A 288,358-nucleotide genomic window follows, 5' to 3' on the forward strand; every position below is an offset into this window, starting at 1 on the left:
AAATCAGAAGATTTGTCTTCCTGAGTTCATATTTGAACTGGTATATTAGCTGTATGACCCCGGGAAAGTCACTTCAACCATAAAATGAGTTGGAGAAGTAAATGGTAAACTATTCTATTAACATTACCAAGAAAACCCCAATGGGGCTATCAAGAGATAGACAGAGCTGAAAGAATGAAACAACTGGGATTGAGCTAGATTATTCAATTGAATGGAGTAAACCTCAGAGGATTAATGAGGATAAGTGGTAGGAGGAAAGTCTGGAAGGGGGCAGTGAGGGGCAAGAAACACATATATTCTTTCCTCTGGCCTAGTATAAGGGAAGATGTATGACAGAAGAGACATCTAATATCAGAAAAGATAGCTTGAGACTAAATTATCTTCTTGATAGGAGAGGGGGAGGGAGGTTTCCATGATTTCAAGTTGAAAAAAACCTAAGAGGTAGATGTATAATATGACAAGCAATTATTAAAGCAAGGTGGGTTTCCATAGGTTCCAATGGAAAGAGAAGATAGAATGAGATAAGAATATAAAAGGAATAGAACTGCCAGGGATGAGTATGAAGAAGCCAGAGTTGTAGTTTCAGAAGGAAGTTTTCATAGGTAACTGATGACTCTAACTCAGAGATTCTGAGTACGAGAGAAAGTTTATTACCCTTAGGATAGAAGCTACTCAGGTCCATACCAGCAGAAATGGTGCTTTTGGATTTGATGATCATTCCCTGAATGGGAAAGTGGAAAGTAGGGTAGGGAGGAGGAAAAGTGGCATAATCTTCAACACCATCTTGTTCATAAGTATGAGATTTGGGTGTAGCATAGATTTAGGTTGACAGAATTAAGATGTAAGGAGATCTCAGTACACTGGAGCAATGGGCGAATATAATTGATCTTGTTATTGGTTTAGAAGCCTGGCAGGCTGGTGATCAGGGGCATGGAGGAGAGAGGTCATATGGGATCTTACCTGAGTGTAAAATCCTGCCAGATGGAGATAAGTGAAGGGGGAAATAGTGAGAGACTTTGGTAGTTAATGGATTGTAGATTTATTCTCTTTCTCTAGTGAGGAAGAAGAGGGTGACAGATCCGATAATGTCTGAATTTTTATATACATACCCTTGGCAGGAGATTGAGGGAGGGGGAGGTGGCAAACTTCTTGGAGTGTGAAGAGCCAAAGATCTTTTTTAGACTGCAATTAGATTCTTCTTTCAACTTATTTAACTGGAGAAATAATCTAAAACACCAAAGTCACTATATTTTCTTTTTTTTCACTGTATTATTACTTTGAATTTTACATTGCAATCAGTAAGCATTTATTAAACACCTAGTGTATGCTACATGCTATACTATGCTCTAGGTATACAAATTCACAAATAAAACTCCTGAAGAAAGTTACCATTCCACTGGACATTTCTGATTATCTCCCCCATGATATCTCACATCTCAGTTGAGCTGCCAGATTCCACCTACTCTCTTGTAACATTAAAAAAAGCAATTAAGCAAAACAAACTGACACAATGACTGGACTGGTTGGCAATGTATGCAACACTCTCTTCCCATAGAGTTCCTCACTGATATACCAAATGAAGAGGAGTATATTTCATTATCTCTTCTCTGGAACCAATATTGCTTTTTCAATTACTCAGAGTCCGATTTTCTTTTGAATGTTCTTTTCATTTCCATTATTATAGTCATTGTTCTCTTGGTTCTGCTTATTTGCCTATTATTTGTTTGTATAGACTTTCCCATGTTTGAATTCCTCATAGCTATCATTTCTTATAGCACAATAGCACTCTATTACATACTGCAGTTTGCGTAACCATTTCCCAAATGACAAATACCCTCTTTGTTTCTCATGCTGCCACAAAAATACTGCTATAAATAAAAATGTGTTTATATCTCTAAATAATGGGGCATCTCAAAAGTCTTGGTGCTATTTTAAGCTTTAATAACTTCAGAAGTATAAGTGCTTTAAAATTTCAAAAATATTTGCCAGGTTAAATATTTACATTTTTAAAATACTGATAGGTTTTGTATCGAAATTCAATTTAACCATTATCTTGTGCTATACAAATTTCTAGTTGATTTTTAAATTTTATAAAAATTTTTATCACCTGCTGCTGTGGGACTGAAAGTATTAAATTTGTAATTCTAGCCTCAAGATGCATATACAAGTGCTTTGATATAAAACTCCACCAAAAACATGGCTAATAGAGATGTATAAGATGACCAACCAAAAGGACTTCCTTTTCTAATCCATTGGTCTGAAAAAATGTCCTCCATAATCTTTGGAATTTATTATCAGAAGTAGAGTCATTCAATCAAAGGGAATAAACAATTTTCTTGCATAATTGCAAAATTGTTTTCCAAAATAGTTGGACCAATTAATAGCTTGTTCCAACAGTAGTAAATTGATGTGCCTGCCTTCCCATAGTCCTTAACAATAACTTTTTTTGGTCTATCTTTATACCTTTGCAGGCACTGAGTAGAAAATTCACCATTGTTTTAAATTCTACTTTTTAATTATTAGAAATTTGGAGCATTTTTTCACATGGTGAATTATAATTTGCAGTCCTTTGGAAAGGTCTTTCCCACCCCCCTCACACTTTTTGCTGTTCATAAAAAAGTACTTCCTCATTTCTGTAAGATTTTGAGTTCTGCATTTTTCTACCTCCCTCCCTTTCCTCCCAGTCCCCAAGACGGCAAATAATCTGATATAGGTTATACCATGTGCAATCATGTTAAACGTATTTCCATATTAGTCATATTGTGAAAGAAGAATCAGAACAAAAGGCGAAAAACCATGAGAAATAAAAAACAAAATACAAATTTTAAAAAGTGAAAATAGTTTGCTTTGGTCTGCATTCAGATTCCATGGTTCTTTCTCTGGATGTGGGTGGTATTTTCCATCACAAGTCTTTTGGAATTATCTTTGTTCACTTTATTGTTGAGAAGAGTTAAGTCCATTATAGTTGTTTATCATGCAATGTTGTTTTTAATTGTACAATGTTTTCCTGGATCTGCTTACTTCACTCAGCCTCAGTTTGTTGTGTGTCTTTCCAGGTTTTTCTGAAATCCACCTGCTCATGATTTCTTACAGAACAACAGTATTTCATCACATCCAAATACCACAACTTGTTCAGTCATTCCCCAATTGATGGGCATCCTTTCAAATTCTAATTCTTTGCCACTACAAAAAGAGCTACTATATGTACACACACACACACACACACACACACACACACACACACACACACACACACATATATATGGGTCCTTGTCTCTGGGAGCACTCTTTCAGCCCTAGCTTTCACTGGTCAATTGGCTTCTTAGAGGGTAGCTTATTACTTATTCTCCTAAAGTTATAAGGGTATCCCTGAAGGTCATTGGAATATCTAACATTGTAGCTTCTGATCCTCCATCCAATATATTCTCCATTATCAACCTATAGAATTCTATTAACTTTTTAGAAAAGATATAGCAAGGACAGTAATTACAAAAACATTTCCTTAGATTTCCAAGGAGCATACTTTCCCTTTGCATCTATAAGACTCCTGGAAAAGGGAAGCATAAATTTAAAAGTACAATGGTAAGGAGATATACATGTACATTTTCCTGACTGCTAGCTCTGAAAGTCTTTTTTCTCCTTTCATGGAGTATTCAAGAAGTTTCTCTTAGAAATAGTTATGCTCTGTGGATCAGTGCCTTTTTAGAATATAAAGTCAGCATTTCTCTTGATCACAAAGGGGCAGCTAGGTGGTGCAGTAGATAGAGCAATGGCCTTGGAAACAGGAGGACAGGAATTTGAATCTGGCCTCAGACACTTAATGGTTACTAGGCATGTGACCTTGAACAAGTCACTTCACCCTGATTGCCTCTAATACAGGGCCATCTCCAGTTGTCCTGATTTATATCTGGCCACTGGAAGAGAAATGAGGCTGGTGACTTAGCACCCCTTACTTAAATCCAATTCATGTGTTTGTCATAGCATCACCTCCCTGAAGTCGTCTTCTTCAATAACAGAGGACAAGCATCATCATGATGATCACAAGAGATCATATATATATATATATATATATATATATATATATATATATATATGTGTGTGTGTGTGTGTGTGTGTGTGTGTGTGTGTGTGTGTATGCAAAATTATTCTATACATACTTCTATTTATCTTTCTTTGGCTGTAGAAAGCATCTTTCTTCACTTGTCCTTTTTATAGTTAATTTGAGTATTTAATAATAGACAAAATAACTTATTTTCTCAATGTCATTCTTAAAACTTTTGTTGTTACCCTATAATGATGCATCTCTTGATCACCTGGGCATCACCTTGATCACCCATTTTTCAAAATATTAATTTACATTATCTTCAAATACCATAATAGGTACAGTCATTCCCCAAAAGTTGGGCACTTATTTTGTTTCCAGTGCCTTGCTCCTACAAGAGCCCAACTAGGATCAGGAGAGAATGAACAGAAAAGACATAGAGGTCATGTGGGCTCATGGAAACACTGACTAATGGGAGCAAAGCAGTTATCATAGGCAGCTTCTAGCAGTTCTGCCTCATCACCTACTATTAAGAAAAAGAAGAGGGTCAGATCACTTCATTTGTGTATATATTCCTCAGACTCAGCAATTCATGAAGCTATAGTCCTTCTGACTCCTCAGCCAGGCAGAAGACTCTTCTTCGCACCATAATACCAAGCCATCATGGCCAGAGGTAGACTCCTTAAAGCTTCTATGTGTTGTCTTGGAACCAACCAGGAAATATCTGTGCTTTCTACATATAGATAGCCCAAGCATGCTCTAAGGCCTGGAACCTCCCTGGCCAGTCTCACCCTTGTAGGTAAATAGTTTAGATACTTAGATTTCCTTTACAAAATCTTTAAAACATATATTTCAGAAACATACCTATTCTGAGTGTGTTTTGTGAACAATATATGAGAAAAATGAATGCTTCTGTGCCTTCCAAAGTCTCCAAAATTCTCTTCCAGCCTGGGAAAATAGGTGGGCATCAATTTTTCAGAGCTTCTAGAAAGAATAAAGTGAATTTCTTCTGTCACATTAGAGAAAGGACTTTTCTGACCTTTATGGGGAAGTGTCTCACCTCGAAAGGGTGAGAATTTCACTACTTCTGTGTGACTTTTTGTTTCTCCAGTTTGTGGCCGTGACCATTATGCTTACAGGAAATCAGAAGGAAACCATGACCAAAAGTTGTTTGACTGATTGCTTTTACTCCCAGGGTCTTCTGCTGTTCATACTTTTGACCCTAGAATCAGCTACTTGCTCTTCTGGGAACCCTTCTGCCTGGTGGAGACAGGGGCAGGGAGGAGGGGGATGGCATTGGGGAGGGGAGAGAGAGTTCTGTTATAGGGATTTGTGCCTTGCCAAAGAAGGATCAAAGGCTCATAGACAGAGGGTGAAACTCCTCTTTAGAGTCATCTAGGCTAACCACCTCACTTCAAATAGAAGGAAACTGAGGTTCATGCAGGTTAGATGACTTGTCCAATGTGACACAGGTCCTAAATATCATCGGTAGGAGTTGAACCTGGGTCCCCTTACAAGAGGCTATTCAGTTTCCACTGTCCTATTCTGTAAAGCTTTTAAATGACCCCAGTCAATCCAGCAAACAAACAACAAATATTTAAGTGCTTACTGTGATAAGTTCCTTAGGGCTGGATTTGTTGCCATCAGGAGCTTATAGTTCAGTAGGGGAATAAAACTGAAACATGGATAGACAGAAACCCCAGCTTTATAGGACAAGTACATTAGAGAATTACAGAGCCAAGCTCCAGGTGAGATATTAATAATAAAACCCTTACCAGCTAAAGTGACTCCTTTTGCAATCCCTTTACTAGAGAGGTGGCTTTGCCCTGTGGTGGAAAGGCTCCTCAGATCAGAAATCTGATCCAAGTGATTTACTGCCTGGGGAAAGTAATTTAATCTCACTGCCTCAGTTTCCTAATCTATAAAATGGGGATAATAATACTTACATGACAAGTGGGGGTGTTGTAAAGATTAATTAATGTCTATAAAGAACTTTGAGATGCACAGATGAAAGGGACTTCTATATGGTAAGTACAAAGTATTATTATCACCATTATTATTTCCTTTAGCTCTAATCTTCGCTGCTAGTCACACTCCCCACAAGCCACAGTTAAAGAGAGGTGGACTTTTTTTGTGTTGAGGGTGGATGATGTGATGTGGGCTATTACTCAGGCTGGAGGCTCCTCTCCACGTGAGGCAACATGGTGTCATGAAAAGGACTCTGGGCTGGGGTCAGATCCTGCCCTTATCAGTGACCTTGGGCAAGCCATATCACCTCTTAAACCTCAGTTTCCTCCTCTATAAAAAAATGAGGTGGCAGTTAGGTGGCACAGTGGTTATACTCAGGAAGATTAAGCTCAAATTTTATCTCAGATACAAACTCTGTGACCCTGGGCAAATCACTTGATCCCTTTTGCCTCAGTTTCTTCATCTGAAAAATGAGTTGGAGAAGCGAATGGTCCAGGATCCTTACCAAGAAAACCCTGAATGGGATCTCAAAGAGTCATATATGACTGAAAGATGTTTGGACCATAACAAATGAGAGGGTTTGGTCTGATGACCTTTAGAATCAGTTCCAGCTTTAAATCAATAATTTTATGAAAAAAAGGTACTGGGGGCTCAAAGACTCATTGCCTTTGGCAAAATCTTTTTCAGTATTATTGACAGTTTGCTAGAAAAACAATTCCCAGGTTCTGAACCTTCAATCTTTTGACAGCATAGGGCAGAGGATGGATTTGGAAACTCCAGGAAAGTCACATTTTTTAGAAGTGTACAGAGCTCAGGTATATAATCTTGGGCCAAGCCTTTGATACCCATCACACCCGTGGCCCTCTTAGTAAGACAAGCAATTACCTCCTATTTCTTTTCCCAGTCTGGCTACTCCTACCCCCCACCATGCTTTGTGGGAATGGGCTTCTTTCACATCTTCTGTGAAGTAGCAACAGAGGTATATATGAAGGAGGTTGATGGACTCCTTCCCACCCAACTCTTCTAGGACCCCAATCTACTCTAAGCTCTTCTCTCCCCAGCAGTGCAGGTCACGGGCCAAAAAAGCCCAACTCTGTTCCATGAAGGAGCAGCCAAAACTGCATCAGAGACTTCCTCCTTATGCAATAATAGTAATGATAATAACAACACTACTACCATCAAACAAGAATTAGTATTTACATGGTGTTTTAAGGTTTTCACAACACTCCTACCTCAGAGGTGAAGATTTCATATATATTGATCTTTAGCAATCTTATTGTTAGTAAATGGTTGAGTAAGGATTTGAGCCCAGGTGGTCCTGACGAGTCAAGTGCTTCATGAGTTTCAAGAGGAGAGAACTATTTTGATTGACTATTCTATATTTAAGAGATATTTTGTCCCTTATTAATGTTTTTACATTATGTGACCAGAATATGTGCTGTCTTCTTAATCATGCCTGCTGGTTAATGAGTGATGCTTATTGATACCTTTTATTAATAAAGAAGATAAAAGCAACAAAAAGAATTACAATTTTTGAGTAGTTACCTTGGCTTAGGGGATAGAATACTAGACAAAAAATGCTTTCAGTTTGAATTAGCCTTAGACATTTTGCTTGCTGGGTAATCGTGTCATTTAATTTCAAAGTCCTTATTTCCTCATCTGTAAAATGGGGATCATGATCCAGGTACTACCTACCTCATAAAGTTCTGAGGAAAATGCTTTATAAACCTCCAAAAATTATATAAATGTAAGTTATATTATTATTCAATTGTAGTGTAATTGAACTTCTAGTAGAAAGTTGTGGGTTCTGTTTCCAACTTTGGTTACCTGCTAGGTCCAAGCTACTCACCCTACCTCTTGGCTGTACAGTGGGGTCAATGAGATTTGTTCTAATCATTGACCTTGTAAGGCAGCAGGCTGTGAGGATCAAATAAGATGATGTCTGTGAAACCCTTTGTCAAAAGATATTTCCCTTGATTTGTTAAATAATTGGTTACTGGCCTAAGTCTGGCTTTCTGGTGTAGTTAGTTATTCTAAGATAAGGTTCAGGGTCTCTGCCCCAATCTTAAGGGACTACTGCTTTCAGACTTCACAGAATGCTCACAAATACCTGAAATGACTCAGTCCATTGATGGGAACAATTGACTGTTTAAGAAGGCCATGCTCCTCAGAAGCTCTGGGCCCATATGTTGGCTCAAACATCAAGGTAACCCTCCCCTTGGGTCACCCAGAACACTGGCTGCCACAGGATGATATTTGGACATAACTCATGAAGATGCTCTGCTAAGAGAAAGATGGAAGGGCAGAGTGGCCTGCATCAGTGGAGGGATTCATGAAATCACATTGATGAAATCACAGATTCTTTGAAGTATGAAAGCCAGCCACATGAAACTCACTCAAAACCAAAACTCCCAACTCTCCACAGCTCACTACACTGTAGCAGAATAAAGCAACCCCATTCAATTTAACAATGATTTTGCAAACCCCTACCATAGGCCAATGTTGGACTGGATTCTGGCAATACAAAGATGACAAAACAACACTCATGTGTTTTCAAGGAGTTGCATTGAGTTGGGTAGAGGTGGGGCTGAGATGAGAACAATGAGAAGAGTAATGAGAAGAAAAGATCTCAGTCAGTGGACTTTTAGAAATATAAGGAAGGGGCGACCCTGTTAAGCCAAGTGAGCCAGGGAAGGCTTCAGAGGAGATGGTACCTGAGCTGAACCTTGAAGGCAGAATAGATTTCAGCAGGTGGAGAAGCCCATGGAGTTCATTAATAGTTTTATGTTTAGGGGTGAGAGATGTCAAGTGAGTCCAAGGAATCAAATTGGGATTCCAAGTTATCTGGAGTTTAGAGGCAGATGGGAAGAGGGCAAAAAGAAATAGTGGAAAGAGTCTGGAGCAAATGATGAGGTTCTTCAGGGTCAGGTTAAGGACCTCAGATTTGAGAGTCCAGGCAGTGGGCAGCAATGGAAGGTGTTTGAGCAGGGCTGGGGTGTAATATGACCAAATCTCTGCATTAGGAAGGCATGATCTTGGTAGTTGAATAAAGGATATATATTGGAGAGAGAAAGGACTTGAACTCAAAGGAAAAGCTAGGCTTAGATATAGTGGTTCAGGAGTCCTAGGTGGACCATATTGGAATATTTAAAGTTACCAAAGAAATGGGCTTATATAAAAAAAAAGAGAATATCAAGAAGAGAGTCTTAGGGGACACCTCCCTCCGCAGTACTGAAGTGATCAGGTACATGAACCAGAAAATGAAACTGAAAAGGACTGGTCAGACAGAACCCTGGACTGAGTCTCCTAGCCCCCCAGATAGGCTCCCAAAGTGGGGCTACATCTCTCTCTCTCTCTCTCTCTCTCTCTCTCTCTCTCTCTCTCTCTCTCTCTCTGAGTGCATCACTGAAAGATTTAGGAGTGTCTCTTGCTCAAGCCCCCCTTTTGGCAAATTCTTCCCAATAACATTGTTGGATCATTTTGGACTGGATGAATTCTGGATGAAGCAATTCCTCAGTCAATGCAGATCAGTAGACACCTTCTCTGCTAATTCCTGGTGTTGGGGATGGGGAATGAGAGTGAGACTCTATGACATGCTTAGAGTGGGCAAGTTCAGAACTTGTACCCAGAGCTTCTGAATGTAAGGTCAACTCTCTATCCCTTAAGGCCATGTTACCTCTTAGAAGAGTACTTTGTGAACCTAAAAGCATCGTATGAATAGGAATAATCAAATGCAATGTGCTACATTAATTTCTCTGGATGCATCTTTTACTGATCCAAGTAAATAGAAAATTCTTATATCTGAAATCATATCAACATCTTAAGTTAATAAAAGTGGGGGCATTTGAAGTTTCATCCTCTCCTCTCAAAAAATTTTAAGGATAATCTACTACATATAAATAAGAGATCATGAGCTTGGCTAAGGTCTATTGAACTTTTGAAATAAGGCAGTCCAATGCACATGCAGAGGTTTTGTTTTCTCACCCTCTAGATCTGGTTGCCTGGCCCCACATTTCTTAAAGAGCAGGCAGGCCAGATATATTGGCTGCTGGTCCCTAGCTTGGTCAGTGACTCAGCAGGAAACCTGCAGAGTCGAGCTAGGGTTTGAACGCAGCTCACATCAGCCTGCAGCCCCAGGGGGAGTGGGGGGCTGGGCTGAGGCAGAGGGGAATGGAGCACTCTCCTCATCTCATTGTCATCACCAGCATTAATAATAATAATAATCACAACAACAACATTGGGCTTTTATACAAGGCTTTCTGTTTTCAAAGGGTTCCACAATCATTAATTAGTTCACCGGCATTCACTGGTTGGCTGTGGGCCTGTGCTGAGCAGACAAAGGAGCCCCATTGTGTACATCACTGACTGCCTCTGACTTGGGGAAAGTGAGGAGAGGTGGAGCAGTGTTGGGAGAAAGGGAAAAATTTAGCTCCAAGAGCTAAAATATGGCTTGTTAAACCACAGAAATATAAGTAGATATAATGCTTAGAAAAGTTTTCAACCCCAATGATCATTCACACTCAACTCTTAATAGTACCTGCTCTTTTGAGAGCGAACTTTTTCTTCAGTTTGGACTGCTAGGTAAGCATGGGGATGACTCTGGAGTCAGGAAGATATGATTTAAATTTGGTCTTTAGACACTGTGTGACCCTGGGCAAGTCACTTCACTCTGTTTGCCTCAGCTTTTTTTTTTCCTGTAAAATGACCTGGAAAAAGAAATGGCAAATCACTCCAGTATCTCTGCCAAGAAAACCCCAAATGGGGGTCACAAAGGATTGTACAGGATTGTACAGGATTGTACAGGATTGTACAACAGTAGGCATATTAGAAAGAGTGTGGTCCTTGGGTCAGAGGAGCTGGGTTCAAACCCTGTCTCTGATACCACTAGCTGTATGACCTTGGGCAAGTCACTTAACCTCAGTAGGACTTAGCTTCCTTATGTATGAAATGAAAGGATTAGGGCCATTTATCCCCAGTTCCAGTGTCTTAAATCTAACTGAACTGAACACTGTTCCTGATACTATCCATGCCAAGCACTGACAGGTGATGCTAGAGTCAGCAAGAGCTGAATTCAAGTCCAGCCTCTGATATTTACTAGTTGTGGGACCCTGGGTGTGTCACTTGACCTCTGCCTGACTCAGTTTCCTCATCTGTAAATTGGAGGTAATAATAACCCCTACCTTTCAAGGTTTGTTGTGAGGCTCAAATGAGATAACATCTGTAAAATACTTTGCAAACCTTATAACCATTGTGCAAATGTTAGCTATTTATTATTGTGGTTGTGGTTATTATTATTATTATTTGTAATGCCAGGTGAGCATTTTCTTTTCCTTACATTTAAAAGGCAGCATGGAGACAAGAGCCAAACCTCCAAAAGGTACAAAGAGAATCTTGCTGTTAGGTGCTTTGTTACCAGGAAATCTGATAACTGCTGTTCTTAAAAGGGGAGAAACCAAAGTTATAAGACAAGTGAGTGACCAGAAGAAAGCTATTAGTCATCTTTCTTCATGAGTGATCACAATACTTCTGAGGCTTTCCAACTCCAACTGGCAATTTAGGGCCTGGTCTAATAATAGGGGGCACCACTCTATTGATCTCCAGGCTTCTCAGGAAATTAAGGAGCAGGTCCCTGATGAAGTAAGGGAGAGGATCCCTGTCCCCCACAGCTCCCAGACTTTTTACCTTGTACCAATTAAATCAGAATGAAACAAGAAAGAGTTGGTCTGTCTGCTTACTTCGGAGCAACAGAGAAAAATGAATGTTTAGCCTGCATGGGGAAAATCATAGTTTTTGAGTCAGTCCCTTTGTGACTTTGAGATATCCACTTGTCACTTTGGCCTTTATGGTCTTTCACACTGCCTGGGGTTGAGATCTGGTCAGTCCTCATAAGTTAAAGCAGGCTAAGACAGCCTCAACTGGGCTAGGAATGATAATAATAATTAACACTGCTCAAGGTCCATGTTCTAAAAACAGTAATTAGGGAGGGAAAAACCCTGGGAGGTATCTCAGATTGACTTCCAAAATAAGATTGGATCTTATTTTGCAGACAGGTAAATGAAGGTGGGGAAGTTGCGACTTTTTCAAGGCCACATGGGGACTTGGGGTCAGACCCACCATTAAAATGGAGGTTGCTCTCTGGCTCCTAGTCTGAGATCTGGGTTGCAAATCACACCCTAGTCCATCTAATGAAGAAAAACAAACAAACAAAGAAAAATCATGATAACACCCAAGGGCTTCCGGAAGTCATGAACTATTAAGTGGCACTTTTGTTAGGACCCAACTCATGTCCTACTCATGGTGCTGCTAGAGTGCAGAGTTTTTTAATTAGAAAAAAAGAAATAGCACAGACAATGCTCAGGTCAGTAAGAATATTATGGCCAAAAAGAATGTTTGAGACCTAAAAGTAATCAAGAATGTATAGATAGTTGCAAACGCCCTGAGGGCAGGGCCTGTTTTCATTCTTGTTTTTGGATTCTTAACACCTAGTACAATCCCTGGCTCCAAACAGATGCTTAATTGGCTTAATTAACTGTTGATTAATTGATTTATTTCTTCCTTTCTCCTTGTAATTTGATCTAAGGGAACCAGGTATTTTCCTAACTTGTTCTTTATTATTTTATTCAGGGCATAGCTTATTTGTATGAAGTTGTCTGCATATTGTGTACCCCCCTCCCCAAATTTGGCTGAAAGGTCCTTCAGAGAGGGACTGTCTTTTGGCATTTTCTGTTAACCCAGTGGACCATAGAGGATGCTTATTAAATGCTTATTGACTTACTGGCAGACTTGCTACACCAAACCATATAGACCTCACAGGAAGTGAGGACATTGCAGTTATGCTTTATACAAAAAAAAAAAGGACCAAGTTTGCTTTACAGAAAGTTGCTTCAGCATTTTTAAGAATGGTTTTGAAAATGACTTTCAAGGCATAAAGAGCTTTGTACTTGCAGTCTCAGAAAAAACCTTTACATCTTTTTGTTTTCTTTCCAAGAAAAGGATTCAGACTGACCATCTATGAAATATCTCACTCCCACTTAAGTAAAGAAAAACAGTTCCATTAACTGTGTCATCTTTGAATTTATCAGGGTTTTTTGTTGTGTGTGTTTTTTAAATTTCTGGGCTTGTAGTTTTACTGGTGCAAGGAGTTCCATGTAAGAAAACTTGCTGGACCAATGAAAATCTGCCAAGGAATTATCTGAGGTATTGATTGAGAAGTTGAGACTTGTCCTGGATTATAGCTAGCATGCAGCAGTGATCACATTTGAACCCAGATCATCCTAACTCCAAGAATCAGGAGATCAGAGGGTTATAGGAATATAAGATCATAGATTTAGAGCTGGGAGGAACCTTAGAGGTCTCTTTATTTTATAGATGAAGAAACTGTGTGAGACTAAAGTGACTTATTTGGGGCTTAGTATATGCATATATATATATAAAATTTTAATGGATATGTGATCTTATTAGTATAGACACTCATTCCAATAGTACAAATCCTTTCTCATTTATATTTTTTCATCCTGTGTGCCTCTAGTCCATTTTTCTATAATCCTCCATAGAAGGAACATCTATCTAACATACTTAATGTTATCTCTGGTTCTTGTGGCTAATAGTGCAAAACCTGCTTGGTTCAACTGTCATTTTTCACTCTCACTACATAATCAGCTTACATCTTTTTTCCTAAATGTACTCCATAGCTTAGGAGATCTTAACTGGGGACAAGGAGGAAGAAGGTCTCAGCTTACACCGGACTAAGTTCATCCTGGAGGCCAGGAAGCTAGACCCTAAAGATTGGCCAGTTTCTGTTTCTGCTCCTACTTCTGGCTAACTACTGGGAAATGTAAAACTGAGCTTAGGAATGGTTAATATCTTGAGTCAGGATCCCTTCTAGGAAAAGTACCCAGTATACAATATGGATGTTCATTATGAGACTGCTCTTTATTTTATCTATCAGTTTTATTTCCTCCATCAGAGAAACTGCTTAATAGATAAAGGACTCAAAGGCATACATAAAGAAATACAGAAAATGTAAAATATCCCATGTTGTCAAGTCATTTCACTTTTTTTGACTCTCCATAATCCCATTCAGGGTTTTCTTGGCAAAGACACTGGCATCTGGCATGGTTTGTCATTTCCTTCTAGCTCATTTTACAGATGAGAAAACTGAAGCAAATAGGGTTAAGTGAATTGCCTAAGATCACACAGTTAGTGTCATAGGTCAAATTTGAAAGCAGGTCCTCCAAACTCCAGATCCTAGCCATCTATATAATTAATTACATTCATTATATTCTCCATGGAAAAACTTCATTTCTGCTTCCCCTTTCTATATGGATGAATGTATATACAAATATATATGTATGTATATATATATATATATATATATATTTATATATGTATGGGTCTATATACATACACACAGACACCACCATCTCTTTACCCTGTTTTGCACTGCAGTCACCACCTATCAAAGTATATATTGATTTAGTTTAGAAGATTTTGTTAACTTCTTCAGAGTTTTTATTTTAAATTCTTTGGAACGTTGTCTAAGCTGCAACTGTCTTCATGGAGGTCTGAATGCTTAATTTAACACTGCAAATAACCTATGAAATGATGTTTTCCTTTGATTTGTCTTTGGGTGCACTGTGAAACAGGCTCCTTTAACAGCTTTCTTTGGGTCTCTAAGGAGAACCCCTGGACTATTTTTCCATTTAGCTACAACTTCTTGATATCTTTTTGGGGGAAGCTGTGAGAAGAGTTCTCGATTTATAGTCACAAAACCTTGGTTTGAAATTCAGCTCTTCCATGTACTATTAGTTTAACCCTTTACAAGTCACTTGCTTACAATCTCTAGGTTTCAGATCAAGTGGAAAGTGATGAGGTTGAAGTAAATGTTACTTGGGTCCTTTCCAATTCTAAATGAATGATCTTATGGTCCTTTTCTAGTTTCATATTTTTAGCAAGAATGCCCAGATGAACATGGTTCAATTTTTCTGGTAGCATATCCACTTACTGATGTGCTCATCAGCACATTGGATAGCATTTAGACTATTAGCACAAATTAATGTTAGTAGATTGCATAAAAAACACATGATTCTTAGCACCCTATGTCACCTCCCCTTTCCATTATTCTGCCATAATTGTGGAGACAGAGTGATATAGTGGAGGAAAAAGCCAACTATGAAACCAGACAGATCTGCCTCTGATGCACTCTGGCTGTGTGACCCTGGACAAGGGTCCCTTAACTATTTAGTGGTCTGAACAACTCTCTAGGTCTACAAGTTGCAAAGATAGTATCATCTTACCTTGGCAGAGAGAGTATCCTCATTTGGAAGCTCCCTATACCAATGAAATCGGGTCTAGGTTTAGCATTGTTACTATAGAAACAGAAGGACACCTGAGAGGAATGTCAATTGTTTTTCATCTTTATCAAATTAATGTGCTAACCTGTCCAAAAAGAAATCATCACATAATGGTCAAGTTTTTAACAATAAATCTTTCTGTACTTACCCAGGCTAATCTTCTAAAAGAAAATAAGGTTTGCTGAGATGATTGTCAAAGCTTTTTTAGCTTGGCAGAATTTGCCAGATCTTTTGCCTCATTGGCATAGCCTGAGAAATACAAAACCATTTCCATGCCATGATGATACATCCAAAAAGTATTTTGGTGAGGTCAAACAATACCCATGATGTTTATTATTACTTCATCCCCAATCTCTCTCACAAAAATCACCCTTTCTCCAATGCCTTTGTTCCTCATCACCACTTGTCAGGACTATTTCAATAGTCTCTTTTTTTTTTTTAGGTTTTTTTTTTTTTTTTGCAAGGCAAATGGGGTTAACTGGCTTGCCCAAGGCCACACAGCTAGGTAATTATTAAGTGTTTGGGATCACATTTGAACCCGGTACTCCTGACTCCAGGGCCAGTACTTTATCCACTGCGCCACCTAGCCGCCCCATTAATAGTCTTTTAATAGACATCTCTCCTTCAACTCTTTTCCCATTCTAATCCATCATCCATTCAACTGATAAAGTGATTTTCCCAAAGCATACATCTACCTAAGCTACCTCTCCATTCAATAAACTCTAATGGCTTCCTATTACCACCATGATCAAAAATAAACATTTCTATATAGTAAAGTTCTTTACATCTTGGCTCCAATCTACCTTTCCAGCCTCATTAAACACACCCCTTCACTCTACAATTTAGACAAATTAGTCTTCCTTTTTATTCATCACACATAACACTATGTCTCCCATCTCACACTGGCTTTATCACACACTTGAAACTTCTATTTCTTCCATTCATTTGGCTCTGAACTCCCTAAGATCCTATGTACTCACTTATCCTCATCTCAGACAGTTTCTGCCTTGATTGCTGTTGTTCTACAATGCCTGAGAAGATCTTAGCCATTCATTTCTGAACAGCTTGGAACATTGCATCCTCATTTTCACTACAGTCATTTTTCTATACAGTCATTGATACTACTTCTTTGTCTTCCAAATCAGATAACCAGAGACCTTTTCTGGGAGAAGCTAAACTGGTTAGCTCTGTCCTCAATCCTCAGTGAGACTAGCTATTTTTTCTTAGTCCCCCCCCCCCAAAAAAATCTGGAGAATCTTCTAAATGTTATATCAAAATCACAATATTTCTAATTTGCCTTCATTAAATTTTTAAAGATTTACTTTCAAAAACTGTTGTTAATTAATTACATAAAGTAGTTATTTAAAAGTTTCACATCAAGAATGGTAAACTAAAATGGAGGTCTCTGTAATATCCTTTGACTGAATTTGAGGGTTGAAAAAAGGGAATAAAGGGTAAAAAATTGATCAACATTTCAATTACATCACAAATGGAGGAAGGCATAGAAATAAAACAAAGGGACTTCAAAGGACACATAGTAAAAATAGGAAAATATAACCCACACATACATAAGAATGGCATGAACTCCTGAAAATAGTATTAAAAAGACTAACTTCTAAAAAGAACTAAGGCTTTCCCAAAAACTAAGAACAGAAATAATCATTTTATTTAAATTTAGAGTAAGAAGTAAAATCAATAAATCTACTGAATGGATCAGTTAGAATAAAGTTTACAATGACAGAGAAAAGTTGTTTCAACATCTGTTGGATTGCTATCTTTTACTGAAGCAAGAATGATCTTTAAAGGATTAAAAAGGACTAAAAAAAATTACTGCAGGGAGGCTAAGTGGCGTAGTGGATAAAGCACCGGCCCTGGAGTCAGGAGTACCTGGGTTCAAATCCAGTCTCAGACACTTAATAATTACCTAGCTGTGTGGCCTTGGGCAAGCCACTTAACCCCATTGCCTTGCAAAAATCTAAAAAAAAATAAAAATTACTGAAATTGAATTGAAGCCAAAGATAGGAGAGAAAGCACCTAACTACTAGACCTGTATATGAGTTTCTATATTTGCCCAGGTAAATTATTATCTGGAATATTGAATTAGCTTTTAGGGGTAATTGCAGAATCACTATCAGTAATTAAGAATGGGAGAGGTACACGAAGATTGGAGATAGGCAAATGCCTTGAGTTTCAAAAAGAGAAATGCTTTATTCTGGAAATCATGAACCATTAGTAAGCTTGATGACTATCTCCAGCAAAATTTTAAAATGGGTTATTTAACTAATGATTTATGAGAACTTAAAAAAAAAGAAAATAATAGTCACTAGGAACTATATAGCTTATTTTTTCCTATCTTAATATATTAGTCTTGAAAATCTAAGTTCTTCAAGGTGTCCCTTTCTGGTCACACTGATTTATTTTTTTTGCTACCCTCTGTTAATCAGGATAAGTTATAGTCTAAATGTATTATTGTTGAGCTACTTTTTAATCTTTATTCATTTTTCCAGTCTTATAGTTCATGAAGACTAAGTTATTCCAAAATAACCCATGTAGTCATTTCTTTTCCCCTTCTCTTTCTCCCTCCTCTCCCCTCTTTCCTTTCCTCTCCTTCTTCCCTTCCCTTCCCTTTCCTTCTTCTCCCCCCTCCCATCCCCTCCCTTTGCCCTTCCCTCTCCTTTCCTGCTTCTTTCCTCTTCTCTTTTGGATAGTGTTCATTATATAATATATATAATTATATATATGCACATACATATATATAAATATATATATACACACTATGTAAACATTATCAGCAAAGCATTTGACAAAGTCTCTCATGATATTTTGATGAGTTAGAGAATTATGGGCAAAATGATAATGGTGTTAGATGAATTCATAGTTGATTAAACAACCATACCTAATTTGGTTAAAGGATTGATGGGGATTGAGAAGACACTGAAGGCAGGAGCATGTTGGTGAATGTTTAACATTCAACTCTGGGGGGGGGGGGGAATAAGCACATGACAGACTTCAAAGCTTAATTTCAATTAGTTATATTTTCTCCATCACTTTTTAAAAGTTTAGACAGACAATAAAACCAATAAATAAAGTCCTGGGTTGTAGAATGTGCTGATATCTGAGGAGTAAACCCTCACATTGAAAATTTAAGAATTGGCTCTTGCAAGTCCATTTGGTTGCAGCACACTCCTGACTAAAGGTGTTCCTGTTTGATATTTTTATCCACAAATTGAAGGAAAATATATAAGATATGTGTGATAGGGCTAATATCTATCAACATTTACCTACAACATGCATAAGGCTTGTCCTTCCCTCCAACAACAGAAATTTGTTTTTCTAAAAGGCAACAAAGTTATCTCTGAGTTAATAGTCTTCTGTTTCCCTTGATGAAGCTTCCTGGTCATCTAAGGGCATAAAAAGTCCCACTTCTGTGGAGTTGGAGACCCTCCAACTTGGTTTTTTCGATGACTATGGGAGTCACATGCTTACAATATGTAGACAATGGAGTGTCACTGTATCTTTACTGCAAATCCTTGTGGTATTAGGGCACAATAAAATTCCCTTGTGTTCAATGTTCAATGACTTCTGAGTGCCTCATTTTGTCCCAATATCAAACCTGAACAGAGCACTGGAGTTAGGCTCATCTCTAATAGCATTTTTATCAGATTTGCAGATTTTGCAAAGCTGGGGGGATAGATGATATGCAGGATGACGCAACCAAGATTGAAATAGGTTGGAAGGATGGGTCAAATCTATACAAAGCAATCAACAAAATTAATCATATTAAAAAACAAAACATGCAGAACACATGACAATCTCAATTCAGAAAAGGCTTTTGACAAAATACAATGCTTTTTTATGCTATAAACCAACAAAGTATAGAGATAAAAAGGCCTTAATAGCAATAAAAGCATTATCTAAAACCAAAAGCAAGCTTCATATGCAATGGGGATATAAATTTCAGAAGTGAAACAAGCATGTCTACTCTCCTCTCTATTACTTGATATAGTTCTAGAAATAACAATCAAGTGAAAGAGTTAAAGGGATAAAGATAGTAAAAAGGAAATAAAACTACCTATTTGCTGATGATATGATGGTATAATTGGAAAATACAAGGGAGAAAGCAAAGATACTAACTGAAACAAGAAATAGCTTCAGCAAAATTGCAGGCTACTCAAAGATCAATAGCATTTTTATAACAATACTAACAAAATCCAAAAAGCAATAATAAATAGGGAAATTCTATTTCAAAGAATGACAAAATGTATAAAATATCTAGGAATTGACTTACCAAAGCATAGATTTTTATGATTCAATTATAAAATTTTCTTTAAAGAAAGATCAACTTAAACTCCTAAAGGAATATTTTATGCTTCTGGCTAGGCCATTCCAATTATTTAAAATGATAATACTACCTAAGCTATTTTATACTTTTAATGCTAGAGCGATCAAATTATGAATGGGATTCTTTATAGAATTCGGTAAAATAAAATTAAAATTCATTTGGAAAAACAAAAAATCTAAAATATCAAGGAAATAATGAAAAGAACTAGGGATAAAAGGGGAATAGTACATTTACATCTCAAACCATATTAGAAAGCAACAGCACTGTTAAAAATGTGGTACTGGTTAAAAAAATACAGAAAAAGATCAATGGAACAGATTAGAAAAGGAAAATCAGAAACATTGGAACTCAATATTTGTTAAAAGTGGAAAACATAAATTATCTTGGGAAAACACTCCTTATGTGATTAAAAAAGCTTCTGAGAAAAATGGAAATCAGTGCAGCAGAAATAATTCTTAGCACTTCTGAAATTTATTAGAAAGGGTTCTAGTATATCCCCATTGCATTATACTACATTCCGTAATAATTCTAAATGAATATGTGATCTTAATATTAAAGAAAAAAATGAGAAGATGAATAGACCATATACATCTCATAGCTGTGAGTGGGAGATATATTTTTTTTGTTTGTTTTGGTTTTTGTTTTTTGTTTTTTAGATTTTTTCAAGGCAATGGGGTTAAGTGGCTTGCCCAAGGCCACACAGCTAGGTAATTATTAAGTGTCTGAGACCGGATTTGAACCCAGGTACTCCTGACTCCAAGGCGGGTGCTCTATTCACTGCGCCACCTAGCCGCCCAAGGAGATACATTCTTAAAGAACAATAGAAAAAGGCAATTACAAAAGATAAAATAGACAACTTAGATTACAGGTAACTGAAAAACTGTTGTGTAAACAAAATGAATGCATCTAAGAAGGGAAGTGATTGATCAGGAAAAAAAAGTCTATGTATCAAATTTCCCTGATAAAGATTTGGTATCCAACATACGTAAACAATTAATAAATATATGTAACTATGAGTCACTTCCCAATAGATAAGTGGTCAAAGAATGTAAACAAACTTCTCAAAAAAAATTTTGTTAAGCATTAAGAACTACATGAGAGAATGTAACAAATCACTAATAATAAGAGAAATGCTAATCAAAACAAGATTTCACTTCATACCCTGAAAATTGGCAAAGATGATAAAAAGTAGCAATAGTCAGCTACAGAATGATAAGTCCACTAATATTCTGTTATTGGAGCTGTGAAATGGTTACAATCATTTTGAAAAGCAATTTGGAATCTTGTAAATAAAGTGACTAAAATGTTCCTAGTCTTGAACCAGAGACTTGGGGCTTATACTCCCATGAAGTTATATACACCAAAATATTTATAGTAATACTAGAAATAAAGTAGATTTCCATCAACTGGGGAATAGCTATATAAATTGGAATATAGGAATGTAATAGAATATTACTGTGCACTAAGAAATCATAAATTTGATAAATATAGAGAAACATGGAAATAGCTACATGAATTAATGCAAAGTGAAGAAAGCAGAGCCAAGAAAAAATATATACAATAAGTACAAATCAAATAGAAAGAACAATTTCACATACAAAAACCAAAAGAGAATGATACAAAATTATAAAGATCAAGCATGACCTAGAAGAAAGAAATATGAAAGGAAACATCTTTATGGAGGTAGGAAGTCCACAATTATTGCACATTGCATATGTTTTCTGACTTTTTTGACATGTTGATCAGATGTGGTAATTTTTTTCTAGTTTTGACTATTAAAAATATTACTTGCTATCCTTCTAACTCCTTCTAACTTGTCCTTAATACTACTTAAAACTTATGACTTATAGTTTATGACTCCTGGAAGGAGAGAGGTAGGAATACTAAGGATACTTAAGATGATGTAAAAACAGGAGATAGCACTAAAAACTTATTTTTAAAAAAGATGGAACGAATGATCAGTTTCTACTGCTGCCGCACAAGTATAGATTAGGGAAGTGCTTTTCATCAACAATTCATATACCTACAGGCACATTCATTATATGTTAATGGTGTAATCTGGTTGCCCCAAAACTTATTAAAAAATATTCGGCAGTGTTAACTGAGGCACAGAGTTTAGAACATAGAAAGTGACAATTCTACCGTTCTCCACCCTGGTCAAGCATCTGAAATATGTTCAACTGAGAGCCACAGTGAGAGGTACATGGAGAAGTCAAAATACTATCATACTACAATAGATAGGGCACTAGATCTGTAGTAAGTAAACATTGAATTCAAACTTTTTTTCAGACACTTACTACCTGGGGAACTGGTTAAATGACCTAACCTAACCTCTGCCTGCTTCAGTTTCCTTATCTGAAAAATAGAGGTAATAATAACACCTATACCTCATGTTCATGATCCTATGGTCCTCTCATGTAAAGATCAAGTGAGATCATATTTGCAAAGTTGTGTAAGCTTAAAGTTTTAAATAAGTGCTATTATGATTATGATTATGAGTGTGGAAAGCAAAGGGAAAGCATTAAAAATGATCCTGAGGATCATTTAAATAAACTAAGCATGGAGGAAAGAATATTTCTGGAAAGATATGATTTCAATATTTCAATATCTAATATATATATATGTTAAATTTTTCCTTGAGAGTGAGGTGAGCAAAATTTTGAGACCAAGTTCAAGAGGAAAAAAGCATTGTGAAACAAACAATTTTAAAAGACTTCAGAATTCTGATCAATGCAATGACCAACCATGATTCCAGAGGACTAGGGATGATAAATACTACCTACCTCCTGACAGAGAGAGATGAGGACATATGTTTTTGAACATGGTCATTATGAGAATATTTTACTTGATTATGCATATTTGTTATAATTTTTAAATTTTGTTTGGGGGGAGAAAGGAATAATAAATGCTTAACATCTAAAAAATTAAATTTAATTATTTTTTTAAAAGTCTTCTTCTGTTTGACTCCAAAGCATAATAATGTTTATCCTTCATTTTCAAAGAAGACATATCAGGGAGGTGATATCATGATAAGCATGTGAACTGGATTTGAATGAGAGGGTGCTGTGTAAGTCACCAACTTCACTTTCTCCTCCAGAGTCATCTGGATCCAGTGGCAGGCTATGAATCAGGATGACTGTAGATGGCCCTGGATTTGAGGCCATCAGAGTTAAGTGACTTGCCCAAGGTCATACAACTAATCGGATTCAAGTGTCTGAGGTTGGATTCCAACATCTGTCCTCCAATCTCCAAGGTCAGCGCTCTATCCACTGTGCCACCTAGCTGCCAAAACTAGGAGCAATGAATGGATATAAGCTACAGAGAAGCTGGTTTTGATTTCTCACAATAAGAAGGAACTTAGTAACAATCAGAAATAGTTTTTAATTCCCATATTAATCATGCTGTGAAAGAAGAATCAGAACAAAAAGGGAAAAACCATAAAACATAAAATCAATTTAAAAAATTGAAAATAGTAAGTTTTGATCTACATTCATACTCTGGATGTGGATGGTATTTTCCATCATAAATCCTTTAGAATTATCTTTGAATATTGTACTGCTGAGAAGAGCAAGTCCGTCATAGTTGATCATCATACATAACATTGCTGTTAATGTGTACAATTTTCTTCTGGTTAAATCAGAAATATTTTTAAGTGAACTAGTTTGACTTCTTGGAAGAAAGTCAATGTTTGTCATTAGAAATTCTCAATCACAGAATAGATATGTGTTTGGAGCTCACATTACTCATGAATTTTAGAGTTAGAAACAACTTTAGCAGTCATCTAATACAATCCCATTCCCCCCAAGAGGAATTGTCCTTACATTTCAAAGTGACCACCTAACTCATGCTCAAAGACCTCTCATGAATGCAGATTCATGCTTTAGTTAGAGGTTAGATTAGATCAACTTTGAGGTTCCTCTTAACTCTAAGATGAAATGGTTTTATGACTCTTAACAAAAGCTTCCATGATTCACAACTAGGAAAAATCAGCCTCTCAATGTCAAGTGTAATTACATTAAATCCTGATTTCAAGAAAGTGGCTGAAGCTTCAGAACCCAGTTTGAGTTTCATCCACATAAAAGAGGCATGAGAAGAATTCTAAGCTGAACCACAGATATCACGTGTAAAGCCAGAATATAAGCTCCTTGAGGGCAGGAACTGTTTGATTTTTGTCTTTATATCTCCCCCACCTAGCATAGTGTCTGACCTATACTAGGTGCTTAATAAATGCTTATTCTAAGGAATTTGTAGAAATTTGTTTTGTTTGATTATGAATATTTGTTACTAGGATTTAGCTTTTTTTTTGTTTTTGCTTTTCCAATTGAGAGAGGGAAATAAAAGAGAGAAGCAAGTGATAAAATTGCATTTAAAAAAATATACAGAAGAAAACAGAAGGAAGTCCTAAATGAAATGACATGCAGGATAGCTTTGAAAGTTACAGGTATTGATTTTATTATATTCTGAAAAGGAAAAAGAAGTTGTACTGGAGGTGGTTGTTGATCTCCATTTTCCTGTTCTCTTGTTTGTCCTCTTTTCACTAAAATGACATCATTATACTAGAGTCAAGCTACAGTGTGTCTGACTGTGGCTGATCAGACCAATACAAGCATGGGATGCTCTATTACAGGTTGGGCACAAATAGAACACCTGATGCTTTGCTCATCAGCACCTTCTCTGATGAGGGCACTCCATGCTGTGCCAGTGTCTTCCATGTCACACAATCAATTCCAAAGTTTTTAGGAAGGACTTAAAGGATTAGCTTGTGTCACTTCCTCTAACCTCTATGTGAGTGCTTGTCTTGTGTGAATTCTCCATAAAATATTCTTTGGCAAGTGTACATTTGGCATTTGAACAATGTAGTCAGCCCATCAGAGTTTCATTCTCTGCAGTAAAGTTTGAAAGCTTGGCAGTTTAGTTCAAGAAATTTATGGGGAGAAATTTCTGACCAAACAAGAAATAGAGAACATTATAAATTGCAAAATAGATGATTTTGACTGTATTAAATTAAAAAACTTTTTGCACTAATAAAATCAATACAGTCAAGATTAGAAGGAAGGCAGGAAACTGGAAAACAATTTTCACAGTCAATGTTTCTGATAAAGAACTAATTTCTTTTTTTAATTAAAGATTTTATTTGAGTTTCATAATTAAAGAACTGTTTCTAAAATATATAGAGAATTGAATCAAATTTATAAGATTACAAGTCATTCCCCAATTGATAGTCAAAAAGGATATGAACAGGCAGTTTTCAGATGAAGAAATTAAAGCTACATATAGAGTCATGAAAAAATGCTCCAAGTCATTATTGATTAGAGAAATGAAAATTAAAACAACTGAGGTACTGTCTTACCCTTCTCAGATTGGCTAAGATGACAAAAAAGGAAAATGATCAGTGTTGAAAAGGATATAGGGGGGCGGCTAGGTGGCACAGTGGATAAAGCACCGGCCCTGGAGTCATGAGGACCTAGGTTCAAATCTGGTCTCAGACACTTAATGACCTAGCTGTGTGGACTTGGGCAAGCCACTTAACTCCATTTGCCTTGCAAAAAAAAAACCCTAAAAAAAAGTTAGAAAATGATATAGGAAAATTGGGATAATAATGTACTATTGGATTCAGTCATTCTGGAGGGCAATCTGGAACTATGCCCAAAGAGCAATAAAATTGATCATACCCTTTGACCAGCAATATCAATAATAGGCCTAGATCCTGAAGAAATCATAAAAATTGGAAAAAGTCTCACATGCTCAAAAATATTGATAGCTGCTCTTTTTTTGTTATGGCAAAGAATTGCCAATTGAGGGGATGCCCATCAGTTGGGGAAATGGCTAAACATGTTATGGTATTTATGAATGTTATGGACTACTATTATTCTGTAAGAAATCAAAGAGTGATGGAACTTTATAGAAGCATGGAAAGAAATACACAAACTAATGCTGAGTGAAGTGAACAGAGAACCACGAGAATATTGTACACATTAACAACAACATTGTGAGATGATCAACTATGTGTACAATGTTCTTGTGGTTGTCTGCTCACTTTACTCAACAGTTTAGAGATCAAGTATAACCTTGATGCTATGGACAATGCCATCCACATCCAGAGGGAAAAAAAAAAAAACAACTATGGAGTATGAATGCATACTATATTTACTTTTTAAAAACTTCTTTTATGTTTTTTCTTCCTTTCTCATGGGTTTTTCCTTTCCCCTTAGTTCTAATTCCCCTTTCAAACATGACTAATATGTAAATATGTTAAACTTGAATGTACATGTATAACTTTTACCAGATTGTTGGCCGCCATGGGGAGGGGAAAGGGAAGGGAGGGTTGTAGAAAAATGTGGAAATCATAAATTTGCAAATGGATGAATGTTGAAAAACTACCATTTCATGTAATTGAAAAAAACAAAATAAAATTTTGATAAAAAAATAAAGTGAATGCTCTAAATTTACCCAAAAAAAAAGAAAAGAAAAAGAAAAAGAAAAGAAAGAAAGAAAGAAAGAAAGAAAGAAAGAAAGAAAGAAAGAAAGAAAGAAAGAAAGAAAGAAACGAGGGAGGGAGGGAGGGAGGAAGGAATGAAGAAAGAAAAGACTTCAGTGTCTGGTATCTTATCTTGCCAGATGATCTTCAGAGTCTTTTTAAGGCAATTCAAATGGAAGCAGTTCAGTTTCCTGGCATAGTGCTGGTAGGCTGTCCAGGTGACACAGGTGTACAGTAATGAGGTCAGTACAGTGGCTCTGTAGACCTTTAGTTTAATAGACAGTCTAATACCTCTTCTCTCCCAAACCTTTCTTTGAAGCCTCTCATACACTGAGCTAGTTCTAGTTAGTAGCAATTTTTCAGTTTCTTGTATAATCTTTTCTTCTGTCCTACATTGAATATGAAAATGCTCATTTTTTTGTTTATTAAGATCAGAATAAATTTTTTTGAAAGAAAGGAATGACAAATCTTATTTCAAAACATTTTGGTACTTCACGCTTTCTAAAATTTTGGTCTATGATAGTATAAAAAAAACCTTTCGTTCTCTTTCAAGAGAATTGAGGTTCTAGAGGCAAGATGACTCGATGAAAAGAATAAGGTCTTGTTTCCATCAATAGTGTCTTTTTAAAATTTTTAGGTAAGTGCAGGTTTCTTTCAGGAACGAGACTTGTATTGCTCTATGTTGACAGCCCATGCAACAGTTCTTCTGCTCTCAGAAAAGCCCCCAAATAATTTTCTGCCCTTTGAGAGCAGCTTTTCTGCTTTGATGTGTAATTTGAGGCTGGCAATATTCATCTTCCCTTGGTTTTTTTTTTTTCATTGAAAAACCACTTTACAGCCGCAGTCTTGCTGCAAAGGGGAGGGGTAGAGGAAAAGAAAATGGGGACCCCACTGCACCATCTTAAGAAATAATTAAGCTGTTGAAACCTCAGCCAACTGAATCAGATAATGCTTGGTTTTGATCTGTCAAATATAACTTTTCAATATTTCCCCCCTATCCCTCCAGCCTCCCCCCATTCCCGCTTCATTGTTAAAAGCTTGCTTTGTGAGGTACTGTACAGTCTTCAAAGATAGGGTATCACTCCTGAAGAAGGTCCTTTAGTTACTTCAATGTTGGCTTCTGAAGGATTCTGCTATAATTAGGACAAGGATCCAAAAAAAAAGGCCACCTTAAAATCCGTTTACACTAAATTTCTTGGCTAGATGGGATTAAGCTAGGGATGTGTGTGTTTGTGTGTTTGTGTGTGTGTGTGTGTTTGTGTGTGTGTGTGTGTGTGTTTAAAGAATAAAACAACAAAAAAGGCCTTTGCTCAGGGTGCCCACTTCTATCTAAACAGTTCTGAGGTCCAGATGGTAGCCGTCACTACAAGATCTCTGGAGGGAGCGTGGGAAGTTAAAAGTCACTGCTTTTGATTAATTAATAATGATTCTCAGCTGTTTTGGCAAATGATGAAAACAAATTGTCGGCCTTTAAAGTGAGGATGGAAGATGTTGCTTACCGAGTTCTAAGAATGAAGTGGGAAGTGCCTCATTGGCCAAAGAAGCATCATTCTCCAATAGTCTGGGAGGTTGCACACAACGGCTGCTCTCCGCATTGTTTGGAGCCTCAATTACACTGTAAAATCATCATTAGGAAGCAGCCACCCATAGCTTCCAAATGGGGAATGAAGGAGATATGAAAGAAAAGCCTGTCAGAAGAGCCGCCCCAGAGGCCACTACAAGACATTTAAGTTGTCTTAAAGGGCACCCCAAGCCTTCAGATGTTGTGAATGTTTATGGATTGTTTCTCTGATGCCTGTTATTCCCATCCACAAATGCCCTTGTGTACCTGCATGTTCACAGCTGAGCCCCTATGCACAAGTCTGAGGTGGGGTTAGAACATTTACATTGGCAATTTCTTTGCCCAGGACTCTCTCTCTTTTTTGACTACCTATGAAACCAACAACCAGTATGATTTTTCTCAGAATCAGAGGAAAGGAACTTAGATCTATGATTTCACTGATACTGGGAATTTCTCAGGGGAAGAATGCAATTTTCTCTATGACTTATAATCTTAGGAAATTGTTCAAGGCATTATGAGGTTCAGAGCCTTGTACTCTTGACTTGAATCTAAGTCTTTCTGGCATCAGGGTCAACTTTGTTTTGTTTTGTTTTTTAACTTAATGGAATAAAATAAGCACATCCACAACATAGTACAATAAAAAAAAGATGATTGTATATGAAACTACAAATTCCTGTACAATTTGTTATTCCTTGCAAATATATAATAAAGTTATCATGTAAATTTTCTTTTTTTCTCCCCTCAAACCCTAGAGATGGCTACACAGATAGGTGTGTATATATATATATATATACATATATATATATATATATATGTAAATTTATTCTGTACAAACTTCTATTTATTGGATATTTCTCTGCATGCAGATAGCCTCTTTCTCCATATGGATTTTATAGCTAATCTGAGTATGACATTCACTGAAGTTAATTTTGTATTCCCTAAACATTAAACCTTTTTATAATGAAAATAATTTGCTAAATGCCTATTTACACTTGGACCTGTGCTTAGCATTTTTTGCTGTTGTATTTCTATTGCTAAGATATTATCCATTTAGTAAACTTCCAAGGAAGAAACTGGTTCCATATCAATGACTTGGATATAGCTTCTCATAGAGCTGCCTGGAGTTACAAGAGGTTATATTATTTGCTCATTATCATACAGCTAGTATATGTCAGATCCAGGACTTGAACTCGGGTCTTCCTGACTCCAAAGCTAATCTTCTATACATGAATTTCTGCTACCTCTAATGTTAATGATTACATGACCTATGATTATATATATATTATAAGTGGATATATTGTCCTAGAGCAAGAAGGGATCTCTGAAGTCAGGAGATCATACATTTAGAGCTAGAAGGCACCTTGGAGGTAATCTGGTCTAACTTCATTCCCAAATTTTTCAGATGAGGATATTGAGCCCTCAAAGACAATTAAGTAACTTGTCCAAGGTCGCAAAGGTAGTTCTGTGAGAAAGTCTAGTTCAAACTGAAGGGAATGAAAAGTCTGAGAGAGATAAGAGTTTCTGAGTAATTAATAATCAATTTATTAGTCTACCTGATAATAAACCTATGTTAAGTGGTCTCTCTCCATAACCAAAGACAGCACTGATTTGTGAATAATTAATGAGATGGTGGAGATATTCATGAGGAAGTAGGTTAAAAGTCTTCAGCCTCTCCCGCTGAAAACATGGCTGGATCATGAGAATCAGCTGTCTCTGGTAATCTGGATAAAGGACTTCATCCCTACCCAAACTACTCCTCCATGAGCTGGGTTAGCTTAGACTAAAATGGAGGGGAAGCATTGGGGCTGGAATTCACCTAGATTAGATTCTATTTATACTATAAACAAAAGTAAGGTCTCCTAGCAGTGTGTATGTGTGTGTGTGTGGGGGGGGGGGCTACCCATTATCACAGAGCATATTTCTGGAGGATTTGGGCAATTTCACCTATCAGTAAAGTCCTTCAGAGACTGATTGACTTACAGGGGCTGGTTCACTGAATGAAGAAATAGAAAAAAAGCTTTTTAATATTAATTCAATGATTGCTTATTAAAATAATAGAAAAATAATCACTCTCTCAAAATCCAAGTTCTTTGACCCAAATCCAGTCCTCTTTCTGTCATATCACTCCATCCGTATTGATATTTTTAATCTAAGGCTGCTAACACCAATGGAGACTTACAGCTTAAAGATGGGTGAGCAGCTGAATAAAACATGGAAGCATTCAAGGCAATGGGGTTAAGTGATTTGCCCAAGGTCCCATAGGTAGGTAATTATTAAGTGTCTGAAGCTAGATCTGAACTCAGGTCTTCCTGACTCCAGGGCAGGTGGTCTGTCTACTAGCAAAGTGATTTTGGAAAATGAGGTGGGGTTCATAAGAATTTTGTATTCAGAGATAGTGGGATCTGATGAAAGTTGTCATCTCTTTTCCTCTTAGTCAAGGAAGGTCTCGTGGAGAAGGTGAGTGTTTGTGAACTTTTAGAAAGTGGGGGGAAGTTTGGCGAGTCAGGACTAGGAGAGGAATGTATCCGTGAAAGTTGTCTGGTAAGTGGATAATGGAAGAAGAGTGGAGCCTAAAAAAAGTAGGAGAGAACCTGGGGTGTAGAGAAAAATCATTTAACATGGTAGAGTGGGGGACAGTTGGAAAATATAACACCAGGATCTTGAATTTGATCTCCAGCACAGTGGGAAGTCAATAGACACCTCATGGAGAAGGATGACCTGGTCAAACAATGAATGGGGCAAACACTTCCAGAAGCTGTGAGACAGAATGGGTCATTATCAGCAAGCATTATTCATGGAGGGAAGGCCAGCAAAGAGAGAGGTGTCCAGAGCCTGCACTAAGACTGAGGCAGTGGTGATGGAGAGGAAGACAAGGATATGGCAAACAGACTCCTGTGACGGAAACAGCTGCAGGGTTGGGCAACACAGCAGATACTCTGAGAAAGGAGAGTGATCAGTCAAAGATTACTCAAAATTCATCCCATGGAGAACTTCACAGCACACACATCACACCACAGTTGGAGAAAGGAGGAAATGTTTTCTCTGAGACCACACAAAGAGGTTGCCAAATGCTAGACTTCAGTCACACCATCTGAGTTTTCTATTCTTTTATAGCTGACTCACTCTGGTACTGTGGGCAAACCATCCTTCCTCTCAATACTTTTGTTTCCAAAATCTATAAAATGAGGAATAATAATACTTCTTTTGTAAGATATTATAACTTGTTTGACTTTGTATATTTGGTGCTCAAAAGGTCTTTAATAAATATGTTTTCATTCATTCAAATCAGCCTTACTAAACTTAGGTACTAACAGTCATTGCCTATCCATGCCCTGAGGAGTTGTCTTGACTGTGACCATCAGCAAACACTCCCTGAGACTTCCAAGAAAAGGAGATTGTCAGTGTGGATAAGCCTTAGCCACTGATTTACAAGTCTAATCATATCTGACATCATGCCTGCTACTGAACAGATAGAACCTCACAGATCTGGACCCCTTTCTGGGCTTACAGAGGCACTAAGGTGGCTCCAGAGATAAGAGTGCTGGCATTGACATCTGGGAGACTAGGATTCAAAGCCTACCTTTGACACTTACTAGCAAGTCACTCAATATTTCTCAGACTCAGTTGCCTACTTTGTAAAATGGGGAGTTAATAATACCTCTATCTCACAAGGTTGTTGTATGAATCAAATGAGAGAGGATGTATAATGTAATGCTATATAGATGTTAGTTGACATTCTTATTCTTGTTAAAGTCTAAGATAATTAATTAAATGCAAGGAAATGTATAGTGCATGGAAAGTCCAGCCTACAACCCTTGAGAGGCAGGGACACCTAGTGTTCTGTCCCTTACAGCTCTGGTTTCTTCCTGAAGAGATTTCATCTTTAAAGAGCTCTCTCTCATTGGGGTTTCTTTCTCTTTTTGCTCTAATTTAAAATCTCCTCTCCAAACTTGTTCTTTCCAGTCAGGGTATACCTTTCTTTTCAGGATCTTAGTCATTTCATCTGCAAAAGATGTCCTTTAAGGTCCCTTCTAGCTATAAATCTATGACTTAACTTTAAGCTTTGTGTAGAAGGAAGATCTACTCAATGTTCCCTATATGGATCATTCCCTTCTATTTACACGCTTTTGCACAGGAATGCACACAACCCTCATGCTCAGTATCTTAGAATCATTATGTATCAGCACTGTCAACCTTCCCTTTGCCTCAGAATTACTTTGTATTATTTTGTGTGTGTGTATATACACTTAATTATACTTATAAATTATAATCTCAGTGGAATTAAATCACCGAGAGGGTAGGTCATTGTATTTCTAAAAATTAGCACACTATCATGTCATAAGTATTCAGTAAATGTATATTGAATTGAATTGAAATGAAATGAACTGAATATAACTTCTTGTTGGTATCACATGAAGGAACATATATGGAGTTTTCAGAGTTGAACTGAATATAATCATTAAGTTATCAGTCCTATACACTAACATTTCATTCCACAAAATGTTCATTGTGGAATGTATCACATTCTTAGGAGAGTTAATCAGACATCTTTGTCTATGTCTAATGGTCTGGAAATTGGAAACTAGAGAAAGGTAGTTACCCAAGTCAGATGGTAAGAGAGTGGTGTGTCATCTACTGAGAATTCCATCATCTCTAACAAAATGTCCAGAAGAAGCTGGGTACTGTGATTAGAGAGCTAGAGTCCTATCCCTGATACACTGTGGCTGAGTGACTCTGGGAAAGTCATTTAGCCCCTCAGGACTTAAGACTATAAATTGCAGAATAGATGTTGAGCATCATTGCTAAGGGGATTTTCACATCAGGATTTCCTACATTAATGCAATTACAAATCTAGACCCTGCTCCTCCACAAGTGCTTAGAAAGCACATGTAAACTCTCATGCATTCTTCCAACTCTTACTAGTCATGCTGGGTTCCCAGAGCAAGGACACTGCTTCCCTCAGAGTTCAAGGGGTAACCCTGAGGGGTTTGGAGGGCATCTCTCTAATACTATCACTCTAAAGCTCCTGCTTGGTATATTCCTCCTCCCACATCATTGCCAGTTAATATTTCCCAGTATTATCTAACCAGTTGATAACTCTTCAAAGTCACTGATAACCAATTCATATCAATTAGCTTTTATAAAGGGAGAGTTACTGAGAAGATATAGTTAGAGGCAAAGTGCAAAAAACCCTCCTTTCTCCCCTGAACTGGGGTATAAGCTGCCTTCTACCACCTTGGTCCCTAGGGAGAATGAACTCAGACCTAATATGGTTGTTATTAAACATTTCCCTGACTAAGTTCATTTCCAACTGTGGCCCAGTTATTGAATGAATCCATCTCTTTTTCACAGGGCACTGTGTTTGATTGGTAGATCTATTGACTGCTGGCCTGAGTCAAGCTACTGTTGCAATTTGCAGGAATTTTAGGTGCTAGACTTGTGATAGCTCTTCCAGCTTTTCAAACCTCACAAGGTCATGATCTCATGTCTATCTCCAATACTCATTTGGCTGAAATTCAGGAAAAAAATAAACACAAGGACAGAAGAAAGAGCAAAATCATGTGTTTGAGTCTGCACGAAGAAGGAGGGACTCCTCTACCCAAAAGCTTCCAGCTTTTGTGAAAACTCTCAAGAAGAGCAAGAAGATAGATAGATAGATAGATAAAGACAGAAAAAGACAGAGCCAGAGAAACAGAAAAGGCAGAGAGAGACAAAGACACAGAGAGAGATAGACAAATGGAGACATAGAACCAGAAACAGAAAAGACAGAGATAGAAAAAGACAGAATGTGTGTGTGTGGCGGGGGGGGGGGGGGGGGGGGGGGGGGATTGATTTTCCATTCTTAGTTCTGGTTTCAGCATCTAATTAAAAAAAAAATTTTAGCCCAAATACCTGTGCTTTTCTTGAATCATAGAATGGTCCCTTCCATTATTTGTCATCACACATTTTAGAAATCAGGATCACCAAGCCTCCATGTGTTGATACTACTAGGTGAAGCATTTTATCCAAACTTTAATTATTGGGCTCACATTTCTCAGACTCCCCTCCCCCAATTCCAAATAATAAATGAAGCTTGTTCAAATGCTCTGCATTGTTTTTTTGGGGAGGGGGTCCTGCTACTTCCTGGGATGGTCTAATAGTAAAAGTCAGTTAAATGGAGGTGAGTTGGGATGTAAAGAATACTGAACAAAATTCACAAGTTCAGAGTCCTGGCTGTGCCACTAGCTATGTGACCTTGAGCAAGTCATTACCATTAAGTGAGCTTTTACTATCTCTAAGAATCCATTCATTCATTCAACCATACTTATTCGGTGGTCAGTATCCTAAGAGTCCTAGGATAAACACAAAGTTTAGATAAAGCAGGATTTTTGCCTTCAAAGAATTTACAGTTTGTAAGTGAGGTTTACTAGGGGATTTCTAAGGTTTCTAACAGTTCTAAAATACCATGGTTTTCTAATCTTACTGGTTCTTGCTTTCTTCACTTAAGAAAAAAAGAGATTGGCCCAAGTCATCTTTAAGAAGCAGTATGGGATGGTAGATAGGGATCTGGACTTTGAAATAGGAAAATCTGGTTACCACCCTTAGATATTTTCTAGCTAGTGACTCTAGCCTAATCTCTTTCAGTTTCCCAATTTGTAAAATGGAGCGAGAATAGCACCCACCTGACAGAGATGCTGTGAGGATAAAATGAGATAAAACCTCCATGAATTGACTAATATGGAAATGCATTTTTGCATGATCGCACATGTATAACCAATGTCAAATTGCTTACTATTTCAGGGAGAGGGGAAGTGAGGGAGGGAGAAAATTTGGAACTTAATAATTTAAAAAAACTCAAGTGTTAAAAATTGTCTTTACATGTAATTGGGGAAAAATAAAATATTTTTAAAGCTCTATGAATGATAATTATTATTAGCATGTTCACGAGTCCTTCTTGCCTTGGAATTCTCTGTAAACTTTTCATGAACCTCTTCTGGATTATAATCAGTGCCATATTTTTGATTCTGTGACATGCTTGCAAGACAGCCTCAGTTCCCAAGAGGAGACCCCAGGAAACACTACAATAGGAAGTGGGATCATGGTTGAGATGGCCATGGAATTTCTTGACTTGCAAATATCAATACTGCCCAATCCAAAAGCACAACACTCAGGGGGAAAAAAAAAAGACCAAAATAACCTCACCAGACTTACCTCAATCTAATGAAGACATAACTTATTTACAACTTACTCTAAGAGCACATTCAAGATTTTTTTTTTCCTGCCACAAAGGACTTGTCCTTTAGGGACATCCCCTAGCTGTGGGGATGTAATGAGATTTGAAATCAGGAGACATGGGCTGGAATTTCAGATCTGACACTCATTTGTTGTATGACCATTGGTAAATCACTACTCCTCTCTTAGCCTCATTTCTCTTCTTGGAAGTTCAAATTTTGATCCTTGCACCAATTATTCCACATAGTGTTTGTGAGAGGAGAGGAGAAGGAACATTTACATGGTCAGTCTACAAATGCCAACTCAACCACTGGTTCGCCTGAAATCTTTTGAATTTGGGGGTTTATTTCCTCTTCCCCTCACTACTTAATTTTCTGGGACCTCCGAGAGGTTGCTCTAGGAGTTAGAGCTGAAAAGGTTCTTAGTGATCTAGTCAAATTCCATCATTTTACATGAGAAAACTGAGACCTAAGGAAGAGAATTATTTGTTCAAGGTCACAGAGTGAAGTGGGAAAAATGGGATTCAAAATTGGGGCACAACTCCAAATCCTATACTTTTCTCACTATACAATGCTGGGACTGGGATAAGTTCAAGCTCTCGAAGTCAACTCTAGGTTCTAGGTCTAAGGAATTGCTTACTAGCTCATTGGCCTTAGAACATATACAGGGTGAAAGATAGGGTTGATGGATGTGAGATCTTAGACAGGGTGTATTTTGTAATGGTCTGGAGCTGCATAGGAAAGTTTCTCTGCTGCTCCTTTCCCACCCAGATGGTTTCCTACTATGGTCCACTAATCATTTAAAACACATAATTTTGTTACTTTTTGTGCCTCTGCATGATCTCACCCTCCTCAACTTCCAACTAATACTCTTGCTCTATTATGTCATCACTTGTTAGGAAGAAACTCCTTATCAAAGATGAGTTGGGCCTATGTGAGCCATATGATTTTCTGAAGCTCAAGAAATTAGCTTATCCTAGCAGCTGAGGTCAAGGAACGGTGTACAAAGAAAGTTCAGATCCTGCCTCTACCACATACTGGCTATGTAGACTTGGTCAAGTCATTTACTAACTGTCCCGGGACAACGGTTTAAGACTATGTATTGTTCTATTGTGCATTGGTGAAGAAACTAAGACCTTGGACAAATTACCCTCTTCACTAGGCCTCAGTTTTCTCAGATGTAAAATGATGACTAATTCACTAAGGATCTTTTCAGCTCTTATTCCTAAATAAGGAAACCAAGTCTCAGAGGAGTGGAAGAGTTTGCTTGGAGTCATAAGATTAATAAGTGGAAGACCTGGGACCTTAATCTAAACCTTGTGATTCCTAATCCAGTTCTCATTTTTTACATTCTGGGCTGAAATGATCTTGTTCTGTGAAACCACAGAATTCAATGTGAAAGCCAGTCAAGAACTCAGGAATCAAGCTATGGATTTACACTGACTAATTTTGATCTTGGCAGTGAAACTACAAGATAAGAATTCCCTTGATCAACAATCTACACAAAGAAAGTTAGAAATATGGGAATGGTGTCCATTGGGTACCTTTGTGAAGCTTCTACCTCCATCGTCGGAAGGCAAACTCCATGAGGGCAAGAACTGAGTTACTTTTTTCTTTCTATACCTAGTGCTTAGCAAAGTGTTTGGAACATAGTTGTTGATTGTCTGGTTTCTAAAGAGGACCAATGATAGCACACAGTGATGTCTCAATTTATGCATGGATTATATTTAAGTGAGGCAGAGAATCACGAAGTTGTCAGCCTCACTCTCTCTTCTAGATTCAAGTGGCAAGACAAAAGTCAAGGATGACCCTGGATTGGCACCTCTGATGTCTGTTCAAGGTCTAAGAGCTCCACAGAGCCTGCTTCAGCCACCATCTTGGCCCTTGGAACAAATTGTTCTTATTCTCCCATTCCACCTGGGGAAGTCTTCATGCTTAGGGTAGATAACCCCCTACTCATGGATGAATTTGAGGTTTGTCATTTACCCGTAACCTGGTTTAGCCCGTCTGTCGAGACAATTTTACTAGGGTGTGGTTGTTGCTTCTGTTCCAGCTTCTTGGAGCCACGGGTGAGAGTTGGGTGACAGGTGGACACAAAAGGTGGTTGAGCAGCCCTGAAAAGGGCTTGGCAAGCCGTCACACCTTGATCTCCCTGAACACTTCATACACTCCTTGGAACATAAGTACTTAATAGCTACTTTTGATTTATTCATTATGTATATACATATACATGTATATGACATGCTTACACATACACACATGTGCATGCCTTTAGTTGACTCAGTATTTCCATTTTCTCTCTTAAATTGGTCAGTCTGTGTTTAGAGACAGACTTTCATTTTGCACTAAATAAAAAGTATTTAAATAATTTAGACAAAAAGTAAGGGCCTCCTAATGTTTTCAATTCAAATCCGGGTGACTGACTATATCAATGCAAACCAATCTGACAAGTATTTGTCAGATCATCATCTGTCATTAGATTGCCATCTATTACGTGCAAAGCCGTGCTTAGGAGGCAAAGACAAAAGGGGGAAAAAAAAACTACTGTGAAAGGCCCCAAAGATCATAGGAATTCAGTGTAGGAGGGATCTTAGCATTCAAGTTCAACCTCATTTTACAGGTGAGGAAACTGAGGTCCAGAGAGGGGCAGTGGCCCGTAAGTCCAAACACGGCTCTCGAGGAGGAGGTAGACCAACCACATGTTAGGCAGTGCCAGGGTTCTCCGAGCCACAAAGATGACAGGGCTGGCTTTTTCTTCCCCCTGTGATGTGGGTGGGTGGTCACACCCATGATGCTTAGGCTGGCTCCCCAGAACAGCCGGCCAGGAGGGCACAAGGAAGGCGCCCGACGGGCCCGTCCTTCCTTTCCAGGGCTCCAGACACCCCGAGGGGCCGGCCCCCGGCCTCCGTCCCTTTCCAGCGCGGGGTGGAGGGCATGTGCTCCCCTTCCTCTCCTCGCGGCGCGGGGGAGGGAAGGCAGCACGGCCGGGGTGGAGGGGGAGAGGAGGGGTGCAGGGGCTCCGGGCGGGCGCCTTCTGCCGTTCCCCCCGGGGCTCGTTGGACGAGGAGGGGCGCCGGGGGTCCGCGGCGCGGGGGGCGGCCCGTGGGAGCCGAGCGAGCGGCGCGTTCCCACACGGAGGCCGCGGCGGCCGGGCCCGGGCGGCGGTGGGTGGGGGAAAGTGAAAGAGAAAGAGCGGGGGGAGAGGAGCCCGAGCGGGCGCCGCGGCCCGGCCCCGCCGCAGGGCCCGGCCCGGGAGAGGAAGCGGGGCCCGGCCCGCCGCAGGGCCCGGCCCGGGAGAGGAAGCGGGGCCGGGGCCGGGGCCGGGGCCGCGTGCGGAGCCGGCCTGGGCCCGGCCCGGCCCGGCCCGGCCCGCCCACGGGCCCCGCTGCGAGCGGCTCAGGACACCCTCCTGCCCCCAGCCCGCCGGCCCACGAGGTGCCCGCGCGTGGCCGCCCGTGGCTGGGCAAGGTTGAGCAAGTGTCACACACACACACACACACACACACACACACACACACTCTCTCTCTCTCTCTCTCTCTCTCTCTCTCTCTCTCTCTCTCTCTCCCCAAGAAACATTTCAGAGCTCCACACATCTGGGACTGGAGGGATCTGAGGGGCCGTCTAGTCCTCATATTATAGATGAGTATGCTGTAGGGGCACGGAGATATACATACACACACACACACACACACACACACACACACACACACATAGTGTCTGGATTCAAATTCCGCTTCTGACACTCTAGATGTGCGACTTCAGACAAGTCACTGCACCCTTTTGCCTCAGTTTCTCCTCTGTAAAAGGAGCTGAAGAAGGAAATGGCCAATCGAATCAGTATCTTCCCCAAGAAACCCCAGATGAGGTCACAAAGAGGAGTGGGTACACAGCTGAAACAGCAACACCGACCCAGAACCACACCAAACTACTTTGCAGTTTTGTACCTGTTGTGCCCAACATTGGGAATACAAAGGGAACGGGAATAGAGGAAATAGAGGGGAAAAACAAAATGTATAATCAACCAATAAGCATTAGTCAAATTCCTCTTATGCATCAGGCATCAATGTGCTGGGAGATACAAGAAGCTAGCATTCTCTCCAGGATGACAACAAAATAGAAATGGCAAAAGAAAAAGAACAAATACAAACTAACAATTGGGTGTGATGCCTCTAGGCTCCCCACTGCCAACCCCTCTGGAGGACCTCCTCTCCTGGATACCTTACTGCTCCTCCATTGAAGGAAGGTCATTAAGTCCATTTTACAGAGGAAGAAGTTGAGGGCTAGGGCAGGTAAAGGGTTCTGACCAGATCATCCGTAATGCTAGATTTAGCATTTGAACCTGGATGCCCCACCTTCAGGGCTCTTTCAGCTAAATCACAACACACAATGGGAGGCAGGTCAGAGAGTCAGGAGAAGACAGGTCAATTCATCTGACAGAGTCTGTAGAGAAACGGGAGATGAAGTTGGACAGTAAATGCTTTGGGAGGGGTATAGGGGGGTCTCAAAGCAAAGGTCACACACTATTGGAGTTTTCAAAGGTTTTGAAGTTAGGGGAAAATTCACAAGGGTAGAAAAGATCTATGGGACGCAAGTGTGATGGAGCAGAGATCTCACCCAGGATCCAGTTATCAGAGCCCCAAATGCTGTCTCCAACACTTATTACCTGTATGACTCGGAGTAAAGTCACCTCATCCATAAAATGAGGGGCTTGGATTACTTTTCTTATGGGATCCCTTCCAGTTTTCAATCCAGGATCCTATTTCTTTCAGTGGATAGAGTATTGGGCCTGGAATCAGGATGACCTGAATTCAAATCCAACCTCAGATGCTTACTAGCTGTGCAACCCTGGGCAATTCACTTAACCCTGGTTACCTCAGTTTCCTCATCTGTAAAATGTGCTGGAGAAGGAAATGGCAAACCACTCTCATATCTTTGACAAAACTTCAAATGGGGTGTTATTATTAGGATATTTAGGAGTCACCCTGTTTTCCAGAGCTGAGATCCAGCAATCAAACTGTATCCTGAATTTGGATGACAATCCTTTGGGTTCACCTCTGATGATCCCAGCCTAAACAAAATCCTAGAATTGTTTTTGGTCATGAAACCTTACTATGATTTCCCCAGTGATGGAGCTCCATGTGTCCTTGCTTGCAAGTTGTTTCCTTCACTTTGCAATAAAACTTATGTTTGATTCCTGACTCTCCTGTTTCTAGTCTGCTTTGTTTGGCTCTGGCCACCCACAGGTTTAGAGGTCCGATTGGTCCAGCTGACATGGGTTACAAAGAGTCAGACACAATTGAACCACAAAATTTTTCCTAGTGATCAATCATCAGCTAATAAGATCACAGAGTAGCTGTGAATCTTGCTCCAAAGAATGTCTGGGGGTGGGGAGGAAGGAAGGAACTGAGAGACCATTTAACTAACTCATTTAGCAGAAGTGGAATGATTTGCTAAGTCAGTGCTCTTTCCACAAGAGTACCAGCCAGAGTTGGATAACAGAATGACATAGTATGACTTAGACCCTACTAAGAGTCAAAGAGAAACTGAAGTAATGGGTTTTCTTTAAATGTAGGATTTGAAATTAGGAGGTAACTAATTTCAAATCTGACATTTTACTGTCATGACTTGTTTTCATGGCTCTGTAACCATGAATTATCTTCTTTGAGCCTCAGTTCTCTCAGTTGAAAAATGAGAATAATAATACTTTTGACTAACTTATGGGTTTATTGTGAGGCTCCAATGAGAATGATGTATTGTAGGGCTTTACAAACTTTAAAGCACTTGGGCTATTATTTTAATTAAACCCTAATCATAATTCGATTCACTATAATTCTCAGTCATCCTGTCAACTGCCTTTTCTTCTCTCTCTCTCTCTCTCTCTCTCTCTCTCTCTCTCACTCTCCTCTCAGTTCTGGAACCATGATCAAATCAACTCTGCCATTGTTCTTACATCTAACCTTTCTAACTCTGGTCACCATTCTGTGACTTTAGGAACCAAAGTGTTACTCTGTGACTCTCAGATGTCTCTCTTCCCTTAGAATGTAAACTTCTTGAAGGCAAAAATGGTTTTTTGCTTTTGTATTTGTATGTCCAGAGCTTGGCACAAAAGGGAAGTCCTGGAAAGAGATCTCCTTCTACCAATGTAAGTCAATACCTACTCTGCAATTTAGAGTATTAGAGCTGTCTAGGGCTTTGGGAAAGTACATAACTTGTCTGGGGTCAGCTTGAATGTGTCAGGGCTTCCTGGTTTTGAAGTCAGTTCTCAACAGATCCTACAAAGGCGGCTGGTGGCATAATGATGCCTCTTTGCTTTTTATCACAGTTATGTCCTATCTTCCAACACACTGAATGCTTTTTGAGGAGGCAACTTGAGGATTAGAGTGCTGGGTCCCAAATCAATCAATCCACATTTATTAAGCATCTATTGTGAGCCCAGCAAGGCACAGTAGATAGAATGCCTATCCTGGAGTCTGGAAGAGTTACTTTCCTGTGTTCAAATGGGACCTCAGACACTAGCTTCGTGGTCCAGGGAAAGTCACTTCACCCTGTTTGTCTCAGTTTCCTTATATGCAAAATGAGCTGGAGAAGGAAATGGCAACTGACTTCAGCATCTTTACAGAGAAAACCCCAAATGGGGTCAAGAAGAGTCAGATACAACTGAAAAAACAACTAATGATAACAAAAAAGGGCACTATATTAAAGCCCTGAGATACAAAAAGGCAAACCATCCCTCCCTTCAAGGAGCTTACAGTCTACTGGAGAAGACAACAGGCAAACAAATATGCACAAAACAAACCATTTATGAGAAAAATTAAGAAATTATTAGCAGAGGGAAAACTAGAATTAAGAGTTAGGGAAGGCTTCCTGTAGATTAAGTAGAATTTTAGCTGGAATTTAAAAGAAGTCATTGAGATCAGTAGTCTAAGCAAAGGAGAGAGAGTGCTCTAGATAGGGGACAGCCAGAGAGAATGCCCAGGGCCAAGATATAGTGTTTTTTGCACATCAGCCAGTAGGTCACTGGATCTGTTGGCAAGAAAGGTATAGGAGACTGGAAAGGTCAGAGCTGAAGGCAATAGGAACTCACTGAGGGGTTTTTTTTTGGTGGGGGTAACATGATCAGACCTGCATTTTGGGAAAGTTACTTCCAAAGCTGAATTGAGGATGAACTGGAGTGGGAAGATGCTGGAGGCAGCCAGACCCAACAGCAGTAATGAAGGCATGAAACAATAGGGGCCTGCACCAGACTGGTGGCAGTGTTGGAGGGGAGAGAAGGAAACATAATGGAGAGATATCACAAAGGTAAAATTGACAGTCCTTTGCAACAGATTGTCTAGAGGAGATGAGAAACAGGAGGTGCCCAGGATGACTCCTAAATTGGGGGGAGCTGGGAGAGTGGGGTTGCTCTCTAAAATAATAGGGAAGGCAGGTGGAGTTGTGAAACTGGAAGTCAGCAGTAAGTTTCAGACTTGGAAGTCATCAATAAATTCATGGGAGCTGGTGGGATCACAAAGTGAAGTAGTATGGAGTAGAAGAGAAGAGGGCCCAGGATTGAATCTTGGAGGATAGAAAGAGTGATCTGGAAGAGGATCCAGAAAAGGAAACAGAGGAGTGGTCAGATAGGCAAGAGGAGAATCAAGAGAATATCTAGGAGGAAAGAGTGATCAACAGTGTCAAAAGATTACAGGAGAATGAGAATAGAGAAAAAGGATCAAGCAATCAAATGATCATTGGTAATTTTGAAAAGAGCAGTTTCAGTAGAATGATAAGGTTGAAAACTGGGTTGTAAAGGGTTAAGAAGAGAGATGAAAGAAAGTGGAGGTTCCTATTGTAGATGGCCTTTTTGAGGATTTTAGCTACAAAGTGCAGAAGAGAAATAGGACTATAGTTAGCAGGAATGGAAGGATCAAATGAAGGTCTTTTCAAGATGGGAGAAATATGAGCATTTTTGTAGACATGTGGGAATGAACTAGTAGAAAGGGAGAAACTGAAAATAAGTGACTGAATGGGGTTGACAGAAAGGACAAGCTATTGGAAGAAATAGGATGGAATGGGATTACAAGTAGAGGGGTAAATACTTGAACAAATAGCTTTGGTAAGGGATAAGACCACTTCATCAAATGAGACAGGGATAAAGGAGGAAATGGTGCCAGAAAGCATTTGAGTGGTAGGAAATAAAGGGGGGAGAAAAACGATATTTATGGAGAATAGCCTCAATCTTTTCCTGTAACAAAAATTCTGGAACAGGGTTCTGATCTGAGAGAGGAGTAGGGGGAAGCATGGGAAGTTTGAGGAAGGATGATAAGATTTAAAAGAACGAAGGTGAAAAGTGGGATTATTTATCAGCAGTGAGGGCCCAGTTGAGGTTGTATAGCATAAATTTGTCATGGGCCCTGTCAGAATGGTTATATGATTTTCTCCATCTTCTTTCAGCAGTACATTTTTAGGAGTGAAGGTGATCAATGCTGGAAGTTATCCAAGGCTGAGGCTTAGTTGGAAGTAACTGGCAATATAAGGGGGCTGGGATTCAAGAGATGGGTCAGAGTAGGGTTGAATTGGTTTAATCAAAGGATTAAAACCTAAATTCAAATCTGACCTCAGGAATTTAGTAATTGTGTAACCCTGGGCAAGTCCCTTAACCTCTGTCTGTCTCAGTTTTCTAAACTGTAAAATGGGGATAAAAATAGCTGTTATTGTTAGATCAAATCATATTATATTTGCAAAAATTGCCTGACACATAGTGGGTACTATCTAATTTCTTATTCCCTTTCCTCTTTGCTCACTAAACTATGCTATCTATCATAACTAGAACTTAATAAATACTTTTTTTTTTTTACTTCACTATATAGTTAGATTTGCTTCAAATATAATGTCCAGTTCATTTCACTTCGACATCAAGTTGAAGTCATTCTTAGGACTCCAGGGCTGTGCAGGATAGCCAGTAAGGTGGCCAAGGAACTGAAGCAGTACAAACACTGTTCCAGAAGCAAACTGAACCAATCATCCTCCATGATGTTGGGTAACAGCAGCTGCCAAGAATCCTATAGATGGAGGCCAATGTAGAGCAAGTGTAAGGGAGTGGTAGTTGTTGTTCAAGTCATGTCCAACTCTTTCTGACCCCATCTGGAATTTTCTTGGCAAAATTACTGGAGTACCTTGCCATTTCCTTCTCTAGATCATTTCACAGATGAGGAAACTAAGGCAAACAGAGTTAAGTGACTAGTCAATGCTTGAGGTCAGATTTGAACTCAGGAAGATGAGTCTTCCTGATTCCAGACCCAGCATTCTATTCACTATTCATTCTAGTCACTCAGCTACCCTCAGCCTTATCACAATATTCCCCTTTCCATAGTCTACATTCTAGTCAACTGAATTACTCTGTTTGTCCCTAGGACCTGCCTATGTCCTCCTACTTCCCTGAATTTGTTCATGTGCCTGGAAGGATACGATGGCATGGTAGAAGGAGAATTAGATTTGGAGGTAAAAGGTCCTGTGTTCAAATCCATGCTCTGGGACATTACTTTTGGAATCTCAGTTAATTCATGTTATTTCACTGAGCCTGTTTCATCATCTGTAAAATGAGAAACATTAGTATGGTCTGAATACACCTTTATTTCATTAGAAAAGATGTGAGGTGGGAGAACAGTGCTCCAGGTATGGACTATACACTGCGTAAATATAACTGACACTGGGTTGGTTAGATGTATGATCTTGGGCAAGGCACAACCCCACTGCCTTGCCAAAAAAAAAGAAAAAAGAAAAACCCCACACAATATTACTATTTCTATATACAATGCTCTCTTGGTTCTGCTCATTTTCCTCTTTGTTATTTCAAGCAAGTCTTTCCATGTTTTTCTAAAATCATTGAGTTCATCATTTCTTATAGTAGAGTAGTATTCCATCATAGTCATATACCAAAACTTATTAAATCATTCTCCAATTAATGGGCATCCCTGTAACTTCCACTTCTTTGCCCCAACAAAGAGGGTGCTGATAAATATTTTAGAAAGCAAAAGAGGTGCCAACTTGGATTACTAGTGGGAGTTTCCTCATTGAGGATTCCTTTCATCAATGAAATTACAGATCCAGTGCAAATTCTCATCCCTATTTTTATAAATGCAATTTTGTGGTGTTTGGCCAATTAAGTGTTTCTGACTCTTTTTGATCCAATTTGGGATTTACTAGCAAACAAACTGGAGTGGTTTGCCATTTCCTTTTTCTAGCTGATTTTACAAATGAGGAAACTGAGGCAAATGGGGTTAAATGACTTGCTCAGTGTCACACAACTAGGTAGTTTGAGGCAGAATTTGACCTCAGGTCCTCCTGACTCCAGGTCTGTCCACTGGAAGTATGTATTGTCTTTCTTATTAGACTGAAAGCTCCCTGAGGTCAGGAGCAGGGACTAAAACTTATTCATCTTTTCATCCCTTTCCCTAAAACAGAGATTTGTATATAGGAACCTCTAAATAAATGTTTAGCTGACAGGTTTTAAAATGAGGGAAGAGCATTCAAGTCTTGGTCAGTTTTTCTTTCCTCTTTAAGAACTTTCTGGTGTTTTGGAATCACCAACCTGCTCCTTCCCCTGCCCCCACTTTGCAGCCTGGGGCAGCTGAGGTCTCTATTCACTCAGATGGCTGGGGGGGGGGGGGGATGGGAGACTAGAACTCAGTTTTCCAGATGCTCAGGTTAGTGTTCTTTCCAAAGGAGATTATGACTCCCATCTTGTTTTTGCTTTGGACCATTTCAACTGCCTATTAATAAACTCCAGTGGCTCCCTGTTCCCTCCAGAGTCAAATATAACACCATCTATTAGGCTTCCAAAGACATTCTTAACCTGATTCCTTCCACTCCTACCAGTCTTTTTACTTTTGCTCCCGTCTACTCTATGATCCAGTGTCATGGGCCTCCTTGCTGTTCCACTGTGTGGTTCCTTGCATAAAACATTCCTTCTGTTGGCTACATATTCTCCAACTGTCCCCCATGCCTGGAATGCTTTCCATCTTCACTTCTATTTCCCAGTTAGAATCCTGACTTCCCCAGTCTCCCTTAAGGCTAGGTAGGGCCTTCCCTCTGAAATGAGCTCCAATTTATCCTGTTTCTCTCTTGGCTGTACAGACTTGTTGGTGGTTTTCTTCTCTCCAAGGGTGTGAGCTTCTCAAGGCCAGGGCCTGTTTTTGCCTTTCCCTGTATCCTCAGAATTTAGCCCATTAATAAATGACTTGATGTGGAAACCTCCCTGGTCACAGAACTTCTAGTTCCAGGAGGGAAGAGTCCTAATGTCCAAAAAGCAGGGAGTTATTTCAGCCCTTCAAACTACTGTCTAAATAAGTATATCATATGTTGTAACCTGCCCCCCAACTCCACTTAACATAAAATTCTGCTTATTGGTAGAAATTGAATGGTCAATGCTCTGTGCCTATGGGAGGGAGAATCAGAGACAGTTTGGGAGAGGGGACATCCCAGAATCATGGTTTTCTTTCTCAAAGCTGGAAGTCAAAAGACCAGAATCTTTCTTCTAGAGCTCCTGAACTCAAGTGTGGAAGATGGGGTAATTAATCTCTACTATGAGTAGAGTCTTATTCAAATGAGTTTTGAACCACAGGCTACAGACATAAGTATTCCAAAAGTACTCTTCTGCACTAAAATGTAACAATGAAAATCAATTTTTTCCCAATTAAGCCTCATTACAAACCCTGATAGGACTCTCCCCTTGCACAGATAGGAATACCACGACTTCAAAGTCAGTTGAACTTGATGGAAGGAAATAGAGTCCACAGGAGAAAATAACTTTCAGGGATGTTCTCTTATTTCCTCTCTCTTTCCCACGAATTAATCACTGAAAATGCTTAACCATTGAAAGCAATTACTCATTGCTGTTTTTGTGAGATAAAAAAAGGGCAAAAAAAGACGAAGCTTGCTGTATATGGGAGAGGGGAAGGTTGGCTCTTCAGTGGAGTAGAGAGCCTGGGAGAGAGTGTCAACTGAGCCTACTAGAATCAGCTCAAACCCCAGCTCAAGACCAGCAGGGAAGTTGGCATATTTTACTCAAATCAGGCCTCTCGAGAGTTGGGTTTTGAGCATGAGAGGCAGCTGAAAGAAAACTAGAGAGATAATACATCTGTTTTCAGAAGTCTGTTGTTCTCTATACTGGCTGCTACTAAAAACGACTTGAAACTGGCCACACATCAGTTTTGGTTCTTGTGACTAAATCAAGGAATGTCCTGGGGTGCTGTGTCATTAGAAATGAAACTCTTTCTTAAACAAGAACATTAGGCAGGCATTTTAATGTACCTTCAACTATTTCATGTAAAAACTAAAGCAGAATTTTGGCCTTGCCAACTGCCAACCTTGCCAGCCAAGGATGAGATAGGGTCTGATGCCAAATGTCATCAGGCCCAGATGCAAATGGCCTTCATAGAGTACCTGCTGCATGAGGCAGGAGTCCTTGTTCCAGGACTGTCACTTAACCATGGACCAGTGACTAGAAGTCTCTGGCTTTCAGTTTTATCATCTATTAATAAAAGGGGGGTTGCCGGGTTGGACTCTGTCTGAGCTTTAGAGTCCAATGTATCTGTGATCATATGTAAGCCCCATTTCCCTTCATGCTGCTGTCTAGTTTCCTGCTTCTTGGCTCATCAGCTCTGTCCTTATCTATGTTGATAATACAGTGACTAGAGGAGGCTCTATAGGAGAATGAAGCTGCTGAGGCCTATCTTGGGAATCAGCACTGACAAGACTGGATGAGAATTTCAGCATAATATTTTTAATGTTGTCTAGGACAGGTAGCAACAGAATTCAATGGAACACACAGGAAACCATGCAAATGATTACCTTATCAAGTCACTTCCCCAGCTTGCATTCCATTATCTGAGGGTTGGTGGCTTTCACACAGGTTCAGAGATTTGTCACTTGAGATTACCCAAGAACTTGGCAGAGGCCTAGGGAAGGTGAAGGGAGAGGGTTACTGATGCTGTCAGACACATGACACTTTGCTCTGGGATCATCACCTGAGAGCTAGAAGGGACCTTTGGGGTCAGACTCCAAATTCCTCATTTTATAGGAAGTTAGGACTGGGGGGTGGGGGTGGGGGAGTCTATAATAAAATCATTTGTCTAATAGGGTCACACTGGAAGAGTCAGGATTCAACCACCAAATCCAGTCTTCCTTCCCTGCACCCCACTTGCACTGCCAGTCACTGACATTGGGCAGAAAAGCAGGAAACCATTCCAGATCATTAGGAAGGGTCTGCCAGATCAAGATACTCTTTAGCTTTAGAGAAAGCACAGCTTCTGGGGATTTCTGCATTTGTGTGTGAATTGGGCTAAGATTTAAATGAAAAGGCTGCCCTACAATTCATGGGCACTTGGGGGATGGAGGCTAGGGAAGAAGGGGGGGGGCCCTTTCGAATCTCAAGCTGTACCAGTAGGATCCTGGGACACTGTATTAAAGGCTGGAAAAGATCCAAGAAGTCATTTAGTGCCATTTTACAGATGAGAAAATTAAGGTCCAAAGGAGTACATGACTTGTTTACAATTTCACAGGTGCTAAATGGCAGAGGTTTCATTTGAACTGAGGTCCTCTGATTCCAAATCCAACTCTCATCACTGCATAAACCTTTGGGGGTGGGGCTGGGGGGAAGAGAGGGGTAAATATTAGAGGGATTTTTCCCCTTTCCTAATTGAATAGATATTTGATAAGTTATTTCTGTATTCCATGGACAACTGGGTTGTCCAGGGTCACACTGCTCATAAATGTTTGAGACCAAATTTGAACTCGGGTGTTCCTGACTATCCACTGGGCCACCTTGGTGCCTTACTTTTTTTTTTCTTTTGCAAGGTAATGGGGTTAAGTGGGTTGTCCAAGGTCACACAGTTAGGTAATTATTAAGTGTCTGAGGTCGGATTTGAACTCAGGTACTCCTGCCTCCAGGGTCAGTGCTCTATCCACTGCACCACCTAGCTGCCCCTGGTGCCTTACTTTAAAGAAAGCTACCTTTAGAAGTATAAAATCAAGTGATTACACCTGTAATCTCATCTGCCAGGGTGGCTGAGGTTGATAAATGAGCTCAGGAATTCTATGTTGTTGTGGACTATGCCTAAGTTTAGTATTGATACTGTGAGCTGCCTCTTAGGATTGCCTGAAGATGGCCAAAGCAGTCTAGGTCAAATGTGGATCTGAACAAAGTACCAATGTTGATCAGCAGTGAGATGGGGCTCAGGAATGGTCTCTGAACATCCAGCCTGGGTGAAATAGGGAGACACAGTCTTTTTTTTTTTAAAGTAAAATTTGTGGGCTAAGTAACAATAATACAATTTCTCCTACCTCAAATTATGAATACCTTCCAGTAAACCTTACAAAGTAAGAGATAACTAGATGGAAACAAAGGCTGACCTTCCTGATGCAGCTTTAAAAAATATAATAAGACTATCTTCTTCCCTTCTTTTTTTCCTCTTCCACTTATTCAGAGTATCCCAGATTTAGTGCCAGAAGACATCCAGAAGTCAACCCAATCGATGCCTTCCTTTTACAGATGAGGTAAGACCCAGAGGTTATGAGATCTGTGCAAGGTCTCACAGTACATGAAAAAGGCAAGATTTGAACCTAGGCCCACTGATAGTGCTTAACAAATGTATATTTTAATCTTTATCTTCTTGTTAGAATATGAGAAAGCAGTGTTCATTTTCTCTCAGATTTCTGTTTCATATATTCACATTTCCTCAGTTTCTCCATCTACAAAATGAGGTGGGTTAGACTAGATGAGCTTGGAGACCTTCCTGCTCTAGGGTCCGTGATACTCTGCCCCCTTGTCTTATAACTCTGTTTCTCCCATGCCCATGAGCAGCTGATGGTGTAGCGGGTAGAGCCCTGGCCCGGAGTCAGGAAGGCCTGAATTCAAATATGAAGTTTAGACACTAGCTGTGTGACCCCGGGCAAGTCATTAGCCTCTGCTTCTGCTTCTTAAAAATGTAGCTAACGATGGCACCTCCCTCACAGGGTTGTTTTGAGCAACAAAGAGGATACAATTTGTAAGAAGCACAGCACCCAGCACAAAGTATGCTTTCCCTTCTCCTTGTTCCCATTCACATCTGCTGTTTTTGACAAACCTTTGGGCTCTGCTCTTGCTTGTCCTTCGCTCTTCAAGAAGACCGTGACATCAGGGAGGTGAGGGAGGCCTGGGCAAGGCCACTAGTCTCACATTCTCTTCCAGAGCCATCTGGTCCAGTGCCCCCTTCTTTGGAGGCAGCAGTAATGTGTCAGATGCTTGCTTCGATTTCTGCCTAGCTCCAGGTTGGGCCAGGCAGTTCAAACTGTTATTCCCCATTTCAGTCAAGAAAGGAGAGTTGGATTCAGCTTTCATAGATGCCCTCAAGTGGAACGGGAATTTGGAGAAGACACATGAAAAGTGGGAGAGTTGGAGGGACTTCTTGGAAAAGTTTGCTCTGCCACCTCCTTGGTCCTCTTCTCTAAGCAGGCTTGGGGATCATTTAATCTACCTCCCTGCCAAGCACCTTGAGAATTTTGTCAGTTGCAGGATAAGTGCGCAGAAAAAAATATTTATTCAAGCTTTGCAAAGAGATTTTGTAAATCTAGCCACAAAGCTGATCCCAAGTAGATTCAACATGACTAATTTTATTTTACAGATCCCTTTATTGATCTCTAGATTAATAAGCTTTCATACAATTCATCAAATATGTAACTTCTCGGTAGGTCATCATAGATATTCCTAATGGCAAAGTGATATCTTGCTCTGGTCTTATTTTCTATTTTTGGATATACAGAAAATTAATTTAAAAATTCAATTTCTTCAATAAAGGAAATGGTACTTATTACCTGTGTATTCTTATCTAAGCCTCAGTTTCTTTATCTGTAAAACAAAGTCATTGAAGCCCACATCCAGCTCTATATCCTATGAAAAGCACTAAGAATATTGTTTCTGCCCTCAGATAATGAGGCTAAACAAACTCTAGCCCAAGCAGGGACAAGCTAAGTTTCTGATATCTTTCAGCTTTGTATAACATTGTACTTATTGTATAATTTCATACTTATACAAGTAATATATTATACTCATAAGTAATAGTGTATATTTGCTATAATATATAATAATATATATTACATAATGTATGAAATATAATGTTGTATATTCTATTTACATTCTATTTTTAATATTATATATTGTGTTTATATTTTACAACTCCTACATAATTCCACAACTTCACTCTGCTAAAGTACCCTTCTTTTTTTTTGTTTGTTTTTCTAAGGCAATGGAGTTAAGTGGCTTGTCCAAGGCCACACAGCTAGGTAATTATTAAGTGTCTGAGACCAGATTTGAACCCAGGTACTCCTGACTCCAAGGCCGGTGCTTTATCCACTACGCCACCTAGCCGCCCCTAAAGTACCCTTCTTAAAGCACCTTGACATTTCAGTTGATTTTGAGTGTCCCTATGTATTTTTTTCTATACTGAGTTAGGTATGATTTAGTTTATTTAGAATCCAGGAAACTTATCTACAAATAGGCCATTTCCCATGCAAGCTTTTGGCCCCTGCTCACTGGCACTGCTAGCAAACTTTCTTCTAACTTTGACGTCTACTCAATAAAAATTTTCCACCCAATCCCAATCACAGAAGTTTTCTTTCTTAAAGAACTCAGTACTTGGCTCACTATCATTTCCTTTTTCCCAATCTTGCTCTTATCAGATATCTTTCTCTCTTCAGACCCTAACAGGGGCCCTAAGAGCCTTGAAAAGAGCAATGACCCCAAGTTACCAGACCCTTTTTCAGCTCAGCTCCCATAGTCGTCTTTGAAGACAGAAATCCTCATCCAATGAGAGCTGCTCACCAACTGGGACCAACAGGTATCTAAATGTAGGAATGCTAAGAGTGGCAGCACCCCTCCCTCCAGCCCTCTCAGGAAGCAACTCCAGTGGAGAAGGGGAGAGCCAACCTCCCCCCACCCCACTCAAATGTTAACCAGTTGCCAAATACAAGGCAGGCAAACCCTCTGCTGGGGGGACAGGCAAGAAGCCGCAGAATGTGCCAGGTAAGTCAAATCACCACCACCACCACCACCACCACACTTTGACCAATATCTCCCCTTGGATTCTCATGGTAACAGTCCAAGGCCCTGAATTCAAGAGCTCTGGGAATGGTGACATCTGACCTGCAGCTGAAACCAACTATTGGTGCCTAGAGGTGGCTGGTGACCCAGGAGATAGAGCACACCAGTTCTAGAATCAGGAAGACCTGGGTTCAAATTTGACTTCACACTCTAGCTGTGAGTCACTGAACCTGTTTGCTTCAGTTTCTTATATTCCCTATAAGAGGGAATAATAATAGAATTGTTGTGAGGATTAAATGAGATATTTGTGTGTGTGTGGGAAGTATCCAGCACATAATAGGCACTCTAAATGCTTATCCCCTTCCCTCCAGCCAAGTATTTGTACATGCAATTTTTCTCCCTATATTTTTGTATATACTTTTATAAATACTTATTGTCTCCATTAGAATATAAAGTCCATGTGAGCTTGTAGTATTTCTTCCATTGTAAATATATCTTCAGTTCCAAGCACCAGAGTAGGTGCTCAATACTTAGTCATTGGTTGATTACTTTGACACACATAACCAATTGAGGGATTTGCTTTTCGAGTATAAGCCCTTAAAGGTAGAGGTTGTGACTTTTATTTCTTCTTGCTCACTTAACATGTGATGCCTCCCTAAGGTAGCAAGAACTTTGTGGGTGCTCAGTTTGAATTTGATTAAATATGTAATTGATTGCAAGTTCATCACAGATATGCATAATGGCAGGGAAATATTCTACTCTGGTCTAATTTTCAAATATCTGGGTACTCCTGACTCCAGGGCCAGTGCTCTATCCACTGTGCCACCTAGCCCCCCCCCAATCTAATGCCTTTTGATAAGGTAATGGATGCCATCACTTAAGCACTGAAATGGATTAAGATTTATGATAAACACTTTTAAACAGTGGGTGATTTAAAATTAGTTTGTATTTGTTAAAAGATATTTTTCTTTTTCATTCTGTAACTTCAAATATCTGGTAATGGTGTTAAAAGTCTTTTTTTCCAACAAACCTCATTTCAAAACCTACATCAACCCTTAAAGTTTCAATTCAATTGCCATAATTCAGGTGAATTAGAATGGAAGGCAGAATAATATTCAGGTTATTGTGGTACCCTTTGTGAAGGAAATATATATAGTTTATTTTATCAGTGAGGACACTAATATGAGAGATCGATTTATACCAAACTATGATACCCAAAGGATTTTAGAACTGGAAGTGATTGCAGAGACCTTTATCTCCACACCCTTATTTTCCACAGGAAAAAGCTGAGGCTCAGAGACAATGAAATAACTTGCTCAATATTATGTAGGTATTACATGTACTCCTTTCTCTTTTACATGTTCAATCTCTCTTTCTCTAATATCTTCCTCTTCAATGACTTTCTCTTATGCCTCCAAACATTCTCAATACTTCTTGTTCTTCAATAATTAAAAGCAAAAATAGCCACAAAAAAAACTTTCCCTGAATCCTGATAAGCCTTTTGCTGCTAACATTCTAGAAAGAAAATTCTATACTTTCTTTTTCTAATCCTCACCAGCTTCTTACTCCTTTCCCTCACAATATAGTTTCCATCCCATCACTTAACTAAAAACAAAACAAAAAAAACCCTTTCTTAATTTTCAAATCCAACAGCTTTACCCTAGCCCCCATTCTGATTTCTCTTTATCCATATCACATTGTTAACCAGTCCTCTTCTTCTCACTTAGCATGGCCTCCACTTTACCTGCTATTTTTCTTTCATGGCCTCCACTTTACCTGCTATTTTTCTTTTTTAGGTTTTTTTTTTTTTGGCAAGGCAAATGGGGTTAAGTGGCTTGCCCAAGGTCACACAGCTAGGTAATTATTAAGTGTCTGAGACCGGATTTGAACCCAGGTACTCCTGACTCCAGGACCAGTGCTTTATCCACTGCTCCACCTAGCCGCCCCATACCTGCTATTTTTCCTTTCCTTCTTTCCCCTAAATGTGAACCCCTTTAAGTTTCTTTAGTGATCTCATTCACTTCATCTAGCACCATCAAGGCAGCCCTAATTGCTCTAGAGTTCCAGTCTCTTCAATCCAGTGACCAATTCTATTGCTCTTTTAGATCAACAAGTTTTAATGCAATTGATTAAATATATAATTGATCAGTAATTCATTGAAGATATGTGTATTGACAGATATTCTGCTCTGACCCTAGTTTGCATTTTTTGATATCCAAAACATAATTTGAAAAAGCAGTTTCTTCAAATAAGAAAATGGTACTTACTACTTCTGGAAATTTGGATAAATGACCCTCAGTTTCCTTACCTGTAAAATGACAGCATTGAAACAAGATTATCTTTTAGCCCACATCCAGCTCTTTCACCTGAAGTGTAGCATTTTCACCTGACTTTTCTGCACTTCAATCTCAGTGGGTTTTAAATCAATGTAATCATGCCTCCCTTTCTAATTACTCTGACATTCCCTCAATTCATAGCGTTTTGTTTGTTTATTTGGGGTCTCCATGATTTCATTGGTATTGGGAACTTCTAGGGAAGAAACTCCCAAGGTAGACCCAACAATTCTGCTATATGTAGCCTCGGACCAATGAAAAGTGATCTATCCAGTAGTCATGAACTCCTGTTATTAGTTATACAGCCAATTTACAGTAGTAGGCACTTAATATCATTGAGTGAATGCTGTATAATCTAATTTATGCTAAAAACCCCTTGGATTTAGACAGAAGTTTAAGGCTTTCAAAGGGCTTTACAAATATCTCATTTGATCTACACAATAGTCTTATTGTTCTCATTATACAGATGAGGAAACTGAGGCAGAAAGAAGTTAAATGAGTTGCTAGGGACACACTCAGGTCTGAGTCTGCATCTGAATTTAGCTCTTCCTGACTCCAACTTCAGCACTCTGTCCACCATGCCACGAGCTGACCATTGGCTACTGATGTTGTAGGTCAAGTATCAAGGTCACATGCAAAAGGTTAAGAGTGCCATTCAACAGTTTGCCTTGTTGTGGCTTCCTAAGGGTTATTTTTATGGGTGTGGCAGGCTCCAGCTGAAATGGTGATTCACTGTCCTGCCCAGGTGCTTTGTCCTGACAAAGTCAAGATTGGATCTGTGTTCATGATCCCATTCTTTCTGATGACTCTGACTCTTTTCCTTCTTCCTTTGGTTCTTCATCATCTCCTTTGAGTTGCCTCCAGGTCAAAGTCCTGTTCTTTAAGATTTGACATCTTCTCCATTATCCATGTAATAGAGTTTCCCTGAGGCACATCATTATTCCAGTATATCAGATTAAGAAGTGTTTTCAGTATTATTTGTTAACACCAATAATATTACCGGGAAAGGAGGGAAAATACACAAGCAAGAATAAACAACTTCTTTAAGCAGAAAAGGTTAAGCTGTCCTATAATTTAGGACTCAGAAAAAAGCTTGCTAACAGGTAATAAACTTTATCCAGGATCCACATAAAATGTAGGGGATTAGATGTGGTTTATTGAATAGGTGTGGATGAGGTTAGGAAGGAGGGCATATGCATTATCGTTTACAATTTGTCTCTCCAATTTGACTGTGAGCTTCCTGAAGACAGGGATAATCTTTTGATTTTTTTTTGTGTATCCCTATTTTTTAAACACAGTGGCACTTAATGCTTGTTGATTTTAAATGTTTAGTTTTTCTTAAAAGTTATTTTATTTTTTCAGCATTCATCCTTTTTGCAAGCTTTTGAGTTCCACATTTTTCTACTGTCCTCCTTTTATTACTCCCTCCCCATGTCAGTAAACAATTTGATACATGTACAATTGTTTTTAACTTATTTCCATATTAGTCATGCTGTAAAACTAAGGCGGGGGGGGGGGGGGGTCGGCGGGAGCCCTGAGAAGGAAAGAAAAACAAAATTATGCATTGCTCTGCATTCAGAATCTATAGTTTCTTCTCTGGATGGGAATGGCATTTCCCTTAAGAGGTCTCTCAGGATTGTTCTTGATTACTGAACTGCTGAGAAGTTGCTTCCATTGTCTCACAGTGTTGCTTTTTTTTTTTTAGGTTTTTTCGGGGCAAATGGGGTTGAGTGGCTTGCCCAAGGCCACACAGCTAGGTAATTATTAAGTGCCTGATACTAGATTTGAACTCAGGTCTTCCTGACTCCAGGGCTGGTGCTCTACCCACTGTGCCACCTAGCTGCCCCCCACAGTGTTACTTTTAAGGTGCACAAGGTTCTCCTGGTTCTGCTCCCTTCACTCAGCAACAGTTAATGAAAGTCTTTTCTGAAATCAGGCTGCTCATGATTTCTTATAGAGCACTTCAAGTCATTCATATACCATAACTAGTTCATCCATTTCCCCAATTGGTGGATATTATAATGTAGTTTGAGTATGACAATATATGTACATTGGCCTCTAAGTAATATGTAAAGGATTTTCTTTGCGATTATTCTTCTATAGTGAATTCCAGATTTTAGCATCCTAGCAATGTTCCCTATGTTGGGAAGTGAGGGGAAGGAAAAGTTCTGGAGTGGGGTGTCATTCTGGATAAAGTATAAATACTTCTCATTATATATACAATTAGTGTGCTACACAAAGCTCTCCAGCTAGATCAATAAGTGATTGCTGTCTCTCTTGCATAGGATTACATTATGATGAGTTATCAATTTTTTTTTTTAGATTTTTCAAGGCAATGGGGTTAAGTGGCTAGTCCAAGGCCACACAGCTAAGTAATTATTAAGCATCAGAGGCCGGATTTGAACTCAAGCACTCCTGACTCCAAGGCCAGTGCTCTATCCACTGAGCTACCTAGAACTGACACACATCAGGAAGTGGCATGATATAGTGGAGTGAGGCATTCAGAGGCAGCTGGGTGGTACAGTGGGAAGAGCTATGGGCCTAGATTTGGGAAGATCTTCATTCAGATCCAGGCTTAGACACTTACTTCTAGCTAAGTTGGTTAAGTCATTTAATCTCTGTTCCTCCATTTATAAAATGGGGGAAATTTTAGCATCTAACATCTCAGGGTTGTTTAGATTAATGAGATATTTTTAAAACTAAGAACAGTGATTGCACACATTAGGCACTTAATAAATACTTGTTTACTTCCTTCCTGGAGTGAAAGAATCTTGGTTTCAATTTGCACTCTGCTACTTTACTTGTATGAGTTAGGATAAATCTCCTCTGAAATTATGTTAGAGTGATTACCTTATTTAAAAAGAAAAAAAAAAAGACCAACTGAAAATCCAATGTAATCTTAGGCTGAATTAATAGTATTATGATATTTGAGACCACAGATTATAGTCAAGTGTGTGCTGCCCACTTATCCATCTGACCCCCCCTGACAGACATCCGGAGTATTGTCTTGGGGACTTGAGGTTTCCAAATACTCCATTCAACAAACATTTACCAAATGGGTACTACATTCATGGCCCTTCCCTATGGGCTAAATTCATACAAATGAAATAAAACATAGTCTGACTCTAAGGTACTCACAATCTACAGAAATTAGACATTTATACCAGTCACAATACACGATCCAAGGAAGAATGTGACAAGGACCTGAGAGGACCAGATAAATCACCAGAAGAAATATTGTGAATGAATAATTGGGAAGGGCTTCATGGATGAGGCAGCCTCTGAGCTGGGCCCTGAAGAAACAATGCGGCAAGTTAGGGTGAGTCTATTTCAGATATGCAGGTAGCATGAGCAAAAGTATGGAAATGTTTAGTAAAAGGAAAGATGAGAATAGGATATACTGAGTAGTCCAGGTTGGCTGGAATATACAATGTGTGAAGAAAAATGAGTTTTAGATAAGGTAAATTTAGGTCGGATTGTGGAAGGCCTAAAATGCCAGAAATAGACTTTATCAGAACTATAACTAGAAAATCAGAAATAGACTTTGATAGGAAATGGGTGAGTGGGGGGAGGCATTGCAGGTTTCTAAGGAGTGACAGCATAAATGACATTTTGACTGTAGTGTGAGGGTTGGACTGGAGAAAAATAATTAAAATGTGAGAATTCATGATAGTTTATTTATAACAAAAGTTCAGGAGAGGATTGTTTGAAGTGGATGCAGTGGTAATGGGCACACCCACTGATTCTGCTGGTGTAGAATCGACAAGACCTATCCATTGATTGGAAACCACAGTTTAAAGCCTGTGTATCTGAAGGATGGGCATGTCATCAACATAACCAAAAGAGATAGGCAGAAATACTTGTTTTATTTACTTATTTAGGTAGGAGAAGGGAGAGAAGTGATGTGTCTACTTTTGGCCATATTGACCTCAAACTGCTATAAAGCTAGAGATGTATGCCAAAAGATATTGGAAATGCTGGAGAGGTCTGTAGCACAGTTTTAGATTTGGGAATCAAAGAAGTAATGATATACCAATGGGATAATAGAGTTTGGAAACTACATTATGGGGAAGGTGGGTGAACTGAGAATGTCTGGTCAAAAGAAAATATTTAGTGAGGCTATACTAGATACCTTTAAAGATTTTAATGATTGTCATATGGAAGAGGTATGACAATTTTATACACACATACACACACTATATATATATATATATATATGTATTTATTGTATGTACACTATATATATTTATACACACATGTATATGGGATATATGTATATATACACATATATGTATCTATATATGTATATATACATACATGTATATATACATATATATGTATATATACATATACATGTATATATACATATACATATACACACACACACACATATATATATATATATATATATATATATATATATATATATATATATATATATGGTGGTTGGTTCTTGTCTTTTGTTATCAAAGACAACCAAAATGACATCACTATGTTTGAAACAAATTACAGTCTGTCTGACTGTGGCTGATCCATCACAGGTCAGACACAAATAGTCCATGTGAACAGCTGAGGTGGGTCCTCTAAATTTAGCTGCTTTGATTCTGTCTTCCTCATAGAGTGTGGCACCCCCCCACTGATGAGGGCTGGGTGGTCCTGTCCCAGTGTCTCCCAAGTTGTACAATCAATTCAAAAGTTCTTCAATGAGACTTTCAGGGTGATCCGGTATCACTTCTTCTGACCCCTTGCGAGCGCTTGCCCTGTGTGAGTTCTCCATAAAATAGTTTCTTTTGGCAAGCATATATCTGGTATTCTAACAATGTGCCCAGCCCATCATAATTGCACTTTCTGTAGTAATGTTGGAATGCAAGGCCATTTAGCTCAAGAAAGGATCTCGGTGTCTGGTATCTTCTCCTGCCAGGTGATCTTCAGACTCTTCCTAAGACAATTTAAATGGAATCAATTCAGTTTCCTGACATAGCGCTGGTAGACTGTCATTTAATTCCAACAAAAGTAAAGTCCAAACAAAGCTTAGATACAGTAAGCTCAGTAAGAAGGAAGATGAAATTCAATCTTATGCAGATAGGAACAAACCAAAATGCTTTTACAATGCCCTGAAAGCTATTTATGGGCCAAAGACATATGATGCATCTCAATTACTCAGTGCTGATGGATCTACATTGATTGATAGGGATGTGATTCTAGAGACAGGCTGAACACTTCCATATTGTTCTTAACAGACCATCATCAGATCACAGAAGCTACTGACCATTTACCTCAAGTTGAAGTCAATCAGTCCCTAACTGAAGTTCCAACTCAAGAAGAGGTTTTGAATGCCAATAGGCTCCTTTCAAATGGCAAAGCACCTGGTGCTGATTCTATTCCAACTGAGATTTACTAGGTGGTGGTAGGGGTCCATTGCTCATCCAAAAACTGACTGAAATTTTCCAGGTTATATGGCATGAAGAGGTTAGTCCCCCAAGAATTTAAGGATGCCTCCATCATCCATCTCCATAAAGGTAAAGGGAATAGATTGCCCTGTGACAATCACAGGGGTATTTCTCTTTTAATCATTGCTCCTAAGATTCTTATCAGAGTCTTTCTCAATAGGCTGATCCTTAGGAAGAGAACAGAGGTCTGAATACAACATTTGTAGATCTGACCAAAGCCTTTGATACTATCAGTTGCAAGGTTTTATGGGAAATTATGTCAAAATTTGGTTCATCAGTATTGTACATCGGTTTCATGACATGTGCATGCCCAGGTTCTGGCTGGTGGATGATGCTCTCAAGATTTCCCAGTCACCAATGGAGTGGAACAAGGATGTGTCCTAGCTCCCATGCTTTTTAGCATGATGTTTTCAGCCATGTTATCAAATGCCTCCATTGAGGATGAACATATCCTCAAGGTCAGCTACTGCCCCAATGGTAAATTCTTAAATTGTAAAAGGCTACAAGCCAAGACCAAAGTGCAAGGAGTATTGGTGCATGATCTTCTGTTTGCAAATGATTGTGCACTCAACGCAGCCTCTGAAGCTGAGATGCAACTAAGTATGGATCAGTTCTCTGCTGCTTGTGCTAATTTTGATCTAACAATTAACATCAAGAAGACTCAGGTGCTCCATCAGCAAGCACCACACCATCCATATGTGGAAACATAGATCACAGCAAATGGATAAGTTTTGAGTACTTTGGACCTTTGACAGTGTCCTTTTCAAGGAGGTACACATTGACAATGAGGTTGACACTCACACTGCCAGAGAAAGATCAGTATTGGGAGGCTCCGAAAGAAAGTGTGGGAGAGAAGAGGTATTAGACTGACTACCAAACTGAAGGTCTACTGAACTGTTGTGCTGACCTCATTGCTAAATGCCTATGAAACCTGGACAGTATACATTTAATTATACACACACACACACACACACACACACACACACACATATGCAATTATGCAATACACACACACACACACGTATTGTCTTAGGTTAGATTAAGATTAATGTATAGAAGCTATAGGGTGATAGAAGCTATTAGGGTGATAGATTTTTGACTCAACATATTGAACATTTAAACAATGAGGCTGTCCTTTTTTGGCACTTGGCCAAGTAGAGGTGATTCTTGTAATTGGGTAAATGGCTGGACTATTTGGCTTATAGGGTCTCTTCTAACTCCATGACTGTGTTATTTCAACTTGGCGTCATTAACATCTCTCAAGAATGTTGTTAAGTAAACAAATAATTTTCAAAGATATGTGTAAAAGCAGGTATCTCCTCCCACTGAATCATTTAAAAATTCAAGCAAGGTTTGATAGAATTAACCAATAATATGATGCTGTATCAGGCAGCTAACAATAAAAAGTGTAAAAGCTCAAAGTTAAAAGGGTACTTTTTTCAATTTAAATAATTTTTCTCAATTTAAAAATAACAGAAAAATTGAAATATTCCCTTGAAACAGCCATACTTTATACAATCTTGCTTACAATTCTAAGCATGACATTATTACTAAAAATTCTTTGTACTACTCAGAAATAAAGTCTGAGAAGCAAAATTCAGACACAGATTACTCATCTATGAAAAGGTCAGATACAATATATGGCACAAGATACTCATGTCAGATAAGACTGATTTTATGGGGTTTCTTAAATTAGTATTGCTGTAGAAAGAAAAGGTAGAAGCTGTGGTTGAGGCTGCAACTAAAATGAATGCAAACTTTAGCAAATATTCATAGTGTAATGGTGTTGAAATGAAGCATGATTTGAGTGACTATCACTTGGGTATTACTGCTAATCTGTCCCCATAAGTACTTGACTGTATTGCTTTCCATCCCCACTCTCTTTCCCCTTCTCCTTAAGAGCTGTCAGTCTCTTTTCCAAACAAAAAATAACTATCACTGATATTCTATTTCCTTTTTAAAAAGGTTGCCATGTGAACCTAATTGATTGTAATAAAGACTGCTTTTGATATTCATTTTCCCATTCCAAAATCTCCCCTCCTTACAGATTTACCAGTCTTTCTAACCCATTCTCTCATCCTAAGTATGGGTAGTCCCTGGTTTACCCATATAAATATACAATTTTTTTCTAATTTGATTACAATCTAGCATACAAATCCTTATCCACACCATACTTACTATATTTCTTATCAGTTCAGCTTAGAGATATATTTTGATTTCCTTTTTGGAATATACTGGGGGCACATTTTGGAGATGACAGAAAAAGGCAAGTGAATTTGGAAACTCTGAAGTGTAGATGTTTATCATTTAGGTTAATCATTAATTTAACTTATTTAAATCAACCATCTCCCTGTTGCAATGCCCAATGTATCTGGGAAATATTCGTTTAAAAAAGATATGTGCGGGGCGGCTAGGTGGCATAGTGGATAAAGCACCGGTCCTGGAGTCAGGAGTACCTGAGTTCAAATCCAGCCTCAGACACTTAATAATTACCTAGCTTTGTGGCCTTGGGCAAGTCATTTAACCCCGTTTGCCTTGCAAAAAAAAAACTTGAAAAAAAAGATATGTGCTTGGGGAGTTAGGTGGCATAGTGTGTGCGTAGATGTAGATTGTAAAGATAGATAGTATCAGCCCTGGATTAAGGAGGACCTGAGTTTCAATCCAGTCTTGGACACAAGCTACATAATCCTAAGCAAATCACTTTACTCCAATTGCCTAAAAAAAACTCAAAATGCTACATACTTATTAGATCTAAAAATGAATTAGTTCAAAAGATGCATGCATTTGGAAAATTATTTAAACTTGGTAACAAGTATGAATTCATCTTTCTCTCACTTATAATCCCTTTGGGTAGACCCCTACTTGCCTAAGTATTTTTATGCCTTAAATTTTTTCGTTTCACACTTTGCAACAGGTACTTGTTTGAAATGTGTTGGCATATCTGACAGGAAAACCAATATACCTCAGACCAAAATATCACTAGCTCAAGAAATAAAAAGTGAGACTGTCAGTCTTTGGCATGACCCACATAAACCAAACACCTAAATACTGAAAGGAAGGAAAAGTTATCTCAATAGCAAATAAAATATAAATGCGCCACAAAGAGATAACCATTAAAAGCTACCATCACTCAACAGCTAATGTTGGTAGATTACATGTTTTATAGAAAAAATTATCATTTCTAGTCTGATTTATAGTGAACTAGCATATATGTATATATACATATATATGTATGTATATATAAATAAAATCAATCCCAACATCCATCAATCTTTATTAGTGTATCTTATCTTTGAGTCAGTTGCAAAACATGTCCGTGGACTGACTTAACATTACTCCTTAGGAGATGAATCAGTAGAAGACACCGAACCACAGTTTTGGCTCTGTAGGAAGTTTTTAGACACTGAACTGTAGAGTTGGAAGATCAGTCAGTATAAACCTGTACCCAAACAGAAATCTCTTCTGCAAAATCCTCAAGTGGGGGGTGGTGGTGGTGGCTAGGTGGCACAGTGGATAGAGCACAGACCCTGGAGTTAGGACTTCAAATCTGGCCTCAGACACTTAATAATTACCTAGCTGTGTGGCCTTGGGCACGCCACTTAACCCCATTGCCTTGCAAAAAACTAAAAAAAAAAAAAAAATCCTCAAGTGGGTATCTTGATTTTGCCTGAAACCCTCCAATGATGGGGAATTCATCACCTCCCAAAAGCACTAGATTTCAGTTGTGAATAGAGATTATTCAGAGCCCCAAATCTACCTCTTTGCAATTTCTACCTGAGGAAGTCTAATTCCTTTTTCAAAAGATAGCCCTTCAAATATTTAAAGAGCCCACTTTTTTTTATGTGATCCCTAAGTATTTTTCCTAAGCTAAAATATCCTGAGTTTTGTTCATCACCCTGGTTTATCCATTTATGAACATGTTATTTTATTTTTTAGCTTATACCTTTCTAAAAACCATGAGAAATGAACAACAATTTAGTGCATTTCCCATTGAACAATGCCAATTTTCTAAAAAATATTTTTTTCTTTTGTACACTAAGTAGGTACATGATAAAGATAACCTAGGGGAAAACAGTACAAAGTATTTTTTTTTTTTTTACTGATGCTTCTTTAGACTTTGGAGTCAAGGGAAGGGAAAAATATGTTATAAAATAAACATGTTGAGATTTGTAGCCTTTCACAATTCTTTTATGTAATTACAGTTTTATGATTTTCTCTCTCATGTCTTTCTTATTTTTCTGTGAATATTTTATTTTATGATAGACAGTCTATAAAAATGAGGTGGTTCCCTCTCCCTCCCCCAAATTGTTGATGTGCTTTAGGCAATATTCAGTTTAACTTCTAGACAATAAAGACAGACTCCAGCTTTATTTGATTTTTTAATAAACCATAAAATTTAAGTAGTCAAATAAAAAGAAACAAAAATAGATATTTAAGTCAAGCACTAATTTCTGTCTTTGTTCCACCACTGGGCAACAGAGACTTGGCTTACAAAGGATTATAGGACTAGAGAAGAGAACAACACATTTAGATTGCTGGTATAATAAACCAAATATGTTTGTTTGTTTGTTTTTAAAGGGAAAAAGTTTGGTTAAACTTACTTTAAATTCTTAAAGTAAGGCTTATTTTAAAGCTCACATGTCCACTGTCTAAGATCTTAAATCAGTCTCATCAGTGGAGAATGATACCTCTATGTTCTGCAAAGTATTTTCTCTCCTCATCATGGTTTAGAAATAGTCCATGCATTTTGACCCTGTTGTTCATGAAGCTCAGTCTGTCAAAACATTATGGGGAACCCCCCAAACACATCTAATATAAGTGATCATCTTTGGACTAACCTCTTGTTTTGTGATAAACACAAATCAATGATGTTTTTTAGGCTTTTACTCTTTTAATCCTTAAGTAATTTGAGTTATGTTATTCTTCTCTACCCTTACTCTAATATAGTTTCCTCCTGAATTTACATTATCTAATTATTGTCTATTTGTTGTTTTGCTCTGATCATTATGGCACCACAGTTTTTGCTTTTGGATCTCACTATATCTGCTCCACAGAGTACAACTTTTTTCCCCTTTTCTTTGACTGATTTTGCCATTGATTTGACAGCTGTAATTAGAAAGGAGCAATGAGTGCTAGTGGAATTTCTGATCAACATTCAAATACATTTAAAAAATGGAAATATTTCCATATTGTTATGGAATTTAATAACATTTCTGCTGCACTATTAAAGTGCTAGCAAACTCAGATGGGTTGACATTGCACACATAGAAAGATAGTCTACATGAAAATGTCTGTAATTCACAAAAATGTTTAAGGAGAGTGCCAGTAGTTTTTGAATATATTTGGTAAAGTAAAGGGAAAGATAATGAAAGGAAGGCTATGTCATGTTTAAACTTTACAGGCTGACTGCCAAGGGACCACATTAAAAACATTACAGTCAGAGACAGTATGAATGCAGCTTGGAAAAGAATGGGGTTTCCAATAGGCAAAAGTATCCAGTGCGTCTGTTGATCATACTATAATGTGACTGACTCAACTTAAGGGAAAAAATTAAATAGTAATGATAAACTTTAACATTATGATGTTATCAAATAAAGAAAACATTTTCACATAAAGATTTAAAAATTGGCAGCAAGAAATTCTCTAATAGACACGTTGTCCCAGTCTATCCACCATGCCACTGAAGAACTGTTTGAATGATAACACATAGAGTATAAACAGTGATCTGCTATATACAAGTCAGAAAATATTCGAAAGCGACAAAATTGTACATGTTATTAAATGACAAAACATATTTAGGTTTTATTTAAAAATCTCACTGCTCATTATCAAAGTTAAAAGATTGTTTGCATACCAATACATACTGTAAACATAGGAAATTCTCATTAAGGAAAGATGGGTTTACTGTAATCTGATCTTTTACAAAAAAATTACTGCAAGTTATTGATAACAGAATTTCTTTTTTACTTTCTTAAGTCTAATTCTCTTGAAAATTAAACCAATGTTTCCACTCCCTGTATCTATCTAAAGTTCAACCATGGTCACATTAGGAAATACCCCTGTTTATTTGTTAATCAGAAATACAATTCGAGTGGCACGTATTTCCATCTGCTTCTTAGGCTGAGTTTCAGCTTCATTATATTTTACAAGAAAACAGAAGACTTGCAGTGGTCCTATAAAGTCTTTCATGTTGCAACTGAGGTTTAATGACGGCAGTGGAGGAAAGCAGTGGTGATGCAGAGTAAGGCCAGCCCAACTGCCCTTATCTGGCCAGGGGATCTTTTTTCCTTTCTGGCTTGCATTGCAGCAAGGAGGTTTTTCTGGTCAGGTTGCCTCCAACCAAACCTGACTTAAGGAAAAGGTTGACATGCTCTGGTTGATCCAGTTTAAGGGTGATGATCATACTTTCTTAGGTGAATAGTCTCTCCTTCAATCTGTTGATTGGGGTATGATACTAATATGAAGAAAATTATCAGGGTAGCTGAGATGTTCACTTAGCCACTGCAAAGGTGTCTCCAACATTGGTTCAATTCCATGAATCATAATTTGATTCTTCTTTACCCCATCTAATTCCAAGAAAGAAATTCAACAATAAGCAAAAAATTAGGATGGTCAATTAGGATGGTCAAAATGTTTACCTGTAAACACAACTGAATGCTTTTTGAAAACAGTGAATCAAATGGATTGTTACATCTTTCGACATGACATGTTTATAGAGCAGGAAATGAGGACGTGGAGAAAGTTGAAATAGTGTAGTACTTATACTACTTAAAACAGAAACTTGAGGGTTAAAATGAATCCTGATAAAAATTCTGTTATTGTATGTGAAAGTATTAGTTCTTTCTTAATTACTAGGCTTACTGAAGACTGACGTTAATGAAACTATAGAGCAGAAAATAGACCATTGTATTCATCGACCTAATTTGTGTCAGTTACACCTAAAAACACCTGCTACTATAAATATTAAAATAAGAGATACCTAGAACTAAGTGTCTGAGTCAGGGATTTCTAGCTATTTGGGAGTCTTGACACATGATGGTTTTATGTTTTTGGCAATCACTTCTAGTTCTCTCCTGTGCACTGAGTACACTCTACCATGTGGACATAGAGAAAGTTGAAATACAACAGTACTTATTACCTAAACTAGAAACCTGAGTGTTAAAATGAATTCTAATTATTAATGAGAAATATATGCATATGTGTGTATATTTTTTTAATAAAGTTTCATTGACACTTTTGGTTTTTTTATGCCACAGTGTTTTCTTGCAAAATATATTATCTATGTACAAGTCAACAACTCTTTGAAACTATAAACTTTTTGTGAATTCCCTATTCATTTAGTTATGCTCAGTCCATAAAAGTCTTTCAATGAATATATAAATATATCCATTCACTGAAATTAAGGATCACAAATAGGCATGGATAAAAATATAGGGAAAGATCATAGATATTTATGAATATAGGATCATAGATAATACAATTTTCTTTAATAATTTAGAAAATTCAGTGCCTTCTCTTAAGACAAATAATAGCCACATATTTATACTGTACTTGTCAATTTACAAAATATTTTCTCACAACAATCTTGTCAGGTAAGGAAGTAACATATCAGGTAAGTATGGTTTAAGTGATCTCTCCATGTTAATGTGATTAGTAAGTAGTCCATCTAGGTCATGAACCCAGGTCTTTTGACTCCAAAACCAATGTGCCACTATACCAAATTTACTCTCATTTAGGGAATCATTGCTCCAAAGCTATGAAGTTGACAACAAAAATGGAATAGAACTCAAGAGAAATCAACCCCTTAACAGGTCACACTGATTCTATTCCTGAATCATATTTCCTTTTACGATCAAAAAGGCCCAGTCCCCAGACATTCATGAAGAGGATGTGATTTAGGGAAGGGAGAATTTACTCAACTCATTAATTCATTCACTTATTTAGAAGCACAAACAATATGGACAAATCTTATCTTAAAATGTCTTTGAAATCTCATAAAAAGGTCAAATGAGGTGGTGGATATGAGATGGAAAATGGTCCCAGAATCTTAAAATCTAGAGCAAATGATCCTAGTTTGAATGAAAACCATTAAAACAGATATATTTGGAAGCTTTAAAGTTTCTTCCAACTTATTATAAAATATAACTTGTGGGTAGGAGGGAAGAGAATCAAATAAGACCTCTTCATATCATTCCAAAGTCCTACAACTGTGATGAAATGTTAATTTATACAATAATTTCAGGAACAAGGAATTCTTTTAAAATGACAGGAGCATAAAATATTATAAACGTATATTAGATGCTTGGTATTTTGGGGAAAACTGAGGTGAAACAACTTCCCATAATGAGAGGGAAACACACACACACACACACACACACACGTAAATAAGAAGTTTCTCTTAACATTTCCAAACCACAGCAGCAGCAATGTGAGTGAGTAGAGCACAGTATAATGAAAAGGAACACTGAATTTACATTTATAAGATACTGGTTCGAATCTTACTAACCTGTGTGTGATGCTGGACACAAATCTTATCCCTTCTCAGTACTTCCTTTTTCTCTTTGATAATATATAAGAAAGTTTGGATGAAATCATCTCTAAGAATTCTTCTAGTCATAAGAGTCTATGAGACTATGAGATCTTACAAAAGATAAAGTTATTATTGATGAATAGGTCAATAAAGTATGCCTTTCCATTACAATAATAAGTTCACAATCTAAAAAAAAAAACCCCAAAAGACAAAAACCTGGGTGAGAACCAGGAAGCAAATTAAAGAAGCAGTTGTTATAAAGTCCATAGACACAGAGAGAAAGATAGCTTGGCAGGAAGTTCCTGCAAGAGAGAGGAAAACCTGTCATTTATATAGCTTTTTAAAAATTCTTTTATATCTAAATTATATATGAAGCTCATGTGAACCTCAAAATCTCTCCGTGAGGTAGGTATTATAGACATTATTATCCCTACATAGTTGGGAGAAATCAGTTTTTTTTTAATTTTTATTTTAATTTAAGGCAATGTGGTTAAGTAACTTGCCCAAGGTCACACAGCTAGGCAATTATTAAGTGTCTGAAGCTGAATTTGAACTCAGGTCCTCCTGACTTCAGGGTGGATGCTCTATCCACTGAGCCACCTAGCTGTCAAGAAATCGAAGTTTAAAGAGGTTAAGGGTCTTGCCCTTATCTACACAGAGATTAAGAGGTGGGATTCCAACTCTGACCTTGCTAATTTTAAATTCTGTACTTCAATTACTGAATGGCACTGCCTGAAGGCAAGCCCCCTTAGGTCTTTACTCACATTCAGACCTTATTTAAAAGCTATTATAACCACAATTCTGTCAAACTTTGTTTTCTAGTTTTCATGTCCACAAAGGGTCAGAAGTAGTAATAGAGATGGGAAGAGAGATTCTAACAGGTACATCAGGAAAAGAACAGAAGTAACAGCTGGCAACTGATGGCAAGATGAAGAGAGAGGGAAAAAAAAATGAGAGAAGGGAAAGAATAAAAAAAGCACAAGTCTGTACCAACTTTGTATAAGGGAAACTCTTAATATTGTTATTGGAACATTGTCTATATGAAAGCATAGTACAATAAATGACACTCATAATGAAAATCAACAGTCATCAAGAAAGAGTGAAGTTGTATTTGTTATACTCTTTAACAAGACAGGGAAGCATGTAACACATTTTAAGATCACAGGATTAGATTGAGAACTAGAAAGGTTTTGGAGGCCATTTAGTTCAATTTCCTCTCTTAAAAAAACCCAAAAAACCTCTCTCTCTCTCTCTCTCTCTCTCTCTCTCTCTCTCTCTCTCTCTCTCTCTCTCTCTCTCTCTCTCTCTCTCTCTCTCTCTCCTCTTGTCTCTGTCTCTCTGACAAAGGAGGAAAACAGGCTTAGGGAGGTCAATGGTTTGCTTAAGGTTACAAGGTGGTAAGTGAAAGGTTTCCATACTTCATTTAAAATAATAAGGTACTTTTAATGTTTAAATTAGCAAATTCTTCAAGATTCAAAATGTCTAAGGTAACACTATGGTATGGCAAAAAAGGGAATAAGACTAGAAGCCCCAAGTTCAAGGAGTCTACCTCCATTAATTAATAAATGTGTTGCTATGGTCCAATCATTCCACCTCCAAGAACTTCAGTTTCTTCTTTGCAAAATAGTGTCTGCTGAAGTAGGGATGAAAGGGAAGGTATGAAAGGAGTAAGGGTAAGTCAAACAAGAGTAAGTTTGAAGCCACTTTCAGCTTTGATCTTCTACAATCCTGGGTCTAATTCCAAGAGAGTTCTAGATTGTCATAGTTTTATCTTAGTATCCTGTCAGTTTTATATAATCCTTATATTGAATTTCTTAGAAATATTTAATATTTCTCAGAATCACTCCTATTAATAACTCAGTCAAAAGGGGAAGTAGTAGTGGTCTAAGAGTTCCTTATCAAAAACATTTTTCTTCAAGCCAGGCAACTGAAAGATTCTCTGCCTAACATAATATATACTGTAGAGGGTACTATTTAAAACCTGAATAGTTTACATTTTTGGTTAAAGTATATATATCCTTTAGAAAAGAAATAAGAATATTGATTATCATATAATCCTCTCAAAAGCTATGTCTGAAAGACAAAATATCAAACTATGGTTCATTCTCATCTAGGATAGATGGTTATCATGAGCTGTACCTTCAGAGGGAGTTAAGAGTTCATCATCAGACATAGAGTAATGTGAAATGGAGAAGAATAGTGGGGAAAATTTATATTAGGCTTTAGAATTAGAAGTGAGGGGAAAAGTATGCTAGATTTAGACAAAAGCCAGTTAGCACTGGCTCCCTAGTTTAGGACTAGTTTAGACTGCCAGAAAGAAATAGATAGTATTAATTACTGGGCTGATATACTTAGAAAGAAGTGCTTTGCCAAAGAAATTTCTCACACTATTAAATGAACTTCAGGTCCCTAGCAATTACTAGCTTATGTTCTTTAGCTAATTGTTTTAAAATCTGTAGTTTGGAAAACTTTTAGTGGTGAAGAGTGTAACCTTGTGATAGCCAATCTCTGGTCTGTGACTGAATTGGGTTATCCAATGAAAAACCTGCGAAGATCAATGTCTTATCAGTTTCTAAGCTAAGTGAATATTTTGAATACAAAATTCAAAGACAGGGTGAGAGAAATTAAACATATCACAGGAGAAGACAAAAAGCATATATATGCTATTATTTTTAAAAATCAAAATGCCATAAACAATAATCAATTTTAGAATAACAACCCTAGGTTAAAAAGATTGGAAGACATTTAGTAGAGTTTTCGTTTTTTAACCATGGTAGAAGAAACACTACATGATATTATAAAACTAAGTTGGATTTTTGGTAAATGTTTCTTTGTGTTTCAAAGTGAGAATCTAGAATTTACTACTTAGAGATGAGAAAAATGTTAGTATAAAACAAATGACTCAGGATAAAAATGTTATCCCACATCATACCACTAAGTTTACTTTTATTTTAAAAGCCAATTTAATGTTTAAGTAGATTGATGCATGAGATAGTAATCGAGTGAATGAGCCTGATATGAGTTTCAGCTCAGTGTTCTTCATTTTAGTATGAACCTGAAACTACCCTAATATACTTCATAACACCTAGTTCAGTCATTCATAAATATTTCAGTTTTTTTAATAGGAAAAAAGAAAATAAAGGTCAGGGAAATTTTCTATTCATTAAAGTAGAAAAGAGACTGAATTTATGCCAATATTTAGGCAGCAAATCATGTGAAAAGTTTACTAAAAAAATTTGTATTTAGCTTTTTAAAATGTAATATGAATAGTACTAAAGTTTGAGATTTTTCCTTTATTCTACGTTAAAAATGATGAAAAATAATTAATGGATGAATAAAATCTACATATAAGACAATCTAAATAACTGTTATGAACTGTCAAGTTTTTGATTTGGATGGATTATTTATTTATCATCACTGCTCATAACTCTTTTAAAATAAAGATGCCAGAGTTGTTCTGGGCATTAATTTTAAGAAAAAAACTTAACAAAATTTAGTTATATGATTAGAGGAGTGAAAAATAATTAGAACATGTAAATGATTACTTAATAAAGTAATATTAATGTGTAATATTATGGGGCAGCTAGGTGGCACAGTGGATAGAGCACCAGCCCTGGAGCCAGGAGAACCTGAATTCAAATGCAGCCTCAAGCACTTAATATTTATTTAGCTGTGTGACCTTGGGCAAGTCACTTAATCTCATTGTCTTGCAAAAACAAAAAAAAGTGTACCATTAAGCAAAAGCAATTTCTAGTGTATCAAATTATACAAAAAGGAGAAAACAGTAGAAGATAGTACATGATGGTAGAAAAAACACTCAGCATGCTACATGATGTAGCAGTAAAAGGAATGAAGAGATAAATGGCAGTCCTGTTTCTGCCATTCAATAACTGTGTGTCATAAAGAAAGTCAAAATCTCTCTGAGACTTAGCTTCCTCATCTGTAAAACTAAGGAATTGGACTTCATAATCTCTAATGTTCTTTTCAATGTCTGAATAATTCAGAAAGAAATTTCTCTTCAGCTTAATTTTCCAAAGAAATATATGAAAGAGAATATAATTAGTGGTATGATTTTAAAAGAAAAGATTATGTAATGTTACTCTACAGAGATACAAACTGATAACTACATCTGTACAAAGCAGAACATTTTGGTCCAAATACACCCCAAACTACGCATTGTTATTGAGAATGTAAATGAAGTCAAAGGACTATGAGAATTGGGCCTCCTATAAGCAGACATTATGAACACATAATAGTAGGAAAAATTCCTTTGCTGATTCTGAATTATAATAGAGATCTCATCATATTGTGACATGCTGTTTAAATACTGTGTTCAGTTGAACAGATGACTAGACAGAGGGAAAATCACAATTAGGAAATTAGCCTTCCAGTTTTGTTTTTTAAAAGTGTTTGTGTTTGTGTGTGTGTGTGTGTGTGTGTGTGTGTGTGTGTGTGTGTGTGTGTGAGAGAGAGAGAGAGAGAATGAATTCTTACATGATACCCCCCCAATGAGGCCCATATTTTCCCCTCAAATCTTCGTTTTCATGAACAATACTGGCAAAATAACTATGAGAGGGATAGCTCAGTTTCAGGTAGAGGTTTCTATTTTTTGTGGTTGTTCAGTCATTTTTCAGTTCTGTCTCTGATCCCCCTTTTTTTTTTCTTGCCAGAGATACTGGAGAGGTTTGCCATTTCTTCTCCAGTCCATTTTGCAAATGAGGAACTAAGGCAAATAAGATTAGTGATCTGCTCAGGGTCCATAGCTAATAAGTGAGGACAGATTTGAACTCAAGAAGATGAGTCTTCCTGATGCCAGGCCCAAGCACTCTATCCATGCCCACTTACTATTAAAAAAGTGAAAGCAGAATAAATAGGATGATGTCAGATTGTTTATTTTAAGGAAAATGAACAAAAAAAGGTTAAAGGAAAAACTCGAAATTTATGACAAAATTAAAGTATGACTGAAGTAAAAATTTAAAACCAGATCAAGAGAATATGGAAGAAAGGAAATCTTGAAATGATCATAACCTATGTTTCCCTTTGCATATGTGTTTCTATGCTCTAACATAATGAAGAGCTATGAAACTTGTCATTTGGGGATGTTCAATACTGTTTGTATGATGGCATTTCACATTAGTGTTTAAACTGATAGACAAAACATCAGTATTTATGCTGATGAATTATTTGATTAACTTAAGTCTGGGACAGTTTATTTCAGTATCTGACAAATTCTTTAACCTCGACTGTATGTTTGTCAGTAAAACTCCAACTAATTGAATGTGGATGTGAAAATCCACAGGCTGAACTCTGTAGTATGTGCATACATCACACTGAAGCGTCTCCCTCAGCCATGGTGGGTAATAGTCAATGAGGTCAGGTCAAGGAGGGTTAAACCTAGTCAGGATATAGCCAAAGAAATACATCAAACACTGATTTTAAAAGGGCAATTAATCTTAGACAGAAATGCTTCCTGAGGAATGAATGAGATCTCAATCTTAAGAGCATGCTACATGATGTAGCAGTAAAAATGTACATATACAAGCTTACAGAGCTTTCATCCTGTGATCACAAACAGAAGGAGAGTGCTGTTTATCAGAGAAATATAAACCCATTCTAAAATACTTACATTAACTTCTTCCGGATCTATATTCACAAGGCAGTATACATCTTAATGAACACATAGCATTACAGATAACATACACTTGCTATCACTTTCCTTGCATGGACTGTGTTCTTACAAATTTTTCCCCATTATAGTCCATGTTATTTTTCTAGAAGTCTACTGCTATGTTATCAACAGGATTTTTAAAAAAGTCTTTTTTTAATCAACATTAAAAAATCTACAAACACATGTTTGTAATATATTCATATTAAATATTAAATAAATGATGGCAGAAAAAACACTGGACTGGGAATGAAGAGATATAGTAAATATATTAATATATTAAATAAAAATATTTATTTTTAGCATGGTTCAGTCTTTAAAAGAAAAATGTATTAAGTTCAGAAACATTATACTGTAATTTTTTACTGTAATGCAATTTTTAAAAAATATGATTAAAAGCCTTCTGTTAATTAAATTACAAAGTATGGTAAAAGTTAGCTACAACTTGATAGGAGGGTTTTTTGGGTTTTTTTTTTAGGTTTTTGCTAGGCAATGGGGTTAAGTAGCTTGCCCAAGGCCACACAGCTAGGTAATTATTAAGTGTCTGAGACCGGATTTGAACCCAGGTACTCCTGACTCCAGGCTGGTGCTTTATCCATTGCGCCACCTAGCTGCCCCAATAGGAGGGTTTTAAAAGTTCTTTCTTGTATGTATTTTTGTTTATTCTTTCCTTAATACTTGAAGCAAATTTTTAAAAATTTTTATTTATTTTTTTCCAATTACTTGTAAAGATAGTCTTCAACATTCATTTTCTGCAGGATTTGAGTTTCATATTTTTCTCCCTCCCTTCCTTCTCCACCCCACCTCCCTAGCATAATCTGATATAGATTATACCTGTACAATCATGCTAATCATATTTCATATTAGTCATGTTATGAATCAGAACAAAAGGGCAAAAATTGTGAGAAATAAAAAAAGCACACAACAAACTTAATAAAGTGAAAATAGTATGCTTTGACTTTCATTCAGATTCCATAGCTCTTTTTCTGGATTGGATGGCATTTTCCATCACAAGATGGAATTCTGTCATAGCTGATCATCACTAAAACAGCAACTGTTAATGTGTACAATGATCTCTTGGTTCTGTCTGATTCACTCAGCATTAGTTCATAGAAGTCTTTCCAGGTTTTTCTGAAATCCACCTGCTCCTGATTTCTTATAGAAAAATAATATTCCATCACATTCATATACCACAATTTGTTGAGCCACTTCCCAATTGATTGGCAACCCCTCAATTTTTTCAATCCTTTGTCATTACAAAAAGAGCAGCAAAATTTTTGTACATGTGGATTCTTTTCCCTTTTTAATGAGCTCTTTGGGATATAGACCTATTAGTATTGCCGGATCAAAAGGAATACATAGTTTTATTGCCCTTTGGATATAGTACCAAATTGTTCTCCAGAATGGTAGGATCAGTTCACAACTCCACCAACAGTACATTTAGTATACTAGTTTTCCCACGTCCTCTCCAATAATTATCATTTTTCATTTTCTGTCATGTTAATCAATCTGAGAGGTGTGATGGTACCTCAGAGTTGTTTTAATGTGCATTTCTCTATTCAATAATGATTTAGAGCATTTCTTCATATGACTAAAACTTTAATTTTTGAAGCAAATTCATAAAGATAACAAAATGGAAAAAACTTAGGAAAGTGAAATGGAGTAAATTCTCAGATATTCAGATGCCCCGATGAAATGAACCCTTTAAATAAGTTTTAAAAACTTAATTATAACATATTTTACAAAAAAACCTGTTATATTGTAAGTGTTATCTGGAATCAAATCCTGCCTCTTTCAAAATTTTGGGCTTATTTTCTGTTTTACTCATTTTCTCTTTTGTTTTTTTAGGGGTTTTTTGCAAGGCAAACAGGGTTAAGTGGCTTGCCCAAGGCCACACAGCTAGGTAATTATTAGGTGTCTGAGACCGGATTTGAACCCAGGTACTCCTGACTCCAGGACCAGTGCTTTATCCACTAAGCCACCTAGCCTCCCCCTCATTTTCTCTTAATCCTGATTCTTTATTTGGAAAATGAGGACACTGGACTGATTCTATTACCACTAAGGTAATTTCCAGCTCTAAGTCTATAATAGTATATGAGTTTTACTACATAACCATTTATTTGGTACTATGGTTAAGGACAATTGTTTTCTGATGCTATAAATGAACTATTACTTATGCAAAGAATACACTTCTGGAAAAGACACAAGATTATGTTTAAACTTGCTTATTCAAACCATGCTGAAGTAATAATAACTATAACAACAATAGCAAGCAATTATGTGGTGCTTTAAGGACTGCAAAATGTTTTACAATCATTTCATTTGATCCTCACAACAATCCTGGGGGTGAGAGGATACAAGCTATTATTATTTCCATGTTACAGATGAGAAAACTGAGAAACACAGAGGCCAAGTGAATTGTCCAAGGTCACACAGTTGATAAGTAACTGAGGCTGGGTTTGAACTTGGGGTCTTCCTGACTTGGTGATCTATCACTTAACTGCCTCTATCTCCTCCTCTTCTTTTTTTAACCACTAACCATTAAAAATATTTTTGTTTCTCTGTACAGTTTCATAGTGTTATAGAGCAATTACATCACACTAAGAAAAGTATAGTTTATATATATGGGGCTAGCAAGTGGGTGGCTAGTGGGCCAAGGGATATTGAGTTCTTCTAGGGGTTCCAATTCCCAATGGTAAGGATGGTCTTAGCTAGTTACATAATTTACCCAAAGCTATACTTTCAGTAACATCCTTAAAACAGAGAACATAATCCCCAGCTGTTAGTTTCTGAAAAGGGTAGAGTTAAGTCTTTTGCAGCTCCTGTTACACCTTGAGGTGTACATTCTTTTGAGAAGTAACAATATCACTTTGCGCTTAATACTTTCAAGGACAATCTTTTGTTGTCTGATCCTTACAATCATCCAATGAGGTAGAAAGGAAATATCCTCACTTTACAAAAGAGGGAACACGCATAGAGGAAATTATGGGGCTTGTTCAAAATCACAATGTGTGGCAAGAGTTTCCAGGATGAAAATATTTGAGAATAAATAATCTAGGTCATTTGGTTTTTAAATTTTCAGAGATGATGGAACTATTCTTGGCTGTTTTCCATAGCCACAAAACCTACCTCTTGATGAAGCTCTTATTGGTGATGGCAGAGGAACACAAATTATTTTTTCCATAAACACACTTTTAAAAAAGAATCCCACCACTGTGCCACTGGGTTGAGGGTGGGATTAGAGCTATAAGGAAGAGTTATTTAAAGTTTCGTTGATATTGATTACAAATTTCAATATATGTTTGGCTTTTTGTAAATTTTAAAGTAGATTAATTTTTTAATTTAGGAAAAAAACTGAAACCACAGGAATATGTTCAGCAATAAATGACATCTGCCAGAGTAAGTCACAGGAACATCAATAATATGTAGCACATTATATTAGCAAACTTCAATGTTATTCTTGTGTAAGGAGTGTCAAAGTGCTGATTATATGACATTGCTTCTGAATCTAAGTCTAACTCACAAGTTATTAGTTAAAATGCTAATCTTTCTTTAATTCTATAAACAACTTGGGACTTAACAATCTGTTAAACTTGTATTAAAACAGAATGGAATCTTTTGTATGTATGAGATTTATATGATACAAGCTAACAATAGGAGCAATTGCTGTTTCACTTAGTTAACAATACCTCTTTCAAGGAATTTACATTTTAACAGGGGAGAAAGTACTATATATAACTATATATAACTATATAACTATATAACTATATATATATAAATATATATAATATATATATATATATATATATAAATAAACAATTTAGGGAAGAGACACAGCTAAATATACATATATATTTAGCTGTGTCTCTTCCCTAAATTGTTTATATTCATTTACTTTAGAATTATTTCACATGTGTATGAAATAATTCTTTTTTTTTAGGGTTTTTTTTGCAAGGCAAACAGGGTTAAGTGGCTTGCCCAAGGCCACACAGCTAGGTAATTATTAAGTGTCTGAGACCATATTTGAACCCAGGTACTCCTGACTCCAGGGCCAGTGCTTTATCCACTATGCTACCTAGCCACCCCTGTATGAAATAATTCTAAAGAGAATAAATAAAAACGATTTAGTTAAAAATCTTTGAAGCAGACCTAAGGAGAATTGAGGCCATGATGTAAGGTCTTCAATGGCAAAGCAGAGAAGTTTGCAGTCTAGAGGCAATCAGGAACCATGGGAGTTTACAAAATAGGGTCATGGTATGGTCAGATCTGTGGTCATAGAAAATGACACTGGCAGTGGTATAGTGGATGGTCAGGTGTGTTCAGAGAGTAAATCGGGGAGACCAATATAGGCAAGAGGTGAAGATGGTATGAACAAAGATGAAGCAAGAGTAAAGAGAAGAGACCATATGTAAAAGATGTGGAAAGAGGAAAAAAACCCCAAAGATTTGGCAATTAAATGGCCATGTGGAGCAAGGGGTAGCAAAGAGTGGAGAATAATATGCTTATTATGAAGCTTAGAGAGACTGGAGATGGTGCCACTTCAAAAGAAATAGAGAAGCTAGGATCAGAAGATATGGGAGGAAAAATAATGAATTCTCTTTTAAACATATAAACAAACTTTATACCTAAGATGGAATGGCACCATTGTTAATCAGAGGCACTGTGGAAGCAAGGTCAACTTTGGTATCAGCAAAACTTGGGCTCAAATCCTGTCATTGGTATATAGTAGAAGGGATCTTGAGTGGATCATTTAAACATTCAGTATCCCTAATTAAAGAGTCCTTAACTTTTTTTTGATGCCACAGTCCACCTTTGGCAGTAAGACCAAGTCAACGAACCCCTTCTCAAAATAATGTTTTTAAATGCAAAAAATAAAAGAAAACTAATTATACTAAGACAGAAATCACAATGCATGTCTTTAAAAAATTTCACAGACTCCTACATTAGGAAGTCATGCTCTTACCCCAGGATCAAATGAGGTAAAGTTTGTAAAGGGCTCAGCAGAGTGCCATGCACATAACAGGCCCTTAATAGATGCTTGTTCCCCTTTTGTCTCTTCTCAGACTACATGACAAACCAGTTGCTGATTTGTACCAGTAGGAGGAGTTCCCACAATGAAAGTTACCAGCACCAATGAAATCATAAGTCCAGATGAAAAATATGCAAAACCCCAAAACCCAAAGTCAATTTACTGGTCAAGCAAATAACATCTTTTATCCATCTAGTCCCTGGACTTGATTGCTACATTGTCTCTTTCCATAAAAACAACATACTTGTTCAAAAGTAAGCTAAATTGGATTACCATTCTTTCTCTCTCACTAAGGATATAAGAAATAATATAACAATCCATAGACTGTTTCCTCCTCTGATAAGTGAATATCTGGAAACCTCACATGTGGCTAGTGGTATATTTATAAGAGCTCATTATATGATTCTGTACAATCAAATGGGAATACATAACTACATGATAGCTGGTAAAGATTCTTCAAAACTATGCCCTATCTGTGAGGTAGAAAGTAAAAACTGAAGTGTATATTTAATGATAGGAGAAATCTAGAAGACCCTGCTCAATTTCCATTTAATTTATGTCTCCTCTGCATACAGTACAATATGACTCCATTTCTGGGTATTCTCAAATGAAAATAGGATGTAAATAGTAGATGATGGAAATTTCTCGAGTTTTTTGTAATATGAAATTTTTAATGGATTTCTGTAATTTGTTATAACCACTACGTGAGAAACAGAACAGAGTAAGTAGGGTTTATAAGTTCTTTTATAAACCCAAACCAATAAAAAGCTATTTTTACTTTGAAATAGGAAGGAAAAGGAATATTTTGCACTTGACATGGTACAGATACTTGGCTATTTGGGTCATGCTAACTTCTGCTAAAACCACAAAGGTAATTTACCTAAATTCACCTTGGCATTATTTCCTATTAACTATAACTTAACCTGCCTCTGTAGCCACTTATAAGCAGAAAAATAAGAAACCCACAAAACTCATGAAGACTACACAAGAACAGTGACCTCCTGCAGGTCTCCTTAAAACTTATTACATTCTACTTTCCCATGATGAAACAAAGTAAAATTCCTTCCTAAACTGAATCATTTTCTATAGGAAATAAAGACAATGGTATGTAGGAGTTTTATGAAGTACTTTCTCTTTTTATCATGTGATGATAGTTAGGTCACTCACACCCATTCTTCAGGTCTTTCCCTTTCAGATGAAGAGGCATCCAGGTGTGCCAGAACACTTGCCATTTGCCAACATCCTGGGTGCATTGAACCAAAGAGTGTATTATGTCAGTGTTTTAGATCTTTCTCATAGATCTTTAAAGGAAAATCACTTTGCACAATAAAGTGGCAAAAAAGAGTAATAATCCAGGGTAAGCTTAACAACAGAAGACAAAAAGAAGCTGGTTTTCTACAGTGTAAAATATATTAACCATACCCCTGAAAGATGTAGCTACTCACCATACTTCAGGGAAAAGCTCTCCAAGAAAGCTATTCAATAGTTAAGAAAGAGAAAGAGAAAAAAGTATAAAAAAAAACATAAAAAGTTACCCATGCGTTACCTCTGGAATTTCCCTACCTAGGCAAAAAAAGGAGTGGTGGATTAAAAATGGGAGTGGCCAACAGAATGTAACAGGAATCCCACTGTTCTCCAGGCAGCCAGTCACTGCTGTTCTCCAGAAATGGCTACATGCAGCAGTATGGAAAGAGTCTTTTGTCTGGTGGCATCTGCACGCTGCATTTCTCTATGGATGACCATCATGCCCACCATTTGAGTAAATCCAAACAAAAGCAATAGTAGAAAGAGCTACATATACTACCACTTTAATGAAGAAAAACTGAAATAGTATAAGATGTTCTAAGATGTCACAGATTGTTCCCTTCTATATAATACCTTTGTGTGCATTTCCCAAGTATTTTTAAGTCATCAAACTAAATAAGCATTAGATAAAAGCTAGCTTGTCAAGAATGATAGCTATTTTTAAGTTAAAACAAATATTTTAGAGTATCCAAAGAAAAAGAATGATGTGTACAGGGAGGAGAGAAGGGGAGATATAACAGAAAAAAAATCACTGAACCAAGAATAGGAGACCTATATTTTGATTTGTTATGTTAATAATTAGCTGTTTATTTAAGAAGGAGGAAAATCACTTTCCTTGGACATCATTTTCTCTTTTGTAAAATGAGAGGGTTGCAATACTTAGCTTCTAGCTTTAAAATTCTATGAAATACATATCTATCCTTCTTTTTTCTAATTCTGAAAAGATTTTTTTTTAGGGGAAATGGCCTCTCTTCAAAATGGCAGCCAAGAGATGAAAATGAAATATGAAGATATAGTTTATAGAATAACAGATTTGTTATTGTTTTATAAATTAAATTAATTAGGTATGGTTTCAGTAAACTGTAATCTTTGCTAGACTAAGTTCAAAAACAATGAAAAAGCAACTTAGATCAAGTAGCTGTTTACAAACAGTACAATAACATAAGGAAGAAAAGAACCTCTTTATCAAACTGATTGGCACCTTGTCATGTAGGTGTGTTTGTTGGCACTTGAAGAGCAGCTGTACATTAATAAAAGCCCTTAGCTGGTGATGAGTTTCTTAAAAATATAGTATGTGAAATATGAAAATAGAGCATTTCCTTTGAGGTTTATGAGATTTACTGTTTATATATCGAACCTTGTCAACCAAGTAAACTAAGATCAATGATGTTTCTGGAAGGAAATTATACCCATTTTTGATGTCTTGAAACATAAAAAATGGTAGAATTTTAGCTCAAATTTTGACTGAAAGACAATTGATGAAGTGCATAGGGTTTTTTCCAAAGTTCCTTCAACATACCCTAAATGATACAAATAAGGTCTACAAATCAACAATTAAAGGCCACTTGCTTAGAGTGATTTGTGTAAGACTTAAATGTAACTAAGTGTTATATTACCAGGAAAAAGCTTCATATTCATAATATAAAATCAACAATTCTCAGGTAGAGAATCAACAGAAAGAAATCATAGTATAAAGAATTAGATAGCAAACAATGTTTGCCAGAATTCACTGATGGGTTACTAGAGATTTTCCGACCAACATTTCTATACAGCCAGAGAACAAAGTTAAAATTTTAAATGAGCAAAAATCAATCCTGTAACAGGATCAGTATGGTAAAGATGGCTGATGTAAACATTTCAGAATTTAATGTGCATTTTAAAGATAGTGATAAAAATTATAAACTCAAGTCACTAAAAATAAAATATTTTGTTTTAAAAAACAAAATATTGATTGACTCAACAGTTTCAATAATTTAGGATGAGTAGGCAAGGATCCTTTGGATACATTCCTTAACTCCTGTTCCTTTCTAGCTTTGGTTCTATGAAATTAGCATTTTTTGTGTATTCACAGGGCACCCTTTGTGGGTTTCAAACAAATGTCACATACTTAACAGATTATTAAGGCAGAGGATAATGTAGCCATAAATATGAAATGCATTCAACATTATGGGGCCTATTGGGAAAAGTAATTTTCTAATGGATGGAAAAATAAGAGTTTTATATATCTATATCTATCTATATAATATGTATGCATGTATATAGCTGCATAGTCATAGATGGAATATCTTCTTGAGAATATCTGTTAAGTGATATTTTATTTTATTTTAGATTTTTGCAAGGCAAATGGAGTTAAGTGGCTTGCCCATGGCCACACAGCTAGGTAATTATTAGGTGTCTGAGACCAGATTTGAACCCAGGTACTCCTTTATCCACTATGCCACCTAGCTGCCCCTGCTAAGTGATATTTTAACAGATATTTTAAGATAGTTTTTCCCTCCACACCAGTTTCACCAATAGCATATGTAATAAAATTCAAGAGATAACATCTTTCAAGGCAACTTCATATACTTTCAAATTTTATTCAGTATTACTTTCCATCCCCCAGACACCAAACTCTAGTTATCATTCTATTAAATCAATATAATGTGACATTTCCTGCCAATCTTCTTGAACTGAGTTGAATGAAATATTTATAGAAAACCTTTGATTTGAACAGGCTGGTAATGAAGAAATGATGAGGCTGGGGTAATAAGACACCTTTTTGGGAAAAGATAAAATCAAAATATTTTAGATCTCTACCTGAGCAGTACTATTTACATTTTGAATGTTTATGAAAATTATGTCTTACTTAGGGTAAGCAACTGTAATGATTTATGCTATACACAGACACAGACACACACACACACAGACACAGACACACACACACACACACACAGACACAGACACACACACACACACACACACACACACACACACACACACACACTCTCCCTTCTTCCTCCCTTCCTTCCCTCCTCTCTCCAAACATCATGGAGGTCAGAGCTGAACAACTTAATTATGTAATAGAGCTGATAAATGAATACAGAAACACCCAACAGTACTCTCTCTAGTTCAACTCTTTGATCTCAAGACTTTTTTTTCCTTGTCATTTAAATACACTGCTTCAAATACCACTTAAGGATTTCTATCTGTATGAGTGATATTTTTTGGGGTTTCTTTACCTATGTTATTAAAAAACATTAACATAAGCAAATTTTCCTATACAATAGTCAATACCTTGCTTAACATGTAACATTTACCATATAATTTCTATTTCTATTGAGAAACTGAGAAATGATCAAGTATGAAAGTAAAAGACAAATTTTATATTCATCACTTGCTATTCAAAGGCCAACTAGGGCTAAGAAAGTAATCTGAAGTTCTTGACTGATACAAAACTCATAATTAAACTCTGAGTAAGGTTTTAAAATAAGTTAAAACTCACGTCTGAAATGATGAAATCTCCTAGAACTATAGGTTCAATATTTATGGGAAAAAAAAAGATTAAGCTGTTAAATATAGTGAAATATGCATATGGATCCATGGCAAATTCACTGGGTATGAGATGTTTTAAAAAAATCCTCTATCCATCTCTACAAAAATCCTCTATCCATTCTACAAAATGAAGGAAAGGTGAAAAGTTAAGAATGAATATAAATAAATATAAATACAGGCAGAGAAGTTGTGATTCCACTGACTTCAAGACAAGAAGAGGCTTCAATTAAGATTCTTTTTTTTTTTTTAAAGATTTTTGCAATGCAAATGGGGTTAAGTGGTTTGCCCAAGGCCACACAGCTAGGTAATTATTAAGTGTCTGAGGCTGGATTTGAACTCAGGTACTCCTGACTCCAGGGCCAGTGCTCTATCCACCTAGCCACCCCCTTCAATTAGATTCTACAGCATTCATTAAGCTCCTAATATGTAAGTGATATCTTTAGATGCTGGGGACAGAAGCAGAAACATCAAACAGTACATGCTCTCTAGGATCCCTAATCTGAGATTATTATACTTGGCTATTTGACAACTACAGGCTCTAAAAGCAAATAACAGATAAAGAAAAACTACAAGGAAATTAGTTTATTTTATATCTAATTGTTAAAATAAAGTTATTTTATAAACTCGTGTTGCTTTTTTTCAGTTTCAGTCTCTACAAAGAAATTTTTTTGTCAATTCTAGACACTTATTTTTCTACAACACTGTTAAACGTTATACAATTTGATATTAATAGATACTTATATGTAAATAATAAAATTCAAATGAACAAAGACAACTTACCAGACATATCTGCTTAATTTAATCTATTAATCAACTCTTGCTGATAAATATGCAAAATAAAACTTTGAAAATCACAGCTGGGAAAAAACAATTTAAGTAGTACATCTAATTTTGTTAAAATAAAATGTAAAGTTTATTTTTGTTGTTGCTTTAAAGATCTAGTAAAAAACAGTTTACTAAATATAAATTAGATGAAAGAATGGATGCTTCTGTTTGGAAGGATATTTCCCACTAAATAATGAAAATAGGGAGAATATTCTCAACTGACAGCAGAGTGGCTATTTGTAACCACCAATGAAAATGAGAAAGTTTTCTTTTTTGAGAGGTCTAGAAAAGAAAATGTTTTAACTAATGATGATCTTACTTTACCTTCAGGAGTAATTGCAGAAGGACAAACTTCTTTTAAGAGATCTCCTAATGTATGCAACTGTCCATCTACAGCAACTGGTCGAAATAACTTCTGAATGAAAGGTCGTTCAGTTGTTGCCTATTGAAAAAAAAAACAGAAAGGGAAAATTCATGAGATTAAAAAAGAAAACTCTGAGAATTAAATCTTTGTTAATCACAAATGGATAAAAAGAAATTTCAAGTTAATTTGATGGGATAGATTATCGTATTATAATGGATAACAGTCATAGTCATATTGCTTATGTTGAGATAAGGTGCTAATACCATATGCTTACCATTTTACTAAATAAATTTTACTAAATCAATTTGTAAATATGCTCTACCAACAAAGTTTTCTTTTAAAAACTGCTTTACTGGGGCAGCTTGGTGACACAATGGATAGAGCACTGGCCCTGGAGTCAGGAGTACCTGAGTTCAAATTTGACCTCAAATACTTAATAATTACCTAGCTGTGTGGCCTTGGGCAAGCCACTTAACCCCATCGTCTTGCTTAAAAAAAAAAAAGTAAAAACTGCTTTACTGCCTTATTGTTTAAAAGTATTACATTTCTTCCTCAAGTTCACAAAAGTCCTTTTCATCATTTCACTGTTTATTTCCTTAGAAAGAGGTGAGAAAGTGTTTTTTTTACTTGCACATGGCTACCATTCTTAACTGAATGCAACATTTTTTAAAAAAAAGAATCCCAAGCCAACTCACCCAGGAAGCTTCCATGAAAACTCTAGCAAATCTTTCCAGCTCAAGATCATATATCTGATAGGCACAACATAAATATTCAGTGACTTCAACTACCCATTCTCAGTTTTTGTACCAAGTCTCTAGGGTTTGATGCAGTAATGGCCATGGGGAATGCTATCATAAAAGCACTTTAGGAAGATCAACTTGGCACTGGTGGGCAGCAGAGTTTGGGGGAGGATAAGCCTAGAGAGATTAGGTATCCAGGAAAATATAAGGGTGATTAATGTAAGAAAATGGAAAGGAAGGTATAAATGTTAAAACAATAGAATCTACAGATTTAAAACAGAAACATTCTATTTTGAGACTAAAGCAAGTAAAGGAATCTTTTGCAGGGAATCGGAGACTCTGGTAAAGGTAAGTAGCTATTTTCTCTTATGGTTGTGAATATCAGAGGATCCACAACACTGTTAAACTAGTCTTGTTACAAAACATATTTAGACATCTATTTATATTCAAAATATTTCAGTGACCTCCAAGAAACAGCATTAACTTGCCATGAGAAACATCTTGTAAGATGTTTACATCTTAAGATGTAAGAAAACATTGTATGATTAGTTAGAGAATGAGTAACTATCTTTAAAAAAGTAGATGTTACTTTTACAAACATTTGTATTTATCATTTAACAAATATTTGAAAAGTAAAACAAATAGGATGGTACTATTGTTATTTTATATGTTCATCAGTGAAACTATATATTAGCTCTTTTTTTCTCTTGGTCAAGATGATATTGGTCCATCTAAGAATTTATGAAACAATAAAAAGAAAAATTGTCTTTGGATAGTGTTTGCAAATATTCAGTAAAATCCTGAGTATTTTTTGGCTTTTTGTCAAATCATTACATAGTAAAGCCTACATTCTTTTAGATGCTTAAAAAAAATCATGGAATGGTAGACAACACCAGCTTATTTCTAGGAACAAGAATTTTGATATCTATCAAAATGGAAGAATAAAAGCTGAAGACTGGGAAAAAGCTTTGTTTCTATAATTAGCCAGATATGCTAACACAATTGGTTAAAGAAAACCCAGAAACATTGATTGGGGAAAAATTAGATGTCATTAGGATTTTTTAAAATTCTGAAGTTAAAGAGCACCAAAAAAAAGGGGCAATGTTTCCATATACAAAGGAGAAAAGAAAAAAAGGATTTTAGGTGAATCAAATCATAAATCTCTACATCTCTTTTTAAAGTATACAATTTTCTCTTAATTTCTTTTCATTCTATAAAGTGAATTGATTACCTTACTTTATCTTGGTAGGGGCAGCTAGTAATACAGTGGATAGAGCACCAACCCTGGAGTCAGGAGGGCCCTAGTTCAAATCTGACCTCAGACACAATAATATTAACCCCATTGCTTTGCGAAAACAACAAAGAAAAAGAAGAAAAAACAAGTCTTCCAAAAAAAAAATAATAGTCAAGAAAAATAAATCTACACATTTCTCATGTCTAAGTATACATATATCTTTTGGATCATGTATCAAAATCAAGTCAAATAGCATTTTCAAGGAGCTCACAGTCCTAGTGAAGAAGAATAAGTAAATAAAGAACTGAGTAGCTTGCTTGGAGTTGCGGCCCTTTATTACACTGATAGAGTTAGCAAAGAAATGGAAACTAAGGAGGACCCCATTAGCTGGGGAATGCCTGAAATGGAATACTATTGTGCTATAAGAAATGAAGAAGGGAATAGTTTTAGAGAAATCTGGGGAAATTTGGGAAAAAATGATGCAGAGCAAAGCAAGCAAAACCAGGAGCTCAATTTATTCAAATAACAACATTGCAAAGACAAACAACTCTGGAAGACTTAAAAATTCTTATCAATACAGCAACCAGTCAAAATGCTAGAAGAATCATGATGAAACATGACAGGGAGGTGATATAGAACTCAGGGTATAGAATGAGACTTTTTTCTTTTGATTCAGTTGTTTCAGTTGTGTTTGGCTCTTCATTACCCTTTTTGAGGTTCTCTTGGCAAAGATACTGGAGTGGATTGCCATTTCCTTCTCTAGATCATTTTATTTTATTTGTCTTGAGAAAAAAGGATGGTAGGAATTTGTAAGTAAGATTATGACATAAAGCATCCGGTTCAATATGCATCAGAAGTAAGACTTAAACCTAGCTGTTCCTGAATTTAAAGTCTACTTTCTATCTACAAGCCACACTGTTGTCATTGCTGCTGTTCAACTCTTCATGACTCTATGGGTCATATTGTTTATGAAGTTTTCTTAGTGAGACTATTGGAATAGTTTGCCATTTTCCTCTCTAGCTGATTAAGGCAAACAAGTTATGTGACTTTCCCAGGATGACACAGGTAGTATGTTTTTAAATTGCTATTTTATTTTATTTTTGTAATTACATGATATAAAAAATTTTCAACATTCATCTACTTGCATATTTGCAAGTTACACTTTTCTTCCACCTTTCCCCACCCCACCCCATCCCCTCAGTGGTGAACAGTCAAATGAACATTGCACATGTACATTTGTGCTTAACATGTTTATATATTAGTCATTTTCCATATGAAGAATTAGGACTAAGGGAGAAGAAAGTAAAAGCATGGAATAAGAAGGAAAAACAGAAGAGAAATTTTTAAAAAGTAAACAGAGAGTTCATTCAGATTCTGTGGTTTTTGTGTTGGTTTTTTTTCTATCTGGATGTGGATGGTGTCCATAACAGGTTTCCCAGGGTTTCCTCTGAACTGATGAAAGGAGTTGCATTCATCATAGTTGATCAACTCACAATGTTGTTGTTGATGTGGACATTGTTCTCTTGGTTCTGCTCTCTTTGCTCAGCATCAGTTCTTGTAATTGTTCCATGCTTCTCTAGAGCCCAACCATTCAAAGTTTCTCATAGAACAATAGTACTCTGTAACAGTTATCTACCACAACTTGTTCAGTCATTCTCCAATTGATGGGCATCCCCTCAATTTCCAATACTTTGTCTCTATAAAAAGAGCAGTTACAAATATTTTGGAACATGTGAGACTTTCCCCATGTTTTTATGATTTCTTCTGGATATAGGCCTAGTATTTGGTATTGCTGGGTCAAAGGCTATGAACAGTTTTATAGGCATAGTTTCATATTGATCTCCAGAATGGTTGGATTGGTTCACAATTTCACCAACAGTGTATCTAGGTCCTAATGCTCCCTTAACCTTTCCAATACTGATTGTTTACCCTTTTTGTCATCTTAGCCAATCTGAAAGGATGTGGAATTTTTTCATGAGTATATATAGCTTTAATTTCTTCCTTTGAAAACTGTCTGTTCATATCCTTTTGACCACTTGTCAATTGACTTGTAATCTTATAAATTTGATTCACTTCTCTATATATTTTGGAAATGAGACCTTTATCAGAACCCCTAGGTGTGAAAATTGTTTCCCACCTTTCTGTTTTCACTCTAATTTTGGCAGTACTGGTGTTATTAGGGCAAAAACTTGAGGAATCCAAGGCAAAGAGGATTGAATGACTTACCCAGGGTCACAATTTTTTTTTTTTAAGTTTTTGCAAGGCAATGGGGTTAAGTGGCTTGCCCAAGGCCACACAGCTAGGTAATTATTAAGTGTCTGAGGCCAGATTTGAACTCAGGTACTCCTGACTCCAAGGCCGGTGCTCTATCCACTGTGCCACCTAGCTGCCCCTGGGTCACACAATTATTAAGTGTCTGAGGTCAGATCTGAAATCATCTTCCTGACTCTGGACCCAGTGCTTTTGTTCACTGTGCCACTCAGCTGTCTAATTTTTTTTTTGGGGGGGGTCAATGAACACTTTCCTCATCCATAGTTGTGAAAGATATTTTCTCCCCTGCTCTTCTGATTTATTTATGATATTATCCTTCATAACTAAGGCATGTAGTCATTTGATACTTGTTAGGATCTTGATCTACATTTAATTTCTGCCAACATGATTTCCATGTATCCCATTTGTTTTCATCAAATAATGTGCCCCTATTGCAGTAACTGTGGTCTTTGAGTGCATCAAACACAATGTTACAATATATGCTTCTGTATGTCATTTACAATAATCTGTTTTACACATAGACTTTCCATTTTTCAGCCATACCAAATGGTTTTTATGATGACTGTTTTGTAGCACAACATGAGATCCATGACTGTTAGGTCCGCTTCTTTCAATCAATCAATAAGTATTTATTAAGCATCTACCAGTGCTAGGCACCGTGCAAAAGGAGGCAAAAGACCATACCTGGCCTCAAGCAGTTCACAATCTAATGGGAGAGCCAAAAACAAGCAGATGTTTTAAAGTTGCATACCAGCTTTAATTAACATAAGGGACTAGAATTAAGAGTTGTCTGGAAAGGCTTCCAGTAGAAGACTAGAAAGAATTCAGGATAGTGGGGAGTTTAAAATGCACTTTTAATTATTTTCCTCAAAAATTCTGATTTTTTTTTGTTCCTCTATGTAAATTTGTTATTTTTTCCTCTTAGAACTCTAGTCATTCGGTAGTTAGATTTGTATGATAATATGGTTTTCAACAATAAAAATGCTGTTGCAAAAGCATGATTCGGGTGGCTAGGTGGCACAGTGGATAGAGCACTGGTCCTGGAGTCAGGCGTCCCTGAGTTCAGATCTGGCCTCAGACACTTAATAACTGCCTAACTGTGTGGCCTTGGGCAAGCCACTTAACCCCATTGTCTTGCAAAAACCTAAAAAGCAAAACAAAACAAAAAAAGCATGATTCTGTGTGTGTGGGAGAGGTTCAAGAAGTATTTACTCAAAAATGGTGTTCTCAAAAGCATATGACTAGGAGTCAGTAGTTCAGTCCTAGTTCATCTGCAAAATGATAAAACTGGACTGGATGAACTATGAAACTCTTTGTGACCTTGGGCAAATCACCTCAAGTTTTTTGGTCTCAATTTTCTCATTTGCAAATTACGAGAATTAAGCCAAATTATTATTAAGATTTTTTTCTAGAACCAAAATTATGCAATTCTGAATGAATACAAACACAAATGCCTAATGATGCCATTTTAATTTTCACTAAATTTTAAGTGCCTCCAATATCTTTACTAGTAACTTCTTTTTAAGTTCTATTCCAGGCATTATTAACCTTGGGTTCATAAATTTGTTTTTTTTTTATTATTTTAATAACTTTTTAAACAGTTTCTTATTGCAATCCTATGTGTTTTATTTTATGTATTTAAAAATTATTCTGAGCCTGTATCAGATTGCTTTCTGTCAGGAGGAAGGAGGAGGGATGGGAGAGAGGGAGAAAACTGTAAAACTCAAAACCTTGCTAAAAAAAATGATAGGTAAAAACTATTATTAACATTAAAAAAGAAAAAAAATTATTCTGAGAAGCAGTTTATAGGCTTCTCTAGATTGCCAAAAGGGACCATGACACACAAAAAGATCAAGAAATTCTGCTATAATAATATTTCCTATTCTCTGCTCTTATTCTGTCTTCTTTGACTTTGTATTATAAATGATGTCTGGAATTCTTCCCTATCTTCTCTCCTTGGTCCATTTTAAGTTATTTATTTCCCTTCAAGGCAATATGTTTGTACATATGTTTCTTCTGTTGTTTCTACCACATTTCCAAATTTAGCACAAATAGTTTATTTTCAACTTGATTTTAAATTTTGTAACTTTATAATGATTGTTGTTATCATAAAAGCTAATAATTATAAAGCATAACGTTTAATTGTTTTAAAAGGGAAATGAAAATTGCCTTATTTATATAGTTAGATTTCTTTTAGTATTCATCTGGTTTCCCCTAGTGCCGAAGACCCTGATGACCTCTGTTCATTTATCTGGACATTAAAGAAATTTAGTATTATGAAATTCAGAACTTTTGTCTTTTATATTAATTACATCAGGGCAAAGTATATAATTTTAGGGCAATATCTAAAACTATCTAGAATAAATATAGTTAGGTTCATTAGTGGAAATAATAGGTGATTCAAGCTACCAAAATATTTGTGCCTAACAGATATAAGGTGGTTTTATAAAAAAAACAAAACTTCTTAAACATTAAAATTAAGAAAAAAAATTTCAATTGTGGTCTTTTATATTACCTCCATATTTATTCTAAGTATGTACTTTATGAAGACTATATCAAAAACTACATGAATATTATAGTTCTAATACCCAGGCATTTCCCAGATGATAAATACTACTTTGTGGGTTATATATGATTTTTCTTTCATTTTCAAATGCTTGTTTTTAATCTTAAATATCATTGTGTTTCCAATCTTTACATCTAAAGAGTAGGCTACTACTTCAACTTCCTAAAAATTCTTCTTGTACCCTCATTAGACATAAACTACTTAAAATTATCCTATATGTTCTGCCCACACCAAAACCACCTTATAATTTCCATGTGTGGAAAACTTAGGTTGTAAAAAAATGTAAAATTTCTGTCTTTCATAACTGAGTCTCACTAATACCCAAAATTATATGCTATAGAACTTAAATTAACAAAGTACTTAGAAATAATTAAAATGTCTTAAAGTTATTCAACATTTCCTTGAGTTCAGACCTTACCACAAATTTATAATTCCTCAGAAGCATCTGTGGGTAACATTTACATTGCTTCAGGTTTCTCAAAATGATCATCATTCTATAAAATAAATGATAGTTACATTTTCTAAATCTCTTTAACTATATATCCAATATTTTTAACTTTTAGTCACAAAAAGTAAAGGGAAAAAAGGATCATGTTAGAAAAATTTTGATTTTTCTTTCTTTCTGGAAGTTTATTCTTTGTCCTTCTAAGGGTAGAGAAACACAGAAAACATAAATTCAAAAGAAGAGAATAACTCAACCTCAACAAGCAAAGCCTTGGCAAGACAAAGTCACAAATTTAAGAATCAATGTCCTGAATTGCTAGAAAAAATGAAGAAAGAATTTAAATATTATATTATAAACTAAATGTAAGTTCTAGCAGAAAGGCTTAAGGAGAACAAATAGCTTTATATAAAATATATTTTATACATATATAATATATACTTAAATATACAAGAGAATAAATAACAAAATAACACTATGAAAATTAGAATGGAACAAATAAATTCATGCCTCAAGGAGACAAAAATATCAAAATAAGGTCAAAAGATTGGGGAAAAAAAGAAAATAGAAGCTATCATATCAAAAACAACCAATTGTGAAAACAAATCAAAGAGAAAAAAAATCTAAGAATTCGTGAAAGCCTCAATAACAATGATAGAAGAGAGGAAGACAGAAGAGGAACCTTTAATAAATTAAGGGGACTGAAGAATTCTTGCTAAAATGTGCAGAGCTGAGTAAAAACAATGAAACAGAAATAGAACAGTTGAAAGAAACATAACAAAGTAAATGGTTTTAAACAAGTACAAGGTACTACATCATCCTCTGCTCTAGAATCTCTGGCCTCCTTGTCTAAAGGCCTTTTTCTCTTGACGAACCTATGTCTTTCATCTGTTTCCTTCACTCCTACACACAAACTACTGAATGAAGCTGAAGGAAAATGTAATCACAATGGAAGATACTGGGTACTTAGAAACCAAGTTATCTAACCTCAACCAGGTCCCCACAGCAACAAGGTAGTCCTATATATTCCTCCCTGATTCCCTATCTCACTCCTCAAAGAAGCTCTTTCAAGTTTTTCTTTCCTCCTCAGGTCTACATTTTCCTGTATCTGTCTGAGCAGAGAACCTTGTCTCTTAATTTTACTGAAAAAAATTGAGGCTGTTCAACTTGAGTTCCCTCTTCTCTCTTTCTCTTCATTGCAAAATCCTTTAACATTATTCCCTACTCTCAGACAAAGAAATATCCGGGGGCGGCTAGGTGGTGTAGTGGATAAAGCACCGGCCTGGGAGTCAGGAGTACCTGGGTTCAAATCTGGTCTCAGACACTTAATAATTACCTAGCTGTGTGGCCTTGGGCAAGTCACTTTAACCCCATTTGCCTTGCAAAAAAAAAAAACTAAAAAACAACCCTAAAAAAAGAAATATCCTTTGTTCTTGCTAAGGGCAATCTCTCTACATGTGGACTTGACCTATCTTCTCTTGTTTTCTCCAGATCATATCCTCAGTCATTTCCCTTCTCTTTTAAATCTTCATCCACTATCTACTGACTCCTTCCCTTCTGCTTTGAATCAAAAACAAGTCTCCCCTTTCTTTACAAAACCTTCATTAGAACCTAGTAATCCTCTATCTTTGTGCCTGTTCTTAGCTAAAACTGTCCATAGTCACTGTCTCATATTTCCTTCACTCCTGAATTTTTTATACTCTAGATTCTGACTTTATCACTCAAAGTTGATCTCTTCAAAATTAATCACCAAAATGATGGCCCTGATCAGGGTTGGACATGTAGTTCTGGGTATTTTGACCCATGAAAACTAATGAAGTTACTAAGAAAAGGAGCACAGTGGGAGGAGAGAAAACTCTTAGGGAATATCCACAGGATGTGAATAATAAGCAGATAGGAGGTGAACTAGGAGATAGTTAATAAAACAAAAATCAAGAAAGGAAAAAATAAAGTGAAAGATTGATTAGCACTGATCAAACAGCAGGTTGGAGAAATTCTGTAAACATTTATTAAGCATCCATTATGCACTAGGGATACAAATAAGAAAGAGAAAGGACTCTCTGCTCTCAAGGAGCTACAAGTGAAGAGAGAAAAACAACCTATAAAAAAAAAACACATGAAAAGTGGGGTGGGGGTGGGGAGATGGTAAAAGGAGAGATACCTGCAAAGTTCTATACTGTCAGTAACATTTTAAACTATATGTCCTGGAGACATCTTAAATTCAACATGTCAAAAACTAAACTCCCTTATCTTTCCTTTAAACTCTTTTCTCCTCTCTTCCAAATCTATTTATTCCTATCAAAGAAATAAATCCTTCTGGTGTCTTAAGTTCATAATCTAGGCATTTTTCTTTACTTCACATATCTAGTCAGTTTTGCCAAGTCTTGCCATTTCAAACTTCATAACATCTTTTGCATGTGACTTCTACTCTCCATTCATGTAACTACCAGCTTTAGTTCAAGGCATCATCATCTCTTGGGGTTAGGTGGGGAAGTGGATAGTTCTGGGCTTGAACTCATCTTCATGAGTTCAAATTTGACTTTACACTTTACTAGCTGTGTGACCTTGGGCAAATCACTAATCCTGTGTGCCCCACTTAATCCATTCTAATTTCTTTGACAAGAAAACCCCAAATAGGGTCACATGAAATTAGGCATGACTGAAATAATCATCATAATTAACAACAACAACAACAACAAAAATCATCATTCCTTGTCTAGATTATTGCCCAAACCTTCCTAAGTGGTTTTCCTGCCTCATGTCCTTCCCAGCTCCAGTCTACCCAATACACACATAGATACACTATATGTATGACTCTAGCCAAATTCAAGGACTCTTAGATAAAATATAAACTCATCTCTGTTTGGTTTCTAAAGCCCTACATAACCTGTTCTCAACCTATCTTTCCAGCCTCACTGAATATTACTTTCCTTTCTGCATTCGGCAATCCAGTCAGACTGGCTTTCTCTATGCTTCTCAAGCACAACATTCCAATCTCCTCTCTCTGGGCACTAACAATCATTATTCCTCTTACATTTGCTTCACAGTTCCTCTTTACCTTTTTAGATGCAGTGCAGACACAATCTTCTGGCATATGTATGCATTTATAATTATTAAATTCATATTTGTACTGTATTTATTTTTTATATTTTTTGTTTACCCCTTTAGAATGTAAACTCATTACAAATAGGGATTGCTTCTTTCTTTTAATTTTGTATACCCAGTGCCAAAGACAGTGTCAAACTGATGGGTGATACCTAATAAATACTTCTTTATTGATGGAATTTTAATGGAGTACAGAAACAAGTGTTTAGTGTTCCATCAGAACCCTAAATAAGACAGAATCTAGGAGAGATTTTGTTACGTTTTATTTATCTAAACAGAAAAAAGAGGAAAAAAAAGAGAGGGGTGTGTGTATGTGTGTGGGGGGCACTGCATCTTATTTAACTGGAGTTGAACAAGTAAATGACTATACAAACAGGGAGTAAAGAGTAAGGAAAGCAAATGTCACTTGAAACTCACTCATTTGAACCAGACAAAGGAGGAGAGAATTCACTCATTCTCACTTTCTCAGGTGCAGGAATACATTAACTCAACAGGAAAACAATAGGGACTTGAAGAAAGGGATAAAATAAGAGGGAGGGAGCATGGACTCTGGTTAAGATTGCTGTTTAGTCCTTTCAGTCCTGCCCAACCCATTGTGATCTAGTACTGAGCACACTTCTCTTGCCACCCATATTTTTGTAAAGAAGGATCACAGAACAAAAAATAATACAAGGAAAGAAAATACACAATGATCACAACTGCAAATGTGAATGAGTTGAACCCACCCATAAAACAGAAGAGGATAGCAGATTGAATTAGAAAGCAGAATCCAACAATATGGTTACAAAAACTTCAAAGGAAACATAAAGCTTTAGTTGTTCAACCATTACAGTCAGTTGGGCTCTCTGACCTCATTTGGGGTTTTCTTGGCAGAGATCCTAGTCATGTCCTTCTCCAGCTCATTTTATAGAAGAGGAAATTGAGGCAAACAGGGTACAGTGACTTATCCAGGTTCACACAGCCAGTAAGAGTCTCAGGGTACATTTGAATTCAGTAAGAGAAGTCTCTTGACTCTAAGTTCAGAGCTCCCTTTACATAGAAATAAAGGAGGGACTGGAGCAATATCTATTATACTTCAGCAAAATTCAGGGAAAAAAAAAAGAGATAGCAATCCTAAAGACAAGGAAAACCAAAAAAAGAGATGATTAAAAAGTTATAAAAAGTAGATATTTTTATAAGGATCTTGTTTTTCTTTTTCGTTAGGTGAGGGGGCAAATGAGAAGGCCAGTTGCAATGGAGCCTTTCTCTATAAAAAAGAAGAGGGTAGAATGAAGGTTAGAGGGAATCACATACAAGCAAAATAGTTTTGAAAATTTATGATTGGGGGGCAGCTAGGTGGCACAGTGAATAGAGCACTGGCCCTGGAGTTAGGAGGACCTGAGTTCAAATCCAACCTCAGACACTCAATAGTTACCTAACTGTGTGACCTTGGGCAAGTCACTTAACCCCAACTCCTTGCAAAAAACCCCAAACAACACCCCTCCAAAAGAAAGTTATAAGATAAATTTATTATGTACTTAAAAAATACAAGCAAATTCCATATAATGAAGATCTGTAGTTTCACATAGAATCCTCTTCTCATAGCTACAACGTATATGGAAATGCTCAATGGATTTCTTGTTTAAGTTTGGAAAACGTCGTAAGTGTTTGCTTGGTAGAGAGCACTGAGTGAAGTTTAGATAATATGAAGTCTCTGCTCTCATAGAACTTAATACTTTAGTAGGGGAATATGATACATATACAACATAACTTCAATATTGTAATACTGTAAGATACAGGTTTCTAATATAAAGTGCCATGTGAGGTTTTTAGAGGAAACTGTTCCTTTTCATTATAACTACAATGAAGGAATACAACTGTGCTTATTGACATGACTTATTTGAAGTGATGAAAACTGCAAAGTCAGGGAAACAATATACACGATGACTTACGACAATGTAAATAAAAAGAACTACCCAAAAACAAAGGAAACTGAATGATGCAAAAATATAAAGGAAAAGACTGACCCCAAACAGAAATCAGAAGATATCCCTTGCCGCCTTTACAGAAACTGGGGGGGGGGGGGGGGGGGGAATTTCTAGGGCCAAGAAACTGCATACAATGACTGATAGTTTCATTGGGTAGCTTAGGTGAATCTTTTTTTCTTCTTTTAAAAATATTCCTTATTATAAAATGTAGTTCTCTGGGAAGAAGTGATAGACATATATTCAGGTGATGGACAACAAAAATTATCAATAAAAATTTAATCTTTTCACCAAAAACTATGTTTCAGGAAAATCTTATTTATTGTTTTCCTTAGTTGTTGGGATCCTCTATAAACAGGGGTTTATGATAAATTTCTTTAAAAATATTTTTTTTTTCTCTGGTGGCAAAGAACTGGAAATTAAATGAATGTCCTTCAATTGGGGAATGGCTTAACAAACTGTGGTATATGTATGTCATAGAGCACTATTGTTCTATTAGAAACCAGGAGGGACGGGATTTCAGGGAAGCCTGGAGGGATTTGCATGAACTGATGCTGAGCAAGATGAGCAGAACCAGAAAAACATTCACACCCTAACAGCAACATGGGGGTGATGATCAACCTTGATGGACCTGCTCATTCCGTCAGTGCAACAATCAGGCACAATTTTGGGCTATCTGTGATGGAGAATACCATCTGTATCCAGAGAAAGAATTGTGGAGTTTGAACAAAGAACAAAGTTAGAAAAAAAAAAAAACACAACTGTTACCTTACTATGTAATTTTGCTATCTCTTATACTTTACTTTTCTTCTTTAAAGATATGATTTCTCTCTCATCGCATTCAACTTAGACCAATGTATACCATGGAAACAATGTAAAGACTAAGAGATTGCCTTCTGTGGGGGGGGGGGTGAGGGGAGGAGGAAGCAAGAATAGGGGAAAAACTGTAAAACTCAAAATAAATAAAATCTTTCTAAAATTTTTTTCCTTGAATTTAAGGGGAACATTTCCATATACAGGATAGAAAAGAATAATTTTGAAATTTAAAATCTGTTATGTACAGATTATATAATAAATTCAATGTAATGCTTTCAAAACCATCTGCTCTTTCTATCCCCCCTTTGAGCTTCCATTTGTTTTCTTCAATGACACTACTTTTGCTTCTTTTCTTTGCTTTTGATAATATTATTGTTAGCCCTCCCAATCCAATAAAAGCTGAAAACACAATGCTTATAATAAATAGACATAGATTAATCATAATAAAGCAAAACAAATACATTTGTTTTAAATAAGCATTTATTAAGTTCCTACTATAAGTGTTAGGGGTGGGGGAGTGGGATATAAAAAAAAGGATGCAAAAGTCAATCCTGTCCCTCAAAAGAGCTCACACTTTAATGGGGGAAACAAAATGCAAATAACTGTACAAAAACAAACAGGATAAATAAGAGGTAATCAACAGAGAGAGAGAAAAGATTAGAATTAAAGAAGCTTTGGGAAGGTTTCTTGAATTCTAACTGGCATCGAAAAGAAGTCAAGAGACAAAGATGAGAACAGCCCAGGCATGGGGAATAGCAAGAGAAAGTACCTGGATCTGAGAAATGGAGTGTCTTGTGTGAGGAATGGAGGGACTGAAAAGTGTGCATGGGGCCATAAGATATCAGATAGAAGGGGGAAGCACTAGGTGATGAAACCAAGCAGAGGATTTTATATTTAATCTTGGAGATGATAAGGAGCTCCTGGAGTTTATTAAAGAAGAAGAGGTGACATGGTCAGATTCATGCTTTAGAAAATCACTGACATATGAATGGAGGATGGACTGGAATGGGAAGAGGCTTGGGTAGGCTATTTGGGTAAGCTATTGAAATAGTCTAGATATGGAGGAATGAGGGCCTGCACCAAGGAGGTGTCACTGTCAGGGGAGTTGAAGAGGTGAAGAAGCCTTGACAACAGATTGTAAAAGGGGGATATAGGGGAAGGAAGGGGGTGAGAGATAGTGGGATTGAGAATTATCCAGGTTGGGGCAGCTAAGTGGTGCGGTGCATGGAGCACCAGCCCAGGAGTCAGGAGGACCTGAGTTCAAATCCGGCCTCAGATACTTAATAATTCCCTAACTGTGTGACCTTAAGCAAGTCACTTAACCCCATTGCCTTACGGGAGAGAGAGAGAGAGAGAGAGAGAGAGAGAGAGAGAGAGAGAGAGAGAATGACCCAGGATGAGACTGGGAGGATAGTGGTACCCTAGACAGTAATAAGGGAGTTCAAAAAGGAATAGGGTTACAGAAAAGATAATGACTTTGTTTTTGAACATAGGACATCCAATTCAATATATCTAAGAGACAGTTTGAGATGTGAGACTGGAGACTGGGAGAAAGATTAGGACTACAAAAGTAGATTTGAGAATTATCAGCATAGAAATGATAGTTGAATCCAAATCGTGTAGAGGTACAAGAGAAGGGGACACAGGACAGAACCCTAGCAGATATTCATGGTTAGTGGCCATGCTGGATGCATATAAGACTGAATCCTCTGTGGCCTTAGTCAGAGATCTTAAATCTTTCACAGTTGTTTATTTTGCCAATATTTTGTATAAAAACTATTCTAGTTTTTATCACTACATACTTCATCAATTCATGTATGTCTTACCATGTTTCCCTGAAACTATCATTTTTATCATTTCTTACAATAAAATATTATTCTATTATAATCATTCATCATAATCTTGTTCAACCATTGTCTAAATGATAGCCTTTCTTTTTTGGGCATTTGCTCAAGATTGTAACCTCTGCATCATCCTCGACTCTTTATTCTTCCTTCCCCCACATATTCTAATCAATTCTTAAATCTCACTGATCTACCTTCCGAACATCATTCACATCAATCTTCCTCTCCCATGGCTACCACTTCATTTCAGACATTTTCCATCTATTATCTGGATTACTAAAATTACTCTGGTCTATCTACTTCCAGGCTCTCCTCTCTCCAATCCATCTTCTACCCATTAGTCAAAGGGATTTTTCTTAAGTGCGAGTGTAAGCTTGTCACCTCTAACTTAAATGAACTTCAGGGGCTCCCCATTGCCTCTATGATCAAATAAAAAGTCCTATTTGGTTTTTAAAGTCCTTCCCAACTTGGTCCTAACCTATCTTAACAATGTATTTTGCAGTCCTGGTCCTGACACATTATATTCCATCTCCTATCTTTACTCTGACTGTCCCTCTTGCCTTGAAGGTACACTTTTCTTACCACAACTTCTTCAAATTACTTATTTCCTTCAAAACTGAGCATAAGCACCGCTGTCTTCTACATGAAGCCTTTAATGATGACCCTAGCTGCTACTGACTTCTACTTCCAAATTCCTTCATTTCTCTTCTCTGAATCTTTAGGACCTACTATAGTGCTGGTACACAATAGATAAATAAATATTAATAACAATGAGGAGGGAGAGGATAGATTCATATAGCACCTGCTAAGCACTTTACAAATATGACAGGCTCCCTCCAACTCTCATCCTGTCCCTTGCCTCAGTCTTTCCCAGAGGGTTTCTTTAGGTTTCCTGTTTGACCACTCAGTCTTCTTTGCTAATTCATCATTCAAATCACTCCCAGATGAGTTCCTAAGACTCTTCTGAGCCCTCTTCTGTCTCATTTAGTGACCTCATTCTGTCAAAGATTTAATTACTATCTCTATGAATATGACCTCCAATCTCTCTCCTAAGCTCCAGTCCTATATCACCAACTGTTTACTGGACACTTCAAACTAGATATATTATCAACATCAACATGTCCAAAACAGAAATTCCTCTCTTCCCTTTCTATCTAGTAAGTTAGCCCTTTGAAACTTTCTTATTTTTCTTTTCTTCTTGATTTTTGTAAGGCAATGCTGGATTTGAACTAGGGCCAGTGCTCTATCCACTGCACCACCTAGCTACCCTCCTCCTAATTTTCTTGAGGACACCACCATTGTTCTCTCCCAAGTTTCCAGTTTCCCATCCTTGGCATTAGCCTCAAGTCTTCACTCTCCATTCCACATATCTAATTTCCTATCTCACTATTCACTTAGAAACCATCTTAGCTCAGTTCCTTATCTCTTGCCTGGCTTATTGACATAATTTGTCTCCTTGTTGCTATCTAGTTTTTTTTTTTCCTTCTGATCCTGAAACAAAGATCTTATTTCTCTAAGAAGCTCCCATAACTTCTAGGAATAAACTAATCTGCTTGGTTTTTAAAGTTCTTCTTAATCTTTCTAGCTTCATTACAAGTAATTCTCCATCCCATACTCCATATCCTATCTATCTCAGTGCCTTTGCTGTGGCTGTCTCTCATTCTTGCAATGCACTACAATACTCAACTCCATCTCACTGAATTCCTTTACTTCCTTCCAGAGGCATCAGAAGCATCACCTCCTACATGAGGGGTTCTTAGGCTGGGGTTCATGAATTTATTAAAGATATTTTGGTACCTATTTCAGCATAATTGGTTTCCACTGTAATCTTATGTATCTAGTTTTATGTATTTAAACATATTCTTTTGAGAAGAGGTCCATAGATTTCAGATTACCAGTGGAAAGAACAAAAAAGGTTAAGAACTCCTGAAAAGGGCATTTTCTGATTCCCTATTACTCATGAAGAGAAGTAAACTTGTAGAGTGGTTAAAGTTCCAATAATTCTTCTGACAAGAGATACAAGTACAAGAAAAAAGAAAGACAGTTCTTCCCTTCAATGAGCTTACAATCTAAATGGGTAAGATAAAAAGAGCTGGGAAAAACGAGGGGCAGGAGGAGGGAAGGTATTCAATAAAAAGGCAAAGCCAGAAGCAGAGCTGGGAAGAAGGAAGGTTAGTTGACCTGGGATCTCTCTTCAAAATGGACACCCATTAGAAAGAATTTACCAATGGGAAAAAGGGGCTAGCATGATGGAAAAATGTTAACATTAAAATGGTGTTTGAGGGTGAGAAATAGCTGAGGCATAGTGTTGGAATGTAGAAAATCAAAATTTGAGGCAGGATGAGATTTGACCTCTTTGAGTTCTATAAAATGAGAGGATTGGCCTAAATGACTTCTAAGGTCTTTTCCAGCTCTAAAACTATGAATCTTATGTCCTCCCTTCCTCAACAACTTTGTATTTTATCTGTACATACATGTTGATTCTTCCCATAGAATGTAAGCTCTGAGAGAAGTCTGTTTCATTTTTATCATTATATCCCAGTATTCTGGCACATAGAGGGTTCTAATAAATGTTTGCTGACTGATAAAGCTGACAAAATAATCCCTCCTGAGCACCATGTAGTGATACTACTCAAAAATGTTTAGTAGTTCTCTGTTGCCTCTTGGATTCAATACAAATTTGTCAGTCTGAAATTTCACATCCCCTCACAATCATGTTCTGGCCTACTTTTCCAGGTAGCTTTCACAGCACACTTCGGTCACACATGAGGCCAACTCTGATGATGAAGGCTTCAATGTTTTGTCTGTTTCTGGGCCTTTGTCTCACAAGCTCTATTCCCCATGCCTGCCATGCAATCGCCAGAAAGCTCTAACATCGAAGAATCATTTGATCCCTTCAAGGATCTCAGAACATATTCCACCTCTGTTGGAAGATGCTTTCTGATTTCTCTTCCGGTAGTATTGACTTAACTCTGCAAATGCTGCAGTAAAGCATTAAGAAATATTTGCCGAATTAATTGAATTAAATTATTTTCCCCGGATGAAGTTATATCACTTTGGATATCATTTAGCATGCTCTGTTAAATGCCTGAGGGTTATTGTAATCAGCATAATGTTATCCATAAAACAAAAGCAACCAGAGTACCCTACCATGAACAGAGAAAGTTTTTATATGAAAGTTCGGCATAGATAGAATGAGTTAATAGTCTACCCAAAGATAGACTAATGTCTCATTTTAAAGCTATTTCAAGATTTTACACCAAAATAAATTTTCCATAGTCCTTTAGGAAACATTTAATTATTTAAAAAGCTGAAACCTCTTCAACTATATTAACCTGGGCTTAAAGACTTCAAATATAATATTCTTTTCTTTGTAGCTTTAATGTTGAATATTTTGACACATCTACCTCACCTATATCCTGCATTAAAATTCTTTGCTAGTAATTTTAAATATGTTTTTCTTGTCTCCCCAATTAGACTGCAAGTTTTCAGGGAAAGAACTCTATTATTTATTTCAATATTTCCCATAGGACTTCACACAATGCCGGACATATGGTGGGTAAATCTGAGACATTGATCTGTAACCTTTTTTAGTAGAATTGTTGTAATAATTTTCTATTGCTTATAAGCACAATTCTCCATGTACAGATTCTCAACATAAAATTTTCAATTATAGGCTTATGAATGCTTTTCCACAGCTTTTCCACCACAATCAGTAGGTATGTTGCTACTGAGGACAAACTCATGTTAATATTAACCTAATATAAAATAATTATAATTGCAAAGATCACAGGAACATAGGCTCATAGAAAAGACTTCAGAAATCAACTGGCCCAACCATCTCCTTTGACAAATAAGAAAATTGAGGTCCCAGGGAAGATAAGAATCACAAAGCAAGTAAATAACAGAGTCAGGGTTTTAAACTAGACTCTATGTCTTCAAATCAAATTCCTTTTTTTATTGTACCACAGATGACTCTCAATATTATCTCCAACTGTCTCTAAACTAAAATAAAAATAAATAAAAATGTGATTGCTTCTAAAATTAAGAGAAATTAAGTTATTCTACTGCTTTATACTATCTTTGTCAAGTTTTTTATGATTTTGTATTTTGATGCTGTCTCAGAACAAGAGCATTATGTTGTTAAGCTCTTGACAGGCTGACAAATAAAAATAAAACTTAATAGGGCTAAATATATTTTGGATAGGGTTAAAAAATAAATTTTAAAAATATGAAGGAGATATGGCTAGACAACCTTTACCTGAAACATATCTGGAATTTCTGTGGACTGTAAATTTAATATATGATATAACAATCAAAAAGTCTTGTGATTTTAGGCTGAATAGCAAGGCAGATTATCTGATTGCCATAGCTGAAGAGGTTTAAGCTTTTTAAATAATTAAATAAGTTTCCTAAAAGACTATGGAAAATTTATTTTGGTGTAAAATCTTGAAATAGCTTTGAAATGAGACAGTCTATCTTGGGTAGATTGTTAGCTTATTCTATCTATACAGAACGTTCATAGAAGAGACTTTTCTCTATTCATGGAAGGCAATAGTCATATTGTACTCTGTTCTAACCATACCATACCTGGAGCCCTATTTAGTTCTATGTACCACATTGTATTTTTTAAATTTTTAAAAAAATATTTTGTTTACCAATTATATACAATAGTAGTTTCTACCTATCATTTTTGGTAAGGTTTTGAATTTTATAATTTTTCACCCAAGTTCCCTTCCCTCCTCCTCACAGAAAATTTTTATATTGTTTCCATGCTACTATACATTGATCAAAATTGAAAGAAAAAACATATCCTTGAGGAAAAAATAAAATATTGGAGATAGCAAAATTATGTAGCACATAAGACAACTTTTTTTTTTAATTTGAAGGTAATAGTTTTTGGTCTTTGTTTTTAACTCCACAGTTCTTTCTCAGGATACAGATGGCATTCTCCATTAAAGATACTCTAAAATTGTCCCTGATTATTGCACTGATGGGGTAAGCAAGTCCATTAAGGTTGATCATCATCCCTATGTTGCTGTTAGGGAGTACAAATGTTTTTCTGGTTCTGCTCATCTCACTCAGCATCAGTTCATGCAAGTCTTTCAAAGCTTCTCTGAAATCCCATCCTTCATGGTATCTAATAGAACAATAGTGTTCCATAATGTACATATACCATAATTTGTTCAGCCATTCCCCAACTGATAGACATTCACTCAATTTCCAATTCTTTGCTACTACAAACAGAGCTGCTGCAAATATTTTGGTAGAAGTGTTATTTTTACTCTTTTTCATGATTTCTTCAGGATATAGACTGGATCAAAGTAAGCCCATTTTTTATTGTCCTTTGGGCATAATTCCAAATTGCTCTCCAGAAAGGTTGGATAAGTTCACAGTTCCATCAACAATGTATTAGTCTGGGGCAGCTAGGTGGTGCAGTGGACAGAGCACCGGCCCTGGAGTCAAGAGTACCTGGGTTCAAATCCGGTCTCAGACACTTAATAATTACCTAGCTATATGGCCTTGGGCAAGCCACTTAACCCCATTTGCCTTGCAAAAACCTAAAAAAACCCCAAAAAACAAACTAAAAAACCCCAATGTATTAGTGTCCCTGATTTCCCACATTCTTTCCAACATTGATCATTGTCCTTTCCGGTCATAATAGCCACTCTGAGAGGTGTGAGGTGGTACCTCAAAGATGCTTTAATTTGCATTTATTTAATCAATAATAATTTGGAGCATTTTTTCATATGACTATGGATAGCTTTGATTTCCTCATCTGTAAATTGCCTTTGCATATCCTTTGACTATTTGTCAATTGGAGAATGGCTTTTTTTTTTTATAAATTTGACTCAGTTCTCTATATATTTTAGAAATGAGTCCTTTGTCAGAAATACTGGTTGTAAAAACTGTTTCCTAATTTATTAAATTTCTTTTGATCTTGGTTATAGTGGTTTTGTTTGTAGAAAAGCTTTTTAATTTAATGTAATAAAAATTATCTAGTTTGTTTTTAATGATGTTCTCCATCTGTTCCTTGGTCATAAACTCCTTCCCTTTCCACAGATCTGACAGGTAAACTATTCTTTGATCTCTTAGTATGCTTATAATATTGTTTATGTCTAAATCTTGTACCCATTTTGATCTTATCTTGGTATAGGGTGTGAGATGTTGGTCTAATCCAAATTTCTGCCTAACTAACTTACAATTTTTCCCAACAGTTCTTATCCCAGAAGTTGGGCTCCTTTGACTCATCAACAGCAGATTACTATAATCCTTTCCTGCTGGTCTATTCAACTGATCCACTATTTTTATTTTTTAGCCAGTACCAGACAGTTTTGATGACTGATGCTTTATAATAAAATTTTGGATCTGGTAAGGCTAAGCCACCTTCTTTTGTATTTTATTTTCAGAATATCCATTAATATTCTTGACTTTTTGTTTCTCATATTGAGTGGGATATTTCCTCTTTAGAGTTAATATTCCTAGTGAAGTTCTCTCAGGGTTAAAAAAATCATTAAAACAAAGATAGACTAGTACTCTTAGACTAGTCTTAGAAGAAAGAGGGAGAGAAGGCCTTGCATTCCAAGCCAGGCACCCTTCTGATTCTGTTAGGGGTGGAAATAGTGGGCTATTTCCAGAGAGACCTTGCATTTTTAGTTAGTCACCTATTTGATGACAAAACTGTCTTAACTGGGAGAACAGTATACTGTTCCCATGAAAAAAACCTTGCATTCCAATGAAGTTCATAAGACTCCTCTTGTTTGATGATAAGTAGACTGTTACATCAATAAGATAGTTATAATCCTGAAGGTTCTTCTCACCATCTGGATGGTGAGGTAATATTTTATGAAAATCTTTCATTCTTTTCTTTGTTGCTGGAGTAGATTTTCACAAACAGAATGTAACTCTGAAGACTAACCAATGAGTCAACAGAGAGGGATGATAGGAAGGAGGATGGTATCATGTTAGGCCATGTAATCTTGCTTGACTATCAATTTGGGGCAGCTCCTTCATCTTCACTACCTTCAAAAGACTTGGAGGTGCCCTTTTCTTGAGAAAAGCCAAAATAAACTTTCTTAGCAAAGCAATTATACCAAGTTATTACTAGGATAATACACTATGAAAAAGTAGAATTTATCCCAGGAATGCAGGGTTGGTTCAATATTAGGAAAACTGATAGTATAGTTGACTATATCAGTAGCAAACCTAACAAATCATATGATTATCTCAATAGATCCTGAAAAAGCCTTTGACAAAAATAAAGCAGCCATTCCTACCAAAAACACTGGAGAACGAATAAATGGATTGTTCTTTTCTTTTCAGGAGTCTCTATATTTTTTAAGTGGATTTTTATCCTACATAGTATGAATTTAGTTACAATTTTTTGTAGCTCATTAAAATAATTTTTTGGAAGTCTGGAAGTTAGACTGGTAAGGCTACTAAATGAGTGGTTTAATTTAGGTAGAACTGTTATTTTTATTATATTAGCTCAGCCTATTCTTGAGCAGTTGATGTTTGCCCAGTTATTTAAATCTGATTTTATTTGTGTGGAAAGTATTTTATAGTTCTTTTCATAGTTTCTGAGTCTGCCTTGGCAGGTATGCTCACAAGTACTTTATATTATCTGGAGTTACTTTAAATGGGATTTCTCTGTTGAGCTTTTGCTGCTGTATCTTGCTAGTAATTTATAGAAATGCTGAGGATTTATGTGAGTTTATTTGATATCCTGCGACTCTTCTAAAGTTGCTAATTGTTTCTAGTAGTTTTTTTAGGTAATTTTTAGTATTCTCTAGGTATACCAACATGTCATTTGCAAAATGTGAGTTTTGTTTCTTCCTGCCCAATGCTAATTCCTTCAATTTCTTTTTCTTCTCTTATTGTTGAAGCTAACATTTCTAATATAATACTGACTAATAGTGGTGATAGTGGGCATCCTTGTTTCACCTCTGATCTTACTGGGAATGCTTCTAGCTTATTACATATAATGGTTGTTGACAGTTTAAGAGAGATACTGCTAATCAGCTTCCTTAGCATTCCAATAAAACTGTTCTCTTCAGTTTCCAATAATTACTTAGTTGGCAGCACCTTTTCCTAATTCTCCTCCGTTATCTCTTTGCAGTCTTTTGACACTCATCATCACACTTTCCTCCTTGATACTTCTCTTGTTAGGTTTTCAAGACATCATGCTCTCCTGTTTTTCCTTTCTTCTTCTCAGTCTCCTTTGTTAAATCTCCCTCCAGATCCAGATCACATCTTTTAATAGTAGATTTCCACAGGATTCTGTCATGAGTCCTTTTTCCTGCTACACACACACACACACAGATAATTTATCAATGCTACCTATCCCATCCTAAACTCCAACCGTCTGCAACCCTCTCCCTCTTCTCCCCCCCCCCCCCATCACAGATCTCTCTTCTTGGTGATCTTATCACCTTCCACTGAAATACCATCTCTATAGTGATGAATCTCAAATCTAACCATCTTGCCCAAACTTCTCCAATCTCTTATCTCCAATTGTCTTTTATACATCTTGAACTGGATGTGCAGTAGATGTCTTAAATTCAACATGCTCAAAATGGATCTTATCTTCTCCCTCAATCACCCTCTTACCTTCCCTATTACCATAGAGAGCAATACCATTCCCTCATATTCAAAAGCTAGGAGTCGTCCTGGACTCCTCGTTATTTCTCATCTCCCATAACCTATCTTTTGCCCAGGTGCTGCTACTAGGTTTAAACCTCAAAAGAGATCAAAGAAAGAGGAAAAGGATTCATATATACAAAAATATTTAGAGCAGTTCTTTTCATGGTGACAAAGAATAGGAAACTGAGGTGATACCTATCAACTGAAAAATTTACATGAATGTGAAAGAATACCATTGTACTATAAGAGAATGTCAAGGTGATAGTTTCAGATAAACGTAGGAAGACTTTGCAAAGTGAAGACTGATACAAAGTGAATTTATTTTTGTTTGTTTTTTTTATGTTTTTGCAAGGCAAATGGGGTTAAGTGACTTGCCCAAGGCCACACAGCTAGGTAATTATTAAGTGTCTGAGACCAGATTTGAACCCAGGTACTCCTGATTCCAAGACCAGTACTTTATCCACTATGCCACCTAGCCACCCCTACACAAAGTGAATTTAACAGAACTAGGAGAACTATATACACAGAAACAACAATAATGTAGACAAATGCTCAGACATGGGAATTCTGAGCCGCACAGTGATAAACCACATTTCCAGAAGATTCATAATGAAGCATTCTCCTAGAAAGAGAGATTATGGACTCAGTGCAAAAATGAAGCATGGTGGGGGTGTTTAGACATAATTAATGTGGAAATTGATTTGGTTTTTACCATATATATTTTTTTAATTGATTTTATTTTTCTAGCTTTCCCACTACATGGATAAGAATGTGGGACTGAGAGGATTGGGAAATGAAAATAATATAAAACTGGATTTTTAAAAAAGTAAAAAATTTGATTAAAATGAAATAAATTTTAAAATATCTCTTAGTGAAAACAACTGACTTGGAAAAACAGATCAAGCAGAGGTAATTTAAGAATCATTGGGCTACCAGAAATTTTTTGGAGGAAAAAAGAGCTTCAATATTATGATTCAAGAGATCTTATTGTTTTTTGAATTTTACAATTTTTCCTTCCATCTCGCTTCCCTCCCCCCAACCCCCACAGGAGGCAGTAATAATCTTTATATAGTTTCCATGCAATACATTGATCAAAATTGAAAGTATATAGAGAGAAATCATATCCTTAAGGAAAAAATAAAATATAAGAGGTAGCAAAATTACATAAGATACCTTTTTTTTTAAAAAAAATTAAAGGTAATAGTCTTTGGTCTTTGTTTAAACACTTTCTTTGAATACAGATGGTATTCTCTTTTGCAGATACCCTAAAATTATCTCTGATTGTTGCACTGATGAAATGAGCAAGTCCATTAAGGTTGGAGATCTTAAAAGAAAACTGTCCAGATTGATTAGAACCAGAGGACAAAGTAAAAATACAAAGAATACACTGATCACTTCCTACAAAGAAAACTTCCAGAATATTTTAAGTAAAATCTAAATATTCCACATGAAAGAATAATATAGAACAATCATTCATGTTAAAAACAGGTTAAATTATTTACATTTTGAGGGGATGTCAATAGGCACTTCTTGCCTGGACTACAGAAACAGTCTGCTAGTGGGTCTGCCTGTCTCAAGTCTCTCTCGCCACTCTAATACATTCTCCATTTAGCCACCAAAGTCATTTTCCTAAAGTGCAGGATCACTACAGAGGTTCCCCATTTCTTCTTCTTCTTCTTCTTTTTTTTTTAAGGTTTTTGCAAAGCAAACGGGGTTAAGTGGCTTGCCCAAGGCCACACAGCTAGGCAATTATTAAGTGTCTGAGACCGGATTTGAACCCAGGTACCCCTGAGTCCAAGGTCGGTGCTTTATCCACTATGCCACCTAACTGCCCCTCCCCATTTCTTCTAGGATCAAACTCAAAATTCTCTGTTTAGCATTCAAAATCCTTTATAATCTCATCCCTTCTTAGTTTTCTAGTCTTTTAGAACTTTTCTCCCTGCCACATATTCTTCAGTTCAGTGTCACTGACTTCTTGCTGTTTCCCAAACGAGACATTCCATTTCCCTGGTTGTCCTCCATGTCTGGCACGCTCTCCTTGACTGCTTTTAAGTCCCAACTAAAATCCCACCTTCTACAGGGTGCCTTTCCCAACTTCTCAATTCTAATGCCTTCCCTCTTTTAATTATCTCCTATTTATTTTGTGTTTTATTAGCATTTTTGTTTAATTTTTAATATTATTGTTATTATTATATTATTCTGTGTTTGTTTATTAGTACTTGGCAAATAGCAGGCACTTAATAAACGCTAATTTACTGAGGTAATAAATGTTTCCCCTCAGAACCCTATATTGCATCATCAGGTTCATAGAAGGTATCTAATTAGAGGATTTCAGAACAATTGTTATGATTTGATGATTCTAAAAGCAGAATACTAAGAGGACTACATTTAGGGGAGGGAGGAGAAAAAAATAGAGAAAATTATCTCATATAATTGGTATATATAAATAGAAATCTATATAAATAAGGAATAAGGGGTGGGGGGAACAGATGACACTTGAGCCTCAATCTCATCTGAACTGGTAAAAGGAAGATTATAGAAACATACATATAGTTCGATAGAAAACTAATTTATTTCACTTATTAGGGAAATGGAAAAGGAAAGGGAAATGGCAGAGATGGGAAGATTAAGAAAGTCAAATTAAAAGAAAGAATAGGGGGCAGTTAGGTAGTGCATTCATTGGTAGTTGGGTAGTTCAAATTCAGCCCCAGCCCGTAGCTGTGTGACCACAAACATGTTACTTAACCCCAATGTATTGCAAAAACTTTAAAAAAAAAATAAGGAATAGTCCTAAGCAAAACATTATCTAAGGAGATATAAAGTATGATATTCAGTTCTTGATAATGAGGTAATGGACTTGGGAATGTGGACTGAAAGACTTTTGTTGTTGCTGAAATTAAAAATTAATTAAAAAAATGAAAACTCCATGTGAATAGGGATTGTGGCACAATGGATAGAGAGCATTGGCCCTGGAGTCAGGAGGACCTGAGCTCAAATCTAATCTTTTAGACACTTAATAACTGCCTAGCTGTGTGACCTTGGCAAGTCACTTAACCCCATTGCCTTAAATAAATAAAAAAACAAAAAAATAAAAACAAAATAGGATAACTTAATCATAAATTTAAAAAACTAAAAGCAAATTTTACTTGGAAGAATTCATTACTAGAACTTTGAAAATGAATTTGAAGTGATATACATTTACTAATTTTAGTTGTTTATTAAATTTATTATTTATTTTTAGTGCATTAAAAAAGGCAGTTCTGAATTCTCTTCCTCCCCTAAACGTTGAGAAGACAAGAAATGTGTTATCAATTATATATGTGAAATCGTGCAAAATTTTTATGTTAGCCATAATATTTTTTCTAAAAAGTAAAAAAATGTATGCTTCAATCTGCACTCTGACTTTTTCAGTTTTTTCCTCTGGATTGTCTTGGATCACTGTTTTACTAATAATAGCTAAGTCATTCACAGCTGATTATCAGACAATATTGCTATTGCTATGTATAATATTCTCCTGGTTCTGTTCACTTCACTTTGCATCAGTTCATACAAATTTTTCCAGGTTTTTCTGAAACCATCCTGCTCATTGTTTCTTATAGCACAATAGTATTCTAACACATATTTACCACAACTTGTTCAGCCATTCCCCAACTGTTGAGGGAGTTTCCACAATTTCCAATTCTTTTATGATACTTAATATTAACAATATGAATTTATTTTTTGAAAGTCTTAAATAAGAAACTTCAATTATAAAAGCAGTGGTGATAAGAAAAGGGAAAACAGCAGCTAGGTGGCGCAATGGATAGAGTACGGGCCCTGGAGTCAGGAAGATTCAAGTTCAAATCTGGTCTCAGACACTTAATAATTACCTAGCTATATGACCTTGGGCAAGTCACTTAACCCCATAGCCCCTTAAATAAATTAAAAAAAAAACAAGATAAGAAAGGGAAAAATAACAAGCACTGACTAAGCCTATTATGAGTCAGGCACTGAACTAAGAGCTTTAACAAATATCTCATTAATTCTTACAACAATTCTCTGTGTAGGGTTATATCACATCTCCATTTAAAATCATTTTAGGAAACTACTATGGCAGATAAATTAAGTGACTTTCTCAGATTACAAAGTTAAGAAATTTCTGTGATGAAGTCAGATCTTCCTTAACTCTATGCACTGCTTGACATATGCTCATGGATAGTTGATAACAGTTACCAGCTTATTGGTAAATTCCTGACATTAACTTATTATTCAGTCCTGTTATCATGGCTCTAAATGGTGTAGTACAATTTGCAAATCCTTTCACACATACCATTATTTCATTTGATCCTCTCAACAATCTTATAGGATAGGTAAGAATGTATGATATTTCCCAAATTATAAATAAGGAAACAAATTCGAAGAAATCACCACGCAAGATAGGATTGCTTATCTACTGGAATTTTTCACATCTTCTGGCCACCTCCAACAAGGGTTAATTTTTCCAAAAAGGTAACAATGCTGTTCCTGGGAACTGATGAGCTCTCACCTCCCTTCATGCAGCCTCCTGGTCACCCATGGACATAATTTTTTTAAAAATCCCAACCTCTCTTACTATACTGTGTCCTGCTGACCAGATCCATTTTGATGATGAGGCAAAGAAAACCTTGTCTACAAACACTGAAGCTAAGCACAATCAGTCAGTAAGTCAACAAACATATATTATTTGCTATGTGCCAAGCACTAACAGTTGAGCGATACAAATTTAAAAATACAAAAGCAGTCTTCTTCTTTAAGGAACTTACAAGGGAAAATACACAAAAGGAAACTGGAAAAGGGGTGAGGGGATAAGACCTGGTTAGAGGGCATGCTTGGAGAGCTCTAATCAGAGGGACCACAGGTACTGAGGAGATGGGAGGAGAGGCAAAGGCAAGCTTGCAGCCTAAGGAAATTTCCCAATGATGACTTTCCTGGGGAAGGAAGGCATGATATGGGATCCAAAAAAGTCCAAAGGCAGTGAAGCAGATGGGAAATGGGGCAGTACAATTAAATCCTTGCTGAAATCTGGTCTGAGCTGTAACTATGTAAACCTCTTTTGTGAACTGTTTGAAAACTGTCCTCAATTCATTCAATACAGACTCTTCTGAGGTCAGTTTTAGGGTCACCCCAATACTATAGCTTCAGAGGTAAAAAAAAAATAATTTGGCTGTCAAGAAAATTGGTTGTAGAAAGTAATATCTCACTTATTAAAACAAAATTCCAAAAAACTCAGACTAAAACCAATTCACTTCCCAGAATATATTGTTTTCCATTCTCTAAGAAGTACAGGATTCAGTAAGAATGAGGCTCATTCAAAATGACTATTTACAGCACTAAGAAAAAGAAAATAAGGGTTTAAACAGGTTATGTTGCTAGACATTAGCTATGAAATAATATGGATGAGGCCTCAGGAGGGTCACATACATATACGATCTTGAGCTAAAATCATACATGTCAATTTTTTCTTCGTTTTTTAAAAGAAGTCCTATTAAAATAATCTTAAGCATTTACATAAATACACTTGTACTTGATAAAAAGAAGCACAATATTTTCAAATGAATACTTTTCAGTCCCTCACAACAGGTGGCTCTTTCTGAGGGATAAGAAATCTGTTTCTTATCTATAAAAAGTACTTGGCAGAAATGGGGTAAAAAAAGTACCTTCTAGAGGTCTATGTAGATTATCTAAAAAGGCTGTTTTATAAGAAATTCCTATCATGCCTAAAAACTAATAATTAACATTTTGAAAAGCCAAGAGAGACACATAGAAGGGGCACTCTCAGGAGAAGCTTATTTGTCCAGGCTGTTATTTGGCAAAATGTTGTCATTACCATAGTTAGGGATACTTGATCTACAGACCACTAGTGTCTTAATTGACACTATTGGCTAAATGAAGGCACCCATTAGAATTGCATTTAATACATATGGTCTGAAGTTTGGGTTCGATATTTTTAAATAGTAATGTTATTACAGTTGTGTCTAGACACTAATGACAAATATATCTTGGTCACATGGTTAAGTAAAATTTTCCTAATAGTATGGAGACAATTTTGCTTTCTTTACATCTTTTTACTGGATGGGATATTACAGAAAGAAATGGCAAATACTCCCTCTATTTCCTCTTTAACAGGGAATAATCCAGTAGTATTTACAAAAAAATTAACTGTTTATATTACATTTATGTGAATAGGAAAAACTGTTACTACAATGGTCAAGAGGGATCTCATCTGAAAGTCTTAAGATTGATGTCTTGAAAAATATTCACTTTGTACCTCCTCCCACTCCTTCCACATATTGCATTATCCTGAAATGTCCAAATTCTGAACTGTTGAAAACTACTTTAACAGGTTTATATTCAATTTGACTGAAAATAATGCAATCAAGAAAATGTAAAAAGAGTAGTTTATAAATCACCATTCTTCTGAAGACTTCAAAAACCTTTGTAACATCAGGCACAATTTGGGGATAACTGCAATGGAGAATACCATCTGTATCCAGAGGAAAGAATTGTGGAGTTTGAACAAAGACCAAAGACTATTACCTTTAATTAAAAAACAACAACAACAACATTATCTTATTATGCAATTTTACTATCTCTTATACTTTACTTTTTTCCCTTAAGGATATGATTTCTCTCTCATCACATTCTACTTAGATCAAAGTATACCATGAAAAATGTAAAGACTAACAGACTGCCTTCTGTGGGGGGGGGGGGGAGGGAAGCAAGATTGGGGGGGAAATGGTAAAATTCAAAATAATAAATAAATTAAAAAAAACCCATTGTAGCTATCACTTTATTCTTATAATCCCTTCTCCATAAAATTGGTACGTAAAGTCTACATATTTCTTTTTCCTATCATCTTTCTTCTTCATTTTTCTTCCCCCCAAAAAGGTAAATAATTACTATAAGGTCAAATCAGAGTAAAGATTAAAATTCTTTTTTTCCTGATTCCTAAATAAGATTTCATTCCTACTAATTTTCAAACTGTGCTTCAACAAACAACAATGTTGTCAAAAGACTTTGTCAGAGGATACTGAAGTAAAAAAGTATGATTCAGAGGGTATTTATTTGTTTTCAGCAGGAATAATTTGATTAATTTAACAAAATTTCAATGAGGTCTCACCAAATGAAGAATATTTAATTCACATTTGTGTTCTTTTCCCCTCCTGAATGATCCATAGAACTAAGAAGTTTTAAGGATATGCTAATTTGATGAGGATCTAGATAAAAGATTCCAAAAATGCTTTTAAAAGGAAGACAGAAAAAAAGGATCATTGGAACCTTTCTTATTTTTATTATTCAGATAAACAAGCAATTTTTAAAGAATCAAATCAAATGAAGAAATTTCTTTAGTTTTAAGGTAACCATAGACAATGAAATCACCCTTCTATTCTAGGTATCAGAACTTCTCTTTTTACCTTTGAGAGTATGCCTAGTATCCTTTCCTTGCCTTGTTAGAGAATCAGGGGTCCCTTTCATGTTGTTATGGCTCATCATAGGAGGAAAAGGAGCAAGGCAGGAATTCCTGCTCCCATTGATGGAGATTGCTATGGGAGAAAGTATATTTCTGATAAAGAGAACAGAACTCTGAATATTTTTTTTTACAAGGCAATGGGGTTAAGTGTCTTGCCCAAGACCACACAGCTAGATAATTAAGTGTCTGAGGCCGGATTTGAACTCAGATACTCCTGACTCCAGGGCAGGTGTTCTATCCACTGTGCCACCTAGCCACCCTTGAGTATTTTTTTCATATAGAAACAACATTCTAAATTAGGTACAATAGTTAAGAATATTTTTGTAAGTTATTTTGGGGGACATAACTGCCACATTAACATTATTTCTCTGAGATGATATATTTTAAGCTCTAAAACATCCCCCTTTTTTTTCTTGGATTCAACTTGTTCAGAAATCAGGGAGTCAATTTGAGATATTCTGATAATAAAGAAGTCTCAATTTCATGAGAATAAGTAATTCAATAGCACCAACTTGATCCAATAGTAAAATTATAGGTTTCTTCTCCATAATAGGGTTTTAAAAAAGTTTTATAAACATGTTACAATTTTGTAGACTGAAGCAGTAATTTTTAAATAGGCTTCAAAAAGGATTCACTACATCAAACATTAGGTCTTGTATACTTTAAGTGACAATGCAGTTTAGCCATATGAGAAACGGAAAAGAGATTGTGGTGAGGGGGTGGAACAAGAAGCATTTTTGCTTCAAAGAATTCACTTCATCCCACACTGGCAGAAGAGGATACGATGTGGCTTCTAGCTATAATCATTGCATTTATTTTAAAGCCCTTTAAAAACCAAATTTTAGCAGCTCTTGAAAGATGATAAACCTGGTCTCAAGAATGTTATCAGCAAAATTATATTCATTTAATTTTTTTCAAGTTATAACAGAATCTAAGATTTCTATATAAAACAATTACTTAGAACTCAATTTTGGATTACAAAAGATATAAATATATGTATATGCATACATACATACCTATATACACATATATATATATATATATATATATGTATCTATACTCACACACACATACATAGGTGCTCAAAGTTAAGAAGACTTCCTTGTTAAGTAGCTTGACTGTCAATGATAAGATATCTCAAGGTGCAGATTTCTTGATAAAATTTCTCAAGGTAACAAAATAATGGTTTATTAGTAAGAAAGCATAGAAGGGGACAATTTTAAACTGGAATATAGTATTAAAAATAATGGTTTATTAGTAAGAAAGTATAAAAAAGCATTATTTTAAATTAGAATATAATATTAAAAATAAGTTAAAGTTGCTGATACTAAACAATCATTGAATAAATATTGATAGTAAACTTCACATCATGCTTTGAGGTATGGTCCTTTTGAAAAATGCTTTACATGGTTTTAAATGATACATTTTTCAAATAACCACCTATGTTTCACAAAAGAATATAAATGCTACATATCACTTTCATCTCTAAATAAATGATACATCACTAGTTTCTTGATATTGACAAAAGACATAAAGACTAATTGACATACACATGGTAGAAATTTTAATGTATATCAAGATCTTTTCTAGGTTAATTAAATTGAAAAAATAAGGTTTGTTTTTAAGGACAATAATATCATTTTTGCAAAAGACTTTTTTGGGCTTTAATTTAAAATCCTTCATAGCAGAATAAATGTAATTATCTGTCCTAAGAAGTAAGCTACATAGAATTTTTAAAGTGATTATTATGTGACAGATTGGCAGACACGCTAATGAATGGGAAGTGACATTTTTCATACAAACCATGGAACACAAATTGAAGCAATTGCAGTATTAGGACTAGTTACCAAGGCTATCTCTGAGGCACAAAGAGTTTAAATTACTTGCCCAGGGTTACAAGTATCTGAAGTGAGATATGCCTGATATTCCTGAATCCTACTGCAGGACATATTAATATGCAACAGTCCTTAACTTAGGAGAGATTTTTTATCTAGACCATACATGGTATATATAACATGTACATACATAAAGATATAATAAAAAACTGATACTAGATAACTGGGGGAGGGTTAAGGAAAAGCAAAAGGCACTGTTTGAACTGAGTCTTAAAGAAAATGAGTTAATTTCAAGAGGCAGAGAAGTAGTGAGGATGTACATCCAGGCAAGGGAGACAGCTAGTGCTACTGCAGGGAGGTGGGAGTTGCAGGGCTGTTCATGAGGAACAGTAGGAAGCCTGGTGTGACTGGACCACTGAATATGTATGAAAGGGAGGAAGAGTAATAAAGCAACAATGGGAAGAAGGGCTCATGTAAGATAAATGGAATTCATAACAGTTTATTGAGAAGGAAGTAACAAGACAGGATCTCTGCTTTGGAAAACTCATTCTGGTAGCTGTTGCGGGGGGGGGGGGGGGGGGGGGCTTGTTCTGAAGAAGCAATAAATTTATGAGCTAATGGCTTTTAGCTACCAAATCAAAAAAGCGCTTCAATTTCTTCTGCCAAGTACTGTAACTTCTATGGAAACCTTTTCTAAGAAAATAACAGCTTCACTGCCAATGCTATATTATCAGTATAAAAGTAAAAAAGGTATACATTTGGGTAACAAAGCTCAAAAAGAGTTTAATTCAGATGACTGTAACTATTCAAAAATTGTATAAAAATGAGCCCAGTGACACAACACAAAATAGTTTGTGAAATCCAAGGTTGTTTTAAATTCTCATAAAATCAGCATACAACTAAAGAGAGTTTTAATTAACTTAATACTGTACATAATTGTATTTACATGCAAATGCATCTTTGGGGAAGTAGGAAGTCAGAGAAACTAGCACACATAAAATTTAAAGACAAGTGATTTGAATAAAAAGAACATGATCCCATTGGAGGATGAGTTCTTCCATAATTCCTCAAAGAAATTTGCGCTATTTATACCAGTCAAAATGACTTAATAGTGATATATAGAATAAAATCAGATCTATTATTTCAAACAAGTCTTCTGCAAATGCTCCCAGTGAATCATCAGTGTATTTCTTTATAATGACTTTCATTTACAAACTTGGTCTTTTGAATGAAAAATATACATTCTGTTTATGGTACACTTGGCTAAAGGAAATGGTGCCAACAAAGCTCAAGAGTTGGCCACATACAAACCATGATTATATTAGTGTCTACTTCATGTTTCCAGGAGTAGATACTTCAATTTGTTAAAGTTTTTTTAAAAAGATAGATATTTGAGGGGTGGCTAGGTGGCGAAGTTCAAATCTGGCCTCAGACACTTAATAATTACCTAACTGTGTGACCTTGGGCAAGTCACTTAACCCAACTGCCTTGCAAAAATCTTTAAAAAAAAAGATAGATATTTGATAGAATTTGCTTTCCATTAAAAAGCCTATATACTGAGACTCATAATCTGGCACAGAAAACTGAAAAAAATATAAGTGCTATGTTGTCCATTTTGATAGAATGTAAACTCCTAGAAGGCAGGGACTTTTTTGCTTTTGTGTTTGCTTCTCATGAGTTTTGTAGAAGGCAGTAAAATAATAAAATAGTGACTTTAATGAGATAATATGTTTCAATTCTAATTATTAAAATGTAAAACAGAGCAAATATATATCACGTGTTAAAAGGTTATGGAATTCTTAATAACCTGTCTCAGCACAAGAATTAAGGGCAATATATTAACAACTGTATTTCCTGACTTGTTATTTTATATCAAATTAAATGTTCCAGGGGACTTTTAATAAATCAGTTTTATTTCTAACATTCCATTATGAATTCCTTTATAACAGACTTGAAACTATTAACAATTTGTTTAAAAGCATGAAATATTAGACAAAAAAATTCTCAAATTTACTCAAAAGAGGGAACCTATACCTCATAGTCTACTGAAGAGGCTGATGAATGCTGTCTTAGTATGTCATAAAAAAATAATTTATGTAAGGAGAAAAAAAATCCAGAAATATAAGTTCTTAAGCATTGGAGTAAAAAAACTTAAGGGGTTATTGAAATCTGTTATATAACTCAGCTGCCAACCAAAGTCCAGTGATAATTTTTGAATGATAACACACACACAGTGATTTCCTTATGAAGGGAAAAAAAATGAAAAGAAAAAAATCTAATGATGAATATGGAGCAAATGAAGAATTCCTTATTCAATAAATATTAATTCATTAAATTTAATTGCAACTATGATACCAGAAATAGTTTATTTTTAGTGAATCTGTTATACATTTTTGATTTTCAATTGGTAACTTTAAAATTTCTTCAAACACATCAAAATTATAAAAACAATTAGCATTTCTGATTTTAACACCTTCATCTATAGCCAGCTTTTACTGGAGAAACAGAGGAACAATGCACAGGACTAAATTAATCAAATCCTTCAATTAATCAATCCTTCCTAACTTCTTTTTTTTTCTTTCTTAAAAACTAAATACCAAAGGGATTTAACTTGGATTCAAGAACAACCAACAAGTAAAGATTTCAGGGCGGGGAGGGGGGGGTGGTGGCTAGGTGGTGCAGTGGATAGAGCACGGGCCCTGGAGTCAGGAGTACCTGAGTTCAAATTCGGCCTCAGACACTTAATAATTAACTAGCTGTGTGGCCTTGGGCAAGCCACTTAACTCCATTGCCTTGGGAAAAAAAAAAAAACAAACCTAAAAAAAAGATTTCAGGGGATCTATGAACTTAAATGTGTGTGTGTGGGGGGGGAGGGAATTACATTTTTATTTTCACTAACTTTTAACTAAAATTTAGCATTTCTTTCAATTATTAATATAAACCAGGTTGCTAAAGAAATCCATGACATAAAAAACATTATTAAAAGACTGTCTCAGAATCAGGCAAGATAGAATAAAAGAAGTAGCAAGAGACCGGAGTAAACCATATATTGAATAATTAGTTCCCAAAGAGAAAGTAGAAAGAGGAAAGGAAAGAGAAATAGACCTTTAAAAAATACTGACACTTTCAATGAATAATGGTTCATATGATGATCAGTGCTATTTCTTATCCTCAAAATGTTCACTTAGCAGTATCATGGTCTAAATAACAAAAAGGCCATGAATAAGTTTTGAATTCTTATTTTACACTATTTAGCAACTTGGAACAATATATTAACCTTAACTTACACTGTAATACAACAAACTTTTAATCTCATGTTGCATAAAAAAAGATTTTCTAACAAATGTCTGATAATTTTGTCATTCCAAGATAAATGGAAGCAAATAAATGCTTAAAATTAGATTTTCTTTACCAAGAATTTGAATGGAATATCAAATAATTTGAATGAATTCATTTTACTATACTCTATAAATTTTCTTATGCAGAAATTTTCTCTCACAAATTTGTAATCAATATCTGAACTCATTTTTAAACAGATGTAATATACTTCTATATTATGTAATTATACTTATATAGTTTTTTCAATGCATACTGGTTTTGGTGATTGCTTTTTCTCTTCCTCTTTTTTTTAAAAAAACTATTCTATATTATATGTGATGGATTTCTGGGAGGGAGAAGAAAATAGAAGAAAATTTAGGTGATGGAAAGACAAAAGATACAATAAAATTCATTTAAAAAGATATGCAATTAGTTATTTGAAACTAAAGAGTTATGGGAAAAAACTAAAAGTTCAATAAACACTATCAGGACTTCCTGTGTTGGGCTGCCCTCTACAGGTTTCAATTTGCCTATTTCTGTTCTATGGTCTAAGTAGGGAATGGTTTCCAAAATCCTGCATCACAAACATCAATATTAAAAATTACAATGTTATTCTTTTCTAAGAAATTTAGGTTATTTGGAGCTACAGAGAACATTGGAAAAGACATTATAAAATTTCAACATCTTATTAAGGATATTTGGTTTTAAGTAAGTCCAAATGCTATTCCTCTTGTGGCACTTAGTATGATAGATCATGCTGCTAAGGCAAATTCCTAAACCTCTTAGTTATCTTCTCTAGGGGAAAAGTGTTGTTACAGAGACACAAAAGATCCATCCATAAATGGAGATCAGATGTTTGACAAATATATTGTACCCAATATTCAAAGTAATCTGACCAATACTGGAAAGAATTCAAGAGTTTCTTTATGATGATGCTATGGTATACTAAAAACCAGTTTTAAAATGAACAGTTAAAAATTTTGGTAACATGATGAGAAAAATTTACAGTGGGTCTGTATGAAATATATCATGACATTCAATTAAACAAATGCATAAATCACTGTGCTTGGTACCAGTGATAAAGACAAAAATGAAATTAGTCCCTGCTCTTCAGGACTTTCCAAACTACTTGTATGTATGTGAGGGGAAGGAGAAAGTAAGGTAGCAACATATATAAAGTATAATTTGACTCTTAGAATCCCTAGGTTCTAATCCTTGCCTCTTTTCCCTTCAAAATTAAGCTCAAGTCACCAACTTCTGGGGTATGAATAAAGTGGTGAAATGAATAGAGTGATGGGGCCTGGAGTAGGAAGACTCATCTTCCTGGGTTCAAATCTGGCCTCTGACTCTTACTAACTAGCTAGGTTGATCCTGGTCAAGTCATTTCACCCTGTTTACCTCAGTTTACTCATCTGTAAAATGAGTTGGAGAAGGAAATGGCAAATGGCTTCAGAATCATTGATTAAAAAAAAAACCCTAAACAGGGTCATGAAGAGTTAGACACAACTGAAAAATGATGAACCCCACCTTGGCCATCTTCTAATCTAAATGAAGCCTTCCACAATCCTTCAGTTATCTTCCATTTGTATCCAGTTAGCATTATGCTTAATGCTTAATGATTTACACAAACAAATATGAAGGAATCACAAGGAAAGAACACTGGGATGGTGACAAGGAAACAGAGAAGAACCTCATGAAGGAGAAGGCACCTCGGCAGTGTTTTTAAAGATAGTTAGAAATCTTAAGAGGTAGAGCTGATTATGTCTAAGAACATCATTATTAGACAAATATTCCATCTCTCCTCTTATACCTTTGCACCAACTCTTTCCTTTGCCTGGAATACTTCTTTTACCTCTTAAGATCTTTTATTTTCTTCACAGTTTTAAACTCATTATCAGTTTTCCAAGATGGCCTCAATTGTTATTGCTCTTTTACTCCTCAAATTTCTTTGTTTTTAAAAATCTGTGAACATGTTATATCATTTTGATTTTTGTATCCCTACAGCTGGACAAAGTGTCTTAAATAGTGGGCAAATAATAAGTATTGAATTAAAACATGAATTTAAAATTTTTTATATACTTTGCTTTAAAATTTTCTTTCTCCTTCTAGTGCCCCCAAACTGACAATGCAAGCAGATATCAATTGTATGTGTAAATTCATGTGAAAAAAATTTCCAAATTACCACGTTGGAAAAAAAAAGATAAGAAAATAAATTGAAAAAAGTATGCTATAAAACTGCACTCAGAGTTTATGAATACTCTGAATATGGATAGTATTTGGAAAAAAATATATAAGAATTCTCAAAACTAAAAGTTGAAGCAATGTTCACAGGATCATAGTTCAAAAACTAGAAAGAACTTCATTTGTAGATAAGGAAACTGAGACCAGAAAGATGTGCCTAACACAAAACATGTATACACCAGGTAGGATTTGAACTTAAATTCTTTGACTCTTATATTGGTGTACTTTCTTGACCCTGTTCCATAATGTCTCTTAATATGAAGAGATTTATTGAATTTTTTATTTAGAAGAGAAAAATATCTATTCATTTCAGCCTCGAATTCCTTAAATGTCTACAGGAGATTAAAAAAAATGATGGGGGCAAAGAAGCTGAGGGAAATCAAACTTGGACACTGCCATAATCAGTATTATTTCAGATTTTAAAATGACATTCTATTCTCATTACAAAACCTTGCTTATTTTTTTATCAAGAGATATTTGACTTTTAACAATTATTTTACTTTCAACACCAATTTTTTTCATTTGAAGGATAATTCAAATTCAATTCAATTGAACAAAGAACTCAAAGACCAAATACTGAATAGCAATTTCTTATTAATTTTTTTTAAATGAAGATGGGGGGGGCTAGGTGGTGTAGTGGATAGAGCACTAGCCCTGGAGTCAGGAGTACCCGAGTTCAAATTCTGCCTCAGACACTTAATAATTACCTAGTTGTGTGGCCTTGGACAAACCACTTAACCCCATTGACTTACAAAAACCTTTAAAAAAAACGAAGATGTTAACTCTAGTGTGACAGATCAAACTATCTTAGATGAATTTCTTTTCATTGTTTATAAAAAAAAACTAGTCCTCAGTTTCTGAGATAGTATGAAGATAAGGGCATTTTTATTTTCATATTTTCCTTACTAAACAAAGATATGGAACACTGTGGTAGAAAAAACTAAATCAGTCTTTCTAGATTTCCATTTTATTATCTTTTTCCTTTTACTGAAAATAGTATTTATTTTTTTTACCAATTACATGTAAAGATAGCTTTCCACATTCGTTTTTTATAAGATTTTGAGTTCCAAATTTTTTCTCCCTTCCTTCTCTACCTAACAAGGCAAGCAATGTAATATAGGTTAAACATGTACAATATTTTCACAGTAGTCGTATTATAAAAGAAACAGAACAAAAGGGAAAAAACAAAACAATAAAAGAAGTGAAAATAGCTTCAATCTACATTCAGACTCCATAATTCTTTTTCATTTTTTTTATTTTTTTTTAGGTTTTTGCAAGGCAAATGGGGTTAAGTGGCTTGCCCAAGGCCACACAGCTAGGTAATTATTAAGTGTCTGAGACCGGATTTGAACCCAGGTACTCCTGACTCCAAGGCCGGTGCTTTATCCACTACACCACCTAGCCGCCCCTCCATAATTCTTTCTTTGCATGTGGATAGCATTTTGAATCTTAAGTCTTTTGGAATTGTGTTGGATCACTGTTTTGTTGAGACAAGTCAAACTATTTGTATTCACAGCTAATCATCACACAACTTTGCTATTACTGTGCACATGTTATCTTGATTCTGTTTACTTCATATAACATCAGTTCATGTAAATCTTTCCAGGTTTATCTGAAATTTGCCTGCTCATCATTTCTGGTCATTCCCCTATTGATGGGCATTTCCTCAATTTCCAATTCTTTGCCACAATAAAAAGAGCTGCTATAAATAGTTTTGTATATGTAAATCATTTCCCCCCCTTTTAATGCATATCTTCATTTCTTATATGTTGTTCTAACAGCATATCATAGATTAATAATTTTACAAATAAAAAAGTCTAAAAGAATCATAATAACTGAATTTTAGTTCCTTTTATTTTATATAAAAAAATGAGACATTAATCTTAGCATTTGACTACAATTTTGGTTAAGTACATTATTCATATGTTTCCTTTTTTTTGCTGGGGGGTTGGGAGGAGAGGCAATTGCAATTAAGTGACTTGCCCAGGGTCACATAACTAAAATTCAGGTCCTCCCTCTGATCTCAGGACCAGTTCTCTATCCAGTTCACCACCTAGCTGTTCCCATATACTTCTTCACAACTTGCTGTTCCTAAGCTATCTCTAGATCAAAATATGTCTCCAATTTCTCTTAGTAACTGGAACCAAAGAAAAGAGTTTAACAACTGAGTACTTTTGTTTCTATATTTTCCTTTGTATATGTTTATTCTGTGATATTCTTCATCAAAAATATATTCAGGTTATATACAACTAAGTACTACAGATTCCTTTTTTAAAGTGTTATTACATACTAGATTCTTTAAATGTAGGAAATAATGTAAGAAATGTAAGAAAAATTATATCTATTTAAAATTTCAAAATTATTTCATGGTTGGATTTAAAAATGCTGCTATATTATATTTTAATATCAGCTGTGTCTTAGTGGTAAGAATATTGAATTTTGGGTCACAATATCTGTGTCTGAATTTTGGCTTTGCTGAATCCTGGCAATAATGCAATACACAGAAAGCACTTAATAAATGCCTGTTGATTAATTATGTGATACTTGGTCACTAACTTAAGCTAGCTGCTATTCAGTTTCTTCTCCAGTAAAACAAGAATACTGCCACATGCTCTAAGAATGTATCTTATTGTTTTGTTATAGGGAAAATGTGATATAAATCTTCATTACTACTACTACTACTACTACTACTACTACTACTACTACTACTACTACCACCACCACCACTACTGACAGTAATCCCAAATCAATTTTTAAAACAGAACAAAAAATTCTCAATCGTGACAAGTGTATATTATACTCTGATACACTTTAAAACCTGTTTTTTTAAAGTTGGCAGCCCTAATAATAATAATAAGGTATCTGCCATTACATCTTCTTTATCCTACCATCTAATATATTACTCCTAAATGTTATTAAGGGTATAATTAAATGAAAAATTTACCATGCCCTCAACAAAATAATACCCCAAATCATTATTTCCTAATTATCTGTCAACACAAAATACATGTGCAACCATATATATGGTTGACTGTGTATGGATTTATTAATGAAACATTATAAATGTACTGGCATAACCTATGTATTGCCTTGTACCACTGAACTTTTTTGGCTACAATGTTGAAACTCCAAATAGATTCTGATACAACTTAAAAGAGATAATTTATAAACTAATACTCTTAAAACTTCCTCACAAATACCAACCTCTAAAATCAGTATCTTAAAAAAAATTTCACTTATACTCTTTATCTGCTTCACTGATTTTTTTTACTTTGGAAGCATTTTTAGAGTTTGCTCTAAAAAGAAAATAAATTAGTCATCAAACCAAAAGAAAACTCAAGCAATGAACTGCCTGCTTTGTGTACGAGTACATGTGGCATTCACCAGCTGCTTGTATTTCTGATAAAAGTCATGAAATAACTGTGATTTCCGTTCTCAATCTAATAGTTTCACTATGACAGGAAATGTATGTCCATTAAATCTAAACATTAAAAGCTATTTAGAACAAGAAACACATTTCTGCTGTGAAGATTCATACCTATCTCTCAAATAGTCTAAAAAAAAGCATCTTGTATTAGATTTTAATTATCAGCATGTTCAATTACACATGTCCAGTTTGTTCAAATGTTTGGGTGGAGTATCTGGAAATCTTGAAGATTTGAATGCTGAATGTAAATTTAGCTAGAAAAGGAGGGATTCAGTTTTATGACTTTTTAAGAGACTAAAGGAAAATTATATTCCTTTTAGGAAAGGGTTACTAAAATTTGAAGAGATAAAAACAGACACTTTTACAACAAAGTAGAGCACCCCAATCATCTTCTAAACATGTTCCTATCTACTACAAAAAAGAAATGCTTTGTTTTACATCCTCCTACTAAAGCTAGCCAACTGCTTAGGTTTTTGGGGGTTTTTTTTTAACCTGCTAAGACTTTGCCTATTCAAATCTAGCAAGTCTCCGAAGAAGGAAATTTGGAATACCTCTTCATCATGAAAAACTAAACTTTCGCCTACCAAAAAAGTTGTGTTAACTTTAAAGTCTGATAATATGAGAGAAAATTAAGAAATATGTTACTCACATCACATATCAAATCTAAACATGATGAAATAAACTTTGTTCAGAGCCTCTAAAAACTAGGACTCTTCATAAATGCTACTGTTTGCAAACCTTCAAATTTGAGAAAATTTGAATTTTCAGTTCATTTGAAAATTCAGTTCATTAAACTGGTTAACACCCATTGATAATGAGCAAAAAATTAAAACATGTCACACGGATCTTCACTATTAAGGTAATATAACAATATAACATCCCACCTAATCCACTATTCCACAGAAAGTCACTTTGCAGGGGGCCATGTTAGCACCAACACAACTGGAAAATGACAGAATTGAATTATATGATCTTGGAGTTCTCTTTCAGTTCTAAAGGTTCCTAAGTTGTTAGGCTGACACTTAGTTCTTTGGCTTTTAGAGAATAAAGCATCAGAGAACAAGTAGGGAACAGACAAAGCCCTTCTAGGCAAGCATATGGAAAATCAAGATAATGTGTGAGTAAGGGAAAGGGAAGACTTTAGTTTAAAGAATGAGATATGAATAATGCCTCATAAGAAGTTGCTTGTAGAGGATAACTGAGAGAACTAAAGAATCCTGGGAATCCTAGAAAGATGATAGAGAGATTTCAAGTGAAAATAATCTATTAAGTTTCAGTCACTGCTTAGAATAAACTATGATGCAGACAAAAAAAAAACCGAACATAATCTTAGACTGAATTAACATAGGTATAATATTCAAAACAAGGGAGCTGATACCTTGCTATATTTTTCTTTCAACTGCATCTGAAGTATTATGTGACTTCTCCAGGTCACAAAGGTATCAAGTGCCTGAAACTGGATTTGAACTTGAGTCTTCCTGACTCCAGGTGCGGCACTCTTGCGACTTCCTGATGTGAGGACTTGCTGAGCATTTTTAGTGCTGCTCACCCACCTTTGATGTCTACCTTCAACATCTTGTGGTTCTGTTAGTCACAAACCAGACAGGACAATTTAGATTGAGGGTAACTGGTAAGTCTCAAATCTGTTAGTTGAGTTAGGTGAATGTCTACCCCTAGTATGCGAAGACTTCTTCCGACAAAATGAGATGTTGTTCCAAACAATCATGGAGTTGGTTAAAGCAGGTATTGTGGAGCACTTGAACATGACAGGCCATTGCCAATTGTTGCCACTGGATTTGGGTGATTCTGGAAGAGAGAGTGAGGCTGACTTTATGTAACTCTGCCTCACTTAAATCCAATTCATGGACAAGTCAATAAACCCCCTGTGATGTCACTGGTCCGCTTTGAAATTGAAGGACAAATATCAACATTTGAAGTATAAATTCTGGGTGCCACACAAGCTAGAACCAACTATGGGAAGAAAAACAGGACATGAAAGGGTTGGCAATTATGCCTTTATAATTTCTGAGGAAGTTTAAGTTGAAGAAGTAAAGATTAGGTTTGGAGGGTTGAAATAAGTTTTTCAAGGTTGGTCTTAAGTAGGCAAGATTAATTCTTTTCTATTTATTCTCAAAGGATAATGGATAAAAATGGCAGCTATACAATGGTGCAGAGGGGAGTTCCTGTTTCTCTTGTGGGTTCTGGACTGGTTGGATTAGGAGACATCTTCAAACACTGTAATTCTTTGTTTCTTTAGAATATCAAAGCTCCAGTTTAAGTTCTAGTAAAAAAGGACAATTCTCAGATGGTCTGAACATTGTATGAATGGGGAAAAAACCTATCATGAATTCAAGATGATTTTAAACTTTAAATTCAAATAAATTCAGTTGTGTCTTTTCTGTTTGGGGCAATTCCTTCTACTCTTGCTGACTTCCATTCTAATTCTCCCTGGTAACTACTCCAGTTTACTATCTCCTCAAACCTCCAATGTAAAGGTAAATTTAACCACCTACTTGACTATGAAGATAAAAAAATCAATCAAATATTCATTAAGATTGTACTATATGCCCAGCACTGGGAGGAGACAGATAAGAATTTACCTTCAAAAAGCTTTATGTTCCATCAGGGAAGACAATATGTACACATAAGTACATACAAAATCAATACAAATTAAATGGGAGAAGTAGGGAGAAGACACTGGCAGCAGAGAGGAACCAGAAATAGCATTCATGTAGAATTCAGAGCTTTAGCTGGGATTTGAAAGAAGCTAAGGATTTTAAGAGGAAAGGAGGGACTATGCTCTATAATTGGGAGACAGCCAGTGTGAAGAACAGCAAAAAGGCAACCAGAACACAGAATATATGAAGGGGAATAAGGCTAGAAAGGTAGACTGAGACCATGTTTATCAGACTATCTGACAGTTGCTCTCCTAAACTTCATTCCTCAAAACTTAACTTCAACACCCATTTTCAGTTCCTTTCCTCGTTTCAAAGGAAAAAGTATTGTCTCCTTTAAGGTAGTCTCTCTAACTCCCTTGATCCTTTCTTTTCCTGTTTTTTCTTTGCTCTTGCACTGATCATTCTCTGAAGCACTATAAATCTGTTTCCTCTACTTAGTTTCTTTCCATTTACCCGTAATCTTTTTTTTAAGGAAAAAGATCTTTCCCTTGACGAATTTACAATATCCAGCTACTCTTTCACTTCTTTATAACCCTATACTGTCTGTACCCATGTCACCAGTTTTTTATCATCTCTGAAGTCGTTTTTGTAATTTAGTTTCCAACCCTACAATACTAGCGAAATTGCTTTCTTAAAGTTCAACCAAGAACCTCTCCAATGGATAGATCCAACTGCTCCTTCATCTTCCTTAATCTGTTCTCTTCTGGTTTTTGAGATATCACCAATACTTCTATCTTTCTACTTCCTGATTTTTAAGTTGAATAAAAGGATTCAGTAAATAGACAAGTAAATCAAACAATTTTATCCTTCATTTTACAGATCAGGAAAATAAGGCTTAAAGTGAGTTGAATCAACCCAAACAGCTACTAAATAACCATCTCAGAGATTGAACAAAGATTCTCTAATTTCAAAATAAGTGCTTTTCATTATAACTTACTATTGCTTACTTTTCTTTTATTCCCTCTCTTGGCAATCATATTCTCTTCTACAGTTCCCAATTTCCTCATTTCTGTTTATTAATTTCCTGTCTTTTCAGACAGTGAGTCCCCCTAATGACGATTCTTTCTTCTTTCTTAACCCTAAAATATAATCATTTGGAAAGTCATATATTGTACCTCCACAAAATCACATTTGTTCCTTTCTCTCCCCTTGAACAAAGTTTACCTTCATTACCTCTCACTTGAATCATTGTAATGCAACCTAACCAACTTCCTTGCTTCAATCTTATCCCTCCATAATTCATTCTGCCAAAATAATACTCCTGAAACTCATAAGTCTATATCATCTGCATGACTCCATAACACTAGTCCAAAAGTCTTCAAAGGTTTTCTATAATCTTTAGTAACAATATAAAATCCTTAGCATGAAATTAAATCTTTTACAGGCATGCTCTCTACTGCCTTTCCTGACTTTTTTCATATTATTCTAATTCATGCCCTTTCCAGTCTGTTTAAATTGCTCCCGCTCCCTCCCTGTTCTCTTCCCCTTGCGCCCCCCCCCCACCCCCATCACCTGTTGCACATACAAAACATGCCATCTTTTCCCTCTGCCCACTGACACTCAGGTCTGTAAAACACATACATTATACATTCACCTTACTCTCATATAATCACAGCTCAGGTACTACCTTCTACAAAGGCATTTCCTAATCCTGCCATCAAGTGGTTTGTACATATTATATACCAAGTATATACATTCACTTGTATACTCATGGTATTAAAGTCTCACTTCCAGTAGGTCAGACTTTTGATGATAGATTGAATTTTACTTTGTATCAGAAACTTCTTGTGCTTAATGTTTATCATTTCTATGCAGATGATTCTCAAATATCAATCTTCTATCAATCAAATATTGATAAGATATTGGATTGAGAATCCAGGGTCTCCTGATTTCAAAGAGTTGATACTCTATGGGTTAGAATAAGACACATATCACTATTCCTAGCTGCCTAAGAGGGTGAGTAGAGCTAATGTGTACTGAGATCCTGGAAAGATAAACTAAAATCAGAGTATCAAGGGCTTTAATTGCTGTTTATATTCAATCCCAAAGGGAAGAAGGAGGCATTATTATTATTATTATTTCTTCATCAGGAAAGTGATGTGGAAAATGTATTGTATAGAAAAGATAGGATGGAGGGAGATCAAGTAGGAAACTTTTGTAACAATCTGAGAAGTCATAAGGTCCTGGACTAGGGAGACTTTTTAAATATGGAATGGATTCAAGAGATGTTTATAGAGATACAATGGAAAAGATGTAAACTGATAGAATTTAAGGAAAAAGAATGAACTCCCTCCTAGGTCTCAACCTCCAAGCTACCACTGTTTATAGAGCATCTCTGTGGCTAGAGTTTGCCTTCTGCTGACCACTATCTTTTGAGTACTGAATTATCATCACAGCACAACTCAACAGTGTAGTAAAAATCTGTGATCTTTTAAAATTTACAGCACTTCAATGGAAGAAGAGGGGGAATACTTCAGGTATATGTAAAGAGTGATGTTAGTTTACTATTTTTCTAAAACACAATTCATTACTGTAGTATGCTTATGAAGAAAAGTGTTGACTAACTAGCTGCCTAGTAATTCCTTATCAACAGGGTTTTAAGTCTAGGAATGTGTTTAAGAAAAAAATCTAATAAATATGGCTATAATTTTCCATGTATTTCTATTGCATTCAGTACTTGGAAACCGACAAATCAATATTTCTGTATTGGCTTATTTCTCAATTTAGGAAGTGCTGACTTAATTTCTGACATCAGATATTCCATTTCTAAAAAAGACTTTACCTTTTTCCCCATAAGAGAAATGATTGCAAAGGACTCAATGAAAGTATAGGTAGGATCCTCTAAACTTAGCTAAGTATAGGAATAATGGGAAATTCTTAAAAATGAAATTATGAAGGTACAAACAAAAATAATTTCATGAGGAGGAAAACAGCAATGTTACTGCAAGGAGAATATAATATTGATTGCAAAAAAAAGGTTTTCTTTTTCATTTTCTTTTTTGCTATATCATTGAAAAAAGGTGGATCAGAAACTGGAACAGGAATGCTGCTTGGGGTAGCACTCAGCACAATGCTGGGTACAAACAAAGTGCTTGATCAGTATTAGCTGACTTAACTTGGGATGCTGAGAATAAGAAAAGACAAAACTCCTCAACTCTTAATTTTGTTTCTATTCATTTTCCTGGGGAGAACTGATGTCTGAGAGAAGTGAACAGTCAAACAAAGAACAACAAGGGCTGTCCTTGGCCAATACAGCTCATCTTGCCTATATGAGTTATAATCTAGAATACTGAAGAAACTGGCAACAGCACTGCTAGTGACTGTTGAAAGATTAGAGCAAGAAAAATGCAGGGTAAATTGGCATCTGCAATGTATAATTAAGTGATTTAAGTGATATTGACTTCAATTCCTAGTAAAATCATAGGATGACATATTATATTGATCATCTTTGGGAATTATAAAGTTCTATTCATGACCAGAAACAAAAGTCTGTCTTTTTAATACTGTTCTTTTTTTACTCAGTCATGTCTGATTCTTCCTGACCCTACTTGGGGTTTTCTTTTTGATCACAAAAACACCTTGATTTACAAGTCCATCCTGTACCTAGCTCTGTGGCCTTGGGCAAGCCACTTAACCCAATTGCCTTGCCAAAAAAAAAAAAAAGTAGAATTTGATAGACATCATCTAATCTAACCCATACTGTAGAGCACAGGTGGAAAACTCTCATGTTGAGAATCTGACTAAAATGTTATTAGTAAATGTTTAACAAAAAAATAAACTGCAGTACAACATAAATAATGTCAATATGAGGTTTTCTAAGTTAATATATGTCCTGCAGGGACTTGCTTCTATTTGATTTTAATAACATTGTTGTACACTTGTAGAAGAAATGGGAATCTTTCAAATATCTGCTTTTACAGCTTAATGCTTAATTTAAATTTATTATATAGAAATAACAGAATGAATAGGTTAATTTTACTTATAAATTATAATACTTTTTTCCATCATCTCAAATTTTCTTTTCTTTACACTTTACTATAAATCTTTAAATTCTTTTCTCAGTCAATCAATCATAAAGGATTACACACTTAAGTATGCATTGCTGTCCTTTGACAAAAGCAAATCAGGACTGTTAAATTCTATTTGAAGTATTCATGAACTTTTTTCAATGATTAAGAATAGGTAGCAATGTCATTGTGACAGATTTTTCACTTTAAGTTCATATTATTCTATCTCCTCCTTGAATTCTGTATCTTCCTATTCAATTATTATAAGAAGGATCATTTAAACAAATCTTACTTCAAATTTGGAATAGGTGATAGTTTCAAAGAAAGGAGAAAGAATAGTCTCCAGATAAATACAAATGCTCATAAAATAAATGGTATTAAGAACATTTTGGCATCTATTTACTAGAACACAGTATGTTCAAAATCAGAAAAAGACAGTTAGCAACAAATATTTTGCTTTTCTTTTAAAAGGAGAGGCTAGTCATATATTTACAATGAGTATTAAAAATAATTTTTAGCATCACAGTATAGAAAGGAAGTAAAATTTTGTTCAGATGAATAATGGAGAAGAAATTGTAGAAAGGACACAATCGACAGATGGTTTAGATTTATCATAATAGGTTATAACAAGTAAAATAAGTGGGAACTTAAAGCAGAATTTTATTGTTATGCATAAAGCTAAAATCTCATTTTTTGTTAATCAATGACATTTTTAAAAATGGAATTTGTTTTAATGTCTATTCTATTCATTACAATGAAAATTTTTTTTGCCAGTGTTTAGTCATTTTGGTAGTGTTCATCTCAAAGGGAATTCTTGAAAAGATACTACAGTGATTTACTAGTTCATTCTCCAGCTCATTTTACAGATGAGACAAGGGGGCAAATAGGGTTAAAAGACTTACTCAGGGTCACATACCTAGGATGTGTGTGAGGTCAAATTTGAATTCAGGTCTTCCTGATTCCAGGTGTAGCATTCTATTCACTATATTAAGCTAACCCAGTGTCAACCAGAAATAAAAGCCAAAAAAAAAAAATCTAAACTACAATTTGTAAATTGATAATCCATGATCTTAGAGCCAGCATGATGCAGTGGAATCTTTTTGCGCAGGATCAGGAAAGGTATGAGTTCAAGATCTTCCTCTAATTCATTCTACGTCATGTTTCTAAGTCAGTGTTTCAGTCCCCCAAGAAACTCACTATAATAACCATTTTCAAAATTGTTCCACTTTTTCATTACATGAGTACTCGTCACAAAGATTTTAATTAGACAAAGAACAACATAACAGCAGCAGAAATTCAGAAACAGTTACAGAGAATAGCAGTTAAAAGAATTTTTAAATGATTAAAGATCAGGGTCTGCTCTTGACTACCATTGAACAGCACTAAACATATTCAACAATAACAAAGGAGAAGTTCTAAAAATGCTTAATAAATGACATTTCAAGGTTATTGTATACTACTTTTCAGCAACATCAATTTGTCAAACTGCACAAAAATACAGCTTATGAATTTTCCTACCGCTTTGAGGGTCTATAAGGAAGACCAACTATTGTATTCTTTACTCTAAATCATCAATGATTTGTCCATTAGGTAAATCAGAAACTTTGGCCAATTAAATCAGCATTTTCTCTACTTCAGCTGAAACCACAAGCCACAACTAAAGAACATAATAATGCCTTAATAAGATTTCATTACCAATGCTGCAATACGCATAAAAATTTATTGGTTACTAGAATAAGTCAAAAACTAAGATTGCAAAGATCATAAATGGCTGTTTGTTAAAATAATTACCTACCTGATAAATTCTAAAAGGTATGTATCGAAATCCATTATCTTCTGCAGGATATTCCATGAGTTTTCGATTAATGGCCCAAAACTGGTCAAATTTATCTGTAATAATAAATTATTATTAAAAATGGAAAAAATTGTCAAAAGGTGGAAAAGTAAATTTTGCAAAAAAGTTATCCTAAAGAATTCTAAAAAAGGCAACATTACTATGTCACCATTTTCCAATCTGATCTTTTTCTCCATAGTGACAAAATATCTCAAGAGATATTGTTCTGTCTGGGAGGGAGGAAGGTGGGGAGGCTATATTTTTTGCTTGTTCAGACATCTTTAAATAAAAGAGAAACCCTATCACCAAAACAGATTAAAGACTAACTTCTATATGCAGAGATGGAGGTTAATTTAAAACTTACATAAATTTTAAAGAATATGTATTACAAACTTAGCATATTAATGTTATAAAGAGGACAATAAGTTTAAAATTTGTAATGCCAAGAAAATTTATATCCCTGAATAATTCTATCAATAAAATAGAAAAAGAACAGACCAATGAATTGGGTATCAATTTTAAAAAACTAGAAAAAAGAACAAATTAAAAGTTCTCAGGTAAATACCTAATTAAAAATCTTAAAAATTAAAGGTAAAATTAATGAAATTGGAAGAAAACTATTGAATAAAGTTGAGAGTTGATTTTATGAAAAAATTAATAAAATAGATTAAACCATTAATATGATTAAAAAAAGAAAACCAAATCATTTTTAAAAAATAAAAAGGGTGAAAAATACTACTAATGAGAAATCAAAGCAATCATAAGGAATTATTTATTTTATTTAAAAAAAATTCTGTTTTTCCAAGTACATATATTAGCAGTTTTTACCAATCTTTTTTTTGCAATATTTTGAGTTTCATACATTTTTCTCCCTCCCCTTCCCCTGACAGAGAACAATCTGATATAGACTCTTTTATAACCATTCTAAAAATAGATCATATTGATCATGTTATGAGAGAAGAATCAGATCCAAACATAAAAAATATTAGAAAGAAGAAAATGACATAATACAACTTTTAAAAATTGAAGATAATAAGTTTTGGTCTTCATTTAAATTCCATTTAATTTTTTTAAATCATTTAAATTAAGTTCCTTCAAAAGCAGCTTAGATGGCACAGTGGATAGAGTACTGGCCTTGGAGTCAGGAAGATAGGAGCTCGAATTCAACCTCAGACACTTGACTCTAGCTGTGTGACCATAGGCAAATGGCCTATCTAGGGTCATTTCCAGTCATCCTGATTCATATCTGGCCACTAGACCAGATGGTTCTGGAGGAGAAAGTGAGGTTGGTGACTTAGCACAACACCCCTTCACTCAAATCCAATTCATGTGCTTGTCATGGCATCACCTCCCTGATAAATAGGGCTTCTTCAAGAATGAAGAATAAACATAGTTCCTTCTCTGAATATGGATGGCATTTTTCATCACAAATCTTTAAAAATTGTCTTTGATTGGGGCAGCTAGGTGGTGCAGTGGATGGAGCACTAGCCTGGAGTCCTGGAGGATATAAATCATAATCTGGTCTCAGACACTTAATACTTATTTAGATTGGACAAGTCACTTAATCCCATTGTCTTGTGAAAGCTAAAACAAACACAAACAAAAAAAGTGACTTTATTGTACTGCTGAAATGAACAAGTACAGCATGGTTGATCATCACTCCATGCAGTTGGTGGTATGTATAATCTTTTGGTTTTGCTGATTTCACTCAGTATTGATTCAGGAAAAGTCTTACCAGGCTTTTCTGAAATCCTGTCCCTCAGGATTTCTTATAGAAAATCATGTTCCATTACATACATACACTAAATTTGTTTATTCACTCCTCGATGGACATTCCATCAATTTCCAATTCTTTGCTACTAAAAAAAAAAAAATTTGCTATGAATATTTTTGTATATGTAGGATTTTTACCCTTTTTCATGATCTCTTTAGGATACAAACCCAATAGTGGTACTGCTGGTATGCACATTTTTAATGCCCTTTGGGCGTAATTCCAAATTGCTCTCCAGAAAAGTTGGATTCATTTACAACTATAAGGAATGATTGTGCTCACTTAGATGACAATAAATTTAACAATTTAAATGAAATTGAAGAATATTTACAAATACACATACACACACATATTTTAACATTATAATAACAAAAGAGGAAATAGAACATTTAAATAAACTTATTTTAGGAAAAGAAATTATACAGTCCATAAATGAGCTTCCTAAGAAAAAAGCATCAGGACCAGATGAATTTACAAGTGAATTTTACCAAACATTTAAAGATGAACTGATTCCAATATTAAATAAATTATTTGGAATAAAAGGCAAAAGAACCCCACCAAACTCCTTTTATGAAACAAGAATAGTTCTGATACCTAAACCAATAACAGTAAAAATAGAGAAAGAAAATTATAGACCAATTTCATTAAAGAATATGGAATCCTACATAAAATACTAACTAGGAAACTTACAACAATATATTATGAGGATTATACATTGTGACCAAGTGGTATTTATACCAAAAATGCTGGGATGATTTAACATAAAAAACTATTAAAATTATTGATATCAACAACAAGAGTAACAAAAATCATATAATTATATCACTAGATACAGAAGAAGATTTTGATAAAATACAACACTTATTCTTACTATAAAATCTGAAAGTATAGGCATAAAGAGATTTTTCCTTAAAATGATAAGAATTATCTACCTAAAACCACAAGCACTATGATGGAGATAAGTTTTAGAAGCATTCTTAATAAGATCAGAAGTGAAACAAAGATGCCTACTGTCACCATTATTCTTCAATATTATATTAGAAATGCTAGCAATAGCAATAAAAGAAGAAAAAGAAATTGAAGGAATCAGAACTGGCAATGAGATTATAAAACTTGCTCTTTTTGCAGAAAATACTTGGAAAATTTTAAAGTGTAAACTAAAAGTTGGTGGAAACTACTACTAATTTTAACAAAGTAGCAGGACATAAAATAGACCCACAAAAATCATCAGCATTTCTATATATATCACCAACAAAAAAAAGAGTAAGAGATACCCCATATTTAAAATTAACTGTAGATAGTAAAATATACCTGGGGAGTACACCTACCAAAATAAACTCAGAAACTACATAAATATAATTATATAGTCAATTTAAACAGTTGGAAAATATTAATTTTTAATGAGGAAGTATGAACTAATCTATTTATTCAATACCAATTAAATGACCAAAAATATTTAATTGAGCTAGAAAAAAATAACAAATTCATTTGGAAGAACAAAAGGTCAAGAATTTCAAAGGAATTAATGAAAAAATATGTACAGGAAGAAAGGTTAGCAGTTTCAGACTTCAAACTAAATTGTAAGCCAGTCATTTTCAAAACTAGCTGTTTCTGGCTAAGAAACAGAAAGGTAGATGAATGGAAAAGAACAGGTATATAATGCATAGCAGCAAATGATTATAGTAACCCTGTAATTGACAAATGTAATGATTTAAACTTTAGGTATAAGAATTCATTATGTGGTAAAAATTGTTGGGAAAGCTGAAAAACAGTCTGGCAGTCATTGGGTATAGACCATTTACCAAAGTAAGGTCAAAATGGATACATAACCTAGACATAAAGGGAGATAACTATAAGAAAATGAAAAGAACACAGAATAATTTCCCTATTATAATTATGAATAGGAGAGCAATTTCCAAATAAACAAAAGATAGAGAACTGTATGAAATATAAAATGGATAATTTTTATCACATTAAATGAAAAAGATTTTGTACAAATGAGTGTAGCCAAGATTAGAAGAAAAACAGAAAATTCAGAGAAATTTTTATAGACGGTTTCTCAGATAAAAGTATCATCTCTCAAACACATACTTTGTCAAGTTTTTAAGAATATGAATCATTTCTCAATTGATAAATGATCAAAGGATATGAAAAGGGAGTTTGCAAACAAAGAAATCAAGGCTATCTATAGTCATGTGAAAAAACAGTCTTAATCACTATTGACTAGAGAAATGTAAATTAAAACAACTGAGGTATCATTTTACATTTATTAGATTGGCTAAAATGATGGGGAAAGCAACAAATGTCAAAGGGAATGTGGGAAAACTGGGACGCTAACTCACTTTTGGTGGAACTGTGAACTGATCCATCCATTTTGGAATTATGCCGAATAGTTATAAAACTGTTTCACCCTGACTAGTAATATCACTTTGACCCAGTAATATCACTATTCCCCCCCTGGAGATTAGGGGAAAAGGAAAAGAACTTACATGTTCTAAAATATTTAAAGCAGTTCTCTTTGTGGAAGCAAAGAACTGGAAACTGAGGAGACCTTTCAATTGGGAAATGGCTAAACAAGTTGTGGTATTTGATTGTGATGCAATGAGTCTAATAAGCCATAAGAAATGAGGAGATGGTTCATTTTAGAAAAATATGAAAAAACCTGTATGAAATAACAAAAAGTAAAATAAGAATAACCAGGATAGTATGGTACACAGCAACAGCAATATTGTTCTAAGGCAACTTACAATACTCAAATCAGCTACAAAGAACCTATGAAGAAAGATGCTCTCCACATTCAGAGGGAAGAACTGTTAAAAAAAGAAATATGTATGGTACGGTATTACACACAAACATGTGCACATATATATGCATATATATATATATATCTGTGTCTGATAATAGTCTTCTCTAGGATAGTTTGGGGAGGGAGAAAAAAGTGTAAAGCAGAAAACAAAAGAAAATTTAGAAGGAAGCAAAGAAAAGTTAAGCAGTTTTGAAATTATATAGTATTTATGACAAAGTTTTTTTAATTTTTTAATTTTATTTTTCTTAACAAAGCTTTTTAAAAAGTAAACTCTGAATTGGAAATTGATGTTTTATATTGAATTCTCTTCTGATCTGTTTTATATGGGGAAATATTTTTTTACAAATTTTTTTGCATTTAAGTTCAAAATGAATAAAAATTGTTAAAAAATTTATAACTTTAGCACAAAAATGATACTCTTCCAAATACTGTGGAAGAAAGCCTGCAGAGTTACAAGTTCAGGCAGATTTGGTTCTAACAACTACAAAGATTTAACAGCAGAAAGAGTCTGTTTTATTTAGGACTGGCATAGTAGTACATGATAGTAGAGTGCTCCTACTAAATTAATAATACTGAACTGTTTAATCACTAAAATAAAGAAAAAGACTAAAAGACCCTTGTTCATAATTCTCCCTACTCCTATAAGGAGAGTAGAAAAGTGGCAGAGAAAAGTAGAGGATGCCAAGAAACACACAGTAATCCTTGACCAACTACTCGAAAAACTACTGGAGTAACTGAACCAAATGGATGGATATTGACTTGCAATAGAAATGAAACCAAATAACAAGGAAGTTACGACTAAAGTCCCATATATTTTCCTTGGAAAGGCAAATAGAGAATTGATGTCCAAAAGTAACATAATTTCATGGGATACTTGATCATCTGGTCTTAAAAGGCTTAAGATGAACATAATTAAAGGACCACTATTGGTAATAAATGGGGCATTTGTACAATATTTGTTGCAGAGGAGAAAGAGTAAGAGAAATACTGCGAACAACTAAAGTCATAAAGCATTTATTAAGTATTTAATAAGTGTGAAGCACTATGCTAGCAAAAGATCCCCCTTTGATATAAGATAGGAATATGCATGAATAACAAAAATTATGTCAAATATGAGTTTTAGGATTAAGAATTAAGAAAGGGCATAGGCTTATCTTATTCATGTTTATTATATTGTATAATGACAACTAGTAATTTGTTTTTATTATGTATCAGGAATACAACTTTAAAAAACAGTGCCTTGGTATATTGCCAATCTAATGGTCTACAAACAACAGAGCTGTTTGTTGGGTCTATATGTGAAATCTTTTCAAGTTTTTAGGAACTGCCAAAGCAGGAAACTCTGCCGGCATAGCCTTCAAGAATTCAGAGTCACCACCAGTACACAATGAGGCACTGAAATAGAAATTTATAAAAGCAAAGTTTTTATACTGCCAGAGGGAAAGAAGATTGAAGAAATGAAAATAAACCAACTATCAGTTAGTCATGTAATAAAAAAAACTGACACAAAAGATAAAGAATAGACCACATTTTAGCCTATGATCTAAAACTTCCATTCTAAAATTTCTGAGCAGTTAATAAGTAATTGGCAAATTTTACTTCATCTCTTCATTTTCTTTCATTTTAAGGTTCAAGTAGGAGATTGCAAAGCAAACCACAAGATTCCAATATTAAATTTTATTTCATGGAAAAGTTAAGAGCAATGAGCAATAAATGTTTTCATTTTGTTGTATTTTCACTTGAGGCTTTCAAGAACACTCATTCTACAGGAATACATATGCTACTAAAAAAAACACAATGGATGAAAAAATGGGAATGGGACTTCTGCATATCCTATTGGCTATAAAATTCCCATAGTCTCTTTTATCTTAAGTTTTTACAATAAGAAAAAATATATACCTCAAATTTTTATTTTATTGTAGGTGTCTCTACCACAAAAATGAAATAAAAGACATTTTTTTTTTGCTTCTAAAAAGGAACAAATCTCTTGGTCAAGTGATGATTTTTAAGATTTTATTTTACTACAAAGGCTTAACAAAAACATGGCTAAAATAAATCATTTTATAACATTTTAATAAGTAAATTACTGTATGAAATATGATCATTGTAAAAAATGCTGGGGGTGGAGCAAAGACAGTGGCGTGAAGGCAACATTTCCTGGGAACTTCTTCCCCCTCAAAACTCCAAAAGCCAACAAATTATGACTCAGGCCAAAATTTAGTGGGGCAGAACCCACAGAAAGGCTGAGTGATACATTTTCCCAGTCCAAGATAACTTAGAAGTTCTGTGGGAAAGGTGTGTTCCACCAGGACGGGGAGTAGGAAAAAGTCCCAGCGGCAGCACAGCCCAGGAACAGCTTGAAGGGGCGGGGAGAGAATTCTGCCACACAAGAATGAGTGTGGAGTGAGAAAGCACTGACCACAGAACCTGCACCTCCAAAGCACAAATCACAGATGGTAAGGGGGTCAGGGAAGACTACATACATTTCTCTACTCTCCCTCTGGGTAGGACTCTGCTGTTGTAGTTTGGGCTTCCATACTAAGACAGCCAAGCAGGACCCATCCTTACAGCTCCAGGGCAGAGGGAAGTGCTGTGGTCATCTACATATTAAAGCACAGGCAAGAGAGCATAAGACCTTGGAGAGATATAGGTCCCAGTAGGGTGTCCCCCCCAAAAAAAAAATCCCCAAAGCCTTGGAATTGCTGTAAATTTGTCTTGGGCTGAGGAAATGAGTAAACAACAGAAAAAGAAGAATCTGACCAGAGAATTACTTCAGTCCAATGGAAGATCAAAACACATACTCAGATGATGACAAAAATCGAAGCTTCAGTATCCAAAACCTCCAAGAGAAATAGAAAATGGGCTCAGACTATGGATGAGCTTAAAAAAAAAAGACTGAAAAGCAATTAAGAGAGGTGGAGGAAAAATTGGGAGGAGAAATGAGAGTGATGCAGAAAAATCATGAAAACAAAATCAACAGCTTGGTGAAAGAATTACAAAAAAATACTGAAAAATATAATGTTAAAAACCAGTTTAGGCCCAATGGGAAAAAAACAAAAGGCAAATGAGGAGAAGAATGTTTTAAAAGGCAGAACTAGCCAGCTGGAAAAGGAGATAAAAAAAGCTCTCTGAAGAAAATAACTCTTTGAAATGCAGAATGGAACTAAAGGAAGCTGATGACTTTGCAAGAAATCAGGAAGAAATAAAACTCTACCAAAAAAAGCCAAAAATTAGAAGAAAATGTGAAATATCTCATTGGAAAAACAACTGACCTTGAAAGCAGATCCAGAAGATATAATTTAAAAATTATTGGGCTATCTGAAAGCCACAAACAGGAAAAGAGCCTAGACTTCATTTTTCAAGAAATAATACAGCAAAATTGCCGAGATCCTAGAAGCAGTGGGTAAAATAGAAATTGAGGTAATTCACTGGTCACACAAGACTCCATAGTCAGGATTACACAGGATCTGGCAGCATCTATATTAAGGGTTCGTTGGGATTGGAATATGATGTTCTGGAAGGCAAAAGATCTTGCTTTACAACACAGAATCAACTACCCAGCAAAACTGAACATCCTCTTTCAGGGGAAAAGATGGACTTTCAATGAAACTTTCAAACTTTCCTATTGAAACAACCAGAGCTGAACAGGAAGTTTGATCTCCAAGTACAGGACACTCTGGTAAACCATAGAGAGGGTGGATGAGAAGAACTAACTATGAGGAACTTAATGATATTCCTGCATGGGAAGAAGATATTGATAACAGAAAGTACTGGGAGGAAGGGAAAGGAGATGAAGAAGCAGCTAAGAAATTTCACATAAGAGTCAAGAAAAAGCTTTTTCAGTGGAGTGGAAAGGGGGGAAGGCAAAGGGGAATGAGTGAGCCTTCATTCTCATCAGAAATGGCTCAGAGAGGAAATAACATATATACTTAAGAGAGTATAAAATCTTATCTTACCCTAGAGAAAAATGAGAAGAAAGGGATGGGATAAGGGGGAATGGGGGGAGGGAATAGGTGACAGAAGAGAGGGAAGATTGTGGGAGAGGGTAATCAGATACAACACACTTTTGAACAGGGCCAGGATGAAAGGAAAGAGAGAAAAGAATAAATGAGAGTGTGGAGGAATAGAGTGGAGATACAGCTAGTAATAGCAACTGTGGGGAAAATATTGAAGCAACTTCTCTGGTGGACTTATGATAAAGAAAGTAACTTGGGGCGGCTAGGTGGCTCAGTGAATAGAGCACCAGCCTTGGAGTCAGGAGTACCTGGGTTCAAATCCAACCTCAGACACTTGATAATTACCTAGCCATGTGGCCTTTGGCAAGCCACTTAACCCCATTGCCTTGAAAAATCTAAAAAAAAAAAAAAAAAAAAAAGGAGAGAGAGCAACTCAACCCTAGAGACTGAGCCATTGGAATCTGAACACAGACTAAAGTACATTTTTTTTCTCTTTCACTATTCTTGAGGTTTCTCATCTTCTTGGGGGGGGGGGTTTATGATAACTCTTATAACAAAATTACTGTAACTATAGTAATAATAAAGTTCACTTGCAAAAAAAATAAAATAATGCTCCTAGAGATAAGAATTACTATCTAATCTTCTATGAACATTATAATAAAGGAATAAGTTGAGCTGACTTCATAGACAATAACTGATGGTTACTTTTCTCAACTTCTATGATACCAAAGTGAATAGAATTGAGGATTTTCAAATAACTGTCTGATATAAATAATGAGCTTTTTTTCCTCATGGGGTAAGGAAAGGTCTCTAGAATCACTCAGCAAAAGAAAGAGCATGCCATCACCTATCTCCATTCCTCTGCACAGTCAACCACATCTGAAATACAATCCTCTTCAAGTACCACTTCCCAGAGAGGTTTCCCCTGTTAATGTGAAAAAGAAAACACAATATGGTCTAAACTTATTTATGTACATATTGCATTACTATCCTGGTAGAATGAAAACTTTCTGAGAGTTGAACTCTAGCTTCACCTAATCCTGTCTTCTGTGAGACAAGTCTGGTGGGATAAATTCACCCACCCATAATGTAGGAGGCTCATGAACGAATCCCATGTCTCCTTCCATGGACTTCTCTCCAGACATGATACTTGGCTTAGACTCATTCATTCAAGGGTATGGATATTCCTACACCTTCTTGCTTTCCTTATTGTAGAAACTATTGCATTCCTGACTATTCTTTCAAATACTAGCTATACTGCCACACATACCTTCAATCTACTAGGTCATTGGGTGGAGAATTAAAATACTTCTTGATATCACTGTTACTTTCAGTGTCACTCAGTAGCTCCTTCCTTTGAGTTACTTGCAATCCAAATTTATCACCACACCAAGACACTAACACCCTTAGATACTCTAACTACTCAGTCTATTCAGTTACATGACCTATTGGATCCTAACTCAACTACACACAGAGATGATTATGGTTGATTGAGCTGTGAACTGATCCAACCTTTCCGGAAAGCAATTTGGAATTAGGCCAAAGGGCCAGCAATACCACTATTGGGTCTATACCCTGAAGAGATCATGAAAAAGGGTAAAAACATCACTTGTACAAAAATATTAATAGCAGCTCTGTTTGTGGTGACAAAGAATTGGAAATTGAGTGAATGTCCATCAGTTGGGAAATGACTGAACAAATTGTAGTATTTGTATGGTATGGAACATACTGTTTGTTCTATTAGAAACCAGGAGGGATGGGAATTCAGAGAAGCCTGGAAAGAATTGCATGACTTGATACTGATGAACTGATGTTGAGCGAGAAGAGAAAGAACCAGAAGAATATATTGTACATGCTAACAGCAACATGGGGGGGGGGGGGGGTGATGATCAACCTTAATGGACTTGCTCATTCCATCAGTGCAATAATCAAGGACAATTTTAGAGTATTTGGGTTGGAGAATAACATTTGAATCCAGAGAAAAAAGTATGGACTTTAAATAAAGACTAAAGACTATTATCTTCAATTTTTTTTAAAAAAAATTGTCTTTTATACTACATAATTTTGCTATCTCTAATATTTTATTTTTTCCCCAAGGATATGATTTTTCTCAACACATTCAATTTTGATCGATGCATATCATGGGAACAATGTAAAGATTATCAGATTGCCTTCTGTTGGGGGGAAAGGGAGGGTGGGGAAAATGTGTAAAATTCAAAACCTTACCAAAAAATGATGAGTAGAAATTGCTATGGTATATAATTGGAAAAAATATATTTATTAAAAAAAAAGAATTGATGCTGAGCAAGATGAGCAGAACCAGAAGAACATCATGTACCCTAACAGTCACATGGGGGTAATGATCAACCTTAATGGACTTGCTCACACCATCAGTGAAATAATCAGGGACAATTTTAGGCTATCTATGATGGAGAATATCATCTGTATGCAGAGAAAGAACTCTGGAGTTTAAAGAAAGACCAAAAATTATTACCTTTAATTTTTAAAAAAGTTGTCTTAAGTACTACATAATTTTGCTATCTCTATTATTTTATTTCTTCCTCAAAGATATGTTTCTTCTCTCAACAAATTCAATTTTGATCATTGCATATCATGGAAGCAATGTAAAGATGATCAGACTACCTTCTGTGGGGGGGATGGGGGAAGGAAGGGAGGGTGAAAACTGTAAAATTCAAAACTTTACAAAAAATGAGTTAGAATCTACTATTGTATATAATTGGAAAACAAATAATATATATAAAAAAGAGTTGTTTATGATCCAGATCTTGCCATTAAGGAGAAATATTTCATTTCATATTAATGAATTCTGAAATTCCTTTATCTGATCATGCTCTTCTCATTACATCTCTACACCTTCCTTAGAACTCCTAATTCTGCTCTTCATTCTTATTGTCACCTCTGCTCCCTTCGCCCCTCAGTTCTTTTGCAGGCCATCACTTGTGTGCAAACTACTTTCATTCCTTCCCACTGAACTTTATACTATACAATATAGTCATTTGACTTAATCATGCTTGGCCAAACCCTAATCTTTAATTACTCCCATGGAAATTTGCAGCCTTCACTCCTCTACACACCTTGATGAACTGAACTGGAAAAAATCATGAAATTATGTTGGCTGAACCAACACCAACTATATGTGGCATAATTTCAACTAGGCCCTCCCAGCAACCAAACAATTCTTTTGTATTTCTTTAACTGATTCACAATCTTTTAAAAATTTTCCTTCCATCCTCAATTTCTTAAGGCATCCCTTTCTCCAAACCTCTTATTTAAGGAACTTGGTTGCGTCATAACATCCCCTACCCTAAATGACATTATTTCACTTTTAAATAATTACATTTGTCAAATAGTTTTCCCTTACAATGAAAGTAAATTTATTTCTCTAAAATTCTACTCTGTAATTTTGCAATTTGGGGTGAAAGAAAACGAATTTAATGCTCCTTTTACATAATGGTCATCAAACACTTTAAAACTAAAAAGAGAAATGAAAATCAAAACAATCCTGAGGTTTCAATTCATATCTTGAAAATTGGCAAAGATGACTGAAAAGAAAATGGAAATCGTCTTTATTGGCTCCAGGCATTTTCTTTGGCATTCCCCTGTGCTTTTGTTCCTCATCTCTACCTGTTGGCTTTCTTTGAATTCCATAAAAAACTTCCATTTTCCTTAGGTGCCTTTCCCAATTCCTTGTAATTCTAGTGCATCTCACTTTTAATTATTATCTATTTAACATATACATACATACATACATATGTGTAAACATAGTTTGTTTTCTCCCCTATTAGATTGAGCTCCTCAACAGAGAGATCATCTAACTCCTTTTGTATCCCTAACAGCTTGACATGTCATCTACATTTAATAAATATTTATTGAATGACAGACATTTGGAGGAATTATGGGAAGATAAGCACATAGAAGCACTATTGGTGGATCTGTGCACTGGTACAACTATTTTGGAAAGCAATCTGAAATTATACAAATAGAATGTTTAAAATGTTCATATTTATGATCCAGATACATTAATAGACTTGTACACCAAGAAGTCATTGATAAAAAGTCATCATGTATACTAAAATATTTACAGTTGCATTATTTGTGATAGCAAAGATTTGGGAAATAAAGTAGATGTCCATTGTCTGGATCAAACAAATTGTAAATGAATGTTATGGAATATTATTTATCATATGTAATATATAAAATAATAAGAAATAATAAATGTAATAAATATAGAGAAATATGGAAAGATCTACATGAACCGATGCAGAGTGAAAAAAAGCAGAGCCAAGAAAAATATATAATGACTACCACAATTTAAATGGCAAGAACAGCCATATTTTGGGGCAGCTAGGTGGCACAGTGGATAGAGCACTGGCTCTGGAGTCAAGAGTACCTGAGTTCAAATCCAGCCTCAGACACTTAATAATTACCTACCTGTGTGGCTTTGGGCAAGTCATTTAATCCCATTTGCCTTGCAAAACCTAAAAAAAAGAACTATATTTTTTAAAAATCTAAAGTTTTGTAACCATTATAAAGAGTGTTGCAAAACAAGGAAGCACCAAAAGAGATTTTAAAGGATACTCCCAAACAAGCCCTTTGTGGAGTGAGTTATATAGGTATTGCACACTGAACGTGATTTTATACTTTTCAATATATTGGTTGCACCAATTTTTCTTTTCTTTCTAAAAAATGTTTGTTACGTGGGATGGGTCTCTGGGAGAGGGAAGGAGAAGGATTGGGGGGGAACTATAATGACAAAGTACAAAAAAACAGTTTTTATTTTTTTAAAAATAACACTTATTATACCTTCTCCGCCCTTTTTAGGCTAAAAATTCCAATTTCTTTCAAACCATTCTTCTATGTCATGATTTTAAAGCCTTTCTCTTTTCTTTTTGTCCTTTCCTGACTGCTCTCCAACTTAACAATGTCAATGTTGAAATGTAGTACTCAGAACAGAATATAGTGTGACCCAGAAAGAACACAAAAGGACTATCATCTCTGCTGTGGTGAGACGCTTTACCACTTAATATGGTCTAAGAGCATATTAACCTTTTTTTTTAGTTTCCAAGTCACAGGTTTGATTCACATTTAACTAACAATCTTCTAAATTCCCTAAATTGTCTTCAGTGATTGTTAAATGCTACTTTATCCTTGTGAAGTTCATTTTTTGAAACCAAGTCTAGGACTTTATGTTTATCTCTATTAAATCATCTTATAAGAATTGATAAAACTCCTGAAAATCTTTTTGGATTCTGACTGACATTTGATTTGTTAGCTGTTTTTCCAAGGTTCATATTATGTACAAATTTGATAAGGATGGCATCTGTACCTTCATCCAAATTATTATCAAAATGTTAACAGAAAGGTACTTGAGGAATTTCACTTAAGAATGCCCTTTAATCTGACTCTTCTGGGGTCAGATAAGTAATTTAATTAGTTCTGAATCCATTAAGCTTCATTATCAAAGAGAGCAGGAGAGAGGCTTGGTCAAAAGATATTATAGGGGCAGGTAGGTGGTGCAATGGATAGAATACTGGCCCTGAAGTCAGGGGACCTGAATTCAAACCTGGCCTCAGATACTTAATAATTGCTTAGTTGTGTGACCTTGGGCAAGTCACTTAACCCCATTGCCTTAATAAAAGAAAAAATAAACAACAACAACAAAAAAATTATAAACTGATTCATGGATGAGTTAGATCAGTAAGTATTAAAGATCAAGAATAATAAATATTTTCATATGTAGATTCTTGCTCTGAGGATTTCATGTTCATAATGGAAGCCCTATTAAAAACAATATTAACTGCTTCACAAATTGTTGAATTTTTTTTCAAAGCAGTAAGTTTACCAGTTTAAAAATGGAAGGGTAGGGGCAGCTAGGTGGCACAATGGATAAAGCACCGGCCCTGGAGTCAGGAGTATCTGGGTTCAAATCTGGTCTCAGACACTTAATAATTACCTAGCTGTGTGGCCTTGGGCAAACCACTTAACCCCGTTTACCTTGCAAAAAAAAAAAAAAAAGAAATAGAAGGGAATTTATAAATTACCTAGTACAGTCTCTAAATTTCAGATACACAGGGAAGTTAAATAACTTGTCTAAAGTAAAACAATATTAAACAGCAGAGTCAGCATTTGAACCCAGGTCCTTCTTTGTCTTAGTCCAAGGTTCTTTCCACTGTACAATTAAATAAATAAGAAATGATTACTCATAGTGCTGAAGGAAAAAAAAACTTGGAAAGTTAAATGGACTGACTACCTACATCTTTAAACTTACTTCCTATTTAGTTTGTCAAGTTCAAAATTAAATTTCTATCCACTAGCCTAAAACATTTGTATCAGTTTAAACAGAACTGCTATAGTAAAAAGGAGAAAAAATGCAAACCTACCAAGGCTTTTGGGGAAAAAAACAAACTTTGTATCTTAATTTCAACCTCAGCAGCCACTAAACCTCAACATGCAAGTTTCAACATCTTTAATAGGTTTCAAGAGGCAATTCCAACCATGTGCTTTTAAAAAAAAATCCAGAAGATTCAATTACTTTGCTCTTAAAGTGAATAAGTTTTTTCAAGTTAATTTTTGAAATTGGGTCAGTAATAATAAAAAACAGATTATAACATTTTTCATTTAAAAAGTAAAACCAACATTTTGCTATTCTGCTACATGCATTCATTTTAAAAAATCAACAAAGGATCTTAAATAACATTGTATTCTTTTTCTTTCAATCTTAATCTTGAGAATACTGTTTGCGAAGATAATTATGTAAGAATTGAAATAGAAAATATACAGCCTAATTATCTAAATATCTTCACAAATTCAATTCAACTTAATTCTTCTACAAATCACTGTACTAAAAGCATACAGCAACATTTTAACTAAAAAAAGATCGGTGATCTGCTCTCAAGACGTTTCCATTCTGTATGTACCTTCTTCCCTACTTCTACTCTGCCATGTATAGAAATAAAGAAAAAAAAACTTAGGGGGAGAGCACTAACAAAGTATCAGTTAAGATGAGCCTTTAAAGAGGACAGGGATTCTAAGAGATGTAGGAGAGAAAGAAGGAAAGTTGTAATTTGATATTTGTCTGATTTGCTATCCAAATGGAAAATTATGTTATATCACTAAATATTCAGGTATTGACTAATCAATAATTAATCAAATTGCCTGAAGATATGAAATATATTAAAAAAAATCTTTTACTTCAAGTTGATAGTTTTCAAAGTTTTGTAGAGTTGTTTCCTCCTAGCCTCAATCTCATTGATGGGGGGGGGGGGTTAAAGTAGCAATAAATTATAAGAAAAAGAAGAGAATTATTGGAGCATATTTAAGAATGCTAGGATAAGAACAGTGGAAAGTCAAAAGCAGAAGACAAGTAATACACAACTCTGAAAGCTATATAAAAATTTATTATTCATTTCTTACCCTTTCAAGAAAGATATCAAGTGTATATATTTAAAAGGAAAAGCAAACTATACATAATAAAGATTTTCAGTTGCAGGTATTTTTTTTTTCTGTTCTACTTTATCAATGGAAATATTAGTTTTATTTGTATCATTCTGACTTATTGTTTATATTATTATAAATTTCTCTGATATTATAGGCCAAAACAAATTTTAGAAATCTAAATTCCCCTGGCATTTTTAAAAACATGAGCTGATAATGTTTAGCATCCATCAACTACAGAAAGACTACATGGAAAAAAATAACACAATAATTAAATGAAAACACTGTACAATTAAGATTTCTTAATATAGTTGAAGGGTGGCAAATGAAAATTAAAAAAGATAGTTGCAGTTAACAACATAAGCAATTTATCATTGCATATTATTGTTCTTTGTTCTCAAAGAGGACCATGACATCAGGGAGGTAATGCCCTGACATACAAGTGAATTGGATTTAAGTGAGGGAAAGCTGTGCAAAGCCACCAACCTCCTCCCAAGTCATCTGGATCCTGTGGCAAGTTGTAGATCAGGACCATTGGAAATGGCTCTGAATGTAGTCTAAATCTTGGCCTTTCTAAGCTAAAGTCTTCAAGAGGTATTGTCTTTAAGAAAGAAATCTAGCCTATAAACCTCAAGACATTCAGCCCTATAAGGGAAAGAAGGAAGGAGAGTGCTGTATTGCTCACTGAAATTGGTAATTGATTATAGAAATTTTTACAAAACTGTAATGGAGTTCTTTTATGATGTCAATCTCCAAAGAGGATTTAGTGAACTTCTGTACTGCTCATAAAAAATGTTGGCATAAAAAGAAATGTTACCTATTATCATATGTAACAGTAAAATAACAAACAGGCATATCTTAAGTAATATGAAACTTTTATTATTATAATCACTGTATACTTTTGTTCAAGAACCTAGATCACCAATTCAATGTAAATAACATTTACTGGGATTAAAAATCTTCCAATGAGCTTTCATATTTTGCCTTCTCTTCTCAACTACATTCTGCTTTAAACTATACCTAAATTTCTGATTCTGATACTATTTATTTGATGTTAAGAAGTCACTTCTGAATATCAGTTTCCTCATCTGTAAAATAATAAAGGTAATAGCTACCTTACAGTTATTGAGGCTCAAGTGAGTTAATACATGAAAAAAGCTTTGCCAACATTAAAATAATGTATAATTCTCCACTGATATTTTTATTTGTGCAAAGATTTCCCTAAAGGCAGGATTCTTAAGTTCCTCATTTTTTACTCACAAAAATGATCTGGCACAGCACTTATATACAATAGATGCTTAATAAATACACTTAATTAATACATTTTATTTAATCTCAACAAAACTCCTCTCTGGACTCCTATACCACTCTGTCTCTCACCCCCTTGAGGACTTCCCCTCAAACTTGACTGAAAAAAAAAAAAGACATTTGCTATGAGATCCTTCTTTTTTCCTCTTCAATAAAACCCCTTGACATCAAGTTCATATCCTTCCTTTACTACTAGTCTTTAAAGAAGAGGCCCCTCTCCTTAATGAGTTTGATCCCTATATATCTAACCTTAATCCCATCTTATCTTCCAGATTTTCCCCCATGTCAATCTTCTTCAACTCTTCCAAATTACTGATTTCTTCTCAGTCTGAAAAAATTCTCCCAACATTCTACCATTCTCTCAAGATAGTCTTATTTTTTATTCTTTTCACTGCTGAAATCCTAAAAAAGGTTCTCCATTTATTGCCTCTTCTTTTCCTCAACTTTTGGCAACTTCATCATTCAATTGAAACTGCTCTATCAAATTACTAATGATTTCTTAATTGCAAAAATCTAGCCTTTCCTAAAGTCTCATTCTTCTCAACTTTTCTGCAGTTTCTAACAGTTAACCATCCTCTCTTCATGAATATTCTCTTTTCTCTGGATTTTGGAACTGTTCTCTAGTTCTTCATCTATCATGCTGTCAACTGTGAGTGTACCCCAAGGCTCTATTATGGGTTGTCTTCCCTTTCTAAACTTTTTTACTTGACTCTCTTTGGTTTAATTATCTTTTCTATGCAGATCACTCCCAAATTTATACAGTTAGCCCTAATCTCTCTCCTGAGCTATAGTCACATACTTCCAACAACTTCTTAGATGTTCCAAAATGGATACTTCAAACTTATGTGTCCAAAGCTGAACACATCTTTCTCACAAAATTCATCCTATACTTCCAAACTTTCAAACTTCTTTTAAGGGCACTGCCATCCTTCCAGTCAGTCTCCTTGGTTTGGAACCTGAGTGCTATTATCAATACCTCACTTTCCCTCACCACATATATTCAAGCTGATGCCTTATTTCTGTTTCTCCCTTCATAACACCTAATGTTATTTGTACCCTTCTCTTTATTCACAGAGCCACTTCCTTAGTTTAGGCTCTCATCATTTCTCAACTAGACTGTTGCAAGCTTCCTAATTGGTTTCTAAGCTTCAAGGCACACCTCTCTGTGATCCATCCTCCAAACTGCTACCAAAGTAATTTTCCTTAAGTTCAAGTCTAACCACATCACTTACCTAACTCAATAAACTCCATTACCCTTGATATTAACTCTAGGATTACATATGAAATCCTCTGCTTGCCATTCATCTATTTTTCCAGCTATGTTAGATGCATTCTACATTCCAGCTAGGTGGCACAATGGGGACTGAAATCAGGAAGATGAGTCTTCCACTTAGCCCTATTTGTCTCAGTTTCCTCTTCTGTAAAATAAGATGGAGAAGAAATGCTAAACCACTCCAATATCTTTGCCAAGAAAACCCCAAATGACATTTTGAAGAGTTGGACAAGACTGAAACAATTTAACAACAAAAACTATGTTCTAAATGAATTGGTCATCTTGTGATTTATTCATTTATTCTCCCCTCTGTACTGCTGGACTGGTTGACACAATTTCCAAAATTCACTCTCCTCTTCACTTCTCTCAGAATCCCTTTCAGGCTCAACCTTTAACATGGATCTTTCCAAGCTCCCCCACTAATTGTGTTCTCTCTATCAAAATCATTTTGTATTTATTCTGGGTATACTGTTATGAGTACTTGTTGCAGTCTGTATGAACACTTTTTGAGAAAAGAGATAACTTCAATTTTTCTTTGCATATAAACTTAGTTGTTAAATATGACTCCCAAAAGAAGAAATGTGTCCATTGCATACTCCTGCGGCAGAGCTGGGAATCTATAAATATGGAATACTTCATATGATGTCATTTAAAAAAAAACGTGTTGGGTAATTTTGCTGAAATAGGTCTTTTCCCTGTCCTTTTGAAAATCTTTGTTACAGGGAAGGAGACCAATACATTGGAAAATGCAGCTATAAAAGCAAAAAATATCAACACAACTTATTTAAAGAAATTTGACTTCCTAATGTCTAAGCCCATGTTCTTTCAATTAGAATACTTACTGAATATAATCCAACTATCCTGAGATCTATTTCAACAGTCTTAAAATATAAAAGATGAGGTAAAGTTTCCAGAGTTCCAGAGATGATCAAAATGTTTGTTTTCCTTAAATGTACTCAACAGAAGGTTCTATTGTGTGTACTATGTGTAACTAAAAAAAAAAACTTCTGTGTACTATGAAAATATAGGATAATTCATGTTTAATTGATGAAATGCTGCTGATTGACAAATAAAAGCATATATATATGTATGTGTATATACACACACACACACACACACACACATATATATATGTGATTAAAAATGGTAAAATATTTTCTTCCTCTAGCTCAGGATTGGGGAACATCTGGGGAAATCATTTGGTCAGGTGCTGCCATGATAACCATGGGCAGGACTCAAAATTCAAAAAATCTAGGAGTTTTTGAGGGGTGAAATTAATTAAATGCTTGACCAAATATAGCAGGCTAATTTTTAAGTTTCTTCATTACCCACAAATGATGCCATAAATATACAAATGAACTTTGACAAAAAAATGATTCCCCCACTCCTGCTCTAGATTAAAAGCCCTCTAAATTAAGAAACTGAGAAGGAAAGTTTGATTTTCTTTTCTAGTCAATGAATAAACATGAAGGGAACAATCTCTCTTTTAGTTTGTGAATGTATAAGAAAAGGAAAATTGAGTTAAATAAAAAACCTAATATTTTAAGTTTCTCATGTTGATCTGTCTGAAATAGTTTAATTTGGGGTATAAGCCTATTAACCAAAGGTTCCTAACTGCTAAGTCTTTGAACTTCTAAAAAAAATTTTAACTCTCACAAATGCTTTTCTTTTTAATTCTCTATATACAATTTTATGTTTTTAAAAACATTACTCTGATAAGGGATCTTTCCAGAGGCTTCAGCAGTGAGTTGATGATGTAAAATAAGGTGAAAAACTTCTGGTTTTTCAAGTTAAATTAAAAAAAAAAAGCAGAAACAAAAGGATTTAAAAGGTATTTACTTTGTTTTGTTGAGGATGATTTTAATTTAACAATAAAACCATTGATTTTTTTAGCACATATACCAGAACTTAAATACAATTCAGAAAACATTCACCAAGCATCTATTTAAAGAGAAGGAAGATTCATGGTCTCCAAACTTATTTGATCATACATCCCAGCAGTAATTTGTTTTTCTCCTGGTAGATATGTTGGAGGAGAAAGACGTGGTTTTCTCAATGGCAGCTACAGGACTAAATTGGCCTGTGATTAATACTGCCCTTTTGGAATCTACTGCCTGGTTCAGAAAGGGAAGAACTAGAAATTTGCCTGATAGGAGAGGAAGTGGAGTTTGAGGAATACTGAGCTGTGATGGGTAAAGAGATTGACTATGACTGACTATGTCAGGAAGGGCCAGGGACACCTATCTCCTGGACCTCTAAGTATTTTATCACACAAACCTTGGGATCAAGCCAAAGTTGTCTTGGTAAGAGTTGCTAGACTCTATTTTGGAGACCATTAATATAAGGAACTAAAAAGATGAAGAAAACATACTTCTATCCTTTAAAAGATTTATTTAAAAAGCATACAAATAAATACAATTTACAGTATAAAAGTGTGAGAAGTACAAAGTTCAATAAGTTTTTCTTGAGTTCAGTCTGGTAAAGGAAAAGAGATGAAGGTGGTATCTAAGCTGAGTCTTCAAGGATAAGCAAGAGTTCATTATGGTGAAAATATAGGAATGAGAATGAGAATTTATCAGATATAAGGAATGAAAAAAGCAAAAATACTAAAAAACCAAAACATTTTCTAAAAAAAACAAACAGACTAGTATATCTAACAAATAGAGGGCAGGTGAAGATCAAAAAGTGTGTGAAAAGGCTAAAAAAAAAAAAGTAGGTTGCTATCAGACCGAGGAAGGTCATGTCTACCAATCTAGAGTGTGAACTTTATAGGGTAAGCAATGAAGAATCATAAAATCCTTGTGTGCAGGGCAGTGGACTATGTAGGAGGTAAGGGGCAAAGCTCAGAGAAGACAAATTTGGGCAAAAGATAATAGGGACAGAACTTACAAAGCAATAAGATAGTCAACAAACATTTAATATATTCATTTAATGAATTACAAAATCCAGGCACTATGCTAAGCACCAGGGATACTAAGCAAAAGGCAAATATACAATTCCTGTCCTCAAGGAGCTCACATTCTAATGAAGACAAGATGCAAACAACTGTACATACAAGATATATAAAATGTAAAGGGAGCAAAGGAAAGAATAAAGGTCAAGAAAATATGATTAACAATGTTAACATGAAAGGGATGAACTCACTCATAAAATGGAAAAGTATAACAGACTAAAAAGTAGAATCTGTGTTTCTTATAAGAAACATTTGAAACAAAGACTCACACAGTTTAATTGAGGAAATAGAGCAGAATTTAATTTTCTTCAAATCAATTCAAAAAAGCAGAAGCAATCACTTTCTTAAAAGAACAATAAAAACAAGCATGTTAAAAGGAAATTAAATATAGGCTTAAAGATAATACCCACCAAATGGCTTTAATATCTAACTACTTGAAGGAAAAATTAACTGAATTAGAGAAACAGCAAAACTATCATAGTTGGGGACTATCATGCATTCCTTACAGACCTGGACAAATCTATCAAAAAAGATAAAGTAGAGGAAACTGATTAGAATTTTTTAAAAAGTTAGCGATCATAAAAAAGAAACTGAACTAGCCATAAATGAACTTCAAAAGGAAAAAAAAAGGCCCTAGAGTAGATGGTTTTACAAGCAATCAAGCATTAAAAGAACAACTTTATATTATAAATATGTTCTTGATACCTAAACAAAGACCAAAAAAAGGGAAAAAACCCATAGATCTATATCCCTAATGATTAACAATGCAAATATGATAAACAAAATATTATCAAAAAAGCTAAAACAATGTATTTTAAAAAGCATACATCATGACTAGGTAATATTTATACTAAATATTCAAGGTTGGCTTACTATTGGGAAAATTATCATAAATATAATGGACTACATCAATAACAAAAAAATACAAATTATATGATATCAATGGATGCAGAAAAAGCTTTTAACAAAATATAATACCCATTTTCATTAGAAACACTAAAATATATCGGAATAAATAAACTTTCCTTAATATGGTAAATGGTACCTATCTAAAGTCAAACATCATATGTATTAGCCAAAAAAATGAAAAAACTTTTCATAGAGGTCAAGCACCAGGGATACCATTATCATTAATTATCTGACATAGAATACATACAACAACAACAAAAAAAGAAAATTAAATTGGATGAATAAGCACAAAGGAAAGAAAACTATCATTTGTTGATGACATAATGATGTATCTCGAGAACCCAAAGAATCAAGTAAAATTTAATTGAAACGATTAACTTTAGCAAAGTAGTTGAAAACAAAATTAATCAAGATAAATATCAGTTTTTCTATACTGAACAAGAGGCATAGAATGAAACATTTTCAGATACAACTAATAAGTGGATGTGTTTTACTAACTATGTTGATTTGTTTCAAGGAAGGGTATTTTGTTTTGTTATTTTAATGTGTAAAGGAGTATTAATGTTAGTGATACTACAAACCATTAAAAAAAAGGAAAGCAAATAGGGTCATTAAAGCATTTCTTTAAAACCTGGCAAAATATAGGAAGAGGGAAGGAAAGGGAGAGAAGAAGAAAAATGTGGAGCTCAAAATCTTACAGAAAACAAATGCTGAAAATTCTTTTCACATAAGTGGAAAAAATGAAATAAAAATTTTAAAAACTGACAGGACAGAAGGAAATTATGAAAGAAATATAGAAAAGGATAGCTTTTAAACTGTACAGAATTTATTATGCTTAAAGATTCTGTCAAGTTCTATATAACGAATTTGAGTAGATGGAACAGTTCTTTTTTTCATTTTTTCTAATGAAAATAAATGGAACAAGTTTGCTTTCTTGAAACTGAAAAAAGGTAAAATAAATGATTCAACATAATTCATTTTCAAGCTATACTTTTCAAGAGAGAGAAGAAACTTGTAAAATACTCCATTAAAGTGATCTGAGAAATAAGAATTTCACTGAATCAATCAGTGGACAGGTTCATTCTTTCAACAAAGTGCCAACTAAACAAACAGAAAGCACTGATCTTCATTTGGATAGATGTATAAATGCCAACTGAAAAAATGCATTCCCCATCACTATGAAGCAAATCAACATTCTGTTATTAATGGCCTCTTTCCAAAACATCTATGTTAATAAAATAATCTGTAATGAATTGTGAAATAAATATACAAATGTTTTCACCAAGTTTTAATGTCAACAATACTCACTGCCAAGTCTACCTAAAGCAGAATAAGTGGCTACAATCCAAATTGTTGTGAAATTAATTTATTATTTTAAATCTTTCCCTGGCTGATTAGCAAATTATCTTTATATTTAGTAATAAATAAGTGCCTCATCCTTTCAAATTGGATTGTATCCTCAATTTTTATACTTATGCAAAGCTGCTCATTAAGAGACTACATATAAATATGTTGATTTTGATATATATTTATATAACAAAATGATTATGTTTCAGAGCAAAATTAAGATGAATATATCAGTATAAATTTATTTTAAGAAATATTCTTATAAATTTGTGGATTTTTGTAAATATATAGTTTAAGAATGAACTTAAGTTTCTTTTAGAAATTATTGCTGGGGGCCGGCTAGGTGGCGCAGTGGATAGAGCACCGGCCCTGGAGTCAGGAGTACCTGAGTTCAAATCCGGCCTCAGACACACAATAATTATCTAGCTGTGTGGCCTTGGGCAAGCCACTTAACCCCATTGCCTGGCAAAAACTTAAAAAAAATTATTGCTGGAACAATCATGATCAAAATATCTAATTTAGCTAAGGAGTAAAATGATTGATGGATATAAAGTTACCAAAGAATTTACATATATAGGCATATTTTATTCTCTTGACATATCTTTTTGTAATTAAATAAAGTGAATGTTTATGAAGTTCTCCCAATTGGGCAGTTAGGTGGCATAGTGGATAGAGTACTGGTCTTGGAGTCAGGAACACAGGAGTATGAATCCAGCCTCACACACTTGATATTCATTAGCTGTGTGATCTTGGGCAAAATCACCTAACCTTGATTGCCTCACATCCAGGACCATCTCCTGTCATCCTGATTCATATATGGTCACTGGACCCAGATGGCTCTGAAGGAGAAAGTGAAACTGGTGATTTAGCACAGCACCCCCTCACTCAAATCTAATTCATGTGCTTGTCATGGCATGAACTCTCTGATGTCATGGACTTCTTCAAGAATGAAGCACAACCATCACTGGGCTATTAAGTGGATCTTTAATCTCACATCCTTTATTCTTCAAACCAAATATTTCCTTCAACTTCTTAATACACACACCCCATCCCCATACCTCACTTCCTTACCAGATCATGAGATCATAGTATATTTATGCTTCAGTAGCTGTGAGACCAAAACTACAAAGATCTTCCATGGGATCATAGCTTTAAAGGAAAATGGGAGCTATAATGCATTCTTCTCTCCATCATACTCCATCCTCAAATTATCATGATAGCACAGTTGTATGAACCTTTAATGCTTGAAAATTGAAGCATAAGGCTGTTTTATTTTCTCTGAACAGGAATTTAACAGCACAATATGTGAAGAATCAAATTAATTTATGATTTATACAGATGTGCCCTATAATGATACAGATCAAGACTCACCTATTTTTGGTTCATCCTGTGGGGCTCTTACACATATTTTGCCACAAGTCTTTCAGAGGATCCATCCGATGTGCTCACAGAAGTCTCCCTCAAGTTCTCATGTCATTACTAGGATATCAGTGGAGCATGAGGATTGTCCATTAGTTATTTCTCACAGTCACCACATGACTATATGTGTATTTCATGGCATCTTTTAGAGAATTTATGCTACAAAATTGTCTGTTTGCAATGTGTGGTGTTTGCTCAACTTCACTACTCCATTGACCATAAGTTAAGTTTTTAATTCTGATTCTTCAAAAACATTACTCAAGGAATATTGATACTTTAAAAAAAATGGGCCCTTCCATCCTGAAAGAAAACTTGGGAGTCCCTAAAAAGAATTTTGTTATCCCTACTCTGTCTTTATTTTTCAGTTGTAGGTTCCTACTTTCAAAATATGTGTAGATGTATATCAAGGAGTGACTGAAAAAGCATGTATTATATACCTACTAAATGCTTTAGATAAAAATATAAAAGCAAAGACAATCCCTGCTCTCAAAGACTTTATGCTATAGTAAGGAAAGACAGCACAATTAGGAAAATGATGATCAGTGAGGGTCACTTTGGTCCCAAATTAAAGGAATAGTGAATAAGGGCATAAGGAAATAGAATGACAATCATCCCAATTCAGGAACAATGACAGAATTTTAGAACTGGAGATTTAGAAGTAGAAGGAGGAAAAGGTAAGGTAGTAGAAGAGTTGGTTGAAGAGTAGGAAATGATGTATAGGACTTCAAAGGCTTTCCTAAAACAGTGAGGGGAAGGGGAAGGAAGAGAACAAGCATTTATTAAAAGCACAATAAAGAGAACTATAAAATAGAAAAAACCAATGGCTACTTTACTTTTTAAAAAGAAGAAAATGCACTTCTGGTGGAACTGTGAACTGCTCCAACCATTTTGGAGAACAATTTAGAACTATGTCTGAAGGACCATAAAATTGTGCATACCCTTTGACTCAGCAATACTGCTTCTAGATCTGTATCCTAGAAATCAAAGAAAAAGAAAAAAAGACAAAAATATAGTAGCTTTTTGTAGTGGCAAAGAATTGGAAACTGAATGGATGTCCATTAACTGTGGAATGGCTGAATGAGTTGTAGTATATGATTTAAGAAATGATGAAATGGATGGTTATAGAAAAATCTTGAAAGACATATGAGCTGATGACAAGTAAAATGGTTAGAACTAGAAAAATATGGTACATAATATCAACAATATTGGAACAATAATCAACCGTAAAAGACTTTATACTCTGATCAATATAAGGATCTGTCAGTTTCAAAGGACTAATAATAAAAAATGTGATCTACCTCCAGAGGGATATGGTAATTCTGAGTACAAATTGAAGACTATTTTCTTCCACTTTAATTTTCTTGTTTTTTTTTTCCTTCTCTTTTACAATGTGGTAATGTGTAAAATGATTTAGCATGATTTCATATGTATAACGAGAGAAAATCTTGGAACTGAAATTTTTTTTTAAAAAAATATTCAATTCAATAGACTTAAATTAATAAATAATTAAATGAAAGTAGTAGAGAAGGTTGAACTCACTGAATGAAACATTTGGTATGACTAGCATTATGTAGAATATAACATAGGTAATTTTTTGTATGATTTGAATTAGTATACTTTATTAATCAAAGTACTTGTAGAATCAGTAGGTCCATGGTCTCATGAATTTAAATATTCCTTTCAAGAATGCAACTTTTTTACACCTTATCCAGTGTAGCTATTTTTCTTCACATAAATTTTCTATAAACTATCTACCCAATATACTGGAGCACTTTCCTAAAGGTCTTTGGGCAATTTTTGATTATTACTGCATGATACAGAGTATTCATTTGAGATCTTTAGCTTTCACTCTTGTAATCTAATTTCCTTTTCCAGTCACTCATTTTTTTGACAATATCTTTTATCCTACTGAATAGGTACAATTCATTTATAACATTATTCAATCTATTTACTTGCATAAGAGGGTAACATGGCAGCACAGTGATTATCATACTGGCCTTGGAGGCAGAAAGACAAGAGTTTGAATTCAGTCTCAGATTCACTTACTAGCTGTGTGACTTTGGGCAAATCACTTAACCCTGATTGTCTCTCATCCAGGTCATATCGTCATCCTGATTCATATGTGGCCACTAAACCCAGATGACTCTCGAGGAGAAAGTGAAGTTGGTGACTTAGCACAGCCCCTTTAACTCAAATCTAATTCATGTGCCTGTCATGGCCCCTAATGTCATGGTTTTCTTTGAGAATGAATGACAAATATCACATCATATCACATATTTGCATAATACAGTTTTTAACTTTACATAAATCTGCATTACAAAAATTCAACTTTACATAAAGAATTCTGAAAGAAATCAAAACCCAAATAAACATTATATTAACATTATTGTCCTAAATTCTGTTCTCTCTCTCTCTCTCTCTCTCTCTCTCTCCATTTGTACCCCTCAGCTTGGCCCCATCTCTCCATCCAAAAAAAAAAAAAAAGGCAATACTAAATTTAAATCCTTTCAAATGAAAGCAGAAGAATAGACATGTGAGACTGCCATCAAGCCCCACTATCCCTCCAACCCCCAGATTGGGGGTTAGCTTAAGACTGCCAGTGCTTAGAGAGAAGACCTTTGCCCTGCTCTGCCCACATCTGGCCACACCTGTTTGCTTTTCCCCAATGATCTCAAGTACCACATTTCTATCTAGGGACCCCAGGTGTCGTCTATCCTCTTCTGTCTCATGTCTATTTCCAGGCACTATGTGTCTGTTCTTCTGGCCCTGGCACATTCCTCCCGCTCTAGTCTCTCTCTGACTCTGGTCCCTTTTCTCCAGGAACAGCGACTCCCTTCCAGTGTCCCTCTCTCCTTCTCTCTTTCCCTTCCCACATCAAGGGACAAATACAAATTAGGTAAACAAACAAACATTTCTTTACATAAAGGTCCATGGATTGATCCACTTACATAAAATGAGAATTGTCTATACAACTTTTCCACTGACTTTGGGAGATCTGCAATAATGTCACTGAAAGAACACACACACACACACACACACACACACACACACGTGTGTGTGTGTGTGTGTGTGTGTGTGTGTGTGTGTGTATATATATATATATATATGATATTATTTCAAAAGGATGGGATTAAGAAGCATGCAATTTTGTAACTACCACATAGTTTGCTATCCTCCACCTATAAAATTGTGGGTTTGGTTTACTGATAATCTATAACCCAATTAAGAAATACATACCATACACCCAAAGGGCAACAAAAATGTGCATACCCTTTGATCAAGCAATACCACTACTGGCTCAACACCCTGAAGAGATTATGAAAAAGGGTAAAAACATCACTTGTACAAATATATACAGAGCAGCCCTGTTTATGGTGGCAAAGAAGTGGAAATTAAATGAATGTCCTTCAATTGGGGAATGGCTTAACAAACTGTGGTATATGTATGTCATGTAACATTATTGTTCAATTAGAAACCAGGAGGGATGGGAATTCAAGAAAGCCTGGAAGGATTTGCATGAACTGATGCTGAGTGAGATGAGCAGAACCAGAAGAACATTGTACACCCTAACAGCAACATAGGGGTGATGGTCAACCTTAATGGACTTGCTCATTCCATCAGTGCAACAATCAGGCACAATTTTGGGCTATCTGTGATGGAGAATACCATCTGTATCCAGAGAAAGAATTGTGGAGTTTGAACAAAGACCAAAGATGATTACCTTTAATTTAAAAAAAAAGTTATCTTATTATGTAATTCTGCTATCTCTTATACTTTTATGTTTCTTCCTTAAGGATATTATTTCTCTCATCGCATTCAACTAAGATCAATGCATACCCTGGAAAAACAATGTAAAGCCTAACAGATTGCCTTCTGTGTGTGGGGGAGGGAGCAAGATTAGGGAGGAAATTTGTAAAATTCAAAATGAATAAAATCTTTCTTTAAAAAAAAAAACACATTTTTCCACATCTCCATTATAATGCCAACTACTATCATTTCTCCCTTCACAATATCTCTCCTACAAATAAATTCTTTTCTCTTTCCACCCCCCAGGCTCCACCCTGCTGAAGACCATCACCTCACGCCTAGACTGTTAAAAAGCCCACTTGATCTCCTTGTCTATCCATCCTCCACTTAGCTATCTATGTGATGTGACCTTATGTCCAGGTCTAATCATGTCACTACCTATTCAATAAACTCCAGTGGTATCCTAATATCTCCAAGATCACATCAGTTCCTTGGCCTTTAAACCCTTTACAATGGCCACTTCTTCCTGTTCAGTCTTCCTATATATACTTCAATGACACAGGACTCCTTGCTGTTCCCAGAAATGTCACTTCACATTCCTCTCTTTCCTTCTAGATTCAACTCCAATTTTACATTCTCTAAGAGCCCTTTCCAGGACATTCACTGTTCCTTCAGTGTCTTTTCTAGGAAATTTGATCCTACATCTATCTGGGATGTATAGTTAGCTTGTTGTCACCCTCAGTAGAATGTGAGTTCCATTAGGGTGAAAAATGGGCTTTTCTACTGCTTTCTGAAATAGTTACTAAATACTTTCTAGTGAAATTTCCTTTATAGATTAATTTTTAGTATTAGTAAGAAGGTAACTCATTTTCTACCTATTATTCTAGATGTAACTTTAAAAAATGTGGCTTAGTTTAGAGCTAAAGTTTCTCCAGTTAACTATGACGATTAATGTCAATTTTGGTTTGCAATATATTGCATGATTCTGTTTTTTTTTAAAATTCAATGAGGCAAACTGATAAACATTACATTTAATAAATACAGGCAGCTAGGTGGTGCAATGGATAGAGTACCAGTCCTGGAGTCAGGAAGACCTGAGTTCAAATCTCACCTCAGACACTTAATTATTACCTAGTTATATATCCCTGGGCAGTCACTTAACCCCATTGCCTTGCAAAAACAAAACAAAAAAAATAATAAATGGTCATAGTTGTGATAATATGATAACATGGAATTTACGATTTTTAAAGATCTTCATGAGACTCCATTGGGGCAGAAATGGCCCTAAAGATGAGGAAAAATAACAATAAACTTTAGCAATTCAACATCAGTTCAGAAGGAATATTATAGTAATACAGATTTAATAAAAGATATATAAAAATTGCCAATCTTCTGCTGCTTTTCTTTCTATACTGAAACGTTAATGTTTGCTAAGCTTATAAAATTAAAAAGTAAACCTTGATAAAAAGAATTCTTTACTAGTAAACATGCTTTATTCTCTACAAAATAAATTCAGTGCCTCACCAGTAACCCCTCACTCAATAAATATTTAAGTGAATGTTATGTTAAGAATTATGCTCTGTTTTATATAGAATGTTACATAGAATTGTTACTATATGGAATCATGGAATATTTTACCCAGAAAAGACTTCGGAAAGCCAACTGCCATGGCATATAAGAGGAACTTAATATTTACTATCATCCTTTCATTTTACAAATAAAAAAACAAGGATTAAAAAAATGAAAGAATTTGTCCAATTGTTACTTGATATGTCTCAAATACCATATAAATTAGAGTTCCAAACACAATCTTAACTAAAAACTAAGTTAAGTATTAAATTGCCTTTCTAAAATAGCATAACTTTTTTTTATTCTAAGGACTTAATTAAGAGAAATCAAAACAAAACCTAAAGTTTAAAGGAAAAGAGAGTGAGTCTTTTCCTCAAATAATATCATTCATATCCCTCCCACTTAGAAATAAAATACAGGTTCCAATACATATTTTAGAGTATTTCTTTAAGAAAAGTCATGTCTTCAGAGAAAGAAAATTCTAATAGTTATAATGGGGGGAAAAACATAGAGAACTAAATAGTTATTTCAAAGATTTCATTAAAGAAAGATTAATAGCAGTAAATGCTATGAAAACTAGAAAATAGGGGCAGCTAGGTGGCATAGTGGATAGAGCACTGACCTTGGAGTCAGGAATACCTGGGTTCAAATCCGGTCTCAGACACTTAATAATTACCTAGCTGTGTGGCCTTGGGTAAGCCACTTAACCCCATTTGCCTTGCAAAAACCTAAAAAACAAAAGAAACAAAAAAAAAATCCTGGAAAATACCAGAATTTACATTTCAATTTTTCATCCCTCACAAAAAGCACAAGTTGTATATCAATTGCATTCATCAATTGCGTTCAAACAATTTTACTGATTCTGAATACAACTCATTTTTTTTTAAATCTAGAGAGTGCAGAGAATGGCACCAACTCAATGGAGGAAGAGGAAAAGAATCAAAGGGAAAGAACAGAAATCAATTTTTTTTACTTTTTTTTTTTTAGGTTTCTGCAAGGCAAATGGGGTTAAGTGGCTTGACAAAAGGCCACACAGTTAGGTAATTATTACATGTCTGAGGCTGTATTTGAACTCAGGTACTCCTGACTTCAGGGCCGGTGCTCTATCCACTGCACCACCTAGCTGCCCCAGAAATTAATTTTTTAAAAAAAACAAATTTATTTGCTTATTCACCAATGTGAATTTGCTTATTCACCAATTTGCTTATGCACCAATATACACAGTCTAACTTTGGGCTTCACTGATATTTCAAAGAAAGTTAAAGACTCTGTTTTGCAGACATTAGAAAGTAGTACATTCTAGGTATATGGGGTTCATTTTCCTGTGTACATGTTAGGAATATTCAATTTAAGAAAAAGTTGCTCTTTGAAAAGTTGCTTAGGTCAGTTTCTTTCATGATGCCCTCAATGATTTTTGTCTCCCCAAACCAGGACAATCGGCACTTCATTATCTATTCAAATTACCTTTTATTATACTTACTTGCATTCATGCTATAACCCTCCAGTAGAAAATAACCTTTTAGATGCTTGTCTTGGTATAATCCAGTCTTGCACAAAACAGGAACTTATTAAATGTTTGCTGAATTCTTAAACACCATGAGTATCGCTCCTTTAATCATAAAACTCCTAAAAGATCAAGTGCTATGTATTCTTTGTAGAAGAATTAAGAGATGTTACTATAAAACATATATATGTGTGTGTGTGTGTATGTATGTATGTGTATATATATATATATACATATATATATATGGATTTCAAAATAATATTCTCTTTAGGTCTTGCAATATTTTAACTATTTTAGTATTATTATCTTAAATTCAAACTGTAGAATAGATTTATCTTATAAAATCTAAAGCAGGGGTGTCTTCAGGGTCACATAGCCCAACAAAAACTCCTCAAGGTTCACATACTTAGAATTCAATATCCATTCATAAATACAATGCAACCCACACCAAAGAACATAAAACTATTGTGAAGAAGGTCTCTCAGAATGGGCTAGGAGGACCACTGCAGGTGCAGATAGTATACCTGATCTAAAAGGATAAGTTCCAGCTTTTGTATTACAAAGGAGGCCGAACTTTACACTTAGCAGATTTTGTGGGAAGAGGAGAAATTAAGTGAAATATCATCTATATCCATAAAAAGAATTGTAGAGTTTGAACAAAGACCAAAGACCATTACCTTTTTTTTTTTTTTAGGTTTTTGCAAAACAAATGGGGTTAAGTGGCTTGCCCAAGGCCACACAGCTAGGTAATTATTAAGTGTCTGAGGCCAAATTTGAACTCAGGTACTCCTGACTCCAGGGCTAGTGCTCTATCCACTGTGCCACCTACCCACCCCTATTACTTTTAATTAAAAAAAAACCAAACCGTTATCTTATGCAATTTTGCTATCTCTTATACTGTTTTTTTCCTTAAGAATATGATTTCTCTCTCATCACATTCAACTTAGATCAATGTATACCATGGAAACAATGTAAAGATTAGCAGACTGCCTTCTGTGTGGGGGGGGAGCAAGATTAAGGGAAAAATTGTAAAATTCAAAATAAATAAAATCTTTCTTAAAAAAAAGACATGTATTGCACATCTCTATTACAATGCCAACTACCATCATTTTATTTCTCCCTTAAGTGAAATGTTAAAAGTTTCTTAGAGTGACTTCATAAACACATTCTGTTTTTCCCGAACCCAATAAAAGACCTGAGACACAGGAAGTGAGGACAAAGGATACTATTTCTGTAACCTTTAATACAAGTGCTGCCTGAGGTAGTCAGCAATCATATGGACTATAAATTCAGCTGGTCTTCCTGATAGAGGTCAAAGTTAAAAAGTAAAAGAATGTTTCTCTAGCTTCTTATTTATTGAACATTCTATAAAATCTCTTGTTAGGAATAAAGAAATGAAGGGGAATTAAAACCAGAGTCAAGAGACTAAAGATTAGAAGAATGCGATTTTTAAAAAAGAGAGGAAAAATACCTACCTACTGCAACTTATACCAAAGATCTTTCTATAAACATTGAACTACAAAACTTTTGAAGAAAAAGCATCAAATGATCCACAGAATAATGATGATTCATGAGCATAAGGAAACCTGTTATTAGTCTTAGGAGAAAAAGATACAAGCATGGTCGGTGAGCAACTGCTGCAGGGTAATTGAAGTATCCATGATCATCCTTGATATGGCTAGCTAATCAGAACATGTGTTGCCTTCCTAGAAAACTTATTCTGGAAATGATGAAATGCACATGACTTAACCCTCTACCAACTATTACCACTGGCAAGCCAATGAAATTACTAAATTAACCCAGACTCTCTAGATAGGGGGGAAAGGAAGACAATTAAATTAACATACTAATACAAAGAATTTTTTAATGAAATCAGATTTTTAAAGGAAAATGACTTTCTTTGGAGAACAGAAACTAGACTTCTGGGTTCACTTCACTTTGCTTCTGCTGCTCTGTCTGGTTTCAAATTTCACAGAACAATATTCCCCAAGACAGTTATCCTTTGATATTTTCCTTCCCCTTCTTATAAATTGCCTACCCCTCCTTGAAATCAGGCAAAATATTTCTTTTTAATTAACTTAATTTAATTTAGCAATATCTGGCACAGAATAGGTGCCTAAAATATTTATTGGATAGTAAATAAATGCAAAAGGGATTGAAGAGAGTTCTGAGAAGGGGAAAGAGAGGCACTATCAAAAAAATTTAAAAGAGCTGCATATTTATAAGATGACAAAACCCTCAAAATGAGCCATGATTTTCAAGGAATACAAAAAAGGATTTTTAAAAAGATATATTCACAGTAAAGACAACAAATAAGGGCTACACCCATTACTTGGGAAAAAAACTGACTCAATTTTCTCTTTTGCTTGTCGTCCTGGAATGTTGGATAGTATTTTTTCTCTTATATGCTTTTATTGGTGATAGCATCAGTTTTCTTTTTTTTCCTGATTTTTGGGGGTTTTTATTTATTTTTATTAAGGATATTATTTGTTTTACAATTCCCCCCCCATCTTACTTCCCCTCCCCCACCCCACCCCCACGGAAAGCACTCTGTCAGTCTTTACTTTGTTTCCATGTTGTACCTTGATCCAAATTGGGTGTGATGAGAGAAAAATCATATCCTTAGAGAAGAGACAAGAATTCTAAGACGTAACAAGATCAGACAATAAGATATCTGTTTTTTTCTAAATTAAAGAGAATAGTCCTTGAACTTTGTTTAAACTCCACATCTCCTTATCTGGATACAGCTGGCACTCTCCTTTGCAGACAGCCCAAAATTGTTCCCGATTGTTGCACTGATGAGTGAGTCCTTCAAGGTTGATCATCACTCCCATGTTGTTGTTAGGGTGTACAGTGTTTTTCTGGTTCTGCTCATCTCACTCAGCATCAGTTCATGCAAATCCCTCCAGGCTTCCCTGAAATCCCGTCCCTCCTGGTTTCTAATAGAACAGTGTTCCATGACATACATATACCACAGTTTGCTAAGCCATTCCCCAATTGAAGGACACTTACTGGACTTCCAATTCTTTGCCACCACAAACAGGGCTGCTATAAATATTTTTGTACACGTAATGTTTTTGCCCTTTTTCATCATTTCTTCAGGATATAGACCCAGTAGTGGTATTTCTGGGTCAAAGGGTATGCACATTTTTGTTGCCCTTTGGGTGTAGTTCCAAATTTCTCTCCAGAAGGGTTGGATCAGTTCACAGCTCCACCAACAATGTAATAGTGTCCCAGATTTCCCACAACCCTTCCAACAATGATCATTATCCTAAGTGAACATATGCTAAGTGAACATAAACCAGTTAACTTGCTAAGTTTTGTCCACAATATTTTTCACATGTCCCCTAACTCCTCTCACACAGACTATATCCTAATCAGGTCTTCATTACCTCTCCTGGACCATTTCAATAACCTCTTGACTGGTCTCTCAGCTTCAAGTGTGTTACCCCCTCTCCTATTTATCAGCTGCTAAATTGATATTTTTAAGACAGTGCTTCTCTGTTGATGCTAAAAGAAAATGCAAAATCATTTGTCTAGAACTCTACAATTAGGCTCCAAAATATATTATTCCTTTCATGAATTCTCTAGAATAGTACAACTGATTTGCTTCCTAATCATTGCATTTCCTGACTGTGACTGAACAGGTTGTCTCCTGTATTTAGAATGCACTCCCTCCTCACTATGTCTAAGTCTCCTTCAAAGCATAATACAGAAACTACTTCCTAGATGAGGCTGAGTACTCCAGTGTCAATGTTTAGGCCTTTATTATAAATTAGGCAGTTTTTTCTTCAATTTTTAGCAACAACATTCCTAATAACCAGAAATGCATTTGCAAAAATAAATCCCAATTAGACCTGCCTTAGTATTTAAATTCTATTTGTTTATCTATATACTTGTAAAATCTTTCCAACAGAAGGAAAATGCTTGAGCACAATAACTATTTGCTTTTTGATCCTTGGGGCCCATCTACTACAAGGCCTTCCAACAGTAGGTGCTTAATAAATATTACCTGAACTGAATCCTCATTTTTTTTTTAGGTTTTTGCAAGGCAAATGGGGTTAAGTGGCTTGCCCAAGGCCACACAGCTAGGTAATTATTAAGTGTCTGAGACAGGATTTGAACCCAGGTACTCCTGACTCCAAGACCGGTGCTTTATCCACTGCGCCACCTAGCCGCCCTTGAATCCTCATTTTTTAAAAAGAAAAATGGGAATTCTTAAAATTGGATCAGTAAGTTTTACCTCGATTCCCAGCACTTTACCTAAAGTCAAGACTCAAATTTAATCCAATTATTTAAGTGTTTACTTCCATCTCTTCAAAATATTGTTTTATGAAAACAGGAATCATAATATTTATATCTTCTAACTGCAGTTGAAAATAAGATTCTTAATATATATCAAACAACACAATTTCTGAATTATTTTTGGTTACTGATATATTCTAGACATCATCTCTTATTTTCAGCGATAATGGCAAACTGCTAGGGTACTATGAATTTCCCTATTAGAAAAAAAAATAAAAATTATCCAAAATATTCAGTGACAACTGAAAGGTTAAACTGCAGCTCAGTTAAACTCTGACTTAATTAAATAACCTGCTTTAACTCCTTATCTATTTTTGTTAGAAACTGGGTTTTGGGTGACTAGGTAGCGCAGTGGATAAAGCACCGTCCTTGGAGTCAGGAGTACCTGGGTTCAAATCTGGTCTCAAGACACTTAATAATTACCTAGCTGTGTGGCCTTGGGCAAGCCACTTAACCCCATTTGCCTTGCAAAAAAAAAAAACCCTTAAAAAAAAGAAACTGGGTTTTACATTTGGCTAATGGAATTTGAAAGAGATTTTCTAATAAAATTTTCTATTACTTCCTTTTTATAAAATTTTATTTAATAAACAAACCATTTAATAAACCACCTCTACTATAAGCAAAAGAGGATACTGGGGCAGCTAGATGGACATAGATAGAGCACTGACCCTGGAGTCAGGACAACCCCAAGTTCAAATCCAGCCTCAGATACTTAATAATTACCTAGCTGTGTGACCTTGGGCAAGTCACTTAACCCCATTGCCTTGCAAAAAAAAGAGGAAACTACTTTTTCCCCCCCATAGTCATGAGCCCTGAGGGAAAGAGGAGAGAATAACATTGCCCAACTCCACCAGAATCCTATATGTTTCAGCAAGATGTAGACCTAGAAAAAAGATACTAATTAGTGGTAACTGGGCCCTCTCCTCAATAATAATATTTTTTATAATTATATTGCTTTATTTATTGATTCATTTATTTGCCAATGACGTGTAAAGATAATTTTCAACATTCACTTTTTGTAAAGTTTTCTACTCCATCCTAGGATAGCAAGCAATCTTATATAGGTTATACATGTAAACTATGTTATATATATTTTCATATCTAATAAAATTTAAATAAATAGCATCTGAAAAAGTAAGAAGGATTTTAAGAAAATTGCTTGAAGTTTCATAGAAAAACAAACTTGCAGATGTAGTGATAACTGTCTTGTTGCTAATACAAATGGTACTTTCTTTTCTTTTTTGTGGTCATCAACTATGTTTCACAGGGAGGTTAAAAATCGTTAGATCTAAAATGAAAACCTATTAAAAACACACTGAAAGCTCAGAATGTCTTAAAAGAGTTTTCTTAGTTTCACAAGCTTTACTTATTTCTCTTTCACAGAGGTCTGGGAAATTAAAATTAGCATTTGAAAGTATTCAATAATATTTAAACTTTTCATTTAGTTGTTATGTTCTAAAGACAGGTGCCCTTCTCAAAAGAACTGTACCATCTGCTATGTCATAATTATGACAAATCTTCACCTATAGTTAACCAAGAGTTATATTATTAACAGCCTGTGACTTTTTCATATAAATAGTAAGTTACTGATTGTTTTGTATTTTTAAGCAAAAGCCTGCCTAATAATCAAAAGTCGAATAGAAATATATAAAGAATTTTCTGGTTTCCCTTAAGTCTCAGTTAAAGTCTCTTCTACAAGAAGCCTTTCTCAGTGCCTGTTAATGCGAGGTCTTTCTGAGATTATCTTTAATTTCACCTGTAGGCAACTTGTTTCTACATAGTTGTTTGCTTGCTGGCTCCCACTATCTTTCTCTCTTCAAAATACTAACAGAATCTGAGGTCTTGGTTTAGATTATTTCACAGCTACAATACTTTCAATATTCTCGACATAGAAATTATACATCTCCAACTTATTAAAAATAAATTCAAAAAGTCTTTCCTAATTTTGACTATTGTTCTTCAAAACACCCCCCCAAAACATTCTCTTAGATGTTCTTGTCCTTGGGGCAGCTAGGTTGCTCAGTGGATAGAGCACTTGCCCTAGAGTCAGGAGGACCTGAATTCAAATCTAGTCTCAGGTATTTAATTATTGCCTAGCTGTATGACCTTGGGCGAGTCACTTAACTCCATTGTCTTAAATAAAATTTAAAGAAAAGGGAGATGGATGTTCTTGCCCTTTATGTCAGATCTATGATAATCAAACTGAATTTCAAGACTTTTCATTTCTGTGCAAATTAAAGCTTCTCTGGGGTACCACCTCACACCTCTCAGACTGGCAAATATGACCAGAAAGGATAATGATCATTGCTGGAAGGGTTGTAGGAAATCGGGGACACTATTACACTGTTGGTGGAGCTGTGAACTCATCCAACCTTTCTGGAGAGAAATTTGGAACTACGCCCAAAGGGCAACAAAAATGAGCATACCCTTTGATCCAGCAATACCATTACTGGGTCTATACCCTAAAGAGATGATGAAAATGGGTAAAAACTCCCTTGTATAAAAATATTCATAACATCCCTATTTGTGGTGGCAAAGAATTGGAAATCAAGTAAATGTCCTTCAATTGGAGAATGGTTAAGCAAACTGTGGTATATGTATGTCATGGAACACGACTCTTCTATTAGAAACCAGGAGGGGTGTGAATTCAGGGATGCCTGGAGGGATTTGCATGAAGTGATGCTGAGTGAGATGAGCAGAACCAGAAAAACACTGTATACCCTAACAGCAACATGGGGGTGATGATCAAGCTTGATAAACTTGATCGTTCCATCAATGCAACAATCAGGGACAATTTGGGGCTGTCTGCAATGGAGAATACCATCTGCAGCCAGAGAAAGAGCCATGGAGTTTGAACAAAGTTCAAGGACTATTCCCTTTAATTTAGGAAAAAAATATATCTTTATTGTCTGATCTTGTTATCTCTTATACTTTTTGTTTCTTACTTAAGGATATGATTTCTCTCTCATCACACTCAATTTGGATCAATGTACAACATGTAAACAAAATAAAGACTCACAGATTGCTTTCCGGTGGATTGGGGGGGAAAACTTTAAAACTCAAAATAAAATCTTTAATAAAAGAAAAAAAAGACTTTTCATTTCTGGTCTACATATTTCTAACAGTTCTCTCGATAACTCTTTCTCACAGCCAAATGAGTTAATTTTAATATCTCTATCTTCTATTCCAGATTCCATGTCTTTATCTAATATCCCTCAGAAGAGATTTTCCTTCAATCACAAGTATGCTAAAAATATTCCTTTAATGTCAGAAACAAATAAAAAGTTATATGTTTTATATCATGGTGGATATGAAAATATATTACTTAGTCTTTGTCCTAAAGATAACAAAGATCACATACGTAAAATAAGTGCAAGAAAGGCAGTCAAAATAAGAAATTTGATGAAGAACAACTTTCTTGTGAAGGTAGCAATAGTAGCGGATCAGGTAAGGCTCAACAGAGGAAGTAGTACTGAGCATGGAAGTTTGAGGGAAGCATGAGAAAATGTACAAAGACTAGAGAGGAGAAGGGGATAGGTGGTGGAAAGAACAGTAATTTGGCAGAGCACAGAATACCACATAACTATATAGGCTACCAGTCAGTTGCTTATGCTTTATCAAGTTCTCTCTAAAGAACTTTGATATTGATTATAAGATACAGGAGAAACTGGTATAAGACTGTCGAGTATAGCATGCCCTCATCAGAGAAGGTGCTATGCTCCATAAGCAAAATAGAATAGTAGTAGTAGCTCAAAAGAAAAGCAAATTTAGAGACATCTCCACCCCAAATATCCATACAGACTTATTTGTGCCTGACCTCTGGTATAGCCACTGAACTCCTACTGGTCTGATCAGTCACACTGGACACTGACCCCAACATGATATCATTTGGGATTTCTTCAAGCACAATGGATAAACAACAATAACAATTCAGAAGGCAGTGAGAAACCGTTTAAGGCTTTTTACATATATGTACATGTATATATGTATCCAAAATGTTCTAATATCTGATTTGCATTAGTTTTCAGAACAGCAAGTAATGGAGCATATACACCCAAAATTTACTGAATGTTCTCTAATTTTATAAAAATGCTAAAAACTAAGTACTTATAGGGGAAAAAATGAAAAGCACTGTTATCTTCACATTAAACAAATGAATAGAATATTTCTTTTCAATTAATTAATAGCCATTGGGCATTTCTATTTTTTATTTTTCTAGGTTTTTACTAGGCAATGGGGTTAAGTGACTTGCCCAAGGCCACACAGCTAGGTAATTATTTAGTGTTTGAGACCGGATTTGAACTCAGGTACTCCTGACTCCGGGGCCAGTGTTCTATCCACTGCGCAACCTAGCCTTCTCCATTAGACATTTCTAAACAGTATCAGTAAAAACTGGAAAAACTCAACAGAAACAGAAATGTCATTTCAAATTACAACAAAATGCATTAAATACCTAGAGGTTAACCTAGCAAGATATATATCAGATTTGCATAAATGCAACTACAAAACAATTTTTATTGATATGAGATCATATTGGCAAATATAAAAAAAGAGGAAAATAATAAATAGCTTGTAAAGTATTAAAGTTTAAGACTGTAAGACTTGGTATATCTTGTAATTATAGCAGCTTTTTCCTAGTACCCAAAAACTGAAAACCAAGGAGGTACCCACTTACTGGGGAACAGCTAAACAAATTATTATATATGAATGTAATGGACTATCACTGTGCCATAAAAAATGATAAAATGGACAATTTGAGAGTAAAATGCAAAGACCTTTATGATCTTGAACAGAGAGAAACAAGCAAAACTAAAAGAATTTCCACAATGACAACATTATAGGGAAAAACAACTTGTAAAAACTTTAAGAACTCTGATTAATGCAATGACAAATTGTGAGTCTAGTAAAATAAAAATAAAATCATATTAACTACTACCTGCTGGAGCAGTGATGGACTTAAAACTCAGAATGAGAAACACACACACACACACACACACACACACACACACACCTCAAAATGAGAAACACCACACACACACACACACACACACATACACACAATCATACAGATATGTTTACTTATGAGGGTTTTGTTTGGTGCTCTACTGGAAAAGGGTAGCAAGAGGAAAGAGAGAGTTGAAAAACAAATAGATTTAAAAAGATATTTAAGATTCATGCCTACACTAGGCTAATTCAATGAAAAATCATCCAATTAATCTCTATATTTTATATACTAATCTAATAAAACAACAAAATTAATGAAGAACAAGAACATCAAAGGAAATGTGTGGTTTTTTTAAGGTAAGAAAGAAGGGGCAATAGTTTTATTATAAGAGTTCAAGCTATATTTGAAAATAGTAAATTTGGTAATACGGTAGTAATTTTTTTAAAAAATAAAAGTAAATGAGTAAAAGATATAAGAATTTAAATCAAATCAAAGAGTTAAAGTGTCTAAAAAACCTAAGAACACAAATTACTGGCAAAGGAACTCATTATTCATCAAAATCTGGATTGACGTTTAGCAGAAAATAAGTTTAGATAAGTATCTTATATTGTATACCACAATAAATTCCAAATGTATAAGTAATCTAAATATAAAAGATATATGATAAAAGGAGAGAATATAAAGTTATATCTTTCATAAATGTGTATTGGAAAAAACTTTTAACAGGTCATCTTATAAAGGAAAATTTAAGACAAAATATTCCAATTCTATAAGAATAAAATGTATTTTCACAAATAAAAGTAATGTAGTTAAAAATAGGAAAAGGTAAAGAATGAAAAATTTTGCATGGATCACCTTTGATAAAAGTCTAATGTTTGTACAAATTATAGATTATTAAATTTAAGAGCCATGACATACAAGACAGATATAGCAAATATATATGACAAGTATAGTAAATGAATATGAAGAGGCATTTTTTTGAAAGAAAAATAGAATCAATTAACAACCCCTTAAATCAGAGAACTATCTATCAAATTGGCAAAGATATAAAAGATGGGGGAAAAATGCTTACTAGCTTTAGTAGGGTCACACTAGTTTTTTTTTTTGTGGAGCTGCAAAATGATAGAATTATTTTGGAAAACAACATGGAATCTTACAAGTTCAAGCCCTTTAAAGGAACCAGTCATCACACTACTAGCTTAAACCAAGAAGATAGGAGACAGGAAGAAAAGGCTTTGCATGGGCAGCTAGGTGGAGCAGTGGATAGAGAACTAGCCCTGGAGTCAGGAGGACCTGAATTCAAATCTGATCTCAGGCACTTAATAATTGCCTAGCTGTGTGACCTTGGGCAAGCCACTTAACCCTATATTCTTAAATAAATAAATTTTTCTTAAAAAGAGAGAGAAAAGCCTTTTCTTTGCAGAAGCATACACACAGTACCATCTATAAATGTTAAAGGGCTGGATACAAAATTTGTGCCTGGTGACCAAAGAATGCCTATAATAAACGATGGTACAAAAACTAAGAGTATATCACTGGACAATTAGAACAGATACAAAGAATTCAAATCAACATGAAAAAACATAAGAAAGATAAAACGGAGGTGTCAAATATACTGTGGCCTGCCCAAACCAGATTAAAATGTAATTAGAAAATATCTAACAATATGAATAAATAAAAATACAGAAGAACAAAAATACAAAATAATAAGCAATTTTCTAAGTCAAAATGTGACCCAGAGGGATTAAGTTTAATTTGTATTTCTATTTGAGTTTGACCCACTGATGTAGAGGGAAGAAAGCAGATATAAAATAACACTGACTTACAGCTATGAAATTCATAACATTAAATGGCAACAAAATAAATGCCAAATAAAATGAATAATGGTGGTACTAGTTTATTAAAACCCACAGACTTTATTTTTAACAAATGGTAAACTATAAAACTACATGGTGGCATGACCTGATCTTTTATCTTCATATTATGTTCAACTGTTTTCAGGGGGGACACACTTTGTTTTCAGTTTGAGCATTTGTTTTGCCTTCTGAATTAAATTAAATTTAATAATGAGAAAAAAAATTAAAGTAAAATCATTTCTAAAGGGTTTCAAAGAGAATAGTCTATATTTACCATTTTGTAATCCCATCCAGAGTTGTTTATGATCCTTTTTCTGCATTTCATTGATGACTTGACTTTTATGCTTTAAAGCATCAGCTTCTTTCATACAAGACATAAAATGGGCTTCAATTGTATCCTTAGACGGACAATGAAGAAGATCTTTCTCTGGAAAACTCTATTGCATAAGAAAAAAAGAAAATCAAAAGATAGGCAATATAAAGTAAGTGAAATAATCATATGGAAATTGTAATTTATCCCCACATTAATAAAATTACCCTTTCTTCTTTCCTCCTTATTTCCCTGACTTGGTTTATATTTAAATAAGAGTTTACACTTCTTCAGTTTTTTTAACTGGAGACTGACATAACAATAATTAAGTCTTCTATAACCTTTTAAAAAACCACACAAGCCTCCCTGTACAATAACAATAAAAACTGCTGTAGAAAGAGGATGCTTTATTTCTCGAGTTCACAAAAACCTGAAAAATGTGATGTCATGAACAGGAAAAAAAAATATACTGCAATTTTAAATATACAAAATGTCCTATAGTATTTTTTCTCAGTTTTTTTTACTACTTTTTACCAGTTCAATACAGCAACTATTTCAATCCAACTCCAAATATTTTTTAAGTTACCTGCCATATGCCAAAATTATATATAATATATATGTCTTTATACTATATAAATCAAAATCAAGTCAACAAATTATTTATTAAATACCTACAAAGAAAAGATGCATAGTAATTAAATTAAAAACTCAAGAGTTTCTACCCTCACAACATTTCTTGCATATATTCCATTTTTTCAACTCAAAAAAGTCACAACCTTAGAACAAGTGCTCTTACCTCATGCCTAGATTACTTAGTCCTCATTGAATGCTTCCCTCAATTCTCTCCCTACTCCAATCTGTTCTTCATTCAGTTTATTTTTCTAAAGTATAGATTTGACCACATACCCCCTTACTGAATGAGTTCTGCTGGCTCCCTTATACCTTCAAGGATTAAATAAAAACTACTGTTTTGTATCTTTTGTAACCTGGACCCTTCTGATCTTTCTGACTTCTTAAACTTTACTCCTTTCTACACTCTAGGTGCTAGTGTATGGGCCTACCTTTAATTCCTTTAACTTGAGTTCCAAGTCATCTAAGACCCTACCTAGGCTGCCTCTTACTCTTTGAATTCTCTGCTCTATTATGTCCACCTCTTGTGTTCCTTGACTTCCTTCTACACTTACTTAAAGACCATCTTAAGTAAAATGTCATTGCTTCTAACCCATCTATACATATCATGTATGTTATCTAGTTACTTGCATGTCATCTCTCCCTTTAGAATATAAGCTTCTAGAGGTCAAGGGCTGTTTTTGTCTTTCTTCTTTCCCTCAGAACTCAGCTCAGTGCTTTGAACAGAGTAAATACTTCATAAAGGTTTAATGACTGACTAGAGAAATAACACAATTTTAAATGATAATTCTTACATGTGAGTATTCTATAGCTGATCACATCTTTAAAGTTATACAATGGACTAAAGAGGCAGGAAATATAAGATCCCTTTATATCTTTTTGCTAAATGACCATAAAAAGATTCTGATTCAATAAAGAAAATATAAACATCAAATACTTTTCTCCATAAGTTATCTCCCATTTTAAGTTATCTCCCATATTAAGATCATTCAAGATTCCTTAATAGATACAAAAATTAATTTTGAGTGATTCTCCAAAAATTGTTAACAAGTAGTGAATAAAAAGGATATGTATAGTAATTAAAATGCTCACCACTCTTGTACAGAATGCCAAAACTGAAGTCTTAAGAGTCAACAAGCAGTCATTAGAATGCCCACCATATATAAGTATTGTTTTAAGCTTAGGGATAAAAAAGAAAGGTTAAAAAAGAGAATAAAGAATAACTACCGGTCAGATTATGATATGCAGTCAGATGGATAGCCCCCTACTGAACTGGCAATATCCCCATCTTAAACAGAGAATGAGCTGGGATGAGTTAGGCCCCAAATGGAAGAGGAGGAAAAAAAAAGGGCCCAAACTATATTAAAGAAATTTTGTAGTAGTTTCAAAAACAATTAAGGTTTTTCTCCTAAACAAAAACTCATCTTTAATGTAGTTTGTTTTGCCTAGGACTGTCATTCCTTCACTGCTCCTGCCATACCACTTAACCCTTTCCCCATCCTGAGCATCTATTTTCCTTCTGTTCAATGAGTTTACCTTCTGTGTTTTTATATATGTTCTACTTATTTTGTCTAATATCGATGAAAATGAGGCTTGTCAGACATATATCACCCTCATACTTCCTCCATGCTTGCATGCCCTTCACTTCTAAGTTTCCCTCCCCTTCTTCCTTAACCCTTCTTTCCTTCTCCTAAAACAATTCAAAAAGAACAAGGCCACCCCTTGAATTGTGGAATTTCACCATCTCTAGGATCCTTAAAGGCCTGGCCCAAGAGAACATGTTACTTTTTTTTCTATTGACATACCAATAAGTCATCCTCCTGCAGTACCTAATGAATGATCATGCAGACATACTTGTGTACATTTTTCTTATCTTTTGAGTTTCCATGTTAAGGATTCTATTCAGGGAATAAGCCAGGGTAGCCAATATACATTTATTGAACACTGCTCATGTGCACCACCTGGGCTAAGGCACAAGACAGGTGCAATTCCTTTACAGTTATATCTGATTTCAAAATGTGCCTGACAGACTTCCAGCCATCAAGTTAGTAAAGAACCAAAAAGATGGGAAAAATTAACTGTTGGAGAGATATTTTATTATACAATGAAAAGTTATTAAATAATTCTCTGATCCAAAGATTTCTCTTCTATAAGTATATATATCTCAAGATGGTTATAGACAGTCAGAAAAGACCCATATGCACAAAAATTTTCATACAAACATCATCTGTAGTCATAAAAATCTGGGGGCGGGGAATGTATCCTTTCAGGAATAGTTTAACAAATTATATGTATATTTTTGTGACATGAGGAATGACAAATATGAAAAATTCACAGAAACACAGTAAATCTTGTATAAAATGATAAAGCACAGCAAAAAAGACTATTCTACGTAATGACTAATAATATAAACCCTGATCAAATGCAAATATTATATCAGTACCATGATGCCAAAGTTAAAAGATAGCTTTCCTATTAATAAGGGAATGTTCTATTTTTTTAAAATTATTCTCCCCAATTACAAATTTTTTAAATGTTGGGTTTTTTTTAAAAGTTTTGAGCTCCTGATGCTGAGTGAGATGAGCAGAACCAGAAGAACATTGTACACCCTAACAATAACATGGGGGTCATGATCAACCTTAATGGACTTGCTCATTCCATCAGTGCAACAATCAGGCACAACTCTGGGGAATGGAGAATACCATCTGTATCCAGAAAAATTGTGGGGTTTGAATGAAGTCCAAAAACAATTACCTTTAATTTTAAAAAAACATTATCTTATTATATAATTTTGCTATCTCTTATACTTTATTATTCTTCCTTAAGGATATGGCTTCTCTCTCATCACATTCAACTTAGATCACTGTATACCATGGAAACAATGTAAAGACTAACAGGCTGCCTTTTGCAGGGGAAGGGAGCAGGGAAGCAAGATTGGGGGGAAATTGCAAAAATCAAAATAAATAAATAAACAAACAAACAAACAAATAAATAACTTTAAGAAGAAAAGTTTTGAGTTCCAAATTCTATCTCTCCTTCCCTTCCCTGCCCCTTTATCCACCCTGTCCCCCTAATCTGGACAGTAAGCAATTTGATACAGGTTATACATGTATAATCATGTAAAACATATTCATATTAGTAATTTTGTATAAAATGACATGAATGGAAGAAAGAAAGCAAGCAAAGAAGGAAGAAAGGAAGGGAGGGATGTAAGTAGTATACTTATTCAGACAACATCAGTTCTTTCTCTGAAGGCAGAAAGCATTTTTCATCATGAGTCCTTTGGGATTGTCTTAAAGAATAGCTAAGTCATTCAATTCTTCTGTGTACAATGTTACTGTTACTGAGGATAGTTCTGTTAACTTCACTTTGGAGCAGTTCATATAAGTCTTTACAAGTTTTCTGATTGTCATTTTATAGTATGATATTACATTACAATCACATGCCACAACTTGTATTCCTCAACTGATGGGCATCACTTTGATTTCCAATTCAAAAGAGCTACTATAAATATTTTTGTATAAATATATCCTATTCTCTTTTTTAAAAAATTTTTGGGATTCAGACCTAGTAGTGATGATGGCATGACCAAAGGTATGTGTAAAAGATATGTGTAAAAACAAATACACACATATATGATCCCATATTCACAATAATCTCTTCAAGTTCCTAACTCTACCTACTATTTTTTCAGCAGATCAACTCACTTTTATTTAAATTTAATGGATACTTACCAAATATCTATTATAAATGTAACTGGCACTGTATTAGACATTAAAAACACAGAACTAAACCTGAAACAGCCTTTACTGTTAGACAATTTAAATTTTACCAGGGCAGGGGAGGAGGGAAGAGGAGCTTGGGCCTAGGGAGGGAAAGGCTGAAAGAGAGATGAAGGAAGATGTGTGTGTGTGTGTGTGTGTGTGTACACACAGGTTAAGCAAATATCAAAATAAAAACTTGAAATAACTAATTCAGTGTTTCTACTCATATGTATATGTATATATGTGTGTGTGTGTGTGTGTGTGTGTGTGTGTGTGTGTGTATAAAATACACACACACCAAAAACTATCTAATTCTACCCCTTTACCTGCTTTCCATTCTTAGTTTTTGAGAGGGCCCCCCTTATCTCAGATAATCCCTCTGCCCGTGCCCTAAATATAACCCCCTCCAGTTCTCTCTGAAATTTGATGCACTAAGCATCCCCTTCTCTCTATAATGCTTTTTTTTGCTGAGGTAATCAATCAGAGTACAACCTCTATGGAGGCTAATTATAAAATTCCCAGAGTCAAAAATATTTCCAATTAAAATTACAATGGCAGTCAAGCTGTGGAATCCCACATATGTCGAGTCCCACAAAGCTTTCAAAGACAGAGGTCTATGAGATAGGGATAGATGAAATGGTGGGAAGCTTATAGTTTAATCTTGACTTAGGAGCCATGCACCTACATACTCAGTAAAGCTTTGTGTTTACCAACATTTAGGCTTGGATACTGTAATAAAAGTTTCCATGGCCATCTAAAAGGTAGGAATAGGATTCAGGCACAAGCAAGACACCACTACTGGAACTAATCCTAGGGGATATGGACTTCATCAAAATTCTAAATTTAATGTTAAGGTTGGGGAAATAAATCTTAAAGTGATTTCTCTAGTCAAAAGAAAGAAAGAGAAATTATTCAGTTTAGCATTTTAATTGTAAAACTGCTTTTTACATAAGCTAGTTATTATATATTTAAATTTATAATTTTATTTTAATTTTATTAAACCTAGGTCAGTATCATCAATTTGCACATATCCAAAGAACACAGATCTTTGAAAATCATTATGGTAAAAATGTTGCATACTCTATGAATATTTTCTCCAAAAATGGAAGATGGCTTGAAACAATCTGACAAGCTATATTTTAAAGTCTTATAAAGAATGCATAAATATGCATCACACCCAAGAATATACAAGTACTAAGATAAAAAGACAGCAATTAATATGTGGAGGTTAATATTTCAGAGTCCCTAAAATGTTCAGTTCAATTAACATTTTATTGACTTGAGTAACTACAAAGTGACAGGGCTACTCCCCCAAAGGCTCTACTTACCCTGACCCTTGGAATGAAGTCTTTAGAATAGTTGCCAATATTAGCTCTTTCCTCCCCCTCTCTTAGTTGGGTTTTCTTTTGATATAATAGTATAATGTTAAAATCTCTGCTTTTTTTTTTTTTTGCAGTCTTTTTGACCCCAGGTACTTTGAAGAAACGAAGGGCTTTGGGTCACTTGAAACAAAAGAATTTTAGTTTGATTTTGTTTTTAGTGGGAGAGGGAGAAATACAATAGGCCAAATTTCATGTTCAATTCTTGTTTTAGTTATGGAGGCACAAACGTAAAATTAACTACACACAAACACAGATTAAGGTAGAGAAAAAAACTAATGGTAGCACTATACAGTAGTATTATTTTCTATGTACAGTAGCAGCAGACAGATATCAACAGTCATGATACTATGTATACTGCTAAACAATAAAGAATATCTAATTTTGTTTCTTAAATTACCTTTATTTCATCCAATATCATAAGAATGTCAAAGCTAAAAATTGTTTTTTTAAATTAATGTCTATGTTCTTCAGATCTTGGTTTAATAAAAATGAAATTCTCTCCAGGCTACAAATACTACCAATAGGGCATGAACACCTCTTGTACCTGAAAGTTATTTTATGTTTTTATTTTTTTATTTTTAATTTTTTACTTTATGACTTTCTTAAGAGTATAACTCAGGATTCAGTTTCAAAACCCATGCAATGTAGGCTCTCTCTAAATCCAATACTAACCTGGTATCAAAATGTCTGATTTTCCTTAAGATAACTACAGCACTGTCCTCTAATGACTTAATTCTACCAGCCAAAATTTAGTTACTTGAATTTTTTATATCATTGGCTTTTCAGAATGCATAGAAATTTTATACCACAATAGTTAGCCCCTTGAAAATTATTGAAATACTCAAGAATATGAACTGTCTTAATTAACACTATCCTCTTCCAATCACTTCCTAAACTTACCCACCAGATTGCTGCCTAACCACATGTTCCCTTACACTGCAGCTGATAGTTCTTTTTCAGGAGTACAACAGAATAGTTCCATTCATCTCCAAAAAAGGATTTTAATGTGGTAGAGGGAAATGAAGAAAGGAACTAAATAGGCACAGACTCCCCCTTGAATGGGCAAGTGAGAGATGTAATTCTTCTAGAAAAAAATGCTACCTACAGTTTTAAGGAATGTTAGGAGAAAAATGGTGCACAAAGCTCTTATTTTTTAATAAGTTCCAAGAGGAAAACACTTTTCAAAACTTTTTTTCAGTGAATATATTTCAATTCATCCTCCTCCTGGCCTTCCTTTCCCTAAGATGAATGAATGAAAGCAGTATTGGTTAGAATTTGATTGAAATGAAGAAAAATTCTCAAAAAGATTATTTCCTTACTGGCGCTATTAAAGCATAATAAATCTTTAAATATCTTTGCCAAGAGTTCAGAAAAGAATAGTAAAGACCAGAAAATAATGCCAGAAGGAAGAATAATTATTCATTTTACTTTTTAATTCCAATCCTAATCACTCACTCAGCTGGAATCAAAAATGGGAAATGCTGTTTAAACTGTACCTTAAAATGTACTGTGATATTCCAAGGAAGAGCTGTATTTGATGCAAGCAGATCAAACAGTAAACCAATTGGATAATGCCTAAAAATGAAAGAAGGACATTTTTAGGTAAAAGTGAATAATTACAGTTAAAGCAATATATAAAAATAAATTTCCAGCACATGATTATACATTGAAAATTTAGGGAAGTCCAGTCACAAATCACATGAAAGCAAAATTTTATTTAGTTTACATGCCTGGGGTAACATGGTACAATTTTCAGTCATCAGGTGGTTTTTCTTCTTCCACCTGACTCCCCTCTGAAACCTTGGTATGCATAATGAACAGATTATGCTAAAGATATATTTCATAAAGCTGTTTGGACTCCATGTATATCTTTATTAAATATGCTATAAATATTATAAAATTTTAGTATACAATTACCATCCCTGTGTTTATATACATATAATTTTTAAATATATCTGACTCTAAATTAGTGACCTGTTAGTACCACAATTGTGTTCTTGCAAGTCAAAACTTCATTTAAACATGTAATAATTAAAATTAAGCTAATAAATTTCATTAGAACTAAAATTCAAATTAGCAAATTTTTTAGATTTCAATTTAGAAAAGCAATTATTTCCTTTTTTCTTTAATTTTTCTAATTACATGTAAAGATAATTTAACATTCATTTCTTTTAAAGATTTTAAGTTCCACATTTTTCTCCCTCCTTCCATTTCCTTCCCTCCCCAAGACTGCAAGTAATATGATATGTTATACATATATGCCTTGAGGGCAGGGATTGGTTTTTTTTTTTTTAATCCCCTTTACTTCTTATATTGTCTCTTTTTGTCTTCCTACTGCTTAGCACAATGTTAGGCACATAATAGGTGATTAATAAACATTTACTGACTGAATGATTGTGAAATTTATTACAAATCTACAGCTCTTCCCTGAATTCCAGACCTATATTTCCAAATGGAATCCAATGCTTGCTGGATATTTCCCAGATGCATTCCAAATTCATTATGTCCAAAAAATACCTCATTCCTTTGCCTCTTAAACCCATCCTTATTCATAATTTCATCACTCCCCCCAAGGAAACAACAATTCATTCTGTGTACCAGCTTCACCACTTCGGAGTTGGCCTTGACTTTTTGTCCCTCCCTTATATTCTCCAATATTCAATTTCTTGCATATTCTGTCAGCTGTCACTATAGTACCTTTCCTATCCATATCTTTCTCTCATCTCACAGGACCCCATATCAACTAGAAAGCACATTTCCTAAGAGCCAGAATGTGCTTATCTAAACTCCACATCTACCCCAGGGCCCAATAAAGAGATTAATTGCTGAATTTAATTGAATTATACACCTTGATGTATCCCTACTGTCTAACACAGTGCTGCTATAAATCAGAGCTTCAATATTCATTTTCTGGGGAGAAAACCACTATCCACATGTAATACAGTATAACATTTCTACTATTAACTCTCAGTCAGCAATGAAAAGTTCAATAAATACAGAGCCAATTAAAGTCATTTATCCTAAGTATTTTATTACTGCTTTTACCACAACTTTTAAAGAACTATGTAGAATCAATAATGTCACCTAAACTTAGCCTAAAATAATACATATATGAAAAAGAACGTAAGTGATCACTGTTTACATGATGATATTTTTGGGAAATATTATGACTATTATAAACATTTCTCCAAATAGTTAAGGGGGAAAAAACTAGCTTCTGCATTTTAAAGACTCTATTTCAAATAACTCTCATCTTTATGGAATAAAGAAATTCTAAAAAGTTATATACAAATATTCAATTTTTATAAAACAAATCATAATGTGACTAAATATAAGATTGGTACTTTTTAATGGGGTTTTTCAGAAAAATGTTTTAGATATTGAATAATCATATCCAAACATATGTTTTGAACTGACTTTTCATATGTATAGTTTTAAATGATGCACACATTTTTGATTATTAAAATAACTTATCCTATCAGTTCAAATATCAAAAAATTATTTTCAGTCAAATTTTTTTTTTTGCTACTGTTAGGAACCAAGTATAAAAATAAATTTAAATTTAAAAAAATTTATATCATCTTCATTTTGAAAAACATTTTTTCACTTTCCCTACTCGAGAGAGTTATCTTAGAATAAAAGAGAGGAAAAAAGCATCTCAGCAAACTAATTAAAATTTAACTCTTGTTCATTTTTACATGCTACCTATACTAGCTGCGTGGCCATGGGCAAGTCACAGGCATCTCAGTCTCTGTTTCTTCATTTGTAAAATGGGATAAATAATAGAATCTACCTCCCAGAGTAGTTGTAAGGATAAAATCAGATATTTTAAAGGGATATGAATATCTTAAAGCACTATGAAAATGCTAGCTATTATTATTGTCATCATTTGTAAATAATTAAAAAGATTTTTCAATTCAACTTTGAACTCTATTTCTGACATGCATAAAAATATCCCCCCAATCATTTCATTGTGGTGAGAGGAATGAGATGACAAGTCCATTGTAGGTTAGAAGCATTTATTTATAAATAAAATAAAGGAGACCTTTATGACATTTTTAAATTTTCAGGTATTGTTTGCCATATCATTTTTACTAAGGATGACTTCTCAGAATAAATGATATAAAATTAATTGTATGTATATAATATATAGTAATATTATAGTAAAATAATATAGTAAAAAATTAACCATAACTTGATGAATGAGAAGGAAGTCCTATCATTCCTAACTGAGAACTATAACCTAATAAAATATAATACTGGAGCACCCTCTGCTGTTCAACCAATTAAAAAGCCAAATGAAAAGCAAACAGAAAAGTCAACTACCAAACTTGAACTCCAAATACAATTTATTAATACGAATTTATTAAGTTCTGTAATCAGAAATAATAATTACTGAGGGAGTCAACAAGTAAAGCGTAGAAGGCCAAATTACAGACTATAAACTCTATCACAAATTAAAAATTTCTAATCCTGGGGAACTTACTTGAGTTCTTACAACTTCTCCCACTCCTCCAAGCAAAAGTTCTGGGGTTCTCTTTGTGGGCAGTCAGAAATATTATAAGTCCCCCCACCAAACAAAAGCCAAAATCTGCTTCCCTGTAACTGCCTTTATGGGTCAGAAAGAACAAGTGCAATTACTACTCCATGACATTTCAAACAGTGGAAGATAGTGATCATATTATGCCCTAAGCAAGAGAATGTAAAATTCACTGTTTGTGGCACTATACTATAAGATTCTATATAAATATAGATATACCTTCAAAAAAGGTATTTCATGAATTAGGAATGTATATTTTCCAAGGAACATCTTAGAGCAGGGAATAATAAAGGCTGAATAACAAAACAGTAAGTTACTGTTGTCATACGTAAAATGTCTAGAATTTATACCCCTTTTTATTTTCATTTATTAAAGGGTTAAGGAGGCTTTTCTCCTCCTTCTAAAAGGGCTTTGTCAAGAAAAGTAGAAAGAAAAAATAAAGAAAATGAACTAAGATGAAGATGATAAAGAGAAAAGTAGGAGCCAGAAATTTTCTTTAAATAAATCAAGCAAACTCTGTCAAAAATGATTTTGATTGAAAAACCAAATTATGTGTATTTGTATTTTTCACTATCCTAAGATGAAAAGAGTGTTAATTATTAATTATCAGGATAGCTAAGTTGTGCAGTGGACAGAGCACCGGCCCTGGAATCAGAAAGACCTGAGTTCAAATATGACCTCAGACACTTAATAATTACCTAGGTGTGTGACCTTGGGCTAATTAACCCCACTGCCTTAAATAAAGAAATAAAATTTTTAAAAATTTATTAATTACCTCAGTTTATAAATTTTCTTATAAAAGCATCTTTATATGTATAAAGGAATGAGAGAGGAACAGGGAAGCTCTTTTTCCTAGAAAGATGGCTTCATTCCCAAAACTAGTTCCTTTTTCTTTTTTTAAATTAATTTTTATTAAAGATATTATTTGAGTTTTACAATTTTTCCCCCTATCTTGCTCCCCCCCCCCAGAAAGTACTCTGTCAGTCTTTACTTTGTTTCCATGTTGTACCTTGATCCAAATTGGGTGTGATGAGAGAGAAATCATATCCTTAAAGAAGAGAAGTCTAAGAGGTGACAAGATCAGACAATAAGATATCTGTTTTTTTCTAAATTAAAGGGAATAGTCCTTGAACTTCGTTCAAACTCCACAGCTCCTTATCTGGATACAGCTGGCACTCTCCTTTGCAGACAGCCCAAAATTGTTCCTGATTGTTGCACTGATGCAATGAGCAAGTCCTTCAAGGTTGTAGTTCCTTTTTCTAACTAAAGTTCACAAACTACCATGAGTAAGTACTGAACTGAATGATGGGAAAGAATTAGCTGTTCTTAACTTCTCAATTACTTACCTTCTCACCTCTCCATTTCCTTAAGATCTCTGCCTCTCTCCTTTCTAGTGTTATTTCCTTCTTATGGATATTTCAACCTTAATGATTTTGGCTGTTTAGCTAAACAACCCCCCAACCCCTCAATAAAAAATTTTTTTTTGGGGGGGCGGGTGGGGTGTTAAAATTTTTTTTAGGTTAAAATTTAACCTGAAGTTAAATATTTTCATTTATATTGCATTTTGCATGCTTCTCTCTTAAAAGGAAAACTTTCAAGTTGGTTGACTGGTGGTGGTTCTTGGTTCTTGAAGAAGACCAAAATGACATCACTATGCTGGGATCAAAGTAGAGTGAGTCTGACTATGGCTAATTAGATCTGTAGGAGAGCTTGGAATCTAGAGATCCATAGGTTAGGCACAAAGAGTCCATATGAATATTTGGAACATAGGTGTCTCTAAATGTACATATCTAATATCAATTTTGAGCTTTGCTCATAGAGCACAGGGCCTTTTTGATATGGGGTGTTGCTAAGCCAGTTATTTGCATATCTCACAACTTCAGCAAGACTTTGATAGTGTCCTTGTATTGCTTATTCTGACCTCCTTGTGAACACTTGCCTTATGTGAGTTCTCACAAAATAGTCTTTCAAGCAATTGTTCTTTTGGCATTTGAAAAACATGGCTAATTCAGAAGAGTTGCACTCTCTGAGGTAGACTTTGAATACTTGGCAGATCAACTCAAGAAAGGACCTTAGTTTCTCATATCTTATCTTGTCAGCTGATCTTCATAATTTTCCTAACACAAACAAATGAAATCGACTCAATTTCCTGGCATGGAGCTGGTAGACTACAGGTTTCAGAGGCATGCAACAATGAGGTCAGCACAACCCCCTGTAGACTTTCAGTCTGGTTGTCAGTCTAATACCTATTCTCTCCCACACTTTTCTTCAAAACCTCCCAAACACTGAGCTAGCTCTGACAATATACATGTCAATCTCATCATGTATGTGTATAAGCCGAGAAATTTGCCAAGGTAAGTGAATATATACACAGCATTCAAAATTTCTCTATGTGATATAAATGAAGTCTCCATGTATGGATGGAGTGTTGTTGGCTGGGTGATTACCTCTCTTTTCTTGGTGTTACTTTTCAGCCCAAAATTAGCCCAAGAAGCAGAGATCAACCCATACTCTGTTTCATCTCAACCTCAGAGGTTTCACTGAGTATACAATCATCTTTGAACAAAAAGTCACATGAATCTTTTCATCCACTTTAGTCTTGGCTTGCAATCTTTTCAAGTTAATAAGTGAATATTAGTTGTAGCTGATCTTGATATTATTTTTGTCCCTCATTGAAGACATTTGACATCATGCTGAAAAGCATGAGTCCTGCTTTACTCCATTGGTGAATGGGATAGTGTGAGCATTATCTATTATCCAAAATCTGTGAAAACATACCATCATGAAACTGACATTCGATACTGATGAACTTCTTTGGGCAATCAAATTTTGACAAGATCTTCCACAAGCCCTTCTGACTGACAGTATAAAAAGCCTTGGTCAGAGCCATGAACGTTGTGTACAGATCTCTATTCTATTTCTGGCATGTCTTCTGGAGTTGTTGGGCAACAAACACCATATAGACTGTTCCTCAGCCCTTTCTGAAGCGGTAGCTCACCATCTCATGGATGAAGTATCAATCTATTAAGGAGGATTCTGGAAAGCATCTTGTTGGCAATGACTAAGAGAGAGATTCCCCCTGTGAATGTCACGGGACAAGCTACTTCCTTTTCCAGAGAAAGAGAAGTGTGTGTCATGTGCCCAAACAGTTAATTATTCCTTGAATCAAGGAGGATTTACTGAGAAACAATTTTTTTTTTTTTGCAAGGCAATGGGGTTAAATGACTTGCCAAGGGTCACACAGCTAGGTAATTATTAAATGTCTGATACTGGATTTGAACTCAGGTCCTCCTGACTTCGGGGCCAGTACTCTATCCACTGCACTGCCTAGCTGCCCAGAGGGGAAATTTTTAGCTAAGCTCTAAACTCTGAAATGAAGGGTAGTCCTTTACAAAATTTACCTACATTAAGTTTAAGTGACTAGAAATTGAAAGAGAAAAAACCTAAAGAAAAAATGTTTTAAATCTATAAAACTTGACTTTTTTACTATAAGGAAATGCTTAACTTTAAAACAGATGTTTTATATATATAGAGAGAGAGAGAATGATAACTACTGTCCTCTTCATGGCTACTTGGAGATAAAAATAAATTTAATATTTGTGTTTATCTCTTAAAAACCTAATCACTTTCATAATTAGTTTCCTAAAAGGAAAAGACTTTTAAGATGTGGTTATAAAGTAATGGATACCTGAAAGAACTATATCTTTCAGCCATAGTCACTTTCCTGTGATACATGGAAGACATAAAACCAATTAATATATATTCAAGAGGAGATCAACCATCATAAACATGTACATTTATAAAATGAAATTTATGAACTCTAAAGTGCTAAATAAATCAGTTATTATTGTAAATACTACACTTTTAGAGAGAAGAGAGCGGCCAATTGAAATAAAATTCTGTTTTAGTAGTCAGTTAAAAAAAGGAAATTGACAATGTATTATATAAGGAACAGCATGATAGAGTGGAAAAACATTTTAGGAATTCCACTGAGGTAATAATGTACTAGCAATTTCACAAGGTAGTTGAATGAAAATTGCTCTATAAAATATGAAAGCTATTATTACAACAGGGTTGGCAACATCTTTAATAGGGGAAAATCTACTTTTTATTTGCCTTAAAGCCGTGAAAACATCAAAATTAAGGAGGGATATTTGCTGACTTATCAACTGGCTGTGAACTAGCAACCTATTATTTCTTATGTTAATTAGGTCAGTTTCAAAATTTACCAACCAATCACGATTGTCTGTTTGGATGCCCTATGCGAAATACATATATGTTCTCACAATTAATTAAGATTTAGAATTTCATTATTTTGAGGATAAATCATTATTCCTTCCAACAATGAAGACTATAATTGTATATATCTTAGTATGTGGCTTTTTAAAAATAATTTTGCATAATCAAGATGAAAATGATAATTTTAAATATTTTATTTACAACTATGATATATTTATTTATGTTTTTATATACAAATTATTATAAAATCCATCAGTCTTAACTTTTTCCAACTCTTATTTCCCACTACTCTTGTCTTTTCACCTTAGACTTTTATTTCTTTTATTTCCTCCTAAACTACTAATTCATTAAAGAAAAAAAAAGCATGCAAAAAATGCCAGGCTTTATCCAACAAAACACTGCTCTTTGTATCACTGATTAACCACTACAAACTAGTTACTACTGTTATACCCATCATCATATTTTTAGGGAACAAATTGCCAATAGTATTTTTTTTTCCTATTTCCCATCTTCAACCTCTATACTTCAAGATATTTTTTACTAAAAACTTATTTCATCTATGATACTTGTAATCAGGGACCAAGAGTCATTCTAGGTCAAATCCAATACTTTGAAGTATTTCATCTCTGACACAAGTTTTTAACCTCAAGGTAAAAGCCCATTTCCTTTAATAACAAATTCATGGTTTGTAGATATGTAATGTATGTAAATCTTTTGCAAACTATTTCTTTTACTACATTTTGAATGAATTAATTCTATAAAATTACTAGCTTCTTTGCAATATAATACAAAACAAAAAAGTATTTATTAAGCCTAACAGTAGCTTCCTTTTATTTGTCCCTATCTCTCTCTTGCTGGAACATTTGAATGGCACAGGAGATAAGAGTGTTAGTAGTTTTGGAGTCAGGAAGACTCATCTTCCTGAATTTAAATCTGGTTTCAGATACACTAACTAGCTGTGTGACCTAGGTAAGTCACTTTAGCCTGTTTGCCTTAGTTTCCTAATCTATAAAATGAGCTGGAAAAGGAAATGACAAACCATTCCAATATCTTTGCAAAGAAAACCCCAAATGGGGTCAAAAAGAGTTGGACATGATTGAAAAAGACCAAACATCACTATCTTAAGCTATAATTTTTTGGCAAAACAAAAAAGTGAAAAATACCTTTCTCTTTGTTTTGGACTGTTCCTATCTTTATGTCTCTATTTCTCTCTAAAATGAAGTCTGAAGAATTTTCTGGGCTACTTTGAGATCCATGGTTACACAGTCTGAATTATTCTCTCTGCAAAAGTTAAAACATTGTGACCACTTCTCTTCACCTGAATTCTCTCTACTCTCCCAGCTTTCTTGATGCTATTATTCCCTCATAGTTCTATTCCTATCACTCTTGTTTGCTTCTTCTCAGCTAGATCAAATCTATATCCCAGCCCCTAACCATGAATAGTACCCAAGGCACAATCCTGGGTCCATTTCTCTTTTCTTTCTTGATTATCTGTTAGCTGTCACAGACTCCACTTCTATGAGATAACTCCCAGTTCTACATATCTGGTCCCAATCACCACCTGAAGCTCCAATCCACTGGCTACCAAATAATGATTCACAGGCCTCTTAGAATGTGGGGCAGCTAGGTGGCGCAGTGTATAGAGCACTGGCCCTGGAGTCAGGAGTACCTGAGTTCAAATCCAACCTCAGACACTTAATAATTACCTAGCTGTGTGCCTTGGGCAAGCCACTTAACCCCATTGCCTAGCCAAAAAAAAAAAAAATAAATAAAAAAAAAAATAAAAAAATCCAATAAAATCAACACATGCAAAACAAAACTTAACTTCACATCCTGGCTACCCTCCCCCCAAACCTCACTTCTTCAACCTTCCTTTTTTTCTATTGGAAGAATAACTATTCTTCAAGTCATTCAGGTTCATTTTTATTTTCTTGTTCTTGATCCCACATAAAATCAATCAGATGCCAATTCTTTTCAATTTTACCTTCATAACACCTCTCATATGCATCTCCTTTTTTCCATTTAGACAGCTAATACTGTAGTTCAAGTTTTCATAGTATCTTCTCAGATTATTATAGTAGCCTCTTAATTAAACTCCAAGCTTTCAGTATCTCCTCTAATTCATCCTCCAAACTAATGTCCAAAAATTCTTCCTAAAGAAATCTGACCATTCTTTGCTCAAGAATTTTGGTGACTCCCTATTTTCTTTTAAGATTTTTTTTATTTAAGGAAATGGGGTTAAGTGACTTTTCTAAGGTCACACAGCTAGGCAATTATTAAGTATCTGGGGCCACATTTGAACTCCAGTCCTCCTGACTCCAGGGCCAGTGCTCTATCCACTGCACCACCAAGAAGCTGCCCTCTAGGATAAATTACAAATTCCTCAGTTTGGCATTTTAAAAAATCTTCATAATCTAGTTTTAAATTCACTTTCTAGGCTTAATTATACATTTTCTATCTTTTCTCAATTTTCAATTTCCCACTCTTAAACTGTCACTGAGCAGCAGCTCTATGCCTATATCTCATTTTATCATATTTACATTTAACTTCTCTAACTTTCTATAGCTTCTTCATATCTTTCTTAAAGTATATGGATCAAATTGCACATAAGTGCAATAAGGGAACATAAGTGACATAAATGAACCACCTTTTATGCAAAAGTAAGTTCAGGTTTGTTTCTTTTTTGTGATAGATAAAGGTTATCACATTATGGTTTGTATTGTTATTCCCTATGACCATTACCAATGTACTTTCTCTTTAAAAAAAACACTGATATTTTAAAAGTAAGATTCAAATTCTCTCCCTCCATTTCCACCTTCCCCAACTGAGACAGCAAAAAGTACAAAATCCTGTTTTGTACATAAGCAAAATTTGGCATTGGTAGTCCATCACTGTGTTCATCAGAGTTTGCAAGTTTTTCAAAGTTGTTTGCTTTAAAATATTATTATTAATACATAAATTATTCTCCTGGTTTTGTTCACTTTCTTCTGAGTCAGTTCACATAAGTCTCAAATTTCTCTGAAACATTCCCCTTCAGCATTTCTTACAGCACAATAATATTCCATCACAATCATATATGACAATTTTGTTTAGTCATTTCCCAATTTAAAGACACTCCTGTTTTCAGTCCTGTGCTACCATAAAAGAGCTGCTTTTAACATTTTTGCACATATGTTCCTCTTTTCCTCTTTCTTTGCTTTAAGGTATAGACCCAGCAATAGGTAGTTGTTATGGTCATTATACTGTATCATTGGGTCAAAGGGTATGTATATTTTGTTACCTTTTTGGATGGAGTTCCAAATTGTTTTCCAGAATAGCTAGACAAGTTCATAGCTACACCAAACAGTGTATTAATGTGACTGTTTTTCCACAGCCCTTCAGCATTTCTCCTTTTTCCTTTCTTATCAACTTTAACAATCTGATGGATTTGTGAAACCTCAAGAGTTTTTTTGTTTTTACTTTATGTTTTTGCAAGACAATGGGGTTAAGTGACTTGCCCAAGTTCATACAGCTAGGTAATTATTAAGTGTCTGAGGCCACTGCTCCATCTAGCTGTCCCAAAACTTTGAATTTGAATTTTCTGTAATTATTAGCTATTTAGAGCATTTTTTCCACATGGCTATCGATAAGCTTGTATTTCTTCATCTGAAAACTGTCTATTCTTATGCTTTGATCATTTATCATTTGAGGAATGGCTCTTGTTCTTAATCTACTCTCAAACTTATCTTGGTATTCAGTGAGAAATATTTTTCTTTATTATCTGATTTCTCCCAAACTGTTTTCCAGTTTCCCAACAGTTTTGTTAAACAGCAAGTTCTAGCCTCCAAAGCTGGAATGTCTGGGTTTATCAAAAAGTAGGCTACCATGCTTGTTTGCTTCTGTATTCTGTGTACTTAATATGTTCCACTGACCAATCTCTTAACTAGTATGTGCTGTGTAGTATAGTTTGAGATCTGGTACTTCCAGGCCCTCTTCTTTCTCACTTTTTTTTAATTCCTTTGACATTTTTGACCTTTTGCTCCTCCAGATAAATTGTTATGAATTTTTCTAGCAATACAAAGTAATCCTTTTCTAGTCTGATTGGTATGGCAATGTTTAAGTAAAGTAATTTATATAATTATTATGTTGGTTTGACCTACCCATGAGTGATTAATATTTCTCTGATTAGTTAGTTCTATTTTCCCTGTGTAAAGAATATTTGATTGGTTCATTTAGTTTATCTTGGAAGGTATACTGAAACTCATTTATCTGGTTATATCATAATTGTCTTATTCATTTCCAGTGTTGGAGGAAAGGTCATCCTTTTCTTTACCAAAATAAACTCTTCCTGCATTCAATCACAAGGCCCACTTGCCTATCTAGCCCTATCAATCATCCACTCAAACATTTTTAATCTCATCTTATCAACAACTTTTTACTCTTACATCCTACAAACAGGCTCAAGTCTCCTTTATCTTTAAAATAAAAACTCCATCTTTCAACCTTTTTAACCCTCCTATTCAAAAATAGTATCCAACTGATATCCCTTCTTCAAATGTCAAATTTATAAAAAAGTCTTGTCTACACTTATTGTCTTCACTTTCTCACCATCCATTCATTCCTTGACTCTTTTCAATTTGGATTGTTCTTTTGAAGGTTAATGACCTTCAAACTGCCCAATGAGTAGTCTCTGATTAGCTCTTATTGTCGTTGATTTCTTGGCAGCTTTGACATGGATGATTCCCCCATCCTTCTTGACCATCTTTCTTTTATTTATTTCTATGACCCTGCACTCTATTGGTTCTCCTTACAATTTATCATACCCCCCTTCCTTATGGATGCAAATTAATTTTGATTTTCATTCATTCATTCATTCATTCATTCATTCATTCATTCATTCATTTTTAGTTTTTTTTTCAAGGCAGTGGGGTTAAGTGGCTTGCCCAAGGCCACACAGCTAGGTAATTATTAAGTGTCTGAGGCCAGATTTCAACTCAGGCCCTCCTGACTCCAGGGCCGGTGCTTTATCCACTACGCCACCTAGCCGCCTCCTGGTAACAATCTTTTAAGGAATTTGCTGTGATTACAATTTTTTCCACTGCATTGAATTTTATAAAAATAAAAATACATAATGTAAAATAATTCACTCACCATTTCAGTGGTGTGCCTTCATATTCAAACCATATCTCACTAATGTCTTCTTGTCTCATAACCTTCTGAAAGTGCTTTTTCACTTTGTCAGTAACCAACGTCAAGTAACTTACTCTTGGTAAAAGCAACTGAAAGGAAAATTTTTAGAACTGTATTTTATTTGCTTGATTTTTTTCAAAAGCACTAAACAGGTTTCTGAATAATTAAAAGTAAAATCATTCTACTTTATTTCTTTGTCTAATTTTATCTACAATTTATCTACAATTTTATCTACAATCTACAATTATTATTTTCAGATAATAAAAACTATTGTATTAGCCATTTTAAGGTTTCTAGTAATGAATAAAATTTGTACTTTGGACAAGTACACTACAGAAATTATTTATTGAAAATACTTGTGCAACATTTAATGCAGGTAGAAGTAGGCAGGGTTCAACTTACTAATATAAAAACCAAAAAATTCAATCAATAAGTATTTAAGCTATTTTTATGTGCCACAAGACACACTGATCTGAATCAGTAACATTTCTTAAAACTATTTCCCCCCAAATAAGATAAATATATATAATTTATCTAGTATCAAATGATTTTAAACAGATCTTCCACCAAAATGTACTGAAATTTAAGATGATTTACTTAAGTTAAATAAAATTAACTGAATGGAAACAATACTGTTCTGATGTTTACCAAGTGATGTCAATAAGTCAATAACATTTATCATATATTCATATGATGTCATACGGAAGACACAAAGAGATAGTGTTTATGAATTAAAATATAACTGAGCATATAAAATAAATATCAAAAAAGGAAAAGATTAAGGAAGAGAGAAGTATGTTGAAGCTAATAAATTGCATAAGCAATAGTTATGGATTCATTTGAGAATTAACAAAAATGAAAACAATGTTTTAAAAAATTATCCTAGGGGCGGCTAGGTGGCACAGTAGATAGAGCACCGGCCCTGGAGTCAAGAGTGCCTGGGTTCAAATCTGGCCTCAGCCACTTAATAATTACCTGTGTGGCCTTGGACAAGCCACTTAACCGCATTTGCCTTGCAAAAAAAAAATCTAAAAAAAAATTTATCCTAGCAATTGTGAGCAGAGCAGATTCAAAGGAAAAGACAGAAGAGTTCTAAAACAGTTTGGGCAACAAAAGTAGATGATATAATCAACTCAATTACCTTAATGAAAACTGAGAAAGGAAGGGCAGAGTTTTTGATAACTAGGATCAGGGGAAAAGAGATGAATTAAAGTCATAGATGAAGGTCTTGTTACTGTCTTAGGCTACATGGCATTCCATTTACAGTTTGCCATAATTAACTACTAGCAACTAATGATTCCATTCTTCTTAAGAAACTCTACAAGTCTAGTCTTTAGTGGGGTCCACTGGGAAATGTTAGGGAAAATCTTTAATATAAACATTTAAGGTTGCTGCATAAGATAAAAACTTTAGCAGAGATAATGTGAAAGAACAGAAGGTACTTCCCTTTTCTCCTTTTTCAGAAATATATATATATTTATAAATATTATAATATATAGAATATATTTTTTTGCCATCTGTTTTCTTTTTTGCTATGCAATGTAATCCTTTGCTGCAATCACTTGGTTTTACACAACTTGACACTGAGTTCATAGGACTTTGTCACACTGTTAATTCTTCATCATGAAAACTACAGGTCTCATTAAATAATAAGCATACCTTTGACAAATAGCCCATTTTTTCCCCAAATTCTAGCCAATTATAGCCTACATGTTTTCTTTTGTTTTGTTTTTAATGAAATATTTCCAAGACTTTGTTTTTTCTATCATACTTCTCCTCCCATTCCCAAAGAAAACAAAAAAATAATCAAGCAAAATAAATTCCCACATTGGCCATATCCCAAAATGGATCTTGTTCATCATATTTAATTCAAAATGTATTTATCAGGAGATGGATAACATTCTTCATCATTGTTCCTCAGCAATCATGTTTGATCATTGTTGAAAATTATCAATACCCTTTCAGTATTTCTGCCTTATAAGGGAAAAAGAGATTATAGTTTTTGGAAATACTGTCTCAAAAGCATTGCCCAATGGAAAATTAATACTAAGGAGAGACTATTTAAAGCACTATAAAGTGTTTAACATTAATTATTCAAAAAAGTAGCCTTTTCCCTCACTATATTTGTTCTCTCATCATTCTCTCAATCAGTCCCTTAAAACTTGAAAATATGTCTCACTACCATCTCAAGAGACTGAGATGCTAAATTTAATACCCTTTTCTCAGTTCTCATCTTCTACCAATCCTCAGTGCTTAACACTGTAGAACACTGCTACCTTCTTGAAACTGTCTTTCCTCAGTTTCTATGAAACTCTTTCAACTATTTTTTCTTTCCTCAGCTTCCATGAAACTGATTCAAACTTTTTTTCGCCACTGATTTATGTTCTTTCCTATACATGTAGATGTACCCCAAAATTCTACCATTATCCCTCCTTCTCCACTCATACCAAATCTGCCCCTTCCTTGGTCATCTCATTCACTTCTGCAGCTTCATAGCCTCAGGGGAGATGATATAGTGAATGAACACTTATTAAGTATGTTATATTAGAGACTCCTTCTGTGTTTGCTTTGGCCTTGAAAAAATTTTCTTTTGCAAGGCAATGAGATTAAATGGCTTGCCCAAGATCACACAGCTAGGTATTTATTAAGTATCTGAGGCCAGATTTGAACTCAGGTACTCCTGACTCCAGGGCCAGTGCTCTATCCAATGTGCCACCTAGCCACCTTGCTTTGACACTGAAAGACAAAGACATTCCAATTCTCAAATTCTGTGTTACTACCAAAGCCATATATCCAGTCTAAATCTGTACATACAATCCTGATTTCTGCCATGATATCCACTCTCACATTTCAATTGCCTATTGAGACATTTTCACCTGGATGTTCTAATGGAATATCAAACTGAGAATGCAAAAATGTGAATCAATTCCCTGTCCCATAAAATCTATCTCTCCTCCCAAATTTCTCTTTTCTGTTGATGGTAACATTAATCAATCTAGTTAGCTAAGGGGCATCAATGGTACCATCAGGAAAGGACTCAAGGGGTGGCTAGGTGGCACAGTGGATAGAGCACAGGCCCTGGAGTCAGGAGTACCTGGGTTCAAACCCGGCCTCAGACACTTAAAAATTACCTAGCTGTATGGCCTTGGGCAAGCCACTTAACCCCATTGCCTTGCAAAAAACCTTAAAAAAAAAAAAAGGAAAGGACTCATGTAGGAGGTAGAACTTAAGCTCAACTAGGGATTCTAAAAGACAGAGAGAGGGGTAAGTTATGAGTAAACTCCTGTTGTGAAGAATAAACTGTGCAAAGATATAAAGAGGGCATATGTGATACTGAGAAAAGGATACGAGTTAGGCTAGACTAAAGAATGGGTAACAAAGAACAAATATAATTCTAAAAAGGCTGGCTGGAGTCCAGTTCCCAGATGGCTGATAGTGGCAAAGTATAGTTGCAGTTTACCATTGCTCAGATCAAATCCAAGGTCAAGAACTTGAAGAGTTTAGACCAAAAGGAAAACAAGAACAATTAGACTTTGCTCTAGCTCAAAATATTTTGGGAACACTGAAACCTTGCAGGTTCCCAGCCTGTGCTGTATGCAAGAGTCAGGAATAACATAACATTCACCCCAAGAAAGCTACAGATCTGACCTTTCCTCGAGAAATATACATGACCCTGTCCCTAAGCTAAAATCAGGAAGGGGGCTGGCCTAAAGAAACATTTTAAAAAGAATCCCACCATAAAAAGTCATTATGGTGAAAGGAATGCTTAAGATATAAATCCAGAACAGAATGCCTGAAAAAAATATGTACAAAACCTTAAAAAAAAAAATCTTGGGCACAGGTTCAACTAGAACTCCTGGATGAACTAAAGAAGGTTTTAGCTTTTTCTTCGATCAATATTGCTATTAAATGTTACCTTAAATTGCCTTGGAAGAGGGAGAGATGTCTAGGGGCACTGGAAGTTGAGGTGGGCAGAGACTATGCCAATTTGGACATTTCTTTTTGTAGTCTAAAAATAAAAATATTTTCATAAATTAAATAAGAATTCTGGAGGGGAAAAAATGGAAAACAAATGAGAGCTACAGAAGAAATCATTAGAAAGGTAATTAACAGCTTTGCCCAAGCAATAAACTCCCTGAAAATTAGAACTGACCAAATAGTTAATGACTCCATAAGACAAAAAGACATATTAAAAGAAAGTCAAAAGACTGAAAAAAAAAACTGAAGAAAAGGTTATCTCATAGTAAAAACAATTGAACTGGGAAAAAAAAAGATCTAGGAGAAAAAGAATTAACAATCATTGGCTTCCTGAAAGCCATGACCAAAAAGAACATAAATGTTGTATTTCAAGAAATCTTAAAAGAAAATTCCTCAGATAAGAATCTACCAATCACTGCCTGAAACTCACTACATGAAAAGTCCTAGGAATATTATAATAAAAATCCAGAGCTTCTAGATCAAAGAAATAACAGCATAAGTAGCCAGAGAGAAAGAATTCAAGTACCCAGGAGTCACAGTTAGGTTCACTCACACACAATTTAACTAACATCCACCACTACAAAGGAGCAGAGTTTTTCCAAACATGATATTCCAGATGCAAAGGATTACTGTCTTTCAGTCAATAATATAACTCAGAAAAATAAATAATTTACAAGTCTAGGAACTCATAAAGATAACTAAATAAAATAACAAAAGTAATTCCAATTCGGTCATAATTCAAAATATTTTTAGTTGGTTTCTTTCTTTAAGAAAGAAATTGGGCATAAACTTCTCATAGCTATGGGTAGAAGTACTTAACCAAAGGACAGAATAATTACAAACAATAAAACAGCCAGCTGATTACATGAGACTTCTGCAAAAATAAAATAAATACCCTTAAAATAATAAGGAAAGCAGTTGAAAGACGATTTGTACCATTTTTCTCAGAGGATAGGACAACCAAGATACATAAACAATTAGCTATATAAATAGTCAGCAGATAGATAAATTTGCAAAAGAAACTCCACAACAGATAAATGATGAAAAGAGATTTTCCCCCAAAAGAACTGCAAACCATTAACAACCATAAAGAATAATGTTTCAAAATACTAATAAGAGAAATTAAAATTAAAACAAACCTAAGGTTTTACTTTTTTATGCCCTGAAAACTGACAGAAATGACAACAGGTAACAATAATCAATACTGGACGACTTGAGGGAAAACAGGACACCAGTAAATTATTGGGGAAAGGAAAAGGAATAGAAAGGTAGGGAGAGAGGGAAGGGCATGTATTTTTTCTTCTATTTGTTACCTGGGATAGTTTTCTGGTAGGGAGAAGGAGAAGGAGAAACTAGACTTATGTCAAAAAAAAGAAAAGACATCAATAAAAACTTACTTTTAAAAATACACTGATGACTAATAGGAAACTTTTTCAAACCTAGAGAGTCAAGGAAACAACTTGAATAGTTTTAGTTAAAATTAAGTGATTACTGTTAGAGATTTTTTTTGTTCTATATTTCAATACAAAACTTTTTCTTTGATCAATATTGCTATTAAACATTACCTTAAATTGCTTTGGGAGAGGGAGAGATGTCTAGGGGCATTGGAAGTTGGGGTGGGGGAAGGGCAGAGACTGCCAATTTGGACATTTCTTTTTGTAGTCTAGCAAATGCTTAATTTAGAGTTTTATGGTAATAAAAAAGTGTTTCTGGCAGAGTTAAGCCTAAAATTCAGAATACAATGTGTGTGAATATTTGTGTGTGTGTATGTGTGTGTGAGAGAGAGAGAGAGAGATGTCAGTAGCACTAACAAACTTACATAATAAGGTTCTGCTTCTCTTTCGGTTATCTCATCCTGATAGAGTGTAAAACAGGTTGGTATTCGTCCAAACCACACATCTCGGAGTACATCTTTGTCATCTGTCATTCTTCCAGTGGATAAGGCAGCACATATAGACTGAAGTTTTTCTTTGACCAAAGATATGCTGAAAACAGTAAAGAGAGTAAATGAGTCAAATCCCTACAAGATATATAAAAGTACCAAGTAGTAAAAACATACTTAAAATAGAAATTGGAAGAATATTAATAGCAATTGAGGAAATTTTGAAATAATTTATTTTACATTCCTTTAGAGACAAGAGAGATGAGAGAATTGGGTTATCTCAGTTTACAAATTATTTATACAGGCTAATAGGCAAAACTGAACTGAATATCAAACAAAATGACTTATCAAATCATTAAAATCAAATTGGTTATTGATTTAAAAGAAGTAGTAGTGGAATCCAGAGATGGAACTATGGAGTCTGAATGCAAACCAAAGCTTACTATTTTCAATTTTTAAAATTAGTTTTATGTTTTTTCCCTCTCGTGTCTTTTCTTTTTTTTCTGATTTTTCTTTCATATGATTGATATGGAAATATATTTAATTCTTTACATGTATTTGGACAAATAAATTTTTAAAAAGTAACAGCAGTGAAAGTATAAAAAAAGACAAATTATAATAAGGTAAAAGGAGGGGAAAATATGGGTCTAAACTTGTCGAAACATTCATTCCTCCTCACAAGAGTGTTTTGAGATTTAATTCACTAGCATATTCTAGCTCCACCACATGAACAGGTTCAAAAGATTAGCAGAAGTACCAGTGAGTCATGGAATACAACTGAAGCAGTGATAGTACTAGAATTAGGTAACCAATGCTATCTCTCCAAGGTTTCCATTGACCTCTTTTCTTTTAAATTAATGCCCCCTTATAACTGCTAAATCCAATAATCTTTTTTCAGGGGAAAGGAAGGAACAAACATTTTCTATGTTTATGTCAGGCATTCTGCTAGCACTTGACAAACATCTTTGATCCTTATAACGACCCTGAGTGGTAGGTGCCATTATCATCACTATTGTGGCAGTAGTGTAGGAAATTTGAGGCAGACAGAAGTTAAGTGACTTGTCCAGTGTCTGAGACTGAATTTGAACTGGGGTCTTCCTGAATCTAGGGCTGCCCTCTAGTCACTGCACCACTTAGCTACCTCCAGTTCCCACTTATGTATTGTCCTCCCCCATCAGAGTAAGTGTTTTGTTCTTTTTTTTCCTTATATTGTATTTACACTTAACACATTGCCCTATAGTCAGAAAATGTGCTCTCTCTCTCTCTCTCTCTCTGCTGTGTTTCATTGGGGAAAAAGAGAGACCATTTGTTTAAAGCTCCCTCTTCTCCCCTCCCTCTTACTTCATTTCACTCAAATGCCTCCTGGCATTATTTCCCCTCGCCTGTCTCATATGAAAAGGAGTTCCTTTTCATGGCCAACTGAACCTTCTATGGGAACAAATGATCCTATTCCACGACCATGCCCATCCACCATGCCTTCCACCTTTTCATCTCCATGAAAACACAGTCCAAAATTAAATGTGTCCACTTCCATTCTTCTCTTAACTTTTGCTGTCCAATTTCTCACTTCATTCAACTGAAAATTTGCTCTCCAAAATGCCTAATGAACTCTCAGTGGCCAAATTTAATGATCCTTTTTTCAGTACTCTTCCTTCTTGACCTTTTTGCAGTCTTTGATACTGTCAACCACCCTCCTCTTCTCATGGTTCCAGGGCACAGAGGAGACTGGAGCACAGGCCAGGAGAGCAGTCAGTCTCTCATAAGACCTTGGAGGAAATGAGATTGCTATGGGGGAGGGGGTCCCTGAAAACAGACACTATTAACTCCTAGTTCTCTTCAAATCACTGTCTCCTTTTTTAGCCAAGTCACCTCCAGTCATTGTGGGTATCCTTCGAGATTCTTTCCTAGGCTCTCTTTTCTCCCTCTATACTCTTTCACTTGATGAGCTCATCAGCTCAGCTCCCAGGGTTTCAGTTTTCATCCTTATGCAGATGACTCTCAGATTTACTAGTCCAACTCAACTTTTCTCCCAATGCTAATCTCAAATATTAAGCATATTGATGATTATCTTAAATATAATCAAAATTTAACTCATCGTATCCTCCCCCCACTCTCTTTCCTCTTCCTACCTCCCTATTATTGGTATGAATAGTACTTGACTTAACCCCATTGCCTTGAAAAATCTAAAAGACAAAACAAAAAAAAGAATAGTACTTGAGAAGGCATAGAAGGAACTTCAAGATATATTAAAAAGATGGAGTTAATGGATGAGAAAGGGAAAAGAGAGGTAGAATGGGTTATTTCACATGAACAGGCAAGAAAAAGCTTTTCCAATAGAGTGGAAGAGGGGGAAGGTGAAGGTGAGTGACTGAGTCTTCACTCTCCTTAGAAGTGGCTCAGAGGGGCAGCTAGGTGGCGCAGTGGATAGAGCACTGGCCCTAAATCTGGCCTCAGACATTTAATAATTACCTAGCTGTGTGGCCTTGGGCAAGTCACTTAACCTCATTTGCCTTGCAAAAACATAAAAAAAAAATAGAGGAAGTGGCTCAGAGAGTAAATAACATATGTACTCAATTATGTATAGAAAAATATCTTACCCTAGAGGAAAAAAGGAAAGAGATGGAAGAAAGAGGATGGAGGGAGGGAGCGATAGAAGAGTAAGGTAAGTGATAGAAGAGAGGGAAGATCATGGGAGAGGATAGTCAGAATCAACACACTTTTGAGGAGTGACAGGGTCAAAGGAGAGAGAGAATAGAATAAATGGGGATGGGGGGACTAGGATGGAGGGAAATTCAACTAGCAATAACAACTGTGGGAAAAAATATTGAAACTATTTTTCTGAAGGACTTATGATAAAGGAATGCTATCAGGGCGGCTAGGTGGCATAGTGGGGTGGCTAGGTGGCGTAGTGGATAGAGCACCAGCCCTGGAGTCAGGAGTACCTGAGTTCAAATCTGCCTCAGACACTTAATAATTACCTAGCTATGTGGCCTTGGGCAAGCCACTTAAACCCATTTGCCTTGCAAAATTCTTAAAAAAAAAAAAAGAATGCTATCCATCCCAAAGATAGAGATGATGGTATCTGAATATGGACTAAACACATTTTTTCCCCTTTTCTATTTTTTTGAGGTTTCTCTTTATGTGGGGGGTGGGGATTATGTTTACTTTTACTAAAACATGACTATTGTGAGGAAAAAAAAGAAAAAACTATATTTGCATGAAATTGAAAAAATAGCTCCAGTAATCCAGGACCGACCAGGGGTGCCTGGGTCCCTGGGGGGGGGGGGGGGGGGGGGGGGGGCCTGAGTCCATGGCAGCAATGGTGGTTTCCAGATTTCTCAGCTTGGAAACTCAGCAAGAAAACTGCTGCACCAGAGTAAGAACAGAACCCAGTCCAGCACAGGTCTCAGCACAGCCCCAACTCCAAGGAATCAGGAGCAAGCCTGGGGAGCCACTAGCAGCTGTGTCCAGAGCACTAAGCCCACAGACAGTAAGGGGATAAGGGGAAATTGCAGAGGTTTCTTTGTTCTTTGCTGTCCCTGAGGCAGGACTCTTGTTGCTTTGCCCATACTCAGATCCAGGTTGCAGTCTGGGGCCACAGGAGAACAGGGACTCTCCTCACGGTTCCAGGGCAAAGGGGAGACTGGAGCAGAGGCCAGGAGAACAGTCAGTCTCATAAGACCTTGGAGAAAATGAAATGGGGGAGGGGCAGCAAAAAAAGCTGTAAAAATCCTTAAAAGCTTAGAACAGTTCATCCCCCCACTGTGGGAACAGAGTCCCATCTTAACAAAGAGCTAAAATCAAATTATAGGTCGAGAAAATGAGGAAACAACAGAAAAAAAAAAGTCCAACATAGATAATTGCTTTGGTCTTATGGGGGAATCAAAATGCACACTCAGAACATAACGAAGTCAAAGTTTTTATATCCAAAGACTCCAAGAAAAATATGAATTGGTCTCAGGCTATGGAAATGGAAGAGCTCAAAAGATTTTGAAAATCAAGGAAGATAGAGGAAAAATTGGGAAGAGAAATAAGAGCAATGACAGAAAATCATGAAAACCATGTCAGCAGCTTGGTGAAGGAATTACCAAAAAAAAAAAAAAAAAAAAAAGACTGAAGAAAATAACATCTTAAAAAAACCAGTTTGGGTCAAATGGAAAAAGCAGTAGAAAAGGCCAATGAGAAGAATGACTTAAAAAGCAGGATTGGCCAGATGGAAAAGGGAGATACAAAAACTCTCTGAAGAAAGTAATTCCTTCAAAAGTAGAATGAAGCTAAGGGAAGCTGATGATTTTGTGAGAAATCAAGAAATAATAAAAAAAACAAAAGAATAAAAAAATAGAAGAAAATGTAAAATATCTCATTGGAAAAACAACTGATCTGGAAAAGAGGTGCAGGAGAGATAATTTAAAAATTTTTGAACTACCTGAAAATCATGACAAAAAAAAAAGCCTAGACTTCATTTTTCAAGAAATAATCCAGGAAAAACTGCCCTGATATCCTAGAAGCAGAGGGAAAATAGAGATTGAAAGAATTCATCCATCACCTCCTGAAAGAGAACCCCAAATGAAAACTGGCAGAAATATTATAGCCAAATTTCATAACTCTCAAGAAGAAAATATTATAAACAGTCAGAAAGAAACACTTCAATCAAATATTGTGGAGCTACAGTCAGGATAACACAAGATTTAGCAGCATCTACATTAAGGGCTCATAGGACTTGGAATATGATATTCCAGAAGACAAAAGAGCTTGTATTATAACCAAAAATGCAACTACCCAGCAAAATTGAATATACTCTTTCAGGGGAAAAGATGGACATTCAATAAAACAGGGGACTTTAAAATTTTCCTGTTGAAATGACCAGAGCTGAACAGAAAGTTTGATCTTGAAGTATAGGACTCAGGTGAAGCATAAAGAAGATGGATGGGAAGGACTAATTATGAGGGATTTAATAATGCTGAACTGCTTGTTTTCCTGCATGGGAAGATGACACTGATAACTCATATGAACTTTCTCATTAATTAGGAATATATGCATATTATATAGAGAGAGAGATATATAGAGATATATAGAGATATAGACAAAGCACATAAGGGAGATGAATTTGAAGGTATATTTTTGGGAGATAGAAAAAGGAGAAAAAGAATGGGTCAAGTTATTTCACATAAAAAAGGCAAGAAAAAGTTTTTGCAATGGAGTGGAAGAGGGGGAAGGTAAGGGGGAGTGAGTGAGCCTTTACTCTCATCAGAAGGAGCTCAGAGGGGTACTAACACACACACACACACACACACACACAAACACACACACACACACACTCAATTGGATATAGAAATCTATCTTACCCTAGAAGAAAATAGGAGAGGAATGGGGGATGGGGGAGGGGCAGGGGATGTGGAAGAGAGGGAAGAACCTGGAAGAGGATAGTCAGACTTGGCACACTATTGAGGAGGGACAGGGTGAAAGGAAAGAGAGAATAGAATAAATGGGCGTAGGAGGAACAAGGATGGAAGGAAATAGCAATAGCAACTGTGGGGGAAAAAAAAACCAGTGAAGCAATTTCTCTGATGGACTTATGATAAACAGTGCTATCCACTCCTAAGAGCTGATGGTATCCTGCTGAAGCATACTCTTCCCCCCCACACACACTTTATTTTTCTTGGGGTGCCTCTTTTTTGGGGAAGATTATATTTACTTTTACAACATGACTTCTGTAGTAATTTATTAAAAAAAAAAAGTCGACAGCAAAAAAGAATAGCACTTGAAACCTACAGATCATCAGTTCCTCAATCTCCCATATTCAACAAAATGTCAAATACTCTCAATTTTACCTACAATTTTATCCTCTCATATGTGGGTCCAAGCCCTCAAGATCTCATACTTGGATTATTGCCAATAGTCTGCAGGTTCATTTCTAAAATATCTTTGCCCTCTAGTTCATCCTTCACTCACTGATCTTCCTAAAGAACTAAAGATGGGTGTGACCATGATACCCCATATACCAGTGCCTCCCTATCACCTACAAGAAAAAATATAATATCATCTGTTTCACTTTCAAAACCCTTCAAAACTTGGCCCTTTCCTACTATTCCAGTCTTCTTACACTTTAATGTCCTCCACTGATTCTTTGATCTGTTGACAGTGGCCTCCTTTCTCCCAACTTCAAGTATTTTCACTGGCATTCCTCAAGTCTAAAAAAATTCTTCCTCCCCATCTCTTGTCTTTTAGCTTCTTTTAAGTCCCAACCAGAAGAAGAGTGATCCTAAGCAAGTCATTTAACCTATTTTCCTGGGTTGTCTTATCTGTAAAATTCCATCTTTTACAAGATGCCTTCTCAGTCCTTAAGTTTGTTCTCCAAGATTACTATTAATTTATCCTTTATATATGATATTTCTAGGGTGGCTAGAGCACCGGCCTTGGAGTCAGGAGTACCTGGGTTCAAATCGGACCTCAGCACTTAATAATTACCTGGCTGTGTGGCCTTGGAGTCAGGAGTACCTGGGTTCAAATCGGGCCTCAGCACTTAATAATTACCTGGCTGTGTGGCCTTGGGCAAGCCACTTCACCCCATTGCCTTGTTAAAAAAAAACAACTAAAAAAATTTGTGATATTTCCGTGTTAGACTTGTTAACTCCTTCAGAGCAAAGACTGCTTTTTGCCTTTCTTTGTTATCCCAGCACGGAGAAAAGTGCCCCGGAACGAAGCAGGCCCTTAGCATTTGCTAGCTGACCTGAATTTCAGACTTTGTTCTTCTTTAGAAATACCCCAAACTCGCTGTTTAATTAATAGATCAATCGATTCATGCGAAGGCTTGTTCCTATCACCCCAAGTGGAGTGGCGCACAAGTGGCATGGCCACTGGCGAAGGGTCCTGCCCGGGGCTGCGTGTTCTGCGGTGGGCTGCATGAAGTCTCCACCTCTGCGGGGGGTGCCTGGTGGGCACACGCGCCCTGTGTGGTCCTCCTGACCCTGGCCTTCACGCCTGTCTGGGGGGCCGCCCGGCACCCAAGGGGCCTCGGGGCAGAGCCGCCATCAAGAATCACCAGAGGAACCGAGTCCGGGGGCCCCCCCGAGTGCTAAAGAACTGGGGGGTTAAGGGGTGCATTTCCTCTCCCTCTAGGGCCACATCCAGAACCCCGGGGCCTGGGAGCCCCCGCCCCAGCCGGGCACAAACCTGCGGGGGGAGGGGCCCGGCGCTGCCACGCCCTCGGGGAGGGCGCCCCCCACCTGCCCCTCTCCTCCCCTCGGTTTCCGGCGGCGGGGGCGCCGCTTCCCCTCCCCCCCCCGCGCCCAGGACTCCGGTCGGGTCGGAAGAGGAAGCCCCGCGGTGGGGGAGGGGTGCCAAGGGGCAGGGAGCAGGGACGGTTACCTGAGACCCTGCCCGGCTCGGGCTCGCGCAGCCGCAAAAGACGCCGGCACGGGGGTGGGGTCGGAGGACCACCCCGGCGGGGGGCCACTTCCGTACTTGCGTTCTCCCGGAAACTGCGAGCTTCCCCCCCCGGCAAGGCTACGGCCCGGAGCCCTCCGGCCCCACACTGCGGCGCCAGTCCGCGGCGGCGCGGGCGGATGACGTCACGGGTCACGCGGCTCGCGCGCCGGAGGGGGCGGGGCGAGAAGGGGCGCGAGCCGGACCCCAGGGCCCCTACGCCGCGCGCGGAACCCCGGAGCCCCGAGTTAGGAAGCCCCCACGTGCGCTGGGGAAACAGGAAAGGATCCGGTGGAGGAGGTGGGGGCGGGTGTACGGGCGAGCTCGTGCGAGCCGCTGCGCTGTGGCCGCGAGTGTGTGGCACGCAGCCGGGCGGCCGAGGGGGTCAGCGCGCGGCACGCAACGCGAACCCCGAGGGGGGGTGCAGCCGCCGCGTGGGCCTTTTCGGGCCTTGACAAAAAAGACTGCGGTGCTTTGCACTTCTTTCTCCACTTCATTTTACGGGTGAGGAAACTGAGGCAAACAGGATGAAGGGACTCCTTAGTAAGTGTCTGAGGTCAAAGCTGAACCCAGGACGATGAGTTTTCCCGCCTGGGAAAATAGATAGATAGATAGATATACACATACATGTAAACTATATATGAATTTTTATATACATATATGATTAAGGCTCTATTTAAAGTGAGGTGTATATATATTCATGTGCAAATGATATATTTAAAGAGATTGGACACATACTTAGAATATATGTATATGTTTATGTATATTTAGAATACACATGTATATTTAGAATATGCATATGAATATATGGATATTTACATATGTTTAGAATATGTATATTTAGAATACATACATTTAGAAATACATATGAATATACACATATATATGGATATTTATGTATATTTAGGCTGTATGTATATGTTTATGTATATTTAGAATATATTTATATCTAGACTACATATATATTTAAAATACACATATGAACATTTATGCACATTTAGAACATGCATATAAATATACACATATATGAATATTTATGTATATTTAGAATATATGTTTGTGTTTAGAATATACATATATATGAATTATATCTTAGGATTCATTTGCAGAATTAGACATTATATACAAATATATACACATTACATAGACACACACACACCCACAATTGCACTGCAGTTTTGAAATATAACAGCATAAATTTAAGCCATTTAAGCTTTTATATCTTAAAACCACCCTAAGGGGTTTTTTTTTGCATTCAATTTTAAACTTCTTGAGGTCAGGGCAGTCTTATGCCTCCTTTTAAATCTCCTCAGCATCTAATGGGAGCTGAATATTGTTTACTGAATTGAGTTGGTTTTGTAGATCTTTATTTGCAGGTTGTCAATCCCATTAGATTGTAAGCTCCCTGAAGGCAGAGACAGTCTTCTGAACCTCTTTTTAACTAAGCACATAGTAAGTGATTAGTAAAAATTTTTTCAATTGAATTTGATTGATGAGTTCCCAGATTGAGAAACTATCCCTACCAAAGTCTGCCCTTTCTAGTGTTAGAGAGCAGTCTAAGACCCTGACAGCTTAAATGTCTGTAAATTATAGGCTCTGTAGTTTTCTGGGCAATTGAGATATTGGCATGTCCTTGGTCACACAGCCAGTCTGCAGATGGAATGTGTTCAGGATTCAGAAGTGGAAGTTCTTGCTTGACATGCAGTATTTCATTTGATCCTCAATGGATTCCTCGTAGTGAAGAGTTGGTCCCAGCTTTGTATATTAGTCAGATGTTAAGACTTGCTCTTCCTCATACAGCTATATATATATAATCAGAGGCACAGTTTGATCCCAAGTCTTTGAGATTTGCAAGGTAATTTCTCCAGGTTCTCTTTCAAATGCATTTAATCTCCATATCAAATTTATAAATATTAATACTAATTAACATTAATACAAGCACTGATTCTGGCTCCTTAGCTCTTGTAACTAGGTATAGATGTATATAGAACTTTGGATTTGGAGTTAGGAAGATAGGGGTTCTAATCCTGCCTCACCCTTACTTGCTATATGACCTTCAGAAAATTATTAAATCTCTCTCAGACTCAATTATCTCCTTTCTAAAATGGGAAAAATAACTCCTTCAAAAGATTGTGAAGATGGGGGTGGCTGGGTGGAGCAGTGGATAAAGCACCAGTCCTAGAGTCAGGAGTACCTGAGTTCAAATTCAGCCTCAGACACTTAATACTTACCTAGCTGTGTGGCCTTGGGCAAGCCACTTAACCCCATTTGCCTTGCAAAACCTTAAAAAAAAAGATTGAAGATGAAATGAGATAGCAATAGATAAATTGCTTTGAAAACATTTTTGAAATTAATTTTTAATATAATTTATTAAGTCAACAGGTATTTATTAAGGACTTATGATGTGCCAGACACTGACCTAGGCACTGGAAATACCAATAGAACCAGAAAGAAAAACAATCCCTACCCTTAAGAAGTTTATATTCTAATTGGAGAAGATAGCACCTAAAAAGGGAACTAAAAGCAGAAAGGCGGGGGAGGGGAAGACATGAAGGCTCCTGAATCCAATACTGCATCCATTTCTTCTCTTTCTTATTTGCCAGAAAATGATGGGACTAGATACCAGAATCTTAGGTGTTGTTTTTTTTTATGTTAAACTTCAAGCCAGCTTTTTCACTCTCCTCTTTCACCCTCAAGAAGTTTCTTAATTCTTCTTAACTTGCTGCCAATGGAATGGTATCATCTTCATGGGTGATTAATTGTCACAGTGAGTAGAGCACCAGCCCTGAATCAGGAGGATCTGAGATCAAATCTGGCCTCAGATTTGCACAGTGACTTGCACAAGTCACTTAACCCTGCTTGCCCTGCATTAAGGGCCATCTCCAGTCATCCTGATTCATATCTGGCCAAATGCCTCTGGAGGAGAAAGTGAGGCTAGTGACTTAGCACAGCACCCCTCTCCCTCAAATCCAATTCACGGGCTTGTCATAATATCACCTCCCTGGTGTTCTGGATGTCTTCAAGAATGAAGGACAAACAATATCATCATCATCTTTATATTTGAGATTATTAACAATTGTACAATCAACCTTAATTCTAGCTTTTGATTCATCCAACCTGGCATTTTGTATGATGTAATTTGCATTAAGTGAAATAAATAAGGTAATATATACAACCAACCAGTTGTTCCATGTTCAGTTCTGTTGCTTCTTGACCTGAATACAGGTTCCTCAGGAGACAAGTAACATGATCTAGTACTCTCATCTCTTTGAGAACTTGCCCCATTTTGTTTTGATCCACATAGTGCCAATCCTTAGAGCAAAGGATAAAAAAGGGAAGAGTAAAAAAGAAAGAAATCATTAAAACCAAACATATCACCTGAGTCTGGCAGCAAATATAATGTTCCCCACCATTGAAAGGAAGGAAAGGAGGTGCGATTTCTTATTACTTCTCTAGATACAAACTTGTTATTTTTATATTTATGTTGTTATAATCATTGTGCGTGTTAATGTCTTAGCTTGCTTACTTCCCTCATCATATGTTCATATGCATTTCCCCATGGTTCTCTGAATTCTTCATATTCATTATTTCTTGCAGTAATATTCTATTGAATTCATTTACGATAATTTGTTTAGCCATTTTCCAGTAAATAGGAATCTATTTTATTTTATTTCTTTACTACTCAAAAAATGTATGTGCTGAAAATTCAGTTCTCCATAATACACAGTAGGTATACATTTTGTGCTGAGTCATGATACTTTTTTTTATTTGAAAGGCTCACAGCTTCAGGTGGACAATAACATACTGAGAGCCAGACTGTTGCCTTATCCTGGTTCTGCTAAATGGTACTTTGCATTAATATATTGCATATCATAATCATACAATAAATTTCTATTAAATCTATTAAATTAATCATAGCTCATCATCTTAACTGACATTTAAATAGCCCTCTTAAGGGTTTCAAAGCACTTTATGTAGATTATATCATTTGATCCTTTCACTAACTCTGAGGTAGATGTTTTTATTATCTCCGTTTTACAGATAAGGAAACCAAGAAGCAAAAAGGTTACTCGACTTGCCCTGAGTCATACAACAAATAAGGATTAGAGGGATTCATTCATGTCCAGGGAAACCACTTGTCTATCCTTCCTGATAATACAAGCACAAATGTACCAAACACCAGAATGGTACTGTGCTTTCTTCTTTCATCTTTTTCCATATAGGGGCACCTTTGACTCATTGTACCAATTTTTAAGACTAAATTCCTAATTGGATTTTTTACAGTATCCTTTTGTCATCTTGGTTCCATAGCTTTCAGGAATCTTCTCATAGGATAAGCTGCATCTAATACATGTTTCTCACCAATTTGTCATCTAGTTCCCCAGAAGGTTTTCATATCATTCTTTTCAGTTGTATACTGGGTGACCATAAGGTTTTGTACTTTCTGTTCTATTTGTGGGTTAATAACCCTGTGAAGATATCATTTTAAGAAGTACTTTATGTTTAAGGATTTCTGACCTAATCATCATGGACACTTTCTTGCTAACATTGATTCTAGGGAGCTTTGTCTCTCCTTGCCAGCTCTTTATTAACATGGCAGAATCAATGATGTATATATTCTATTCTTTTCACAGTCTTCAAAGTGGGTAAGGTCCCTTGGATACAATATTAATTTTTTATCAATTCTCTTTTTTTTTTGCAAGCCAGTGATGTTAAGTGACTTGCCCAAGGCCACACAGCTAGGTAATTATTAAATGTCTGAGGCTAGATTTGAACTCCGGTACTCCTGACTCCAGGGCCGGTGCTCTATTTGCTGGGCCACCTAGCTGCCCCTATCCATTTTCTTTTATCAAAGTTAATTTCCAATTCTATAAGTTTTCATCTCTCTGCTACTATTGAAGTTTTTCTTAGAACTCTTAAGATTGAGTGGGATAAAGTCTGAGATTTCCTCAGTAGAATATTATAGATTAGAAAATAGTTGGGGTGGCTTGGTGGCCACAATGGATAGAGCACCGGCCCTGGAGTCAGGAGTACCTGAGTTCAAATTGGACCTCAGACACTTAATAATTACCTAGCTGTGTGGCCTTGGGCAAGCCACTTAACCCCATTTGCCTTGCAAAAAAAAAAAACCTAAAAAGAAAATAGTTGAACTATGTGCCCCTCCTCCCCTGACAAGCAACTTCTGGGATATTGGTGAAGAATCAACTGACCCTGTCTTATCTGTTGAAGTTGGGATATCCATTCAATTCCTGGGGCTGAAGGGGATAATCCTGTTTCTGTTTGAATTATATGCTTTTTTCCTTTGATGAATTTATGCATTTAGATTGTGAAGACCCCATCCCTCATCAAGGATGGGTCAGTGGGGAGGGGGTTGCCTTAGGATATATATGACTCTTGGGGTCTTTTTCCTTTGCTCAGTCTCTGTAATTGATTGGGGCCCTTTTCTCCAGAAACTAATAAAACTTTCTCTTCATACCTTGAGAGATCTCCAAAATTTAAGTGGCATTTGTCCCAACACAAGATGGTCCTTTCAAATGAAATACAATAACTTGGAGAAACAAATGCAAGATGTTCAGCAATAAACCTAGATTTTACAATTAAGATCACAATGTGAGGGAACACTAACTTGAATGGTCATATATATTTTAGGACCATTAGTATTCCTTTTGAAAATGATTTAATGGGCAGTGATTTGGTAAAACTCAACAAATGATTTGATTTCATATTTTAGAAAACTAATTTTAAAACAAGATATAAAATTTGGAAGTATTGTGTGCCTCACAGAGCTAACTTATCTGTTCCTCATAACTAATACTTGTCTCAGACAAAGAAGAGACCAGAGACAAAGATAACAAGTTCTCCATTTATTTTACAGAATGCCAGAACTTAAATATCCTCTTAGTCCTTAGTTTACCCCCAATTTATGCAGAGTTCTCCAGTTAGCAAATCAAACAAATGCCTTCCTGATAGTGGACAGCTGGTGATAAAGTTTACTTCCTCAGGCTAGTACTTCTCTCACGGTGATGCTATATCACCTGCTTAGTGTTTAACACAATGCTCCAGGACATGCCAAAACATAAGGCAGATCTGGAGAGCTGGCCCAGGAAATTAGGCCAAGGGTGAACCTGGGCAAGAAGACCACTAGGCCATTCCAAGTTGGCAATGACCTCTCTGACCCTCAACAGTCTCTTACAAAGGATCTTATAAATTCTCAGATAATTTTCTATTTTTATGCACTGAAAAGAATCAGAAATATACCATTTTGAAGTTTATCAGGAAATTTTCTTTTTAATATTTCTAAAGCCCCACTTTTAAGTGTTAGAGAAGGGGAAACATTACTAGGTGAGAGATTGGATTCTAGTCTAGTGCTACCTTGCACAAATCACTTAGTCTCTTGGGGATTGACCATTCTCATCAGCAAAATGAAGAGTTTGGTTGGATTTGATAAACCCTTAAGTTCCTTCCAGTTTAAAAAGCAGGATTTCCTAATTTAAAGTATTCTGCTCTAGTTGATGAATTAAAGGTAAATCTTTGTAATTATACTTAGTTGACACTAGATGTCAGAATTCATCTACCGGAAAATCCTCTGTGGCAGCACTTATTAATATAGCCAGGAATGATAAATTATAAAGACCAATATTTCCCAACGTTGTGTCTTTGATTATCTTGAAGATATTGTGAAACCCTGAAAATAAGCTCAAAACATTTAACTTTAATGAATTGTTATTTGAAAAATACATGTTTTTTGAAAGAAGATATTTTTTAGATATTTAGAAGGAAAAAATTTTCAAAAGTCTAATCACTTATGTAGACAATTTTAGCTGGAGAACAATAATAGACAAAGATGTACAATGAAATGTAGATAGCACATCAGCCCCCCCCCTTTTTAAAGATTTTATTTATTTTGAGTTTTACAATTTTTCCCCTAATCTTACTTCCCTCCCCCCACCCCCCACAGAAAGCAATTTGCCAGTCTTTACATTGTATACATAAATCCAAATTGAATGTGATGAGAGAAATCACATCCTTAAGAAAGAAACATAAAGTAAAAGATAGCAAGATCAGACAATAAGATATCATTTGTTTTTTTTTTTCTAAATTAAAGTTAATAGTTCTTGGTCTTTGTTCAAACTCCACAGTTCTTTGGATACAGATGGTATTCTCCATTGCAGACAGCCCAAAATTGTCCCTGATTGTTGCACTGATGGAATGAGCAAGTTCATCAAGGTTGATCATCACTCCCATGTTGCTGTTTGGGTGTACAGTGTATTTTTTTTTTACTTAATAATTTGAAAAATAAAAATAACCTTCCCAAACTATATAACCACTTAGTGTTTAGACACCATCTCTAAATTCTATTTCTAGTCATAACATTGTTTTTAAATACATTCTATTGATAACTTATATAAAATATATTTTCCAGTGTATTCATTTTTTTCTCTCCCCCCAGAGCCATCCATGAAAAAAAAAAGGAGGAAAAAAAATCAGGTCAGCCAAACTAATCTACATAGATTTAGAAGTCTGGGAATATGAGCTTTCTGAAGATCAAAGAATCATGGACTCTACTAGAAGGGACTTCTTTTCCCACCTGGACCTGACAGAGAATCCTCTCTACAACATCCATAGTAATTAGTCATTTAGCCTCTCTTTTTGAAGACTTTCTATCTTTTTTTTAGGTTTTTTTTTTTTTTTGCAAAGCCAAGGGGTTAAGTGGCTTGCCCAAGGCCACACAGCTAGATAATTATTAAATGTCTGAGGCTGGATTTGAGCTCAAGTCTTCTTGACTCCAGGGCCCAGTGTTCTATCCACAGCCCCACCTAGCTGCCCCTTGTTTGAGGTCTTTCAATGAGCTCTCACTATATCCTGAGGCTCTCCCATTAATAATAATGATGACAACAACAAAATAGTTAGCATTTATATAGTGTTTTACAAACATTTCATTTTATCCTTAGAATAACTCTGAGAAGTAGATGTTATTATGGTCTCCCTTTAATGGATGAAGCAACTGAGACAGACAGGCTAAGTGACTTGTCTAGGATTTACACAGGTAGTGTCTGAAGCTAGATTTGAATTTAGATTTCCTGACTCCCACTTCTATCTGCCTAGATGTCAAATTAAACAGAAGTAGTGAGAAGGGAAAAGAGTAGGAAGTCAGTCCCTGCATGGATTATGCTCTAGTATAAGATATATATATATATGTGTGTGTGTGTGTAAATAAAATATAAGTATTATTATATAAATATTAATTATATTAATTATACATTATATTAATTATATATAATTATAGTTATAAATATAATATCTAATTATAAATAAGTATGTAAATATTATATATAATATATATATATATATATATATATATATATATATATATATATATATATATATATAAAATATATATAATATAAGGACTCGGGTCTTATTTAGCCACACCTGACCTTTTGGGTTTTCTTGAAAGAGATATTAGAGATTTTCTTAGATCCAGTTTTGATATAAAGAAAACCTGTTAATTAGAGCAGTTTGAAAGTAGGATAAATTGGAATGGGGGGGGTAGAGCAGGAGAAGGATGATTAAGTTCTTCATTGGAAGCTGTTTAATTTGATAATCAGTTACAATGCCACTGAAATCCTGTCTGTTGACCAAGGACCAAGGACTAAGAGGATATTTAAGTTCTGGCATTCTGTAAAATAAATGGAGAACTTGTTATCTTTGTCTCTGGTCTCTTCTTTGTCTGAGACAAGTATTAGTTATGAGGAACAGATAAGTTAGCTCTGTGAGGCACACAATACTTCCAAATATCTATATAAATATATATAATATATGGTCTTATATTTATATAATATATAAAATAAATATATATATAATATTTAAATATAATTATAAATATAATTATGTTAATTATATATTAATACATAATATAAAAAAGAATAAGATGGCAACTTGGTTTTAGAAATGGACAGGCCCATAGTTGAAAAAGAGAGTCTTTCAAAGTGGAAAGGGGCTATAGAGTAGAAGGTGATGGGTCGCAGAAGCTCAGGTAGTAGGTGTCCAGGAAGGAGAAATTAGGTCAGGAGAATATAGTCTTGTTTTACTTTACAAATGAAGTATCAGATTAAGCTCTCTAGAGAAAATGAATGCAGGTGTAATTCACCACTTACAGGTTTATCTTAAAAGCCCTGAATAGCAGGAGTGGGAGTGTCAGAAGCTAGGGAGAAAAAGCAGTTTAGTTGGCTAAAAAGAATTAGACTGGGCTGAAGAGAGGGCCTCAGTAATCCCCAGTGAAGGTCAATCAATAAGCATTTATTGAGTGCCTACTATTACTACAGTGCAAATAGCTAGGGATACAAAGAAAGGGAAAAGACAGTTCCTGTTCTCTAGAAACTCATCAAAAGGGGGAGAGAGCAAGCAAACAACTATATACAAAGGAGGAATCATTCAAAACCCTGTGTTGTATGCCTCTGCTCTTTGAGTTAGTCAACAAAAAGCTAAGCAGGATTCCAGGATTTGGTAATATATCCATCCATTTTCTGTAATAAATGCCTCCTATGAAAATATCTTTATTTTGTGAGAATGACATATTAACCATTTCAGGAATTTGCTATGAAAAAAGATAAACTTGCCTTTAACTATCTTTGTAGAATATAGAAGTGCTATATAGGCCATGAGGTGGACAATATATGTCATGATAAGATATTCAACACTCATCATTCCCCACTTCTGCAATGTTACAATTTGTCATTATAATTAACAGATATACTTTTTTCTATAAATAAATATAAAGCATGAAACATTTAGAAGATACGGATATTAGAGATTTCTATGCAGCCTCAGAACTAGGCAGCTAAGAAACATAGTTGAGCCTGGAGTAAGGAAGGCTCATCTTCCTGACTTCAAGTTTGGCCTCAGGTACTAACTATGTGATCTTGGATAAGTCATTTAATTCTGCCTTAGTTCCTCATGTATAAAAAGAATGGGAGAAGGAAAGAGAAAATCTCTAATATCTCTTTCAAGAAAACCCAAAGGGTCAGGTGTGGCTAAATAACAACACAACCCTGCACTTGAAATCGGGAAGACCTGAATTCAAATTCAGCCTCAGATACTTACATTGGGCTCATTTTTAAAAATGAACTTTGTCAACCAAAAACCTTTCAATTATATGATTATGAAGTTTGTCCTTCATTCTCACAGAAGACCATGACATCAGGGAGATGATGCCATGACAAGCATATTAAATACATTTGAGTGAAGGGGAGTCATGCAAAGTCACCAACCTCACTTTCTCTTCCAGAGTCATCTAGGTTCAGTGATATGAATCGGGACAACTGGAGATAGCTCTGGTTGCAAAAGCAGTTAAGGTTAAGTGACTTGTCCAAGGTCACATAGCAAGTAAGTGGCAAGTGTCTGAGGCTGAATTGGAACTCCCATCCTCCTGACTCCAAGACCAGTGCTCTATCCACTGTGCCACCTAGCTGCCCTTCAATTATATATGAACAACTTGGATAAGACCATATTTTTTTTGGTTAGAGCTGAATACTAATTCTGTCCAACCAGTTCAATTCAATTCAGTGTTGTCATTATTGCTTATTACATTTGTTCCATTTAGTACCAGAACTAGGAGTGATGCCTGGAAGTTTCAGGGAGGGAGATCCAGTTTTGATATAAAGAAAACCTGTTAACAATTAGAGCAGTTTGAAAGTAGGATAAATTGGAATGGGGGGGGGGGGTGGAGCAGGAGAAGGATGAGTAAGTTCTTCATTGGAAGCTGTTTAATTTGATAATCAGTTACAATGCCACTGAAATCCTGTCTGTTGACCAGTAGAGTGGAAAGAGTATTGACTGTAGAGGCAGAGGACCTGAGTTCAAATTCCACATCTCATGATTTTAGACTCTGTGATCTTAGAGAAGACATTTTACCTCCATAGGTTTCTGTTTCTTCACATGTAAAATGAGAGAAACAGGTTTCAGAGGTCCCTTCCTGTTCTAGATGTAATCCTAAAAGTAGCTAGTGTTCAGCACATCTATACTCCAAATGCTACAGGCAGTTCTTGTTTGACCACAGTAGACCATTAAGGGTACATATGGGTGTGGGGGAGGAGGGGAACAGATAAGAGAGAACAGGAGGAAGAACACAGGAGTCCAGGCCAGTATGGGGTAAGGGTGGAGGCCTGATCAGAACTAAGAGCACACAGACAGGAGATGCTGGGCAACAGGTCTACCTGAGATGAGATATGTACCCTTAACACCTGAGGGCAACAGACCTACACACAAAGTTAACCTAGATGTTTGGGAATGTGAATTCTTTCAAAATTCTTTACATGAAGATGAATTTGTGTAAAGCAAACTGAAGTAAAGGGAGAATTGTGGATTTATAATAATGATATTCAGTTCAAGATCTGATTTTATTAGTTGGCTCTCAGTTACCCTTAGAATAGCTAATATCTATAAAACATTCAAAACAAAGGTCAATACATTGGGGATGGGAGGGCGGGGAGAATGGGGAGTTACTCTGGTTTAAACCAATCCCTGAACTCTGTCAAGGCAGGTTATATCGTTTTAACCTTGAACATTAGAGAGCTCTAAATACAAAAACATGATGATAAACTAGATTCTCCCTTGCATAAATTACTACCAGGTAATAAATCAGGCTTTTGAAGCTGGCTTCCTACAGCACCATTTACTGTGTTGCTGTTTTAGGACATTAAATGATCACTTTGAGTGTTCTAAAAGAATTAATGCAAGGAGGAGAGAGGGCATCAACACTCAGAATGTTGCTTTTGTTTACCCTATGTGTAAGTTACACAACCTTAATTAGTCTGGCATTTAAAAAGATTGGCATTCTCATTTCTTCACATAGTAATTAAATCTCTCACATGGCTTTCATTCACCTGGACCTACCAGCTAGCAAGAGAATTGTACCTTGTTTATTGATTTATCATTATTTTTGAATTTATGGTAATTTATGTTTAAGTTATGTGACACATCAATGTCATCTCTCATAGTTTTAGTACAATACATCATCTAAAAAAATTTGAATACTTTAATAATTCAGGGATAGGTATTGGCCTAATCTAGTTATTTAGACTAAGCTTGAATTAACCATTTCAGGGAAAGAGAACCAATAGTAGGCTGAAATGTTCCAAATAATAGAAGTGAGATCATTAAATGATTGAGTGAATGAAGGGAAAATTATTTATTAAGTGCTTACTATATGTAATAAGCATATGGAATACAAAAAAGAAAAGTCAGACAGTCTAGATTCTCAAATGGGGGAGGCAACACATGTCAGAGTTCTGCTATGAGGCAGAAAGGAAGATGCAGTGATTCCAAGGCAAATACTAGTGCATCTTTAGAATTTGCTAAAACCATAGCATTATAATTTTGATTCTGAAGGAACCTTAGAGGACATCTAAATATAACCTTCTGGGCAGCTAGGTGGCACAGTGGATAGAGCACCAGCTCTGGAGTCAGGCGGACCTGAGTTCAAATCTGCACCAGACACTTAATTACCTAGTTGTGAGACCTTAAGCAAGTCACTTAACCCCATTGTCTTAAAAAAAATAAAAATAATAATAAAATAAAACCTCTTGGTTTACAAATATAAAATCTAAGACTAGAAAGGTTATTTAAATGACTTGCTCAAAGTCTCACAAGTAGTAAGTGACTGAGCCAGAGCTTGAATCTGGGTTCTCTATTGAATCCAATCTAGAATTCCTTTTATTCAGTCAAGTGAGAGAGAGAGAGAGAGAGAGAGAGAGAGAGAGAGAGAGAGAGAGAGAGAGAGAAAATAGTTTTCAATCCACATATCTAATGTAGTTAAAATATGGAAATAAAAGGAGGTTGTGTGGATAATGTTATGAATACTCAAGAAAATGCTGTTGTAACAAGATATTGTGATCTATTTTTTCAGTTATCTAAACTCAAAGTAACATTATACTATATACCAGTGACAAAAGAAGATCTAAACTTTTCTATTCTTAGCTGTCCCTGGGTTTTTATGGGTCATTTCTAAAAAAAGACCCATCTCCCTTTTTCATGTCCTCCCCTTATCTCTGAATCTATGGGAAAAAATCTCAACTTGACTTTTTAACTCACCTCTAGCAAGATTAGACTGTATTCCTACAACAGCCTGAAGCTTCCAAAGCACATAAGATACTTATTAAGATGTTAATAATTAATGATTAACCCAGTCTCCACGAGTACCATTTTTTACTCCCTGAAGTAATTTGATCTTAGTCTCTGCTTTTGACTCCATCATTCACCCGAAATTTTTTTCCATGGATTTCAATAATCTCTTGGCTGCTAAGTAATTTTTTTCCCTGAGAATTTCTTTGAGCTCTCTGTAGAATTTGACATTTTTGACCACTCCCTTTCTGCTCTTGGAAATTCTTTTCTCCCAAGGCTTCTGTGACATTAGCTTTCCCAGGTTCTCCTTGTCTCTGTTTAACTGTTCCTTCTCAATCAGCTTTGCTGTTATATCAATCTCCTCCCTATTATATGCCATCTTCTCTTCTTTCTTCCATGCTCTCAACCTTGGTAATTTCATCATCTCCTATGAGCTCAGTTATCATCTCTATACAAATGACACTCTAATATATCTAACCCTAATTTCTCCCTTAACCTCTCCTTTAAACTATATTATTGATTCTCTGTTGAACAGGCTCACTTCAGGATGTGCTCCCAAACAATACTAATTATATTTCCCCTTTTCACAATCTATCCCTCCAAACTTCACTAGTTCTGTTGAGGTTACCATTCTTCTAAGATGCCCAAGTTCACAACTTCAGACTCATTTTTAAATCTTCCCTGTTCCTTAGCTCCCATTTTTAATTAGTTGAAAATTCATCTTGTCCATTTAACTCATATATCTCACATTACTTAAGAAAAATAAGGCATGTTAATTCCATTTATTTTTATATCTGTCACTTCTGGTTATTCCTGGAATTGAACCTTCATTTGTGAGAAAGAATTTTGTCCCCATTATCCACTGCCTCTTAGCTGAGAGAAGGAAGGAATTTTTCATTATTTTCTTAGATTGGGATTTCTTATTACAAATACTTAGTTTGATTTCAGTTTAGTGATTTTTCATTGATAGTATTGTAGGTGTTATTCTACTTCTGCTTATTTCAGATAGCATAAATTCATGCAAACCTTTTCATTTTTTTTAATTTCTCATAATTATCATTTCTTGTTTCACAATGCTATCGCATTGCATTAATATATCCCAGTTTGTTCAGCCTTTACTCAGCTTGTGAACACTTAACTTTGTAGTTCTTTGCTACAACAATAGCAACAAAAATGACAATTTGGTATATGTTTGATGTTTGCTTCTGTCTTTGACCTCTTTAGGATGTAGGCCCAAGATATTAATGGATCAAAGGCTAAGAACAGTTTAGTCACTTTGTTAAGTGCTTATTATGATCTAGGCACTATGGATACAAAGAAAAAGCAAAAATAATTTCTGCCTTCAAGAACCTTTTCTTCTAATGGGGAGCCAAGATATGTCTCCCCATTTTTCAAAATAGTTGGATCAATTCACAAAGTTTATTTACAGTATTCTAGTGTATCTGTTTTCCCACAGTCCTTGTACTATGAATTATTTGCTTTTTTTTGCTATATTTGCCCATTTTTAAAGTATGAGATGAAATCTTAGAGATTTGAAAATCTATATTTCCTCTTATTTTTAGTGCTCTAGAGCAATCTTTCATATGGGTCTTGATAGATAGTCTTATGAAAAGTATTCATAACTTTTGAACACTCATCTGTTAGAGAATGGTTGTATATTTTTTGATAACAAGTATTCATCATATATCAAGTTTTATAATCAATAATATTTGATGTAAAGATTTTTCTCTTCCTATTCTTTCTGCATTGATTTTGTACATTCTTTCTTTTCTTTCCTCTCATGTGGCTACTAGCCTGGATCATTCAGGTCCTCCTTACATCTCCTATTTGGTCTCCTGGCTTCCAGTCTTCCTTCCTTTTGCTCTGTCCTCCAATTGCCAAACTGATTTTCCTAAAACAGAAATTTTATCATGTCTCCTCTCTACTAAAAAATTTAGTACTCCCTATTGCCTCTAGGATAAAATATTAAATCTGAAGTTTAGCATTGAAAACTATTCAATATAAATAAATCAATAAGTATTTGTTAAGCATCTGTTCTGTAGTAGGCATTATGTTATGGCTATATTTATACCAAAAAAGGTAAGATGGCTCTTGCTCTTTATTCTATCAGGGGATTAATGCAATGTGTTGACAAATGAAATAAATATAAATCACTCTAGCTCCAGCTCTGGCCTCTTAGCCATTCTTCACACTCAGCACTCAATCTCTTGTCGATACGCTTTTTAGACTTCACTCCTTTACCTAGAACAGTCCCCCTCCTCACTGTCAACTCTTGGATTCCTGGTTTAAGACTCAGTTAAGCACCATCTTTGGTAGGGAAGATTTCCCAGACTTCACAGCCATCAGTGCTTTCCTTTCTAAATCTGCCTTCCATCTTCTCTGCATTTATTTTACAATGTACTGATTTATATATGTTGTCTTCCCAATGGAATGCAAGTTCCTTGAAGGCAGGAATTATTTTTGCTTTTATTTTTTTGTATCCACAGTGCCTGGATCATAATAAGCACTTAATAAATTATTGTTGATTACATGATTGGTTGGACATTTGTGGGAAGACATCTAAGGTTTTTGGTTTGATTACTGACTCTTTTTGGAGTTTTGTCTTTGAATATTTTGGGTTGTTTTTCTCCATATTTTTCCCACATTGCAACTACTTTCTATTTTTCATGTTAACTAGCTTGGTGAAATTATATGATTACCTAAAAAAAAAAAAGAAATTATGTGATTAATTTTCTTGTTGATTCTCTTTCAGATTCTATAATTCTATGAAAGTTAAAATTTTTCTTCTTAGCATCATATAAGCAGTAGTGTACTCAAAATTAGGGGTTCTTAATTTTGTGTGTGTGTGTGTGTGCCATGGACCCTTTGGCAGTTTGGAAAAGTTTATGGGCCCTTTCTCAGAATAATGTTTTTAAATGAATAAAATTAACTACATGGGATTAAAAAGAAATTGAATATTAAAATATGGTAAATTAACAGGCCCTAGGTTAAGAACTCTTCTCTCTATACATGTTCTACATATCATCCCCAGGAAAGAAGAGATTCCCTCACCCATATGTTACAAATTCATGTCTATATTTTTACAGTCAGATCAGTAATCTATTGATTACTCTACTAATGCTGTTTCTTACCTCTTCATCTTACTTAACAGATTCTATATACAAAATCATGCTTCTTGATTTGTTTCCTAATAATCAATGAGCTGACATCATAATTTTTTCAGCAGCTTTCCTAGCCATTTTGTACCCAAGATTTATAAAGGCCAATTTACTTATTTCACTGACTTTCCTTAGTAGTACATTTAAATCACCCCAGGTTCAGCAGAGCCAAACCTGCTATTGCTGAATGTTTTTATTGCCTTCCCTCTGTATGTATATATGCATATACAAATACACACACACACACACACACACACACACACATATCTATATAAATTATATATATGTGACCCAAAGTCCCCAGTCAATTCTCTAAGTCTATATATGAAAGATGATTTGTTCTACTTCAGTGGAAGAAGTTCCCCACACATACATCTGAACCAAATAGATAAATATGAATGAATAAATGAAAAAGCATGTATTTAAGCACTCCCTTTGTGTGACTATTGTGCTAAGAACTGAGGATATAAATAGAGGTCGACAAGGGAAAAGGGAAGGCCAACACTAATAGGCATGGTGACTCTGCAGGATTGTTTTAGATTGGGATGTCAAAAGAAATCATTACTTAAGTCATAAAGCTATAGTTTGACTCCTTTTTGGGAATGGTTCTCCTGTTGAAATTAATTGAATATCACCTCAAGCAAAACACACACACACACACATTTCCTTGAACAAGTTCCATACTCCTATACTTTCAAGATCTTCCTCATGCTGTTATTATGTCTGGAATGTCTTCCCTCCTCCCCTTTTCCCTATGGAATTTCCTATTGTACTGACCTCTTCCAGGAAGCCTTCTTTCAACACTCCCATTGCCAGTCCCAGGGAATTCCTAATGTCCTTCCAGTATCATGGTTATTTGGATTTGTATCATCTCTTACAACTAGAATGTAAGCTTCATAATGAAGGCCTCTTCCTTCTCTTCATTTGGCAGTGTATCTATACTTTGTATTTTAACTGTGTGAACCTGGGCAAGTCACTTATCATATTCTGACTCAGTTTTCTCTTCTGTAAAATGACAAGGGAAGGAAATAGCAAACCCCTTTATATTTGCCAAAAACAAAACAACAAAATGTCACAAAGAATCAGATATAAATGAACAACTAATCTTTATCAGAATGAGACACACAGTTTTAGGTGGCCAATGTGATAAACTTTTTTTGCTGAATCATTAATGGATTATGAATATTTGTTATGAGAATTTTCATTTTTAAAATTATTTTGTTTAATAAGAGAAATACTGGGAGAGAAAAATAATAAAATATTTGTAAAAGTAACAAATATTTTAAAAGAACTAATGCACTGTTATAACTTGAAATAAAGTTCCAGATTAAAAAAATTTAGATAATTTTATCTAATTGAGGTATCTGGATATTCAGAGAAAAGTAGTACCTCTGGTGTGAGAGTTACCAAGCCCTTTTCAGGGTTTGCTTTCCACCTTTAGTGCCTACCTGCCACTTAACTCTCACCTGTGACTGCTAGAAGCTATAGTGGGCATAGAGGCCACACCCTGGTAAACCCTTTATGGCAGATGAGCTAAACCAAGTTCTAAGGAACTGACAGACCTCAAAATTGAGGCTTTGTTAGAGGGGTGTCTACCCCAAGCAGGTGAAGAATTCCCTGCTGTGAATAGGAGAATATGAACAACTTATTCCAATAAGCCTGCAGACTGCAGAAACAGCTTCTGTGAAGTGCTTAAAGCTTGGTTAGATACCAAGACCATATTCTGCATCCTGAACATCAGTCCATTATTTTGATTTGTGTCTTGCCACTGGACTGTACTAATTCTGGAAGAGAGTGATGTCTAGGACTTTAAGTAATTCTGTCTCATTTAAATCCAATTAATGCATAAGTCAAAAGATATTATCCATGCCATTTTTACCTCAAAGTCCTGGGGTAATGAGCAAGTAGGGAAGTATCCACAGGTGTGGATACACTGGGATTTGTAGTCACAACCCTGACCCCAGGTAGTCCAGGGCCATGGGGTTGTCTTCTCATTGACTGAAGCAGCAGTATGATTTGACAGCCTTGTAAGGACTACACCACTTACTTTCTGATATGAAGGAGGGGCTAAAAAAGGTGTTTTAAAAACTGTTTACCCTACCCAAGTCTGCTTACCATGGCAGGCAGGGATTCTACCCTATGGTGAAATCACCAAAAAATGCACAAAAACTTCCACAAAGATGATTCCATTCAGTACATGGAATGTGTGCATCTTTAGGGACAACATGAAATCCAATAGACCTGAAAGATTAACAGTGCTTGTTTTGAGAGAACCCAGAAAGTATTACATCCAGATATCCTTGAATGAAACAAATGAAGGTAAGCTAACCAAAGTCAGAGCTGGATACATATTTTTCTAGAGTGACTGTAGTGAAGGGGAGCATCATGAAGCTGGTATAGTTTGAAGCTGGTAATCAAAGTTAATCTAATCAACAAGCTTGAACACAATACCCATACAAAGGGAGTGCTTAAATACATGCTTTTTCATTTATTCATTCATATTTATCTATTTGGTTCAGATCAAAAGAGTGAGTGATAGGCTCAAGGTAATGCAATTACCACTAGTTGGAAAGCACTATGCCATCATCATCAGTGTGTATGCTCTCTCATGATGAACCCTGGTGAAGACTTATGTTTCTCATGACTTCATCATTAACATTGTCTTCTGTTTACCTAAATTCAATAGAAGTTAATGGATGTACCCTCCCAGCAAACAATGGCATTTAATATTTTATGTTATTGTAAGAAGAAGGGACAGATGTAGGAACTAGGGAACATTTGCTCAGACTGCTGAAATGACCTTAGACTTATCTTCTCAAAACTAAACATTTGAATTCCACAAAAGAGGTGGCCCAAGGCACAAAGATCACCCAAAGACAACTTGAACAGTTAGAGTGCTTCTCCTTGCAAGAACAGTTTGTTTCTGTGGTATAAGTATGTGATGGAACACTATTGTTCTATTAGAAACCAGGAGGGATGGGAATTCAGGGAAGCCTGGAAGGATTTGCATGAATTGATACTGAGTGAGATGAGCAGAACCAGAAGAACATTGTACACTCTAATAGCAACATGGGAGTGATGATCAACCTTAATGGGCTTGCTCATACCAACAGGGCAACAATTTTGGGAGATCTGCAATGGAGAATGCCATCTGTATCCTGAGAAAGAATTGTGGAGTTTGAACAAAGACCAAAGACTTTCTATGTATCTTTAATTTAAAAAAAATTGTCTTATTATGTAATTCTGCTATATCTCATACTATATGTTTCTTCCTTAAGGATATGATTTCTCTCTCATCACATTCAACTTAGATCAATGCATACTATGGGAATGATGTAAAGACTAACAAACTGCCTTCTGTGGGGGGGGGGGTGGAGGGAGGGAAGCAAAATTGGGAGGAAAATTGTAAAACTCAAGATAAAACCTTTTTTAAAATTTGAAAAAAAAAGAATAGTTTGTTTTCCTCTTCGACTTGGAGGAAAAGTTGAGCCAACACAGTTTTCAACAGTAGAGAGAGAAAAGGAGTGGATAGCTCTCAGATTTGGTATATAGTACTGCATTTCCTCATCTGGGCTAGAATACTTATAAACTTTTAAATTGATTTGACAGAAATGATGGGGAAATTCAGAGGGGAACTAACAGGTTTTACTAGCAGAATAGCTAGTTCATCTCTAAGAAGATAGCATTTCACTCCATCAAAAGTAAAGTGCAAGAGAAGCTTAGAGAGATGCAGTATTCTTAGCTTAGTAATAAAGCAGATGAAATTCAGTTTTATGTTGGTAGTAATAATCCAAATCACTTTTATAAGGCTATGAAGGCTATTTATGGGCCACAGATTATGGTGTATTTCAATTACTCATTGCTTATGGAGTCACACTGATTAGTTGATAAGGAACCATTGACTTCAACTCAGGTTGAAGTCAATCTCTCTCTAGCCAAACTTCCAATGGAAGAAGAGGTTTTGAATTCCATTCAGCCCCTCTTATGTGACAAAGCATGTGTTGCTACTTCTATTCCAGCTGAGATTTACAAGGCAAGGATATTCACTGATGACTGAAAATTTCTGGGGTAATAAGGCAAGAGGAGGTTATCTCCCAAGAGTTCAAAGATACCTCCATTGTCCATCTCTATAAAGCAGGGGTTGGTAACATCAGGTTGATCATATAAGGCCCATGAAATCATTTGGTCTGACACTGCCAAGGCAACTGCAGGCAAGACTCAAAGTTCAATAAATTTCGGAGGTTTTTAAGGGAGAATTAATTGTTTAACAAAATGTAGCAGAATACTTTAAGATGATATTTTTGTATTGCCTGCAAATAATGTTATTAATATCCAAGTGGCTCCTGATGGAAAAAAAAGATTCTCCATCCCTGCTATAAAGGAAAAGGAAATAGATTGTCCTATGACAATCACAACTAACTTAGGCGCTGCCAACAAGATTCTTGCTAGAGTCCTCCTTAATAGCTAGAAAAATTCATCTATTAAGATACAGTTGTAGTCTGCACTGTTAGAAGGAATACTCAGACTAATGAAATCCCATTCTTTTTTTTTTAGTTTTTTTTTGTTTGCAAGGCAATGGGGTTAAGTGGCTTGCCCAAGGCCACACAGCTAGGTAATTATTAAGTGTCTGAGGTCAGATTTGAACTCAGGTACTCCTGACTTCAGGACCAGTGCTGTACCCACTGCACCACCTTAGCTGCCCCCCATTGATTCTTAAAATAATGAAGAAATGCTAAATTATAAATCATTGTAAGAATATATATGGCTATAATAGAAGGTACTCCAGTCAATCATGGTTGACTAATAAATATTGAAATTGACCTAATTGACATAGGGGATAATAGGTTGGCAATTTATACCCAGTTAACATGTCAGCAAATATCCCTCCTTACTTTTGGTAATTTCATTGCTTTAAGGTAAATAAAAAATAGATTTTCCCCTATGAAAGCTGTTGGAGACCTTGTTATAATAATAGCCTTCACATTTATAGAGCACTTTTATGCAACACCTTGTGAAAGTGGTACCTCAGTAGAAATCCAAGTCTTAAATGTTTTTCCACCATACCATGCTCTTACCTAACACATTAAGTCAATTAAGTCAATTTCTGTGTTAACTGACTGCTAAAGCAAAATTTTATTTCAACTGACTGCTCTCTTTTCTTTCTGAGAAATGTAGCATTTGTATTCAGTAACAATTGATTTATTAAGTACTTTAAAGTTTGTAAGGCATTTTACAAGCATACATATCTTTCTGATAGCATGTCTCCTGATATCTCTATCTCTATCTCTATCTCTATCTCTATCTCTATCTCTATCTCTATCTATATCTATATCTATATCTATATCTATGTATGTATATGTTCTGCCATGTACTACAGGAAAATGTCTTTGGCTTAAAGATATAGTCATTCTATGTATCCGTTGTTTAATTCCCTCCTAAAATCATTTCTAAAAATCTTTTCTTTTTAGTCAACTAATTATAAAAATGCTTAAGTTTTTAAGATAAGCACATCTAATATCTTTATTTTTATCCCTGGTTAGTAGAGGACAATAATTTTCATAATTTTATATGCAACTACCTTCAAAGCTAACCATTTATTGCAAAAAAAATGTTTTAAAGATTTCAATATTTTTTCCTTTAGTTTTTTTTTTTCTCTTCCAATCTAGTAATTTAGCTGAATTTTGCAAAGGACTACCCTTCCTCTTAGAGTCTAGGAACTTAGCTAAGAATTTCCCTTCACATCAGTACTCAACAAATCCTTCTTAATCTTTTTTTTTGAGATTTTTGAGATTTTATTTATTTTGAGTTTTACAATTTTTTCCTTAATCTTCCTTCCCTCCTCACCCCCCAGAAGGCAGTCTGTTAGTTCCATGGTATACATTGATCTAAGCTGAATGTGATGAGAGAGAAATCACATCCTTAAGGAAGAAAAATAAAGTATAAGAGATAGCAGAATTACATAAGTAGATAACAGGTTTTTTTTTTTCCTAAATTAAATGTAATAGTCTTTGGTCTTTGTTCAAACTCCACAATTCTTTCTCTGGGTGCAGATGGTATTCTCCATTGCAGATAGTCCCAAATTGTGCCTGATTGTTGCACTGATGGAATGAACAAGTCCATCAAGTTTGGGCATCACTCCCATGTTGCTGTTAGGGTGTACAATATTTTTTCTGGTTCTGCTCATCTTTCTCAGCATCAGTTCGTGCAAATCCCTCCAGGCTTCCCTGGGCTTCCCTGAATTCCCATCCTTCCTGGTTTCTAATAGAACAATAGTGTTCCATGACATACATATACCACAGTTTGTTAAGCCATTCCCCAATTGAAGGACATTTACATAATTTCCAATTCTTTGCCACCACAAACAGGGCTGCTATGAATATTTTTGTACAAGTGCCATTTTTACCCTTTGTCATAATCTCTTCAGGGTACCAGTAGTGGTATTGCTGGATCAAAGGGTATACACATTTTTGTTGTCCTTTGGGCATAATTCCAAATTGCTCTCCAGAAAGGTTGGATGAGTTCACAGCTCCACCAACAATGTATTAGTGTCCCAGATTTCCTGCATCCCTTCCAACATTGATCAGTGCCCTTTCTGGCCATGTTGGCCAGTCTCAGAGGTGTGAGGTGGTTTAATTTGGAAGGAATTATGGAAGGTCATTAGAGAAATGCAAATTAAAGCAAATTAAAGGTGCTAATTTGGGTTGAGGTTCTCTACCAACCAGCAACATTCCTTCCATAATTAAACTTTCCATAATTTCTTCCAAATTAGACTTTCATAGGGGAAAATCTACAGAGATGCTTTAATTTGCATTTCTCTAATAAGGAATGATTTAGAGCAATTTTTCATATGACTATGGATTGCTTTGGTTTCCTCATCTGTAAATTGCCTTTGCATATCCTTTGACCATTTTTCAATTGGGGAATGGCTTTTTTTTTAAAAAATTTGACTCAGTTCTCTGTATATTTTAGAAATGAGTCCTTTGTCAGAAATACTAGTTGTAAAAATTGTTTCTCAGTTTACTACATTTCTTTTGATCTTGGTTACAGTGGTTTTATCTTTGAAAAATCTTTTTAATTTAATGTAATCAAAATTGTCTAGTTAGTTTTTAATGATGTTCTCCATCTCTTCCTTGGTCATAAACTGCTTCCCTTTCCATAGATCTGATTTGCTTATAAATTGTTTTTTACGTCTAAATCCTGTATCCATTTTGATCTTATTTTGGGATAGGGTGTGAGGTATTGGTCTAATCCAAGTTTCTGCCATACTAACTTCCAATTATCACAACAGTTTTTATCGAAGAGAGAGTTTTTATCCCAATAGCTGGACTCTTTGGGTTTATCAAATAGCACATTAGTATAATCAATTCCTGCTATTGCATCTAATCTATTACACTGATCCACCCCTCTATTTCTTAGCCAATACTAGACAGTTTTGATGACTGATACTTTATAATATAACTTTAGATCTGGTAAGGCTAAGCCATCTTCTTTTGCACTTTTTTCATTGAATCCCTGGAGATTCTTGACTTTTTATTTCTCCATATGAATTTACTTACAACTTTTTCTAAATCATTAAAGTAAGTTTTGGAATTTTGATTGGTAGGGCACTAAACAGGTAATTTAGTTTCGGTAGAATTATCATTTTTATTATATTACCTCAGCTTATCTATGAGCAGTTGATGTTTGCCCAGTTATTTAAATCTGATTTTATTTGTGTGAGAAGTGTTTTGTAATTGTTTTCAAAATGTTTTTGAGTCTGTCTTGCCAGATAGAATCCCAGATATTTTATATTGTCTGAGGTTACTTGAATGGAATTTCTCTTTCTAGTTCTTTCTGCTGTATTTTGCTAGATATATCCCAGATTTATGAGCAAATCCCTCTTAATCTAAGAAATAATTAACTGTTTGGGAACATGACACCCTCTTCTCTTTCTTCTTTGGAAAAAGAACCAGGCTGTCCCATAATAATCATGGGATGGAGGTGAGAGGGTGGGAGGGAAGTTGGCTCTCTCTCTTAGTTATTGCCTGCAAGCTCTTGCCAGAATCCTCCTTAATAGACTGATCCTTCACCTGGAAGATGGTGATCTATCTGAGAGTCAGTGTGGCTTTGGACAAGGCTGAGGAATGATCAATATAATATTTGTTTAGAAGAAATAGCAGAAGTAGAACAGAGGACTGTGTATAATGTTCATAGATCTGACCAAGGTCTATGATAACTGTTAGGAGAACTTGAGGAAGATGTTGATAAAATTTGGTTGCTCAAAGAAGTTCATTAGTATTATACATCAGTTCTGTTATAGTATGTTTACATAGGTAATGGATAATACTCATACTTTCCCATTCACCAAGGTAGAAAAGCAGGACTGATCATTGCTTCCATCCTTTTTAGCATGATGTTTTGAGTTGTCAAATGCCTTCAATGAGTGACAAATGAGTGACAAAAATATCATCAAGATCAGCTACCACTAATATTGTTATTAACTTGAAAAGGTTACAAGCTAAGACTAAAGTGGAAGAAAAGTTGGTGGGTGACTTTGCAGAGTTTAAGTTTTGCAGAATCAATACAATCTCTGGGGCTGAGATGCAACAGAGTATGGATTGAGTTCTGCTTCTTGTGCTAATTTGGGTTGAGGTTCTCCACCAGCCAGCAACACTCCTTCAATACATGGAGCCTTCATTTACAGTAAATGGAGAAATTTTGAATGCTGCGAATATCTTCACTTATCTTGACAGTATACTTTCCCAGCCTATACATACATGATGAGATTGACATACATTGCTAAAGCTAGCTCACTGTTTGGGAGGTTCTGAATGAAAGTGTGGGAGAGAATAGTTATTAGACTGACAACCAAACTGACAGTCTACACAGGGGTTGTGCTGACCTTATTGTTGCATGCCTCTGAAACCTGTAGTCTACCAGCACCATGCCAGTAAACTGAGGTGATTCCATTTGAATTTTGTTAAAAAAAATTCTGAAGATTGCCTGATAAGATAAGATGTGAGAAACTGAGGGCTTTTCTTGAGTTGACCTACCAAGCATTCAAAGTCTACTGCAGAGAGTTTAACTTGCTGTTCAAATGCCAAATAAACAGTTGTTTGGAAGACTATTTTATGGAAAACTTACATAAGGCAAGTGCCCAAATGGGGGTCACAAAAAAGCAATACAAGGACACTATCAGAGTCTTGCTGAAGTTGTGAGACATGTGAGCAACTGGCATAGGCTTGCCTATACCCAGCATGGCTTGCCTGCATCAAAGAAGGTGCTGTGCTCAAAAGAGAATGACCAAAACTCAAAAGTGATATTTTTGGGGTTTTTTTTTGCTTATTTCAAATTATTACAATAATCTTGTTGTGAGAGTAATAATAAACCCTTGATGAGAAACCTCAAGAATAGTGAGAGAGAGGGAAAAAAAGTGTACTTCAGTCTGTGTTCAGATTCCAATGTCTCTGTCTCTGGGATGAGTTGCCTTCCCCATTATAGCCATCAGTTGTTATCACTAGCTGTATTTCCTTCCACTCTATTCCTCCCCATTCTTATCTATTCCATTCTCTCTCTCCTTTCAACACTTCCCTGTTCAGAAGTGTGTTGTATCTGAGTACCCTCTTCCATGATCTTCCCTCTCTTCTTTCATCTACTCCTCTCTTCCCTCCCCCCATTCCCCCTAATCCCATCCCTTTCTTTTCATTTTTCTCTAGGGTAAAATAGATTTTATACCCTATTAAGTGTATATGTTATTTCCTCTCTGAGCCATTTCTGATGAGAATGAAGGCTCACTCATCTCTCCTCGTCTTCCCCCATTCCACTGCATTGTAAAAGTTTTTTCTTGATGCTTATGTGAAATATCTTAGCCCCTTCTTCCTCTCCTTTCTCTTCCAGTACTTTTCTTTATCACCCATTGACTCCATCTTTTGATTGAATGTTATACCATTATATTCAGCTCTTTCCTGTGCCTTGTCTATATTTGCTCTGTCTAACTGCTCTTATAAATGAAAAAGTTTATATGAGTTATCAGTATCTTCTTCCCATGCAGGAATACATGTTTAGAAACATCTCCATTCCAAATACTTAAATAGACTGTGCCCCACCTGTGGGTCTCTAGACTTCCAAGCTGATGTTAATCTGATCAGTCACTGTTAGACACCCTCTACCTTGACCTCAAAATAGTGATGTCATTTTGATCCTCTTCAAGATCAAAAAACAGCAACCAGTTAAAAATAGATAAAATAGTTTTAAAGAACCCAGCTCTCTTCCAGAATCTAGCACAAGACTGCACACAACAGGTAGTTATAAATATTTATCAGATATTCATATTTGATTCTATACTAATTGATCTGATAGTAATAGTGGCAAGAGATGCAGAAAATAGTCTTCCTCCCCTTTCCTTATTCAAATAAGATTACATATAAAATATTATGCAAACTTTAAAGCCCAGTAAAGAGTCTGGCTATCATTATTATTATTTTTTTATCATTATTCAACTTATGAAAAGTTCCCAGCTAAATGGGCTCCAGGCAGTAATCAGAGACTACCAAGTGTCTCTTGCTGCTTTGGAAAGACTAGAGCAGCCAAGAGAATTGAAAGCCATCTTAGCAAAAGGGTGGAGGGACTTTCAGCTCAGGTGCAAGAGCTCTGAAATTGGATAATGCTTCTAAATGCCTCCATATGATAAAAATGAAAGAAGGGAAATGTTTACTTCATTAGGGTTTGATGGTGAGAAATGTCTTTCCATTCAGAAGCAGGGTAAGTCATTTGTATGTCCTGGGCAGGATCTGAAACACCTCTTCATATCTCTATTTCCACCCCTTCCATGAAAATATCAGTTCATTTTATCTTTAATAAAAATAGTTCATATTCATTTAGAGCAGTTCCTAACCTGGGGTTTGAGGAGATTTGAGGAAATCCATGAACACATACACATACACACACAGACACAATTACAAAATTATTTTCACTAACCTAAAATTTATTTTCACTGACAAATTTAACATTTCCTTCTATTTAAAGATTCTTTCACTTCAGAGATCACCTTCATGACCTCTAATGAAAGGGGTTAGACTCCTTTTCTCAAACTCTTTGGTTTATTACATGCCCACTCTAATGCTCCCAAAGATGACTTAGAGATTTACTTTTATTTGACTGATATCTAGAGTATCCCACAAAGAGGAAGATAGTAAGGTACTAAATGCACAATGTCAGTCAGGAATGGGACAACTATTTATTTCCTCCATACAAAAGAAATGCCAAACACACAAAAAAATACATTGATAGATACTTTAAAAAAAAGGATCTATTAATGCCTTTCATTAAAATTTTTCAGGAAGTTGAGACTTAAAGCTTTGCAACTTGAATCCAGTTTGAGAAAACTCCTAAGACAGAGATGGAGAAATAGAGGAGCCATGAGCTAGATTTTTTAAAATGATTTTGTTTATTTAAGGCAATGGGTTTAAGTGACTTGCCCAAAGTCATACCGCTAGGCAATTATTAAGTATCTGAGGCTATATTTGAACTCAGGTCCTCCTGACTTCAAGGCTGGTGCTCTATCCACTGCATTACCTAGCTGCCTATGAACTAGGTTTGACGTAAACCTGGTTAACATGGCTAGCATGACTGTAGACCATATTAAAAATATTTTATTTTATGAGCAGCTAGGTGGTGCCCTGGAGACAGAAGGACCTGTATTAAAATCCAGTCTCAGACACTTGACATTTCTCAGATGTGTGAACCTGGGCAAGTCACTTAACCCTGATTACCCCAAAAGAACCCCCAAACTTCATATTTATATAATAAGAGTTATCCATTTCATTTTCTGTGACCCTCTCTATCCTTTGCTTAGTCATGAACTATATGGAAGGTTACTTTCTTCTACTTTTGTTTATAAAGTGACCTTTTATATCTAGGTCATGTATCCATTTGGAACTTTTCTTTGCTTATGATGTGAGGTATTGGTCTAAACCTGATTCTGCTAGACTTCTGTCCAGTGATTTCTATCCTAGATGCCTGTCTTCACATAGACAGTGTTAGAGAAAGGAATCAAATTTAATTCTTTCTGGCTCCTCAGGGTTGTTATAAATAACAAATAAGAGGTAAAATAAGCTTTGCAAAGCTTAAAGCAGTATCTAAGTGGTAGTTACTTATATAGCTGCCATCCATATAAGAGGCAGTTAAGTGGTTCAGTGGAGACTATTACAGCTTGAAGTCAGGATAGACCTGAATTCAAATCCATCCTCAGACACTTACCACCTGAGTGGCCCTGGGCATATCACTTTAAAACTGTTTTCTTCATTTTCCTCAACTGCAAAAAAACCAGATAAATATTACCTCACTTCCAGGGTTATTGTGAGGATCTTCTGCAGACCTTTTGCTTTCTGGTTTTATAGAGAAACTAGTTTTAGTCATATCCTTTAAGATAACTTCTATCATTTATTCTATTGTTAGTGAGCATATATCTCACTTAAGGCAGCTATTCCCAGCTCCCTTTAATAGGTGAGTTCACCTGTCCTGAATCAATCAATTAATCACATTATTAAGAAGAGAGGAGTTCTTAATCTTTGTGAAAGAGTTAAAAGTCATTGGATGAAATTCAATTTTTCTTTCTAGGAAGTGTTTTGGAATTGATTGAGGAGTCTCAATCGGATCTTAGGGAGCCTGTATAAATTAGCAAGACATTTATTTAGATACTGGTATTCCAGGAGTGATCCAATTCACTGGTAGATGCAAATTGAATCGAGCCTTTGGAAGGAATTGATTTTGAAGGGGTGATAGGGAAATAGGAAGAACTGCTAACCAGAGGATACCACTGGGAACTTCAAAAGTTCAGAAGATTTGGTCTCCTCGTTATTGTCATCATAGTAGCATTCCCAGAAAAGTAATGGATGTTTCATCAGTCTCTATATGTGGAATCAAGGACAAACGTAATCGATTGAGGAAAGACAGCTAGAGGACTCTGCATGCAATTCAGCAGAAAGTCTCATGCCTTGTGGGGAACTTCATAAAGACCCACAAAGGGGACAAAATGACTTCTAGAAATCAGGAACTGTGAAACACTATTTTGTCACCTGTGCCCATGAGCCTATCCCCTGCCCCACCCCACCCCGGACTCTGTATATTTGTGCAAGTATGTACCTCTGGGTTGGGGAAGAATGTCTATTACTAATTGTTCTTATTGTACCACTTTGAAAAGTTGGATTGGCTAAATCAAATTTAATAATCAGTGGGGACTCAAAATAGAGGAGCTCTTTGAACTATAGTACAAGAACTGCTCCCTAAATTTCAAGGCTTCCTCTAGAATACTGAGGAGAAGAATAAGTTGCCTTTCTCTGGGAACCTGACATGCCAGTGCTTGTGGGATTTGGAACCAGAACCCAACTAGTAGCCCGGAGTCTATTAACAATATCAAGTTTCTATTTCATGGTTGAACCAATTTGAACTTTCATTGTTGGACTTCCTTTGAGCACATCAAAGGTTTCTTTTTTTTCCTTTTTCTTTTTTTTTTTCCTGTGGGAGAGAGGTCTCTCTCCCCCTCTGCTTTTCAAATCTCTATTGTGGATTTTGACTGATGTCTTGTTGGTTTTGTTCTGAGTTGATTTGATTCCTTGGAACATCTTAATCTTTTGACTTTCACTTTTAATTGTAGAGTAGGAATATCAGAATTTCTGATGTTCTTTTGTTTTCTAGATTCCCTTCATTGTGTTTCTTGAATCAGGAGGTACCATGTTCAAATGTTCTACTGCATATATTAGCTTTATATTGATGTATTAATTTAGATTTTACTGTGGGTCTTGCATAACATTGCTTCTAGGCATGAAGCATAAAATAAGACTTTTCAGATGCAAAATTTTACTATTATATAAATTATAGGAAGTGACTTTTCATTAAAGCAAATCTGAAACTTGATATCAAAAATTGCTCTTTTTAACTTCATCTGAGAACCCAAAGAATAAGATTCCTACTATGACATTTATACTATTGTACCGGGATCCACCTTGTACATAAGGAAAGATATTGGGGGGTTGGAATAGGATATTAAATTTCTAATGCAAGTTAAAAATTGTTACAGGGTTTCTCCTGAAATGATTCAGCAATCAAGCTATCTTGAATACCGTACCCCAAATTTCATAATCTTTTGAAGCTTGATCTTTTTCAGGTCACAAATAAATCTGACATAGCATTGCAAAGCCGGTATCGAATTACATAAAGTTGGAACTGGGAGGCATTTCTGAAATATAAGATATGTATAAGATAATAAGATTGAATCCAAAGAAGAAATCTGAGACCCAAAGCAGAAAAATTCACTACAGGGAACTCAGTAGTAAATGAGAAATCACACAACATTGCAGATCATTTACATTAGATTTACATTTGCAATGATGGTGACTTGAATTTTACCCCTGTTGTTCAAAAGAAGAGCTCAGCCTCTAGTGCCCTGTCAGACTGGCGTTTAATTCATCATAAGCATTTGTTAGTTGTAAATTAAGAAGCGCTGTCAATTCTCTTGTCCACCTTATGGTTCTTTATGGCATATAAAGTGAAAATTAATTATTCAGACTACTTGAGGGGGAAGGGGCACTTGGCAGCCAGCTTTTAAATGTAGGGCAGGAAGCCACCTACCATCTGTTATTACCCAAATGACAAGATCATCTCCGGTAATTACACTGCGGCCCTGGCAGGTACCAGGCTACTCCTCTCGACATGGGGCGGCCGAGTCACTGGGGCGCCTCTTACACGCTACCCAACGTGCCCACGAGGGCGCGGGATGCCCAGGGCTCCCGCACGTGAGGACAGGGAAGGTGGCTGCACCCGGGCGGCTCCAGCAGGCGTCGCTGGCTCGCAGGTGCCCGGTCCCTGCAGGCTTGAGACCGCGCGGGTGAGGACGACCTGGGGACCCCGGGCTGTCGCCCCGCGTGGGCAGCGCAGAAGGGCACGCGCCAGGCCCGCCCGGGTCCCGGCCCAGCTCAGGCTCGGGCTGCGGCGCTGCACGGGCTCAGCCCGGCCCACCTCCGCTGATCCCCGCCTGGGACTCCAGAGCCCAGAGGGCGGAGCCCGAGCCCCGGAGGCTTGTCCTCCAGGCGCAGAAGGGCTGGGACCGCAGCACCTGAACTTGCAGGAGAGGCAGGGGCCGAGATGTCGGAGCAGGGAGGACAGCGCGAGCCCAGCCCCGTCGGGGCGCCCAAGAAGCACACCGCCTTCGGCATCTGGAGAATCAAGAAGAAGCAGCAGCAGCCCGCGGACTGTGGGGTCTTCATTCCCCATCCTCCGCCTCCCGTGGTCTCGCAGGACCCCGCGGCACCTGCCCCCAGGTAAGTGAGCCCCATCCTGCCCCTGGAGGCCCCTGATGCCTTACTCTGACCCCGCCACCCTACTGGAGGGTCCCTTCTCGCTCCTGGGTGATTCTTCTCGAAAAGCAGTCGCAAAACAGATGTGAAACACCTGAATCTTGAATGCCTCCCCCCCACTCCGGGTGCTGAATCGAAGTCCGGGGAAGTAGAAAAACGCGGGAGAGTTTTATTCTTTCCTTACAATAATTTTCCACAACTTTCAGCAATCCCTGTGTCTGATGTGTATGTGTGTGTGTGGGGAGCGTCTTGCTCCTCATTGGCGGTCTCGCTTTGTTTTGACGGATAGATTAAAGTCCATCCCAAAAGAATAGCAATGAAGGATCGGACACGTATTATTTTATGTAATCATGATAATAGCTACTGTACTTTGTAATTCTATAATACCTTTGATAATGGCAGCTTTCCCCTGAAGGGGGAAACACATTTCCAGCTACTTGGTCTCTTTTATCCTCAGGAGATCCTACTGAAATGGGTATTGGGAAAGTTTATCATGCCCAATACATGAGTGGAGAAACTGAGGCACGGAGAAGCAAAGTTGTCCAATGTTCTTTCCTTTGTCAGTGGCAGAGAAAACACTAAAAACTGTTTATTTCTATAATGATTTTGGTGGTGATCACATTCTCAATAGCATAGTTCATTCAAATTTTCAGGTATGTGTATGTTGACCTAGAACAAACCTAACATGAATTTGCAGTGCAGACTATAGAAATAAAGAGTTATCAAGAAGGAGCAATTAACAGTGTTCTTGTTGAGAGGGAATAAATCCAATTGCAAGTATTCAAAAGAATACCACCAGACTCCCGTGTTCCCTACTTCTCCTCTGTAGAAGGTTCCTTCAACATTTAGAAAGCATCTGTCTGGAGAATATTAAAACTGGACTGTGTCATAGGGGTGCCTAATAACTCAAATATAGGAGAAATGTTAATAACATAGGAAGAGAGAAACTACCTGAAGGAACACATATAATTATTATAAGAAAATATAGTTTAAGAGTAAATTGCCTTTATGCAACATTTGCATCTGTACTTAACTGTTTTCTTTACATTTCTGGAAAGAATGTATGTAATAGTGTTTTGTCTTTTACAGTAGGAATCATTTGGGAGAGAGAATCTTTTCAGCTACCCAGAGGCCCTTTGTGCATAATTATGGGCTGACATTTTTGTAATAAATTGCACTATTTAATAATGATATACAGTTTAAGTGCTATATTTATATGAATAGATGTTATGAAATTTTGAATATGATTACAATACAAATAACACTTGTGTCAATTTGTCTGACATTAAAAGTTTTCAAATGAATTTGCTGAAACACTTTATGGTTTGAATCTTTACTTCTTGTCTTTGTGCCTTCAGACTTTTCATGGTTTTAAAAATATTTTATTTTTCTCTCTGAACTGCAATGAACTTTATGCAAACAGAAACTGAATTTTTAAAATTTTGAAGCTGAATTTACTGGTCTGTCTTACTGATATTTTCCCAATTAGATCATCTTTTTTAAAGAAAATCTTTTTCTGCTTAGTTTACATATTTCTTTAAAGATATCTTCTAAAACACATTTAGCAGTAAATGGTCAGTGGTGGACAGTGTTCTTCCCTTGAGTTACCAGGTTGTATTTTTTACATTGGACTAGCATTTCAAAATTGTAGAACCTTGGGAGAATATAAATCATTAGTGGTCTTTTACTTCTATCCTAGGAAAGTTAGGCAACCAGCAACACTTATTTTTGAGTAGTAGCCTTGTATTAGGTATGATGATTTTTTTTTTTAAAGATGGAAGGCTGGTCAAAGAGAGAAAATACATATTCCTCACCATACAGAAAGTTACTATTTATTGATAATTTTAAAGTTAAAAAAATGATTTGCTATATGAGATAGTTCTTTGGGAAGGGTAGGGATGTTGGGTGGAAAAAGTTGAATTTACATGGTAAACCTTATATGATCCTGAAAAATCTGTAGATCTAGTTTCAATCAGGCCAAAAGTGGGACAGAGTTCCGGAGCATCTTCAATGAAATGGCAATCAGGATGTGCTGGTTTAGATTTCAACTTCACCTGGATTTTATCATGGGTATTGTGAGACACCATTCAGCTTTTCTGGGTCTCTATGAACCTTTTCTAAGCTAGTAGAAAAATGACATTTCCTATACACTTTTTTAGTTTGATTTGATGAATAATGAATCACTTATAGAATTTTTTTCTTTTTCCAGAAAAAGAAAATATATTAATGAAGCTATTTATGGCTTGCCCAGACCTAAGCAGGAAAGAGTAAACTACCTTTGCCAATGCAGATAAAATAATAAACCTTTTTGGGTCCTGATTAGTTAAGTGACTTGCCTAGAATTGTTCTTTCTAACTCTGAGGCTCTCTTGAGGACACCATATAGGCATTGTAATACTGCCTAGTATTGATTATCCTACTTCAAATTAATTGTATCATTTACCACTCCCCCACCTTTTTTTTTGCTCATTGTTTAGAAATTGGACAGCTAGATGGCAAAGTAGATAGATCACTGGACTTGGAAACAGGAAGACTCATCTTTATGAGTTCAAATGTGGTCTGAGCCACTAAATAGCTATGTGACCTTAAGCGAGTCACTTAACATTGTTTGGCTCGGTTTCCTCATCTGGACAATGATCTGGAGAAGGAAATGACAAACCTCTCCAGCATCTTTGCCAAGAAAACCTCAAATGTGGTCACAGGAAGTTGGACTTGACTGAAACAACAAGAAGGTCATAAAGTGTATTGAATGGATCACATTCTCATATGGCATGGAGTTGGTTACTTTTACATTTGTTTGATTTTAAACTCCCTTTCAGTCTAGTAAATACAGAATTATTTGTCTTGTATACATAGTCATCAAAATTTGGCTAATTTTTGCTTATTTTAACATTTTGCTTTTTTGTAAAATATTGGCTTTGAGTAAACATCGTTTTGATCCTCCTGAAAGAGACAGAGGACAGAAACCCAGAAATGAGCCATAACCTGAATTCATACTAACTTTAGTATGTTGAAGTTAATGTTATATTGTGAAGGTAAGGCCTGTCCTTAGATATTCAGGGACATAAAAGTGTTACATATATTGTCTATGGAATAAAACATAGACTTTATGATTCAAGTTCCAAGAGGGTATTTTCTCAGGTGTTTAGGTGGAGGTTTAAAGTTATAGGAGTATCTTTTTGTTACTTTTGCTTTAAATATCTCAGATTCTTGTTCATTCATTAAGTTATTTTGTTCCCATGTTGTTTTTGATGAATTATACCAGGTCTGGTCTTATAATTTGTCATTTTGAACCTGAGGCATATGGATTAGATTATACATGTGACATATTGTATATAGAATCATTTTAAAATAGTAATGATCTCATGATGTGTCAGCATAATTAAAATTAAATGAGAGAGTGATCATCCATATTAATTTTATAGGCTGAAAATATAAATAAAGTTCTTCAAGAAAGAATTTAAATAAATTAAGTACATAGCTCATTATTAGGGGACTATGAAGTAGGCTCAGGATATATCCCTAGCCTTTACATTAAGAAAGGAAAACTAACATTTCCCCTCAAAATATCCATTGGTACCCGTTAGACTAGCATTCTGGGTTGTATAGACAATTGATCTGATCTAGAAAAGAAGCTGTGTTGTAAGTAAGGCAGTTGTTTAGTGGTTTCAGTTGAGTTTACCTCTCTATGACCTCCTTTGGGGTTTTCTTGGCAAAGGTACTGGGATAGTTTGTCATTTCTATCTCCAGCTCATTTTACAGATAAGGAAACTGAGGTCAAAAAAGATAAGTGATTTGTCCAGGGTCACATGGCTAGAAAGTGTAGTGGTAAGACACTCCTCAAATCCCTCCTACCTTTATTTTCTTCCACAATTTCATAGTCAATCCAATGCATTCGTTTTTGCACTTTGCTTTGGGAAAAATATGAGTCCTAGGTTTGACTTGGAGAAGATTAGAATACAACTTCAATATATTGTTTGTTTTGAACTCTGTTTTCAAAGTGAAATAAAGTTTGAATGTTTGGAAATTGCCATATATTTATGTTAACTTCAGATGCCTGCTGTACATGAGCCTTAATCATGGTCTGTATGTATTATGTATGAGAGAAACAGGGTTCAAAACAAGGGGTTATATTCACATTTACTAACCTAGTCACACTGTGTCTAGAGTTTTATGCTCAGTTCTGGATATTTTGTTTTCAGGAAAAAAAACGGTGCTAAGTCAGAGCAAATCCAGGAAGGGACAAGCAGGATGGTTAGGAACCATGTGGTAATATCCTTCAGGAATCATTTGAAGGAACTACAGGTGTTTAGCCTTGGGAAAGGAAGATTTGTTTGAGGGAGGCTGTGGGCATTATAGTTTCATTGGGTGTTTGAAAGATTGTTCTGTGGAAGAAATAGCCTTTTCCTTCTTGGAACTTGAATTCTATCTAAGAGGAAAACAAAAAAATAAAAGCAATATATATATATATATAATACATATGTATGTGTATAAATATATATATATATATATATATATATATACACATATAGATAGATAGATACACTATATACATCCATCCATAATACATATATTAACTGGGGAAAAGGTTAGGAAAAGCTTCTTGTTAGGAGGTGATGTTTGAGCTATGTTTTGAAGGGAATTAGGCATTCTATAGTTATGATATAAAGGGAAAGAGGTTATAAATTCTATGCATTGGCAACAGTCTATATACAAAGAGGGTGGAGAGAAGAGTTGGAATGCTGTGTATGAGGAACAGAAGTAAGCTGATTTGACTAGGTTGGTAGAGTATGTGAAGGATAGTAATAAATTCCTAATGCTTTGTACTTGGTAAGAATAAAAATAAATAATTTGACTACTAGAAGGAAAACCCTAGAATTAAGAAAAGACTTAAATTCTTTGTGAGTAGATTGGATGGATTCCAGAACAAATTTTTTAAAAAATCTACTACAAATTTTAAAATATAATAATTAGTAAATCTACCAGGACCTTAGAGAAGAGGTTAAGTAGATTGGAATTAGATTGTGAAGGGTTTGGATTGCCAAATAGATGGTGTTTGTATTGTTTTCTCAAGGCAATAATGAGCTCCTGAAGTTTGTCTTGGGCACATGTGTAGAACAGCCACTAGAAAGCCATTGTAGTAGTCTAGAGGAAAGGTGTTAAAAGCCTAAGCTGGAAGGAGGCTGTGCAAATGGAGAGGGAAATAGGAAGTAAGGGTGGGAGAGTCAATGCAGTAGATCTTGTGGGGGGTAGAATTGGCAAAATCTTACAACTAATTGGAATTAGGGAGGTGAAGAGGGAAGAATGAAGGGTTCAGAGAACTTGAATACAAGAAAATAATAGTACTCTATAATAGAAATAGAGAAGTTAGGAAGAAGAGTGAGTTTTATGGAAAAGATAAATGTACTTTTGCCATTTTTGTTTGAAATGCTTATAGGACAACGGAAATGGCCAGTGGTTGGTAGTGCATGACTGTACTTGGATTGAATTTATACATCTAGGAGTAATTATACAGTAATAAGAATTGAATTCATGGAAGCTGATGTCATCAGGAGAAAGGGTATAGACAGAAAAGAGGGCTTGGGACAGAAATTTAGAGTCTATACTACTGGAAGAGACATAGATAATGATGAAGTGAAGAAGACTAAGAAGAAATGGTTACAGGTAGCAGAACCAGAAGAGACTAATGTCATAAAACACAAAGAGGAGAGACTATGCAGTGGAGAGAGTGATCAAAAAGGTCAAAGAGAATGAGGACAGAGATGAGGATTTAGCGAATAAGAGAATATTGGTGACTTTGTAGAGCAGTTTTCCATTAAAAGATAAAGTAGAAAATCGCAAGAAATTGAGAAGTGAAGTGGGAGCAGAGTATGTCCAGAATTTTCTGGGAGCTTGGAAGTAAAAGGAAAAAAGTATAGGACAATAGATGGAAGGGATAGTAGGATCAAGTAAAGGCTAACCTGGGTATGTTTGTAGAAAGGAAAGAACCATTAGATAGGGAGAGTCTGTGAATTGGAGTGGGGAGATGATGATTTCTGGGTCAGCTTCGAGGAGGGGATAGGATCAAGGATAGAAATAGAGGAATTGGAATTGTTAAGAAGAATGGCTTTATTGTAGATTAAAAAGTAAAGGAAGAGAGATAAGGTATAATGATAAAAAGGTTAAGATGTAGAATGAGGAGGCAAAGAAACTTATGCCTGAAGACTTCTATTTTCTTAGTCAAATATGAGGCAAGGTAAAGGAAATGGAGAAGAGATGGTATAGGAACCTTGAGGAGAGATGAGGTTTGAAGTATCTGCTGAAGGGTGGGAAAAGAGGAGGGCATTCAATTACAGAATTGTAGAAAAATTACACACACACACACACACACACACACACACACACACACACACACACATTCTATCTTCAGATACACTTCTAAGAGCTATATATTACCAACTAATTTCCAACAAGATGAAAGGAAGAATTTGACTGTTTTCATGTGTTCTTCACTAGACTAACTCCAGATGAGCTATACTATATTTCCTCATTTATAAGATGCTCCCATGTATAAGACTCACCTTAATTTTGGGGCCCAAAATTTGAAAAAATGTATTACATAAAATTATTGTATTCAAGTTTTATTCATCATGAAATTCAAGGACCTTCTGCTCATAGCTTTCAGGCACCTTTTAGGCAAGTCTGTTTGCATGGATGTATGCTTAGTGCATTCAGTTTCATGAACCTGAATTGTGTCTCCTTTGAAACCAGTCACCTCTTTTTCATCAGCAATTCTTCTTGCCTGATACTGAACATCTTTGTAGACATAGGAATTCCAACTGCCCTTTGCTCTTCAATCCATCTCTTCAATTCCCTTTCTAAATCAGGTCATTTTGCTGACTTGCCTCTCATGACCTTCTTCTGCCAAGAAGACAGGGTGCTTTCAGTAGGGTTACTTTTTCTCATAGCCAGTTTTGGATTATTTTCACAGTTGGAGGATCAAACCTACATTCAGCAGCATGGATTTCCATTCACTTTTGCAAACTGGATCAACTTGACTTTGAATTCAGCACTAGATGAAAATCTTTTCTGAGCCATTTCTGGGCAGATAGTGGCAAAATGTAACCTAATATACCAATAACAAATGTGAAAAAAGGAACAAAAAAAGCAGAAAATGCGAGTAAAAAATCTACAACTACTGTATAAGATGCTCCCAGTTTTTAGACTCCAAATTTTTTGAAAAAGGGTGTATCGATACATGGAGAAATATGGTAATCCAATCCATTCCCTGAAGAGAGGTCTTTCATTTTTGGTTCTCTTGTCTCCTAATTGGGCTCCCATAACTACTGTTTCTTTTTGTTGTGAAGCAAGACTTCTGCAACCTCATAGGAAAAGATAACATTCTTATACCATAAGATTGAACGTAAGAGATGATTTTTATTAAAACTGATATGCTACATACTCCCAACCTTGTAACTGCTCCATTTTAATGATGTACAAAGCTACTGATTTACAAACTCCATTTCCTATCCCCAGTTATCAAATCTTTTATTCCTAACTACACCAAACTTCCTCCCCCACTATTGTTCCACTACTGTCTGTTCCTTCACTGTGTCCACTGGAATGCCTACTCAATCCAAAATGAAAAACCTTCCACCTAAAAATTTTCCACTCTCATCTTCTGTATTTCACAGAGATCTAGATCCCTTTTGAAGACTATTTCTCCTCATATTCTTTCTAGTATTGGCTATACTTTCTATCATACCCCAAACTCACTGGTCAAGGTAGGACACTCTTCTAACATTCGGTGTATTTCTCCTTGCTTCTTCCACACTTTATCACCTTCACTAAGTAACCTGTACCCTTTGAGGCCCACCATCTCCAAATTTATCCCTTAATTTACATCCTGCTGGAAGTTTCCTACCACTTCTAGGACTTTCTCCTTCCTCCTTGGTTGATTTTAGTTCTTGACTCCACTCCTACCCTTTTAGTAGGAGACTTCAACATACTATTTCCCAGTTTTGTACACTGCTTGGCTTTCATGATCTACTTCACCCCTCCACTGTGGCTATGCATACAGATTAGTTATAACCTTGATCTTGCCATCTTGCCACTTCCTTGTTCATGAGCTCCAAAATTCCTTTATCTAATCATCTAATTCCTTTTTCCTCTATACCTTAAAAAGCAATAATCCTATTCTTTTCCTATTGGCACAGTGAATAAAGTATCAAGTCTAGAGTCAGAAAAACCTGAGTTCAAAACTGGTCTCACACTCTTTCTGTGTGACCTTGGGTAAATCACTTCTGTTTGCCTCAGTTTCCTTCAAGTGTATGATGGGAATAATAATAATAATGCCTATTTTATAGGGTTATTGTGAATATCCAAATGAGATAATATTTGTAAAAGTGTAAGCACAGTGTCTGGCACTGTAAATCATCTGATTTATAAATGTTTATTTTGTTATTCCTTTCTTCTTTCTCATTCACATGCTGTCAAATGGATCAGGAAGAAATTAGGAACTATGCTGACTGGGTCTTTTAAAAAATTTATATCATTTAACCTTACCTGGATAATAACTGCAGCAAGGAAATCTACTCCTCCCTTTCACTTTCCATATTGACTATTTCTAACCATATCATCTCTCTTCAAGTTTCCCACAACATACTTCCCCTCCCCCCCTTTTTTTGTTTTTAGTTTTTTTGCAAGGCAAACGGGGTTAAGTGGCTTGCCCAAGGCCACACAGCTTAAGTAATTATTAAGTGTCTGAGACCAGATTTGAACACAGGTACTCCTGACTCCAAGGCTGGTGCTTTATCCACTGTGCCACCTAGCCACCCCTCCCCTCCCCTTTCAACTGCAAATTTCATTTCTTAATTCATTCAAAAAATCGAGGTCATTCAATTCCCTTTTATTCCCTCCCTTTCATCTCAAATTATTCAGATATCGCCCACTATCTTGTTCTTTGATCTTGTTTGGGATGAAGAGTTTGTACTCTTCTTCACTAAGGGCAGCTCCCTGTACCCAAGATCACATGTACTCCCACCTTCTCCAGTAGATTTCTTCCTCTATCATCATCCCTGGTCTCCATCATCTTCAATATCTCCCCATCTACTGGCTATTTCCCTGCTGTCTCTAAACCCTCCCATGCCTTCTCTCTCTGTAAAAACTAACTACTAGATGCAATCATTTCTTCTTGCTCTTGTCCTATGTCTCTCTTCCCCATACTTAGCTAAAGTATTTGGGAAAGACAGCAACACTTGTTGCCTCTGCTTGCTTTCATCTTGCTAGATTTTAAATTCTTTATAATCAGATTTTAGACATCATCAGTTCAACTGAAACTGCCCTTTCCAAAGTTATCAGTGTTTTCTTAAAAGCCAAACCTAATTTCTATTTAACATTTCTCATTTTTCTTGACCTCTCTTCAGCATTTGACACTGTTGGTTATCTACTCCTGTATGGAAACTCCTCTCTAGGTTTTTGTGACACTGTCCTTGATACTCTTCTTCTTTTGGTCTATGGTCTATAATGTCTCATTTGGTGATCTCATCAACTATGGTGGGAACAATTATCATGATTCCCAGAGCTATATATACAGCTATAGTCTCTCTCCAGCAATAGTCCTCGATATCCAAATACGCTTAGGGCATCTAGAACTGAGTATCCTATGAAATCTCAAACTCAACTTGTCAAAATATAATTCATTATCTTTCCTCCCAAATCCTCTCTTCTTCTAAATTTCACTATTACTTCCAAGGCTACCACCACATTCCTGGTCATTCAGGTCTACGATCTTGATATCACCTTCAACTCCATACTCTCATTCACCCCATATATTTCAATCAACACTCATTAAGTACCTAAGCAGTAGAATGAGTTTTCTGATTGCTTTGCTCCATTTTTGATAGTTTGGGACAATATGCTTCCAAGCATTTCCTAGTATCAAAATAAGTAGGTAGAGGAAATTTTAATCAAATAGTCTATCATATTTTTAAAATAATTTTTTTGTCTTTTTTTAATATCAACAAAATTTTCCCCAGTATTCCTTCCTTCCTTAGAGAGTTAGCCTATATAACAAATAATATTTTGTAATGCTTTCACAACATATGTCATTTACATCCTCTTCTTTATACTCACAGATCATTATAGTTTAGGTCCACATGATTTCTTACTTGAACTACAGGAATAGTCTTCTTTTCTTTTCTTGTATTTTGTAAGGAATTTGGGTTAAAGTGAGTTGCCGAAGGTAACACAGCTAGATAATTATTAAGTGTCTGAGGTCGAATTTGAACTCCAGTCCTCCTGACTCCAGGACCGGTGCTCTATTCACTGCACCACCTAGCTGCCTCTGCAATAGTTTTCTAATTAGTCTCCTGCCTCAAGTCTCCACTCAGGTGTCATGGTAATTTTTAAAAAATCCTCTTTCCTCCCTTTTTTGGGTGATATCATAGACTTTAAATAATTTCTAAATACATTTTTTGTGCTTATATCATTTAAATTCCTTCTCTGTTCCTCCCCTTCTGTGGGATAAAAATGCACTTAAAAATTATAGAGACACCTCTGAGCAAAAAAGAAAGTTTATTTTGGCTTTTCTCAAGAAAAGGACACTTCAAGTCTTACAAAGGTAGTGAAGATCAAGGAGCTGCCCTGAAGTGACAGCCAAGCAAAATTATATAGCCTATCACGATCCTGCCCCTTCCAACCTGATTGATTGTTTTCAGAATTACAATCTTTACCTGAAAAATCTACCCTTTAAACAAAGAGAAGAATAAAATGTTTTCATAGAATATTACCTCACCATCCAGATAGTGAGGATATCAGAAGATTTCTAATAGCCTTTTGTTGTCTATCTAAATGAATTAATGTCTGAGTATGCAAGGTCTTCTAAGAAACTCTGTTGTCTTCTTAGTTTAGTACTCATCATCAAACAAGAGGAGGCAGTCTACTGTTCTCCAAGTCTATAATCAAATAGGTGACTAAGAATTCAAGGCCTCTTCTCTGGAAGTATTCCACTATTTCCCTCCCTAACAGAATCCAGGAGGGTATCTGACTGAGAATGCAAGACCTCTCTCCCTCTTTCTTCTAAGAATAGTCTAAGAGTACTAGTTTATCTTTGTTTTAATGATTTTTAACCCTGAGAGGACTTCACTAGTAATATTAACTCTTAAGAGAGAATATTCCACTCACCCCTTTTCAGCCATTATTGTAAAAAAAGTTGTTTTAAAAAAGAGGAAAGGAGCATCAACAAAACTGATAAATACATTGAAAAAATCTGATATAACACATGCAGTATTTCACATCCTTAGTCCCTCCTTTGCAAAGGAGTTGGGGAAGGTTATTTTTTTTCCATCTCTCTTCTCTGGAATCAAGCTTGTTATTTAGTAACATTATTGTACCTTTCTTTGTATCCCCAATATTTAGCATAGTGTTTGGCAATACAGGAAGTGGTTAATAAATTCATGATGAAAGATTAACAGTGGGGTACAATGAAGAAGTGGACTGGATCTGGGATCAGGGGGTTGGGAATCAAATCCTTCCCCTATCCCACTAAAGATACAACTTTTCTGAACCTCACTTTCTTTATCTGAAAATGAGCACTTGGTAAAGTACTACAAAAATGTTAGCTATTATCATAATTATTTAATGTCCTGCATACTTTCCTTCCCTTGATCATTTGTACATGAAAGTTCTAGAGTTGAACTTTAGTATTTTGAACTACATCACTTTTAAGATCCTATCCAGCTTTAAATCTACAATTCTGCAAGTGGAAACAGGATATAAAGGAAGCCAAATCAAGAAGGAAAACAGGCTGCTAACAATTGCATTTTGTCTTTACCCGATGGGAGTCAAGTGACAATTCAATGATTGACTAAAGAAATAGCTGCCAGGTTTGGCCAAATATACAGGGATGATTTCTGAGTGCATTTGTTGTCATTACATTTCAGGCTGAATATTTGAAGTCTAAACTTGCTCATTAGGAGGTGGGACTTCAACGCTAGCAACAGCATTTATTCATTGAAGGGTTTTTCTGGGAAGCTGCAAGATTTTTGCATTTTCTTTCTTTTTTAAAAATATTTTGTTTCTACCTATAATTTTTTGTAAGGTTTTGAATTTTACAATTTCCCCCCCCCCCCCTTCCCTCCCCTCACCTCCTCACACTAGGCTGTCTGATAATCTTTACATTGTTTCCATTTGTATTTTCTTTTAATCAACACTCATTAAATACCTAAGTAGTAGAATGAGTTTTCTGATTGCTTTGCTCCATTTTTGATAGTTCTCTTCAGGGTATAGACCCAGTAGTGGTATTGGTGGATCAAAGGGTATGCACATTTTTGTTGCCCTTTGAGTGTAATTCCAAATTGTTCTCCAGAAAGGTTGGATGAGTTCACAGATAAACCAAACATGTCTTAGTGTCCCAGATTTCCCATATCCTTTCCAACATTGATCATTGCCCTTTCTGGTCATATTAGCCAGTCTGAGAGGTGTGAGGTGGTACCTCAGAGAAGCTTTAATTTGCATTTCTCTAATAATTAGTGATTTAGGGCCATTTTTCATATGACTATGGATTGCTTTGAGTTCCTCATCTATAAATTGCTTTTTTGCATATCCTTTGACCATTTGTCAATTGGGGAATGGCTTGTTTTTTTTTTTAATTTGACTCAGTTCTTTTTTCTTTTTTTTCTTCTTTTTTTTTAGGTTTTTGAAAGGCAAATGGGGTTAAGTGGCTTGCCCAAGGCCACACAGCTAGGTAATTATTAAGTGTCTGAGACCGGATTTGAACCCAGGGACTTCTAACTCCAGAGTCAGTGCTTTATCCACTGTGCCACCTAGCCACCCCAACTGCTAATTATTCTAAGGAAGAATCCATTTATTCCTACACTCTCTAGTGTTTTTAGTAGGAATGGGGTGCTGTATTTTGTGAAAGCTTTTTAGGCATCTATTGATTTAATCATATGATTTCTGACAGTTTTCCTAATATTGAACCCACCCTGAATTCCTGGGATAAATCCTACTTGATCATAATGTATTATTCTAGTGATAATTTGTTCACTTTTTGCTACAATTTTATTTAAGATTTTTCCATCTATATTCATCAGCGAGATAGGTCTATAATTTTCTGTCTCTGTTTGACTCTTCTGGGTTAGGTATCAGCACCATATTGGTGTCATTGAAAGTGTTAGGCAGAGTTCTGGATTTACTTATTTTGCCAAAGAATTTATATAGAATTGGAATCAATTGTTCCTTAAATGTTTGATAGAATTCACTTGTGAATCCATCTGGCTCTGGAGAATATTTCTTAGAGAATTCAACAATGGCTGTTGAATTTCTTATTCTGAGATAGGGTTATTTAGAGACTTAATTTCCTCTTCATTTAACCTGGGCAATTTAAATTTTTTGAAATATTAATCCATTTCATTTAGATTATCAAATTTATTGGCATTCAGTTGGGCAAATATTTCAAATTATTACTTTAATTTCCTTCTCATTGGTGGTGAGTTTACCTTTTCATTTATGATACTAGCAATTTGGTTTTCTTCTTTATTTTTTAATTGAATTGACCAGAGGTTTATCAATTTTATTGCTTTTTTTCCCCATAAAACCAACTCTTGGTTTTATTTATTACTTCAATAGTATTGAAAACTTCAATAGTTTTCTTGCTTTTGATTTTATTTCTTCTTTAATTTTCAGAATTTCTAAGTTGGTATTTAATTAGAGGTTTTAAATTTGTTCTTTTTCTATTTTAGTTGCATATTTAGTTCATTGATTACCTTTTTTCTCTAATTTATTCATGTAAGCATTTAGAGATATAATATATCCCCTGACAGCCACCTTGAGTGAATCCCATAGGTTTTGTTATGTTGTTTCCATTATTGTCATTATCTAGGATGAAATAATTAATTCTTTCTATAATTTGTTGTTTGATCCACTCATTCTTTAAAATGAGGTTATTTAGTTTCCAATTAGTTCTAGGTCTGTATCTCCCTGGCCTAATATTGTATATGACTTTTATTGCATTATGATCTGAGAAAGATGTATTCACAATTTCTGCCTTTCTGCAGTTGATCATTAGGTTTTTATGCCCTAGTACATGGTCAATTTTTGTGTAAGTGCCATGTACTGCAGAAAAAAAAGTATATTCCTTTCTGTCCCCATTCAGTTTCCTCCATAAGTCTACAATGTCTAGGTTTTCTAACAATCTACTTACCTCCTTAACTTCCTTCTTGTTTATTTTATGGTTAGATTTATCTAAATCTGAGAGCAGGAGGTTGAGTTCTCCCTCTAGTAACTCCTTCAACTTTTCCTCTAGGAATTTGGATGCTATACCATTGGGTGCATACACATCTTTTCCTCTAGGAATTTGGATGCTATACCATTGGGTGCATACACATTTAGTATTGAAATTACTTTATTGTCTATGATACCTTTTAGAAGGATATAGTTTCCTTCATTATCTCTTTTAACACTATCTATTTTTGCAGCTGCTTTGTCCGAGATAAGGATTGCTACCCCTGCTTTTTTTTTTTAGATTTTTTTTAGGTTTTTGCAAGGCAAATGGGGTTAAGTGGCTTGACCAAGGCCACACAGCTAGGTAATTATTAAGTGTCTGAGACTGGATTTGAACTCAGGTACTCCTGACTCCAGGGCCTGTGCTTTATCCACTGTGCCACCTAGCTGCCCCTACCCCTGCTTTTTTCACTTCAGCTGAAGCAAAATATATTTTACTCCAACCTTTTACCTTTACTCTATATGTATCTCTACTTCAAATGAGTTTCTTGTAAGCAGCATATTGTAGGATTCTGGATTTTTTTTTTTAGTTTTTTGCAAGGCAGATGGGGTTAAGTGGCTTGCCCAAGGCCACACAGCTAGGTAATTATTAAGTGTCTGAGACCGGATTTGAACCCAGGTACTCCTGACTCCAAGGCCAGTGCTTTATCCACTATGCCACCTAGCCACCCCAGGATTCTGTTTTTTTTTAATCTACTCTGCTACTTGCTTACATTTTATGGGAGAGTTCATCACATTAACATTCAAAGTTATAATTACTAACTCTTTAATACTCTCTATGCTATCTTCCCTTTGTTTGTATTTTTCTCCTTTTTTTCACTTTATCCATATTCCCCAGTATTTTGTTTCTGAATACCACCCCCTTCAGTGTGTTTGTCCTCCTATATCCAACCCTCTCCCCTTTCTTTCCCCTTTCCCTTTGCCCCTTCTTCCTTCCCTTACTTCTGTTGGTTCCCCTTTTCCTCCCCCCTCCCCCTTTCCCCTTTTAATACTTTAAAGGTAAGATAAGTTTCTTAACTGAGTGTATGTATGTGTGTTAACTTTAAGCCAAATCTGATGACAGTAACATTCAGGCAGTTCTCATCTCCTCCCTTCTTCCCCTCTATTGCAATAGGTCCTTTGTGCCTCTTAACGTAATGACATTTACCCCATTCAATCTCTTCCATCCTCCCATCTCCTTACTATCCCTGGTTTTAAGTCATTCTATATGAGTCAAAGAAAAATCATGAGTGTCCATCATTTCTGGCTAAGTATATTCTCTCTAATAGAATTACAGTTCTTGAGAGTTATCAGAGTCTTTCTTCCAAGTGGGTATATAGCCAGTTTCATCTTATTGGATAGCAGTTATTTTTTCTTTGCCATCCCCCCTTTTTTAAACCTTTTCATGTGTCTCTTGAGTCTCCTGTTTGATGTCCAAATTTTCTATTTAGCTTGGGTTGGAATGTTGGAAGTCTACCCTTTTGTTAAATATCCATCTTTTCTCCTGGAAGAGAAGGCTCAGTTTTGCTGGGTAGTGGATTTTTGGCTGCATTCCAAGCTCCCTTGCTCTTCAGAATATCTCATTCCAGGCCCTTCGATCCCTTAATGCTGATGCAGCCAGGTCCTGCATAATCTTTACTGCAGTGCCTTGGCATTTAAATTGTTTCTTTTTGGCTGCTCGCAGGATTTTCTCTTTTATTTGTTAGTTCTGGAATTTGGCCACAATACTTCACTGGATTTTCATTTTAGGATCCCTTTCCAGAGGGAATTGACGTATTCTTTCAATAATGATTTTGCCTTCTGGTTCCATGATATCAGGGCAGTTTTCCATCACTAAATCTTGTAATATTAAGTCCAAGTTTTTTTTTTCTCTTCAGTGTTTTCAGAAAGATCAATAATTCTTATGTTATATCTCTTTGATCTAGTCTTGAGGTCAGTGGTTTTGCTGATGAGGCATTTTACATTTTCTTCTATTTTTTAGATTTTGGGGTTTTGTTTAACAGAATCTTATTGTTTCATGAAGTCATTAGTTCCCAGAGATTCCATTCTTTTTTTTTAAGAAAAGAATATAATTCATTTACCTTTTGCAACTCCTTTTCCAATTGGTCAGTTCTATTTTTGAAGGAGTTTTCCATTTGCCCAAGTGTAGTGTTGAGAGAATTCTTTTCTTTTTTGCATTTGCCCAATTGAGGATCTGAGAGATTTATTCTCATTTTATATTTGTCCAATTGTATTTTCTAAGGATTTGTTTTCTTGTTGCGAGATGTTAATTTTTCCTCTTGCAATGTGTTAATTTTCTCTTGAGTTTCTTTTCCCCACTTTTTCCAATTGAGTTTTAAACTCCTTTCTGATTTCTTCAAGGAGGTTTTTCTGTCCTGGAGACCAATGCATATTCTCCTCAGAAGTGCTAGATCTCTCTGGTTTAGAATCTATTTCTTCTAAGTATTTCTCCATGGGCCCCCCTTTCAGCTGGCCTTTCTTCATTTTCCTAGGATTTTGTGTTTGGGGAGAGGCTGGCTCTTAGAAGTTTGCTTTTGAAAACCCTAGAGGCTTTATTCACTTGGCTTAGTAACTCCAAGTAGGCTGACTAGTGAGGGTGCTGGCTGCTTTCTCTGGAGTGTTTAAGGCCCTCTCCCTAGGCCTGGAGGGAGTGAGGGGCCGCAGCAGGGTCTGAATTGTCCTTGAACAGTGTGGGCTGGGCCCTGGGGGGGAGGTAATTAATCTCCCTTTCAGCTGAGGGAGCTCTGCTGCCCACACCTGAGTCTGAGGAAGGGAGGGATGATTACTGTTTTTTCCTGGGAAGAGGACTCTGTTAAAAGTATGGAGCTCAGACCTCCAGTGGGTCGATGTCCAGCTTTACTCTGCAACTCTGTGCTGGAACTCGCCCTCAGACCTCCACTCCCCCAGCCAAAGATTCTGCGGCTAAAGTTGGTCCTCAAACTTGCCACTCACCAAAGCCTCCAGGGTTAAGACCCATCCTCTGGCTTTACCCAGCAGCTACCTCTGCACTGGTTCTCTGCTCTCTGCTCTTGGTTCACCCATAGTCCCTTGAGACAGACTTTTTGGTAGGCATTCTTCTCCTAGCTTCTTTTTCTGGGTTTTGTAGATGGAGTTTCTGTTAAGAGGTTTTTTCCATGTTATTTTTTGAGGGGAAACCAGGAGACCTTAGCACAGTGCCTGTCTTCTCTCCACCATCTTGACTGGAAGTCTGCAGTAAAACTCTTAACAGATGTCATAGTATCTTTTACCAAAGATTGTTTTTGGCTATCACAGATCTCTGTAAACCTCACTGCCTTTACTTTTAGCCTTATTTCATAGTGTTGCCCCATAGATTTTCTGTCTACTACTTTAAATTGCTTTCTCTCTCTCTCTGGTTTTGCTTCCTTCTTTGCCTGTTGATCCTTCAGACCAGTGACTCTGAGACATGATCTAGTTACTGACTTTTATTTTTTTAGGTTTTTGCAAGGCAAATGGGGTTAAGCGGCTTGCCCAGGGCCACACAGCTAGGTAATTATTAAGTGTCTGAGGCCAGATTTGAACTCAGGTACAACTGACTCCAGGGCTGGTGTTCTATCCACTGCGCCACCTAGCTGCCCCTAGTTACTGACTTCTAATCCTGATCTAGCTATTGACATGATGGGTAATTTTGAAATTATTGATATGGTCCTCTCAGACAGGGATGAGAAAGACTTGTACTCATATTTTCAAAAAAAGTTAGAAAAACTTGAATGACCCATCCTAGACAAGGATAAAAAAATCAATTGTCATTACAAAATAATATTTATACCATATTGTTCTTTGAAAAGAATCTTCCTTTGGGGATTTGAGTTAATTACAGTTTAGTGATATACAGTATATTTTATTTATAATTTGTCATTTAACATTTTATTCATAAATATCCCATGAAAGCTCAGCTGGATTTTCTATTTTTTCTTTTCTTTTCTTGCTTTTTTATTTTTACTCTGCTCTTCAAAGAGCTATCATCAAAAGAGTTGATTGGTGTTTCACTTTGAGGATTTACAAGTACTTTTATACAGACCACTGACACTTATCTGGATTAACTCTCTCAACTTTACATGCCACCTTAAAGCTTTTTTTTTTTTTTAGCTGTTCTTCCTGAAAGTCAGGGAAGAAGGTAAAAGCATTCACCCATAACACTGAATGACATACATGGCTGCACAGGGTCCATTTGTTCTTATCATATCATTTTAGATCTAGAGTTGGAAGAGACCTGAGAAATCGTTTAGTCTAACTCTCAGTTTTTGTAGATGAGGAAACAATAGGAGCAGCTTGTGTAGTAGACTCGGAGTCAGTGAGAAAGAGTGGAGTTTAAATCTTGCTTCAGAATATCATTATATGTGTGATTCTAGGAAATTTATCAGTCTTAGTTTCTTCTTCTGTAAAATGTGGATAATAATATCACGTACCTCACAGGATTGTCAAGAGGATCAAATGAGAAAACATCCTGTGTGGTTGTATAAATGGAAGTAACAACTTATTTGTTATGTCCAGAAATGTTAAATTATTGTCTCTGGAAGGCATAGGTAGTAATTGACATGGTCAGACTTTGAATTCAGTTCTTTTGGCTCCAAATCAAGCATTCTTTCCACTGTTGTCATCTCATTTTGAACTCTTGGGACTTAGGTATTTGTTACTGTCTGTGAGGGACAACTAATTGGCACAGTGGGTAGACCACTGGACTTGGAATCAGGAAGACTCATCCTCAAATTTGATCTGAGATACTTACTAGCTGTGAGACTTGGGAAAAAATCACTTAATGTTGTGGACCTCAGTTTCCTCGTCTGTAAAATGAGCTGGAGAAGAAAATGTCAGACTACCCCACTGTCTTTGCCAAGAAAACCCCAAATGGAATCATGAAGACTCAAATAAAACTAAAAAATTACTGAGCAACAACAAAAAAACCCCATCAAACTGTATGTTGAACAAGAAAAAGGGGACTGGTTTTGTTAATAGGCCCCCAAGCCTCTTTGCTTCCCCTGGTGAAACTTGACAGTTTTGTTTGGTGGGAGGAAGGTGAGGGACATTGATTTACTTGCTTTTCTAAAGTCCTTGAGTAGAGCATTCTGTTGGATTGAAACTACATTTATAATAGTCTTGTATGTCAGTAGAACCTGTTTGGACAAGCTATGGGATTTTGGATGAGTTTCAAAGGAAAAGCAAAGTATGTCTGGCATTCTCTAACAGTCTTGACTTTTACCACTTGGTGATTAGGTTGATCCTAATGCTAGGATGACAAATTGCATACCAAGAAAGAGAAGTCTTGACTCTTACTCCACTGTCTGAACTTAATCATATTACTGAATATTACTTGGCTTTCATTTTTCAAAACTTTTCAACCCTATTTTCTTTTTGACAGATGATAAAACTGGTATCCACCTAATGAGTGATATTTGGGTGGAAGGAGTAATATTAACCAACTGGTTACTGGTCTCTTGTTGTTCAGTTCAAGAAGGCTGAGAGGCCCTGAGATCTATACAGATAAAGCTGTTTGGATATGATGTGGTTGACTCAAAATACTGGGCAGGAGTTTTTCTCTTTATTTGGTTACTGTCAATATGTTTGGTGTAGTTTCTCAAGAGTGAAAAACTTATGGATCAGGGAAAGCTATCCAGGCCATCCTTTCTGCTTCAAGTGCCCTGAGCTCATGGCATCACTCTGTACAGAGATAAAGTAGAACCAATGTCCAATAGTGTAGCTGGATGGCACAGTGGATAGAGCATCACACCTGAAGTCGGAAAGACCAGAGTACAAATTTGGCCTCAGATATTTGCTGCCTGTGTGACCCTCACTCATCTAACTTTGCCTCAGTTTCCTCATCTGTAAAATGGGCTGAAGGAGGAAATGGCAGACCACTCTAGTATCTTTTCTAAGAGAGGCCCAAATAAGGCCAAAAAGAGTCAGACTCAAGTGAACAACAATAACAAAAATCTGTGGTTAAACTGTTCATAAAACTTGTAGTGCTGATTTTCTTTTCTGTATAAAAAAACTAGGTTTGTTCACTCTTTCTCCTCTGATGGTGAGTTACAAACAATTGTAATTAAAGCTATTGTGACAGGTTTGAGGAACTTTTTAATTTAATATAAAAACTTGGGAGAAGAAAGAATATAATATATTAATGTATGTGGGTCAAATCCCCATATATTCTATCTCTGTCTCTGTCTCTCCGTCTTTATTCCCCTCCCCTCTTCTTTCAAAAATCAGGTCTATATATTAGGATTTTCTTGTGCCCTTTAGTTGTTAAGTATTTTCCTCTCCCTCTATTTGGCTGTTCTTTAGTCATTTTCAGTTGTGTCTGACTTTGTGATCCCTTTGGGGATTTTCTTGGCAAAGGTACTGGTATGGTTTTCAGATTCCTTCTCCAAATTATTTTTACAGTTGAGAAAACTAAGGGTTAAGTGATTTGCCAGGGAGACACAGTTAATAAGTGTCTGAAGTCAGATGTGATTTCAGGTCTTCCTGACTCATGGTCCAGTACTCTATTCACTGTACCATATATGCTTTTGTATTAATTATTAATTCTGATTATATTTTATCTAGATATCTACACATTTTGTCTCCCACAATAGAATGTAACTTTCTTGAGGTCAGGGACTTTAAAAATTTATTTTCATATCTCTAGTACCTAGCTCAGTATTTGGCATATAGTAGGTGCTTAATTAATGCATGCTAATAGAATGTGCATGACTTTAAAAAGTGAACCAAGAAAAATGTGTCATCAAAGAATGAAAATGAACAGGTCTCAGTGCCTTATCCTTACCTTTTAAATATTTAGAATGTTTTCTTGTACTTCTTTCTCTAAGAATTGCCATTTATTTTCATTTTTTAGGAATATTATGTATTAAAGAAAGCTTAGCATGGTGTCTAGATTACTAGACTTACAATCAGAAAGCCTTGAATCCAAGTCTTGCCACTGTCACTCTGGGGACCCAGGATAAGTCTCTTCCACTTTTAATGCTTTCAATCATTACATATGACTTATCTAACTTGTCATAGACAGGTTGGGATCTGTGACAGAGTGAATTCTCTAAATCTGGGCAATTAAAGATCCTTAGGTATTCCTTAAGTTTTTTTTTTAAGTTTGTTTTTTTTTTGCAAGGCAATGGGGTTAAGTGGCTTGCCCAAGGCCACACAGCTAGGTAATTATTAAGTGTCTGAGGCTGGATTTGAACTCAGGTACTCCTGACTTCAGGGCCGGTGCTCTATCCACTGCACCAACCAGTTGCCCCTATTCCTTAAGTTTTTAAGACTATTACATTTATTAGCAAAAGGCAGGTTGGTATAGTGGATAGAGAGCCAGTCAGCACTCAGGAGAGCATGGCTTCTGACCCAGACTGGCTGTGTGGCCCTGGAAAAGTCACTTAATCTAAGAATAGAATTAGTAGAAAAGTTGCTGAACTGCATTGGTAGAGGAGAGCTCCTAGACTCAATAAAAATCAATGGTGCAGGCTCTAGCTCTGGAATACATTTAAAAAAGCTAGTATGAGGATTACTGAGAATATTAAGTAGCTATCATGGGAACCATTTTATGTGAAGAATTATTATATTGCAGTTATAATAGATAAGATAACTAACAATATTACAGGTACCCAAAAAAGATTTGCCAAGTTGATTTAGATTCTTAGAAATAAATTAATATTTAGAATTATAGTATATTTGTAAAAAAAGTCTGCTATAATATTTTGCATTTGTATTCATATTTTAAAAACATAAACAAGCTAGAGTTGTTATTATTACTTCTTGCCTAAAGCACAGCCTAATAACTTTTTCTGAATCTTAAAACTATATTGCCTGTTTAATCTGCTGATTTCAGAATTTTTGTACAATTATCATTACTAATTTAAAAAATTTCAACAGTAATGAAAGTAGTTTTAGCTGTGGGTTCTTTGATTTGAAACACAATTGATTTAGTGGTCATTGTTTCAGTGAGTTAGCTTTAATAGATTAATAATTTTTAAAATGTATTATGATCAAGGTATCTCTCTAGGGAGATATGTTTTAAGTTGCTGCTACTACCATTTTTGATTAAAGGAATGTGCATATTGTTGGCATTCATTCCATTTGATCATTCATCAAATATTTATTTAACAACAATGTGTAATATACATATGTCAACTACATTTTTGTTCAAGTCATTGATAAAAATGTTAAACAGGAGAAGCTAGATGGTGCAGTGAATAGAGCACCGACTTTGGAGTCAGGAGGACCTGAGTTCAAATATGGCCTCAGACATTTAATAATTACCTAGCTATGTGACCATGGGCAAGTCACTTAACCCCATTGCCTTGTAAAAAAAACAAAAGATCCCTGAAGCACTCTACCAGAGACTTCCCTCTTCTTCCCAGATTGAAGAGATTCATTAATCAATACTCTTTGAGTTCAGTTATGATCCTTCCCTCTGATTATCTATTATGTATTATCTAGACTCCATCTTTCCATCTTGCTCACAAGTAATCATGAGAAATTATGCCATTTGATTTACTAAAATGTAGATTATATAATTATTAATCTGCTAAAATATGGACATTTGTTTTACTAGGGGTGAAGAGATGTATAAGACATTTCTCTTCATGGAAATTTAGTACCTTAGTAAAACTACTCCTTGGAGTTCTCAGAGAGTTTCAAAGGAATGGAGAGGGTATCTGTGCTTTGTTTGAACAACTTATAGGAGAAAGTAAACAGGAGAAGTTAAAGGAGGTGACAAGGCTTGGATACTAACAACGGTTTTGTTTTTTAAACAGATGGCTTAAAAAGAAATTTAAGGGTGAGACCCTTTCATCTATAAATGAAGTTTTCTACTATTTAGAGGGATTCTGAGGTTTTGAGTAATTCAATTGAAAAGGAAAAAGTTAGGAGGGCAGATTCACTACCTCAGGAACTTTGTCCACAGTCACAAATATCAGACTGAAATCTATCTCTCCTCTTCCACCCTTTCCCTCTGGAGTCAAGTAGAACAAATCTAATCTCTCATCCCATCCTTCCTCTTCCCATTTCTTTCTCCGAGTCCTATTATAGCATTACCACTACTTTTGCCCTGAAAAGATCATGTGAATGGACTACTTAACCTAGAGTCACAGGCATTAGACCTGATAGGAATCTGGGAAATGTAACTGGATGGCCATGATAAGTTAGGGTGGTGTCCCTCACTGAGAGAACCTAGATTTGAACCAGGAAGAACTGTCAAATGAGAGAGGATAATATACCTCTCCCATGTCCTTCCTAGGAGGTGACAAACTTCAGAGCAGAGGCTCTGAGAGATATGGACTGGAGAGGCTTCTGCTATATGATATGTATTATTAAAGGGATGGTTTGTGAACATTTAGAAAAGATAGTGCTGATTATTAAGAGTTAATTGGAGGGGTGGCTAGGTGGCACAGTGGATAGAGCACCAGCCCTGGAGTCAGGAGTACCTGGGTTCAAATCCGGCCTCAGACACTTAGTAATATTACCTAGCTGTGTAGCCTTGTGCAAGCCACTTAACCCCATTGCCTTGCAAAAACCTTAAAAAAAAATGGCATGGCTTCATCAAGATCTGATCCTGAATTTCCTGGGAACTTTAAGGTATACAAAATTAGATAAACTAACCCCAAACTTCCTTTTTTAAAAATATATTTTAGTAAACCATATGGTGCAATTTCCCATATATCCATGTAGACAAGATGGAGACTAGATTAAAAATAGGGAAGAAGGTTAAGAACTGAACTCAAAGAATGCTCATTAATGGCTCTATTTAACCTGGGAAGAAGGGGTGATCTCTAGAGGAATGATCTAAGAATCTATAAAGTTCCTGGTGTCATTCTGTTCATCTCTTGAATAAAGATATAGATTGCGTGTTTTTTCAATTTGTTGTAAACATTAAGACTGAGAGGAATAGCTTACGCATTGAACAATTAAATCAGAAAGATATGGGATGGTAATGAATCAAATAAAATAAAGACATAAAGTCTTACAATTGGGTTTTTAAAAAAAATCTACAGCCTACAAAAAAGATAGGGAAAACATTGGTAGGCAGAAATTTGTCTGAAAAAAATCGTATTAATTAAATGGATAGCAAACTCAGTATGGGAGCAAAAACCCACTAACATCTCTTGACAGCATTAATAGAGTCATAGTATCCAAAAAAGAAGTTGATAATCCAATTGACTCTTGTCAGACTACATTTGGAATCTTGTGTTGACTTTAAGGTACCATATTTTAAGAAATGTATTGGCAAGCTGAAGAGCCTCTATAGGAAGTTACAAAGATGATAAGGAGGTGTCTCAAGCCAGGCTATACCAGGATCAGTTGAAAAAACTGAAGTTGTTTAATCTGCAGAAAGAAGACTTAGTTGAGACATGATCACTGATTTTAAATGTTTAAAGATTGTTGTATAGAAGAATGAAAAACATTACTCTGTGCTAAGTTATGTGCTAAGCATCAAGAATATAGACACAAAAATCATCACAGTAAAAAAAAATTATCACAATAGTCCCTGATGTTAAATTTATATTCTTCCGGGGAACATTCAGGGGAATGGTGGCTGGTGAGAGAGATTATGAACTCCAAAGTCATAAACATAGTAGGTTAAACAGTTCATTAACATGATCTTTCTGGAGTAAAAGTAGTAGTAATGCCATGACAGTACTCAGAGAAAGAAATGGAAAGAGGAAGGATGGGATGAGAGATTAGATTTGTTCTACTTGACTCCGGAGGGAGAGGGTGGAAGAGGAGAGATAGATTTCAGTTTGATATGAAAAACAATGTTCCAACCATTAGAGCTGTCCAAAAGTGAAACAAGTTGCTTCAAGAGGTAATGGATTCTCTCCTTCACTATACACCTTTAGTAAGAGTCTGGAAAGCCATTTGTTAGGAACATTAAAGAACTGATGCCTTTTCCAAATAGAAAATGGATTAAATGACCTCTAATGTTCCTTCCAACTCTGATTTTCTGGGGCAGAAGGAAAAAGTAATTGTGTGCTTTTCATCATTTCTAACATTTCTCTTTCTGATCCATGTTTTATTTCCCTGTTGAAACTTTAGAATTTTATCTCAATTTTTCAAATTTTTATTCTGAAATATGGAATCATAATTCTTCTCATTAGAAGCACTTTCCATCATTCTTCAGTGTCTAAACTTTTTTTATACCTTGTTTCAAATAGAAAATGTGTGTATATTTCTGCCAAGTTTACTATTAATATTCAAAAAGAGGTCAGTGGTAGAAATAGGAAAAGGAGAACTATGGAGAGGGAAGGCAACTTAGAAATTTGAGTAGTACATACTTATCCCTCAGATCATTTAAAAAAAATCTCATTTCTTCCTAACTACTTTATAGTGACAATTAAAGAATTAGTTTTTTAGTTATATTATCTTTGATTTTTTTTTGGCAAGGCAATGGGGTTAAGTAGCTTGCTCAAGGCCACACAGCTAGATAATTATTTAGTGTCTGAGGATGGATTTGAAGTCAGATACTCCTGACTCCAGGGCCAGTGCTCTATTCACTGCACCACCTAGCCGCCCTAAGAATTAGTTTTTTTAAAATAATGCTTATCTCAGTTAAGTTTGCACGAATATCCCCAAATATTTTATTCAAAAACATTTAATTAAGTTCTTACTATGTGCCAGCACTGTAAGTGATGGGTTCATAAGAAGATGCCTTTTCCTTTAAGAATCTTACATTCTGAAGAGAGAAGCTGTGTGTGAATATAGGTATTTAAAAATATTACTAAGACAGGTAAGGTGACTGTGATGGGAGAAGACACTTAGAGTTGAGCACCAGGAAAGGCCTATTGAAATAGAATGTTGTCTTGAAGAAAACCAGGTATCCCCATCGATACGTCAACAAGGATTTGTGGGAAAGACCCTAGATCTATAGTGAGAGAACCTGAGTTCAGATGCTGGTTCTGACATTTTCTTTACATATAACTTTAGTCTCTTAATCTCCTTGGGCATCACTTTATCATTTGTAAAATGAGGACTTTGGACTATATGATCTTCCAGACCCTTTCTAGCTCTCAGTCTATCGCCCACTATGCAGTCACTATATTGATTCTAAGACATAGAGTCAAGGGATGGGAGTGCATTCTAAGAATGAGATAGAGCAACTAAAAAGGTATAGTTAAAGATGGTAGATGGTGTGTTCTTGTTTGAGGAAAAGTAAGAAGGTCAATTTGATTAGACTTAGCAGAGAGTATGTAGACAGCAGTGAGATATATATATATATATATATATATATATATATAAACACACACATACACACACACACACACACACACACACACACACACACACACACATATATATATATATATATATATATATATATATAGGTAGAAAGGTAAAATGAAGTCAGGTTGTGGAGAGATTTAAATATCAAGTGGAGGAGTTGATGTTTAATAGGAGGGATAGTGGAATTTATAGAGTTGGAGGAACATGGCCAGACTTGTTTATTAAGAAAAATCACTTCTTCAGTTGTGTGAAGAATAGATTAGAGTGGGAAGAGATGAGGTAGGGAGATCAATTAGGAGGCTGTTGCCCAGGCAAGATGTGATGAAGGCTTGAAGTAATGTTGTCACAAGTCCACCTTGTGAGTAAAGAAAAGGAGACTAGGTAGAAAAATGTAGTAGTAGCTGATTGAATATGTAGGATTAGTGAGAAGGAGATGCTGAGAATAGTCAAAATAGTCATCTGTTATCACTCTGATGAATTCCCTTTTGCTTCTAGTTTCTTAAGGAGATTTAAAATAAAGTTTAATGGACTGACCATAAAAATAAAAGTTTTCTCTGTGTTCTGTTGTTTCTGCTTATTTCTGCTACTATCTGATTGAGTTCATATATATAATCTCAATAATAATTAAATAATAAATTGATATTTTTGAGAATTCATAGTCTCATATGTCACAGACCTGACAATCAATAATACTGTGTGTTTATGAAAACTTGATATACAGAAATGACACCCCTCCCCTCCCCTTCCTGGCCTTCCAAAGAAGCTTTTGGGAGTTATTTTAAAATTTGGGGAGTATTTTAAAATACTCAGCACATTAGTATAGTGGAAAAAACATTGGATTTGCAATAAAAGGCCTGTGTTCATAGTCAAAAGCATTTAAGTGCCTACTATGTGATACAAAGAGAAGCAAAATACAGTCCCTGCCCTCAAGGGGCTCACCATCTAAAGGGGGGAGAGAAAAAGCAAACAAATATATGCAAACAAGTTACATACAGGACAAATGGAAATAATTAAAAGAGGGAAAGTGCTAGAAATAAAAGGATTGGGAAAGTCTCTCTGTAGAAGATAGATTTTTATTTGATCATTCAGGCTCAGGGGACAATCAAAGAAAATGTCAGGAGATAGAGATGTGTGTCTTGTTAGAATAGCCAAGCAGTCGGTATCACTGGATGGAAGAAGTGGAAATGTACTAGGCTAGGTTTTGCTAAATAGAGGGTTTCGTAGTAGTTGATTCTGCAGGTGATGGGAGAGCAACTGGAATTTGAGTGTGTGGGAAGAAAGGAAGACATGGAACAGGTTAAAACATAGGGTCACTTCAGAATGATTTGGTATCAGAGACTGATTTTACTCAGAGAAGAGAGGAGAATGACATCTGGGTGGTGGGTCTAACATATTGGAGGGATGGTGTTGTAGAAAATGTAAGGGTGGGGGGAGAATGACACCTGGGATGGGTATGAGGTATTGGAGGGGTGATTTTGTAGAAAATGTAGGGGAGGAAGGGGAAAATTCAGAGGAAAGAATGAGTTTTATTTTGGACATGTTGACTATTGGACTTCCAGTTTGAAATGTCTTGAAGCATCTTAAGATGCTGTCAACAGAAAGTTTGGGACAGAATAGATAGATTTTGAGAGCCATTTATAGGATAGAAATAACTATATAGTTGTAATAATTTACTTCTATAACTTGTAAACTTAACCTTACTCTAGGTCATTCTCTAAGACTATAGGTTACAGATAAGTTGTTGATTTAAATGGTTGAAGAGAGTTTCCACATGAGGAGTTTCATACTCCTCACTGAAATCAAAGGTCCTTCCCCCTCGAAAGACCTACCTCGTGGGGTTATTCTAGGACCACATGTGACAATGATTGAGAGCCCCCCCACCCCGCCCAGTACCTGAGAGATCACAATCTAGGTATGATAGCATGGGGCCTGATCGAATTGTTAAACTTGGTATATCCCCATCTCAAGAATTCTCTCAAGTGAAATCTTTAAAATTTAGGCACAGCTTATGTAAAGGTTTCCCTAAATATTGGCAAAAGGGGTTCCTAAGTCCCTCACACACACACTTATCAATGTATATTACACAGGACAGACATAATTCCATCTCAAAGAAAATGCAGAAGATACAAAAGATTCATATGAATCCAAAACAACCACACACACCACTCAAATAGCTCAAAAGCTCCTCTTAGAAAAAATTGATCTTAGGATAACTATTGGAATAAACCTTAAACTTTTCTATAAGTCCCTCTTTCTCATGGGTTCCCACATAGTTCCTCTATGATTCATAGTACCATCCTATGGTTTAGAGGTCCTTCAGAAGATAAACATACTTAGAGGGTTGCTAAGTGTAATCCCCATCCCAGTAAACCTACAGTGACTTAAAAAACTGTAAAATTTCAGGATGGCAATTTTGCCTATACCTCCAATGTTGTGGCTTTGTTCTCCAGATGCAGGAGGCATTTCTCCAAGGATGGATGCTGTGTAGGAAATCTTATCTCTATAGATTATCTCTGCACTTTTTGACCTCCTTGATTTGAGGATTTCTTATAAATCAATCCACAATGGGGACCTTGCCCAAGAAATCATTCTTCTTGAGGATGTCAACAGAAATTAAGTACTAATTTTTTAGGTACTGTGCTAATTCCTGGTACTACAAATTAAAACAGAAATGTGGTCTCTGCCTTCAAGGAGTTCACATTCTGTTGGGGAAGATAGCATGTAAGTAACTATATACATATACATATACACAATCTATATGGAGCAGATGAAAGAAGGAAAAGGAAAATTAGCTTTGCCAAGAAAACCCCAAAAGAATCATAAAGATTTGGATACAACTTAAAATGACTAAACAACAAGAAGAAAAAGATGAAAGATAATCTCAGAGTGAATGCAATAGAGCAGGGGGAAAAAGAGGACAGAGGCTTTAAATACCAAAAAGACAACACATATGTCTGGGTTTTTTTCCCTGTCAATCTATCAGATCTATCTGTCTGTCTGTCTATCTATCTATCTATCTGCTGTTGCTATGATGTAGTCCAGAAAAACCCACTCTCAAGATCTTTCTCTGACACCAAGTAGGTGACTCCCATTAGTCTCTGCCCCAAGACATTCATTCTTTACTTCTTGGAGAGAGAGACTGAGATTTGTTTGGATGTTTGATTCTTGTCTTTTGTTATTGGAAAAGACCAAAATGTGGCATAGTGGATAAAGCACCGGCCTTGGAGTCAGGAGTACCTGGGTTCAAATTGGACCTCAGACACTTAATAATTACCTAGCTGTATGGCCTTGGGCAAGCCACTTAACCCCATTTGCCTTGCAAAAAACAAAAAACAAAAGACCAAAATGAATCACTATTTTGGGACAAATTACAGTGTATCCAACTGTGGCTTATCAAACCAATATGAGCTCAGAATGCTCTACTAAAGGTTGGACACAAATCCTCACTGATGAGAACATACCATGCTGGGCAATCCTGTGCCAGGGTCTCCCAATCAATTCTGAAGTTCTTAAGAGAGACCTTCAGGGTGTCTCAGTATCACTTCTTCTCACCCCCTTGTGAGCACCTGCCTTGTATGAGTTCTCTATAAAATAGTCTTTTTGGCAAGCATTTGTCTGGCATTCTAACAATGTGCCCAACCCATCATAGCTGCACTCTGTAGTAATGTTGGAATGCTAGGCAGTATAGCTTGACAAAGGACCTCAGTGTCATATCTTCTCTTTCCAGATGATCTTAAGAATCTTCCTAAGACAATTTAAATGGAAGCGATTCAATTTCCTGGCATGGTGCTGTTAGACTGTCCAGGTTTCACAGGCATACAGCAATGAGATCTGCAAAATGGCTCTGTAGATCCTCAGTTTGGTAGTTAATCTAATTTCTCTTCTCTTCCATACTTTTTTTTTTTAGGTTTTTGCAAGGCAAATGGGGTTGTGGCTTGACCAAGGCTACATAGCTAGGTAATTCCCAAGTGTCTGAGGCAAGATTTGAACCCAGGTACTCCTGACTCCAGGGCCAGTGCTCTATCCACTGTGCCACCTAACCACCCTCTTCCATACTTTCTTTTGGAGCCTCCCAAATACTGAGCTAGCTCTGGCAATGTATATGTAAAACTCATTGTCAATTTGTACCTCCCTGAAAAGGACACTGCCAAGGAAAGTGAACTTGTCCATAGTACTCAAAATTTCTCCATTTGCTGTAATTGATGGTTCCACATATGGATGGTTTGGTGCACCTGTGTTTTCTTGGTGTTAGCTATTAGATCGAAATTAGCATTAAGCAGCAGAAAATCAATCCATACATTATTGCTTCTCTGCTTCAGAGGTTGCATTGAGGTACAACTATCTGCAAACTGAAGATCATGCACCAACACTCTACTTTAGTCTTGGCTTGTAGTATTTTCAAATTGAAGAATTTGCCATCAGTATGGTAGCTGACATTGAGGCCATGTTCATCCTCAGTGAAGGCATTTGATAATATGTCTGAAAACAGCATGCCAAAAAGCATGGGAGCAAGGACACATTCTTGTTTTGCTCCACTGGGGACTAGGAAATCTAGAGAGCATCATCTACCATCCAGAACCTGGGCATACATACCATCATGGAACTGATGTACAAAACTGGTGAACTTCTCCAGGCAACCACATTTTGACATAATTTTCCATAAGCCCTCATAACTGACAATATCAAAGTCTTTGGTAAGATCTACAAATGTAATCAGCCCTCTGCTGTGTTCCTGGCATTTCTCCTGGAGTTGTCAGATAGCAAACACCATGTTGACTGTTCCTTAACCTTTTCTGAAGTCACACTGGCTCTCAGGTAGGTGACCAATTTTCAGATGAAGGATCAGTCTATTGAAAAGAATTCTGACAAGAACCTTACCAGCACTGACTAAAAGAGAAATATCCCTGTGATTGTCACAGGATAATCTATTCCTTTTACCTTTATAGAGATGGATGAAGGAGGCATCCTTGAATTCTTGGGGGATAGCCTCTTCTTGCCATATAACCTGAAAAATTTCAGTCAGCTTTTTTTTGTATTAAATTGTAATTAGATTGTATTGTATTAAAAAGTGATCATTATAAAGGTATCTAGTACTGGCTAAGAAATACAGTTGTGAATCAGTAGAATAGATTTGATACACAATACAATGTAGTAAATGAAATAGCAATCTAGATAAACCCCCAAAATTCAGCTTTTGGGACATTATTGGATTAAAAACTCATTTTTTGATTAAAGACTGCAGGTACAATAGCATGACACAAACTAGGTAAAATCCAACATCTTACATCATATACCAAGATAAGGTCAAAACGGGCACATGATTTAGAACTAAAAGGTGATTACCATAAACAAATTGGGGAGCATGGAATAGTTTACCTGTCTAATTTATGGAAAAGGGAAGAATTAATGACCAAACAAAAACTGCCCCGATTTTTAAATCCTTAATAATACAACTCTAATTTCTTCACTTCACTAAACATTTATTCCCTAGTTGACATAATATTCACAGAAATCCTTTTTCTTCTTCTAAAGATACTCTGTTTTCAAGAACATCCTCTCACCCAATCCTGCTGTTTATGCTGCCTTTTGCCATTTTGCAACCTAGCTGACTTGCACCAATTCCTTTTCCTTATTTCACCATTCTGTTACATTCAGAAAAAAAATTTAACCCTTCACAGTGACCTCCATCTTCTAAAGAAATGCCCATCCCCATGGAGCACATTCTTTCCAGGATGAATCCTCTGATATAAAGTCAGAGATGTTCTCTGGCTGAAGGCCTCCCACATTGAATCTATATACAGTGTATATCCAGAGTGAATTTTCTGTGTCTCTGAACTTTATTTGAGTGTCTTTCCTCATTCATGTGATAGGAATTCTTATTTCGTTGTTCAGGTATTTCAGTCATGTCCATGCCTTCCTAATCCCATTTAGTTTTCATGGCACATATAGTGGTATAGTTTGCCATTTTCTTCTCCAGGAATCCATTTTATTGGATAATTAGAGGTTAAGACCCTGATTTTCTCAGGGTCACACAACTAGGAAGTGTCTGAAGTTGGATTTGAACTCAGGTCTTCCCAACTTCAGGTCAAGTATTCTATCTACTGAGCTGCCTTACAGATAAAAAAATCTAGTATGAATTCTCTGATGAGAAATGAGATTTGACTTTTGCACAAAGACTTACCACATTGATTACATTCATAATGTTTCTCTTTCCAGTATGGAGTCTTTCCACACTGATTAAATTTAAAAAGTGCAAATTTGTTGCACTGTCAGAAATTATTTTTTTTTAGGTTTTTGCAAGGCAAATGGGGTTAAGTGGCTTGCCCAAGGCCACACAGCTAGGTAATTATTAAGTGTCTGAGGTCCAATTTGAACCCAGGTACTCCTGACTCCAAGGCCAGTGCTTTATCCACTACGCCACCCAGCTGCCCAACTGTCAGAAATTCTTTGCACACTGAACACATCCATAAGGTTTCTCTCTTGTGTAAATTCTCTGATGTTTACAAAGACTGGACCTACACCTGAAGGTCTTCCCACACTGACTACATTCATAAGGTTTCTCTCCAGTGTGAATTCTCTGATGTTCAGCAAGTCTCTATTTCTTTTAGAAAGTTTTTCCACATTGAACACATCCATAAGTTTTCTCTCTGGTGTGGATTCTCTGAGATATAGCATGCTTTTCTGGCCCAGTAAAGTCAGAGGGGTCATCATGCATGAATCTTTGCTTCTGAGTTTCTTCCACAGAAAGACTTATCTCTGCTGGAGTCTCCTTTATTTCAGGTCTGATCTCTCCTTCTGGACAATGGTTCCTCAGGCTCTCCTGCTTCAGCATCCATGGTATATCCCTTTGCTCAAAATAAGAGATCACATCTTCCCTGGAGACTAGAAGTCCAAGGGAGAGCAGGTTCTGGGCATTCTCCAGTGTGACCTCCTTGTACAGATTCTTCTGAGGATAGTCTAAGAGGCCCCACTCATCCTGGGTGAAGTCCACAGCCACATCCTTAAAGGTCACTATTTCCTGGGGTGGGGGTCTGTGGCTTCCAGGGGCCATTCTGTCTGACTCCAGGTTCCTTGCTGGGGCTGTCTAGGTCATAGAACTCTGAACTGTGGAGGGAGACTCAGTCAGCTTTTGGATGAGACATAGACCCCCCCCCCCCCCTTGTAGATCTCAGCTGGAATAGAACTAACACCAGGTGCTTTGCCATTCGAAAGGAGCCTAATGGCATTCAAAAATCTCTTCAGTTGGGGACTGATTGGCTTCAACTTGAGGCAGATGGTCAATAGCTTCTGTAATGATTGATGGTGATCTGTTAAGAACACTATAGAAGTGTTCAGCCCATCTCTCTGGGATAATGATTGGATCATTAATCAGTGTGGTTGTATTAATACTGAATATTTGAGATGCACCATAGGTTTTTGCCCAAAATAGCCTTCAGAGCACCACAAAAGCATTTTGGTTTGTTACTGTGTGCATAAAACTGAATTTCAACTCCCTTCTTACTGAGCCAAGAGTCCTGTATTTCTCTAAACTTCACTTATACTTTACTTTTGGTGGAATTAACTGCTGCCTTCTTAGAAATGGATGAACATCCTGCTGTTAAACCCTGTGGAGTTCTCATTTTTCATTTAGCAGCTTCTGTATTTCCCCATCAAATCAAATCATCAAGTTTAATGTTTGCAAATGGTCTGTCTCTTTTATAAGTCAGTCAGTTATGTCTGTGTGTGTGTGTGTGTGTGTGTGTGTGTGTGTATGTAAAATATAGATTAGTGGTTCTTAAGACACTCCTGACACCCAAATATATTTAGGGAAGATCTAGTCCCTGAAAAGAGATTTAATTTCTTTGTATCTTCTTCCTTTCCTGATACTTTTTAGTACCTCTTTATGAATCTCTTCCATAATATAAACTTCTTCAGGGCAGCTTCAGTCTTGTTTGGTTTGATTTGCATCCCTAGAACTTAGTAAATTGCCTGACACATATAAATGTTTAATAAATGTATATAGTTTCTATTTCTCATATTGTCTCTCTTTGTCTCCATTTCTATCTGTCTCTTTGAATACCAGCATTTTCTATAGATAATTGCTTTCCTGCTCCCAGACAAAGGGTATAATGAAGGAGATAAAAATAATTAGGGGAACTTATAAAATTGATCAGGTTACTCCACTGATCATTCCCACCCACCCCCTCCACCATATGTATAGAACTTTGTTACTGTAAAGGTCTATAAAAATTACCATCAACAAATTGAAAAATTACTTTATTACTCAATCATAGCTCTAGGGAAACTATATTCTGAAGAAAAAAAAGTTGAGTTAAAGTTATGCCTGAAAAATCTTGTTTGCAATCTAAAAACTTTCACTAATTCATTTTACTTTGAAACTTTGAAAGAGCCATTTTATCTAGCACATGCTTAATAAGTTCTTGTGGTCAAAAAAAATAATCATCCTTCTACCCCACCACCATTCCAACAGTCGAATCCATTTTCATGGCTTCAACCTTGTCTCTTTGTGCATAATTCCCAGATCTGCACACCCAGTCTAACTTCAGTTGCAAATTCTAGTCCCACCTCTCTAATTGCCTATAAGACATCTCTGCCTGAAGTGCCACTAGGATCACAAATTCAAGGTCAAAAACTGAATTTATGATTTCATTCCTCTTGTTTTCACTGTTTCTGTCAGCAGCAATACCATTCACTCAGTCTTATGTACTCATTATTTTAATATTATCTTTGAATCTTACCTCAAATTAATTTCTTTTACCATAGTCACCAAATCTTACTGATTCTATCTCTTTAATATCCCATCTAATCTCTCCTCTTTTTTTCTCAGAGCCAACACATCAATATAATCCCTAATTAGTACCTAATTGACTTTTGCAAAAGTTTACCTACAGAATTTCCTGGCTTCCATTCCATCCTGTTTTCAAAATATTTCCCCTTACTGCTGTCAGATTTTATCTTCCTTCTATACAGTTCCTATCATGTCACTTCTAGACCCACAATCTTCCAGTGATTTCCTGTTGCCTATTGAATAAAATTAAATTTATTTTGTCAGACACTTGAAACCTTCCACAATCCAACTGACCTTCTAGCCTTATCTCATACTCCTCTACTTCACCTTCTCTAAGCTCTGGCCAAATTGGACGCAATTACATCCTAGACTCACTCTTCTGTCTTGTCACCAAGATCTCAGAACATTTGGTATTATCTTAGAAGTTTATTAAACTTGCATGACTTGACCTCAAACTCATGAGGAACAAGCTCTGGATTCCTAGCCTAAATTTCAACTTCTTTTCTAGAAATGGGATTTTATATTCTTTAAGCCCCATACTTCTGATACATACATCAATTTTTGTATTGTTTCTCTTCCAAATATTGATCAGTCATCACAATCCCTGGTGACCCACTTTTTTTTGTAACTTCCCTTCATTCTAATGTCATTAATATATATTAGAATACATCTGCAATGAAGTTTTTCTTCATTTACCCCTCCCCCCTAGGTTATTTCTCCTCCTTTCCTTTTAATCAAGAATAATCTGCCTTTTCCCACATGTCTTTGAGGCATCATATTATAGTCTTGAACAAATGTTAACCCAGTTATTACACATACACCATTGAGAGACCATGTCTTTCACACCTCTTGTACAAGTCTCTCACTCTAGACCTTGGACACATGACAAGGTGTACACTTTCCAACTCAACTTTTGATTGTGCTATTGCCTAATAACAATAATAATTGCTAACATTTATATAACATTGTGCTAAGTGCTTTAGAACTATGATCTACTTTTATCCTTACTACAACCCTTTCATAGGTGCTATTATTATTCCCACTTTGCTGATGAGGAAACTGAGTCAGAGATTAAACAGAAGCTAGATTTGAACTTAGGTCATCCTGACTCTAAGGATCTTAGTTGCCTATGTCCAGAGCACTCTGTCCCCTAGCCCATGAATTCATCTTTTAAATCCTAACTGAAACACTAAGCTCCTCTGGAAAGCCTTCCCTGATTTCCTGTTTTTGAATGGTCTTTTCTCCCTTGAACATACCTTTGCTTGCATCTCTCTATTTATTTAATTCAAATTTATTTCATGCCTATTATCATCAAAGCTCTGTACCAGATAGTGGAGAGGCAGACCCAAATGAACTGGTCACTACCCTTAAGGAGTTTATATTTTAATGAGCAGGGTTCCATATTTTCACAGATAAATAAACACACATGCAAAATAGAGGAAATATATTGTAATTTAAAGATGTAAAGAGAAGGGGTAGTAGAATCAGCAAAGGCTTCATAGGAAATGGTACCAGAGGTATAATTTGAAAGAGGCTAAGAATCCTAACAGGTAAAGTTGAGGGGGGAGTACATTCTAGACATAGGAGACAGTCTTTGCAAAGGCACATCAGGGAGAGGTGAAATGATGTCACAGAATAGTTGAAAGGTTAGTACAGAGGACAGAGACTGAATGGATGATGATGTTTGTCATTCATTCTCAAAGAAGACCATGACATCAGAGAAAGTGATGCCAAGACAAGAGAGTGAACTGGATTTGAGTGAGGGGGTGCCATGTTAAGTCATTAGACTCACTTTCTCCTCCAGAGCCATCTGGGTCCAGTGACCAGATATGAATCAGGAAGGCTGGAGATGGCCCTGGATGTGAGGCAATCAGGTAAGTGACTTGCCCAAGGTCACATAACTAGTGAGTATCAAGTATCTGAGGTCAGATTTGAACTCTGGTCGTCTTGACTCCAAGACCAGCGCTCTATCCACTGCATCACCTAGGAATGGGAAAAGGGTCATGTGATAATATTATATAATGATATATAATAAAATTGAAAAATTAATTATGACCCATAAATAAAGATAATAGCTCAGTCCAGAGTTAGTCCCTAGTATCAAACTCAATTTCTGTAAATCCAAAGTTTTTCAGGGACCTTGGTTCACAGATTTCTGTCTGAAATGTACTCTCTCCTAATTTCTACCTCTTAAAACACCTAGCTATCATCAATACTCAACTCATGTGCCTCCTTCTGGAAGCCATTCCTGAGTCCCTCTAATAATAAATACATTCAACTGACTGTTTATTTGCATATATCCTTCTTCACTTATCTCTGAATTTGTTACATTGACCAACATTTCACCAAAAGCATGTAAACTGTTTAAGGGCAGGGATTATTCAGTTTTTGTACTTGTCTATTTTGTACTTGTCTAAGAAAGGATCCGGCACATAATTGATTAAAAGATTAATTTTGAAGAGCTTGAAGTGCCAAGTTTAAGATTTTGTATTTTATTCTAGATAGAAGAGGAAGCCCTTGAATTTTTTGAGTCCAAGTGGCATTGTTTTTAGGACTATTGATTAAGGACTGTGTAGGTAATAGATCAGGAAAAGAAAACACTGAAAGCAGGAACTTCAGTTGGACTAATTAGGAGGCTAATGCCAAGATCCAAGGATAGAGGAAGAGGGCCAGAACCAGAGCAAAGGTTGTGTGAGTAGAAAAAAGGGAATTGATGCAAGGGATATAGTGATAGAAGCAACAAGATTTTGCAACTAATTGGATATGAAGGGGCGGGAGAGAAGAATCAAGTTGTGACTCTGAGGTTGAGAAACTTGGGGATTGGAAGGAACAGAAATAGGGAATTTCAGAGGAGGGATGGACCTGAATGGAAATGATTCCCATTTAAAAAATGTGGAGCTTAAGTTGTCAAAAGGACATCCAGGTGTCTCTAATGCAACCACGTATTAGATTGTAGTTTTTTTTTTTCTTTTTTTTTCCAGAGAATGGTGAGAATGGCAAAGCTCCTTGAGGGAACTACTTTTTACCTGAACTGTGGACTTGCATAGTTGGAGTTTAATTTATTTTAATGTTGATTTGTTGAAGCCCTTGGCAGCCAAACTTTTTATCCTCACCAACTTTATTGAATCTGCTACATAGATAGACTACATATGCAATCAACTGTATTCAAGGCAGTATCCAACTGTATCCTACTGTATTTAAGGTTTTGTTGTTGTTGGATGCTTTGTTTGTTTGTTTGTTTTTGTCATGGAAGGATATCTCTGTGTCTTTGGCATAGCCTTTAGTGCCAAAGGTCTCCTCCCCACCAAAATAAAATATCAGAATAGGATTTTTTTTTTTTAGGTTTTTGCAAGGCAAATGGGGTTAAGTGGCTTGCCCAAGGCCACACAGCTAGGTAATTATTAAGTGTCTGAGGCTGGATTTGAACTCAGGTACTCCTGACTCCAGAGCCGGTGCTCTATCCACTGCGCCACCTAGCCACCCCTAGAATAGGATTTTAAAGGAGGCATCAAATCATAGAATTCAGAGAGAAGATATTTTAGAAATCTTTGTATTTTGGAGGAAGAAGATAGAGTTGGTTTCTAGTAATCATAATTTGACCTCAGACTTAAGAAGATGTATTGCTAAATTTAAAGATATAAGGTTTTGTTCTCCAGTAGGTGCTATATTCTTATATGGAGGATATTCAATATATGTAACTCGGTCAGTAAGCATTTATTAAGCTTGGCTTTGTGCTAAGCATGTTAATGAAATGCTACACTTATAAAATAAAAATGGACAAACACTGTATAGTTCCTTTGGTATTAAAAATTATAATCAATAGAGGTCTACTTTCAATATGACCAAATAATTTTTAGAAGAAATGAATATAATCATATGAAAAATACCCAGAATCGTTAATAATGAAACTTCAATAAAAATTCAAGTTTTACCTTAAAGCTGCAAGATTTGCAAAAATACCAAAAGACAAAATGTATAAATGTTAGTAGAACTGTTAAAAGATTAAAAATAGGGTGGCTAGGTGGCATAGTGGATAGAGCACCGGCCTTGGAGTCAGGAGTACCTGAGTTCAAATCCAGTCTCAGACACTTAATAATTACCTAGCTGTGTGGTCTTGGGCAAGCCACTTAACCCCATTTGCCTTGCAAAAACCTAAAAAAAAAAGATTAAAAATAAAAGATAATACTTAATCTTTTTAAAATACATAAAGAAAAAAGAAAAAATCAGCAATGCTGAGACAGACTCACAATAGAATGTAAAAGAACTGATGCTTCAGTAGGATGAACTAAATAAAGGTGATCAAGGAAATATAAAAGGAAATGACAATTCCATGCAGATTCCATACAGGCTTTAGGCTCTAAGCACTGAATCATTTCTTACCAGTTACGTTGACTTCCAAGCTGTCTTCAATCATGCATGTAATAGTTAGGGAAGGGCAGGTTCTCCAGAGCAATAAGCCCTGCAGGCCAAAAGCAGTGGGCATTGAAAGAAGGCAGCCTGCCGGGTACCCGTGAAGTCACTGTGGGTAGAAGGTTCAAGTTACAAACAAGCTATTTAGACACACCTGCATTTCAAGGGAGTAGCATCCACCGATATGTTGCCTTTGTATTGCAAAAGATGATGATATAATTTCTTTACCAAACCACATTGGACAGATGATTCATTTTGTAAAAACTTGAAAAATTAATGAGAGAAACAAAGCACTGAAGTACCAAAAAAAAAAAAAAAAGAAAATTTAAGAGATGTAAATTCTTTGCAAACATAATTAAATAGATAGACTTTGAGAGTTGCAGTGATGGAAAAATTCAGTACTTGCCAACCATCTTGGGAAGTTTAGGGTGGTCTTTGAATAATAGTCATTATTGGCCTATACTTGGAGTCTTTCCAAGCTTGGTCAGACTGCCCTATTTGTTCTCTACTGGACAGCCCCTAGTACATCTTCATATAGGGTTATATAGGAACCAGCTCTTGGTGGCTCACAAAAACCGATTCTTAAATTCTTTTGTTTGAGTATTATACTGTGGAAATTTGTAAATGCTACAAATAGAGGTTTGATTTATTGTTTTATTGATTGTCTAGACTTAAAATGTGATAGGGAAAATGATGCTTATTAAACTAAATAGTACATCTTGTGTACATCCTTTTCTTCCTACCCTTCCCCAGCTGGTTGTTAAACATTTATCAGTATATCTCTACTTCCATGCTACTAAGGAGCAGATTTTTAGTGGAGGTCATCAAATCAAATCAAACTAACTTCTAGTCTTTTACCAATCTGATTTAGAAGCATCTGAACTTTGAGCCAATACATTTCATGGAATCAGGGAATTTTTAAAGTTGGAAGGATTCTTAAAAATCAGCTTGGCTTCCATTCTCATTTTTCAGATTATAGATTTGAGTTCAGTGAGGGTTAAGCAACTTGCCTAATGTTACAAAGGAAATTAACAGTCTAAAAATGTATTTAGTTTCTCATCTTTCAACAGTATTTAAAGTATAGAAATGCTCTTCTTCCCTTTAGATTAAGCTTATTTTTAAAAGTTTATTTTTAACATAATTAGCCTTGATAGTGTAGAAAAAATATCTATCTTCTCATCTGGAAATGTAAGTTATTTCTTATTCATGTAATATTTTGTTCTTTATTTTATGTAGATGCCAAAGTGAAAACAAAGAGGTGGTATAGAGATATTTACACCATACTGCACAAATAGAAATTTGAAGTGTTCAGTGATTTTTTTGTATCAACCAATAAATCAGTAAGCATTTGTTAAATAAGTGCTTGCTATATATGTGCCAGGGATTGTGCTAGAGATAGAGACAAAAATGAAGTCAGCAAAAGCTTCTAGATATCAGGAAGTAACAATCTGACTGTATTTGACCTTGGTCAGATCACATTTAGAACATTGTGCTCAGCTCTGGAAATGACATTTAGGAAAAAATTAACTGTCTAGAGTATTCAGAGGAAGGTCCCAGAATTATGAAGGGGCTCAAGTCTATAGGATTTGAGGCTAGGTTGAAGGAACTAGGGATTTTTAATCCAGAGAAGCGAAGATTGGAAGGGTAAGAAGGACCTGATAGCTTTCTTCAAAATGGGCTTTAGGAAGCTGGAAAGCATTTAGTTATCATTCCAAAAGTATTTATTAAGTACCTACTTTGTGACGATCTCTTTTTTAGGCACTAGGAATATAAAGATAAAAAGAAAATGTTACCTGTCCTCTAGGAGCTTACATTCTATTGTGGAAGACAATATGGGTTGAGGGAAGGACAAAGAGGGAGGGCGACATACAGATCAGGGAAGCCTTCATATAGGAGGTGATGGAGACACTGAACCTTGAAGGAAGTACATTCCAGGCTCTGGGAAGAGCAGGGAGAATGTTGGTACAGAGACATTTCATTTTAAACAGTATTCTTTTGTTTTGTTTTGTTTGTTTTTTTAGGTTTTTTTGCAAGGCAAACGGGGTTAAGTGGCTTGACCAAGGCCACACAACTAGGTAATTATTAAGTGTCTGAGACCGGATTTGAACCCAGGTACTCCTGACTCCAGGGCCGGTGCTCTATCCACTACGTCACCTAGCTGCCCCTGAACCGTGTTCTTGAATACAAATGCATAAACATTTTAAAACAGATTGATTAGTTTCCTCACTGTCTAGAGCAATAAACATTACTGAGTGTTTGCTATGAGTAATATAAACATAGACAGTCTTGTAGGGCAGACAAAAATAAGGTGAGAATATATGGAAGAAAGGGGGAAATAGGAGTTAGTAGAAGGAAGAGAGAACTTCTGTTTAGGCTTAGTAGGAAAAAAGTTCAAGCAGGAGTTGTCATTAGAACTAGATTTGAAGGATGTGTATCATTTCAGGCAGTGGGGAGGGAGAAGAAGATGAAGGTAAGGTAAGTAAAATCATAAAGGTGGTAAGTGGGGGATGTATGTTAGACACGATGACAAGTGGTTTAGTCTGACTAGAAAGTAGGGTATAGGATAATATGGAGAAGAATAACTCAAAATAATTCTGGAAAGTGAATTTATGGAGGGCCTTGAGTGCCTTGCCAAGGAATGTATTCTGTAATTAAAGATCATTAGCATGTAGTAGTGGAAGGAGAAAATAGGCCTAACTCCAGACCATATGCTATATGAGTATCATGCTTCATGAAAATTAATTTGGTGGTGGTGTGGAGGATACATTATCTCTGGAGATGAGATAGAAATGGGAAAATGACCTCATCAGGAGGTAATTGCAATTGAACAGGAAAGAAGTTGTTGATTGTTCTTTGATTTTGAAGAGGATCAACATCATGGATGATGCCTAGACTAATTGTGAATTGAACAGAGGTAGATTTGCATAGGGTTGCCAGCCTCATTCTCTCTTTCGGAATCACTGAAGTCCTATGGCAGGTCAGAAGTCAAAATAAATGGTAATGTAGATGACCTTGGCGTCTTACAAGACTGTCCATCTGTCCAAGTTCTAAGAGCTTCACAGCATCTGCTTGAATTGCTTTCATGGCTGATAGAAAAAATTGTTCACATCCACCCTTTCTACTGGTGAGACTTCACATGCTTGTGGTAGACATCAACCCCTAATTCACTAACAGATTTAAGACCTCAAACTGCTTTAGCCTTGATTTACTGGAATGTGGCCACCACATCTGCTACAGTGTCTTGAAGTCAGGGGTGAGAGTTGAATGAATCAAGAGGACACCAAAGATGGATGAGTGGGTGAGCAGTCCTGAAAAGGACTTAGCAAGACCTCACACCAGAGGTACTAAGGCCTCTTGAACAGCCCTTACACCCCAGGTGTGAAATTAATGCAACCTAAACTAGTGTGATAATGGGGCAGGGAGAATAGAAAGTAGAAGACAAATTTTGTACAACAATAATTTCTTTTTCTTGTTTGTAAGAAACAGTCTTTTAAATGACCATCCATTTCATACACTAGTTGCCAATGTGAACTGTAATCTTAATTAAGATATGAGAGACTTTTATAGTAATTGAGTACCATTTTGAAGCCAGGGGGGAACTGCCTTCTCTCATTTCCTATATCTAGAAGAACTGTCATTGGGTTGCTGAAGTAATAGCTAGTATTCAAGGTATCAAGTGTCAAGTCAATTTAAATTGGAGGATGATTTTGATTTATTTCAAGGCCTCGGAGTTAGTGGCAAAGCTAGAATATGAACTTTGGTCTTCTTATTACAAAGTCTGCCCTCTTTCCACTGTATCATTCCTATTACCATTTTTATAGCAGATATGTCCATTTGGTGCCAATTCCAATATGGTAATCTGAACCATAGATTCAATTTAATGTATTAGGGTATCAAGCTTTGTTAAAAACTAGCCACCTTGGGGCAGCTAGGTGGCGTAGTGGATAAAGCACCGGCCTTGGAGTCAGGAGTACCTGGGTTCAAATCCAGTCTCAGACACTTAATAATTACCTAGCTGTGTGGCCTTGGGCAAGCCACTTAACCCCGTTTGCCTTACAAAAAAAAAACCTAAAGAAAATAAAAAATAAATAAAAAATAAAAACTAGCCACCTCCTTTAAAAGTTAACATTAAGTACTTAAAATGTCCAGTGACCTCGTTGAAAGAGAGAGCTTCTTCAGTCAATTTATTATTGCTCAGTCATATCCAACTCTTTGTGACCTTTTTCGGGGTTATCTTGGTAAAGATACTAGAGTAGTTTGCCATTTCCTTCTTCAACTCATTTTACAGATGAGGAAACTAAGGGGATAGGATTAATTGACTTGCCCAGGGTCACACCTAATAAATGTCTGAATTCAAGAAGTTGAGTCTTTTTGATTCCAAGCCCAGTGCCACCTAGCTGGTGGAACTTTCATTTAATCAACAAAATCACACATATTTTAAGGGAAGAGCAATCTTTTCTCCTATCCCTATGTAGCATTTAGTAGGTACCATAAAAATGCTAGCTATTATTATTATTATTGTTGTCATTATTATTATTACTATTATTATCATTATAGAAATTCTTAAAACAGAAATGAGAATTATTTGGGCAATATGTATCATTAACTATCTGGATTTTTTTTAATGATTTGGCATTTTTAATGTTCTTATGAATATATATTAAGTTAAAACAAATGTTTGCATTGTTCATTTGACCATTGTTTCATGTAGTGTGTTTAGGTGAAGTGTTTTCTCCTTCTCTCTTTAGCTATAACTTATGCAATTATAATTTTGACAATCATTTTGATTGCTCATCCTTCTGGTTTTATTGAAATAAAAATTTCTGAGTATCCTTCTTGAGAAAATATTTTTAGATTTTCTGTTTTGGTTGCTTTTATTTTTTAAAAAAAAGTATTCCTTGGATAAACAAATTTGAGGGGATTGTTCATATGAAGTTTGTGGTTTTTCAAGAACAGGTATTTCATGTGAGTCATTTGGCACTTGAACTATGTATAAAAGTTACACTCTGACTAGACATCTATGAGAACCAAAGTTCCATTGCTTGGGGATATTGTGTTTTCAAAGTTTCCTTGTCAATAAAATAGGGACAATAACAGTTTTACTATTGTTACCATGGCTCACGTGGGCTGCTCTGGATGGGGTAGAG

The 288,358-nt window shown here is 35.8% G+C and overlaps 2 protein-coding genes across 7 annotated transcripts in view; one reads left to right on the forward strand and one right to left on the reverse strand.

Moving 5' to 3' along the window:
• Positions 1-47,785: 47,785 nt before the first annotated feature.
• On the reverse strand, positions 47,786-212,068 carry ATG5 (autophagy related 5). Of its 6 annotated transcripts, none has more exons than XM_074187264.1 (8): positions 211,245-211,662; positions 204,452-204,617; positions 198,616-198,743; positions 186,203-186,281; positions 178,895-179,057; positions 135,459-135,553; positions 85,004-85,121; positions 47,786-47,890 (listed from the first exon to the last, which is right to left on the reverse strand). In XM_074187264.1, the coding sequence occupies exons 1-8, from the start codon at positions 211,364-211,366 to the stop codon at positions 47,868-47,870; spliced, it is 894 nt and encodes a 297-aa protein (XP_074043365.1). In that variant the 5' UTR covers positions 211,367-211,662; the 3' UTR covers positions 47,786-47,867. The 6 variants fall into 6 exon arrangements, 5 of the variants coding, with proteins under 5 accessions (XP_074043365.1, XP_074043368.1, XP_074043367.1 ...); XM_074187266.1 differs by lacking the exons at positions 47,786-47,890; positions 211,245-211,662 and adding exons at positions 63,063-66,357; positions 211,688-211,811; XM_074187263.1 differs by lacking the exon at positions 47,786-47,890 and adding an exon at positions 63,063-66,357 and having other exon boundaries at positions 211,245-211,660.
• Positions 212,069-243,324: 31,256 nt separating this feature from the next.
• The window catches only part of CRYBG1 (crystallin beta-gamma domain containing 1), a 280,505-nt gene continuing 235,471 nt past the window's right edge, over positions 243,325-288,358 (forward strand). The window contains exon 1 of the mRNA XM_074187268.1: positions 243,325-243,515. Within this exon, the coding sequence (XP_074043369.1) occupies positions 243,340-243,515 (176 nt within the window). The 5' untranslated portion in view covers positions 243,325-243,339. The remainder of the gene's footprint in view (positions 243,516-288,358) is intronic.

The sequence above is a fragment of the Macrotis lagotis genome, chromosome 5 (assembly GCF_037893015.1).
Source record: "Macrotis lagotis isolate mMagLag1 chromosome 5, bilby.v1.9.chrom.fasta, whole genome shotgun sequence".
NCBI classification, from domain to species: domain Eukaryota; kingdom Metazoa; phylum Chordata; class Mammalia; order Peramelemorphia; family Peramelidae; genus Macrotis; species Macrotis lagotis.

Bases quoted from the DNA above. Each gene is read 5' to 3' on its own strand.
- ATG5 (XM_074187263.1), bottom strand. From the start codon at position 211,366: ATGCCACTTGTGCGCCACTCCACTTGGGGTGATAGGAACAAGCCTTCG. The intron at 204,618-211,244 runs GTCAGCTAGCAA...TACTGTTTTCAG, and splicing joins GAACAAAGTCTGAAATTCAG to CATATCTTTGGTCAAAGAAA. The intron at 179,058-186,202 runs GTACAGTTTAAA...CTTATGCAATAG, and splicing joins ATATCACAGTACATTTTAAG to AGTTTTCCAGAGAAAGATCT.